General features: G+C 37.8%; 1 protein-coding gene across 2 annotated transcripts; it reads left to right on the top strand.

Moving 5' to 3' along the window:
- Positions 1-80,398: 80,398 nt before the first annotated feature.
- LOC150077731 (TAF5-like RNA polymerase II p300/CBP-associated factor-associated factor 65 kDa subunit 5L) lies at positions 80,399-238,095 on the top strand. 2 transcript variants are annotated; one of them, XM_090384735.1, is made up of 15 exons: positions 80,399-80,453; positions 102,047-102,204; positions 127,523-127,641; positions 127,751-127,880; positions 141,305-141,368; positions 146,954-147,008; positions 149,350-149,572; positions 165,775-165,972; positions 170,224-170,321; positions 176,388-176,469; positions 186,126-186,237; positions 200,045-200,213; positions 210,707-210,953; positions 226,796-226,941; positions 237,997-238,095. In XM_090384735.1, exons 1-14 carry the CDS (start codon positions 80,451-80,453, stop codon positions 226,920-226,922), a joined length of 1,785 nt encoding a protein of 594 aa, XP_090240861.1. In that variant the 5' UTR covers positions 80,399-80,450; the 3' UTR covers positions 226,923-226,941; positions 237,997-238,095. The 2 variants fall into 2 exon arrangements, with proteins under 2 accessions (XP_090240861.1, XP_090240860.1); XM_090384734.1 differs by lacking the exon at positions 80,399-80,453 and adding an exon at positions 80,465-80,571.
- Positions 238,096-288,358: the final 50,263 nt, after the last annotated feature.

The following is a 288,358-nucleotide window of genomic DNA, read 5'->3' as shown; positions in this document are numbered from 1 at the left end:
CAGTAACAATAAAAATAGTAACCGGACACAACCAAACACCTCATGCACTTGGTACCATTACCCGTCATGGGACGGAAAAAATCCCCATAAAGGAGAAATTTTTTTTTTTTATAACGATAATAGTGAAGAAATACCAGTTGATAAAAGAAATATACCATAGTAGAAGTACAAACCTCAGGTCTTATTAACGAACCCCAGGAACAGGTTGTTTTTGTGGGGTTCTAGTAGCAAATGAGGCTAAGCCTTTGATGTTCCCTGTATATTTTCTGTAAATTGCATATGTTCTGAGGTCGATTTTCTGTTTAGTTGGACGAAATACCCGAGTTTCCGGAAGAAAAACCATGCTACCATCGCCAGAGACTGACTAATCCCAGAGGGCTCACATCTGGTGAGTATGGGCTTAGCACACACCCAGGATCATGAGCTGAATATCATCATTCTTCTCTTTCTTGGTGATTTCTTGGGGTAATTCAGAAATTTTTTTGGCTGGTGTACCATAAGCCTCAGGCTTCCTTGCACTATATGGCTAATAATAATAATAATAATAATAATTATTATTATTATTAAATTAAAAAATATATATTTTTTAATTTTTTTATTTTTATTTATTATTATTTTTTATTATTAATTATTATTATTTAGTTATTTATTTTATTTATTATTATTTTTTTTGTTTTTATCATTGTTTTGTTCGGATTTTTTTTTTTTTTTTTGGCTGGTGCAGCATAAGCCATAGGCTTTCTTGCACCATGCGGCCGTTACTAATACTAATACTAAAAATACTAATAATAAAAAGCAAAGGAGCTCGGACACTCCGGGCTCCGACCAAGGAGCCCGGAGTGTCCGATGACACATGTCGACGATACCACCTGGCCTCAGAAACGATCCAACACATCATTGCAGGATGTAAAGTGATCACCCAGACTGAGTACACTCATAGACACGACCAAGTAGCCAGGATAATACATCAGAAGCTAGCAAGGAAATACCAGTTGATCGAAGAAAGTGTACCGTACTACAAGTACGAATCACAGGCAGTACTAGAGACCCCCAACCCACAAGCTGTACTGGGACTGCGCCATAATAACCGATAGGACAATCCCGCACAACAGACCGAACATAACCCTTGTGGACAAAAAGGAAAAGGCTACCTATGTGATTGACATAGCGGTACCTAACACTGGCAACCTTCCTGATTTTTTCCCATGGGGAAAAAATCGGGAATACACGAACCTAAGACAGGAGATCAAAGAGATGTGGCATATGCAACAAGTTACGACCATCCCGATCATCGTGTCAACCACAGGTATGGCGCCAAAGACCCTACATAACAGCCTAGCAACGATAGGTCTCCCAGCAATCACCTACAAGGAACTCCAGAAAACCGCAATCCTGAACACCTGTAGGACAGTCAGAGAGTTCCTCGACCTACAGTGACACCAGACATAACAACAACCACCCTGTGTACTTGGGAGGAATACCCGTCACGAGATGGAACCCCCAGTCAGGGAGAAATAACAATAATAATAATAAAATGGGGAGCAATGGCCCAGTGGTTACGACACTGAACTACAAGCCTGATGGACCCGGGTTCGAATACCGCCTTAGCGGAAGCGAACGCGGCTCTATCACGCTGGGAGACCGGTATAATAATAGGAATAATAATAATAAATCAATTAATAGTAATAAAAATTAATAAATAAATAAACATCGTTAAAGTTGCTCCAAGGAACCTACCTACCCCAAGGTCGGAGCGGCGGCTAAGGTGGATTGTAGCGCCATCTGGCGTCACTCCCGAGAACTACCACTGGACATAAGCCGAAGCTAAACAGCTCCACCTCCATAGATGGATGATGTCACAGAGAAATATTAATCATCCTGCATCGAGCGTGGCGCAGGATAAAGTCACTCGCGTTCAGGCCTTAGACAGAGGGATCGGAAAATCAGAGACGGTCTCCCGAGGAAGACAGTGGAGCAAGTGGGGCTCTCCCCCGTATGGCTACCAGAAGAGAAGGGCAAGTCCATCCAGCCCCACCAACTGGAAGTGCTTCCTGCGCAACTGCGCTAGTAATCACCCAGGAAAGGAGAAAATGCCAACGCATGAAGCTGAGTATCAAAATGAATACATACATCATGCAAGCATACCACGAAATAACGAAGCTGGAGACCGATATGACAACTTACGGGGTGAGACTACATACCGAGTGGCTGGAACGAATCCCGGATATTCAGATCACCGAACAGCGAATAGAGGACCAGAGAAGGACCATCGTTACGAAGAACCTGACAGCTCCTGTAATCTTGGAAAAAATCAAGCAGGACGTGAGCGATCAACTACAAATGGGATAAAGAATACGGATACAGACAAGAAAGAACATATCACCACCGAACAAGAGGAGGAAGAGCAAGAAGAAATACAATCCACAGCAGCTGAAGTGGAAAGAGACGAAGTCATTATATCCAGAATAGAGGACGAATGGAAGAAGTCCCTAACAGAATTCGAAGGAATGGACCGCACAAAGACTGACGTGATACCGAAGTAGAGGCCGAATAGAACCTTGTGGAGAGTCATAGACCACATAATACCGCATTACCTCGACAGCAATGGGACAACACTGGAGGCCATCCACACAGCCGTGTATTGTGCTGGGTAGCAGCCACGAGGATTAATGGAAGAGAAATAAGAGGCCAGCAGCAGAAATAACGAAAACAGAAGGAACCGAAAACAGAACACCTTGGGAGAGAAGACTTCAGTAGAAGATAGAAGAATTAAGATTTAAGATAGGTCAATTGATCCAGTACCAATGGGCCAAAAAGAATAAGAAATTAATTGGAAAAGTGAAGAGCATCCTTAAGAGAAACAGCGTCCACATTCCATTTATTTGTACACACAATTCTTTACATTTTATATACAAGAACTTACAGAGAAGATATATATACAATTTTATATACATTAGCATTATCATTCTCATTATACCTATATATATATATATATACTATATTATATATGAACACGTGTGTGTGTGTGTGTGTGTGTGTGTGTGTGTGTTTTACCTGTATCAAGGGTGGCTCCTAGGCCTTAGCCCATCTCCACCTTGCACGTCTGTGGTGGTGCAGAAACTCAGCAAGCTTTTTATCGTTTGTGTATGTCCACCCTGCCATCAGGGAGCAGCCAACACCCAGGCAGCCGCTGCCTGCCCCCAGGCACAAGCAGCCAAGCCTGGGTCTACTATTACCTTAAGTGCCATGGGCACAAATCCCACACCCACCGGAGATAGTGCAATACCGGTGGGTGCCAGCAATCCCGTCCCCAGGTTGCCCAAACCTGGAAACCAGCAAAAAAAAAAAAAAAGTAAATATTTACTTATGTACAAAAGATAATAGAATTTTGACTCTAAATCCTAGTAATACAATTCAATTTTACATATCTGACAAGTCATCCTATTTATATTTAATGGGATACCAACATTTATATTAACTGCTCAGCTGTCAGATTTATACTCGATTTTGGATTTGAGTTCTTAGTTGAAGTCTTTTCTTAAAGACCGATTCTGCAAAGGTCTGGAAAGTCTCAAAGTTTGTTTTGTTCTCAACTAGTATTTTCACGTTGTCCTCAGCTAGATCTGGAACCTGATTAAGTAGCAATACTCGTTGGTCTGTATATTGCGGACAAAACAGTAAAACATGGATCCAGTCCTCCATTTGACCACAAGTGCAAAAAGGATCCGGCTCCAAACCTCGGTCGAAAAGTTTGGCCCGCAGAGATCCATGGCCTGTTAATAAGTACGTTGTAAACATGCTTGGTGCAAACCACGAAACAGAAGGTTGAGTAGAAGCAAACTCAACATTTTCAATATACTTCTTTGTGACTTCGCCGTGCACAGACGCATTCCATCTACTTTGCCAAATACTAATCATTTCACTCCATATTCTTTTCCTTTCTGTCTTTAAGTTACTAACTGGGTCGGTTGTAATTCCCATAATGGATACCTGCAGTCCTTTCTTATGTTTATAAATCATGCCACGGTATAAGATAAACAAATCTAAAGGCAGTTCTCCTCCAAGAATTTGGAGGGCATTGTTTGATACTGTACGAGGGGCATTGTTTAGTGCCAGAAGCATTGTCCTTTGAATTGATAGTAGCTTGTTTTTAATTATCACCTTAACGACGTTCTGGTGCCAAATACCTGCTCCATACGAAACTATAGGCAGAAATATTGCTTTATAATATAGTTTCAAGGTCTTTTTATTCAAACCCCAGTCTCTTTTGGAGATTCTTATGACCGAAGCAGTAAAATTTCTAATTTTTTCCTTCAGTTTGGTGACATGAGGGAGAAAGGTTAATTTATCATCAAGAATTATGCCAAGATATTTGTTTTGGGGAACATAAGGTATCTGTAAACCATTCAGTTGAATTCTTGGTGGTCTTCCGTAATTAAAGTGGTTTTTAAATGTCATGAAATTTGTTTTACTCGGAGATATCTTGAGCTTGTTGATGTCAGCCCATGCCACCAAATCATCTAAGATCGGTTGAATTTTGTCCTCTAATATCTTACGTGACCTTCCTTCTATGGCAATCACGAGATCATCGGCGTAGGCCACCTTTAGAGAATCCTCGTGTGATTTCGTGAGCCACTGATCTAGTACGGCATTCCAGAGGAGAGGCCCCAACACCGACCCCTGGGGGCATCCTCTCGAAACCTGGGCCTTGTAAAACAGATGCTTTGCCTTGACCATAATGTATCTCTCATTAAAGTATGATCTCAGTACCCTGTACACATAATTATCACATTTAGCCAGCCTTAAAGACCTGAGGGCACTCTCCCACCAGAGGGAGTCGAAAGCGCCCTCAAAGTCCACAAAAATTGCCAAAACATATTTAGAAGATGAATTCTGGATAAAGTTCATCAACGTAAGAATAGCATCGTCGGTGGACCTCCCTTTTTTAAAGCCAAACTGGCAGTTTGAGCATAGTTGGTTTTCCTCAAATTTCTTTAGTATTCTGGGAGCCAGAAGACGTTCATATAACTTTCCCAGATTAGCAAGTAAGGAAATTGGTCTGTAAGCACGGGGATCGGATATATTTTTCCCTGTCTTGTGAAGAATCTTGAGCAATGCCAATTTCCACTGATTTGGAAAATATCCTTCCAGGAGGCATTTGTTCAAGAGATTTAGCAGTACTTGTGGGTAAAAGTTGAAAAACTTGACGATAACAAGATTCTCCACAAGGTCAATTCCGGGGCATTTTTTGCTGTTTAATCCAGCTATGGCAGAACCCAACTCCAACAGATTAAAACACTCAATATCAGTTGAACCCGTGTACATACTGTTTTCAAGACGTATCTTGCCTTGCTCCAATGTATCCAACTCAGGAATATCTTTAGGGAACAGACTTGACACTATAGCATGTACCGTGGAGCTCCAGTCCTCAGATTCTGCTCCATTTATTCTTACTGTATTGTACACTTCTCCACAGATTAATTTGTTTCTGGAGATTTTGTAAACTAATCCCCACGGTTCTGAATTTCCAATCTGTTTGACAAATCCTTGCCAACAATCTATTTTAGCATTAGCTATTTCTTTGTGGTATCTCCTTCGAAGATCTCTATAAGAATCCTTGTATGCTTGAACATCCTGTTGAGACAGATGTCTGTGATTTTGATATTCCTTCCTTGCGTTCTGAACTTGCGATCTTAAATTTGCAAGATCTGAGTTCCACCAAGGGACAGGAGTTGTCTTGTTGTGTTTTTTCTTCGCTGCATAATCCGTGGCCAGATACAGCTGGGTTTGAACAAAATCAACAATCTCCTCAGCCCTTAATATATTAAGGGATTCGATCATTTCGGTCGTAAAGACAGCAGAGAGAAAATCTTTAAATTTGTTCCATTTAATAGTCTTAATGGAAAATCTCCTAAGATCAGTAAGTTGAAGGTCGTCGACTCGCTGCCCAGGAAGAAGACCATAAACTATGGCACGGTGGTCACTGTTGATTAACTCTGGGACAACATCCCAATGAGAGATACAACAATCAATTTTGACAGAGGTCAGAGTAATATCAATGTTGCTTTCACCGTTGACAGTCGAAAAAGTGTAGGGTTTATTAGGCAAATTTTGAACAGTAAGTCCATGAGCAAGAATAACATCTTCCAGGGCCGAACCACGAGGGTCATTAAACCCGCTATGCCACATATTGGATTTTTCATTTACATCACCAGAAATTATCAAGTTTTTCGAGGCAAACTTTGTACATAATCTATCTATACTGTGCAGAGCCAATTGGAAGTCTTCTGACGGCGGGCAATAGAGAGAAACGATATAGAAATTTATAAATTTCGAGGAGACAAGCACAGACTGCGTTCTGAGAACACTCACCAGAAATAGAGGTGACCACTAAATCGTTATTCAGAATGACGATAGCTGTCTTGGGCGAACTGTCAAGCGAGTGCACAATTCTTGCAGAAGTTGGGAAGCCCATTAGCTTAAATGCTCTACCACCAATTTGTGCAGAGCAATAAGGTTCCTGAATACAAATAATATCCATTTTATTCTCAAATGCCGCCACCCTTATCTCGTCCATAGTTGCTCTAGCTCTTTGGCCGTTAATTTGCAGGATTTTAATGCCCTGGTAAGAATAATTTACACTCAAAAGAGGATTTGGATTAGCCGTATTATTCATATTGTGTTCTCTTTTCTGTCAATTCCACCGCTCTTATGTATTCGGGACAGCAGCTATCACGAACAGAATGTTGAAAATCTCGATTTCTCCTCTTACAGTTGACACATTTTGGTGGCTCCTCTTTGTGCGTGCATTCCGAGAAGACGTGGCCTCCATTGGCACAATGGCCGCACGAGACTGTTTTGTGCGAACAGTTTTGCGCTGAATGTCCATACCCCAGACAGCGAAAACATTTAGAAACAGCTGTAAAATGACGAAACCTGTGTGAGGAGAACCCCAGAAAAATACGATCATTTTGCATTATATATTTGTATATTTTTGGAGCTAATCCAATGACCCAGTTAGTAACACGATTTCCTGCACCAGAACTGAACCTGAAAGTGGTTCCTTGCCTCACCTCTTCCAAGCTACAGCCAAAGTCTTTCAAGTTTTTAATGTAGAGATCCTCTACAATGTCCTCTTTGGAATAATCCTTGGGGATATTGTATATTAGAACAGTGGGACGTTGCAAACGGGGTTTATCCATAGCCAGACCAATACCAGTCAGCGTTGTTGAATTGCAAATGGTTTTTGCATCTGTATAGTTCGTCGTTTCGACTAGAACACCATTGTTTCTTAACAATCTAATGTTTTTAATCTTGATATTTCTGTGCTCTTTTCTCATTGTGTCGATGACCTTGTTTTTTATGTCCTGACCACTGGATATTGAACTGTCAGGTGATGGCTTTAATATTATTATATTGTTAGGATCACTACTGACCGCAGTTTTTGTTCCTGGGTTTATCATATTCTGTAGTTCTGGATTCAGATACACTTATGTGTTCTTTAGTAATAACTCCTGAGGGGATAGTCCGATCAGCCGGACATTGTGCCCTAGTTCTAGTGTCTTCTCTAACAACGTCCGCATAAGACGTAAGTTTAGGATCTTCTTTAAAAAGGCTTTCAAAAAGGTTTACTCTTATTTGCAATTCCCCTGCCTTGACTTTTAAACGCTCATTCTCAATTATTAGTGCAGTAGTTACAGCCTCAAAATCTGACCATAAACTCTGGATACAATTAGAGGCAACCTTTGTTACCTTACTCGATTCGGATGCTAAGTAATCCCCTAAAGATCTTTTAATTTTTGTAATTGTATTATATACCCTTGTTGGGTCAAGAGGTTCAGAAAAATCAAATCCTTCCACAAAAGAAGTGTTTTGTGTCAAGTCAGACTTGGGCAAAGCTTGTTCCTTTTCAGGATTTTTAACTACTTCAGAGTATTCATGTACAATTTCTTGATTTCTCAGAGAACTTAAGTTTGAGGTATCCTGTACATCATGATTTTTACATACCTTTACTTCACTGAAATCCGAAGTAAGAGAGTTTTTCTTTTCATCAGTATTGGAGATCTGAACACATTTTTTGATCACTGTCTTAGGGTACACTTTGCCCACATTTTTATTAGTTTCCTCAGATTTTGAGTTCCCAGTTTTGGCGAAGCTAGATGTTAGCAATTCCTTTTCTCCTTTTTTACCAACAGTTATTACATTTGCTGTCTTAGCTATCTGCTCCCCAGCATCTACGTCAGTCCGTTTTGGGCCCTCTTTTCCAGCTTTAACTGAGAATTCATTGTCTGAATCAGACATAATCGTGGCACGTTTTCTCCTGGCACTCTTAGACAGGAGTTCTGATGCAGATTTAGCACTCGCATCTGAGTCTATAGTCTCAGACTCAGAGTTCTGAGAGCTAGGTATGTTTTCATCCATGGGATTGGAAAAAAAAAAACGCACAAGATCTGTTAATTAAAATCCTCTTCCCTGAAAGCGAAATAAGTTTATTTTGCTTGGTAGGTGAATTCGGTGGCAGGTAGCTTCTGCACAGCAGATGGACGAAAAGAAAACTAGCAATACAGTGCTAAGATAAGTGAAGACTAATGAACATATGACATTAAATCAAAATACTGCGATGGCGCTAGTAAATGTTTTCCGTTTCCATGACAAAATTCAAAAATAGAATATTTCAAGTCTATTTTGATATCGTCCATACAAAGTCTATGGGATAATGGTATCTCTATGGGAGATTTCAGAGTTATAAGTATAAGCACTATGCAATGCAATGTACGACTATGAAATCAATTACTCAGTTTGTAATATAATCTCATGCAAATAATTCCACAACCCCGCGGTCCCAACAACCAAAAAATCACCTATGAACTCACCACAACTTTAACTTCTAAGAACACATATTTATACATAGGGGGGTTGTCAATGAACACATTAAATATCTCAAGAAGCAGGAGCACATTCACTACACATGAACCACACTGGACGACACCTAGCGACCTAAAAAAAGACCTAAAAAAACAGCGTCCACAGCAAACATGAGACAAATCATCAAAGAATAGGGGAGTACTTGGACACATTGAAGCAGAACCTCCTTGCACTCAGCAAGAGACTACGCCGATACGAGAGCTAGAGGAAAATAAACAACTGAATCTTCGATGAGAACCAAAGAGGCTTCTACAGAAGTCTCGGAGAAGACTGGAAAGAAGGGAACGGACCACCCGAGAAGAAGACCATTGAGGCGTTCTGGAGAAATATATGGAGAAGGTAAATAAGACATAACAGCCGAGCCATCTGGATAGAACTAGAACGCAAGAAAAGAGAGGGTGGGAGAGTCGAGAAAAAGAAGTAAAACAGACGATAAAGAACTCTCACAACTGGCGAACTCAGGAATAGATAACGTCCACAACTACTAGTACAAGAAGCTCACTTGCACACACAAGCACCTGGCAGAGCAGTTCACCCACAAACAATTCCGAAGTTTCTCTTTCAAGGAATCACATATCTGAAGCCTAAAGATGAAGAAACAAGAAACTCGACGAAATATAGGCCAATCATCTGCCAACAATGTATAAGATCCTGACCAGCTGCATAACCAGGAAGATATCAGACCACTTGGAGAGCCAGAACATAATGGCCGACCAACATGTGGACATGTGGACATGTGTTTTTGTAATGGGCGGCTCCTAGAACGTTAGTTCAACTCCGCCTCGTATCTCTGTGAAGATCAGTATCACTACAAATGGGCCAGATGTGTGTGACGCATTTGTAGTGATACTGATCTTCACAGAGATACGAGGCGGAGTTGGCCGACCAACAGAAATGATGCACGCGGCTGAGCAAAGGATGCAAGGAGCAATTAACCATAGATGCCGCAGTTATGGAGCAAGCCTACAAGAAGCGCCGCAAAATGTACACAGCCTACATAGATTGCTGCAAGGCCTTCGACTCCGTGCCTCATAGCTAGTTAATAGAGGCGCTGAACATCTACAAAGTTAATCAGATAGTGACAAACTTCTTAGAAGAAACGATGGCGAAATGGAGTACCACCATTAAGGTCGAAAACATCACAACCAGGCCTATCCCCATCAGGAGAGGAATATTTCAGGGAGATGCCCTGAGCCCATTGTGATTCTGTCTAGCACTTAACCCACTATCCACCATGCCCAACACTAGCAAGTACGGATATAACCTCAAAGAAGGAAGGAAGAACCTGTACATCCTCACCCACCTGATGTACATGGATTACTTCAAACTCTACGCGGGAACCGAGAAGCACCCCCAACAACTACTCCAGATCACCGAAGAATTCAGCAATGATATTAGGATGAATTTGTTCTAGACAACTGCAAGACCCACGGATTTCACCAGGGAGAATTAGTCAACTGAAACTGCCAGCTGCAGAGTGGTAAAGAGATCAAAGCCATGGCTGAGGGAGAGGCTTACAAATGCTTGGGATTGATGGGGCTCAGCAATTACAACACAAGTAAATTACGGCCTGCCTGACCGAAAAATACCATCAGAGACTGAGAAGCCTGCTGAAAGAAAAGCTGAATGGAGGGAACACAGTTAAAGCCATAAACACCTATGCAGTCCCAGTGCTAATATACTCCCTCGGGGTCATAGATTGGACTAACACCGAGCTGGAGGATATGATGAGGAAGACAAGGATAATGATGAGCAAGCGCCACCAACACCACCCGAAATCTGCAGTGGAGAGACTGACAATTGCCCGGAAAGAAGGAGGAAGGGGCCTGATAGACCTCATCGAGCAACAGAAGACAGTGATTGCTAACCTGAACGATTACTTCCAGAAACAAACAGCAGCAGTACTCCAACAAGCCATAAGGAAGATAGACAAGCGGTATACCTCACTCGAACTAAGCGAGGAGTCTCCCCCAACCAGGAGGCACAAACGAAGCTAGAAAGATGGGCAGAGAAGACACTCAATGGCAGACACTACAATGATCTCCATCAAGGTCACATAGATAAAATTACTTCAAATGCATGGCTCAAGAGCGGCACGCTCTTCCCCGAGACAGAAGGATTCATGTTCGCCATCCAAGACCAGGTAATTAACACCAGGAACTATAGAAAATACATCGCCAAGGAGGCCGGAGTGTTCGATGACACAGGTCAACGATTCCCATCTGGCCTCAGAAACGATCCAGCACATCACCGCGGGATACAAAGTGATCACCCAGACTGCGTACACTCATAGACACGACCAGGTAGCCAGGATAATACATCAGAAGCTAGCAATGAAATAACAGTTGATCGAAGAAAGTGTACCGTACTACAAGTACGAATCACAGGCAGTACTAGAGACCCCCAACCCACAAGCTGTACTGGGACTGCACCATAATAACGGATAAGACAATCCTGCACAACAGACCGGACATAACCCTTGTGGACAAGAAGGAAAAGGCTACCTATCTGATTGATATAGCGGTACTCAACACTGGCAACCTGCCGAAAACCGATGGGGAAAAAATCAGGAAGTACACAAACCTAAGACAGGAGACGAAAGAGATTTGGCAATGCATCAAGTGATGACCATCCCGATCATCGTGCCAACTACAGGTATGGTGCCAAACATTCTACATAACAGCCTAGCAGCAATACGTCTCCCAGAGATCACCTACAAGGAACTCCAGAATGTCGCAATCCTGAACACCTGTAGGATAGTCAGAGAGTTCCTCGACCAACAGTAACACTAGACATAACAACAACCACCCTGTGTACTTGGTAGCAATACCCGTCACGAGGGGGGACCCTCCAATCAGGGAGAAATAATATAAGAGCAATAATAATAATAATAATAATAATAATACAATACAACAAAATTTATTTTTATCAAGAGAATTATAATAATAATAATAAAAATAATACATACACCTTTGCATCACCATTAGTGAGGCATATGATGCAAGAAAGCAAGCTTATATAGCGTCAACAAAAAAAATAACTTCCCATTTCACCGATGCGATCACTCCAAATGTTTGTCTAGGTCAGCCTTAAATTTACTTAAGCTATCAACTTCCACAACAACAGATTGAAGTCTGTTCCAGCAATCAACTACCCGCTGGCTAATGGCAAACTTCCGCATGTCTATTCTACAATTGTCGTTCCTGAATTTGAATCTATGCCTCCTCAGGTTCTTAATCTGAGCAAGCGGAAGTATCCTATCAGCATTGAGCCTGGTCAAACAATTCATGGCGTTATACACCTCAATCAGATCACCTCTCAGGTGTCTATTCTTCAGATTCTGCAACTTGCAGAACTTAAGCCTTTCTTGGTGAGGCCTTCTCTTTTTCACGTTGTGAAAAAGACCCATAAAAATTCCTCACATCTTTTTCAGCCGGCGTGGGGAGAGCGATGATCATATCAACTGTGCTACCGACGGGGGCTGTACAAGTAGTATTGGGGCCGCATCATAAAAACTGACAAGTTGATTTCGCACTAAATACCGGACATAACCCTCACTGATAAGAAGGAATAGACTACCTACCTGATCGACATAGCAGTACTCAACACCAGAACCTCCAGAAAACCTATAAGAATTACTTTTAAGCTGTTCCGTAGTTCTATTGTGTTCAACCTCCATCTGTAATCTGTACAAATCATAGATGCCATATATCTTCTTAAACTGTCATAATCTCTCTTTCCTAAAATTGAAACCTGTGCCTTTACCTTTAGCTACCACAATATCTTTCATCTTCCAACGAATGACTGCATCATCACTACCTGGCAATGGATCCTGTTCTGCCCATGATGTCATCTGATTAGAGAGCAATGATCAGCAATGTTTTCACCCCTAGTATTTTCTCTAACATGTTGGTACAAGATTTAATCATCTAGTTTTTTTTTTTTTTTTTTGGTATCCATGGTGAGTTTCCTTTCCAATTACTCCAATTCATATATAATATCTTTTCTCTCATAGCTCCTGCTCTTTTTCTGTATGCAATTAATCCTACTCCTACTCATTCTGTGCTAATTTAATAATCACTTCAGAAAACGTTCAGAAAAATCTTGAAATATCTTCGTGTAAGCCGCCTAGACTACATTGTACCATTTTCATATTTCTAAATGGTTTGGTTTATAAGCCCTAGTTATCCTTGAAGTCATGAAATGCTGTTTATTATTTATAAAATTCGGCATTTGAATATTCACTACTCATTTTAATATTGACTTTTTAGAATTATCTGTTGTGGATTCGACGCACGTAAAAATATAGCTATGGATATTTCAGTTGATCGATATTATATTAAAGTTATCCAGTTATATTAAAGGAGGCAGCAAAGGAAGTAAGCAAACCCTTAGCCATAATTATGAGAGCTTCCTTGGACTCAGGGGAGGTACCCATAGACTGGAAATGTGCAAATGTGACCCCAATTCACAAAGGAGGATCAAAGGCTGACACAAGTAATTATAGACCTGTGAGCTTAACTTCTGTTCCAGGAAAATTAATGGAGGCACTGGTTAAAGAAGCACTGCAGGATCATTTAGACAAGACTTCAGTTATAGCTCAGACACAGCATGGTTTTGTTAAGGGGAAGTCTTGCCTGACCAACTTGATTGGATACTATGATGCAGTCACAAAAGAACTGGATGCAGGGAATAACTTTGATATTATATACTTGGATCTTAGAAAGGCTTTTGATATTGTTGCACATGGAAGACTGCTACACAAATTGGAGCAGTGTGACATTGGAGGCAAATTGCTGCTATGGATAAAGGGGTGGTTGAGGGGGAGAAGACAAAGAGTGGTAATCAATGGACACTGCTCATCGTGGACTAATGTTATTAGTGGAGTCCCTCAGGGCTCAGTGTTGGTTCCATTATTGTTTTCTGTGTTTATAAATGATATTGATGATGGTATATCAAGCTTAATGTCGAAGTTTGCAGATGATACAAAGGTTGGCAGGGTTGTCAAGGACACTACTGACACTATGCTGCTGCAACAGGATCTGGAAAGGTTGAGCAGATGGGCTGAGAGGTGGCAAATGAAGTTTAACATTGACAAATGTAAAGTACTACACATGGGAAACAGCAACCCCAGAGCAACGTATCAACTCTGTGGTACTACACTGACAGTGGTAGAGAATGAAAGGGTCTTGGGGTGATTGTGCAGGCAGATATGAAGTTCTCTGAGCAGTGCAGACGGGCTGCAAGAGTAGCTCATGGAGTATTGTCAATGATATACAGGAATTTTTCCAGCAGGGATAAGGCGGTGATTATTCCATTGTATAAGGCAATGGTCAGGCCACACCTAGAGTACTGTATACAGGTCTGGAGGCCTCATTTCAAGAAGGATGTAGAGCTGCTGGAACGAGTACAGAGCAGGGCAACAAGATTAGTGAATGGAACAAAGGGGTGCTCTTACGAAGAAAGGCTTAAGTTTTGCAAATTACAGTGTCTGGAGACTAGGCACCAGCGAGGTGATCTGATAGAGGTGTATAAAGCCTCGAATGGTTTAAGCATGCTCAATGCTGATGGGATTCTTCCTCTAGCTCAGAAAAATCACCTGAGAGGGCATAAATTCAAATTGAGGAAAGACAGATGTAGGATAGACGTGCGGAAATTTGCCTTTAGCCAGCGGGTGGTTGGTTGGTGGAACAGATTGCCATCCTGCCATCCCTTGTGGTGGAGGTTGATAGCCTAAATAAGTTTAAGGCTCAGCTGGACAGGTATTTTGAACGAACAGAGGGGTGAAGTGGAAGTGGGTTTTTTTTTTTGGCTGATGCTGCATAAGCTTGCTTTCTTGCATCAAATGCCTCTACTAATGCTAATGCTAATGCTAATTATAGTTTGTTCTAGCTAAAGAGCTCCATGATTCTGCAAAAAAGGCATTTAATCAATGTTCAAAAAAGTGGATATTTTTGTGCCATTTCAGCGTTTTAAAAGAAAGACGAACTGAAATGCCCTTTGAATAATTATCCTATCACAGATACATTATGAAAATTGCAGCTGCCTTTACAAGGTTTCACCTTTGTCTTGTTATTGTTGTTGTAGTAGGGTTTTAGGAGCATCAGTGACTAAGGCCTTATTGTATACTGTCTGTAGACTGTATGTGTTCTGTGGTTAATTTTCTGTTTGCTGGATGAAAAACCCGAGGTTCCGGAAAGAAAACCATGCTACCCTCGCCTGAAACCGACTAACTCAGTCACATTGTGAAATAGGCCCATAAAAATTCCTCATGTCATCGACGCGACTCGAGCTCAGGTCTTTTCCACCCGATGTGGGAGGACAGCGATTCTACCAATTGTGCTACCCACTAGGGCAATTTCCTCGTGTCCTTCGCTAACGTTCTCGGTTCATTTACTCTTAATGAGTCAAAAAAACTACTTCCTTCTCTTTTCACATCGAAAAGAGAAGGAAGTAGTTATGTTACAACAGAGCCCAAATTCGAGATAATAAGTGTTTAACCGAGTTGCAGGCAAAATATGCATTAGTTTATATATTTATTGTTTGCTAAATACATTACAAGAATAATCTAAATCCCAATTTATGCAAGGAGAACACACAGTGAATAAGAAAATAATAACAGGAATGTAATAATAGAGAGTATACAGTATTACCTTTTAATGATAACACTGAGAATACCTAAAAATTATATAAGTTGATAAGAAACTCTTTGGTGAATCAAGTTAGGGGGGATTAAAAAGCATCTAAATGAAGGTGACTGGTTAGTCTCTGTAGGAAACATATGTGTGCGTGTGTTAAGCGTCAAAGAAACTAAGGCGACAATATATTGTCTACAACTGTAGGCATTCTGTGGTAGATTCTCCTGTTTTTTGTACGAGAAAGTCAAATTTCCTGGAGAAAAAAAATCGTGTAACTCTTGCCTGAGATAGACTGTCACATTGTGAAAAATTTCAGTAAAACTTTCTCGCGTCACCAATCGGATTCGAACCCGGGCATTTTTAGTCTAGCTTGGAGAGGACAGTGATAATAGCAACTTGCTACTAGCGAAGGCAGTCTCTGTAGGAATACAATAGGACAGTAGCAAGAGAGGTTCATGTTGCAACAAGGAACACTGAAAGCTATACTGACGGGATGAAAAGTGAGGTACAAGAAACTGAAGTTCAAAGAGAAAGAGGACTATAGATCAATAGAAATCCGTGCTTCTACCTATTAATAACAAACGGTAATAAACCAAACTTCGTCCATAGGTGCAAGAGGATTAGTTTTCTACATTCCTTGAAATGATACGGGATATGATGGCAGTAGCACAGGAAGCGAATAAACTACACTTTATTTCATGCTGCCGTAATCCAGGATGGAGAATGTCGTCTATTTAAAAGTTGGTTGATGATATTACAAGATTTGAACGTGTGGCCTGACCATCAGTTGGTTCCCAGATATGGCATTGCAGAAGAAACTCTGCTTTTTTTTGTTTTGATTTTGTTGTAGGGTTTTAGAAGTATCAGCGACTAAGGCCTTATTGCGCCGTGCATAATATCTATAAATTGCATGCGTTCTGTTGTCCATATTCTGTTTACTGGACAAAAATCCCGAGCTTCCGGGAGAAAATACCATGCTACCCTCGCCTGAGACTGGACACAATGTGGTTGGGAAAGCTGAAGTCAGAGGCAAAGAATGCATAAACCCGAAATCCTTGTATTCCTGAATCGAAACAAGAGTGATATCACCTATTCAGTAGGTGAAGAAAATGGGTTTGCGATTCAGGCTGCCAGTGTAGAAACTGCAAGAAGCTATATTTCCAGATGAACATCTCTAGAGATGATATTTCCAAGAAGTGCTGAGCGGAATGAAATTACATTTTTTTATTTTTTTATTTTTAAGAGAAATATTTCACTATGAAATCAGAGTTGGTCGTTGTAGGATTTTGGGTGCATCAGTAACCTAGGCAATATTTAGCACAGTTGGTAGAATCGCCGTCTTCCTCACACTGGATGTAGAAGGCCTGAGTTCGAATCCGGTTGATAACGTGAGGAATTTTTATGGGCCTTTTTTCACAACGTGGCTGAGTAAGTCGGTGTTAGGTGAGGGTAGCATGGTTTTTTTTCTTCTCGAAAATTGATCAAAAAACACAAGCAATTCACAGACAGTATACATGGAGCAATATGGCCTTTGTTGCCGATGGTCCTTTAAAAACAATAACAACAACAACCGCATATATGTTCTGTGGTCGATTTGCTGTTTACTGGACGAAAAACCCGAGTTTACGGGAGAAAAAAACATAGACCATGTACTCTTCCCTGAGACCGACTAACTCAGCCACGTCGTGAAAAAGATCCCTATAAATTCCTTGCGTCAATAACGGAATTCCAACCCAGGTCTTTTCCACCCAGTGTGGGCAGAATAGTGATTATACCAACCCTGCTACCCACGAGGGCGTAAAATCGAGTAATAAACATTAAACCAATGAGGCACGCATTTCAAGATACAATACAGACCTTGCGTAGTATTCACATCTGCTACAAATAACGGAATGGATTTCGAGAACAGGCGATCTTTATTATTAAAAGAAAAAATCCACTCTGATCAATCGTAAATTGAGAGTGATTTAAAATATGATATATTTTTCTTTTTCGCCACAAAGTCTTGTTGTTAATAAACGCAGTTTTTTCGCCTGAGCTATTTCTTTCACACCGCCCTCTTTTGTTCTATTTAAGAACTTTCTTGTTAGCTACGGACGAGTTCAAAAACCTTCGCTTACTGTATTTATTCGATTTTTATCTCCACGTCCGGTAGAAAACTTACAAAATATTAAAAATTCAGTTAGAGTGAATTCACTTATTTATTAGCGTTTTTATTTAAAAACAAATAGAATAAACAAATTTTGCAAGTGGAATATAATGCTTTTAATGAGTTGCTTTTAACATAATTTTACTGTAGTGTCACATTGCTTTCATTCGTCTTCACAAACCATGGAAGTTGTACAAAAACTGCATTCATTAAACTGCTTACAAAGCAATGAGTTTTTTGTTTGTTTTATTTTATTATCACTTTTATGTGCATTTTTTTTTTTCTTCTTAACAATTCAAAAGAACAAAGTTGGATGATGACACTACGATTTTTGAACTTTTATTGGAAATAAAAGTTCTTCTTCCAGGAGCAAGAAAATATGAAAACTTTATATTTAATTGTGGGTCGTTCACTGAATATTAAAATGCAAATAAATAAACAGATATTTTAATAGATCAAAGCGATGGTTGACAATAATTATAACAGAATTATTTTAATTGGGTTATGCACACAACAATTGTATTGGTTAACTTCATAGTGAAGTGTTCGATTGCAATGACTCGATTGCAGTGACTATTCAATGAAGTACTCGATTGCAAGGTTATTCGGATACTTTAAAGTTGCTTTTCCTGAAATGTTTTTATTTCAAGTTTGTCAACTTAATGAAATAACACGGTTCTTGAACACTGTTAGCAGAATTTTTGGGACCTGTCCAGCAAGTTCTTACATGTTTCTTTTTTGTTGATCTCTGCGTTTCAAATTAATTTCCGGCTTTTTATTATTTTTGTGTACTCAAAAAAGAACTGATTGGAATGTAATAAAAATATCTAAAAAAAAATGAAGGAGAAACAAAGATTCACGTCGGAAAAACCATGGAAACTAAGTTTAAGTCATGCTCCATTTAATACTGAATACCTCGGGAGAAGAAACATCCCACTGCATTTCCACCTCAAAGAGCGCGTTAATTTGTAGACAGTTAACTCTGCAAGTGATACTGCCATCACAATTTCCTGCAAAACTGTGGTTGTAGCGCCACCTGCAGCTCATACCGCTTTGCAATGAAACCGAACAAATTTTAGAGGCACGTGTTCTTTGCAGGGAGTTGGAACCTATAGATTTGGTACTTGACAATTACTGCCTGTGGAAGTGGAGTGAAGCGAAAGAGAATCACATTGATAATTTCAATTAAATTAATAGATGGACGCTTCGATGATGACTGTTTCATCTTTCTGGTGTGATATAAAACTTCATTCGCTAATAAACTTGAATGAAAATCTCAATTAATTCAATATAACAGACAAAAATTCTGAAACAGAATTGTAAACACTATGTCCAGTGATGTAAACCTAGTCCTTTATAAAATGAGACCAATTTCTGTTAATTTACGAGTGCGCTGCAGTGAGAATTATTATGAATTTGTCCACAAGGTAAGCGAAAGTGAGTTTCGTCGCTTTTCATTTACCTTGACCACGTGTAGAAGATCTTGTGGATCTTAATGTAGATTGCGAAGCATTTTCTACGAATAAGTAGCCTTTTCTTAAATATACAAAAACATTTCCGACTATGGGTTTAGTCAAGGTACTGGTTGTCTTAATGGACCTGCCATTTTTGCGTGAATTTAATGCACGATACTTTTAACGGCCGAGCTCAATTTCATGTCGCCTTCTTCGATGTGAAAGAAGCATATGATCATGTCAGTACTGATGCATTAATACATATCTTGGAGAATTATTTCAACGTTACTGCTCTACTAATATAGAGCAACGTTAATGCTCTACTAATTTTTACTCATCGGAAGTACGAATATTTACTCATCAATTTTTACTCATCAAAACTTTCAATATAGATGCTTGGTCACTAGAGGAGTACGGCAGGGAGGGGGTCCTTTCTCCGTTACTGTTCGCTGCAGCTCTTGAACCTTTCCTTGCATCACAACAGGACTTTTTGTCTTATGCGGATGACATTAAACTGTACATAACATCATGTAATCCTGATCGAGCAGCTACCATCAATCAGCTAGTCAATAAAAAACACAACAACTAAAACTGTATCTAGATTCAATCAGTTTAGAACTTAATCTTGCTAAATCAGCTTAAACAACGTTACTTTACAAACAAAAGGTTAAGGAATTACATAGAAATTTATATCGCAGGAGAACCTGTAGGAAAAGTCGTTACGCATAAGGACTTAGGTTGAACGTAGGATGAGGGCCTCACATTTCAACAGCATCTAAGCTTCACCAAAACGACGACCTATGCAGCAATGTGGCTGCAACGTCAAGAGCTCGCAGGAATACATCACCCTCAGCTTATTTTCCGATATATCCAAAACTGCTTTTATCCCATTCCATTATATTCCTCTATTATCTGGTCCTCAGTGCCCAAAACATACTTCATCAAATTTCTAGAGTTAGAGTATTTGACAGAATGACAGGGAGCATAATACCATTTATAAATCGGTGCTGTACTCGAATTTAGACCTAATGCCTTGGAAACAGCAGACTGCTGCCTAAAATATTCTAACACTTACTAAACTTATAAGACTCATCGATTCCCCTAGAATCGACGATATCGTCAGGACTTCCAGGACAGCAGAATGCTACCAGGCTGACCCTCGGCTTCTTCTTCAAGCAGGGTTAGACAAACTAGGTCGCTTTAAGCAATGTTTCCCGGAAACACAATCCAGCTGATCAACAGACTAGCGATTGATCTAGACAAGTTCTGTGAACCAAAAGTATATAGATCGGAAAATCTGCAGGAAACCTTCGCGTGGATGGAGCTGTGACAGCTACCAAAAAAAATATCCAGTGAAAAAGCCCGAGAAACGAAGATACTAAGGTGTGTCCAGATGTGCCCCTGACTCTTGCTACTAAAATTATTCCTAAATTTGTAAATTTGTTTGCTTTAAATTTGTAAATAATTCTTAAAAATGACAGTTATTTTTTTAAGTTGATCTAATTAAATCTATTGTTTGTAAAAATTGATCTATATGTTTTATTTATAATATAAACTTGTTTGTTTATATATAATGTAAATAATTAATTGAATTACTGATCACCCTCTGTGGCTGAATGGCCGCGTAAGGGTGCAGACCTCTGTGGTCTAAATCAGTTAAATCAGTTTATTTAACCAATATTTATTGGGTAAATAAACTGATTTAACTTTACCTGAATAAAAGCAGCTGATAGCAGATTCTTACCCTGGCAAAAACCATTCTCTGGCTACTATATTTTTATCCCAGTATGGTTTAAGATGCGTGGACTTAGGAAAAGGAGCATTTTGGAGTTTCCATCCGTTAGTCCAATGCGCCAAAAAAAAAAAAAAAAAAAAAAACACCAACCAATTCATCTGTTAGTTGGGAGGTGGGGTGGCTTGTTATAGTTTATATGAAGAAGTCTGTCAAAGTTATTTGGGATCTACTTTAAATGTTCATTGTTTCAAAAAAAACTTTTAACCGTATTAAATTGGTTCAATATTTCAATTCAAAAGAATAGATAAAATCCTTTATTACTGTAGTTCTATCAATAGGTTCGTATTAGAGCTACAATTAACAATGAGCTGTGCATTTTTTGTGGCAGTATATCGGCTCGATCTCACAACATGAATACTGGTGTCAACGTACCTTATCACAGCTATTGAAAGCGTAAAGAAGGATTCCATATTTTTTCCCTTCAAAGTTCATTGATAACATTTCGACATCTTTAACAGTACCCAGAACTACAGGAAACTAGTTCCCCCCCCCCAACTGTCAAACCTTGAAACAGTCGTGATTTGCTATGAGGATCATAAATATTTGTACTTACGCAAGGTAGCGTTCCCTTCACATCGCCGCTCCTAGCAACGTGTTCCTGGACGAACCGAACGAATAGCTGGTGCAAGAGAAGTCCACCACACGAAAGATGGACGGCAGCGCACTTAAACGTGGCCAATTATGAAAAGCGGGTCACCCTGACGCCTACTTGGCCACCTCACGAACAACATAAAAAACAGCAGTTTTAAAAACGTGTTATGGTTCACAACAGTAGCTTCAAGGAGAGCTGCAATCACCACTCGGTGACACTTTGATCGACGTTCTCACGCCGAATGATAAAGGAAAAATCGCGTAGCATGGTTCCCGTGTGTGCTACTAGAGAGCGCACAGCGATTTCGTGTCACTGAGTTCGTCTTTCCTCCAATCGTCTCTCTCTCTCTCTCTCTCTCTCTCAGTGATCGTCTAAGAATAAGAAACCTTTTGATGTAACACATTAGGCGGCACGTGTTCTTTGGAGAGTGTAGTCGAAGTCTCCTTGGCAACAGCTGACTGGGGAAAAAAAAATAAATAAATAAAAAACCTAAACAAGTAAATCATTTAATGAGTAACCGATAGTGTACGGAAAGCAAGAATGGCAACATTAAATGTTGTGGAACATTGCGAGCATAGTGTCCATATAATGGGTTGGTATTGCAGAAAATTGTTCTAACAGCTAGCATTCTGAAGCATTTTATTTATTTTTTTCAATGTCAACATGGCTGCATTCCAGTGAAGAAAGTGTAGGATTTTCGGAACATGCGATTGCTTTAATAATCCGAGAAAGAGGACGTTATTTTATTTTATATATTATTATTTCATTTATTATTATTTTATTTTATTTTGAAATCTTCTTAGCACATTTGCTGATAAAACGTAGTAAACCGAACTTTGTTACTTTACTGTTTGGAAAAAGACTGAAGTAACAAACTTCTTCTATTACAATTTAATAACTCACAAAGAGCCTTAAACATTTCGAAACAAAAGTACATACTCTCTGTATGTATGCAAATATTAAAAGTATGCTCAGAAGGCTAGAGGTATCCTCCCCACACTGGGTGAAAAAAATATCTGAGTTCGAATCCTGCCGACGACGTGAAGGATTTTTTGTGGGACTTTTTTCACAACTTGATTCAGTCAGTCGGTCTCAGGTTGTGTGTGCTCTCTGGTCAAATCGACCACAGAAAGCACACAACTTATAGACATATTATATACTACGCAGTATGGCCTAAGTTGCTGATGCGCATAAAATTCTACAACAATAGCTGTTTCAATGCGGAACGATTGAAACGGCTATCAGAGTTTGAAAATAAAATAAATCAGGGCTACATCTGATTGTAAAGCTAAATTATGGCAAGAATAACTTGTTAGCACACCGCATGTGTCCATACGATGTGCTAACAAGGTACGCACTGTATTAATTGGCACAAACTTGAAAACCTCATATACATGTACTGTATTGTTTGGCAGAAACTTCATTTCCTAGACATCTATAAATCGATCTCCGTGGATGGCGCTGAAACTACTAATTGGTCTCAAACTGTTCACAGCACAATGCCTTGTTTTCATCTGCTCTTCCAGATGATGATTCTCCATAATATCGCCATATCTGTGATCTTAATAAGTTCTACCTTTCTAACTAGTCAATATCACCTGCTCAGGCTGAAATGGATTTTGCAGTTTCAAAGTTTAGGAACTCTGGCTTTTCTGGACTAGATCGCATCATTGAAAGTCTTCTCACAAAGGATATTTCATGAAATACGTCCAACTGTTTATCTCACCCTTGTGAGATAAACAGTGTCTCTCGAAATCCATCTCTCCGGTCCGTTGGCAATTGCTCTGCATAAACCGAAACATTGTGCTCCATTTTCTGCAAAATAATATACACCCATATCTTTATTATCAAATTTGAGAAGAATTTTAGAAAAGACTGTTCCTGTACGTCTTTCCTCTCTGTTTCAGAATCGGTCACTGTTTTCTAAAACCAATTTGGTTTTCGTCTAGGTCGAGGCACTTAAGAATCCATTATAGGACTGATTTACAGAGCTCATGTTATACACATACGTATGTTTTAGCCATTTATGTTCAATTTACTGGAGTCTTTGATTCGCTCTGGTGGAGTGGCCTTTTCTTAAGTTTATATACTGAAAAATGTAGTCTTTGTTTTTTTCTCTACCGTCTCATCTGGGGCTATGTTCAAGATAAACCTTTAATAATTATGTCCCGTTTGCATATAATTACTCGTTCTATGTTCAAGGGTTGCTCTCAGGGCTCAGTGTTCTGTAGACGCATTTGAAATTATCTTGTGGCACAATGCCTTGTTTGCAATGCCAAGTGGCTCACAAAAACTCCAAATTGTTTAAATTTACTTATGCCGATAACTTTATAATTCTTATCGAAGTAACTTCACGTGCAAATCCTGAATTGCTGACAATAAGCTTATTAGTGATTTAGTTTCTGGTGTACTCTTCGTGAACTCACCATTTCGGTGAACAAAATTAAAATTATGCTTTTAAAAGGAAAGTTTGTTTCATCACGTCTACTTACTATTAAACTTTCTGGTAGCTCTCTCTTTGGTTTTTGAACATAAATTTCTGGGTATACTTTTGATAAGTATACCCAGAAATACATTTTATAAGTATACCCAAAAATACTTTAATGCTCAAATGAATAATTTTGAGTTTTCGTGAGCCACTCGTCCAGAACAAGGTAGTTTCAAACGAGTCTACTGAATACTGAGCCCTTATAGCAGCCCTTGGATTTAGAATGAGTAATTATATGCGAAACCGGACATGATTATTACAGATTTGTCTTCAAAATATCTTTATTATAAAGATACTGATAAAAGACTATCTTTCTTGAAATGTCTAAATTACATTCAGAAAAAAATAAAAAATAAAAGGTATATATACATGCTCTCAAGGATCTCATGGGACCGAAATACTGTTACTTTTAGGATTCTTTACAAAGCTGTTTTTTCCTGCTATATATACTTACAGCGCTTGCGTTTGGTTCTGGCATACTAAGAAAGTTATAGCACAGAACAAACTTAGAACTATCCAATGATACATGTTAGTAGCAATGTGTCGTTCTTGCCGGACTGTTTCCATGCTGACACTTCAAGTTGCCAGCAGTTTCCCGCCTCTGAATACTTTTTTAATTTTTTGAGTATTTATATTTCATAAAAGACATGATGTTGCTATTGAATTCCAGAGTATTTCCATTAATGTACAAACTGGTCTAAAATAGAAAAAAATCTGTATTGAATCCTAATCTTCTCCAGATGACAAGAATGTTGGTCTGAATCATGTAAAGGTCTCTTCGTTCAGTTGTTCAAAAACCATTTATTAAATAGAGTTTCTTCCTGACTTGCACACATTATATCTAAATATTGAGCTTGGTTTCCTCAATATTAAATCACCTGGCTTCGGTTTAACTGACACTCCATTTTGCCTGTGTGATCAACTTCAAAGCATGTTTCGACGCACGGTACATTCTAAGCAGGTTTTATTTCACAACCATGAGAGTGGTGGTTGATTGTTGTATGGTTTTGGCCATGGCTAACGATGATTGTGATTCTACCAACCGTGCTACCCAAGAGGGCCCATGAGAGTGCCTTGCGACAACTTATGGAGTTATTGCGTGGCAGGTGACAGTGATTACAACTACTACTTCCAAACACATAACTTTTGCGACGTTAGGTTAGATGGGATCTGGCATCGTGTTCCTTCCAGATGTAAAACGCCGAAAATTTCCACCATCTTGATTCATGAAGAGGATGGCCTAATGCTCCTGGGACAACTGGTCGTCTCACAAAAAGACCATTTTCATGAAACTTTCTGAATACACGGTATGCCTATATGCGAGCTCTCTTGTGAAACAATATTTGCCGTCTTGAGTTCCAGTGACACTTTGCAGTTAGGGCCAGATAATGGTCATATGAGGCGACATGGAGATGGTCTTAATCACGTCTTCGAGAGGACACTTTGTGATGTGGAACAGTTTCGATAGTCTGCTTACAACGCTGACAATTACATTCAGTCACCTTGTTACTTGGCGCTTGACTTACACCAACCTCATTTTTGCCTGTTGCTCTCCACTGCAAAGAACCATCCATATGGTATCATTATTACATTTCCACTTTTACAACTAACTTGAAATCGATAATGTGAGCGAAAAATACGAAATGTAAAGGCTCCGAAGACAGGCTGTTTTTATTCGTAATGCGCGAATTTGTTAACATGGCTAGAGAGAGCTGATTATGTTTAATAAATCATTATTATTATTATTGCTCTTATATTATTTCTCCCTGATTGGGGGTTCCACCTCGTGACGGATATTGCTACTAAGTACACAGGGTGGTTGTTGTTATGTCTGGTGTTACCGTTGGTCGAGGAACTCTCTAACTGTCCTACAGGTGTTCAGGATTGCGACATTCTGGAGTTCCTTGTAGGTGTTCGCTGGGAGACCTATTGTTGCTCGGCTGTTATGTAGGGTCTTTGGCACAATACCTGTGGCTGACACGATGATCGGGATGATCGTTACTTGTTGCATATGCCACATCTCTTTGATTCCTGTCTTAGGTTCGCGTACGTCCTGATTTTTTCCCCTTGGGTTTTTTGCAGGTTGCCAGTGTTGGGTACCGCTATGTCAATCACATAGGTAGCCTTTTTCTTCATGTCCACAAGGGTTATGTCCGGTCTGTTGTGCGGGATTGTCTTATCCGTTATTATGGCGCTGTCCCAGTACGGCTTGTGGGTTGGAGTCTCTAGTACTGCCTGGGGTTCGTACTTGTAGTACGGTACGCTTTCTATTATTATTATTATTATTAGCCATATGGTTCAAGGAAGCCTGAGGCTTATGCTGCACCAGCCAAAAAAGATTTCTGATTTTCCCTGAGAGAGAGAGAGAGAGAGAGAGAGAGAGAGAGAGAGAGAGAGAGAGGTAGAAGGGAATCACCAAGAAAGAGAAGAATGATGATATCCAGCTCAAGACCAGACCAAGCCCATACTCACCAGATGTGAGCCCAAATGATGACTATTCGGCTCTAGTATATTAATATTGAAAAATGTGATCTCGTTTTTGAGTTTTTTTCTTAGCTTTTCAGCACTAGTGTAGATCTTTGTCTAGCTCTTTGTGATAGTTCCTTTAATTTTTCTTTTTTGGGGGGCATGCCATTATCATATTATTTTAATTAACTTGTACATTATAATAGTGAAATTTATTCCCTAAGACGTAATTTATATTAGTTTAATCAATTCATAAACTAACTGACGTTTTTATTAAATATGTGATAATTGACATTTCATTTAACCATTTTAATTTGCTTAATTTCATGAAATATTAACTTATTCTTAATCTTCCACTTAATTAAAACTCTTATAAATTGAATTGGATGTGGATAATGTTCCAACATAATTTCTAGGTACACTACTGATATTTTAAGCAAAAAAATTGGGCTTGAAATATGACAATAATACCTTCCATGATCGACGATTTAGCAATCTCTCATAATCCCTGACTCCTCCTAACAATAACTCCCGATAACATCCCCCTCGCTCACACACACCCCTCCTTTATCCAAGAGATGAAAACAAGCGATGATATTGGCAATCGAATAAGGTGACATCTTCAGGTCACGTTTGCAATAGAGATGCCACCATCTGTGTTAATGTCAGTAATGATTATAGACCTTAGCAACAAGTACAAGAAATGGAGACCTGCATACCTCCATATTTTCTATGTTTAGCGGATATCTATGGGACATTTAAACTTCGCCTTATAACACTGCGTGATTAAAATAAATTAAAAAAATTGTTATTGGAATTCATATTGAGATTAAGGTTAAAACTGGGGTTTTTCGTCCAGCAAACAAACAAACAAATCGACCATCGAACATACGCAATTAACAAACATAAGAGACACAGCACGGCAGATGAATTTAAATATTCGGGTGGCCTAAATATAATAGTTTGGTTGAGATTAAGGTTCAAGTTTGAAATTTCAGGTCATATTATTTTCACCACAAATTTCGCTTTTATTAATTTGTATTCTGAAGGCAATGTAAACTTTTAAATTAAACGTATTAACATATTAACCTGAGTTTATTTTTATATTCGTCACAGAGCTAAGTTGGCAAAAAGAATATTATTAGAAGACAGTTAAAGTAAAAGAGATTATTTGCCACAATTTTGGGTTTATTTCTTTTCAAATTATAAATAAATATCAATTCAAAATATATTAACGAAAAGTATAACTCAGATGATGAATATTAAATATTTTCTGTCCATTTTCTTTTCTTTTAAATTCCTGTACCAATATGACACGATTAAGTTAGAAACTGCAAAAATTGATATTTTCACACTTGCAGTTGATTTTAGATAAAAGAACGAAAGTAACACCACCTATAGAATATTTAAAGTGATTTCGCTTTGGAATTGTGCATTTTTCAGAAAGATTAAAGACTAAAGTGCCCATTTAGCCTTTTAAAACTATTTTCTTTTTCAGTTAGGATGTTTCTTAAATTTACAGTAGGTGGATTCAATTTTAAAATGAAGTGCAGATATAAGCGAATAGTGTGATTGGATAAGTTCCGTATTTCTAACATTAACGATCGATACTCGCCAGATATCGTTTACTATCTTCCCTGGAGTACCGCAGCTCTAAGAATCAAGATGGGAGATAACTTGGCTATGCATTAGAATGACATCTGCTCTTATACCTAGAGGCTGAAGCACTTCGAGGTGTAGGATTTATTTCGTCTTACTTATGCAGATATCCTGTCTGATTTTTTTCTAAAGGTATTGAATCCCTAGAATTGCATTCCTGTAAGAATAATACACACAACTTTTAATTTCTTAAACAAAGATGCACACAATAATGGACAAAATAACACATTCTGCTCCTGGCCTAGTCTTCTGTGGTGGCTTTATTTTTAATAAACATTTTCATTACATCACTAAATTACAATACGAACGCTACCCATGTATTAGACAACTAAGAAAAGTTGGTCTCTTTGCGATATTCAGTGTTTGATAAATATGGCTCAGTATATCCTTTTTTTACAATGGCAAGGGAGAAGTTGGGGAATGCATATTGCTAAGCGTTTAAGTTATGAAATTGGATATGAGATGTGTGTTTACTTACTGATTTGGCCTGGTTATGTTCCGTTATGTTCCGGCTAATTAACTAGGTTAATAATACACTTATTGTTCCGTATAATAGTTTAAAAAGAATAGTAATAAATAAAATTTCTGTCTATACTCTGGGACTACCAGAGAAGGTCAAAGGAGTACTGGAATATAATTGGGATGATTAAGTGTTCCAGAGTGTCTAATCCGATTCGCATTAGTCAAAAAATATTAGAATATGAATTCTCAGCAGAGAATATGACCTTCAGGTGATAAGGCGCTGATTCAGTCCACTCTATAGAAGCTTATTGCCAATTACACGATACAGAGAGACGTGTACTAACAAGAAGCCTGAAGGCAACATCATTCAAGTGCCAGGAGGTAGGGACAGCAAAGTGAATGCAGATTACAGAACCCTTCATGTGGGGTGGTATTTTCTTGTTTGTATCTAAGCGATTAAAAGTCGTGACACGGCCCTGACAACTGTGGGTCAAACGGGACTACACTTCTGGTTGCTAAAAATCCGTCAACCTAAAAGAACATAGAGCTTTGCTTGAAACTTTGCATGAATATTGTTCACATAAAATCGCACGAATGATTTTTTTTTTCTATGTTCATTTATTTTAGTTTAAGAAGAATTACAAGGAGTTCTGGACTACCAGTCTACTAGCCTAGGCTGTCCATGTAATAATAACTTATACAAATCAATATGATTAAGTTAATATTACATGGATGGTATGAAATTTTTGTTCTATTGAGAACTTGTAAGCTATTTTATTTATTATTTTTAAATTACCATTTTAGGGTTACCCGAGAACCACCTGATTCACTTACCTATATTATGCCCATAATTTGCTTGTGTTTTCTGGTCGGCTTGCTCTTTTTTCTATACGAAAACGTGAGTTTTCGGGAGAGGGCATTTACTACCTTCTCCTGAGACCGACTGACCCAGCCACGGAGTGAAAAAGCTCATGAGAGGTCCTCGCGTCACTGATGGGATTCCATCCAGGCCTTTACCGCAGAGGACGGTGATTATAAACCTGGCCACCCGCGAGGACGAACTTATACAATATGTTAAAACGAGCAAGTGAAAATAAAATTTATAAAAAATAAATGTACGACAGAAGTCCATTCATCATATAAAAACAGGCAATATACTCTCCCAACCAAAAATAGCATTGGAGCACCGTCACGTTGGGAAAAACACAAGTTATAATGAAGGAATTATTAAGGTATGGGGCCATCCTTTCACTACAGGGACAGAATCCATCCACACAGGGTGCATTTTTGTCTAGTTCCACTTGTAAGAGACAAGTGGAATTTGTGTCACTTCAGATGTAGAAGAGCGAGCGAATCAGTTCATATTGAGAAATGTGATTTATTATTCAGCCTGTATTGAGAAGTGTGACCTCTCATGAGAAGTGTGATTTATATTCCAGAGAAATCACACTTCTCATTAGGGGTATGTCTTCATAGATTATCGAAATGCAATTTTTCACAGCTCACGAACATTTTTACCTTTTTAATTATCTTCTTTATGGCAAGTATTTTTTTTTTAATTCCAATAAAATAGCAAGTTTTACAGGTCTCCACAAGATGGTGTCAATTCTCGAACAAGCTCGATATTTCCATCCCCCTTTTTCAGTTCATCCACTTGCTCACGCGATGGCTGCGGAACTCCAGATCCTTTTCTTGGTTTTTCTAATATAATCACCCCATTCTTTATCTACAAGCTGCACGTGTTACCAATAGATCAATTTTTGCTGTGTCGCACAGAGCTGAAACTAATTGTTATGCTGCTCAAGGTAAAGCTGTCACAAGCATTTTTTTTTCACACACTGGAACTTGCTGCGTCATTCTACATGGAACTAAACGTGCTGAAATAAGAGTATTTATCCAACGTTTAATCGATTTTAAAAGAAAGAAAGAAGCTTATAAGTACAAAACGCCATATGATGGAATAATTTGGACAAGGATTGAAATTATAAGATAAATTATTTCAATACTGATCCAAAAATGTGCAGTATTGCACCAAAACTTTTACGAATAAATATATGAATTCATTTTATGAATTATACAAAAATTTAAGCACAAGAAAAGTTGCTAATGCTACACATAAGTCAAGCAAGGGTGTTTCCTAAGCATAAGTGTAGAAACTGGATTCTCCATTAGGTATAACGCAAAAAAAATCTGTATTTTCACTTCCTTGTTATTATTAATTAACAATTATCGTCCCATTGCACTTACTTCTACTTTTTCTAAAGTAATGGAGAAATCGATTAATCGCCAACTCTTAAACTACCTAGAAATCATCCATCTGCTCTATGATCGCCAGTATGGATTCCGTCAGTGTCCATCAACTGCTGATATACTGGCTTATGTTACCCAACTATGGGGCGCATTATAGCCTTAGTAGCTAATGCGCCAATAAAACCAAACCAACCAACCAACCAACCCAACTATGGACAAATTAAATGAAAACGCTTGGTTGGTAAAACTCTAGCAATTGCTATTGACATTTCAAAGGGTTTCGATCATGTTTAGCATAAACGTTTTCCAAATAAGCCCAATTCTTATGTTTTGCCAATTTTTTTGTAATTGGATATTCAGTTTTCTCTCTGACTGCTACTACTGGAAGTAAGTTGTTAGATGGATTTTGTCTTCTAACTGCTCCACTAATGCAACTGTTTCTCAATGTTCAGTTCTCTCTCTCCCACTCTTTTCCTCTTGTATATTAATGATTTCTGCCATCGACTGGCAATCCTATCCACATTTTTGCTGATGATAGCACATTGCATTACACCTTTCACTTTGAAAAAAAAATTTCCTTGCACAAACAGCTTAAGGAATATATATTCGATATTAAGAAATATTGACTACATATTCCTTAAATGCTGATCTCCAGGTAATTCTCTAGCGGGGCAAAGATCACTTAGTTGGTTTCAATTTTTCTGAAACTCAGTATATATATCTTATATATGTCTTATATCTCGCAAAACAAGATTCTTCTACTCCTGTGCTTATCTTCGGTGAACTTTGATTTCTAGAAAAGATCACATATCTCTTTTGGGGATTAATCTGACTTCTAATCTCTCTCTTGGCATAAGCACATTACACTTATTGCTTTCTCTGCATCTAAAAAAACTGGGTTTTCTCTTTCGCTCTCGGCGTTTCTTTCCTTTCAAACAGTTATTCACTCTGTACAAATCTCAAATCCGCCCTGTCATGGAATATTGTTCTCACATCTGGGGCGGTGTCCCAAAAATCTCTCTGAAGCTTCTAGAGTCCATTGAAAAGAAGGCAGTTAGGTTAATTAATGACTCATCTCTAAAAAAAGTCTCTGTGCTCTCTGTCTCATAGACGTTCTGTTTCTGCTGCATGCCTTTTTACAGATACTTCCATGGGCACTATTCTTCTGAACTAGATTCTATAATTCCCGCTCACTCTTCCAAAGCAGTCCGAACACGTGGTGCAACCAGTCAACATCATTTTGCTGTCCAACTTCAAACTCATAGAACCAACTTTTCTTCTTCCTCATTTATTCATTCAGCTTCTGTTTTCTAGAACAACCTCTCTTCATACGTTTTTCCTTAAAATTACAAAATACAGAAATTCAAGTCTCATGTCAACCCATGCATGATAATAAATACTAAAAGTTCTAATACCTCTTGTGTTTGGGGTTTTCATAAAATTGAAAAACACAGCGCTAATTATTTCAGTCTATTTTTTTCAGCATAATATTTTTCTTTGCAAAGCAAAGAATTGCCCCTTAAGCATTTTTGATTAGCACATTATTTTAATCTAAATATTACGTCTATTAATAGATTACTTTTATTTCATGTGATGATGCTTTAAATTAGATTTATTAGTAAGAGGGGATATTTTTTTTACAAATTTTAATCCAATCATTCCCAGTATCTAGATTAAAATGGCAATATTTCTGAATTCTGTCATCGGGCCAGGGGCCCTCTTGAATTAAATTAGAAACATCTATTATATTTTCGAAAAATATTATTGCTAGTAAATGTTTTCGAAACTATTTACAAGTGAGTTGCTTGATTCTCGCTTCTTGGTGGCTTATCGAGGAAAAAATATTAAAAGTATACGTATACGTAAATATGAAAGTATACACGATATGCATACGCGTGTACATATACATATCATATACGTACACATGTATTCGCGTTTGCAAGCATTATCATGACGAGCATTCCCTTGCGCAAAATGTTGCCTTCGATTTTGAATTGACCAACTTATTATGATCATTCTTACCACTTAACTATAAAAAAATTAAAACATGAAGGGCAGACACTTTTTTTTTTCACGTGAGGAACAATACGAATAGTTATTTTGGCCAAAGTGACAGCTTTTCTACTCTTGCTAAGGATTTAATTCATTCAACCAATCAGAGTGTTATTCTTCCTTATTGGTTCTAGTCTGGGAATTGTGTCCGTTTTACTGCTTACCGTTAATAACAATTTTAGCATTATTAGCATTAATAGAGACATACGATGCAAGAAAGCAAGCTTATCCAGCATCAGACAAAAAAAAAAACTCCCATTTCACCCCTCCATTTGTTTCAAATGCCTGTCCAGCTCAGCTTTAAATTTATTTTGGTTATTAGCTTCCCCAACAAAATATGGAAGTCTGTTCCACCAATCAACTACCCGCTGGCTAAAGGCAAATTTCCGCACATCTATTCTGCAACTATCTTTCCTCAATTTAAATCCATGCCCCCTCAAGTTCTTCCCATCAGCATTCAGCTTGCTCAACCCATTCAAGGCATTATACACCTCAATCAGATCACTTCGTAGGTGCATACTCTGCAGACGCTGCAATTTGCAGAATTTAAGCCTTTCTTCGTAAGAGGATCCCTTTATTCCCATCACCAATCTTGTTGCCCTTCTTTGTACTCGTTCTAGCAACTCTACATCCTTCCTAAAATGAAGCCTCCAAACCTGTACACAGTACTCTAGGTTTAGCCTGACCATTGCCTTGTATAACGGGATGATCACATCCCTGTCCCTGCTAGCAAAATCCCTATATATCATTGACAAGACTCCATGACCTGCCCTGGCAGCCCGTCTGCACTGCTCAGCGAACTTCACATTTCACTGCACAATTACCCTCAGGTATTTTTCACTTTCCACTTCCCTGAGTGTAGTACCACACGTTGGTACGTTTCTCTTCGGTTATTGCTACCTATATGCAGTACTTTGCATTTGTCAATGTTAAACTTCAGTTGCCACTTCTCAGCCCATTTGCCCAAATTATCTATATTAAGTTGGAGTAGCATACTGTCTTTACTGTCGTTAACTGTCGTTTTTACTGTCCTGTCAACCTTTGTATCATCTGCAAACTTCGACATTAAACCTGATATACCTTCATCAATATCATTGATAAATATACAAAACAACAATAGGCCCAACACTGAACCTTGGGAATCTACACTAATAACATTCGTCCACAAAGAGCAGTGTCCATTGATTACCACTCTCTGTCGTCTCCACTCACCCATCCCTTTATCCATTATAGAAACTTGCCCTTAATGCCATACCTCTCCAATTTGTACAGCAATCTTTCATGTGCAACAGTATCAAAACCTTTCCTGAAATCCAAGTATATGATATCAAAATTATTTTTGGCATTCAGTTCCTTTGTGACCACATCATAGTATCCAATAAAATTGGTCAGACAAGACCTCCCTTTAACAAACACATGCCGTGTCTTAAATATTACTGCAGTCTTGTCTAGATGATCCTGCAATGCTTTTTTGACCACTGATTCCATCATTTTCCCCAGAACACAAGTTAAACTAACAGGTCTATAGTTACTTGTGTCGCTTTTTGAACCCCCTTTGTGAATTGGTGATACATTTGCATACCTACTGTCCATGGGAAGCTCTCATAATTATGGCTAAGGGTTTCCTTACTTCCTCTGCTGCCTGCTTTAATATAACTGGATAGATCCCGTCCATCCCAGGTGCCTTTTTTAGGTTTAACTTCAACAATTTCTCCTCCACTTTGCTCTCAGTTATTGCAAAATCACTTAGCTCCCTGTTAGAGTTTGATAAAGTTCTGCCACACCCTTCATTAAATAACTCCTCTTAATTTAACTTAAGAGGCTGAATTCACTACGCTGGGTCGCCAAACAACAGCTGCTCCACACCACCGACCCACAACTGGTAAAAAGATACATCGTATCAATCCTTTACCCGACAATACTGTATGCTTCAGAGATATGGGCATCGGCCGCCGAATCCAACATTAAAAGGATATTCTCTGCCGAATTCTGGCTTCTAAAATGGGCCAACAGCAAACTCCACCTTCCCCCAGCTCTCAGATCAACGCAGTTAGCAGAAGCTCTTCACCTACGCAGGCTCAGATCCTACATCGGAGAAAGAAAGCTGCTGTTCACCATCGAGATGGCCACCGGTAAAATTACAGAGCCGAACTTCTGGGATCACTGCTCTTGGCGCATTCCTCCCCCTTATCTCCGGTCTTCAGCACAGACTGCTAGCAAACCGTAACCGGCTAGTACTAACCGACAGATTCCTGCCAAAGCAAATGCTGCCCTCACTGCAAGCCATCGACGGGGACCTCCAAGAAGTGGTCAATAATAAAAAATACAGGAAGGGTATCCTCGTCGAACTGAAAATGTAAAACTGTGCTTTGTTAATAATCTGATTTATCTTTTTTTCTCATGTGTATCTCTTTTGTAAATATGTTTTGTTAACCCCTGGCACCACCATACCGTGATGGGACTAATTGTATGTCTATCATTGCTGCAATTAAAGATTCTATTCTATTCTATTCTATTCTATTAATTTAAAAAAAACTTTTTAAAATTAATATCAAAATCCTTCAGCGAATCGATTGGTTGAATAAATAAAATTGATGAATCTTTCTTGAGGTGGCCCTTCCATGCAATATTGACTAAAAAACCCTTTCAAAACTTTTAAAAATTTCAATTTTTTTACATGTATGGGCAGTTTTGTTTTGGATTGATATCATTTTCTGACTTTGTCTAATTTTTTTTCCTCATTTATGTTACCTAACTAGAGTTTCCACTAGGGTTCCCTCCCTCCTGAAAATCTTCAGGGGGGAGGAATAAGAGGGTGACAAAAAAAATTACCAATTTCAATTTTTTAGACCTAATTATTAACATGTAAATCGTTCTCAAAAGTTTATATAACGAAAACAGACCCCTTTCAGTCGTGTTAATGAAGTGTACCAACAAAACAAAATTGTTAATAATAACAATTTAATGCCATTTTCTAAGTTATATTTTATTTAATTATAAGATCCATTTAACAATGTCCATCACATTTTGGCTGATTTCTTTTTAATGTATTTTAGAACAGAAGTCCACATTTTACGTGTAGTGTATATTTTTACATATTTACGTGTAGTAAATATGTAAAACTGCAGAATTATACGGAAGGAAAAAAGAAAGAAAGAAATCTGAAGTTAATCCACAAACAACTTCTTGATTATGAACTTATTTTTGCCAAAAGCTCTCCTTTCTACCACACATAGATTACCTGCAAATAAAGTTCTGCCGACTATTGTGGATGCGCAACAGCTTTCGTACGTCTATGGCCAAGCTTTTGGGTGCAAATAAATTAACACCTTTGTATATCCGGTCATTCTCTGTGACGCTGAAGTCTGGAGTTCAACTGCTATGACTCATCTTAGAAGGATTTTTGTGAGGAATTCTACTGTGCAATATGGAAATTTCGGCTCTCCCCTGAACCAAGGACCACTCAGATGGCGGCAGCTCTTAACATCAAACATCTTCCTGCCATCATTAACGAGAGAAGACTCGTCATTGCTGTAAAAATGATAGTTGGAAAACGCTGGATGGAGGATCCCAGTGTCAAGCCTTAAGGCCAATCCAGTCCTTTAGTCCATCCCTGCAGAAGTATATACTGAAGTATATACTGCTTGGAAAGAGAACTCTTACAAGTTCGCAGTCGATGAAAAATATAGGCAGACCTTATTCATCAACCTCCTCAGACCCACGTCACAGGGCATTAGAACCTGCTCCCAAGAACCTCTTCATCTCCGCCACGGATCCATCACTTCAGTGTTCCAACCTTTCTGCGTCACCTGCTGAAATGACTGTCCTGCACTATTAAAGGACTTCTCTCTAGACAATAATTTTACTTCCCAATTCACTGTTGTATATATTTTCCTATGTAAATTCGTTAATATTTGTGCCCCAATCTTTAATCATACGAATGTCTCATTAGTAACAATACTGTTTTCTTTTTTTTTTTTGTCATCATTATACATTAAGTTATCTATATAATATCGGTGTTTAGTATCTATATAACACCGATATTATATAGATACTAAACTCTTAAAGTATTATGCCATGTGCATTTAATTATTTTAAACATTAAGTTATGTAATCCTTTCATGTAAACGTAAAGGGTATTATGTATGGAAAGGTGCCTTGTACACACAATAAAGAGTTCTTCTAAAATTAATTGGAATACTCAGCAAGAAATTATGTTATTTACAATTATCTCATACTTTGAGGAAGTCGAATAGAAAGATAATTTTATTGAATGGCATTTTAATTTCAGCCGACATTTAAAACAAATAAAAGAAAAATATTATTTCTCTCCTAATTTATGTAAAACAATTAACTTCATGTTGCGTTTTCACCATTATGTTATTAAAACATTTCTCGCTTGAAAACATTAATGATTCTATGCTGTGATAATTGCCAAAAAAATGGAACAGGAACCTTCCTTCTGCCTACCGTGAGCAAGAAAAACATGACAAGCTAAAAAATGAAAAAATGAGAAAAATAATTGTCGCCTATGCATTTTGATGTAGAAATGATAAAATTTAGTTTGTCGTGAAAATCAAAATTATAATTTCATTTTTAAGAAAACATTAAAATAATCACTGATTGAAGCGACTTAAATGAATAATTTGATTTAATACAGGCAGCACCAACTACCGTTATTCCAGGTGATATCTGTTAGCCTCCACTTATAAAACTTCAGGGCCAATGTTCTTAACAGTTCATGAAGGATTTTAAGGAAGATATCCAGAAATTAGTGTGATGACAAGCTGAACTGTATTCATCTAATACATTTACGCTATCTCTACTAGTAATATATTAAGTACAACCGCTGTAAACTACAGTTCTTAATTGCTTGTCAGACATTATTGATTAGGGATGAAAGATTATTCTAGCTCCACCTTCAAAGGAAAACCCCAATCTCGTTAATTCGTGTGACCTTAAAATGCCATTAGAAAATCATTATGGTGAAAACACATTTCTCCAAAATAGGATTTTATTTTCTATTGTAGTTTCAAACTCGAGCAATATTATCATAGTAGACAACAGTTGGGAGCCAGAAACAAGTCCCAGTACATTTTCCAATTTTCGTTACGCTGTTACCTAGCAACACACACCATGTTGACAAAAAGTCAAAGATGCGTTATTCAATAAATGTCATGTCTTTGACTAATGTTAAGTTTTTATGTGAGGAAAATAAAAACTAGTAAAAATAATATATTAATAATTTAACACTATATTAATGACAAAGATTCATATTTTAATATTCATAAATTCATATTAACTTTTTTTAACATTTAGAATGACATCAGAGAAGTGGTCTTGCAAATTTAACAATGACGATTTAGCGAAAAAGTTTATGTTGTTGTTGTTGTAGGAGCATCGGCAACTAAAGTCATATTGTTCTGTGCATACTGTTTGTAAATTGCATGTGTTCTGAGGTCGGTTTTCTGTTTGCTGGACTAAAAATCCGAGTTTCCGTGAGAAAAAACCATGCTACCCTCGCCTGTGACCGAATAACTGAGCCACATTGTGATAAAGACCTATAAAAATTCCTCCCGTCATCGACAAGACTCGAACTCAGGTCTTTCCTACCCGGTATGAGCAGGACGGCGATCCTACCAACTGTGCTACCCACGAGGGAAAAAGTTTCTGATGTACCCGCATAGTAGGTTGGTTGTTGGAGGGCTTTTTAGCGTACCAGTAACGTAGGCCATATTGTGCCGTATATAATGTCTGAAAATTCCGTGCATTCTGTGGTCGATTTGCTGTTTGCTGGATAAAAAACCCGAGTTCCAGTAAAAAAAGAAACATGCTTCCCTCGCCCGAGACCAACTAACTCTGCGAAATTGTGAAGAAAGCCCTTAAAAATTCCTCACTTTATACACGGGACTCTAACTCAGGTCTTTTTCACTTGCTATGGGAAGGATGGCGATTATACCAACTGTGCTACCTGAGAGGGCTGTACTGGTATGAGATCCTAATAATATGCTGGGTCATCTAACTCGAATTAAAAAAAAAATACAGCTCTGCATGGAAATTAATAGATTTATTAAAATAAAAATAAAGATTAACTATTCAAAGAGCAAATAGACATTAATAAAGAGTTGCACAAAGTTGTAAAACAGATAAATAAATTCATAAATCTGAAGAGAGGGATGAAATGGCCTTAACTTTCGGTCAAACGTTTGACCGAAACAAGCAAACTGGGTGCTAGTCTAAAATAAGGAACTAGCATGTTTGCTGCCCGTTCCGACATAATGGATCCTCGTGCATACTGTGTGGGTTATATTTATTCTTTCTTTCGTTACAACCTACGTCGGATGCATGTGGACTCATCAGGCTGGAACGGACGTTAGATGTGTCAGTTCCTTATTCTGGATTAACCTCTAATTTTAAGAAGAGAAAAATCAAAACCTTTTAAAGCGCCGAAACAGCGCTTTAAAAGGTTTTTATAAGGCGTTTGGGAACCAGACAAAATGTTCCGATATTGGAGCATTTTGTTATTTATTTATTAAACATTAAACAGTTAATGTTTAATAAACATAAAACATTAAACGCTTAATTATTAAACAGTTTGCTCATCCCTAATCGGGATGATAAACTGTTTGGTATGAAGTCTTCAGCATGTACAGTAGATGCCTTATATAAAGCATTTTTTTTTATTATTATTTTCGTTTTAATCTCCACATTATATCAGAAGAAACTACCGTGTTAAAGAAAATAAATGAAATGGTTAATTTTTTTCTCCTCAACTCTTCAAATAAGTTACTGAACATCAGCCCACTGTGACCACCATGAAAAGTCAAATTCGGTTAGCGAAGCGAAATTGGAAGGGGTGGGAGGTTAAAGAAAAACCATGAATAAGCAAAACGAAGGTCTCCAAGGACGCTTGTATACAGCGTGAAATTTGCTTGCACTTGGCAGTTAAACTGAAAAGTAGAGATAAAGCAGAAAACATGGTATCATTGAGCAAGCTTTACCTGATCTATAACTCTGAAGGAATTTGTCCCTGGATAAACTGCTCGTGACTAAATTCAGAGGTGCGCATACTACCTCATTTTAGATACCCAATTTCCTCTCAGAGCCTTTCGTGAATGATTGATCTTTAGGGCGTTGCCTCATATAATTTCCCAGTAGGGTGATAATCGATAAACACCTGCCAAAATGGGCATAATCTCAGGTAGAGTATAAAAACGATAACCTATTTTAGCAGGAATATAGTTATTTACGAGATGGGAAGCTCCTGATTGTTTTTAAAAGAATGACAATTATGTAAATAAGAACTTCCAATAAAACTTCCCTAGATATGAACTTGTACTTATTAGTCAAGTTTGTTAGTTTTGGCCAGAACAGGAGAACAAGGAGTTGCATGGTCTATTGTTTTTCTGGCAGGGATGATTGCATCGAGTGAAAAAAAATGTTTTAAACAACATTTTTAATAGTTTTATTTTTTAATATGTTTTCTATCTTCTAATGTTACTATTCCCCTAACATTTATGCAGGAAATTAAAATTTTCCATATAAATTTTTGATAGTTCCATGTAATGATGCTTCTATGAAACTTTAATATATTTTTTTCTTGGAGAGTTTGCTTGGCAAGTTTCAGGAAAGCATTTCAGAATCATAGTCACGACTCGTTCGATTGGTAAATCTCCCCTAGAAACCGTGTACCTACCTTATAGAATCTGCGTGTTTATAACATAAATGCATGCAATTTTATTTCTGCTGCCTTTTCATCGATCGACCTTGGCCCAGAACACCACTCACTAGCGTGATACCGAACCATTACAAGGCCGCCGACCCAAGTCGGTTCCCAGGCATTCTAATGGCGGTGGCTGGATCTTGTTGAAGTAGGTGTGGTACAGGCGATACACAATTTAAATAAGAGCTCCGTGCACAGCTAGGAAGAAATCGAGACAAGATGCCATTATGAAAATAGGGAGATAAGAAACTTGCCTGGATGATGTCGATGATGTAAGGGAGTGTGGCAGATGGGTACAGTACCAAGCACGTCTCTTACTTATCCAATCGATGCGCTGCTACATGAATTTCAAATAGGGAATGCAATTAGTAGGGAAAGGTGGTATTCAGTGTACATTAACTGTGTCCCTGCTGATGTCCCATAGTCTTATAAATTATCAAGATACAATGTAAATTGTCTTCTGTATGTTCATATAAACTCGCGAATGAAGTAGTTCTAAGATTTTTGGGATAAAAAAAAAAAAGAAATCCAAAAAAAATGCCTTGATCTCACGGATTGCGAAGCTACTGAACGAACTAAAAATAAACAGCGCTTTCCAACTGAGAAGTATAATTTCTTCATTTGTAATACAGTGTCACCACCCATTCAGCGGTTTCCATGATTGTCCTCGGTAGGTGGCCAGGCACCTCATTAAAGCAACATCTGGCAATTCGTTAATAATTTAAATCACATGGTAAGAGATGCCAAATTGTTCGGAATACAAACTTAAAATAAATAAGTTTTCAAATAACTTCTTCCCACCGGAAGACTGAAAAGATAATTTTCAATAAACTGCACTATTTAAAATGAATTTATTTGATTAACCCTTCATTAGGAAGAAGCTATTTATTGAAAGTTGAAAATTATATCTTGAAGTGATTTCATTAGTATATTTGGATCATTTCAATACAATGAAGGTAATATTGAAACTCATGTACTACGCGCAACTTCTTCCTTTTAGATATCTGATTTCAAGTAATCATAGTGTGGTCGCCCGTTTATTTTTATTTTAATTAATTATATTATGGTTGTACGACAAATGTTGTACCATCCCTGTCTGGCTCGACAATTGTGGTTTATTTTAAACCAACTGAAGTCCCAGGCGGAAACAAACTCTGGCTGAAATTTTTAGAAAATTCTAAATTCTAGTGTGTAAAGCGGAAATTTATCAAAGCATGAAGACGAACACAAAATTTAGATATAAATAATAAATTTTAATCAGTCTCACATATATATACACATTCGAAATAGAATTTACATATAGGAACCTTGTCGATCAATTCGGCCCTGCAGAGATTGTGCAAGGCTGAAGGGGTAAAATTTTTCTCAACCTGGTCTGTACTTGTTAACAGGAGAGACTGCTTCTACAGGGGTGGGACAAACTTAGACAGAAAAGGTGCAAGAATGTTTGCGGATGCTATCGAGGCAGTGTTAGGTGGGTCGGAAAACTGCTAGTTTGGGGGGATACACGCAATAATCGATTGACAATAGCTGCTAGCAGAGGTGAAAGTGATTCTTGCACTGCTTCTATTGGAATGAGCAGCAGCCTGGAAAACAACATACAGGGGATTTCAAAGTGGTACAAGTAAACACGTGGGTTATGTTACGGTAGCTAAGAAAAAGAACAGGTGCATGTATACTTGCGTGTACACCAATGCCAAGAGTTTGGTAAATAAATTTGATGAATTTGAGGTGCTGATCAAAATATCAAAGGCATATATTGTTCGTAGAGTAGAGACGGGGTGTCACACAGATATAAGGAAGGCAGTAATGGAATTTGGGGAATACAATATGTACAGAAAATATAGACAGGACAGGAATGGAGTAGGGGTTATGCTATTAGTTCAGAAACATAAAATCCAAGGACGTACCGCCAGTCAACACGGCTGGACAAGTGCAGTATCAAGTCACTTTGGTGTGACATAAGCACTGGGAAATTAAAATTGAGAGTAGGAGTGTGTTATAGGCCTAATGACACTGATGAGTATAACAAACAACTGTACAGGGAAATAGAGTGGGCCAGTAAATCAGAGAGTCTTATAATGGGGGATCTTAATTTCCCAGATATTGACTGGAATTTGTGAGTTCGTCACTCACACAATAGAAAGGCTTTTGTGGATTTATTGGATGGTTGTTTTCTACAGAAGCATATTCGGGAGGCAACTAGAGGGAGTAATACTCTTGATCTGATTATCAGTAGTGATTCTTCATGCATTAAGAATCTGCAGATAAATGAACCACTAGATGGCAGTGATCACAGTGGGTTGAAGTGGGGTTTACTCAAAGAGGTAACTACCATTAGGGGTAAAGGGAAGGGTTATTGCTTCAGTAAAGGCGACTACGATGGACTGAGACAGTATTTAAATTCTATACAGTGGGACCAACTGATGGTGTTACCAACAGCAAATTCAAAATGGGAACCATTCAAAGAATTAATCTTGGAAGCTACTAGGCTTTTCATACCAACTAAGAAATATTGTTCAAAGGTTAGGCATAAATGGATGTCAGATGAACTAATTAGACATGAGGCAGAGAAGAAAAATACATGGGATACTTATAAATTAACGTGTGAGACGGAAGCCTATGACAGATATAAGCTGGTCTATAATCACGTCACAAAGGAGGTTAGGCAGACAACGGTAGATTACGAGAAATCTTTGGCAAAGGATGCAAAGAAAATCAGCAAAGAGTTCTTTACTTATGTAAACTTGAGAAGGAAGGGGATGAATCAGATTGGTCCACTGGATATAGATGGTTCAACTTTTGATGATCCTGCTCAGGTAGCTAACAAATTAAATGAGTATTTTTAATCTACATTCACACATGAGGAGTTATTCAGGGAGGGAAATGCCAGCGGTGATTTAAACTCTGGCAGTGAGCTAGATGATTTTGTAATTACTGAGAGCAAAGTGGACGAGAAATTCTTGAATATAAACACAAGAAAGGCACCTGGGGTGGATGGGATCTATCCAGTTATATTAAAGGAGGCAGCAAAGGAAGTAAGCAAACCCTTAGCCATAATTATGAGAGCTTCCTTGGACTCAGGGGAGGTACCCATGGACTGGAGAGGTTCAAATGTGACCCCAATTCACAAAGAAGGATCAGAGGGCGACACAAGTAATTACAGACATGTCAGTTTAACTTCTGTTCCAGGAAAATTAATGGAGGCAATAGTTAAAGAAGCACTGCAGGATCATCTAGACACAACTTCAGTTATAGCTGGGCGACAGCATGGTTTTGTTAAGGGGAAGTCTTGTCTGACAAATTTGATTAGATACTATGATGTGGTCACAAAGGAACTGAATGCAGGGAATAACTTTGATATCATATATTTGGATCTTAGAAAGGCTTTTGATACTGTTGCACATGGAAGACTGCTGCACAAATTGGAGCAGTGTGGCATTGGAAGAAAATTGCTGCTATGGATAAAGGGATGGTTGAGTGGAGACGACAGAGATTGGTAATCAATGTACATTGAGCTTCGTGAAATAATGTTATTAGTGGAGTCCCCCAGGGTTCAGTGTTGAGTCCATTGTTGTTTTCTGTATTTAGTAATGATATTGTTGCTGGTATATCAGGCTTAATTTCCAAGTTTGCAGACGATACGAAGGTTGCAGGGTTGTTAATGACAGTACGTTGTTTAACAAGATCTGATCTAGAAAAGTTGAGCAAATGGGCTGAGAAGTGGTAACTGAAATTTAACATTGTCAAAAGTAAAGTACTTCACATGGGAATCACTAACCCCAGAGTAAAGTATGAACTGTGTGGTACTACACTGACAGTGGTAGAGAATGAAAAGACCCAGGGTTAATTGTACAGTCAGACATGAAGTTTTCTGACAGTGCAGACGGGCTGCAAGAGTAGCTCATTGCGTCTTGTCAATGATATACAGGAATTTTTCTAGCAGGAATGAGGAGGTGATTATCCCCTTGTATAAGGAAATGGTCAGGCCACACCTTGAGTACTATGTACAGGTCTGGTAACCTCATTTTTGGAAGGATGTGGAGATTCTGGCGAGTGCAGAGAAAGGCAAAAAGATCATTGAATGGAACAAAGGGTTGCTCTTATGAAGAAAGGCTTAAGTTTTGCAAATTACAAAGTCTGGAGACTAGGCACCTGCGAGGTGATCTGATTGAGACGTATAAAGCCTTGAATGGTTTGAGCATGCTCAATGCTGATGAGATTCTTCCTCTTGCTCAGAATAATCGCCTGAGAGGGCATAAATTCAAATTGAGGAAAGACAGTTGTTGGAAAGATATGCGAAGTTTGCTTTTTTGCCAGCGTGTGGTTGATTGCTGGAACAAACATCCATCTGAGGAAAAGTTGGTAGCTTAAATATATACACGGCAGAACTAGACAAAAATTTGGACCGAGTGGATGGGTGAAATTAAAATATTTTTATTGTTTTGGCTGATGCTTTATAAGCTTGCTTTCTTGCATCATGTGCCTCTACTAATGCTAATGGAACCAAAATACAAGACATTTTCACCTTCTCACACATATTCCTATATCAGCTATTCTTCCCTATTTCCTGATATGTAATTTACATTTTGTGAACACATCTCTTCCTTCCTTTCCCTTTTTTTCTCTTATTGATAATCTCTCACACTAATCAATAATGTCCATAAAGGTTCTTCCCTTCCTTTAATGATTTTCGCTCGTATCAGTAGACTTACTACAAATCACCTATAAAATCAATTACTACTTCTCACCAGTAGCACCTTCTACAAACTCATTCACAAAAATATTTGTTACTTCTCTTTTCTGATACAGGGCAGGGTTCTCCTTTTCCCCCAAGGTTTCTCAATAAAATATTTTTTGTCTTTCATTTTTCACATTAACTCATTACCTATAATTTTATCTATTAACACATTATGTAGAAAAATTATATATGTTTTCACGTTCTCTTTCTACTACGCCTATGAATAATGTCATTATTAATTCCCTTTTTTTGTCTCTCCTTTACCCCTTTAACTACCCCTATCAATCAACCAATATCTTACAGAGTTCAGTTTATATATGTCTATAATTTCGGGGATCAATAAAACTGGAACACACATTCCGAACCGGATAGCTATTTCAAATTTCTGTTCTAACCAAATAGCCGCCACAAGCATAGCAGATATAGCACACCACAAAACTGATGGTAATACAATCAAAGCGCCGTTTATTCCTCCTACAGGGACGATGACTGATAATACAGAAAAATTCACCAGAGGCAAAAGGCAATAACCTAAAATACTTGCCATACATGAGATCGATACCTTGTAAAAACTCATTAAATTCAGTAATATATACATACTCAGGCAGCTCAGCAGTCCAAATCCATAAATTTAACCAAAATGGAACTTCCCTCTGATGAAAAGAAATTTTCCAAACCCCAAACAGTACAAAATCGGTCCAGCTAAATCACTGTCTTCAATAATATCGGGCACGGGCTGCACGGATGGATGTAATAACGTGTAAATCTTATAATAAATGTAATCTAAATCAATTCCTAATTCCTCTAACGGGGCGGCTCATCTTCGAAATAAATTTCCAACTCTGTCTCTGACTCCGTTTATGTACTCCGGCGACCGAGAGTACATAAAATCACTATACCCTAAACAGTGCCCAGTTGTGCATGGCTGTATTCCAGAATCGTCATCTGACTCGAATGAAACAAATTCAGGCACATCCTCAGGATCTTTAAAGGCCATGGATGCAAATACAAATAAAAAATTATGTGTTTCATATAGCATTCTCATGGATATCGAAAATTATTCTTCTAAAGAACTGAATACTATCAAAAAAAAAATAAATAATAAATAAATACAAGAAAAGAAAAGAATGATCATATTCCAGGAAAAAAATAAGAACCCACAGCTGCACTATCACTTTCCAAAACCAAAAATGTTTTCTGGCGGTCTGTCTCTTCTTCTGGGGGACTCTTACACTGGACAGGCTCGTTCCACGTTGACTTCTTGACTCGCACAAGAAATATGCGTGGAATGAGCCAGCTACTTGGCTCATTCTAGGTGGGACTGGATCTAGATATGTGAAAATTCCTACACGAATCATTCTTCAGAAATACAGCATGTGATTATATTACTAGACTCGCCGATCATCCGGCTACTGGGTACTTCTTTCCACGTAGATTTCTCGATTCACACACCTGCGCACCAGGCTCATTCTAGGTGGACCGGATCTTGACACATGTGCAGCTTCCTACATGAATTAATCTTCAGAAATACACCATGCGATTAAGTTGCTAGACACACCGATCAACCGACTGATGGCCAACTCACTTTTACTTTAAACTTTAGACCGACATGTTCCCCACATGTCTTCCCCCACAAAATCACATTCATTTCACACGTCCCTGCATTCTCTCCCCTCACTACCCCCTTTTCCCCTCTTCTTCTTCTTCTTCTTCATCTTAGATCTCTCATTCTTTTCTTTTTCCGAACTCCAAATCTCGCTCAAATTCAAACTCAACTCTCTCTTTCCGAACCCTATTTTTTTCAGAAATTTGGAACTCCTTCCTCAGGACTCTCGACCAATCCCACTATTGTACTTAATTTTTCACTGCTTCCTATCTGCTAAAAACAAAGCACTATTGTCTCCCTCGTGCAACAAACCAAACCTCTCTCTTGCAATTTTCTTGTTTTTTTGTTTATTTCACACTCAAGCAATACGACCCTTTCATGTATTCCGAGCGTGTCCAAAAGTAAGCTATTTTCATGTTTTCACAGTTTTGATAAAATGCTCACCAACTTACTTACTGACACGGTTTTTCGGACACGAACGCCAGACTGTCCCAATATATTTATGTCACCGCCCAGCTTCGGATTACATCAAAGGCGCTTCATAACTGGGTCCTATTGTCTCCCGCATTTTGCAACCCTTCCTCGCTTGTTCGCAAATGACTGCGCCTTCCCTAGCACAGGCCATTGTTTTTGTTTGCTCTCAGTTCACCCTCTTTGTACCACTTGTTACTTCTTGTTTATAAATAAATATTTTCATTTTATTTGTAAGGGGTACTCTTACAAATAAAATGATATACTGTATATGGTGTATATATTACAAATAAAATTATATATATATATATTAGCTTAACTAAATCAGTCAACCAAAATGTTGATAAGATAATATACTCCTGCGATGTAAGTTTAGAATTAAAATGGATTTTTAAAATTTCCAACTGGCTACTGATACAGTTGAATTATTTAATGCATTTTTCTGTAGAGGGCTCACATTTTGCTATGAAAAACTAAAGCACAGTACTTCGATTTTTTACGAGGGATTGGATTTCAGTTTCAATCTGAAAATACTTATATATATCTAACGTAACAGATAATGATGTGTTTAAGCACGGTTGAAGCACTTGATGATTAAACCAGAAGAAGAAATTTGTTAAAGTTGTTATTTGACTAATAATAAAATCTTAGCCAAAATACTCCATGGTCTTAAAGTACGGCAAAAAAGCACTACCAGATTAAGAGAAACTGTAATTTAAAAAAAAAATCATAAAATAAGAAGAGGGTTTATAAATAATTTGAAGGTATTGAAGTGTTTTTTAACTTTGTAATGTTTATTGATGTATCAAATGTATTCCGGCAGAATGGAAATTCATTAATAAGGTTATAATGGAAATTCATTAATTACAAAGAAAGGTTTAGGAAGTAGTGAAGATAACTTTAAACCCAAAAAAAAGTTGAAAGATAGATGAAAATTGAATGGCAAAAAGGGTTCCACTTCGAGAAATGTTATCAGTGAGTTGCAATTCCTCAAGACGATATTACAAATTTACAAAATTTTAATATCATCGTGAAACAACTCTTAGAAAGAGGTGAGGTGTGGGATCCAACAAAATGCATTGTATATTATGATAAAACACAAAAGGCATCATGAGATATTATGAGAAAAAATGGGGAATCTTAGGAAGTTGGTTTAAAGGTATATTGAAAATTATTGTTCGCAGATAATACGAACGCATAATATCCAAGAACGTTCCTTTAGAATTTCTTAGAGATCACTAATTATCCCAAACATTTCTCTCTAGATCCTCCTTGCTACAACATCATGATGCTAATACCATTACGATTTGGACGATTAAGGCTACTCTGTAAGTACGCTATCCCTTCCTTACCTGAAAGAGGTTCAAATTTTTTGTCTTTCTCTAGTTCTTGGAAATCGATGCGTGAAACAATTACTGAGAAGTAATAACAGGTTTGGTGTCAGATACGTTCTCTTTCTTTCTTGCATGTCTGAATATTGACCTCGTGGGTAACACAGTTGGTAGGATGGCCGTTCTCCCCACGCCGGGTGGAAAAGACTTAAGTTCGAATCCCGTCGATGATGTGAGGAATTTTTATGGGCCTTTTTCACAACGTGGCTGAGTTAGTATATCTCAGGCGAGGGTGGCATGGTTTTCCCCTCCCACAAACTCGGGTTCTTCGTCCAGCAAACAGAAAATCCACCACAGAGCACGCACAATTTACAGATAGTCTATAAAGAGCAGTATGACCTTAGTCGCTGATGCTCCCAAAACCCTACTAAAACAAACAAACAATAACAATTCTGAATAATTAGTTTGCAATTCTATTTTGTGTCAATCATAAAGTTTTCTTCCGTCTCCTCTTTGTCCCAACAAAGGAATTGAAAACATTTGAGAATCAGCTTCAATGGACATTTGTATGAAAATATGAATCGACTTCTCTAAACAGAATCATAAAATATATGTAGATCATCAAAGTAGCTTTATAAAGGACGTTTTTATTAGTATAATTATTTAAATGATACAGTGACTGAAGTAATGATACAATGATACCATGACAGTAAAACGGAAAAAACTTGAAAAACTTGAAAACCAACCCAAGTGATTAGCAGACCTCTGATTTAAATATTGTAAAAAAGCAATAATCTAACAAAAAATATATTTATTTATTTTTCGTACTACCAGTTAAATAACCAGAGGACGCTGCTGATTATGTATGTACTGTATTCGTATATAATACAATATAAAAGACACATTTCAGAAAATATATTACACTAATTTTTTCGACTACAAATAAATATCTTTTTTTTTTCAATTCAGTACGAGAAAGGTGCTTCTGATTTTAAAACCCTGACTCGCGTGGTCGCTCAGATCTTTCTCAATTATCTGTAGTACATTTTGATTTATCAGTTGCCTCTACTGTCTGTTGAACATGCGTGCATAAATGATAATGTTGTTTTTCTTACTGTCATATTTAATTCAGTAAATAAATAAAAGTGTCTCTGTCAGAAGGCCAATTTAATAAGTTCATTATTTAGGATTTGCCATGATAGTAACTTCCTGTTGAATGCTCGAATGACCATGGTAATTGAGAGACGACCTAAGCTAGTTAGTGAAGTGATCTAGGTTTGGACAGCGAACACTTTATAATGGCAATTTTTGAGAATGAAAATGTTTATTGCTGCATATCGCCAGTGATATTCAGATGAAGCTGGAGAAAATGAAATGCGTAGTCCTCATTGGGGAATAGTTAAAATATTTCTTCATTAAACCACAAATTAAGTCTACATATAAGTATTTAAAAAATCCTACTTAAGTTTCCAACTTTCTTAAGAACAGACAGAGACGGATTTATCATGGTGGGCAAAAGGCCCACTGGTATAACGGAAATCCCTCGCATCTAGAGGGAAGCCCTCAGAAACAGTGTCCCCCAAACTCTAAATTAAATAGAACGATTAGGTAATGCAAGAAATGCATTACATTTTAGGTACGTTTGAATTTTATTTCTTAAATTAATCGATTTTTTTTCCTGTTATTGGTGAAAGTGGAAAATAACTAATTATCTTGTTATCAATTAATTACTAATTGATTAACTAATAATGTGTGAAAGTAATTGTTTTCACTTCCCTGCACATACCTCACAACGCAATATTCACTCAACGTTTTATAATATTTAATTATTCCACCCCCTTGATTTTTAATAAAAATTGAAATTAAAACTGTATTTCACAGATTTTCTGTGATTTAATAAAATAAATAAATAGTAGCACGTATTTATTTATTTTATTAAATAATAAAATATGGCTGGTGGGATGCTCACGGTCAGCCATGGTTAGTACCTGCCGAAAGTGGTCTGAGGAGGAAAAACCCACGAACCGCCGGCGAGGTGTTGGACGACCACGGCTCATCGATGCTCGAGGTGAGCGAAGGCTCTCCCAGATGGTACATGGCAACAGAAGGGCGACTGTGGTGCAACCATAGCATTTAGTGAACATTTTTGTAATATAATTTAATTATTTCCTCTTGGATTTTAATAACAGCTGAAAGATAAAACACACATTTCACGTTTTTCAGAAACATAAAATCATACCAGATGTGCTATGATTAATATAATAAGCAAGTAGTAACAATTCGCGATTTATATAATTAGTAAACTGATAACAAAAATGACTCATAAAAACACATCATATGCGCGAACTGAGAAGATCTTCTCGTCCATATTGCCGGTTCATCTCTCTCCAGTTAGTATTCTTGTACTTCAGATGGGAAAGGCAGCGGACTTAAGCGAGCGTGATACGATATGGCCAGACGACTGGGTCGGAGCATATCCAAAACGGCACGGCTGGTGGGATGCTCACGGTCAGCCATGGTTAGTACCTACCGAAAGTGATCTGAGGAGGAAAAACCCACGAACCGCCGGCGAGGTGTTGGATGACCATAGCTCATCGATGCTCGAGGTGAGCGAAGGCTCTCCCAGATGGTACGTAGCAACAGAAGGGCGACTGTGACGCAACTAGCCGGTAATTAGAATGTTGGTGACGGGAGTAATGTGTCACAACACACAGTACATCGAACCCTGCTGAAAATGGGGCTGCTTAGCCGCAGGCAGCTCCAAGTGCCCATGCTGACCATGGTTCACCGGCGACAGCACCTACAATGGACACGCCAGCATCGAAACCGGACCTTGAATGATTGGAAGAAGGTCGTCTTGTCCTATGAATCACCTTTCCTGTTGCACCATGTGGACGGCCTGGTACGTGTGCATCGTTTACCTGGGGAAGTGATGGCGCCTCGATGCACCGTGGGACGAAAACAAGCTGGTGGAGGCGGTGTCATGCTTTGGGCGATGTTCTTCTGGGATACCCCGAGTCCAGTCATCCATGTGCCACTCTGATGCCTATTACCTACCTAAAGATCATTGCTGACCAGGTACACCCTTTCATGGCAACGGTCTTCCCCTCTGAGGAAGGCTTCCAGGTATTGCCCTGGCCTCCATATTCCACAGACTTCAATCCCATCGAGCATCTGTGGTTTGTGTTGGAACAGCAACTCCGATCTGTGGCTTCTCAACCACGGACCTTACAGGGGTTAAAGGATCTGCTGGTTACGTGTTGGTACCAGATTCCACAAGACACATTTAGAAATCTTGCAGCGTCCATGCCTCGCCGGGTACGAGCTGTTTTGGCTGCACGTGGAGCACCAACACCATATTAGATAGGTGATCATAATGTTTTGGCTCATCGGTGTATATAATATATGAATAATGTATGTGATATGTTTGGGAAAAAAAGGAAGTAAGAATCATTGCCAGATTTTAATTCTTCTGATTTAAATGAAATTTGGGGTGACTCAACAAATTGGAAAGAAGGAAATACAAAAATTCATCCACTAGTAGTCGAGTTATTACATGCTGACGGACCTTTGGAAGGCAATAGGCATAGTACTCATATACATATATATGAATGTGCCTAATAACCTCCTGAAATAATTATTGAAACGTATTTTCTGGAACAATATTTCAACATGCAAAATAGAGTATTTAGAACTTCATATTGCTATTTCACTATGTTTAACTGCAGAGAATATAAAGTCTTAATATGATGTAGTCCTTAAAAATAAAATAACTTTAATTTGGTATTCACTTGAAAATCCGACTTGTTATAGCACTGCTCCTTATGGAAAATCAAATTTTTGAAATTGCAAGTTATGATATCCTTGCTTTGATATCAAAAACTTGGCTGCACAACCACTGCATTTCTACTCCTTGGTCCTAACCAAGATTGTCAGATAACCCCAGTTACACCTTTCGCTCCTTTTTCAGTTTATTTTATATCAGTTAAAATATTATTAGTAACAATAAAGTAAACTTAAAAAAATATTATTTTTTATACTCCAGCACGACCACCAGGTCAGTGGAGTTTATAATAAATCAATCAATACAAATTGTTAATCGTATTTAGCAACCACAGGTTTGAACGCCGATCCACTCAATGAGCGCGTGTTCCTGTATTCGCACTCCTGACCATTCGGCTACGTCAATCTTTAACTGATCACAAACCTGGTTTTGTAATATCATTGACAGAAAGCCAAATACAAAGTATGAAGTGTTTATTTTCTCTTTTAAGACCAGTGACGTAATTGTTTTAGAAATACTTTTATACTATAATTGACTGTAAATTTTAATTGATGCTTTATAACCTTGCTTTCTTGGATCATTTGCCACTAGTATTACTATTAAGATATTCAAAGATGCGTTCTATTTCCTTGAACTATTAAATGAAAGTTAGTGGAGTAATTTGGCCCCTTTATTTGCTAATTTATTGGTAATTATATTTCAATTTAATTACAAATATGGATTAAAATTTTCTTGTTATGTATGTTGGGCTACGACAAATTTACTTTCTTTTTGCTTATGTCCTTGGATTCCAGACCCACATTGATCTCTTTCTTCCGTTCACTGATTTTGGAACTAATCTGTTAGATATCAATGGTATCTATCAATGGTATGACGAGACATCAAACAAAGAACAGCGTGGTCAAAGAACAGTTCGAAATTAAAACTCATAAGCTCTATGAATTGCATTACCTCTTCAATTTATCCATTACACTTACAAAATCAAGGATTGATAAAAATTAGTTTTAAAGTTCTTTTTTAGCATACTAAAAGTGTTGTTAGTTGTGGATGGTGTCCATAAATCATAAATGCATATTTTCCTGGTATCTTCTTGGTATCCTAGTATATTCTTAACTCGAATTAAGAATTATATTCTTAGTTCTGGTATCCTGGTATATTTTTAATTCGTTACTGATTAGATGTAGCTAACCAGGTAGAGTGATCCAGCAGTGAAAAACAAGGATCTTTACAATCAGTCCACATTGATCAAACATGAAGTTTAATAAATTTTGCAGGATATACATTAAAATACAATATAATATCGGTGTTTAGATACACCATAGACAACTCTTAAAAAACTACAAAGTAGTTGTTGTGGGCATCATTTGCTCTTTCTCATATTGTGCTCTACCTTCACGACGAGTTGCCATGATATTGCACTACCTCAAATAAGTAACGCTTCACTAATAGAGAAGACTATTGTTACTTATTCTCAGTGAGTACCACCACCCAGACATGTTTCAAGGCTATTGGCCTATCATCAGTGGGTGGGCAGGTACCCTAGTATTGCAGACATGACGACCCAGTTGTGAAGTTAATCACACAATATGAGAGATGCCAATATGAGAAAGAGCAAATGATGCCCACAACAACTACTTTGTAGTTTTTTAAGAGTTGTCTATGGTGTATCTAAACACCGATATTATATAGATATTAAACTCTTAATGTATTATGCCTTGTGCATTTAATTATTTTAAATATTAAAATACAAGTAAAAGCATTAGTCCAATTGTTTTGTGTTTGTCTTACGTTTCCTATTCTGTAAAAATAATATTTTTGCATTAAATTTAATCATTAATACTTTCAGATAAATTGAAGTGATATTTATTATTTATTTTACTTTTGCGTGCTCTCTCTCTCTCTCTCTCTCTCTCTCTCTCTCTCTCTCTCTCTCTCTCTCTCTGCATGAATGAAATGCCGTTGCATGAGAGTTCCAGTTATTGAAAATTATATCTTGCAATTTTTGTTCGAAACATAAGCTGAAGCATATTTGCGGAAATACATTAAAAAGTGTAATGATGCATTTAATGAAAGGGCCGGATGATTTATTAAAAACATCACCGCCACACTTTTCGCTAATCTGATGTTGAGTGGTCGCTTGGTCAGCCATCGTGATAAATAACGAGCACTAGTTCTAACGAGACTGAAGAATACTGGGAAATTAAAAGATTCAATTGATAATAGTGCACATTATAATTTAATTATAATAAAAAATGAATAAGTTCTTCACAATCTTGTATGTCTTATCTTATAAATAGAATCGGTACCAGCATTTGAAGCAGCTCTATAAATTGCCCAATAATGTTTTCATTAGAGTAATTTGTTTTTTTATACACATTACATTTTACAACATTCTTCATTTTATTTCTTTTTATACTTGAGGAGGATCAGATTAACAACCGGAGTGATTTTGCAATAATTTTATTTAATTTACAACGTGCATAATGGAAGAATAATCCCGCAGAACAATCTGTGCTGCAGATTGTCTTTGATATTCTGAATATAAATTAACTCACCTGATAGATATGAAGTTTACTGTATTTAGAAACTTAAAAAAGAAACTGCTGAAATACAGGCTTTTCAAAAATTTTAGGTGAAAAGTCTGCCATGGCGTTTCATTCTTCCTTCTGAGCAGCAGTGAAGTCTAATGGCATCTACACTCATCTTTGGCATACTTTAATCTGGCGATCGAATTCATGCCACAGATAATCTACTAGGTTCAGATCGAATATGTGATGACCATTGCATTACCGCGATACTATTGTCCTAAAACCATTAATCTGCGAGCCATGTTATGTGATATATGGAGTTATCGAATAGGAAAGTTCCGCAGTGTAGGAAACGCAAATTTTTATGCGGTACATGAAGATAGGACTCCATATGCATAAATCTAATGTTATTTGCCTTCCCAAAATCTGGTTTTTCAATCATTCCGATGAATTACTATTTCCCTCCTTAGTTGGTTATACATATAATCTCAATTCTAGGTCTGGTAAAAAGGATGGAGATTTTATTGAAGTAGTCTCTGAAAATAATCAAAGTAGTCAGATCCCACTATCGAAATTATCAGCGGGGAGTGTAGATATGATATTCTTTATTTACTCGGTTTACTCTAAATGCTAATGTAAAATCCTCTGTTACTCTATTATTCTTGAGTTACTTTTTTTCCTTAGTTGAATGACTGTTACATTAATCTTGCTCTTGAGTACTGCCTCACTATTGGCTAACATATCTGGGATAACTTGTCCCAGATAATTCCCAGATCGTTGTAATGGTCTACTTTTTGGATGTGTTAGTCCTTTAAGAGAATGGTGATGTTATGTACTTTATGCTCTCTAGAGGACATGTGGGCAGTTTTAAGAGGGTTAATTTCGAGCCCAATCTAGGCGAGGAATTTGGCCAGATTTGTTAACTGCTGATTGGCTTGAAGAGTAACATTATACTCACTATCATTATTTCTGGATGGGAAGAACATTTTCAGGTTGTCCGCATAGGCTAGGATGCAGATTGAGAAGAAAGGATCAAGAGCTGAGGAGAATAGTGTCACAGAGAGCACTCCTTCTTGGTTGACTCCTCTATTTAGTATGTAATTGACGCTAAAATCTTCATGCTTTACTGTTATAACCTTCTCTGTAAGTAAATCTCGCAGTAGTGCGAGTAAATTTCCTGTAATGGAACAAAGAGTTCAGGAAATGGTGGAGGGATTGGATTACTAACCTGTCATAAGCGGCTTTGATGTTCAGGAATAGGATATCCATCTGACTTTTACTGTTCAGGGCGGTTTGGATCCTGCAACCTGTCTCCAAGAGGTTAATAATAGTAGACCTGTTTATTGATGACCGAGTGAAGATAGGATGGATGATGGCCAAAACATTGATTATTTATTTGTTTGATTATGGATTTCTCAAAAAATTTTAAAAGGTTGCTTCCTATGGAAATAAGTCTGTAGTCTTTCCAGGTTTTAGATCTACTTGTTTTAGGTATTGGATTTGTGTGGTACGTTTTCCAGGCTTTAGGGAGAGTAGCTGTTTCAATGATTCTGTTGAAAATATGCGATAGTAAGTCCACCAGGTAAGGGCTACATATCTTAATAATGAAAAGAGGGAATTTGTCTGGGCCTGTGGTGCACTTGTTTGGTAGTCCCCTGATGGCCGCTGCTCTTTCTCTGCTATAGATGGATAGCTTCTCTGGTGGAGGGGGGTGTTCGATTGGCTATTCGGTTATGAGGTTGGCTTGAGCAAGGTGGTATATTACCATAATCTCTAAAGGTGTGCTCTTAAGGTGCGCTTTTATATCTGTTGTCTGATAGAAGGTGTGCATTTATTTCTGTTGGGCTCTTTTTTTTTTTTTTTTTTTATATCACCTCTTTTAAAATGAGGTGATATTTAAAAAAGGGAATATTTGACATTTTATCCAGTCTTCTCTTTTGAATAGCATACTGCTTCTCTGGTGTGGGATTAGGTTCAAATTAGAACCTCTTCTACAGGGAATCCTCAGGATGGTACCTTCTCTGCTCTTCTTTTGTTGGCACTCCATGTCCCTCTGATTTCTTATTCCGATGGTTTAAAAATTTGTTACATTTCCCGGAGCGGTGATGAAGCTGCATTTAACAATATTAAACTTTATCTTTCTCTTTCGAAGGTTGGAGATCATTTCTCTAAGTATGGATAACAAGGATAAATGTGCTCATATGTCTGTAACAAAAAAGAAATCTGTCCATTCACTGTTCTCCTTTTGATTGATGACCATCCCATCCGGTCTGTGCTTGTTCACAAAGATTTTGAATAACTGACTAATCATAAATTTCAATTTAGATTTCGCTTATAAATGCTTAGAGCTTCCTCGGTAAGAAAAAGGTGACTTATTAAACACAGCTTAGTCCACATCTCTAAAGCTCTCATTATACAAGTAAAAAAAAAAAATATATATATATATATATATATATAATGACTTTGTTGTTCTCATTGATCTTATATACCTCGGAGGTGTAGTTCACCTCTGCTAATTTGCATCTTAAGCTAATTAAATCGGTTCAATAACAAATGTTCAAAATGGGCAAACTAAACATCAAAATTTCGTTTCATCATATCTCAAATGACCTTTCATTGTCTCTTCAAAAAACACCAAACAAAAATCCTAAATTAGTTTTTCTAGAGAATCCCATTAAGTTTATAGGCAGGATGTTTCCCTGTCATTTCTCAGCATTAACGAACAAATATGAGATTGCTCACTCTATGTTATGCGTATCTGCCTCTAGAAAAGGATTTATTCATTTTATTTTTATGCTTCCTATCTGCATTATAGAGCATTTTTTCAGAGTGCTATCATTGTAATGTAAATGCCTTCCTCTTATATACTCTGTATGACTTTAAAGTGGTTTGTTTATTTATTTTTTTATGTTAAATGTTGCTATTTATTTATAATGTAAGTCCCCACTTACCTAGTGACTTTCAAGGCAAATGAGATTAGAAATACCCTACATACCTTTCACTTTTAATAAACGATATTTATTCGAAGAATGAGAAACTGATTCGTCATTATATTCGTCATAACAAACTGAATCAATATTTTGCATCTACATTCACACATGAGGAATTATTCAGGAAGGGGAATGCCATAGATAAAGTAAACACTGGAAGTGAGCTAGATGATCTTGTAATAATTGCAGTAAAGTGGAGGATTTATTGTTGAAGATAAATACAAGAAAGGCACATGGGGTGGATGTGATCTATCCAGTTATATTAAACGAGGCAGCAAAGGAAGCAAGCAATCCGTTAGCCATAATTATGAGAGCTTCCTTGGACTCAGGGGAGGTACCCACAGACTGGAGATGTGGAAATGTAACCCCAATTCACAAAGGAGGATAAAAGGCTGACACAAGTAATTATAGACCTGTGAGTTTAACTTCTGTTCCAGGAAAATTAATGGAGGCACTAGTAAAGAAGCACTGCAGGGTCATCTTGACAAGAATTCAGTTATAGCTCAGACACAGCATGGTTTTGTTAAGGGAAGGTCTTGCCTGACCAATTGGATTGGATACTATGATGTAGTCACAAAAGAATTGGATGCAGGGAATAACTTTGATATTATATATTTGGATCTTAGAAAGGCTTTTGATACTGTTGCACATGGAAGACTGCTGCACAAATTGGAGCAGTGTGGCATTGGTGGCAAATTGTTGCTATGGATAAAGAGGTGGTTGAGGAGGAGAAGACAGAGAGTGGTAATTAATGGACACTGCTCATCGTGAACTAATGTTATTAGTGGAGTCCCTCACGGTTCAGTGTTGGGTCCATTGTTGTTTTCTGTATTTATAAATTATATTGATGATGGTATATCAAGCTTAATGTCCAAGTTTGCAGACGATACAAAGGTTGGCAGGGTTGTTAAGGACGCTACTGACGCTATGCTGCTGCAACAGGATCTGGAAAGGTTGAGCAGATGGGCTGAGAGGTGGAAAATGAAGTTTAACATTGACAAATGTAAAGTACTACATATGGGAAACAGCAACCGCAGAGAAACGTATCAACTCTGTGGTACTACACTGACAGTGGTAGAGAATGAAAAGGACCTGGGGGTAATTGTGCAGGCAGATATGAAGTTCTCTGAGCAGTGGAGACGGGCTGCAAGAGTAGCTCATGGTGTCTTATCAATGATATACAGGAATTTTTCTAGCAGGGATAGGGAGGTGATTATTCCCTTGTATAAGGCAATGGTCAGTCCGCACCTTGAGTACTGTATACAGGTCTGGAGGCCTCATTTCAAGAAGGATGTAGAATTGCTGGAACGAGTACAGAGAAGGGCAACAAGGTTAGTGAACGGAACGAAGGGTTGCTCTTACGAAGAAAGGCTTAAGTTTTCCAAATTACAGTGTCTGGAGACTAGGCACCAGCGAGGTGATCTGATAGAGGTGTACAAAGCCTTGAATGGTTTGAGCATGCTCAATGCTGATGGGAAACTGCCTCTTGCTCAGAATAATCACCTCAGAGGGCATAAATTCAAATTGAGGAAAGACAGATGTAGGATAGATGTGCGGAAATTTGCCTTTAGCCAGCGGGTAGTTGGTTGGTGGAACAGACTTCCATCCCTTGTTGTGGAAGTTGATAGCCTAAATAAATTTAAGGCTCAGCTGGACAGGTATTTCGAACGAACGGAGGGGTGAAGTGGAAGGGTTTTTTTTTTTTTTTTGGCTGATTCTGCATAAGCTTGCTTTCTTGCATCATATGCCTCTACTAATGCTAATGCTAATTATGACGAAGTTAAAAAGGAGGGATAAAATCTTCCACAATTTAGGTTAGTAAATATCTTCTTAATTATCAAGATATTTGTTATGCAAAGTGGAATAATTAAAAGTCTTCCGGAGATCAGTAGTTTGTTGTAGCATTAAGTTTCGCTGTTAGAATAAATCTAATAACAGTTTTAAAATATAAAGTTTCATTTTTAGCGTATTATTTTGGCTTGATTTCTTTCAAAGAGCGCCCATGTACTGTATGGCAGTGTCCAAGGTTTTAATAAGGAAACCTTTTATCATCCACATATAGAAACAGAAGTAGACCACAGCTTGTAGAAGACGAAGAATAAACTAGCAATTAATAACCAGATGTTGTGTAATTTACGCACTGCCAAGCATAAACGGCACGCACATCTTGCTCTGTAAAGACGAGGTTTTCGACATCGGTCTTCTATGGTTAACACGCAAGGCGAATGTCCCCAAGTTATTTAAGACCAAAAGTTACATAGGTAGTCACTTTTCACCGAAGAGAGAAAAAAAAGACACGCAGTATTGCTGTGGACAACAAGAAATGTGGGTCAGGACACTGACTAAGAAAAAAATCTTGTACTTCGTCGAGGACAAAAGGATCAAAACAAAGAATAAAGACGGACTTTATAACCTTTATTTCTGTGAAATATTCTGAAATTTGTAATGCGCTTAGTCTTGCTTTAACCCGGTTTAGAGAAGATTACAATAAAAGTTTCACATCCTTAAAATAATTGTGTCAAATCGTTTTATTAGAAGAAAATGAGCAGTAAACAAACTTATAATACCCCTTCCTACATCTGAGTTTTGGAATAAATGCATGTAGATGCTTGATCACTATTCAAAATACAGTATTTCATTATCATTATGAGAACTGGTGTCATCTTGAGCAGACATTCTGACCCTGTGTGCTTTTAAAAAATGAAAGTTTAGAATAATCAGTGGGCCTCCAGTTTAGTACAAGAATATGAGAATGTGCCTAAACTAGTGTAGAAATGTTATTATCCTTGATTTTGTGTTGTAATTATGTTTGGAATAGACCAGTTTGTGGTAATTATAAGTGTATTAGACAAAGAGAGCGTTAACAGAAATCCAGTCTGAATTTGTTATTACATGAATTTGAAGTTTACTCTTCAGTCCACTTTGATCCGTTACTTTGCGCCCATTTCTACGAAGACACAGAGTAGACATAGGCAGAAGAGTAGGATGGTTGGATACATACACTCTTGAATACTTTCACAGATCTCTTCAACAATGAATCAAATCTTAGTCCTGTAGAAATGGAAGAAATTATTGAATTATCTGTTGACACAAATATGAACAATGCATAAAATTAAATTTAATCATTTTTCTCTATTTGCGTTTTGACTACCGTGGAAGCGGAATATCTCGAAGAGATTTTGAATATTTTTTGGTCTGCCTACCTATCCATATTAACTTCCTAACTATGCGAGTTGCGTCTTTAGTCATGAAAATACTCAAGCTAAAAATTGCAAGATATAAGGAAGGATATCTTGTCTGGCTATATATTCTCAGACCGCAGACCCAATGCCGGATTTAGTCGGTGGCACTGTTTTTCCAGAACTCTGCAGCAACCGTGTTCCCACACCGGGTGGAAAAAGAACTGAGTCCGAAACCCGTTTGAATGACGCGAGGAATTTTCATGGGCCTTTTCACAGCGTGGTTGAGTTAGTCAGTCTCGGGCAAGGGTATCATGGTTTTTCGTCCAGAAAACAGTAAATCAACCAAACAGAACACATGCAATTTACAGATATATTATGTACGGCACAATATAGCTTAAGACCCTACAACGACCAACCAACCAACCAACCAACCACCAACCAACCAGCAACTGTGTTATTGTGTCCTGGTTACTCAAATCTTGCCAGAATTGAACAAATATGTCATGCGCCTTAGTGACAATCACCCATTAAAGTTCCTTATTATTCGTATCGTATTGTTGTAATACTGTATTAAGTTTTTAAAATATTAGTGATTCTTTCTTAAAATAAATTAAACAAAAAATTATTAAATAGGAATTTGTGTATTCTTAGAGATACTATTAAACTTGCATTAAAATGTTCAACAAATATGAGAATTATAATCATCGTTGAATATAATTCGATAATGAATTATTCCTTGAATTATATTCAATCTCTTTCAATGGCCAGAAAAAGTGCAAATCACTTGGCTCTAAGAGAAAAATGGATCGTGAATTATCACGATATATTTTTCAAATTCAATTATTGCTGATTAGAACGCGAACAACATAGCTGTGTGCTTTCGTCCTTCTATTGAAAATAGTAAGTTCTGTAGATGAGATCCATCGAGTTAGCCAATCAAACGAACACAGAATTTGTTTGTGATCGTCTGATTGGTTCACGCTACTTCATTAAAGCTATTTGATTGAGGCTATTTCATTGAAGCTATTTGATTGAAGCTATTTGATTGAAGCTACCTACTTGAAGCCATTTCATAAAAATCAGTTATCTTCGCAGACTTATTTAAAGTACATAATTTCGTAGATCTTTTAAGAAGATAAAAAAGAACTGAAAACTTGTAATTTTTTTTATATTTTAAGTCATGTAGGTCTATTATTTACTAACTTATAGTGGGATAAATCCTCATCTCCCGCAAGGTAAAAGTCACCACTTATTTATTTAAATATTTCATTGTCTTGCACTATGAAATATGTCAATCAGAAATTTATATCGTGAAGCTTTTCTAATCATTAAATTCAATAAATCATCATACATCTTATAACAAATAGCTATAATATTCAAAATAGAACGCACTTTTCTATTTACATGATAGATGCATTCCTGAAAAGCGCTGCATAAACTTATAACTAATTTCCCATAAGAAATAATGCAAAGTGGAGGGGAGAATGTGTGCAAAGATGGACACAAATGTAAAAGTGTAAAAGTTTTAATTCCTCGCTCATACACAGTTCACAGATTGATTCCCCGAAAAGCTTTTCTTGGACAGAAGATAGAGACCGAGTAACCTGACCAATATCTTCTCCTTGGTCCAACTACACTGATGCGAAGAGAAACAGTAGTAGACATTTTGGATATTGTTTGTACATGTAAGCGGTTGCAGTGGTTACCAAAAAACCGTGAGAGTGTCATTGTGAAGAAACGAAATCCCCCAAGGCCAGATGTGGTTATCATGAACAGAGTGTTGTTATGTTGTTCGTATTGTTCATCTGGCCATTTAGTTACTGGAACGTCCCATCATCAGAAAAAGGCATTCCAGCATCCGTCTTGGAGGAGAAGCCAGGCCAAGTGAGTAGAGGGATGCCTCTCAGAGCCCTTCCCGCGAGCAGAGCAAGGAGGGAGAGGACCCATGAAAATTAATAGGGAACATGTTGAAGATAGTAAAGTGTAAGACAAGGTTGAGATCACAGGGAGTAACTCCCAAAGACGAGGAGGAGGTCAAAGAACCACTAGTGCGGAACATCCTAATATAAGAATGACATGAGGACATCAGAAAGTCAATAAGGCAATGAGGTAGAAAAGGAGAGAGAGAGAGAGAGAGAGAGAGAGAGAGAGAGAGAGAGAGAGAGAGAGAGAGAGAGAGAGCGCTGTAAGGTCGGCAGAGAGAAACACTCTATCCCGCGAAGGATAAGAGCGAGCACGCCTCAGTATAGAGTCTGGGCCTAGATGTCACCTGCCAGACAGGCGTCAGCAGATGAAAAGTCCCACCCAGAATGGTTTCGCAAGCCACTGAGCCAAATGTCAATGGCGAAATCCCAGGATGCAAGAATTCTAGAATGCAACCGCCAGCAGAAATAGATACTACGCCAATGGGTTTAGCAAAAGGAAATCAGGAAGATCCATGTCACAAGGTATAAGAAGTTCGTCCAGGTGATCAACCAGTGGAGCGTTATAATCTAGAGCAATAAGGACAGCAACGGCAGTCAGGAAGCGTCTTTTCCGCTTTAAGAGTGCTGTGCAGTAATGTAGGAAGGCGTTAGATGCTTCCTCAGTCTTCATCAGGGAATGGAAAACCTGGAGGGCTGGAAGATTGTACTGCAAAAGAAGTTGTTTCACATGGAAGACTGCTGCACAAATTGGAGCAGTGTGGTACTGGAGGCGAACTGCTGCTATGGATAAAGAAATGGTTGAGTAGGAGAAGACAGAGAGTGGTAATCAACGGACACTGCTTTCGTGGTCTAATGTTATTAGTGGAGCCCCCAGGGTACAGTGTTGGTTCATTGTTGTTTTCTGCATTTAATAATGATATTGATGATGGCATATCAGGCTTAATGTCCAAGTTTGCAGACGATACGAATGTCGGCAGGGTTGTTAATCACACTACGCTGTTGCAACAGGATCTAGGAAAGTTGAGCAGATGGGCTGAGAGGTGGCAACTGTAGTTTAGCATTGACAAATGTAAAGTACTGCATATGGGAAGCAGTAACCCCAGAGTAACGCATCGACAGCGTGGTACTACACTGACAGTGGTAAAGAATGAAAAGGACCTGGGGGTAATTTTGCAGTCAGATATGAAGTTTTCTGAGCAGTGCAGACGGTCTGCAAGAGTAGCTCATGGTGTCAATGATATACAGGAATTTTTCTTGTCAATGATATACAGAAATTCTTCTAGCAGGGATAGGAAGATGATTATCCCCTTGTATAAGGTCAGGCTTCACCTTGAATACAAAAGGTTGCTTTTACGAGAAAGGCATAGATTTTTCAAATTACAGTGTCTGGAGATTAGGCACCTGCGAGGTGACCTCATTCAGGTGTATAAAGTCTTGAATGGTTTGAGCATGCTTTATGCTGATGGGATTCTTCCCCCTGATCAGAATAATCGCCTGAGAGAGAGCATAAATTCAAACTGAGGAAAGACAGTTGTAGGATAGATGTGTGGAAGTTTGCCTTTAGCCAACGGGTTTGATTCCTGCAGAAAACTTCCATCTGTCGCTGTAGAAGTTGATAGCCTAAGTAGATTCAAGGCAGAACTAGACAAACATTTGGAGCGAGTGAATGGCTGAAATTACAAGATTTGTTTTTTTTTTTTTTTTTTTTTTTTGGCTGATGTTATATAAACTTGCTTTCGTGCATCATGTGCCTTTAGCATTAGCATTAGCATTTAGCATTAGCATTAGTAGAGGCATTTGATGCAAGAAAGCAAGCTTATGCAGCATCAGCCAAAAAAAAAAAAAATAAATAAATAAAGTAAAATAAATAAATAAAAAATAACCACATCCACTTCACCGCTCTGTTCGTTCGAAATACCTGTCCAGCTGAGCCTTAAACTTATTTAGTCTATCAACTTCCACGACAAGGGATGGAAGTCTGTTCCACCTACCAACCACCCGCTGGCTAAAGGCAAATTTCCGCACATCTATCCTACATCTGTCTTTCCTCAATTTGAATTTATGCCCTCTGAGGTGATTATTCTGAGCAAGAGGAAGAATCCCATCAGTATTGAGCATGCTCAAACCATTCAAGGCTTTGTACACCTCTATCAGATCACCTCGCTGGTGCTTAGTCTCCAGACACTGTAAATCGCAAAATTTAAACCTTTCTTCGTAAGAGGACCCCTTTGTTCCATTCACTAATCTTGTTGCCCTTCTCTGTACTCGTTCCAGCAGCTCTACATCCTTCTTGAAATGAGGCCTCCAGGCCTGTATACAGTACTCTAGGTGTGGCCCGACCATTGCCATACACAAGGGAATAATCACCTCCTTATCCCTGCTAGAAAACTTCCTATATATCATTGACAATACACCATGAGCTACTCTTGCAGCCTGTCTGCACTGCTCAGAGAACTTCATATCTGCCTGCACAACCACCCCCAGGTCCCTTTCATTCTCTACCACTGTCAGTGTAGTACCACATTGTTGATACGTTGCTCTGGGATTGCTGTTTCCCATATGTAGTACTTTACATTTGTCAATGTTAAACTTCATTTGTCACCTCTCAGCCCATCTGATCAACCTTTCCAGTTCCTGTTGCAGCAGCATAGTGTCAGTAGTGTCCTTGACAACCCTGCCAACATTCGTTTCGTCTGCAAACATGGACATTAAGCTTGATATACCATCATCAATATCATTTATAAATACAGAGAACAATAAAGGACCCAATACTGAACCCTGAGGGACTCCACTAATAACATTAGTCCACGATGGGCAGTGTCCATTGATTACCACTCTCCGTCTTCTCCCCCTCAACCACCCCTTTATCCATAGCAGCAATTTGCCTCCAATGCCATACTGCTCCAATTTGTGCAGCAGTCTTCCATGTGCAACAGTATCAAAAGCCTTTCTAAGATCCAAATATATAATATCAAAGTTATTCCCTGCATCCAGTTCTTTTGTGACTGCATCATAGTATCCAATCAAATTGGTCAGGCAAGAATTCCCCTTAACAAAACCATACTGTGTCCGAGCTATAACTGAAGTCTTGTCTAGATGATCCTGCAGTGCTTCTTTAACCAGTGCCTCCATTAATTTTACGGGAACAGAAGTTAAACTCACTGGTCTATAATTACTTGGGTCAGCCTTTGATCCTCCCTTATGAATCGGGGTCACATTTGCACATCTCCAGTCCATTGGTACCTCCCCTGAGTCCAAGGAAGCTCTCATAATTATGGCTAAGGGTTTGCTTACTTCCTTTGCTGCCTCCTTTAATATAACTGGATAGATCCCATCCACCCCAGGTTCCTTTCTTGTGTTTATCTTCAACAATTTCTCCTCCACTTTACTCTCAATTATTACAAGATTCTCTAGGTTACTGCTAGAGTTGAATACACCTATGGCATTCCCCTCGCTGAATAACTCCTCATGTGTGAATGTCGATGCAAAATATTCATTTAGTTTGTTAGCTACCTGAGCAGGGCCATCAACAGTTGACCCATCGATATCAAGCGGACCAATCTGATTCATCCCCTTACTTCTAGAGTTTACATAAGTAAAGAATTCTTTGCTGTTTTTCTTCGCATCCCTTGCCAAGGATCTCTCGTAATCTGCCTTCGCCTGCATAACCTCCTTTGTAACTTGGTTACAGATCAACTTGTATCTATCATAGGCTTCTGTGTCACGTGTTAATTTGTATGTATCCCATGCATTTTTCTTCTTCTCTGCCATATGTCTCATTAGTTCATCTGACATCCATTTAGGCCTAAACCTTGAACAATATTTCTTAGTTGGTATGTAAAGCCTAGTAGCTTGCAAGATAAGTTCTGTGAATGCTTCCCATTTTGAATTGGCTGTTGGTAACATCATCAGTTGGTTCCACTGTATAGAATTTAAATACTGTCTCATTCCATCGTAGTTGCCTTGACGAAAGCAATACCCCTTCCCTTAACCCCTAATGGTAGTTACCTCTTTGAGTAACTCCCACTTGAGAACACTGTGATCACTGCCACCTAGCGGTTCATTTATCTGCAGATTCTTAATGCATGAAGAATCACTACTGATAATCAAATCAAGAGTATTACTCCCTCTAGTTGGCTCCCGAACATGCTGATGTAGAAAACAATCATCCAATAAATCCACAAAAGCATTGCTAGTGTGTTAGTGACCAGCCCCCAAATTCTAGTCAATATCTGGGAAATTAAAATCCCCCATTATAAGACTCTTTGATTTACTGGCCCACTCTATTTCTCTGTACAGTTTCTTATTATACTCATCAGAGTCATTAGGCCTATAGCACACTCCTACTCTCAATTTTGATCTCCCAATGCTTATGTCACACCAAACTGACTCGACACTGCACTGTCCAGCGATGTCGACTGGCTTCACTTCCTTGGATTTTGTGTTTCTTAACAAATAGCATAACCCCTCCTCCCTTCCTATCCTGTCTATCCTTTCTGTAGATATTGTACTCCCCAAATTCCAGTTCTGCATTCCTTATATCTGTGTGACACCACGTCTATGAAATCCCAACGATATCTGCCTTTGATGTTTTGAGCAATACCTCAAATTCATCAAATTTATTTACTAAACTCCTAGCATTGGTGTACACGCAAGTATACATGCACCTGCTCTTCCTCTTAGCCACCCTAACACAACCCATGTGTTTACTTGTAGCCCCATGATTCCCAGCAGTCTCTGAAAAATCCTGCATCTTATTTTCCCGGCTGCTGCTCATTCTAATAGAAGCAGTGCAAGAATCACTTTCTCCTCTGCCAGTGGCTACTGTTAATCTATTAGTCCTTGTATCCCCCCCCCCCAATCGAGCAGTTTTCCGACCCACATAACACTGCCTCGATAGCATCAGCAAACATTCTTGCACCCTTTCTATTTAAGTGTATCCCATCCCTGTAGAAGCAGTCTCTCCTGTTAACAAGTACAGGCCAGGCTGAAAAAAATTCTACCCCTTGAGCCCTGCACAATCTTTCCAGGGCCGAATTGATCGACAGGACTCTCATCATATACTCCCTCCTATCGTGTCTGGGCAGAATTGCAGACACTTTCAAATTCAACGCTAATTCACGGCTTTTTTTCATCAGTGACCTGTACTTGTTAAGTAATTCCGCCTTTACTAATGCTAAGTCAATATACGCGAGACAGTCAATCATAAGATGGCTCCAGTCTTTAGTCTAGTCGCAGATTCAAGTATCATCTTCAGCGACGCTAAGTTATAGGGAAACAGTACTTTTTTTTTTTAATTGTACACGGTCCCAGTCAGCTTCCCGGCAACCCCGGAATCTATTTACAATTTTTAATTGTACATTAACAATGTAAATGTACAATTTACCCTCTATCATGGAATCTGAGATTTCATGGTGGAGGGTAAATTCGTTCTCAGTGTAATGTCAATATCACGATGCAATTTATGATATTAGAATCCTATGTAAATGATTACATCTACCCATATTTATTTTGTCTGTGAATTGCGTGTGTTCCCTGGTCGATTTGCCTGTTTTGCTGGACGACAAAACCCCAGTTTCTGAGGGAAAAACCTGACTATCTACGCCTGAGACCGACTAAGTCAGCCACGGAGTGAAAATATATCACGATGCAATACCATGAAAGCCGTAATAGATAGCACAGTCGGTAGAATCGCCGTCCTCCCCCTCACCCCATGGAAAAGACTTCAGTCGGAATCCCGCCGACTACACTAGGAATTTTTCTTGACCTTTTTCACAACGTGGCTCAACTTAGTCGATCTCAGGTGAGAATAGAAACTTGGGTTTTTTGTGTAGCAAACAGAAATTCGGCCACAATTCTCCAAAATATCCATGTTGGAGATTATAAATAGTAATACTCGGCTGAAATAGAGTTATCACCGTTTTCTGAGAGTTTTCTTTCTTTCTTAGTGTCAAGAAACTGAGTAGAACGATGCTAATAAAAAGCCATTAACTTAATAACAAAATGCAATCTATTAACTGCTCTGCTCGACAAAATTAGAAACACACGTAGAAAACGTGATGTAACTCGTGCTGCTTGCGATAAAGCTGGACAAAATTTGGTATGATGGTATGCCGTTGAATAACAATGAAATGAGGAGACAGCGAGAAATTTTGGACAGGTATAAGGGACATTTATAGGGATTGTATAAGAATTACCAAAAAACGCCACATTACAGAAGTCGATACAAAATGCTCGAAAATATGATCATATTATATCAGTACAGCGTATGTTTCCCTCCAACGGCTAAACAGGCCTGACAGCGGTGAACCGTGCTCGATATAAGGGTGCCTATAAGATTCTGTGGCAACAAATCCCATTCTTCCACAAGCATAGAGCTTGTGGAAGAATGTGACGGGAAGTTGACTGTTCCCAAGGGTCCCCACACATGTTCGATCGGATTTAAGTCTAGTGATCGTGCTGGCAGTCGTTGGATATCTTCAGTTTCAAGATATTCCACTACCACATGAGATCTATGTGAAATGGCGTTGTCGTGCATGAAAAGAAAATCTGGGCCAACCGTACCCTTAAAAAGTCGCACATGGGGTTCGAGCATCTGTTCCCGATACCTCTTGCGCAGTTACGGTGCCCCTATTAAAAACATGAAGAGGGCTACAGCCGTTAATCATTATTCCGCCCTCCACTAAGGTGCCTCCATAGCAAGGTGGGCAGGGTCATCAGTGCGTAGCACACGCTTCTTGATTAGACCGGGGTTCGATGTGACCACCAAATACGGAGGATGCGGAAAGGTCAGGGAATAACCACCGCATATCCCGAAGCAATATGGCCTTAGTTGCTAATGCTCCTAAAAAACCAAATAACAAACAAACAACAAACACCTCCACTGTAAGTGCATTTCTCTCATGTTGGAGGAATGGTATGGCATTCTTCGTTGTCTCCAGATGAAATAACATTTAGAAGACTCATCAGGGAATAGAACTGTAGCCCATTTGTCAGGACTCCAAGTCACATGTTCTTGGCATCAGTTTCGACGAGCTCTGCGGTGGTTTGGGGTTAATGGAATAAATAATTATATTAGGTCCACCGGTCATTTGATATATAACCCTGTATTTGGGTCTGAAATTACATGTTTTTTCTATGGAAAAAAATCTTTGCGGTCTACACCGGAAACCGACTAACTAGGCCACGAAGTGAAAAAAGCCCATTAAAGTTCCTCACGTCATCGACAGGATTCGAACCTTGGCCTTTAACACCGAAGTGAGAAGGACGATGACGATACCACTGTGCTACACGCGCAGACAGGTTTAATGGAATAGAAATCACTGACTTCCATGCGCAGAGTCCACTTGAACGTTTTTAACACAGTCCGGTTGGAAATGTTTTCACTTTTGTCCGGAGCCATCTCAAGAGACAGTTGATGACAGGATATTGTAGCGTTCTCTCTTGCTGTTGGAGCCAGATAGCTTCTCTCGTGCTTGATGTAGCCCTCGGGCGACCTTGGCCAGTATTGATTCCTGTCTCGTGAAACTGCTTCCATAGTGCCGAGACGACACTGTGTGATACATTAAGCAAACGTGTCACTTCGCTTGCGGCTGTCCGGTTCAAGTTGTCCAACGGCCCACCATCTCAAAGAATCATCTAAACAACGATGACTTGTCATACTGAGCCAAAAAGCGGGAATGAAGTGATGTGGTTGCAACCAGTGCTTTCATTGGCATGGATAATTTACATAATGTGCAGCTCTGTAAAGTGGTAGATCGATTTCTGTTAGATACTTGGAATTCACATATCAGGATGCCTATTGCCGAATATCAAATCTATCAAATATTCGCCTTTAGCGACACTGTTCATAATAAAATATTCATAATAAAAATATTTTGTTCTGTCAATTTTGTCGCGCAGTATATAATCCCAACAAGATGCCATAAATGGATAAGTCTTCTGATTTTGTCTCGTATTCGGAGAATGCATTACTTTTAAAAAATTATAGCCTACGCCATTTCCCAATTATAATTTTCTGTGCGATTATTTTAAGGAACATTCCTAATAAAAAAATAACTCAAAATTGTAAATTCACCCTTTATATTTATTTAGTTCATAATAAGTTCAGACAACAAATATAAAATCAAGACTAACCTGAAATGTTGTAAATCATCATTGTTTTGGATCATTATTTTAAAAAAATCTGCATTCACTTGAAGAAAAAATTACCAACTTTATGCAAAACATCCATAGTGAGATTTAGTTGTATGTTTCTGAAAGTTTACTTTACTAAGTGTACATATTTAACCCCGGGGGCTCATATTTGGTGAGTATGGGCTTGGGACACCCAGCGCCCTGAGCTGGATATCATCATTCTTCTCTCTCTTGATGATTCCTTTCTACTTTTGACTCTCTCTCTCTCTCTCTCTCTCTCTCTCTCTCAGGGTAACTCGGGATTTTTTTTTTACTGGTGCAGCATAAGCTTCAGGCTTCCTTGCACCATATGGCTAATAATAATAATAATAATAATATGGATATGGACAGCAGAAATTTTCAACACTTAACCTTCTACGCAAAATTTTTAAATTATATTTTTCATTTTTACAAAAAGTCCCCATATTTTACGTATGATATGCACTAAATAAAAACTTAGGTTTTGAGAACAGCGTTTATTTGTAACGAAATACTGAAGCAACTCGTGGTAATAGTCTTGTAAAATGACGAAAATGGCAGGTAAAGTGAATGTTTTCAGTGAGTAATCCATTATTATTGAAAATGTATTAATGCAAATATGAAATCTGCATTAAGAACTACTCTCTACTTTAATTCGATTATTTCTACTTTCCTTTAAAATCTTACGGTGGGGAATTTTATTCCGCTGCCCAACGAAGGGCAAAGAAAGCGGTTAACATATACAGTAATCCTTATGCAGAAAGCAACGAAGACAAAACATAGACTTGGGTGACGACGCTATATGTTTACAGGAGAAAGATTATACCCCTAATACTACCATCAAAGGTAAAGGGAAGGGTTTTCGCTTTCGAAAATGTGACTACTATGGTCTGAGACAGTATTTAAATTCTATCCGTCATCAGTTGGTCCCATCATCAGTTGGTGGGACCAACTGATGATGTTACCAACAGCAAATTCTAAATGGGAAGCATTCAAAGAATTAATCTTGAAAGCTACTAGACTTTTCATACCAACTAAGAAATATTGTTCAAGATTAAGGCCGAAATGGATGTCAGATGAACTAATTATTATTATTGTTGTTGTTGCTCTTGTATTATTTCTCCCTGATTGGGGGTTCCACCTCGTGACGTGTATTGCTACCGAGTACACAGGGTGGTTGTTGTTATGTCTGATGTTACTGTTGGTCGAGGAACTCCCTGACAATACTACAGGTGTTCAGGATTGCGACTTTCTGAAGTTCCTTGTAGGTGATCGCTGGGAGACCTATTGCTGCTAGGCTGTTATGTAGGGTCTTTGGCACCATACCTGTCGTTGACACGATGATCGGGATGGTCGTTACTTGTTGCATATGCCACATCTCTTTGATCTCCTGTCTTAGGTTCGTGTATTTCCTGATTTTTCCCCCATGGGTTTTCTGCAGGTTGCCAGTGTTGGGTGCCACTATGTCAATCAGATAGGTAGCCTTTTCCTTCTTGTTCACAAGGGTTATGTCCGGTCTGTTGTGCGGGATTGTCCTATCCGTTATTATGGCGTGGTTCCAGTACAGCTTGTGGGTTGGGGTCTCTAGTACTGCCTGGGGTTCGTACTTGTAGTAGAGTACACTTTCTTCGATAAACTGGTATTGCCTTGCTAGCTTCTGATGGATTATCCTGGCTACCTGGTCTAACAATCCAGGCTCTTTGGCGATGCATTTTCTATAGTTCCTGGTGTTGATTGCATGGTTCTGGATGGCGAGCATGAATCCTTCAGTCTCGGGGAAGAGCGTCCCGCTCGTGAGCCATGCTTTGAAGCAATTTTATCTAGGTGACCCTAATGGAGATCATTGTAGTGTCTGCCATGGAATGTCTTCTCTGCCCAGCTTTCTAGCTTCGTTTGTACCTCCTGGTTGGGGGGGGGGGAACTCTTCGCTTAGGTCGCGTGGGGTAAATTGCTTGGCTCTCTTCCTTATGGCCTGGTGGAGTGCTGCTGTGTGTTTCTGGAAGTAATCCTTCAGATTAACTATCGCTGTCTTCTGTTGCTCTTACTATTATTATTTGCTGTATGGTGCAAGGAAGCCTAAGTCTTATGCTGCACCATCCAAAAAGAAAAAAAAAAAAAATTCCAGAGTTACCGTGAGAGAGAGTCAAAAGTAGAAAGGCAATCACAAAGAAAGAGAAGAATGATAATATCCAGCTCAGGACCCTTGGGAATTCCATGCCCAGACTCACCAAATGCGAGGATTCATTTTAATTAGCAGGTGACACAGAAGCGTACGATAGATATAAACTGGTGTGTAAACAAATCAAAAAGGAGGTTAGGCAGTCAAAGGCAGATTACGAGAAATCTTTGGCAAAGGATGCAAAGAAAAACAGCAAAGAGTTCTTTACTTATGTAAACTCTAGAAGGAAGGGGATGAATCAGATTGGTCCACTTGATCTCAATGGTTCAACTGTTGATGATCCTCCTCAGGTAGCTAACAAACTAAATGAATATTTTGCCTGTACATTCACACATGAGGAGTTATTCAGGGAGGGGAATGCCAGAGGTGTGTTAAACTCTGGCAGTAAGCTAGATAAGCTTGTAATAACTGAGAGTAAAGTGGAGGAGAAATTGTTGAAGATAAACACAAGAAAGGCACCGGGGTGGATGGAATCTATTCAGTTACATTAATGGAGGCAGCAAAGGAAGTAAGCAAACCCTTAGACATAATTATGAGAGCTTCCTTGGACTCAAGGGAGGTACCCCTAGACTGAAAAGTGCAAATGTGACGGCAATCCACAAAGGAGCACAAAGGCAGTTACAGGTAATTACAGACCTATTAGTTTTAGCTTCTGTTCCAGGGAAATTAATGGAGGCACTGGTTAAAGAAGCATTGCAGAATCATGTTGTTGTTGTTTGGTTTTTAGGAGCATTAGCAACTAAGGCCATATTGCTCCAGGAATATGCAGTAGTCATTCCCTTGACCTTTCCGCATCCTCTGTATTTGGTGGTGACGGGCTCGAACCCCGGTCTAATCAAGAAGGGTGTGCTACGCACTGCTGCTCCTTCCCACCTGGCTACGGAGGCGCCCTACAGGATCATCTAGACAAGACTTGAGTTATAGCTCGGACACAGCATGGGTTTGTTAAGGGGACGTCTTGTCTGACGAATTTGATTGAATACTATGATTCGTGTCATCTTTTGATCTCCCTTTGTGAAGTGTGGATAATTTGCACATCTTCGTTCTGTGGGGACCTTCCCTGAGTCCAAGGATGCTTTCATAATCGTTGCTAAGGGATTACTTCCTTTGCTGCTTCCTTTAATATAACTGGACAGATCCCATCCACCCCAATTGTCATTCTTATGTTTAATTTAAAACAATTTCTCTTCCACTTTTCTCTCAGTTATTTTAAAATCATTTAGCTACCTGTTAGACTTTGATAAGCAACTGGTCTCCATTTCTCTTCATAATTCCTCATGTGTGAATGTAGAGGCAAAATACTAATTATGATGAGTACCAGAGTGTAGAGTGCATTTAGTGCCAAACAGCACCAGGGGTTTTACCCATCTCCGCGTAGTATACATTGTGGGTGTGAAACGGAATACTGTCATAGCCAGAGGTTTAGAGGTGTATGGATTTTGTATATGCGTAGTGTTGTGTACCGTTGTTCCTCTGATCATTTAGCCGCTGGGCCCCTATTGGGACCCAATGTTGCCCCACACTGCCCCGTGTAGGCAGATCAGATAATAATTATAATACACTAGTATTATAATTATTTATTTTGGCAGGTCCTGCCACCTAATTTCCTGAGATTTCAGCGCCAAGGACCTAAAAAAAAAAAAGTAGGGGATCGCTGAAGTTTGAAAAACCAATAACCGGAGATCGCGGTTAATTTGATATGATTAAATTTAGACGTGCGGGGCATTCGCTTGCACAGAGATAGAGTGAGGGGTAGACTGAAGACTGGGGGAAAAGACAGAAGTATGGGGGTGTTAGGGGAGGAGACCCCTATCAGTCAGTGAGGAAGGCCCATGCCTCACCAGAAGATGAAGTAGAAGGAAGAGGGAGGAGAGGAGACAAAACTCCTCGCCTCTCCTCCCCCAACCAGGGGTGAGGGGCTACAGATACCATGCAAGGGAGCGTGATACACATCGCCAGATGGCTCTTGAGGGACATTAGACGTCAGAAATATGTCTTAGTGGAACGGAAAGGGTTTTCGTCTCTCGAAGAGATCTTGAATACATTGTAGTGCCTTTCATCACTGAGGATGTGATGTTCCTGATCTAGTGGCAAGGTAATATATTTTTATTATTAGTTGGCATCTGAGATCTTCATATAGTTCGCATCTGTACATTAGGTGCCCCCAACTTTGAGAGAGTCCACAGTGACATATTGGAATTTTAGTGATGCCTAGGACGTAGAGTTTCTCCTTAATGGGTCCGTATCCTGTTAGGAGGAAGGTAGCAAGTAAACCGGGGAAAAACCAATGTGGCGACTTTGGGTATGTCCTTTCGACATTGGGTATGAATTTCCTGGTGATGTTTCTCTTGGTGGAATTGGTCCAGCGGTCCTGCCCTCTCCGCATTAGGTGAGTATCAAGTCGTCTTTTCTCCATCGTGACGGTGTTTGTTGGGTCCGTGGTGTAGGCAAGGCAGGTTACTGTTCTGCCTTTTGTGAGGTTATACATTAAGCCTGTCCGGACAATCTCCAGGTCAAGGGAGGGCACCAGCCAGCACTTGTAGGGCGTGGGTGCTGACAGTGCAGTGCCCCCTAGATATAGTCAGCAGCATGGAGCGCTGTATCGTGTCAAGTTTCTTTCTATTCGCCGCCGTTATTGCTTTGTGGTACCCTATGCTAGAGGCATAGCTGATGATTGGCATAAAGGCAGCCTTATAGAGCAAGGACAGTGTGCTGCGTTTAAGCTCCCGGTCTCTTCGGGTAATTCTATTGACCGTGGCCATGTAATTTCGGTTGGTTAGGTTATTGGTTATTTTTTTTTTAGGAGCATTAGCAACTGAGGCCATATTGCATATGCGGTGGTCATTCTGTGACCTTTCCACATCTTCCGTATTTGGTGGTGACGGGCTTGAACCCCGGTCTAATAAAGAAGCGTATGCTACGCACTGCTGCTCCTTCCCACCTGGATACGGAGCCGCCTATGTAATTTCTGATCTTCGTTTGGATGTATTTTAAGAGAGGAGTGAATGTCAGGTTTCTGTCCAAGAGAATCCCCAGGTTCTTCATTTGTTCTGTTAGGCAGATTGTTGTTCCTTGTATTTTTATTTGTGGGGAGCCTCCTAATATTTAAGTTCCCTTTGAGCAGTAAGGAGCTAATTTTTGTTGATGAGATATCATCATTCTTCTCTTTCTTGGTGATTCTCTCTCTCTCTCTCTCTCTCTCTCTCTCTCTCTCTCAGGGTATTTCAGAATTTTTTTGGCTTGTGCCGCATAAGCCTCAAGCTTCCATGCACCACATGGCTAATAATAATAATAATAAGAAAATTATGGTTTGCTCATTCCTGTAGGGTAGTGAGGGCTCTGTTGGCCATTGCTTCTAGTTGTCTAGTTGTTATCGAGTGTCTGCTGCGAGGCTGATAACCAAATAATCCTCATAAGCCTGTGAATGTACGTTTTGAAGATCATAGTTTAGGAATTCATCTAGGACAATATTCCACAGGAGCGGCACCAGTACAGAGCCCTGTGCACAAACTCTGTGGACCTGTCGCGAGACCTGGCTGTATAGAGTTCTTACTATGATTTTCCTCTGAGAAAGGTAGCTTCGGATGCAGTCATAAAGGTGGGCAGTGCGTAATCTGCCAAGGACGCTTGAACACTGAAGTGAGTCAAACGCCCCAGAAAAGTCAGGGGAGATGTCTAAAAAGTATTTTTTATCCGTGTTTTGTACGGTTGTGATGATCGCTTGCAGAGCGTCCACTGTGGAAAAGCCTTAGTGGAATCCATATTGGTTTGGAGATTGAAGTTCGGCTGAAATGTAATGATTTTCCATACTTTGATGGACGAGGTGTTCCACTAGCTTGTTAAGCACAGTAAAGAGGGCAATAGGCCTGTAGGAGTTTGGCTGATCTTGTGTTTTGGTTGGGTTTTTGAAGATCAGTCTGACGTTTGCTGTTTTCCAGTTAATCGGGAATTGGCAGTAGACAGTGTTTGTAGACAGTGGTTAAAGAAGCGCAGGACAGATTGTGGGGTATATTCTATTGTCTTCTTGATGATTTCAGATTCAAGAAAGTCTAGGCCAGGGGATTTACTTTTTCCGATTTTAAATCAGAAATGGGGGATAAAGGAAAGTTTCGCTTCCCAGATATAAATGGTTTCCCCCTTTTGGAAATATAAAATAAAAATGACTTTAGTAAACTGGAACCACTATTGAATATTAAGCTAACAAAGCTCAAATCTGACGGAGAAATATTTATTTAACTTCCACTGGTACCAGATATATTCAAGAAGATGCTCACAGCTCCATTAAAGACTTTCCAACGCAGGACGCGGTCATCCTCTTTCGAAAAAAATTGTAAGGATACATTTTCAAAGAAGATAATAATATTATCAAGTGAGGTACAGAAATGATTCTAATATCATGCTGCGGATTAGAAAATTTGGTAAATGCTCTATTGATAGAAAATGAAAGGCTTAAGGTTAAAATGGATTTGCAACAAGCCCGTATTGAAGAATTAAAAGAAACCGACATACACCCGTTTGCCGCTCGCTCTTTGGCATCTGTATTAAGAGGCCTGCTCAACTGAACCATATGTGTACGGATATGGTTTTCCCGTCTTCGGAACAGACCACTCCTGTCAAACAACGTGATATTCCTACCAAAACAACCATCAGAAAAAGGAACAAAATTTGCTCATAGTTAGAGCTTCTGATGCCACACAAGGCTCAACTAGCAGGGAGGTAAAAGACAAAGTTATTAGTACACTGAAAAAGGACCTAAAGGTGATAAAAGTAAAAGCACTTCGTATGATTAAAATCATGGAGTTATCATTTAAACGAGCTCAAAAAATGATTTGGACTCCATTGCTTCCTTAAAAGCACTCTCTGAGGCTGGGCTAAGAGCTGGGCCACCAAAAGAACTAAATCATACAATTCTAATTTTTGATATAGACAACGATTTAAGTAAAGAAGTCATTCTGGATGACATTTTTCACAAAAATCTAAAAGACTTTGCTATCACGAGAGAAGAAATAGGAAAAGAAATTAGCTTTCGTTTTAAGACAAAAGCTAGATCAAAATAAATTATCAAACTGGGTGCTGGAAGTATCTCCTTGGATTCATTCCATTGTTACTTCACTAGATTCAATCTACATCGGATGGTCAGCCTATAATGTTAAAATTTTCACTGTTGTGACAAAGTGTTTTTGCTGTTTGATGTTCGATCACACATCAAATACATGCAAACAGAATGTGCCTACAAGTGGGCACTGTGCTCGTCAAGGACATATAATTAGTGACTGTCCTCACAAGGAAGAACTACCCATCTGTTCAAATTGTGAACGAAAAAATACGGATCACAAGCATTCCATTTGCGATAATTCTTGACCAGAATACTTGCGAGCTTTAGAAACTGTACGCACGCAAACCATTCACTCCAAAATGTAAGGAATCGCAAAGTGATACGTTACTAGCACCACTTATTTTAGTATCTAAAGTCCGTATACTACAGTTGAATGCTCATCGGAGAAGCTCGATTGCCGATGAGGTTCGCCATTTAGCAGATAAATCGCCTTTTGATCTGAATTTCCTCACATCTATTCCACAACTGCCTTTCCTCAAGTTTAATCTAAGTCCCCTCAGGTTCTTAATCTGAGCAAGAGGAAGAATCTCATCAGCATTCAACTTGCTCATCCCATTCCAGATTGAGTTAGTTGGTCTCCGACGCGGTAGCATGTTTTTTTCCTTCAATGTCGAGTTTTTGTTAAAGCAGACAAGTAAATCGACCACAGAATATATGCAATTTACACAAAATATGTACGTTGCAATATGGTCTAAGTCGTTGAAGCGTGCCTAAAATCCTAAAACAAACAAAACCTGAACGGTATATAGATTCATGTAACATTTACCACCTTCCAGTTGCCTATAGTGTGTTTCAATAATGCACTTTTTTTATGGTTGCATGTGGCCTAGGATCAGTCAACGTTGTTCCCTGTGCTGCCTTAGCTATATACTTGCATGTTGTATGTAAATGTGTCACATTCTGGTGAGTATGGGCTTGGCACACCCAGGGTCCTGAGCTGGATATCATCATTCATCTCTTTCTTGGTGATTCCCTCTACTTTTGACTCTCTCTCTCTCTCTCTCTCTCTCTCTCTCTCTCTCTCTCTCTCTCTCTCTCTCTCTCTCTCTCTCTCTCAGGGTAACTCAGGAACTTTTTTTTTTTCCTGGTGCAGCATAAGCCTCAGGCTTCCTTGCATCATATGGCTAATAATAATAATAATAATATAATAATAATAATAATAATAATAATAATAATAATAATAATAATTGCTTTGATCTCACCCTAGAGTCTTTGGGATTCTGAAGCAACTGCGCCACTAGTTTCCTGGTAAATTCGTTTTTCCCGCGGTTCTTATTTTAGACATCAGCAGTTCCATTTCTAAACGTTTAGCATTTATTCTTATAATTGCAGGATTTTTTTAAATATAATTTAGTTTACCGTTAAATTTACTCTTTTAAAAAAAAATCTTGTTTTTTGAATAATTAGAATTATTTTTACTTTCAGTACCTTTTTGAAATGCTGAAATACTTTTCAAAATTATCGTTCCCAGAAATCACGAAATAGATTATGGAAGTTGTTATTCTTCAATGGTTTTAATTATTTAATTTTAATTAGCTATAGAGCAAATTAAATAGTTTTAGAGCAAAAAGATATCATTATTTTCCTTTAGACACGATTTTTATACGGATGTATTTTTAGAGATTCAGGCCCGATTTGATCGGTATAAAAAAATTATTGATTTTCTTCATTTTCTGTGTTATTTTTATTCGCACTATTTTACCATTTATATTTAATTAAAAGTGTTAATTGTAAAATCGTTTTAAGGACAACTTTTCACCCGTGTGGTGGCGCAGAAGTATCATGGCTCCATGGTAATGGAATAATATTTATTACTTTTCAAAGATTTGTATGCTATTTGAAATGAAGGGAAGCAGAAATGAATTGGCCTTTACAACTCTTGGCAGATATTTGAAGAGGCGCCAGTATACAGTAAGATTTTGTCATGTGTTTATGTGCATAGGTAAATGTGATTTACGTTGACATTCGGTTTTACTTATAGCTGAATTTATTGACAAACTATCAACCTCACTATCTGTTATTTCATCCACAATTTATTTAGATTAGCACAGATGAACTTAATTGCTTCTGTCAACACGTTATAATGGCCCTCAGTCACAAATTATTCGCTAGCAATCAGAATTGTACAAGAGGCGAACCCCTTTCGCCGTTTTTGCTATTAATTTAGGTATCTTAAGTTGGTTATTTTATCGACAGTATCACTACAGGTTGAGTATCCCTAATCCGAAATGCTTGGAGTCGGAAATGATTCCGATTTCGGAATGCATGGCATGGTGGAGTTGAAGTTGAAGTAAGGTGGAAATAAAATTTAGATTTCATACAAAAATATTCAATATTTATTAATAAAACATGATGGTCTCTGCTTCCAAAAGAATATTAATGCAACAAACAAAAAATATATATGCAACAAGTACTAATTCAAAATTTATATTTCAAGCAAAAAAAATTCCTTTTTATTTACCATCTTGAGAAGGAACATTACAAGTGGTTGAGGGATGAGGTGAGGGATGAGGAGACGTGCTGAATGGCCATTTTAAATGTTTCTTCCAGAGTCATTTGCCTCATCAACAAAGGTTTTTGTTGTACAAATCTCTTTTATTTTATAAACTGACGTTATTTTTTGTTCTGTTATAAAATATACTGCTCTAGAGCTTCAGTGGGTTCATCACACTTTTTCACCTTGTCTATAGTCATTTTTACTGCAGTGCTAACAATGTCATCTTCATTGTCACTTTTACCATGATCACCTTGATTCAAAACCATTTCAGCTATTTCATCATCAGTCATTGAATGAATAACTGGAGTCTCATTATCAATGTTAAAGATGATGTCTTCGATATACAATTTTTCTAGCTTACTGACAGACTCCGAAGGCACTGTTTTTGCATATGTAAGGAGTTCAGCCATCATATTTTTCTCAAAATGATTAGCTTCATTATCATCAGCACTGAGTATAGTTGCAGGCCGGAGTGTGTGCCAAGTATCAGATTGTGTCAGGCATGCATAACTGTGTCTTTAGTCACTGAGGTACAAGCTTTTGCAACAGCATATACAGCATCTTTCAATTTAAACTCCTGGAAACCTTCCACACCCATGCCTCTGTTCACTGCTGCCAGCATGCTGTTCAAAAAAGTGTTTTTATATTTACACTTCATTGATCTAAGGATAGCCTGGTCACATGGCTGAATTAATGAGGTCATGTTTGGGGGCGAGTACATGACATAAACATTATTTTTGATGAGCATTTCAGCTAGAGAATAAGCAGAACAGTTTCAGCTAGAGGATGAGCAGCAAGAAATAACGAACTCTTGCAGTCATCATTCAGTCCAGCTTTCCTGCAGTGAGCATGAACCACTACTACAAAATGTTTGTGAAACCAATCAGAAAAGATGTTCCTGGTGATCAATGCCATTTTGTTAGCATAATAATGGACTGGTAAGAAATTCACTGCTTTAAAACAGCGAGGACGCAAGCTTTGGCATATCACAGCAAGTTTACACTTATACATACTTGCTGCATTAGTATATCCCAGCATAGTTAATCTGGCCCTGGCATCCTTAATTCCTGTTGGGGCTGTCTCATCAGCCGTAGTTAGTGTCTTCTTGGGGCAATAATGCCAAAACAATGATGTTTCATCAGCATTATAGACTTGTTCAGCCGTCAGATTTTCACGAATGATGACCTTGGCAAACTTGTCAATGAATTTCTCCACTGCCTCATGATCAGCAGATGCTTTATCACCACAAATCTTTAAAAATTTAATTCCATGTATTTTCTTGAATTTCTCTAACCAGCCTATTGTATATTCACAGTTCACTTCAATTTTCAGTTCTTTATGATAGATCTTTGCTTGTTCCACAGTGTTGCAGTGAACATGTGCCACTTACTGATCAACTGATCGGTAAGTGGCATGTATTCACTGTGACACTGATGGATTCACTCTTTCAAAACAATCGAGATTCTCATTTTTAGCTTTATACAGTGTTTTTCTATTTTTCATTAACTTCTGTTCATCACTTTCAGCATAGAACTTGAACAGTTTATCTTTCTCTTCCTTCAGGTCGTAGGTGGTGATCCTGCCAACACCAAACTCTTCTGTAAGTTTTCTCACACTTACACCGCTGCCCAGTTTCTTCAACAAATTCACTTTCTGTTCTATAGATAAACTTAAATGATTCCTCTTCTTCTTATCACTCTTACCCCTAGTATCAGGTTTTTTTGACATTTTCAACAATATCTTTGTATCACAGAGCAGAGAATAAACTAAACAAATGGTGAGTAATGCACATAGACACCTTGTGTTGATGATAATTGGTGCCTTACTGATGTCAACACTTTTCGTCACAGTTCTTTCCCACCAGGGCTCCCAGTTTCCATAAATTTCAAGTATTTTTCAGAAAGTTTCGGTTTTCGGAATTTCAGATTAGGAATTAATTAAAAGAAAATTAGGTTAAACTTTAGAACAAGATTCTTACCCATGGATCTTTGCAACAGCAAATGAAAAGCACATCTAGCTCTGCATCCTGCTTCACTCTGATTGGATTGTTTATTCCTTCACATAATTTTGTTTCCTGATTTTTCACTTTCCAGCAGTAAGGGGGGAAATGATATCCTGATTTTAAGCCAGTTCTGGGGGTGGGAACTCATTTCCTAATAAATAATTTGGGGGTTCCTCCCACCGGTTTTAAACCAGGAAACAAAATTACACCAAGGAATAGATCATCCAGTGACTGCAAAGCAATAGGAGGAACTATTGGTGGAATAGACTTCCATTCCTTGTCGTGGAAGTTGATGGCCTAAATAAGTTTAAGGCTCAGCTGGACAGGTATTTCGAACGAACAGAGGGGTGAAGTGGAAGTGGTTATTTTTTATTTATTTATTTTTTTTTTTTTTGGCTGATGCTGCATAAGCTTGCTTTCTTGCATCAAATGCCTCTACTAATGCTAATGCTGACTAAGCTTATCCATAGTTCCGCGTTGCAAAGATCCATCGGTAAGAGATTTGATTTGTTCTAAAGTTTAACTGAAATTTATTATACAGCATATTATAGCATACTGTTTGGTCAACAAATACTGTGGCTAAGTTCTACATTATACATGATTAATTTATGTCATATATTGTTATAGTAATCTTTCATCATGCGGATAGTGAGATACTGTTGCACATGGATAGCTTTTGATACTGTTGCACATGGATAGCTTTTGATACTGTTGCACATGGAAGACTGCTGTATAAATTGGAGAGGTATGGCATTAAGGGTAAGTTGCTAGAATGGATAAAGGGATGGTTGAGTGGGAGACGACAGAGAGCGGTAATCAATGGACACTGCTCTTTGTGGACAAATGTTATTAGTGGAGTTCCCCAGGGTTTGGTGTTGAGCCCATTGTTGTTTTTTTATATTTATCAATAATATTGATGAAGGTATATCAGGTTTAATGTCCAAGTTTGCAGATGATACAAAGGTTGGCAGGGTTGTTAAAGACAGTATGCTACTCCAACTGGATCTAGATAAGTTCGGAATGGGCCGAGAAGTGGCAACTGAAGTTTAACATTGACAAATGCAAAGTACTGCATACGGGCAACAATAACCCAAGAGAAACGTACCAACTGTTTAGTATTACACTCAGGGAAGTGGAAAGTGATAAAGACCTGGGGGTAATTGTGCAGTCCCTGGGGGTAATTGTGCAGTCAAATATGAAGTTTGCTAAGCAGTGAAGATGGGCTGCCAGGGCAGATCATGGAGTCTTGTCAATGATATATAGGAGTTTTGCTAGCAGGGACAGGGAGATGATTATCCCTTTATACAAGGCAGTGGTTAGGCCACACCTAGAGTACTGTGTTCAGGTCTGGAGGCCTCATTTTAGGAAGGATGTAGAGTTGCTACAACGAGTACAAAGAAGGGCAACAAGATTGGTGAGGGGAACAAAGGGATGCTCTTACCAAGAAAGGCTTAAGTTCTGCAAATTGCAGCACCTGCGAGGTGATCTGATTGAGGTGTATAAAGCCTTGAATGGATTGAACAAGCTGAATGCTGATGGGATTCTTCCTTTGCTCAGATTAAGAACCTGAGGGGGCACAGATTCAAAGTGAGGGATGGCAGTTGCAGAATAGATGTGCAGAAATTTGCCTTTAGCCAGCGGTTAGTTGATCGGTGGAACAAACTTCCATCTTTTGTTGTGGAAGTTGATAATCTAAATAAATTTAAGGCTGAGTTGGACAGGCATTTGGAACGAATGGAGGGGTTGAAAATGGGAGGGGGGGTTTGGCTGATGCTGCATAAGCTTGCTTTCTTGCATTGTATGCCTCTACTAATGCTAATGCGATTCATTTCCACCAGAATATTATAATCCTATGTCCAATCTTAGGTAAAGGCTAGCAAGCACCCCCACACTTCAGCTAACAAAAAAAAAAAAATAATAAATAAATAAATAAAAAAGAAAAAGAATTTAGGTGTGCAATTTGCCAAATAGAAACAAGACTGCAAAATGCACACAAAGTGCAAATGAAAAGTTGAATATTTGAATTCAGTTATAGCTCAGACGCAGCATGGTTTTGTTAAGGGCAGGTCTTGCCTGACCAATTTGATTGGATACTATGATGTAGTCACAAAAGAACTGGATGCAGGGAATAACTTTGATATTATATATTTGGATCTTAGAAAGGCTTTTGATACTGTTGCACATGGAAGACTGCTGCACAAATTGGAGCAGTGTGGCATTGGAGGCAAATTGCTGCTATGGATAAGGGGATGGTTGAGTGGCAGAAGACAGAGAGTGGTAATCAATGGACACTGCTCAACTTGGACTAATGTTATTAGTGGAGTTCCTCAGGGTTCAGTGTTTGGTCCATTGTTGTTTTCGGTGTTTATGAATGATATTGATGATGGGATATCAAGTTTAATGTCCAAGTTTGCAGATGATACAAAGGTTGGCAGGGTTGTTAAGGACACTACTGACACTATGCTGCTGCAACAGGATCTGGAAAGGTTGAACAGATGGGCTGAGAGGTGGCAAATGAAGTTTAACATTGACAAATGTAAAGTACTACATATGGGAAACAGTAACCCCAGAGCAACGTATCAACTCTGCGGTACTACACTGACAGTGGTGGAGAATGAAAAGGACCTGGGGGTAATTGTGCAGGCAGATATGAAGTTCTCTGAGCAGTGCAGACGAGCTGCAAGAGTAGCTCATGGTGTCTTGTTAATGATATACAGGAATTTTTCTAGCAGGGATAAGGAGGTGATTATTCCCTTGTATAAGGCAATGGTTAGGCCACATCTTGAGTACTGTATACAGGTCTGGAGGCCTCATTTCAAGAAGGATGTAGAGCTGCTGGAACGGGTACAGAGAAGGGCAACAAGATTAGTGAATGGAACAAAGGGTTGCTCTTACGAAGAAAGGCTTAAGTTTTGCAAATTACAGAGTCTGGAGACTAGGCACCGGCGAGGTGATCTGATAGAGGTGTATAAGGCTTTGAATGGTTTGAGCATGCTCAATGCCAATGGGATTCTTCATCTTTCTCAGAATAATCACCTCAGAGGGCATAAATTCAAATTGAGGAAGGACGGATGTCGGATAGATGTGCGGAAATTTGCCTTTGGCCAGCGGGTGGTTGGTTGGTGGAACCGACTTCCATCACTTGTTGTTGAAGTTGATAGCCTAAACAAATTTAAGGCTCAACTGGACAGGTATTTCGAACGAATGGAGGGGTGAGATGGGAGTGGTTTTTTTTTTTTTTTGGCTGATGCTGAATAAGCTTGCTTTCTTGCATCATATGCCTCTACTAATGCTAATGCTAATTTGTTAGTATGACCCTTACTAATGTTAGTATGATAGTTAGTATTTCCTTTACTGCATAAAGGAAATGTATCATCAACATGCATGGGCCATGCACTTTCTACACTGTTGCTAATACATTACTCTCAGGATTATTCAGACTTATACTTCCATTTTAGCATCTGAGGAAGGATAATTTTTGAAACTAAAACTTATGGAAATTCAAGCATGTGATGGGATATTAACTTAATTATTAAATTTATTATTAAAAGTTAATAAAACTTAATTGACTTATTATTTAAAGGATTTAATAATAACAGTAGTCTTCTCCACTGGTGAAGTGTTACTTATTTGAGGTAGTACAATACCATGGCAATTCATTGTGAACGCATTCACAATATGAGATATAACCAAAATGATGCCAATTTAATTAATTAATTTAACTATTTTGGTAGATGTCTACATTAAAATTATGCTTTTGCATTAACCTATATGTTAACAATGGAATTTAATAAGATTAATAAATATTTTTGATTAATTGGTAATACTATACTAAGCTAACAGATTCCTAATACACTGTTTCATATTACGTTATACCTTAAGATATCAGTACGAGATATATACGTTGCGCTATTTCTTATCGATTACAATATGGTGACTAGTTTAACAATATTGGTGCCAACACCGGCAGTCATAACTTCCAAAAATCACTAGTTAAAAAATTCAAAATATAAGCTAACAAAAGCTACTAAACCTATTTAATATCTTTGTAAAACACAGTGCAGTATTTTAATTAACAAAGAATACGGTAAAACTGTATAAATACTTATCCCTTAACAGCAGCCAAAAATCCACCAACTGATCTCTTCTGCGACCAGAGTGCCCTCTTGAGATGTTAGAGATGGATGGTCAACTAATGACTATAGAGTAACAACATATGAGGTGGAAGATTTTGATAGCATTGAGAAGAATCTGGATGTAATGTAGATAGCTCTGTGGTTATCTTTAACTATCCATAGCTTTGTGGTTATCTATAACATTGTGGTCAATGGAGTAAAATAAATTTAAGAACATAATAGAAATGAAGTTAAATAATGAAAATGAGAGGTTTTGGAACAGCAGCCTGGCAGCAGATAAGCAAAGTTTTTAACAAATATTTTGTGAGGCTTCCTGTGGATCTATGAGGAGAGGGGATAAAAAGAGATCACTGCCGTGGAGGCAGGCAGAATTAACAGGACTGCAAAGGATGCAAATAACAACAGCAAAGACTTCTTTATTTATATAAACTCTCAAAGGAAGCAGATGAATCAGATTGGTCAACTTGATATCAATGGTTTGACCCTAGATGATTATTCTCAGATAGCTGCCGAACTAAATGAGTATTTCGCATTTACATTCACACATGAGGAGTCATTTAAGGAGGATAGGGCCAGATGTTTATCAAACTCTAACAGGGAGTTAAATAATTTTGTAATAACTGAAAGCAAAGTGGAGGAGAAATTGTTGAAGTTAAACATAAGAAAGGTGCTTGGGGGAGATGGGATCTATCCAATTATGTTAAAAGAAGTGGCAAAGGAAGTAAGCAAACTCTTAGCCATAATTATGAGAGCATCCTTCGACTCGGGGGAAGTCCCCACGGACTGGAGATATGCAAATGTATCTCCAGTTCACAAAGGGGGGATCAAAGGGTGACATGAGTAATTACAGACCTTTTAGTTTGACTTCTGTTCCGGGGAAAATAATGGAATCACCGGTTAAAGAAGCAGTGCAGGATCATCTAGACAAGACAGCAATGATAATTGAGACACAGCATGGGTTTGTCAGCGGGAAGCCTTGTCTGACCAATTTGATTGGATACTGTGATGTGGTCACTGTGGTCACAAAGGAATTGAATGCAGAAAATAATTTTGATATCATATATTTGGATTTCAGGAAAGCTTTTGATACTGTTTCACATGGATCACTACTGTACAAATTAGAGCAGTATGGCATTAAGGGCAAGTTGCTACAATAGTTAAAATGATGGTTGAGTGAGCGAAGACAGAGAATGATAATCAATGGATACTGCTCTACGTGGACAATGTTATTACTGGTATTTCTCTGGGTTCGGTGTTGGTTCCATTGTTGTTTTGTATATTTATCAGTGATATTGATGAAGGTATATCAAGCTTAATGTCAAAGTTTGCAATGATACAAAGGTTGGCAGTGTTGTTAATAACAGTAATGACAGTATGCTGCTGCAACAGGATTTGGAAAAGTTGGTCATATTGGCTGAGAAGTGACAACTGAAGTTTAACATTGACAAATGCAAAGTACTGCGTATGAATAGCAGTAACCCCAAAGAAATGTACCAACTGAGTGGTGTTATACTCAGGGTAGTAGGGAATGAAAGAAATCTTGGGGTAATTGTGCAGTCAGATATGAAGTTTTCTGAGCAGTGTAGACAGCAGGCTGCTAGAGTAGGTCATGGGGTCTTGTCAATGATATACAAGAATTTTGCAAGCAGGTATAAGGAGGTGATTATCCCCTTGTATAAGGCAATGATCAGGTGAGTACTGTGTACAGGTCGAGAAGCCTCATTTTAGGAAGGATGTAGAATTTCTAGAACGAGTACAGAGAAGGACAACAAGACTGGTGAAGAGAACAAAGGGGTGCTCTTATGTAGAAAGGCTTAAGTTCTGCAAATTGTAGCTTCTGGAGACTAGACGCTTGTGAGGCGATCTGATTGAGGTGTATACAGCCTTGAATGGATTGAGCAGGCTCAATGCTGATGGGATTCTTCCTCTTGCTCAGATTACAAACCTGAGGGGGCATAGATTTAAACTGGGGAAAGACAGTTGTATAATTGGTATGTGGAAGTTTGCCTTTAGCCTGCAGGTAGTTGATTGCTGGAACAAACTTCCATCTGTTGTGGAAGTTGATAGCTTAAATAAATTCAAGGCAGAACTAGACAAACATTTGGAATGAATGGATCGGTGAAATGGGAAGGAGTTTTTTTTCCTTTGTGACTGATGCTGCATAAGCTTCCTTTCTTGCATCATGTGCCTCTACTAATGCTAAAGGGATATTAAGAAGGCAAGGCAGTGTTTCCAAAGAGTCAAGGGGATAGAGATTGTGATGTGCAGGAATATAGAATTAGATATATGGAAATTAAAGGAAATTATGTGCAAAAAATAAGGAAAAGTAAAAGGCAGTAAAGGAGAGATTTTTTTAAAACTAGAAGGAAATGGGGACCTTTTGGGATTGCTCTGTAATATGATAATGGAAAATTAGTACATCAGAAAAGTTCAGTACTCTGTATGGGTTGACATGGAGGAGACACTTAGCTGGGAAGATAGTCTTCAGATGTTGTTTCCAGATGATGATGAAAAAGAAGAAATGGGAAGCATATATTGAGATGAATATAACAAACAGCTCTACAGAGAAATAGTGAGCCAGTAAATCAGAATATTTTATAATGGAGGATTTTAACTTTCTAGATGTTAACTGAAATTTGTGGGTTGGTCAATCACACAGTGGCAAGACTTTTGGAGATTTATTGGATGACTGTTTTCCACAGCAGCATGTTAGAGAGGCAACAAGAGGAAGCAATACTCTTGATCTGGTTATCAACAACAATTCATAAAACGTTAAGAATCTTCAGGTAAAAGACCCACTGGGTAGCAGTGATCACAGTGTACTAATGCAGAATTTAATTCAAGACAATTACTATCAAGAGTACAGGGAAATGCTTTTGCTTTTGTAAAGTTGACTACAGTGGTCTCAGACAGTTTTTAAATTCTGTGAAGTGGGACCAACTGATTACATTACGAACAACAAATGGGAAGTAATCATGGAAGCTACTAGGCTTTTCTTACCAACTAAGAAATACTGTTCAAGGCCTAAATGGATGTCAGATGAACTGATGAGACTTGTGGCAGAGAAGAAAAATGCATGGGATGCATGCATATCAGATAATACAGCAGCCTATGGTATATATAAATTAATCTGTAATCAAATCACAAAGGAGGTTAGGTAAACTGAGGTAAATTATGAGAAGTCTCTTGCAAAGAAGAATGGTAAAGACTTCTATGCTTATTTTAATAGTAGAAGTAGAAGGTCGATGAGGTAACTGTTGATGACCCTGCTCAGTTTGCTGACAAATTGAATAGGTATTTTCATCTATATTTACACATGCATTCTTTAGGAAATAGGATGCCAGAAGTTTATCAGACTAATAGGGGAGTTAAATGATTTCGTGATAACTAAAAGGAAAGTGGAAGAGAAATTTTTGAACTGGATAGATTCCACCTGGGGAGGATGGAATCTATCCAGTTATATTGAGGGAGACAGCAAAGGAGGTAAGCAAATCCTTGACCATTATTATGAGAGCATCCTTGGATTCAGAAGAGCTCCCTATGGACTGGAGATGAAACAACAATGGGCCCAGCGCCAAACCCTGGGGAACACCACTAATTACATTCATCCACGAAGAGCAGTGCCCATTGATTACCACAGTCTGTTGTCTCCCACTCAACAGTCCCGTTATCCATTGTAGCAACTTACCCTTAACAACTTACCTCTCCAATTTGTACAGGCGCCTCCGTAGCCAGGTGGGTAGGAGCAGCAGTGTGTAGCACACACTTCTTGATTAGACCGGGGTTCGAGCCCGTGACCACCAAATACGGAGGATGCAGAAAGGTCAGGGAATGGCCACTGCATATCCTCAGAGCAGTATGGCCTTAGTTGCTAATGCTTCTAAAAATCAAATAACAACAACCAATTCGTACAGCAGTGTTCCATGTGCAACAGTATCAAAAGCTCTGCTGAAATCCAAGTATATTCAAAATTATTTTTTGCATCCAGTTTCCTTTGTGACCACATCATAGTATCCAGTCAAATTGGATAAACAAGACTTCCCTTTAATAAACCCATGCTGTCTTAACTATTATTGCAGTCTTGTCTACATGATCCTGTAATGCTTCTTTAACCAGCAACTCCATTATTTTCCCCAGAATACAAGTTAAATTAACAGGTCTATAGTTTCTTGTGTCACCTGTTGAACCCACTTTGTGAATTGGTGACACATTTGCACACCTCTATGGGGACCTCCCCTGAGTCTAAGGAAGCTCTCATAATTATGGCTAATTGTTTGCTTACTTCCTTTGCTGCCTCCTACTGTATAACTGGATAGATCCCATCCACCCCAGTTGCCCTCTTTTTGTTTAACTTCAGTAATTTCTCCTCCACTTTGCTCTCCATCAGTAGTCAGCCCATCTATGTTAAGGGGCCCAATCTGATTCATCCCTTTCCTTCTAGAGTTCACATAAGTAAAAAACTCTGCTGTTTTTCTTTGCATCCTTTTCCGAAGATTTCTTGTAATCTGCCTTCGTGTCCCTAACCTCCTTTGTGACTTGATTACAGATTATTTTATATATGCCATAAGCTTCTGTTTTGCCTCATAATTTATATGCATCCCATACATTTTTCTTCTCTGCCACAAGCCTCATTAATTCATTTTACAGCCATTTAACATTGACAAATGCAATATATTGCATATGGGTAGTAGTAGTCTCAGATTTAACATATGCACTATGTGTAACTACATTCAGGGAAGTGGGAAAATAATAAAAAAAACCTGGTGTAATTGTGCATTCAGATACGAAATTCTCTGAGCAGTGTAGTCAGAACAGCTGATGGGGTTTTGTCAATGATATATACAGGAATTTCAGATTATTCTGGTAATCTTTCAGATTACCAGAATAACCTGAAAGGCCTCGATGGTTTCCGACAAGGCTTTTCAGGTTATTGCATGGTGAGAGCCCATACACTTGGTGATGATGCAGAAGTATTTGTTGTTTTGGACAAAAAGGATACAGTCTATGATGTTATTTGGCATTAGATTCTGCCTGCTCTTGGAGAAGACATATGATAAAGGTGACATCAGCATAGAGAGGGTAAGGTTTAAGGAGGAAACAGGAAAGTTATGGGAGGCTTGTTGGAGATCATCTGAAAAAGGCAGAGTGACATCATTTAATGATACCTGAAGTGAAGATAGTGGAAAAAATTAATAAATGGCCAGCTTTTGGGCTGTATTAGACAATGGTTGTCACCTTTCAGGGCTTAAAAGATAAGTTGCAGCAGTTGGACTTGGTTGAGAGTGGTAATTGTCAATGTGGTACCCTGGCAACCTTGGTGCATGTTGTAATAGAGTTTGATCTGCATGATATATTCCTCGTTAGGGGTTAGAAAATCAAGGTGCGCCTATCTCTTCAAATGTTCAAAGGAAGCTCTTCAAATGTTATGAAAATTATATGGCATCTTTGTCTTTGGTTTTTATAAGAGATGTTTTTGTCATTTGTTTACAAAGATGAGTCTAGAGTTTTGTATTGAAATTGGTTTTATTCATTTAAAGATATATGTAGTGAATTATATTTATACAAATTGTAATGAAATGTATATACACTGTGCTGCCACTTTATTAGGTACACCTGCCTAGTGGTGCCTAGCCAGGTGGGCTGGAGCAGCAGTGCTTAGTACATGTTTTTTGATTAGACCGGGGTTCGAGCCCGTGACCACCAAATACGGAAGATGCGGCAAGGTTAGGGAATGACCACTGCATATCTCCGGAGCAATATGGCCGTAGTTGCTAACGCTCCTAAACCAAATAACAAACAACAACCTACCTAGTAGCGTGTTGAGCCTTCTTTGGCCTTCAAAACAGCCTGAATTTGTCTGGGCATGGATTGAACAAGATGCTGAAAACGTTGTGCAGGAATGGAGTACCATGTAGACACGAGTGTGTCACGCAGTTCCTTGAGATTCAACGGAGGTGTAGGCCTGCAGCAAACAGCCCTTTCCAGCTCATTCCAAAGATGTTCAATATGATTGAGTCCGGGGACTGAGCAGGCCACTGCAGCAAAGAAAAGTCATTGTCACGTTCCTGGAACCATTCCATAGTGATTCAGGCTTTGTGCACTGGCACATTATCCTGCTGGAAGTAACCATCTGACTGAGGATAAACTGTCAACATGAATGGATGCACTTTGTCAGCAATGATGTTTAGATACTATGTGGCATTCAGATGGGTATCAGTGGGCCCAGTGTGTGCCAAGAAAACATTCCTCACACCATAACACTTCCCCCACCACCTTTCACAGTAATCGTCAGACATATGATCTTAATCAGTTATGTAGAGTTAATAAGGAATTTGGACTAAAGATGAATATGGCTAAAACAGAAGTAATGATGAACAAGTATGCCACAGAAAGGGAAATAATGATTGAAGGAACAGTAATTGAAAAGGTGGAGTCATATACTTATCTGGGACAAGTTATTAGCTGTAATAATGATAAATGGTCCTTGAGGTTGTCACAGACATTCTCTCAGATATGCCAGACAAGCTGTACTTGCTATCTGGGAGTCTAAAACGCTGATGGAACTGATATTCGGGTGACACTCAAGTCAAGTGGACCCAATTTCGGCGAAGTCCGGACGGTCTGTGACAGCCAAATCCTCTGCTTGCACCTTCACGATGGTGGGACTGTTAGTAATCCTGGGTATAACCTCCATGCACAAGTATATGGTGGGTGACCACCCAGGTGTGAACCAACGTAAGCAGGGGTCGAGGTGTGGCGCCCACACCACATGGAGGAACGCCGCCCCTCTATGTTACCAGGCAGTACTAGGTGGTAGATGACTCATCAACCGGTGAAATACCACCACTCTGCTTATTGGAGGCTTGAAATGGTGGAACCCATGTTTAGTCTCTAGAGCTAAGTTCCGGTCAACCTTTCCCTATCTCTTCCATCATGCAGTATGATTGATGACTTTTGAGGTTATGATGAACGTCGTGGCGAGATCCAATATTCCTTACATTTCGAGGGTACAGCTCTAAAACGGTGTTCGCAGGCCGGCCGCTAGTTAGTACACCGGACTGAACCTATTGGTAACTCTCTAGGAAGCTTCCGGATCAGCTAGTGTATAATCTTGCTGCCTCTACTCTGCCAGATAGTGACTGGAGGGAGTCCGAGTAGTGTGTATGCGGGGAGCATTGTCGAGGCCACGTTATGTCAGGGATCTGGGTATATTCTTACCACATGTACGCCATATCCAAAAATTTCATTACTTCATACAGCATGTCCCACCTACTTTTTCTTACTATTGAATACACCATGAATTGTCAAACTAATAGAGCAAGCTTATCTGCGAAAAGATCTAAACCTCCCAAGGACTTCCTAATTCATTTCACAAATATACGTGGTCTCAATTCTAATCTCAACGATGTCCATTTCCACTTGCAGACTGCCAAACCCCATGTACTTTTTCTGACAGAATCTCAGTTATCGGTTGATTCATCTACTGCTCATCTCAGATGCCCAAATTATTCGCTGTATGATTCCTTTCGCCTCAAAGGTGGTACTTGTGCATATGTCCGTTCTGATATTCCCTGTCAGAGACTTGGCAATTTGGAATCTCCTCTCTTTGATCTTCTCTGGCTTAAAATCTCTCTACCTCATTGTGTCAAATTCATCTGTTGTCTCTACCATTCTCCCAATTCCACTAATCCTTGGAGCTCTTTGACTTCCTCTCTTTGCAACTTGACTTTCTCCAGTCCAACTTTCCTAACCGTGAAGTAATTTTCCTTGGTGATTTTAATGTTCACAACTCCAGCTGGCTTCCGTTTTCTAGTCACACCGACCCAGCAGGTCGAGATGCTGAGGCTTTTGCAATTACTAATGACCTAGCACAGATTGTTCATTTACTTACAAGAATACCGGACAATCCTAATCATACAGCCAATACGCTAGATCTTTTTCTCACAAACAACCCTTCTAAGTACACGGTCGAAGTGAGAGGTCCTTTAGGCACTTCAGATCACAACTTGGTGATTGTCTCTTCTCCAATGGAGCCTTTATCTCATGGCTATTCCCAACCTCGTGTTGTTTGGCATTACAAGAATGCAAAATGGGATGACCTGCGAGACTTCTTTTCCTTGGTCGGATTACTGTTTCAAAACTTCTGATGTCAACATTTGCTCAGATCGTGTCAGTGAAATTATTCTTGCAGGAATGGAATCCTTTATCCCACACTCCACTTTAAAATCTCGTCCTTTATCTAAACCTTGGTTTTCCAATAAATGTGCTAAGGCTGTCCAAGAGAAGAATGTTGCATATCGTAATTGGCTTGTTTCTAATTCTTCAGTTTCATTTTCTGCCTACACCAAAGCTCGCAACAGTTGTAAAGCAGTTATTAACCAGTCCAAACTAGAGTTTGAACAGGCTAAGAGTAGAAAACTTTCTTCTTGCCCTAATGGTAGCCGAGCATTCTGGTCTCTTGCCAAAGCTATTGGCCGCAACTTTTGCCCATCTTTGCTCCCACCTCTGTCCAAACCAGATGGTTCTGTTGCCACTTCAGCCAAGGATAAAGCTGACCTGCTAGCATCCCATTTTTCTTCCAGCTCATGTATTAATGATCTTGGTAAAACACCTCCCACCATTCCCAACACGCTCCATTCAATGCCTCCTGTGGTCTTCCGTCAAAATTATATCAGAAGGATTTTGATGAATCTTGATGCTAAGAGAGCTCCAGGTCCTGATGGTATTTCTCCACTTGTTCTCAAAACCTGTGCTCCTGAACTTACTCCTGTTCTTTGCCGCCTTTTTACACTTGCTTATTCCAAAGGTGTTTTTCCTTCTGCTTGGAAATTTGCTCATATCCAGCCAGTTCCTAAAAAGGGTGACAAATACCTCCCATCCAATTATCGTCCCATTGCAATTACTTCTACTCTTTCTAAAGTAATGGAGAAATCAATTAACCGCCAACTCTTAAACTACCTAGAAACCTTCCGTCTGATCAACGATCACCAGTATGGATTCCGTCAGTGTCGATCCACTGGAGATATTCTGGCTTATGTTACCCATTTATGGACTAATTCAATGGAAAGGTTTGGTGAAACACAAGTAGTTGCTCTTGACATCTCAAAGGCTTTTGATCATGTTTGGCATAAAGGTCTTCTAAACAAGCTTCCATCTTATGGTTTGCCAACTGTTTTTAGTAATTGGTTATCCAGTTTTCTCTCTGATCACTCACTGAGGGTGATGGTAGATGGCTCTCTGTTTTCTAACTTCTCCACTAATGCCGGTGTCCCCCAAGGTTCAGTTCTTTCCCCCACTCTTTTCCTCTTGTATATCAATGACCTTCCATTGACTGGAAATCCTATCCATAGTTTTGCCGATGATAGCACATTGCATTCAACTTTCCATTTTGAGAAACCTTGTCCTGCTCAATCAGCTTCAACTTCTCGAAAATCTGCTACCAATTCCTTAAATGCCGATCTTCAGGTAATTCTCCAGTGGGGCAAAGACAACTTAGTTGATTTCAACCCTTCTAAAACTCAGTCTTGTCTTATATCTCGCAAAAAGGATTCTTCTACTCCTATGCTTATCTTTAGTGACACTCCGATTTCTAGGCAAAATGATATATCTCTTTTGGGGATTACCCTGACTTCTAATCTCTCTTGGCACAAGCACATTACAAATATTGCTTCCTATGCATCTAAAAAACTTGGTTTTCTCTTTCGCCCTCGGCGTTACGTTTCTTCCAAACAGCTGCTCACTCTGTATAAATCGCAAATTCGCCCTGCCATGGAATATTGTTCCCATATCTGGGGTGGTGCCCCCAAAACCTCTCTCCGGCTTCTTGATTCCATTCAGAAGAGGGCAGTTAGGTTAATTAATGATTCATCTCTAACAGAGTCTCTCCACTCGCTTTCTCATAGATGCACTGTTTCTGCTGCATGCCTCTTCTACAGATACTTCCATGGGCACTGTTCTTCTGAATTGGCTTCTATAAATCCTGCTCTCTCTTTCAAAACAGTCCGAACACGTGCCGCCACCAGCCAACATCCATTTACTGTCCAACTTCAAACCCACAGAACCAACTTTTCATCTTCCTCATTTATTCATTCAACTGCCGTTTTCTGGAACAACCTTCCTTCATACGTATTTCCTGAAAATTACAATCTACAGAAGTTCAAGTCCAATGTCAACAAATATCTTCTTTCGTCTTCTTAACCTCAAACCCAAGCACGGTACTAAGTACTATAGGTTCTAATACCTCTCGTGTTTGGTGTTCACATAAAAAAAAAAAAAAAAAAAAAAAAATGGCTGGAAGTCAAGCGAAGAATAAATTTTGGATGGATAGCATTCAGGAAATATAGTCACATACTGAGGAGCAATATCCCAGTTTGTCTGAAACGTAAAATAATGAACCAATGTATACTCCCCATCATGACTTATGGAAGTGAAACTTGGGCACTCACCAAAAGAATGGAAGAGAAGCTGAGAACTACACAGCGAAGAATGGAAAGAATTATACTGGGAATCAAACTGTTAGATAAGAAGAGAAACACATGGATTAGGCAGCAAACTCAAGTAAAGGACATTCTTATCAAAACTAAAGAACTAAAATGGTCTTGGGCAGAACACATAGCTCGAAGACATGATGACAGATGGACTAAGAAAATAACAGAATGGTACCCAAGAGGAGCTAGAAGAAAACCTGGAAGACAAAGGCGGAGATGGATAGATGAAATTCATGAGTTTGTGGGTAGTAAATGGATGGCCAGTGCTCAAAACAGAAGCAACTGGAAAGTTGCTGGAGAGGCCTTCATTCTTCAGTGGATTGAAAATGGCTGATGATGATGATATGATACTTTCCAGATTCTGGAGAGTATCATATGGAAGTGTTCTATGTATCATATTGAAGTAAACTTCTCTTATTCTTTTACAAATATTGATATCAACATAGAACGTATTGAGCATTACAACTCTGGTTCATACTATCAATTAAAATGAAATGAAATGAACAATGCTCTGACATGGTCCATCTCAAAATCTGCTCATCAACCTGCCATGCTAGCTGAATATTTTCCCACCAGGATGTTAAATGTCTATTTTGGACTTCCTATTGTGTCTTCTCAACGTCATTTGTAATAGCAAAGTGAAATCTTATGCCTGTTGCTGTTCACTGGCTGTACAAAGCTATCTAGTATTTTGTATCTCTGAACACTGAATGAAGTGACCTCCTCAATATGGGGGACCCTCTTCAGCAGAGAATTCTATCCAAGATTACCAGAGTGACCTCATCCTTTCAGTCCAAACTTTCCCAAATAAACAGATTTGATTCTTTGACATGTTTAATGTTTGCTAATATCTCGGTCAAGCTAGCCACCCTTTTAGATCTTGATCCTCATGTCTGACTTCATGACAGAGTTTGCATAAAAAGTATTTTAGAGGCATTGATACAAAATTTCTAACTTTACCACCAGACACTGTTATCTCCAGTGTTTCAATTGAGCTTTTTTAACTGTTTTATCTTATTCCTTTATTAAAACTTTAATTGCCTGTTTTTATTCTTTGTAAATCCCTGTAGCTTACCTGTACTTGTGTATTGCCTCTACCTGTTTTTTGGTTAGCAATAAATGGCTATATATATATATATATATATATACGGTAGGATGCCGATTATCTTCGGATCAGTTTCTGAATTGTCAATTAACCGAATCATTTCAACCAAGGAATGCTGGCTCAGTCTTTGACTTAAATCACACTCCCTCCACTCTCTGGGTCAGCCCTTATTCCAGTCCATTCTAGTACGTTCACTGCCATTGTAGTCACATGTCAGTGTTTAGTGTTGTGTTTTGGTATGAAAAGCAGAATGAATGCAATGCTCCACAACTTACACTGAAATGCTATAGTCTTAGCAGCTAGGAAACTATTTTCATCTGCTAAATTAACATAATTGTTGGAAATGTTAATTTATAATTACTGTACATTTTTCATGTTTCAACTGTTTTAAAGTTTTTTATTATTATTAATACTGTATAATAGTACATTGTAATATTCAATCATGTCTTTAAAGTGTGTAATAATTAAATTGTTTTTTCATGTAAAAGTGTTTTATTCCTTAATCCAGTTATCCGAATTTTTGATTATCCTTCCACCTTTGTCACAAATCAATTCAGATAATCAGTGTTCTACTGCATATCAGGCAACCCCCATATAACTCGGTACTTCTACAACACAATTGATAAATTGCAGCAATCCTCACATAACACGGTACTTATATAACACAGTTAGAGAATTTCGTCAAACCTCTCATAACAGGGTATTTTTGAACTTTTGTGCTGGGAAAACCCTGCTATTACGTTGAATGTAATTTTTCAACATTTCCATTCTTTTTGAATCCCCACTGTTGACTCTCTAGTCAAAAAAAAATTGAGAAATCCCTGTATTTTATTTTGTTGGGAAATCCCTATGTTATGTTTTGTGCTATTGAACTTGTGGAAAAAAATCTAGATTCCAGTTTTATTACTATTGGACAGCACGCCAGGCCATCCAAAAGATTTAAGTCACCTATATCTACCACCACAGTTGTACTAAGTTAATATAACTTCTTTCATTCAGCCATTAGATCAAGGCATTATATTCACCTTTAAAACTCATTACATCAGAAAATCATTACAACGGATTTTGGTAAAAATTGATTCCGAATCTATTGATGGAGCCATGGAAACATTTCTCAATTGTGGACTGTATCAGAATCATAGCTTTATCGCTGAAAGAAGTAAAACCGTCAATGTTAAATGCATGTGGAAAAATGTATGACCAGAGTCAGTTCATTCAGGAAGTATGGTCGAACCGGCAGAAAACGGAATCGGTGCAATAGTAGAACTTGCTAAGTTGGTAGGAGGAAGTTTTGATTATGTGACTACTGAAGCCCTCATGGGTAGAATTGCCCTCCTCCTCACACTTGGTGGAAAAGACGTGAGTTCGAATCCTGTTGATAACGGGGGGGGGGAAGGTTTGAGAAATTTTATAGGTATTTTTCACAACGTAGCTGAGTTAATCGGGTTCGGGTAGCATGGTTTTTCCCCTCCCGGAAACTCAATTTTTTTTCGTTCATCAAAACAGAAAATCGACCTCAGGACACGTGTAATATGGCCTTAGTCGCCGATGCTCCTAAAAAAAAAATAAAAAAGATATGATTAGTGAAGATATTGGAAAATTACTGATAGAAAAAGATGCTGGCGAAGCGGATTTGGTGGAAATTGCATCGGGGGTAAAATCAAACGATGATAGCGCAGATAAATTTTAAACTTCCAAATTTTATACTAAAAAGCATATGTTAGCTGAGAAATTAGAATCTTATTTTTTGAATGCAGATTCTTGAATGAAGGGAGCCTAAAGTTGAAAAGGGAGTTTTAAAAATGCTTAGTTCCACCCGATGAAATTCAGATTTATCAAGCAAAAGCAAACAAAACCACATTACTGATTTTTTAAAGAGAGCAGTAGATACACGAATCTAGAATGATGTAGTTTTGTTAGGTTGTTAACATTTTGTTAACTATATAGTCTATTTTTGTTAGCTTTTGGAACGTCACCCAACCCCCTTTGTACTTTTTCTTAGTCCCGTATAACACGGTTTCGCACAACACGACATTTTATAGGAACCTAACTACCGTGTTATACAAGGGTTATCTGTATATAACTTATTGTATAGTAATAGAATAATTTTCAAATAATATACGATAATTTTAATATGAATATTTGATAAAAGGAATGTTAAGCTGTAAATAACGATTGTTGTTATACTTTCTTTGTGGCTGCAGTCTGTATCTCAATTGGTATGACTTTCCTCATGGAATGACAGACTCTTAGAACAGTGCCAAGCAATTGATTGAAATGAAAATTAGTTATGTGAAAGCATTTCATACTTTATTTTTTATTAACATCAACAGAGCAAATTTTATCCTTTTTAATTGAACAGAAGAAAAAATAAATATACGAAGTTTGAAGGCTGTAAAGTATTCATGAATTTTTTTTTTTTTTTTTTGTTGTTGTTATTTTGATACCCTAGTAATAATTAATCTATTATTTGTAATTAATTTCACATATGCAACAAAACTTAAAAGCTTTTAATCTTCAGAGATTTTAATTATAATTAGACCATCCAATATCATAGCATGAGGTTGATTGATATCAGATGCTTTGGGATATTGGCATTATATGAATTTATGCCAACAAGCAAAATGAACTTAATTTCATCTCATTGAGGGACTCAAGTTTTCTGCAAGTGGCTTTTCCAGCACCTCACTTTTTGGCAGTGACGACAAGATTTTGAACCAATTTGCAAAGCCCTGATTATAAAATGCCCAAACGTTTTGAAATTCAATCTTTTATCTCTCAAAGTTAATATCCAGTTAGCATCTGTTGTATTTGAACACCTCACCTTCCTAAACTGAATAGCTGTACTCCTATTCTGTTTCAAGCTAAAACTGATTTTTATTTTATTTTATTTTTTTTTATTTTTCCTTGTTTGGAAGGAAGTTAATACCATTAGGATGACCCAAAGCAATTTCAGAAAATGCTTGAGGCATTTCTGGAGCTACTAAGAATAGTTCCGTAACTAGTATGGAGTCGCCCCACTGTAAACCGTTCTAATATTTCAAATTATGTAGAGTTAAGGATCTTTTTTCCATCTACAATTGATTTGATTGTTTATGTAATGCCATTCCTTTTAAGATTTCCTTTAGGATAAAAATATGTTTATTCAATTTTCTCTAGGATAACGAAATATACAAGAAAAGTGAATTAAAACTTCATCAAACTCTTCATGAAATGGCATTGCATGGAATGATTCAAACAGAAACTGGTGTTAGGAATGCTATTAGCCTCAGCAGCATTAGTGGTGATGCAACTGCAATAGATCAACAATTTACAAGGTGAACTTTAATAAAGTGCTTATTTATTTGGTTGAAATTCATATTTATAATGCTGTGTTCTTAATGTACATAGTAAACTCATTAAAATCTGATGACTTTGAGGATTGTGAGGTGCTGGATTTTAAAATTTTCTGGGTTTTAGAGAGGTATACCTAGTGGTTGAGCATCTTTGGAGAAGCACATTTCAATGAATATCAAGCACTAATAACTGAATTTATTTACATCCATAAGTGCCCTTATTGTGGGGTTGGGGGGGTCACAGTATTTATGTGACTGGCTCACATAAGTGCTTTTTAGTCAGCCACATAACTGTAATATGTAAGAGCAGTTTAAGTTAACATACAAAGTTTACTGTATAAGCAATATCCATGTAAAAAGGGCCCCATTTCATTTTTAGTGAAAGATATGCAGTTATTGATATAAGTATTGGATTGCTTTTTGATATTTCTGAATTGTAAAATAATCACTTTTTTTTGTAAAACTTATTTAATATAAAAATGATTTATAAGTGTCCTCATTAAATATTTACTTATTTGTTACAATTTCTGTTATTCAATAAAATAAGAAATATGGGATTGTTTGCACAGCCTTTATAAGGCTGCAGTTTTGAAATTATTTGCAGATTTTATAGGATTGCAGACAGGATAGTATTAGTTTTTCAGAGGTTTAAAGGTATTCAGACAGCATAGTATTAGTCCAGTTTAATGCTCTTCCAGTTCTGCTTAACATCATATAGGTTTATGCACCAACATCATCATACACTGATGAAGAATACTAAGGTTTCCTAGAAGACCCAAAGTAAATCCTAAACAGTTTAGGATTTACTTTGATTCCTTTTCTTTTGGAATCAATGTAGTTATGGGAGATTTCAGTGCCAAAGTGAGAACAGGCAGGGTTGGCAACACTGGTGGCCTTTTCAGACTGGAATCAAGAAATGAAAGGGGAGATACACTGGTTGACTTCTGTCAAGAGCATGAAATGGTCATTACAAACACCTGGTTCAAGCTACCACCATAAAGATTATACACATGGAAGGCCCCAATGATGCCGAATCAAAGATTAATCAAAATCAGATCGGCTACATCATTACCAACCAAAGATTCCAATACATAATTAAAAGCGTCAAAACTTTAGAAGCTGGTTATAAAATTAATGAAAATCAAGAGTAAGGAACTAAAGAAAGGCTGAGACAAAGAAAAACTTAGCCAGTATATGGGAGACATTTTACAAGTACAACCGAAGAGCAAATGGAGGTTAGTAATTTCAATCTACTAGATAGAGATCCAGAATCTGAGTGGACCTTGTTCAAAAAGATAATGGCAGATGCTGCAAATGCAATTTTTGGACTGGCCCAAAGGAAAGCCAACAGCAATGGATGACAAGCGAGATACTAGATCTAATGGAACGCAGGAAAAACTTTAAGAACAAAGATGTAGAAAAATATAAGATGTATGACAGTTTGATTAAAGTGGAAATAAGGAAGACAAAGCAGACATGGATGGAGGGGAAATGTAAAAGGATTGAATATCTGCAAAATGAGCATAAGGAACATCTAGTTCACAAAGAAGAGAAGGAGCTATGCAACATCAGGAAAGACTGTGCAAGAGGCCACATTCTGGATAAAAACAACAGGGAAATTGTGGACAAGCAACAGAAAAAGGATAGATGGCAAGAATATCTGCGGGAACTGTACTGTGAGGATGAAAGACAACCAGAAAATGACAACACCCAAACAGAAGACAAACAACAAGACTTTCTGATGGAAGAACTGGAGCAAGCAATTAAGTCAATGAACAATAACAAAGCAACTGGCATTGATAACATCCCAGCAGAAATGCTCAAATACCTCAGAACAAAAGAAAAACAACAGCTCCTCAATATTTTCAATAATACCCCAAATGGAAGAAAACTACCCCTTGACTTTCTTAGATCCATCTTTATTCCCATACCAAAAAAAGACAATAGCAGTAAAATGTGCAGACCACTGCACAATAAGCCTCATAAGCCACTCCATGAAAGTCCTCTTGAAGATGATTCTACTCAACATTGAAGGCGAGATTCAAGATCAAATTTGAAAAAACCAGATGGGTTTTAAAAAGGTGGTTGGCAATAGAGAAGCAATATTTGCTCTGAATATACTGGCAGAAAGAGCAATTGAACACCAGCAGAACTTCATTTGTCTGCTTCATTTAATAAAGCATTTGATTGCTTGAAACACGATATCCTCTTTCAACTCTTGAATAATTTAAACATTAATCCCAAGGAATTAAGGATACTACAGTTAAAATTAATTTAAAATTAAGTTTTCTGTTTATACTCCGCATGACAGCCAAGTCAGTAGAGTTTACAATAAATTGTCAGTACAAATATTTATCATATTTAGTAGTCACGGGCTTGAACCCCGGTCCACTCAAGGAATGCGTGCTATGCACTCTCGCTCCTGACCACTCAGCTACTTGAGCAAGTGGCAAATCCAGAAAGGAGTGAGGCAAGGATGTGTGTTGTCTCCTATGCTGAAACCATTATAGATCTAATACAAGATTCTGAAAATGGAATTACTGTTGATAATTCTGTTCTCAGTAACCTGCAATATGCAGACAATACTGCCCTCATTGCAACATCAGAGGAAAACACTCCTCAAAAAAGTGGCAACAGCAAGTGAGCAGATACGCTTAACAATTAATGCCAAAAAGACCAAAACTATGGTCATAAGCAAAAACACCTTGCTTGGAATTAAAATACACTGTGGCAACTCCCCCATTGAACAAGTGAGTAGCTTTAAATATCTAGGGAGGATCTTTACAAATAATAATGACCAAGACACAGAAATTAGAAGCAGAATTGGTATGGCTAAAGAGGTATTTAAGAACTTTAAGAACTTCCTCTGTGACACAAAACTGTATTTCCAGAAAAGATACCAAATGGCCAAATGCTATGCATGGAGCATTTTCCTATATGGATGTGAGACCTGGGAAAGGCAGAAATCAGGAAACTGGAAGACAGGAATCTGAGGTGTGGACTCTCAGAAGAATTCTCAAAATTCCATGGACAGATTGGGTCACCAATGAGCGGGTCCTTAAGAGGGCATGGACTACAAGGACTCTACTAACTACAATTGCAAAGAGAGAAAGACTGCCTACCTCGGGCATATTATAAGAGGCCCACAGTATGACCTATAAAGACTAATCCTGCAAGGGAAGATTAAAGGCAAAAGAGCAAAAGGAAGATAGAGAAAAAAGTGGCTTGATAACATCAAAGAATGGACAAGGGGGTCTTAGGACACAAGAACTATTTCACAAAGCAAGAGAGAGAGAGTTGGCTGGAAAATATTGGTCTCCAACATTCAAATTGAGCATGGAACCTGAAGAAGAAGATAGGATTGCAATTAAAGTACATTTTGCTTCCTTAATGTTCATGTCACTTTATGCAGATCTGAGAGAACTGCTATTTTCTATGTAATTGTTGGTTATGCAACCAATACTTATTGATTTGTCATAAATATGACATCCAATATGCTAGAGGTTACACATTGAGAAATTCCTGGAATTGTGTAGCAACTACTGACCTTGGGGGTCCTATTTGGTGAAAGTGTAGTCAAAAGGCAATGAATTAAGGATGCTACCATCCTTAATTTCGTAAGTTACATACATTTCAGCAGTTCATTACACACAATTGTTGTTATTTGGTTTTTAGGAGCATTAGCAACTAAGGCCATATTGCTCCAGGGATATGCAGTGGTTATTTCCTGACCTTTCTGTATTTGGTGGTCACGGGCTCGAACCCCGGTCTAATCAAGAAGCGTGTGCTACGCACTGCTGCTCCTGCCCACCTGGCTACAGAGGCACCATTACACACAGTGATATTACAGAAGGGTCCATTATCAAGCCTAACCTAGAGTCTGAAAACCAGGCATCTCTGATGGAGTTGATGACAGGAATCAAACTCCCATCAATTTAGTATAAGAAGTGCAAGAATCTCTGACCAAAAGACAAAATATTGTAGATCAAGCAGAAGCCTGTAATTAGAATAACTAAACCTCTTGATACAAAATTACAATGTACGGTACAAGTTGATTTCAGAGACCACCATACTGCTTGGTGAGAGTAAAAGTAATCTTGCATATGTGTTGTATATATAGAATGTTAAACTTATAATATACCAACTCTAAGCATTTACTAGCACATATTCCAAAATATCTTTGAATGTAGGCAACTTTTCAAAAATATTTTCTTATAAATTAATTAACCTTGAAGTGGTGGTATTCTCAGTTGTAATAAAGCCAGTGGTGATACACCCAACAGCGGAAAGCTTTCTTTTTAATTTCTGGAAGAAATTTATGGCTTTTTTGAATGCTGCTCAGAGTACACCAGTATTTCATCTTTTCTTAAGATTGCAATAATTATCATATGTAATTTTTAGTTTTTAATAAAATGTTAAATTAAAAAATACTATGTTCTACACCTTTTATTTTTAAAAAACCAAAAAATATCATTAATTCTGCTGAAAATTTAAAAAAAAAAAAAACCCACACATAGAACATAAAGATGATACTGTTTAGCCTTTCCATTTTAAAAACTGTTAAATGCACAAAATTTAAAACATGTGCATGTGCTTATATTTCTGATTATTATATGTGTAAATAGTTTTAAAAAACTTTAAAAAGAGAAAAAAAAAAAAAAATATATATATATATATATATATACAGGGTGGTGGTTAGTTCATAAGTAAGGAAACATGTTTAATTCTAAATAACAACACTATTTTAAATATATATATATTTTAATTAATGCTAACACAATAGAAAGGGCATACATAAACTTAAACAAAATTTTTACAACATCTGTTCAATATGGCTGCCATTTTGGTCTTTATAGAATTATAGTCAATTTGGGCACAGAGTGGCATGCAGCAAGGCAATTCCTGAGAGATGTTCTCAAATTCTCTAACTATTGACTATTGCAGCTCAAGCAGAGACCTGTGCTTATTACTAATTCTGGGGAATGATTTTAGCCTTTTAGCAGTCTCAGGTTGCTAGCATTCTGTTGTCACAGTTCCTTCAAAGAAGAAAGGGCCAAGAACACCTCTTGCCCAGACTGTCAAGCCAGGAACATTTAAATCCTTTTTAAAGAATAAATATGAATTGTTAAGAGAGTAATAAATACAGTTATGGCAATTAACAGTTCCATTTATTTTGAATGTGGCTTGATCAGTCCACAAAATATTGTCAGTGATATATGGGTTTGTAATCCTCATGGCCTGAAACTATTTGCCAAAGCCAATCTTTTATCTCGGTCATACTAATTAAAACTTTGTTCAAAGTTGCAAACTTTGCTTACTTTGAGATACAAGGCACTGTACCTATTGCACTGTACCTATTTCATCAAACTTATGCTGCTGCAACAAGATCTAGACAATTTTGGCAGATGGGCTGAGAAGTGGCGACTGAAGTTTAGCATTGACAAATGCAAAGTACTGCATATAGGTAGAAGTAACTGTAGCCTAGTGGTCAGGCACGCGGGTATCTAAGTACACGTGCCTTGAGTGACCGGGGTTCAAGCCCGTGACTGCTAAATATGGTGCTGTTTCTTGTATTCAATCTATCATGCGAACTCCTCTGACCGTTTAGTCGTCCCGGAGTATAAACAGAAAATTTATTTATTTTATTTTAACCCCCAGAGGAACAGTACCAATGTGTGGTACTGCACTTAGGGTGGTAGAAAAAATGGTCCTTGAGGTTGTCACAGACATTGTCTCAGATATGCCAGACAAGCTGTACCTGCTACATGAGTCTAAAACGCTGATGCAACTGATGTTTGTGTGGCACTCAAGTCAAGTGGACCCAATTTCGGTGAAGTCCGGACGGTCTGTGACAGCCAAATCCTCTGCTTGCAGTTTTACAATGGTGGGACCATTAGTAATCCTGGGTATAACTCCCATGTATTAGCACACTGTGGGTAACCACCCAGGTGTGAACCAATGTAAGCAAGGGTTGAGGTGTGGCGCCGACACCACATGGAGGAATGTCGCTCCTCTGTGTTACCAGGCAATACTAGGTAGTAGATGACTCTCATCAACCGGTGCAATACCACCACTTTGCTTAATGGAGGATTGAAGTGGTGGAACCCATGTTTAGTCTCCACAGCTAAGTTCCGGTCAAACCTTCTCCATCTGGACCCAACACTGAGCCCTGAGGGACTTAGTGGAGTCCCTCAGGGCTCAGTGTTGGGTCCATTATTGTTTTCTGTATTTATAAATGATATTGCTGATGGTATATCGGGCTTAATGTGCTAGTTTGCAGACGATACAAAGGTTGGCAGGGTTGTCAAGGACACTACTGACACTATGCTGCTGCAACAGGATCTGGAAAGGTTGAGCAGATGGGCTGAGAGGTGGCAAATGAAGTTTAACATTGATAAATGTAAAGTACTACACATGGGAAACAGCAACCCCAGAGCAACGTATCAACTCTGTGGTACTACACTGACAGTGGTAGAGAATGAAAGGGACTTGGGGGTGGTTGTGCAGGCAGATATGAAGTTCTCTGAGCAGTGCAGACGGGCTGCAAGAGTAGCTCATGGAGTATTGTCAATGATATACAGGAATTTTTCCAGCAGGGATAAGGAGGTGATTATTCCATTGTATAAGGCGATGGTCAGGCCACACCTAGAGTACTGTATACAGGTCTGGAGGCCTCATTTCAAGAAGGATGTAGAGCTGCTGGAACGAGTACAGAGAAGGGCAACAAGATTAGTGAATGGAACAAAGGGGTGCTCTTACGAAGAAAGGCTTAAGTTTTGCAAATTACAGTGTCTGGAGACTAGGCACCAGCGAGGTGATCTGATAGAGGTGTATAAAGCCTTGAATGGTTTAAGCATGCTCAATGCTGATGGGATTCTTCCTCTAGCTCGGAAAAATCACCTGAGAGGGCATAAATTCAGATTGAGGAAAGACAGATGTAGGATAGACGTGCGGAAATTTGCCTTTAGCCAGCGGGTGGTTGGTTGGTGGAACAGACTTCCATCCCTTGTGGTGGAGGTTGATAGCCTAAATAAGTTTAAGGCTCAGCTGGACAGGTATTTTGAACGAACAGAGGGGTGAAGTGGAAGTGGGTTTTTTTTTTTTTTTTTTTTGGCTGATGCTGCATAAGCTTGCTTTCTTGCATCAAATGCCTCTACTAATGCTAATGCTAATCTCTTCCATCACTTCCATCATGCAGTATGACTGATGACTTTTGAGGTTATGATGGACATCATGGCGAGATCCAATCTTCCTTACATTTTGAGGGTACAGCTCTAAAACGGTGTTCGCAGGCCAGGCACTAGTAGTACACTGGACCAAACCTATTGGTAACTGTTTAGAAGCTTTCGGATCAGCTAGTGTATAATCTTGCCACCTCTGCTCTGGCAGCCAGTGACTGGAGGGAGTCCAAGTAGTGTGTATGCAGGGAGCATTGCCTAGGCCACATTATGTCAAGGATCTAGGCATATTCTTACCATGTGTATGCCACATCCAAGGTGCCTCCGTAGCCAGGTGGGCAGGAGCAGCAGTGCATAGCACACACTTCTTGATTAGACCGGGGTTCGATCCTGTGACCACCAAATACAGAGGATGTGGAAAGGTCAGGGAATGACCACCGCATATCCCCGGAGCAATATGGCCTTAGTTGCTAATGCTCCTAAAAACCAAATAACAAACAAGCCATATCCAAAAATTTCATTACTTCCTACACCATGTTCCCCCCACTTTTTCTTACTATTGAATACATCACGAATTGTCAAACTAATAGAGTAAGCTTATCTGCAAAAAGATCTAAACCTCTCGAACACTTCCTAGTTTATTTCACAAATATACGTGGTCCCAATTCTAATCTCAGTGATGTCCATTTCCACTTGCAGTCTGCCAAACTCCACGTACTTTTTTCTGACAGAATCTCAGTTATCGGTTGATTCAACTACTCCTCATCTCAGTTGCCCAAATTATTCCTGTTGCCTCAAAAGTGGTACTTGTGCATATGTCCATTCCAATATTCCCTGTCAGACAATTGGTAATTTGGAATCTCCTCTTTTCGATCTTCTCTGACTTAAAATCTCTCTACCTCATTCTGTCAAATTCATCTGTTGCCTCTACCATTTTCCCAACTCCATTAATCACTTGGAGCTCTTCGACTTCCTCTCTTTGCAACTTGACTTTCTCCAGTCCAACTTTCCTAATGTGTGGTAATTTTCCTTGGTGATTTTTATGTTCACAACTCCAGCTGTCTTCCGTTTTCTAGTCATACTGACCCATCTGGTCGAGATGCTGAGTCTTTTGCAATTACTAATGACCTTGCACAGATTGCTCATTTACCTACAAGAATACCAGACAATCCTAACCATATAGCCAACATGCTTGATCTATTTCTCACAAACAACCCTTCTAAGTACACTGTCAAAGTGAGTGGTCCTTTAGGCACCTCAGATCACAACTTGGTGATTGTCTCTTCTCCAGTGGAGCCTTTATTTCATAGCTATTCCCAACCTCGTGTTATTTGGCATTACAAGAAAGCAAAATGGGATGACCTGCAAGATTTCTTTTCTTCTTTTCCTTGGTTGGACTACTGTTTCAAAATTTCTGATGTCAATGTTTGCTCAGATTTTGTCAGTGAAATTATTCTTGTAGGAATGGAATCCTTTATCCTACATTCCACTTTAAAATATCGTCCTTTATCCAATCCTTGGGTTTTCCAATAAATGTGCTAAGTTGGCTGCAACTTTTGCCCATCTCTGCTCCCACCTCTGTGAAAACCAGATGGTTCTGTTGTCACTTCGGCCAAGGATAAAGCTGATCTGCTAGCATCCCATTTTTCTTTCAACTCATGTATTAATGATCTTGGTAAAACACCTCCCACTATTCCCAACATGCTCCATTCAGTGCCTCCTATGTTCTTATGCCAAAAGGATGTCAGAAGGAATTTGATGAATCTTGATGCTAAGAAAGCTCTAAGTCCTGATGGTATTTCTCCACTTGTTCTCAACACCCCTACCCCTGAACTTACTGCTTTTCTTTGCCACATTTTTTCACTTTCTTGTTCCAAAGGTATTTTTCCTTCTGCTTAGAAATTTGCTCATATCCAGCCAGTTCCTAAAAAAGGGTGACAAATCCCTCCCATCCAATTATCATCCCATTGCAATTACTTCTACTCTTTCTAAAGTAATGGAGAAATCAGTTAACCGCCAACTCTTAAACTACCTAGAAACCTTCCATTTGATCAACGATCGCCATTATGGATTCCGTCAGTGTGGTTTCACTGGTGATATTCTGGCTTATGTTACTCATTTATGGACAAATTCAATGGTAAGTTTGGTGAAGCACAAGCAGTTGCTCTTGACATCTCAAAGGCTTTCGATCGTGTTTGGTATAAAGGTCTTCTAAACAGACTTCCATCTTATGATTTGCCAACTGACTTTGTAATTGGTTATCCAGTTTTCTCTCTGATCGCTCACTGAGGGTGATGGTAGATGGCTCTGTCTTCTAAATTCTCCACTAATGCTGGTGTCCCCCAAGGTTCAGTTCTTTTCCTCTTGTATATTAATGACCTTCTTCCATTGACTAGAAATCCTATTCATAGTTTTGCTGATGATAGCACATTGCATTCCACTTTCCATTTTGAGAAAACTTGCCCATCTCAATCAGCTTCAACTTCTCGAATATCCAATACCAATTCCTTAAATGCTAAGCTCCAGTGGGGCAAAGACAGCTTAGTTGATTTCAATCCTAAAACTGTCTTAACTCACGCAAAAAGAATTCGTCTGCTTCTATGCTTATCTTTGGTGGCATTCCGATTTCTAGGCAAGTTGATATATCTCTTTTGGGAATTACCCTGACTTCTAATTTCTCTTGGCCCAAGCACCTTACAAATATTGCTTCCTCTGCATCTAAAAATCTTGGTTTTCTCTTTCACTCACAGCGTTACTTTTCTTCCAAACAGCTGTTCACTCTGTACTAATCGAAATCCACCCTACCATGGAATCTTGTTCCCACATCTGGGGCGGTGCTCCCTAAACCTCTCTCAGGCTTCTTGATTCCATTCAGAAGAGAGCAGTTAGGTTAATTAATGACTCATCCGTAACAGAGTCTCTCCACTCACTGTCTCATAGACATACTGTTTCTGCTGCATGCCTTTTCTACGGATACTACCATGGGCACTGTTGCCGACTGGGCTAGCCGGGTGGGTAAAGTGCCTGCCTGGCAACCCTAAGGTTGCGGATTCGAATCCCGCCTCGGGCTTGGATCAAAGTACTGCAAAAACCTTGGGAGGTGCATTATGGCCACAGAAGCTGATGCGCCAACAACTACCAAAAAAAAAAAAAAAAAAAAAAAATGGGCACTGTTCTTCTGAATTGGCTTCTAGAATTCCCGCTCTCTCTTTCAAAACAGTCTGAACACGTGCCGCAACCAGCCAACATCCACTTACTGTCCAACTTCAAACTCACAGAACCATCTTCCTTGTTTATTCATTCAACTGCTGTTTTCTGGAACAACCTTCCTTCACACGCATTTCCTGAAAATTACAGTCTAGAGAAGTTCAAGTCTAATGTCAACACATAACTTCTTTCGTCTTCTTAACCTCTAACCCAAGCACAGTACTAAGTACTATAAGTTCTAATACCTCTCGTGTGTGGGATTTTCATAAAAAAAAAAATAAATAAATTCATAATTTGGTCTTTATTGAAGGTGGCTTTTGTCCAAAGGCTTTTTGAGCTAGCATGCAACTTCTGTAGCAATTTCATATTTTGTAAGGTTGGCAGAGTTGTTAATGACAGTAATGGCAGTGTGCTACTGGAACAGGATCTAGAAAATTTGGGCAGATGGGTGGAGAAGTGGCAACTGAAGTTTAACATTGACAAATGCAAAGTACTGCATACAGGTAGAAGTAACCCCCAGAGAAACAGTACCAACTGTGTGGTACTACACTTAGTGTGGTAGAAAATAGAAAAGACCTGGGAGTGATTGTGCAGTCAGATATGAAGTTTTCTGAGCAGTGCAGACAGGCTGCCAGAGCAGGTAATGGGGTTTTGTCAATGATATACAGGAATTTTGCTAGCAGGGAAAAGGAGGTGAATATCCCTTTTTATAAGGCAATCGTCAGGCCATGCCTCGAATACTGCATACAGGTCTGGATTCTTCATTTTAGGAAGAATGTACAGTTGCTTGAGCATGTACAGAGAAGGGCAACAAGATTGGTGAAGAGGAATGGAGTCCTCTTGCCAAAAAAGGCTTCAGTTCTGCAAATCGATAGCAGCAGCTCGATACTAGGCACCTGCGAGGTGATCTGATCGAGGTGTATAGAGGCCCTATACACCTCGATCAGATCACCTCGATGGGATTCTTCCTCTTGCTCAGATTACGAACCTGAGGGGGCATAAATTCGAATTGAGGAAAGACAGTTGTAGATTAGATGTGCAGAAATTTGCTTTTAGCCAGCAGGTAGTTAATTGCTGGAACAAACTTCCATCTGTCGTTGTGGAAGTTGATAGCTTAAATAAATTCAGGGAGAACTGGACAAGCTTTTAGAGGGAATGGTTGTGTGAAATTGCGTTTTTTTTTTTTTTTTTTTGGCTGATGCTACACAAGATCATATGCTTGCTTTCTTGCATCACGTGTCTCTATTGCTATATGCCACTTTATAATTTCAATCTTATCCTTCATTGTAATTCTATCACAAAAGATTACTGTATTTCTGCAGATTAGAAGGATGTTTTTGTTTATCAAGAGACACACAAAAACAAATACAGTTAAAATTCTATGCTTACCCATAAAAAGATGCCAAATCAAATTTTATAACATTAAAAAATATGCAAAAGTTTCTTATACAAAAAAGAAACATTTCTTCTTCATCTGTATTTCCTTCTGAACAATACGAGTCAGAGAACAATCAGATTGAACTACTGTGGGTGTAAAGTAGCGTGTTATGAACACATAGTGATTTGTCTAATCACTATGTGTTCATAATCTTGTGTAAATCAATTCGTGGTATTTCATACAAAGAGCAGTTTGTTCCCAAACTTCTTAAATCATTTATAACTGTTTATCATTTATAAGGTATGTACAGGCAGGAATGAACTGCCTGTACATATCAGACCTTTATTTCATCAATACATTTAATGAGGAAGGAAGGCTTTACTACCATGCTAATTTGTTTCTGTTATGATACTCTCATTTCATGTTCAAGGCAGTTTAATGCGATTGCATTTTGCTGAGAAAACAATTCTCCATTTCATTCACTTTTAAACATATGTTTTATTTAGCTCTATTGAATAGTCTGATTATAATAATATGGGACTTCCCCTTTCTCTAATACCAGTCAGGTATTCCTGGTCCAAGCATTGTCCTCAAATGCAACACAAACAGTGTCAGATAACTTTGTGTTCTATGTTTTCTCTATTGCCAAATTTGTGGCATCACTATGGCTTTGCCATTGTGCAGAGTTCTGAAAATTAGAAATTCTCACATGTCTGCAAGAATGAAATAAATTGATGTTGGCATCTCAACCACTCCTGAGCCATTTCATGCTTAGAAGTGGTTGAGATGCTAACATTAATCCCAATAAATCCCATCTAAGCATACAGAGTAAAAAGACTGGATAATTGTGGAATACCTATTGCAGTTATTATTGTGCTTCTTAGCATGAAAATCTGGCTCTCGACATATTTCTGCTACTAGAATTTATGTGAGCAATTGAGGGTTTGTTTTCAGGATCATCATTAGCATTAGCATTAGTAGAGGCATTTGATGCAAGAAAGCAAGCTTATGCAGCATCAGCCAAAAAAAAAAAAAAATAAATAAATAAATAAATAAATAAAAAAAAAAATAACCATTTCCACTTCACCCCTCTGTTCGTTCGAAATACCTGTCCAGCTGAGCCTTAAACTTATTTAGGCTATCAACTTCCATGACAAGGGATGGAAGTCTGTTCCACCAACCAACCACCCGCTGGCTAAAGGCAAATTTCCTCACGTCTATCCTACATCTGTCCTTCCTCAATTTGAACTTATGCCCTCTCAGGTGATTATTCTGAGCAAGAGGAAGAATCCCATCAGCATTGAGCATGCTCAAACCATTCAATGCTTTATACACCTCTATCAGATCACCTCGCTGGTGGCCCCGGGTGCCAAGCGTTTCCGTGGCCAAGCGATTCTCGTGCGATTAAAGAGCGTTTTTTGGTAAGCGACTAGGTTCTCTTTTGTTTTCTCCCTTACTTATTAAACCTTTTCGTTAAGTAGCTTCATTTTCTTAAAAACACGTAAGAAGTGAGCCCAGAAGAAGGAAAGTACCTTTTTCTTTAATTTAGTACTTCTACTAACTAAACTAACCTCTACGCTTGGCCACAAGCGGCACTGCTCCTGCCTCCCCGTGGCGGGGCCGGTAACCTGGGTGGTAAAGGTAAACCCCCAGGGCCAAAAGGAGCTAATATGGATACAAATAGTTATCCCCCTTTAGAGCCATTGAGCTCAAGACAAGAGACTTCTGAAATTGACCATGACTGTGTTCACCCAAAAAGGCTTCGAAGGGAAGCAAAATGTCAAAATGATATACCGAATTTCTTGGTGGTACATTCGTTATCTGCCCAACCTGTAGGCAAGTTATCACCATTCTTGATACAAAAGTGTTTAGAGTCTATTGCAGGGTCACCAAAAATGGTGAAGCGACTACAATCCGGAGACCTCCTGATCGAAACAGCCACCTCAAAACATTCTGAGCGGCTGTTAAATACAACATCTTTTGGGGGGCTAACAGTATCAGTTACTCCCCACAGAACCTTAAATTCATCAAGAGGTGTGATCAGTGAGTGGGACCTAACTTCAGTCTCCGAAGAAGAACTACTCCAAGAACTTAGTAGTCAAAAGGTAACAAGTGTAAAAAGAATCATGACTAAAAAAGATGGGAATCTAACTCCAACTAGAACCATCATTTTAACATTCAGTACTCCAGACTTACCATCCTCAATCAAAGCTGGCTATTTGAATTGCCGTATTAGACCATATATTCCGAATCCCGTTCGTTGCTTCAAATGCCAGAAATATGGTCATTCACAGCAGGCATGTAGAGGTGACTCCATCTGTCCCATATGCGGATCTAAAGACCATACTCAAGCTGATTGCTCAGTGGCAACCCCTGCGTGTCCAAACTGCAAGGGAAGTCACCCTGCCTTTTCCAAATCTTGCGAATTATGGATTACAGGGAAAAAAATTCAAAAATATAAAGTAGAAAATAAAGTTACGTTTCCTGAAGCACGTTGGCAAGTTATGTTGAGCATGCCTAGCAGTCGATCCTACGCTGTTCGCACTAGAAACTATGTATCTACTGGAGCACAAACAGATGTATCAATTCCGCCTAATACCTCAATGGCTAATTGGCTTAAATCTACCCTTTCAAATTCAAAAAAAGAAAATCCTCAAAATAAAACTAGCGAAGCTACAAATACCCCAATCAGTGTCCCTAGTGTTACTCCATCGGTCCCATATGACACAGAGCAAACGAAATCTGACACAGGTTCAAAACAAATGGAAACTCCTACCAACAGTATGGAAGTAGATGAGCGTTTAGATAATGGGGAACCCATTTTGGAACTCCATGCAAATGACACCATGGATTCAGTACGCCCCTATTTTCCGAAAAAAGATAAAATAAAACAAGACAGACCGAAATGCTCCACTTCTAAAAAACAGTCAGACCAATCGACCACAACTAAACTCAAATAATGTCTAATATCATACAGTGGAACTGCAGAGGACTAAGAAGCAATTCTGACGACATAAAAGATTTACTGATTAAATATAATCCGATAGGAGTATGTTTACAAGAAACTTTCTTATCATCTCAAGCTTCACCAAAATTTACAAACTATACAATATATAGAAAAGACAGGGTTTCGGAGTCTCCTGCTCGCGGAGGAGTAGCTGTGCTTATAAAATCAACATACCCCGGCAAATTCAGGTCCAGGCAAATTCAATTACAAACTAGTCTAGAAGCTGTGGCAGCACGTATTTCAATCAGTATATCAATTACCCTAACTTCTATATATATATCCCCTTCTCAACCATTGTCAAATACAGAACTTGATAATTTGGTTATGCAACTACCATCTCCAATCTGCCTTTTTGGTGATTTCAATGGCCACCATCCATTATGGGGGTCGCCTGCGATTGACACAAGAGGCAAATTAATAGAAACATTCATGAATAATAACAACCTAACTATACTAAATTCTGGATCTCCCACTTATATTCACCTATCTACAGGATCTACTTCTGCAATAGACTTGTCAATCTGCTCACCAGCAATTTTCCCAAGTATGACATGGTCAGTGCTAAACTATCCTCTAAACAGTGATCACTTCCCAATCCTTTGCTCATTACAAACACGAGTAACTGCAAATCTCGAGCACCGATCCACCTGGAAGTTCAAGAAGGCAAACTGGGAGAGCTACTGTACCCAGGTCCAGTTAGACAGGAGTTATGTTCAGCAACATCCAATTGAAGACGTAACTAACTACATTACCAATCAGATATTAAATGCAGCAAAAAATTCAATTCCGAAGTCACGACCCCACAAGTGCTCCCACCATAACGACTGGTGGAACACAGATTGTTCTAATGCCAAGCGTGAGAAAAACCGTGCTTGGAACAAATTCCGTAAGTTTCCTACAACCAGTAATCTAATAGAATACAAAAGACTTAAAGCCAAAGCAAGGCAGATTAGGAGAAAAGCCAAGCGTGACTCCTGGATCTCATTTGCCTCAACTATCACCAAAGACACTGACCCACGATTCATTTGGAGAAGAATTAAAGCGCTAAATGGAAAATTCACTCGACCACCCTCTCCAATACTCTGTTGGAATGGAAAAGATCTCTCGGCACCTAAGGAAATCGCCAATGCGCTAGCAGAATCATTTTCTTCAATATCTGCTTCTGCTTCCTACTCCATCTCCTTTCAGCGCATCAAGGCAGATGCAGAACGCCGCAAAATTAACTTTTCCACATGGCTCTCACTTCCATACAATCAACCATTTAATATAACAGAACTCAAAGAATCCTTAAATAAATCTTCAAATAGTGCTGCCGGCCCAGACGACGTACATTACATCATGCTAAAACAATTACAGGCATACCTCGAATAACGAATAGGATGCGTTCCACGAAATTACTTCGTTAAGCGAAACTTCGTTTTCAGAGGTAAAAATACTATGGCCAGAATAGGGATACGTTCCTACGTAAAGAAAATGAAAAGCTTTTTTTTCGAACAAAGAAAAGTTTTATTAAATAAACGGTCAACTTACATACAAAGTGAAATCACATTTTAAAATTGATTGCTTATGCTTTTTTTCTCTTTCATTTATCAATTGCCTATACGGAGTTATTGCATTTAACACTGATCGCTTAACAATAACACTTCTTCCTAAATCAGGATCATTTTCACTAAAAAAATTTAAAACGTTTTCAATGTCATTTAAGCACCTTTTTAAATCTTTGGTTGTTAACACTTTTTCGGCAGGAACTTTAACTTCGTCTTCATTATCTTTGTCTTCGTTGCTAACAAGGTTTTCTAAATCTTCCACTGAAAAACCATCATCTTCTGCATTCAATAAATTTCTAACATCCTCTTCATCGACATTTTCGAAACCTATTGATTGAGCCATCTGGATAACTTCATTTCTAATTTCTTGGATGTTATTTTCTTCTTCTAGTACAACTTCTGGCCATATTTTGCGCCAAACTCCATTTAAGCATTTCTTAGTGACTTCTTTCCAAGAACTATCAATGCTTTCAATTGCGTTTTTAATGGTGTAGTTTTTCCAAAAAGTTTTAACTGTCATTTCCTCTTTATCCTCTAGTTTAGTTAAACTGCTTAATGTTCGACGCAGATTATAAGCTTTAAATGATGCTACTACTCCCTGATCCAGTGGTTGAATCAGGGAAGTTGTGTTTGCTGGAAGAAACACAACTTTGACAGGAATGCATGTGTCTAACGTGTTAAGATAAGTAGGATGTCCCGGAGCATTGTCTAACAACAAAAGAGCTTTTTCTTCAAAGTTGTTTTTTTTTCTAACAATACCGTTTTACTTCAGGACAAAAGTGGTTAACAAACCAATCAGTAAATAACTCCTTGGTAACCCACGCTTTTCTGTTTGCTTTCCATATTACAGGTAAATTCATTTTTATGTTACCTTTTAACGCCCTCGGATTTTCTGAATGGTAAACTAATAACAATTTTAATTTATAATCGCCAGAGGAATTTGATCCAAAGAGTAACGTTAAACGGTCTTTGGCTGCTTTGAACCTAGCAGCTGATTTTTCTTCAATAGAAATGAAGCTTTTTGTTGGTAGCCGTTTCCAGAACAAACCACTTTCGTCAACATTGAACACCAAATTTGGAAAATTTTCACGTTCAATTATTTCCTTTAGTTTTTCTGGAAACTTATTTGCAGCTTCTCCTGTTAATTTTACACTATGAATCCTGGCCCGTTTTTTAAATTTCTCGAACCAACCACGAGAAGCCCCAAAGGTTTCCATAATTTCTTCAGTTTGTTTAGATTTCAGGTGATTAAACTGGAATATTTTTTTTATGTTAAATGGGGCTTGAAATTGCCGACTTCGTTATATCGAAGCTTTGTTATCAGAGGTAACGTTAACCGAGGTATGCCTGTACTTGAAGAGGACTTACGTACCCTATTGATCTTCTATAATCGAATCTTCTCAGAAAATGATTATCCACTTCCGTGGTGTCATTCTCACATACTTGCCATACCAAAACCAGGCAAAGACCCTTCTTTGGTTGACAATTATAGGCCAATATCTCTCACAAGCTGCATGGGGAAAATTTTTGAAAGAATGATACATACGAGGCTTACCTGGATCTTAGAAGCAGAGAATCTTTTAACAGATCATCAGAGCGGCTTTCGTAAGAACAGATCCACTCTTGATGTCCTTATCAAAGCTGAATCGAATATTCGGAATGCCTTTGTCATGAAGCAACATCTAGTCATGGTCAATTTAGATATTCAAAAGGCATTTGATACTACCTGGCGACATGGTATTATTATGGACCTTTATCACCTAGGATTAAGGGGTCATCTCCCTCAGATAATTCAGAATTTCCTGCGCCACCGCTCTTTTCAGGTCCGTTATCAGAACGTACTGTCTACACCCCATATTCAGGAAGAAGGAGTACCACAGGGATCTATACTCAGCGCAACATTATTTGCAATTCGAGTCAACAGCATAAGTAGAGACATCCCCAAAACTGTGGAGGCTTATATGTACGCGGATGACCTCGCCATCTCCTGACAATCCCAAAGCATGAACACCATTGAGCGTCAACTCCAACTTGCCATTAACAGAATTGAATCCTGGATGTCACGCAACGGATATCGACTAGCTGAACAAAAGTCTACCACCACTCACTTTTGTAAGAAACGTGCTGTCCACCACCATCCTGAATTACGGCTAAACAATTGTCCAATACCAGTAGTAAACAGCATCAGATTTCTTGGTCTGATATTAGATAGTAAGCTTAACTTCCAAGCACATATCACATATCTACGAACTACTTGTCTAAAACAGTTGAACATGCTTCGATCAGTCTCATCCATGTCGTGGGGAGCTGATCGGTACTCCTTACTTCACCTCTACAAATCTCTGATCCGTTCACGCTTAGATTATGGTTCTCCCGTATATGACTCAGTTAGGAAAAGCACATTAGATCGGCTAAATGTCATCCAGCACAGTGCCCTGAGGACTGCTCTGGGCGCATTCAGGACTTCTCCCATGCAAAGTCTTTATGTTGAAGCCCACGAGCCGCCATTACATCTTCGTAGGAAAACATTATTGCTTTTCTATGCTTCTAAGATCCAGAGTCTTCCATTGCACCCCAGTTGGGAGTATCTTTATCACACTCGGTGGGATTCTTTTTATGAGAATAAGCCACATGAAAATCGTCCTGCTTCACTCAGGATCAAAGATCTTATTCAGAGTTGGAATATTAATTTAGCTGATATTTGTCAGAACACAACTGCACCTGTTCCACCCTGGACGTATGTTTGTGCCTCACATGATGATACACATTTTCTCCAGTGGGGGAAGAATGTCATACCTCCCAATAACATGAGACAGTTGCACTCAGCTCATGCTACCCTTAACTCCGATGTCTGTAAAATATATACCGATGGGTCGAAAACTGATAGTAAGGTAGGTGCTGCAGCTGTTTTTCCTACATGTACAATTTCAGCCACACTACCTTTATCATGCAGTGTCTTCACTACTGAACTTTATGCCATCAAGTTAGCACTTAATAAGATTATTGAACTTTGCATCTCACCCGCAATAATTTACACTGATTCCCTCAGTGCTATCAATGCCATAAGGAAGAATTTCTCCTCTTCTCATCCTACATTGAAAGAAATTCATTCCCAACTATTTTCCTGTGGTGCGTCCAATCAGTCAATCAGCTTTTGCTGGATCCCTGGCCATTCTGGCATTCCGGGAAATGAAAGTGCAGACTTTGCCGCTAAACATCCTCAACCCACTCTCTCACAACATCCTCAGGTTCCATACACTGATTACAAGTCTGTAATTCGTAAAGCATGTTATAATAACTGGTCACAGATGTGGAAAAGGAGTACTAACAACAAACTTTACCAAATAAAACAAGAACCAAAGCTGTGGCTCTCTTGCTTCAGACCAAACAGATGTGAGGAAGTGGTGTTGGCAAGGCTAAGAATTGGACATACACATCATACCCATCTCTACTTGCTATTGGGAGAAAGCCCACCTCAGTGTTCATCCTGTAAGAGTCGGCTTACGGTCCGCCATTTTCTGCTTGATTGTCCCTTGCATTCAACCATCTGGTCAAACACTTTTCAATCAGTTTCCAGGCTTAACGTATCACCTGATTTATCTCATATCCTAGGAAACAATGCAAATATTGAAGAACTTTTAATATACTTAAAATGTATTGGCCTATACAGAAGTATATAATTTAACAACAATAAAGATAGGGTCATGAAATTAAACGATAAATAGACACAATTTGGCCTCAGTTGCCCTTGTGTCTTTAAACCCAATAACAACAACAACAACCTCACTGGTGCCTAGTCTCCAGACACTGTAATTTGCAAAACTTAAGCCTTTCTTCGTAAGAGCACCCCTTTGTTCCATTCACTAATCTTGTTGCCCTTCTCTGTACTCGTTCCAGCATCTCTACATCCTTCTTGAAATGAGGCCTCCAGACCTGTATACAGTACTCTAGGTGTGGCCTGACCATTGCCTTATACAAGGGAATAATCACCTCCTTATCCCTGCTAGAAAAATTCCTATATATCATCGACAATACACCATGAGCTACTCTTGGAGCCCATCTGCACTGCTTGGAAAACTTCATATCTGCCTGCACAACCACCCTCAGGTCCCTTTCATTCTCTACCACTGTCATTGTAGTACCACAGAGTTGATATGTTGCTCTGGGGTTGCTGTTTTCCATATGTAGTACTTTACATTTGTCAATGTTAAACTTCATTTGCCACCTCTCAGCCCATCTGCTCAACCTTTCCAGGTCCTGTTGCAGTAGCATAGTGTCAGTAGTGTCCTTGACAACCCTGCCAACCTTCGTATCGTCTGCAAACTTGGACATTAAGCTTGATATACCATCATCAATATCATTTATAAATACAGAAAACAATAATAGACCCAATACTGAACCCTGAGGGACTCCACTAATAACATTAGTCCACGATGAGCAGTGTCCATTGATCACTATTCTTGGTCTTCTCCCCCTCATCATATATCTCATTGAGAGATATGTGGTGATCCTGTTTTCAAAAGTGCTTCTAAAATAAATAAATAAATAAATATTCTGTTTATACTCCGGGATGACCAAACAGTCAGAGGAGTTCGCAAGATACACAGAATACAAGAAACAGCACGATATTCAGCAGTCACGGGCTTGAACCCCAGTCACTCAAGGCACATGTACTTATGCACCCCTGCACCTGACAACTTGGCTACGGGTGCCAATAATTCTACTATAGAAGAATGTTCATATTTTGCTTCTTTTGTAGAAGAATAAGAGAAATTTACCTCAGTATGAGGTAAATAACATGCCTATACTATCAAATCAATATTTGACTTCTTTAACGGCATTAGTATGTTGCAAGCATAGGTTTAGGTTTATCCATTTTTTCATAAAAACTGCAATAAGAATTGGTAAAGGGAGGGACTGGATTCTCTGTGTTCTTCTTCTGCAGGTAGACTTCCACTTTGTGCCTCCCCCGTACCAAAGCTTATGTGGCCAATTAGTTCTTGATACCAGCCTGCTGAAATATAACTAAGATATGGGGCCATGTGTTGACCTCATTTTTATCACCTGGAGCAGGGGCGGGCAACAGCCGGCCTGCGGGCCACATCCGGCCCGCGGCGATGTTGAATCCGGCCCCCTCGGTAAATGCATAAATATAGAAAATCCATACCTGACTACACTCGCCGTAAACGTTCGGCTTAATTCGGTTCAATCGGGAATTGCGGCCAGTACAACAGTAACCAAGTGATTCTACGCAGCGTCAAAGAGTTATTTCCTAATTATTATTGTAGCATCGATCGAACGAAGTTCCTTTGGGTTGGACTTCTTATTGAAAAAAATAATATTGGTGCGAGATATGTTTTATGCCTTTTCTAATTATTACAATTTTTAATTTAATATAATTTATAGCCCATAAAATGAGCCAATTAAAAAAAAAAGAAAAATTGATGCCGAATGCCGCATTTTCAATGATAATTGGACATTCAGATATTTTTTAAAAAATGCATTAATAATTTGGTAATTCAAGTAATATAACATTTTTTAGGTTCTGATTTTTTTTTATTAAATCGTTCAATCTATTCCGGCCCGCATCATGATACGAAAATTTCATTCGGCCCGCTGACGAAAAAAGTTGCCTACCCCTGACCTGGAGCCATAGCAAAGAGTCTTTAAAGTACTTTCTGTTTACATATTCATAGTCTTTATGAAAACATGCTTCACTTTCAGAGAAAACAATACCCAGGCATATCTTATTGATGTGCAGAATTGGATGGCCTTCAGGAGCTTTGAAAAATTAGAACAACCTACAGTTTATTGATTATCCAGATCATTTCTATAGCAAAATTATATCCAGTACCTTAGAGAAACCCAAGGCTCTATACCCTTTCCTTCACCAAAAAAGATGAAACCCTCCCACCAAACCTTCTATCATCCAGGCATTAAGAAAAGAGTAATCAGGGCACCTAGGTGCACCCATATTTACTTTATAGATAGTAGAAAATTGAAACAGATCCTAGGAGTTGCCCCTCTCCAATTCTTTACACAAAGTGACAGACCTCCTGTAACAAATGGGATGTCTGTCACACTGTATTTTTGGTAGACTGCCAGTTGGAAAATGGTATATAATGCAGTCTTACTTGAAGTTATTAAGATTGAAGAGCACTTTAGTGACACCTGGAGGCAAGCATGGTAGTGGAAATGATACTGTCTTCCACATCAATGAAAACCATGGATTTAATAGTTCCAACGTCTCTTCTGGAGATCACCAGCCCGGGAGAAGAGATTGTAAAGTAGATTGGGCCATACAAAACAGACCAGATTCTAACATCAACAGGAAAAGGTGGGGGGGGCCTTCACAATCCTTCTCCAACTAAATCACATCAGGTGCTGCAGGCTTCTGAACTTGGTTGGGTGTAGTCACACCCACAACAGCAGAAAGCAAGCATCTGTTCATTCGTTCTTTGTAGTAGAAATTTTGTGTTCTGATATCAGAACTGGGACAAACACTTATACATCTCATACATTTTATTTATATGAAACAAACATTTCATACATTTTATTTGAAGCCAACAGTGAAGATTTCAAGATAGCAATCATAATGTAGTGTAGTTATTCCTTAATAATATCTAAATTATAATTTGTGTGCATCTTTGTCAGCCTTTATTTTAACGTCCAGCCTAGTGTTTTGTGTCTAACAGCCCCAGGGGGTTCCCCCATCTGTGCAACATGCAGTGTGAGTTTATCTCTAATTGTTACCTTTGTGAAAATGTTATCTTTATCTGCCACATAAGAAAAAGTATCCTTAACTTTAATCATAAACCAGGAATCAAGTTTAACCACCTTTAATCAAAACATGTAATAATCCATAGCCATTCAAAGGACTGTAAAACACACCTTACCCTGACAAAAAGAGTTACAACGGTATCAACATGCACATATTATGTTTATTCCATTTCATAGAATTTTCACTAGCAAAGAGTCAGATCTGAAACTCATTGCACAACTCTGGAATGGAATTACCTGAATGCTGTCTCTAACTGACACCACATACTGCCATCACAGACTGTCAGTTGGACCCCTGGACTTTCCATATATTGAATTATTTTGTAGAAGCATTAAATGTTAAGCTGGATATATTGGTAAACATTTGGTAGAGAGCCTGGATAACTGTGTTCAGCTGCTTACAATAGTAAGAGGTGAACACATACGTACACTGAGTTGGCTTTGTATTAGCAAAACCTCCTTGTGTAGGAATGGATGCTTTGATGCTGGTGAAGGCTGAAATTGGGAACAGCTGATATAAGATTGTAGTTTTGGCAATCAAGTTTTGAATGTCTTCAGGGAAGAATGGCTCTGCATTGAGATCTTTCTAACTACAAACATGGACTGATTGTGAGGGCAAGAAGTGCAGGTACCAGTATCTCAACAACAGCCAATATGGTTAAGTGCTCCAGTTCTAGGGTGTCACAAGTCTACTGTGATTGGTGAGACAGCCATGTGTGGTATATGACCTTGATGAACATTGTGAGTCTTGCCTCGTCCTGTAACACAGCAGAAATGCAGCACAGTAGCCAAGCTAACTACCCAGTACAATGTAGAAACAGCAAGACCAATATCCACATGGACAGTGCACCAGACGTTAGCTTGTATAGACTATGGCCATTGACAGCCATCAGGGGCAGCCATGCTCACTGCAAGACACAAGAAATTGCACCTTGCATGGGTGCATCATCACTTACACTGGACCACCGACATCTTTAAATGTCACCTGTTCTTGATGAAAATTTTCAAACTCTATCATGCTGATGTGCACATCCACATTTGGAGAAAGCAATGCAAGGCCATGTCATCTGGATGCATTGTTGGTGCTTGGTGGGCTGGAGGTGGTGATGACTTTTCATGGCATTCCTGGCTCTACTGATCACCAAAATCACTAGCTCAGTGGAAATGTTTACCTTCTATCATCCACTGATCAGGTACACCCCTCCATTATAACAGTGTAACCAGACAACTCCAGCAAGTTGCTAACTGGTTTTAGGAACATGACAATGAATTCTCTGCCCTCCCTTGGCTCTCTAACTCATCTAATCTCTACTGAATTGAGCATATATGGGATCTATTGGAAAAGGACATTCCATGCTATAACTATCCACCTGACAATGTGTGGACATTACTGGGCACATTGTGCAATGTATGGGTAGCATTACCACAGGACACCCTGCAACACCTTGTGGAGACCTTGCCAAGACGTACAGGCCTTATTAGACAGAAGGCATCCCCATGAGGTATTAGGTACATCTTGCTAATGCAAAGCCAATTCAGTGTCTATCCACTTAATACTTCCACAAGATGTATTACTCAGGATATTTTTAGTAGGGCAGTATAAGAATTTTATAGACTTCTATCATTGGTTAATGTTCTTCAGAGTACACACATATGTACATTTTTTGCGTATGTGCAGAGAACCTACATGTATTTTGCCTTAGATTCTCTGTAATTCAGATACAGAGGTTTGTGAAATTGAAACAAGTAATATAGATTTATATAGATGATAGTATTGCATCAAAAAAAGGAAGTAGTGGTGAGTGGTCATGATTTTTTTTTTCTTTGTGAGCACTCATCACTATTTATTTTTACTTATTTTTATTTTAAAATTCTTTTGGTTTTTTGCATTTTATTTTTTCATTCTCATTTTATTTTTGAAATAATTTCACTCTAATATTAGACAACCAAGTCAAAATAAGAACAAATTGATATTTAAAAAAGCATATACAAATTTTTCATTTTTGCAAATTTCATAAAGAAAGTCTCTTCACAAAGGCTACCACTAGCAAAAAACTCACTCTTCAGTAACAAACTTATTCAAGAAACTCAACCAAGAAAGGTTATCATATATGCAACGAATGGTGCTTGTAGATTTAAATAAAAATCAATCTATGATATTATTTCTCTTCATCTTTTAAATGTATACACTTTTTTATTTTAGGTTGAAGACCTTCATGAGTGAATCATCTGAACCATTTAGAAGCGAACTGACTTATCTTATGTATCCAATGTTTATTCATCTTTATCTTGAGCTAATTAGTAATGGTCAGAAAACTGCAGGTAAGCTATAAATGTAGGAAATTTTGAATCAGTTTGCCAGTTTGATCTGCTGAATAATATTACTTGTTACTAGTATTTAATAAAGCTATTTTGTGTTGTCTTTTTCTAGCACAGAAATTCTATTCTAGGCATCACAGTTTATTCCTACATGCTGAGCACTATCGGTCAGTAGTTGAGGTACTTCCAAAGATCCTCACTATGCAAGATTTATCCAATTATGCTAATGTAAAGGAGTTCAGGTGTGTGTATATATAAATTTGTTAATGAGAAATCTGAGTAAATCAAAAATTTTTCAAAATTTTTGATTTACTCAGATTTCTGGATGTGTGTGGCTGAAATTTCCCTCTCACCCACACACATCCAGAATCATATATAACTAGAATGTTATTAGATTTATATCATTGATGATTAATGAAATAAAATGAAGAGAAATTGGGTCATGATATATTACAAATTTATTTACTATACTCCTAGCATTGTTGTATATGCAAGTACAGTGGTGCCTCGCAATTCGACTATAATCCGTCGCCGAATTAGAGTCGAATTGCGGGTCAATATTTTCCATATAAGTTTATGGCAAATTGATTAATTCGTTGTCGGAGAGAAATACACAGTATTATTGACTTTACTATATTCTACCATATAACAAACAAAATTACAAAATACATAATGAGTACACACATTTCATTGAGCCTTAGATGTTGGAAGGATGTTTTATTTATTTGTTCTACCCTTTCTCTTCTCCTCTTGGCTTGAATGGGGATGAGGAATTGATCAAGGGTGGACTGTCTCTCCCTCTTTTTCAAGATAGCCTTGAAGTGATGCATAGTAGTGTTGTTAAACAAGTCTGCCATTCTAGTTACAACAGCAGTGTTGGGGTGCCATTTTAAACAAGCAGACTGCACCTTCTCCCAGTGGAATAAAATTTCTTTAATGGCAGCTGTTGGCATTGGCCCTTTTTCCCTGTCTTCTTCTTCAAGTGAAATTTCCTTTTCTCTCTCTTTTGCTTCCTGTTCGCTGAGTGTTTTGAGTTCTTCCATGGTTGGTTCATCATTGTGATCCTCCACAAGCTCTTCCACATCAGCCTCATCAACTTCTATGTCGAGGTTCTCCACTGTCGAAATGATTTCTCGCATGGCCACAGTTGCTTCTGATTCTTCAGCGGCTTGGACTGCACTGTTGTCATCTCGAAAAAAGGAAGGAACGAGTTTCTTCCATGATGCACGAAGGGTCCTCTGTGTCACTCCCTCCCAGGCAGTTTTAATAAAGGAAATAGCGTGAAGAATGTTGAACTCAGTCATCCAGAACTCCTTCAGTGTCTTATCAGAAGAATGAGTCATGTCGAAAAGCTGTTAAAACAAAGCCTTGGTGTAAAGTTTTTTAAAACAGGCAATTATTTCTTGATCCATGGGTTGGATTAGTGATGTGGTGTTTGGAGGCAAAAACTGGACTTTGATGAAATCAAAGTCAATTTCAAGAATGTTTGCTAAGTCTTGGTGATGGGCACTAGCATTGTCAAGAATCAGCAGTGCTTTCAAATGTAAATTGTTGTCAATGAGGAATTTTTTTACTCTCGGGACAAACTCCTCAAAAATCCAATGTTTGAAGACTTTCTGGTCTACCCAGGCTTTTGCATTGGATCTCCACATCACTGGCAGTTTGGACTTGATTTTCTTCCCAAAGCAGCGAGAATTTTTAGAGTGGTAAACGATAAGTGGCTTTACTTTAAAGTCTCCGCTTGCATTTGCTGCCAATAACAAGGTAAGCCTATCTTTCATGGACTTATGTCCTGGGAGCGTCACTTCTTCTTGCATGATGTATGTTCGATTTGGTAAGCGCTTCCAAAATAACCCAGTTTCATCCCCATTAAAAATTTGCTGCGGCAAGTAACCTTCCTTCATGATTAAATCTTCAAATTTTTTCACAAACTCTCTGCAGCCTTTTTATCTGCACTAGCTGCTTCCCCATGTCTGAGAACACTATGGATACCTGTTCTACCTTTGAATCTGTGAAACCACCCACGACTTGCCTTGAATTCATCAGTTTGATCTGAGATACGTCCTGGAATTTTCTTCTGCAATTCTTCAACAATTAACCTAGCCTTCTCACAGATCATTGCCTGAGTTACTGGATCTCCTTTCATCTGTCTTTCTCTAATCCAGGTAAGAAGCAGCTTTTCCATTTCTTCATTGATTAAAGCTCTGTTTCTGTCAGAAATTTTCATTGCCCCAGCGAACACTCTAGCACCTATAATCTTGTCTCTTTGTTGCCAAAAAGTTGCCACAGTTGACCTAGGGACGCCATACTCTTAAGCTACATCTGTAATTTTTCTACCTTTCTGCACTTTATCTATAATTTCTTTCTTCTTTTCTATGCTCAACCAAGTGTGTTTCTTTCCTGAATTATTCCGCTGTTCACTTTTCTTTGGACCCATTATCAAATTTCACTCAAAAAATAAATACCTGCCAAAGCACAAAATTTTTTACTTTATGAGAAATGCAGAATTATAAATTAGCACAAACAACTCGAGCAAACGTGAACTCAGACTACGATTATTAACGAGATAATGTTGTCTCATAACTGAGGAAGAACTGACGGCATACCTGTAGCTATCTTTGAGGGCAGCTAATGTAGCTGAATGATTATAGGATCTATTCCTGCTTTATCTATCATTGGTTAAATGTTACTCCCGCTCTTTAATACCATTGGTTAAAATGTATGAAGCAACCGGCACTATTTAGCAACGTTAAACGCAGCTACGTAGTCCAGCAAAGAATTCTATCGTGCAATATCATGTAGCGTTTGTGCCGGTCCGCGAAATTTGACTGTCGAATTACGAGGCACCACCTGTATACATGTGCCTGTTCTTAGTTATTCCATGTATTTACTTGTTCCATGATGACTCCCAGCAGTTCCTGAAATCTCCAGCAACTTTCTTTCTAGGTTGCTGCTCATTGCAATAGAAGCCCTGAAAGATTCACTTCCATCTCTGCCTGCAGCCACTGTTAATCTATTAGTCTGTGAATCCCCCAAACTAGCAATTTTCCGACCCATCTAACATTGCCTCGATAGCATCAGCAAATATTCTTGCACCCTTTCTATTTAAGAGTATCCCATCCCTGTAGAAGCAATCTCTCCTATTAATAAGCACAGACCAAACCGAGAAAAATTCTACCCATGAGCCTTGCACAATCCAGGGCCGAATTGATTGACATAGCTGTCATCATGTACTCCCTCTTATTGTGTCTGCGCATAATTGGAGACACTTTCAAATTTAACCCGAACTCTCGACTTTTTTTCAACATTTATCTGTACTTGTTAAGTATAGGTCAATGTTGAAATTGTCAATAGTAAGTCCACAGATCTCCTACACTTAAGGCGAAAACACACCATTATCATGTGTGGGAGCTATATTTCCCATTTAGTTTATTGCTGTAGTAGTAGTAGTAGTAGTGGCATGTGATGCAAGAAAGCAAGTGTATGAGCTTATGCAGCATCAGCCAAAAAAAATTTTAAAAAATCACACCATTGCCTCCAAATGCCTGTCCAGTTCCTCCTTAAATTTATTCAACCTATCAACTTCCACAATGACAGATGGAAGTTTGTTCCAGCAATTAACCACCCGCTGGCTAAAGGCAAATTTCCGCACATCTATTCTACATCTGCTTTTCTTAATTTGAATTTATGCCCCCTTAGGTTCGTAATCTGAACAAGTGGAAGGATCCCATCAGAATTCACTGTGCTCAACCCATTCAAGGCCTTATATACCTCAATCAGATCACCGCACAGGTGCCTAGTCTCCAGCCACTGCAATTTGCAGAACTTAAGCCTCTCTTGGTAAGAGGATCCCTTCATTCCCCTCACCAATTTTGTTGCCCTTCTCTGTACACGCTCAAGTAAATCTACATCCTTCCTAAAATTAGGCCTCCAGACCTGTATGCAGTACTCAATGCGTGGCCTGACCATTGCCTTATACAGAGGGATAATCACCTCCTTTTCCCTGCTAGCAAAATTCCTGTATATCATTGACAAAATCCCATGACCTGCCCTGGCAGCCTGTCTGCATTGCTCAGAAAACTTCATATCTGACTGCACAATTAATCCCAGGTCTTTTTCATTTTCTACCACCTTAAGTGTAGTACCACACAGTTGGTATGTTTCTCTGGGGTTACTTCTACCCATATGCAGTACTTTGCATTTGTCAAGGTTAAACTTCAGTTGCCACTTCTTAGCTCATCTGCCCAAATTATCTAGAACCTGTTGCAGTAGCACACTGCCATTACTATCATTAACAACCCTACCAACCTTTGTATCATCTGCAAACTTCGACATTAAGCCTGATATACCTTCATCAATATCATTGATAAATACACAAAACAACAGTGGACCTAACACCGAACCCTGTGGGACTCCACTAATAACATTAGTCCACGAAGAGCAGCACCCATTGATTACCACCCTCTGTCTTCTCCCACTTAACCATCCTTTTATCCATTGTAGCAACTTACCCTTAATACCATTCTGCTCCAATTTGTACAATAGTCTTCCATGCGCAACAGTGTCAAAAGCTTTCCTGAAATCGAAATATATGATATCAAAATTATTTTTTGCATCCAGTTCCTTTGTAACCACATCATAATACCCTATCAAATTTGTCAGACAAGATTTTCCCTTAACAAACCCATGCTGTGTCTGAATTATTGCTGCAGTCTTGTCTAGATGATCCTGCAATGCATCTTTAACCAGTGACTCCGTTATTTTACCCGGAACAGGAGGCTTCTGAGCCTCCTGTTTACAGCCTCCTATAAACAGGAGGCTGTAAACCCCTGGCTTAATGGCCACAAAGATTCTCTCTCTCTGCTAAGGGATGGACTTTTGTCATTGGTTGTATTCACAAGATAACATGTCAGGCTTCAAGGCCACCTGATGTTTTCAGTAGCTCAGATATTTCTGTTCAAACAGAAATTTCATTAGTAATTAGCATTAGCATTAGTAGAGGCATTTGATGCAAGAAAGCAAGCTTATGCAGCATCAGCCAAAAAAAAAAAAAAAAAAAAAAAAAATACCACTTCCACTTCACCCCTCTGTTCGTTCAAAATACCTGTCCAGCTGAGCCTTAAACTTATTTAGGCTATCAACCTCCACCACAAGGGATGGAAGTCTGTTCCACCAACCAACCACCCGCTGGCTAAAGACAAATTTCCGCACGTCTATCCTACATCTGTCTTTCCTCAATTTGAATTTATGCCCTCTCAGGTGATTATTCTGAGCTAGAGGAAGAATCCCATCAGCATTGAGCATGCTTAAACCATTCAAGGCTTTATACACCTCTATCAGATCACCTCGCTGGTGCCTAGTCTCCAGACACTGTAATTTGCAAAACTTAAGCCTTTCTTCGTAAGAGCACCCCTTTGTTCCATTCACTAATCTTGTTGCCCTTCTCTGTACTCGTTCCAGCAGCTCTACATCCTTCTTGAAATGAGGCCTCCAGACCTGTATACAGTACTCTAGGTGTGGCCTGACCATCGCCTTATACAATGGAATAATCACCTCCTTATCCCTGCTGGAAAAATTCCTGTATATCATTGACAATACTCCTTGAGCTACTCTTGCAGCCCGTCTGCACTGCTCAGAGAACTTCATATCTGCCTGCACAACCACCCCCAAGTCCCTTTCATTCTCTACCACTGTCAGTGTTGTACCACAGAGTTGATACGTTGCTCTGGGGTTGCTGTTTCCCATGTGTAGTACTTTACATTTGTCAATGTTAAACTTCATTTGCCACCTCTCAGCCCATCTGCTCAACCTTTCCAGATCCTGTTGCAGCAGCATAGTGTCAGTAGTATCCTTGACAACCCTGCCAACCTTTGTATCGTCTGCAAACTTGGACATTAATCCCGATATACCATCATCAATATCATTTATAAATACAGAAAACAATAATGGACCCAACACTGAGCCCTGAGAGACTCCACTAATAACATCAGTCCACGATGAGCAGTGTCCATTGATTACCACTCTCTGTCTTCTCCCCCTCAACCACCCCTTTATCCATAGCAGCAATTTGCCTCCAATGTCACACTGCTACAATTTGTGTAGCAGTCTTCCATGTGCAACAGTATCAAAAGCCTTTCTAAGATCCAAGTATATAATATCAAAGTTATTCCCTGCATCCAGTTCTTTTGTGACTGCATCATAGTATCCAATCAAGTTGGTCAGGCAAGACTTCCCCTTAACAAAACCATGCTGTGTCTGAGCTATAACTGAAGTCTTGTCTAAATGATCCTGCAGTGCGTCTTTAACCAGTGCCTCCATTAATTTTCCTGGAACAGAAGTTAAGCTCACAGGTCTTGGGGTCACATTTGCACATTTCCAGTCTATGGGTACCTCCCCTGAGTCCAAGGAAGCTCTCATAATTATGGCTAAGGGTTTGCTTACTTCCTTTGCTGCCTCCTTTAATATAACTGGATAGATCCCATCCACCCCGGGTGCCTTTCTTGTGTTTATCTTCAACAGTTTCTCCTCCACTTTACTCCCAGTTATTTCAAGATTCTGTAACTTACTGCTAGAGTTGAATACACCTCTGGCATTCCCCTCGCTGAATAACTCCTCATGTGTGAATGTCGATGCAAAATATTCATTTAGTTTGTTAGCCACCTGAGCAGGATCATCAACACTTGACCCATCAATATCAAGTGGACCAATCTGATTCATCCCTTTCCTTCTAGAGTTTACATAAGTAAAGAACTCTTTGCTGTTTTTCTTTGCATCCCTTGCCAAGGATTTCTCGTAATCTGCCTTCGCCTGCCTAACCTCCTTTGTAACTTGGTTGCATATCAACTTGTATCTATCATAGGCTTCTGTGTCATGTGTTAATTTGTAAGTATCCCATGCATTTTTCTTCTCTGCCATATGCCTCATTAGTTCATCTGACATCCATTTTGGCCTAAACCTTGAACAATATTTCTTAGTTGGTATGTAAAGCCTAGTAGCTTCCAAGATAAGTTCTTTGAATGCTTCCCATTTTGAATTTGCTGTTGGTAACATCATCAGTTGGTCCCACTGTATAGAATTTAAATACTGTCTCAGTCCATCGTAGTCGCCTTTACGGAAGCAATAACCCTTCCCTTTACCCCTAATGGTAGTTACCTCTTTGAGTAAATCCCACTTCGCACACTGTGATCACTGCCACCTAGTGGTTCATTTATCTGCAGATTCTTAATGCATGAAGAATCACTGCTGATAATCAAATCAAGAGTATTACTCCCTCTAGTTGCCTCCCGAACATGCTGATGTAGAAAACAATCATCCAATAAATCCACAAAAGCCCTGCTAGTGTGCGAGTATCCAGCCCCCAAATTCCAGTCAATATCTGGGAAATTAAAATCTCCCATTATAAGACACTCTGATTTACTGGCCCACTCTATTTCCCTGTACAGTTCCTTATTATACTCATCAGAGTCATTAGGCCCATAGCTGATGCTATCGAGGCAGTGTTAGGTGGGTCGGAAAACTGCTAGCTTGGGGGGAGACAAAGACCAATAGATTGACAGTAGCCACTGGCAGAGGTGAAAGAGATTCTTGCACTGCTTCTATTAGAATGAGCAGAATGATATTGATATGAATGGTAATGATAGCATTGACTAGAGGAAAATGGAGGAAATGCTAATAGAAAATCAAATTACAAGTAAATAATGCTGTTTTGAGTTCACAAGTAAGAATATCCGAAAACAAATAACAACAACATCAATGACGTTGCTCCTGTGCCTATTCTGAAGCACCCTCCACTTTGACTAGCTACTTGGCATACTCACTGCAAATGTCCAGTCATATAGATGCTCAAAAATGGCCAAAGGAGGAAAATAGAGCAACAGTATTACAATTAACAAATTTAACATTTCAATTTGTACAACTCATAATTTTTTACAAGTTCATTTTTAGCATTGAGTAGTTTTTGTTGTTATTAAATTTAATTAAAAAATTTTGTTTTGAATTTTGATAGAATAAATCCTTATTCAAAATTAAACTTACACAGTATTTCAGCTTTCCTTAAACATACAACTAATTTTTCCTTAGTGATGATCAAATTTCAAAATTGCGTATTTTGCCCTTGTATGTCATCCTTAATTAGATTATATAGGAAATTAAATTCTTTATTTATCCACAAGGACATCTTAAAACGATTTTCATCTTCTTTTAAGTCCTGCAATAAATTATGGAATTTGCCTTTTTCTGTTCTCTTCCAGTTTATGTTGCGTATCCGTTGCATACTCTCCTTTGTTTTCTCAGCTATAAGTAAGGCATGTGCATTTTATAAATCTTCTTCAGATTTTGTAGGAGTCGATGAACTGTGGCAATTCATTTCGCTTCAGCTTTTCCTAAAAAGAGCAACGCATATATAAAGTGACATGGTAGTAATGTGTCTCCAACAACCAACTTCACACTAAACAGTGAAATGACATGAAGTCCCGTGAAGTGATAATAGTGTGTTTCAACCCTTAATGTTAGTGCCAACGTGTACAACAGTATCACCTTTTGTGCCCTTAAAATATGATATGTGCTCTACAGCGTTATCAACATTTGTCCCTGACAGACATACCCTAGTCCTGTTCCACCTATCCTTTTTGCGCAATATATTTCCCATTTCCCTGACAGTTGAGTCAACAACAATAACTAGCTCCTGTGTGGAACTAGTGCATTCTGCCCTGAAGATTGCCACTGTGTTGCCTGATGCACAAGAGTGAGTTCTGGCATTGAATTGGGCAGCTGAGAGCTTGATGGGCCCCATTTTAATTCCTTCGAGGGCATCTACCCTACACTTCAAACTCTCATAGATGCCCATCAGAACACTGAGTGGGCTCCTAATTTCTTGGCACTCTTTGCACCTAGCACACACAAAGACATCCTCCTTGACTAGATCATGCCTTGTTCCAGAAAATTCTAACTAACTAAATATTCATATAAAAATTCCTTGAATTGCTACAAGCATCTACATGGAATATGCTAATGACAGAAACAATATAAAAAGTCATATTTCTAAATTATACTAAAAGTTAATTTGAATATAAAATAAAAATATGCCAGTTGTATGGCAAATCAAGTATGTAATACCTACGGCAACAAACGAAAAAGGAGTGGACAATAAATCTAGATAAAGGGTGTTTCAGAAGGAATGTATGTCTGTAATATATTTTTTTATTATTATATGTATTTTAATTTTTTCACCTTGTTCATGTTGTTTGGTTGGTTTCACCTCCATTTATAGCAGTATTTCATGCAATTTGGACCTGGTGCCATCAAGCAGCACCAGGTCCAAATTGCATTTTTGTACATTTATATTATGTGGCATTTTTATTAATTGGCATTCTTTATTAATTATTTTAGGAGCACATTCCTTATGCAGCCCTTAATCTTGATTTATTCCCCCACCCCTCTTTTGTTACTGTAGTTATGTGCTGGTTTACTTTCTATTTGCAACTTATTTGGCTTGCTATATGACTCTCATTCCTAATTTATATTCAGATTATATTTCTGCAGTACATGGTAGGTAATGCTTTACAGCCATGAGACCTTGGGCGATTGGAAGAAGGTCATCTGATCTGATGTATCATGTTTCCTGTTGCACCATGTGGATGTCCGGGGTACGTGTGGTCATTTCCTGAGGGAAGTTGTGGCGCCTGGATGCACTGTGGGACGAAAACAAGTCAGTGGTAGTGGTGTCATGCTTTGGGCGATGTTCTGCTGGGATACCCTGGGTCCAGTCATCCATGTGCCGGGCACTCTGACATCTACCACCTACCTAAACATCATTGCTGACCAGGTACACCCTTTCGTGGCAACAGGCATCCCCTCTGGCAGTGCCATCTTTCAGCAGGATAATGTGCCATGCCACACTGCCTGGATTGTTCAAGACTAGTTCGCAGAACATGAGGAAGACTTCCAGGTATTGGCCTGATCCCCAAATTCCCCAGACATTAATCCCATCGCGCATCTGCGTTGGAACAACAACTCCGATCTGCGGCATCTCAACCACGGACCTTACAGGAGTTAAGGATCTGCTGGTTATGTGTTGGTACCAGATACCACAAGACACATTTAGAAATCTTGTAGCATCCATGCCTTGCCGGGTACGAGCTGTTTTGGCTGCACGTGGAGGACTAACATCATATTAGGTAGGTGGTCATAATGTTTTGGCGTATGTGCTATTATTGAGTAAATTCATGTAAGTATGTCATGTAAAGTCTTACTGAATTATGAAAATATGTTAAATAACTAACACCACATGCATTCTCCAGATATTAGGTATTTTTTGTCACAAGGATTGGCCAGAGCAGTCACACATTGGAGCTATGTTGAGAAAAATCACTGTTTTTATTTATAATACAAAAGTGTAGATTTACCCAAAGAAATTTAAAATACAGTTTATTTAATTTCACAAAATACTTTTAGCATATGATGTGTACTATGTATATAAAGTGCTTAGCATCATAATACACAGCCATTTCTGAATAAACAGAAAATTTTTAAGGTGGCATCGTTTTAGGTTATATCTCATATTGTGAATGCCTTCACAACGAGTTGCCATGATATTGCACTACTTCGAATAAGTAACGCTTCACGTAAGGAGAAGACTAGTGTTACTTATTCTCAGATAGGTACCACCACCCAGACAGCACTGTTTCAGGGCTATTTGGCCCTTCGTCAGTGAGTGGGTAGGTACCCAAGTGATGCAATGATGGCATTAGTCTTCTCCTTACGTGAAGCGTTACTTATTCGAAGTAGTGCAATATCATGGCAACTCGTTGTGAAGGCATTCACAATATGAGATATAACCTAAAACGATGCCACCTTAAAAATTTTCTGTTTATTCAGAAATGGCTGTGTATTATGATGCTAAGCACTTTATATACATAGTCTAAATTTGTTCGCAGCTTGAGGCTCTAGCCCTAAATGCGCCTTAGTCTAAATACAGCATATGATGTGTATTAATTAGATACAATTAATTTAAAAGAAAAGTCTGGGAATGCCATTTTGACAGTACCAGAATACAGTTCTGAAGCATTTTGTCTAAAACTGGTCTTCATTAGTAAAAGTCTTCAGTTTCAATTTCTAAAAGATGGCAGTATGAAATTGGTTTTGTATGCAAAGAGTTCTTACAAGAAGAGATTCAGTTTTGTAAACATCAAAGTTTGGAAACTTAAATATGTTCACTCTAATCAATTCAATCATTTCCTGACATACACAAATATGTCATCAAGTAAAGCTCTCATTAGTCAGTTGCTAAAATACCACAGATTTTTGCACTGACCAATGACAGCTTTATTTGATGATGTGCATTTGTTAATATCAAGATTAAAGTTAGCGAGAACTATACTGTTATCCATGTGGGAATATGATTGAGACATTTAAGACCTTAACACTTTTGCTGTTGGCTTTTCCAGTGACCTTTTTGACTCAAGATTGAAAACTATAGAAATTAGTCAATCTGGATTGAAAAGGGCAGAAACATTTTTGGGCTATGATTGAATCAGTCAGCCTCCGGGGAAGATTTCTTGGCAAAAAGAATCAGTTTTTCTTCTGTCAGATTGGAAGAAAAAAATTCTAAAAGTAGGATGGTTTTCCCTACAAGTGGATTAAAGTCTGACTCCACACTTTAGCATTTAGCATGTTAAGAGGGTTTGAGAAAAGGGTGGATCATAGTCTATATTTTGTTATGAGGAATCTTTTCCATATTCTTGCTGTTTTCCAGCATGTAACCCCCCTCCTAATCTGCTGCTCCCATGCCACTTATTTCTGGATAACTTATATACTTGGATAATCTTGATTTTTATTCTTTCTTTGCATAAGCCTATCACAAATATTGCTTCATCTACATTGGAGGAAAAAAAAAAAAAAACACTTTCGCTCTTAGCATTACCTTTCTTCTAAACAACTATTAGATCTGTATAAATCATAAATGCATCCTACTATGGAATATTGTTCTCGCATCTGGAGTTATGCTCACAAAACCTTGCATAAACTTCCATAAGAGAGCAGTCAGATTAATTAAGTTCTTTTATACACTCATTCTCCTCTCTATAACACAGATCAATTCCTTTCTGCTGTGTATGCCTTATCTGCAGATAATGGGCATACACAGCATCTGTTAGTATCTGATAATTCCACTTTTCTCTACCAAACTAGTCTGAGCACACGCATCAGCTAGTCTGCATTCATTCATTCATAATTCAGCTCTGCTCACTAAACTTAACTTTTCTCCCTCATTTATTCCTCTGCTTCTGCTCTTTGGAATAGCCTTCTTTTTGTGTAATTTTCTGAAAAGTACAATCTGAGTACATCTTCTTATGCTATCTCTACATGGTACACTTAAGGTTCTGTAGGGGTTGAATGAACTTTCATGTTTAGGATTTACCATTAACAAAAAATAATAATAATAATGGAAATCAAAAACTCCATTACAAATGGACAAGTATGGTTTGAAAAATGAGTAGTTTCCAAAACTACACTTCTCTATTTTTAATAGATTCAAATCACTAATATGTAGGTTAGTGCAAAAGCATCATTTTAACGTAGCCATCTACCAAAGTAGTTGAATTAATTAATTAAACTGGCATCGTTTTGGTTAAATTTCATATTGTGAATGCCTTCACGAGTTGCCATGGTATTGTACTACCTTGAATAAATAACACTTCACCAGTGAAGAAGACTACTGTTATTTATTCTCAACCAAAACAATGCCATTTTAATTAATTAATTAAACTACTTTGGTAGATGGCTACGTTAAAATGATGCTTTTGCACTAACCTACATATTAGTCATTCTACCTCGTAGCATGAAGCCTTTGCCCTTAAATATTTTATAGTAGAGTCAAATCATTAACCAAAGAAACTGGACACGTATGTGATACTAGTAATGCCTTGTCACAAAAACTACTTAAGTCATTTCCAGTATATATATGGTCATTAGATCTTAAGAAGGTCTACCCTTGCTTTCTTTGCTACTTGAAAAGTTGTGGACTTCCACATTGAGCTTTGTTGTATGCTCTCTCAGTCATATTGATATTGCCAGCTCTCATATGGTGTTATTATCATTACCGACTTCAGTACCCATTTTCTTTATCTCCAAATGGATCACTTGTATTCAAGTAACATTACTATGATTGCTATAGCAGCAAAAATATTGATGTTTTGATTGGTTCCTGCAGAAGCTAGGACACCTAAGCAAGCAGCCTTTGGTTGATGATTTGCATTCCTTTTTAAATTGTTAAACCTCCATATAGCTGTGCTGTAGGGCAACGCATCTTCTCCACATGCCTCCTGTAATGTGGATCAAGTTCTCTGCAGTTTTTTTTTAATGGTAGCAGAATTTAAAGATCATCCTGTCTTTTGCATATTTCTGCCAACCCTGTGGTAGAAATGAGTGCCATAATAAGCAGAAATGACTGGATGTCTTTCAGCTGCCAGTTGCATGTCCAATGGACTATGACATATGCACGTGCTCGGTTAAACAGTTGTTCTATAAGTAATAAATTAGAAATATTTAAATGATTTTTATTATTTTTTCAAACTTATGAAAATTCTATTTTGAATATCTTTCATCTTTGAGAATTAATTAATATTTATCCCATGTTTGGAATAATCATGCAGTGACTCTTATTTTACAGAGAGAATCAGTACATTGTGAAATTAAGTGATGATTGTTTAGAATATCTGATGAGATTTTTAAAGGTATGTGATATATATATATATATATATATATATATATTTTATTAATCCTGTATAGACCTGTAAAATTGACTTTTGTTCCAGGGAAAATAATGGAGTCAGTTGTCAAAGAAGTATTCCAAGATCATCTTAACAGGAATAGAGTTATCGGGAAATCACAGCATCAGTTTGTTTGTGGAATCCTGTCACTAGCATGATGAGCTACTATGACACGATAATAACAAAGAAACTGGAAGCAAATAATAATTTTGACATCATATATTCAGATTTCAGTAAAGCTTTTGGCACTGCTCCACTCGAAAGACCTCTGTACAAATGGAGCAGTGTGTCATTAGGGACAAGTTGCTGCTATGGATTAAGGTATAGATGAGTTGCAGAAGACAGATGGTAGTTATAAATGGGCATTTCTCTTAAACTAATGTTATTAGTGGAGTCCCTTTAGTTCAGTGCTTTGGGCATCTTACTGTTTAAAGTATTTATTACCATAAGTTTGTATACGATATGAAGGTTGGCATGGTGGTTAACGATAAGAATCAAGGCATATTACTGCATCAAGATCTGGGTAAATTAGGCAGTTGAAATTTAACATGGTAAATGCAAGGTACTGCATACGGGCTGCAGTAATCCCGGCATAACTTATCAATTCATTAGATAGTATCGCACCCAAGTGAAGAGCGAAAGAGGTATAGGAATAATTTTACATTCTTATGAGGTTTTCTGAGAAATGCAGGCAGGTTGCTATAACAGTCCACGGGACTTTGTCAATGATATAAGGCGCCTCAGTAGCCAGGTGGGCAGGAGCAGCAGTGCATAGCACACGCTTCTTGATTAGACCGGGGTTTGAGCCCATGACCACCAAATACGGAGGATGCGGCAGGGGGAAGGGAATGACCACCGCATATCCCCGGAGCACTATGGCCTTAGTTGCTAATGCTCCTAAAAACCAAATAACAAACAATGATATAATGTACAGAAATTTTGTCAGCAAAGACAAGGAGGTGATGCAAACCCAGTGATGATGATATGCTAACTGTATCTTGAACAACATGCACAATGGGACATACATTTAAATTGAGAAAGGATAGCTATAGGCATCCTTTCTCAATTTAAATGTTCCAAAATTTTCTTTTATTCAGAGAGTAATTTGTTGCTAGAACTAAATAACTTCTGATGTGTTGTCAAAATAGGTAGTTTGAATAAATTTAACAAAGAATTAGACATATTATTAGAGGGATGAGAGATGTGGTGTTTTTTTGGTTTTATTAGCTGATGCTGTTATAAGCTTGCGTCCTTGCATTATTTGCCAGTACTAATAATAATGAAAGTTTGCTTTTGTGTTAACTAATTTTCATGCTGATCCTTTATCAATTTATTTACAAGGTCCTGAATATTTTGAAAGCTGCTATTTACAGAACAGTATCATCAGCTTACAATAATGATCCAGTTTTTACTCTGTGATTGTAGGAACACAGTTTATTGGACACAGTTCATCAGGTTTACTATCAGTATTGAAAAAGTTGCATAGAAAAATCTCACCATAAACTGTATAGCAGAATGAAAGAATATAGCAGGGACACTGTTGGACAACAAAATAGAGGGAGAGATATCATATATACTTTGATATTGCATTTCAAAACATAAATTAAAAATCACCAGTTTTATTAATCCAAAACCCAATCATATATGTGCAATTTTTGGTTGAAGAATCGGTGGAGGCTCTCTGGCATTTTGGTCAGAGAGCTCTATCAGAAGAGAAGACACTATAGGGATATGTAACATGTTTTGTTGGAGGTTGCCTGCATTTATCATCCAGGAAACCTCCAGTAGAAACAAACAGTTATAGGGGAAGAATTAGATTCCTCCTTCCTTCCAGGTGAATTTTAAATAAGTTACCAAAGTTGACATGGAGTGCCCCTTATCCCCCTGATCTGTAACTATATGACTTCCTTTTTTTGTGACACTATGTAAAGGATGTGGTATTTGTGCCATCACTGCCAAGAGGCATTTCTAAACTGAAACACTGGATCACCAAATAAGTGGCATCAAAATACAGACATGGAGGCACTGAAGAAATGAACTTTTTAATTGCTTGTCATTCTTCTTCCATGTGATTTTTGGGGGGAGTGGCATATGGCTCAGACATTTCTTATATCCTCTAAGGCCCATGGGAAACATTCAGAGTTCAAGTCAAAATGACGCACCAGCACTCTATAGGAGAAAATTAATTAGACAATTAAAATTTTATCTGCCAGTTACTGATAAAATACATTCAAATAAAATACTCATTCTGAAGAGTTAATACTTTTTATTTACAAACAGTTATCAGCTTAAGACAATGATAACTAGCCCAACAGATGGCTAACAGAAGCACATGGATTCAAAATACACAAGTATGCAAAAACAAAATAGCTGACCATAAGCTGTTATTAATGGTGGTGAGCGGCATAAGTATTGGATGCATCTGGTATTTTGCATTCTATTGTAGCTATTTTTACTTCCACTATTAAAATAGTATATACACTAACTTCCAAAAAAAGTATCTGAACATGCAATTTCATATTGACATTACTGCCCCTCACTTTAGTTGTGTGTTGGTTCCTCTTTGGCTAATATGATACACTCCACCTTCCTGGTTAGGCTTTTCACCAACAAATCATAAACTGTAGAAAATGTATTCCTCCATTCCTCGTGCAGAACAGTAACAAGTTGCACCACCAATGTGGGAGGGTGTCTTGCCCAGACCCTCACCCAACATTCTAGTTCGTCCCATAGGTGTTAAAGTTCAGATTGAGACCCTGCACTGGCCATTGCAACATTTGTACGTTCATATTCATGAACCATTCTTATATAGCACTCATAATATGGCATGGGACATAATTGTGTTTAACAAACACAGTTCTGTATCAAAGAACTATTACATCATAGGAAACATGGAATTGCACAAAATGTTAAGATAGCTGTCAGCATTCATGTAATGTTCCTTGCGTAACCACCAAGGTCATAGGTCATAACACAAGAAACAGGTCACACCATAATCCCTATCTCATCCAAATTTTAATTGTTAGCACAATGCACTCCATCAGTATATTTTCTCTATCACCTTTCATACTCACACTTTCCCATTTGATTGAAATAGCAATTAAGATTCATTACTCAATAGAACTGATTTCCCCCTTCTCTATGGACCAGTTATGGCATTTATTGCACAATGCAAGGTGAGACTGCTGATTGCAATTGGTGAGTTTTGTTTATCCACTGCTCTTTGTCCTTGAAAACTGAGATGTGGGACTCTGTATAAAGTGTTCATACAGATGTAGCCTTGAGACCTTCCAAGGAGGGGAGTTACTGCTTGATTTCTCTCCTTTTTTTTTTTTTTTTTTTTAAGTTATTATCATTGATCATGACCTGGTAGTATTGAAGTGTCACTATGATATTTCACATTTTTGTTCTTGGTGCTTCAAACCACTGGTTTAAATTTTTTAGTAATTTGCAGTTAATTTTGCCATTTTTGTTATTCTGAATTATTTATAGGTATATGCTCTTTTTAATGACACTCTTTTCTAATTTATCTCCCTCTCTCGAGAGTTTTTCTTTCATACACTAGTTTGCTTAATTTCATGCTTTACTCTGCTCTGCCATTCTGCAGATTTATTGTTAATTTTATTTCATATTTTATACAGGGTGCTGAAAAAAAAAGTACAGACACTTAATTTTTAAATTTCATTGTGCTAGGTGTAGTGTGAAGGTCACATCTGAGAGTTTCGTTTCCCACCATTTTGTACCGTTCCATGGTGGAACATTTGGCCTGTGGAGTTGTGCATCACTTGTTGAATTATTTGGGAAGACGAATTCCATGGAAACTCATGCTTGTATGGGAAGTGGATCAACATTGAAATCAAATATTCTGATTGCTGAGATGATTTAATTCAAGAGCTGGTTAGGTTTCAACTGTGGTGAAGTAATGTTCAATTTTGTTCATTTTCAGAAATGTAGTCTGATCTTGCCAAAGGCTGAAACACCACACATAATAATCATCTCAGCTGAGCAAAGAGGAGCGAGCTCAGTGCATTTCATGTGGATTTTCTTATTCCCAGTAATGACAGTTCTGTATATTTACAAACTCTAGAAGGTGAAAATGAGCTTCATCAACATTATCAGTTCATTTTGGATATTTCAGTATTGGTTTTTTAAGCTCTAAAAATTGTCTATAGGATTGTATTTGACTCTGTTGAAATTTTTCTTACATTCTAGCAATTCTTGCACAACATGTGGGGAACTTACTCTGGTATAATATTATTGTCATAATTTTGTCTGAAATATTACATGCTGCAGCATGCTGTTTAACTGATCTGTGTGTGGACTGTTAATTATTGTATCAGTAGCTCACTTTATGTTTTCAGAGATTTCCCAGGATGCACATGTGAAACATGATATGTCTTGCTCTGCCCATTTGCCATTTAGTAACTCAAGTTAAAAATGGATTGATTAGGAATATCATTTTTTTGAAACTGATGATGAATCCTTCATTGAATTTCTATTATGGAATCTGTCTTCACAAATAATTCAGTACAAGCAACACATGATTGCGTAAGCCAACATTCCACCATGGATCAGTACAAAATAGCAGGAAACTCCAAAATCCCACCTTTTGATATCTGACTTTGTACATGACTTATGCTTAATGCACAAAGTTTAAAAATTAAATCTGTTTGTACTCTCTGCTGTACCACACACACACACACACACACACACACACACACACACACACACACACACACACACAAAGTAGGAGACCTCAGTTATCTAAGGTGAATAGGATTGAGATTGTCTTGGAAAATGGAAAACTTGGATGGCATAAACTGACCTTTTACTGTATGTTTTTATTATTATGCAGCCACAATAAAAATACATATGTATAGACTAATTTTAAAAGGTTTCTCTTAAACAAATTACAAATAAAGTTGTAATTTTTTTCTTCTCTCTCTCTCTCTCTCTGTCACACACACATACATTTAATAAACTTTACAAACATGAAGATCTAAGCACACTGGTTGATAAGTTTACTTTTTAAAATTTATCATTCAAGTCAGAGTGCTGTTTTGTCAGACATTCCAAAATATTAAGATGACCATTTCTTATTACAGATTTCATGAACTAATGATTCACATTTATAAACTAATCCTGGCATCTGAATGTCAGAACAAGTGAGAATTGGTGTACATTTTGCTTGTGTTTGATCAACTTTTGTTAAAAAAACACACATTTATCTTGCTTTGTTACCAAATACTGTAATAGTGTTTCAGTCTTGATATTTAAGAGACCACCTACAAAAAACTGTCGCTTTCAGATTAGTCATGTATATTTTTTAACTTGTAATAATATTCTGTATTATTATTTATTTATTTATGTTTGGGTTTTCCCAGCCAGCTCAGGTAATAGAGGTGTGTGTGTGTGTGTGTGTGTGTGTGTGTGTGTGTGTGTGTGTGTGTGTGTGTGTGTGTGTGTGTGTGTGTGTGTGTGTGTGTGTGTGTGTGTGTTGTACATTGTCTTTTAATTTCTGACAAAAAAAAAACTTATTTTAATTACAGGATGCAGACCACTTAATTTTGTTGCAGCTGATGAATTTGTATATAGATGCTGAAGGTAAGAACAAAAGTTATTAGAATGTAAAGAAAATGTTCCTAGTGTAATTATTAAATATTTGCTTTGTAGAATCTTAATATTGATAATATTTACCAGAAGGTACAAGGTAAATAAGCCAAAATTCATTGAAATAGTGTTAACTTTTAATGCAAGAAGAATATTTTGATATATATATATATATATATATTTGCAGAAAAAACCTCAAAAATCTAGCATATTCCGAAAATTTTTACATTAAAAGAAACAAAAAAAAGAAAAACTTGTTTCATCAAGTGTTGTTGCATTGACTGTTATAAATAACTATAATTTTTTATATTTGTCATAATACTCTTTAATATCCAAATTTAAAGAAAATAATTCCTGCTTCCCTACTTTTTTCTGGTAAAACAATTACAAATTATCCAGCTCTCTGGAGATCAGAGGTGAGCTGGAATGCTGTAAAGTTTATATTCATTTGCTATCAAGAATGTTAACGGAAAATCACAAAGCAAACCATATGCTCTCTCTTTTTCAGCTCTTCAGTGGTATTTTATGGAGGGAAGTGATTTCCATGATCACATCATTACAGGGGAGATATTTGCATCACTTTTCTAGAATGGTGATGGCTACTGTATTTTGGGACTATCAGGGGGTATTACTTCTGGAGTTTATTGAAGCATGAAACAACTAACTACTACCTCATACTGTCTAACTTCTCAAAAACTACACTGTTTATGAGAAGTCCACAGAAAAAAATTACCACTGTCTCTCAGAGAGAAAAGAGAGAGAGAAAGAGTTGTGTCTCTGTATGATGATATCATTCCTTACGAAGCTCATGACAAGTTTTCCTTTCAAGAAAACTTGTTAGTGAATTTTGGAATTTGCATTCCAAGCAGTGCCCCTCCCCCCATCCAGCCTTCACAGCTCCTGCTTAGCCCCAAGTGATTATCAGATTTGGGACCATCTTAGGATGCTTAGTGGTTACAGATTTGAAACAGTTTTTAAGTTCAACAAGCTGTCTGACAATGATTCTATGCATATATTTGGAATTTGGGTCCCCAAGGACTAATCCTTGGACCACTGTTGTTTCTGATTTTCTGAAATGACATTGGTGAAAGGATAGAGAGCTTGATGTCAAAAGTTGCAGATGTAAAGATTTGGAGAGTAATGATCAGTGCCAAGCAGAGTTCCTTCAGGATGACTTGAATGGGCTTCAAGAATGGTCAGAAAAGTGGGCTTTGTTTTAATGCAGCAAAATGCAAGGTCTTGTTTGGGGAATAGCAACCCCAGAATAAGTAATACACTTGATGGGGTTGAAATAAAAACAGTAGAGTAACAAAGGGATGTGGGAATTATGATACATGCAGATAAAGAAATTCTCTAAGCAGTGTAAACAGGTGGCCAGGAAAGCCCATCATGTCCTATCAATGATGTATTGAACAATATCCTATAGAGATAGGGAGATCACAATCCTATTGCAATTGTAAGACCGCATATGGAATACTGTGTCGAAGTATAGAGACCTAATCTGAATAAAAATATATTGAGCTTCTTGAAAGGATCCAAAAGTGGCCAACTTGCATGGTGAAACCTTTACAAGGACAGAACTTCGATTATACAGACTACAGAACTTGGCAACCAGGAACCTGATTGAGGTGTGTAAGCTTCTGAGATGGATTAGTAAAATGAATGGAAGTGAAATTTTCACTATTATAAAGAATTCCAGAACTAGGGGCCAAAAATTCAAATTACAGGAGAAGTTTTTGTAGATTGTAGGAAACTTTCTTTTTTGCCAGTGAGTTATTGATTTCTAGTTGCCTCTGCAAGTAGTTAAGGCTGACAGTTTGAAGAAATTCAAAGGTTAACTGGATGGTTACCTACATGAGAAGGGAAGCACATAATTTGTATTTTCATATCTATTTTTATTTTATTATTATTTATTTATTTATTATTTTTTTTTTTTTGTTTTCGCCAGTGCAGCAAAAGCCTGTGACTTCCTTGCACTATGTGGCTAATACTAATTCTGTGTTTTCATTATCAACATATTGATATAATTCTTAGAAAAAAGTTTTAATTGCTTTAGTGACTATTCAGAAAATATAGTTTATTCATACACAATGGATGTGAAATATGTTTGTCTCAGAGTTCCATTTGTGCAACATGGAATTTATGTTCTTTGTGTGTTGTTAAGGTTATCAGATTTGTGTTAATTTCTGTTGTTAAGGTTATCAAATATATGAATAGGTTTCGAGTTTAATGAAGCACATTCCATGGATGTTAAATAACAATTATTACATTGCTGAATATTTTGTCACTCTGTAAGTGGTAAATGACAGTTTTATTTATTTATTTATTTTTTTAGTTCACAGTTCTGACCATCAGGCTAGGTTGCATTTATATGAAGATGACAATACCACATCTGAGAAGCCAGTCCAAAAAGTTGTGGAATCTCATTCAGATAAACAGGAAAAGAGTACCTCACCAGATGCTGCTTACATACTAAAACAAGCTATAAAGAAAGTTAGAGATGGACCACCATGTTTACCTTCTGTATGTCTATATACTATTTCAAATATTCAACAGGGGTAAGTGTTTATGAATCTATGCTTGTGAATAAAGAAACTTGACTTCTTTAAGTTGAAGATAAGAATCAATCTCAGACATTTACATATTGATATTTTATATTTTTTCACAGTTAACACAAAAAAAGTTTGTTTTCACCTTTGGAGTGAATGGATGGGTGAAACGGGAAGGGATTTTTTAAGCTTGCTTTCTTGCATCATATGCCTCTTCTAATGCTAACTAAATATGGAGTGTTATATTAAATATCTGATGTTAATTTGTAAGCAAGCATGCCTATCAACTTTTCCATGTTCCGTGAATATTTACTTAAATAATGTCATTTATGGAAAGTTTACCATTTTTAATTTCAGCCAAGTTTGTGTGCATGTTCTACAAAAACATACACAAATTTGACTCGAATGGCCAAAAAATTATGTTTTTCAATCATATCATATATATCAGGGATGGCCAACGAGTCGATCATGACCAATTTTAAATATACAGTCACCGTTGATTTATGCAGTCAGGTATACTACCAAAATTTTATATTATGCAAAGGGTTTCTCTACCTGCACGTTATTTTTTTTTAATGAAGCTTCAAAAATAGGAATGAAGAGCAGATTTTGAAAATTTATTATTTTTTTTTTTTTTTGCATGATTGAAGATTTCATTGAAGGAGAAAAACGTTTCACCATCATAACGAGAAATACCACAGAATTCCAGCTGTCGATATTATTGCAAATGCAATAAGATTGAGTTTACTACCCGTTTATAATTAGATTGCACTAACAGAAAAGTGTAAATTGTTTTTATTGTTTTATGGTTGTGATCTCCAGAAATAGCTTTAGAGAAATATCACAAAGGCATTCAAAACCGATTCTTATAAGAATATAACCAAACAGAGCAATAAACGGTGGTGTGTTTGTCCGGTTATTTTGGAAACAACTTCCTCATTCGGCAATCCTCTTCATCAATTATCCTACGTTAGCTGTTCAGACAGAATATTTTTCCGGTTCACGCAACTTAAAAGTGTTTTAATTGGTAAGCATTGCTTTTACTGATTTAATAATTAGATAGTATGTATATGTTAATTTAATACCTTTCGATTTAAAATGAATACTACGAAAAAGAGTAAACGTATCATTTTCATCAAGAGTGGGAACTAGAATACTTTTTTGTAATGGTGAAAGAAAAATATTGCTGTTTGATTTGCATTGCTTCCGTGGCTATACCCAAAAAAGGAAATTTAGAAAGGCACTTCAATACACTCCATGGTAAATACCAATCGGATTTTCTTAGAAAAAAAAAAATTGGAAGAACTTAAATCTAGATTATTCGTGCAACAGAATTTCTTCATAACACCTAATTTACAATCTAAAGAAATAACTGTAGCATCATTTAAAGTGAATCATCTTGCAAAAAAAATGCAAATCATTTTCTTGATGGTCAATTCATCAAAGATGCATTTTTAGAAATAATAGATTCTCTTTTTTAAAATTTTAAGAACAAAAATGAAATTAAAAGTGCCCTTTAAGATTTGCAGTTATCTCAAAATATTGTGATGTGATGCATCGAAAAAATGAGTAAAAATGTGAGTGAACAATTGCATGCTCATATTGCTAATTGTGTGTCCTGTTCTTTGCAACTGGATGAATCTCGGGCGCCTCCATAGCCAGGTGGGCAGGAGCAGCAGTGCATAGCACACGCTTCTTGATCAGACTGGGATTCGAGCCCGTGACCACTAAATACAGAGGATGCAGGAAGATCAGGGAATGACCACCGCATATCCTCGGAGCAATATGGCTTTAGTTGCTAATGCTCCTAAAAACCAAATAATAACAACATAACAACAACTGGATGAATCTACTTCATACATCAGTGTTCAGCTCAATTGCTCGTTTTTGTTGGTATGTTTTTCGATGATTCTGCCACTAGAGAAGAACTGCTGGGTATGATTTTGTTAAAAGAAAGAACTAGAGATCTTGGTATCTTTAAGTCATTCAAACATTTTATTGAAAAAATTAAATTAATTACCACTATTTAAGCTCGTATCAGTAACATCAGATGGAGCTAAAGCAGTGACGGGGCATATTAATGGATTCATCGCATTGTACCAAAAGAATGATGAATTCCCTGATTTTTTGTTACCACTGTATCATTCACCAACAAGTGTTAGCCAGCAAAAGATTAAATACTAAAAGTGTTACGAACATCGCTTTCGAAATCGTGAATTCCATCAGAGGACAATCTCTTCAAAGGAGACGTTTCAAAATGCAACTCGATGAAAAAGAACCAGATCTGATATTATACACAGATGTGAGGTGGCTGAGTCGGAGTAAGTTTCTACAGAGATTTTGAAATTTACTGAATGAAATTAAAAAATTTTTTGATCAAAGGGGAGATGATTATCAGCAGCTACAAGATACAGAGTGGTTGTGTGATCTGGCTTTTTTTGGCAGATTTTACCAGTAAATAAGTCTCAGCAGCCTGAGTGTGATGATAGCTTTCCCAGATTCAGACGTTTCACATGCTAGTATACAATCTCTATAGTGTGAGATACAGGTGACCCCCGCTTAACGCTGATAATTCGTTCCGGAAAAACCAAGTGCTAAGTGAATCCGCACTAAGCAAGCGCCCCATTCCCATAAGGTAACATATGTATTTGTAAGTTGCGGTCTGTGCCATAGGATATTTCCTAATCAATAATAAACGGTAGTGAAAAGATGCACAAATGTCGGTCAAAATATTTAATATTCAAATATTTATACATATAAAATATTCTGCATTACATATATATATAATTATGTGGTAACTACTTATGTATCAAAATTAACTTAAAATTCCAATTAAAATCATGAATTTAATTGATCTAAATTTATTTTAATTGATATAATTTAATTGATGAATTTAATCATGAAAATGTGCTGATTTTGGGTTGGTCATTTTCTAAATAAACTAAAAGGGGTATTAATTTTAAATCCCCCGCAGCGTTACCACCCAACAATAAAGTCACCCGATCCTTCGCTGCTTTGAAACCTGGCATGTTTTTTTTCTTCTTTCAATATGAAACTTCTTTTAGACTTTTGTTTCCACAAAAGTCCTGCTTCATCTATGTTATAAACTTGTTGAGAAGTATAACACACAATACCCCTCTTCAATAATTTTAACAAGTTCTTTTTTAAAAGTTTCGGTTCCTTGATCTGCACTTGCGGCTTCTCTCTAGATTTTAAAACTATTCAACCTGCCCTTACCAGTTTTAAATGGTTCCACATTTTTTTTTTTTTTTTCTTTAGGTGAGTTTTCTTCAGATATTGGCTAATCTCTTTCTCTCCTTTTTTTTTTGTAATATTTAACTTAACTGAATTCTGCATTGGATATTATCTTCAATAAAATCAGTTAACGCCTTTCCATTTCAATCCTAATAGTCAGCCTAGCCCTAGTTGCTTGCAGTGGAATAGCTATCTTTCTCACTGCTAAAATTAATTCTTTATTTTTTTATGATTGTTCTTACAGTTAAACTTGCGAGTCCTAAATTATGGCACACATCCGCTTGTCGTTGACCGGAATCGATTCGCTTCAAAATGTCTAATTTAATTTTCAAATTCAGTCTTTTTCTTACATTTATATTCTTCGTACTGCGCCCATACGTTGTTGCTCTTTCATTCTTATTGGCCATTATTAACTCTTCGAAAATGTAACTGCGTTGGTTGCATTAATTATGATAATGTTCGAGTAAACTGTCCGTTACGCACGATGTCTAATACTGTACTGAGTGATGACTAGACTTCGGATAAATGCATATAACGCAAATATTACAAGGAATATACTTGATCATTTTTTAAAATGTTGATCTCGGAACTACATAACAGGTCACTGTACTGCAATTAAATTAGCGAGTGAGAAATTTTCACTGAGCGTGGAAAAATTTTTCAAGTTGGCGTGGGAAACGTTTTAATGCTATTCATTTTCAAGCTATCGACTCCATCAAATGAAACGATTTCGTTAAATATGCAAAAATACAATCTGTAAAAGAGCATTATAGTGATCTGTGACAGCGTTATAGTCAGATACGGGTTATAATATAAGAGCAGTGTTATAGCGAATCAGCGTAAAGCGAACAGCGTTATAACAGGGGCCTGCTGTAGTTGGAAACAAAGGTATAATGCAAGTAGGAGTAATCTACAGACCAGGTGATTGTGAAGATTATGACGAAAGCCTCTACATGCAAATGGAATGGGCAAGTAAGCGTCAATGTCTTATTATGGGTGATTTCAATTTGCCTCTAATTGATTGGAGTAAATGGGAAGGAAACTCAACATGCAGAACAAAGTTTTTAAATCAACTAGATGACTGTTATTTGTATCAACATATCAGGGAAAGTACTAGAGAAAAGAACAACCTAGACCTCATCATGAATCAGATGACATAACAGGGCTGACAGTAGAGGGACCAGTAGCAGGAAGTGATCATGGAGTTCTACGTTGGATGATGATGAGAGAGGTAGCAGTGGTAAAAGGCAAAGGAATGGGTTTTAATTTCAGAATAGGAAATTAAGATGCCTTAAGGTACTACATGGCCTCTATTAACTGGGTAGATATCGCACAAAGAATGAATACAATTGAACTGTGGTATGCTTTTAAAACATTAATCACAGATGCTTTCAATGCGTATTTACCATTAAAAAAATACTCCGCGAGGAGGGTTCCAAGTTGGATGAATAGTGAAGTTGCCACATTACTTGAGCAAAAAAAGGTGGCATGGAAAGGTTACAGAGCAATAAAAAGTCCTGAAGCCTATAATAGCTACAAGATGATATGTAATAGAGCCACAGAAAAGGTTCGACAGGCAAAGGCAGTTTATGAGAAATCACTAGCAAACAGAGCAAAGAGGGGGATAAGGAATTCTTCACATATATAAATGCCAAGAAGAGCAGGACAAACCAGATAGGACCTTTACTTAAGGAAAAGGGGATAGTATTAAATACACCAGCTGCCGTTGCAGATGAACTCAACAGTTATTTTGCATTGATATTTACAAATGAAAAACCTTTTGTGGCAATGGGAAATTGTGGGAGCGAAGTTGAAAAATATGTAATTAATGATATTGAAATTTCTCAAGATTATTTAATGAAAAAACTTTCGAGCCTACAGGCCAGTAAGGCTCCTGGAGTTGATGGAATATACCCTATAATCTTAAGGGAGGTGGCATGTGAGTGCATTGAACCATTGAGGCTAATCGTGCGAGCATCACTAGACTCTGGGGAGATTCTCTTGGATTGGAAAAGTGCCAATGTATCTCCCGTACATAAGTGTGGCTCTAAGAGTGAAGTGGGAAATTATTGACCTGTCAGTCTGACTTCAGTGGTAGGGAAAATCATGGAGGCAATGATCAAGGGTGGAATTCAGGATCATTTGGATCGAATTGAAATTCTCAAGGATACTCAGCATGGTTTTGTAAAGGGAAAATCATGTTTAACAAATCTGGTTCGCTATTTTGAAAGGGTCACTCATGAGCTGGATTTAGGGAATAATTTCGACATTGTTTATTTAGATTTCAGCGAAGCTTTTCACTCAGTCCCACATGAGTGGTTGCTTTATAAGCTGGAACAGGTTGGAATCACTGGAAAAATCCTTAGATGGATAGCAGGCTGGCTTCAGGGCAGGAGGCAGAGGGTTGTGATAAATGGCTATTCTTCAGATTGGGTTGATGTAAGAAGTGGGGTTCCCCAAGGATCAGTATTAGGACCACTGTTTTCATAAACGACATCGATGAAGGGAAAGAGGGCGTGATGTCTAAATTTGCAGATGATGTTAAAATTGGTAGATTAGTTAATGATCACTGTCAAGCTAAGCTTCTTCAGAGAGACCTAGATAGACTTCAGGAATGGTCAGAAAAATGACAGCTATGCTTTAATCCAACAAAGTGTAAGGTATTACACCTGGGAAACAGTAATCCCAAAATGACTTATTCACTTGGTGGAGTTCAAGTAAACCCAGTACTGGAGGAAAGGGACTTGGGTGTTACGATACGGTCAGACATGAAATTCTCTGGGCATTGTAAACAGGTTGCAAGGAAGGCCCATGGTTTCCTATCGGTGATCTATTGAATTTTTGCAAGTAGAGATAGGGACGTGATAATCCCATTATATAAGGCTTTTGTTAGACCACACTTGGAATACTGTGTTCAAGTATGGAGACCACACCTAAAGAAAGACATCGAGCTTCTTGAAAGGGTGCAAAGACTGGTAACTCACCTGGTGAGATCGGCAAAAGGGCATCCTTATGAAGAAAGACTTCAAATATGTGGGTTGCAGAGTTTGGAAACTAGACACATTAGAGGAGATTTAATTGAGGTGTTTAAGGCTCTTAGAGGCATCAGTAAAATGAATGAGGACGAAATTTTCAAGATTATAAATGATGCTAGAACTAGGGGACATAAATTCAAGTTACAGGGGGGGAAATGTTTAGATTGGACTGCAGAAAGTTTTATTTTAGCCAGCGAGTTATAAATTACTGGAATAAGTTGCCTACATGGGTGGTAGAGACTGACAGTTTGGGGAAATTCAAAGGTCATCTGGATAGTACCTTCAGGTGAGGGAAGCGCATAGGATGATAGGTTTAATTTCCTTTTCTTTTATTAATTATTATTATTTATTTTTTTATTTTTTTATCATTGTTTTATTTGGAGGTTTTTTTTTTTTTGGCTGGTGCAGCATAAGCCATAGGCTTTCTTGCACCATGTGGCCATTACTAATAAAATAAATTTTCTGTTTATACTCCGGCACAACAAACAAGTCAGTAGAGTTTACAATAAATCGTCAATACAAATATTTATCTTATTTTAGTAGTCACGGGCTTGAACCCCGGTCCGCTCAAGGAACACGTGCTACGCACTCTCACTCCTGACCACTGGAAATACTAATAAAAGTGATCTGAATTTGGAATTACAAGTAAAAAATAAAAATGTGGGTGACATGATTAGTAGTATTTCTGCATATAAATATCAATATTTGGCAATGGCTAAGGATCTCAAAAAAAAAAAAATTCGATCATTTGCAAAATAGTGAGAAATATGTTTCTGAAATTGGGAAGGTTGTTGATGATTTTGAAACCTGAATCAGTAATTTTAAAACAATTGAAGACAATTGTTCAATATATTTCTTATCCATTTAATGTCCACTTAGATACGAAACAAATTGTAGAAAAAAATCGCTGCGATTTTTCACATGGAGAAAATATTACTTTAAAATGAAATTATTTGATTGTGAAATGATATCTTCCTAAAAGCCAGATCATCAGAAGAAGACTTTTGGAAATATGTTTGCCGAGTAAAGTACCCAAATGTAAAAAAATGCAGTGAACTTTTAAATTCCTGTTTTGGTTCCACATATCTGTGTGAATCGGCCTTTTCATATTTGAAACAAACAAAGACGAAGGATCGCTGTCCTCTTATGGACTTGCATACAGAAGATTCTTTACTGTTGGCCTTATCACATATATCCCCGATTTTGAAAGCTTGGCAGATGACATGAAGACACAAACTTTGCATAAATTAAAATTTTAAATACGAATGAATTTAAAATAAGAATTCTGAATAGTAGATCGCATCACAAATCCCAGAGCAATATGGCCTTAGTTGCTAATGCTGATATATATTATATTTTTTGAAATTTCTATGTATTTTTTTTAGCTATGGACCTATCAAATTTATTTATATTAGCTCAGAAGAACAGTCTTTGGTCCTTGAAGCTATCGCAGGCATTTTCTTAGATATGCCAAACTGTGCTTGTTCTTTGGGAGTCTAAAATGCTGATGGAACTGATATTCAGGTGGACTTAATTTTGGCAAACTCTGGTAGGTCTGTGATAGCCAAATCATCTGTTTGCACAGTCATGATGGTGAGACTGTTAGTAACCCTGGGTATAGCCTCCGTGTACAAGTCCTGATAAACGGTATAGGTGACCACCCTGGTGCGAACCAGTGTAAGCAGTGCGATTGAGGTATGGCACCCACACCATGCAGAAAAATGCCTCTCCCCATGTTACCAGACAATACGGGGTAGTAGATGACTCTCATCAACCAGTGCTTATTGGAGGCTTGAAATGGTGGAACCCATGTTTACTCTCCAGAACAAAGCTTCAGCAACCCCCCCCCCATATTTTCCATCATGTAGTATGATTGATGTCTATTGAGCTTATGATGGACATCATGACGAGATCTAGTCTTCCTTACATTTCGAAGTACATCTCCAAAATGGTATTGCAGGCCGGCCACTAGATAGGCGACCAGATCGAATCTATCAGTAACTCTCTAGGAGGCTTCTGGATCAGCTATTGTGTAATCTTCCTGCCTCTACTCTGCCAAATAGTGACTGGAGGGAGTCCGAGTAGTATGTATGCAGGGGGGGGAGCATCGTCGAGGCCGTGTTGTGTCAAGGCGTTGGGTGTCTTAAGATGTGTATACTGTATCTAAAATTTCATTACTTCATACAGCATATCCTCACCACCTTTTCTTACTTCTGAATAAATCATGAATTGTCAAACTAATAGAACAAACTTATCTGTGAAAAGATCTAAACCTCCCAAACACTTCCTCATTCATTTGACAAATATATGTGATTTCAGTGATGTCCATTTCCACTTAAAGTCATCCAAACCCCATGAACTTTTCCTGAAAGAATGCCAGTTATCGGTTGATTGAACCGCTGTTAATCTTAATTGTTTGAATTATTCACGGTATGATTCCTTTCACTTCAAAGGTGGTACTTGTGCATATGTCCATTCTGATATTTCCTTTCAGAGACATAGTAATTTGGAATCTCCCTTTTTGATCTTCTCTGGTTTTTAAAATCTCTCTACCACATTTTGCCATATTCATCTGTTGCCTCTATCATTCTCCCAACTCCAGTAGCCGACCGGGCTAGCCGGGTGGGTAAAGCGCCTGCCTAGCAACCCAAAGGTTGCGGGTTCGAATCCCGCCTCGGGCTTGGATCAAAGTACTGTAAAAAACCTTGGGAGGTGCACTATGGCCACAGAAGCCGATGCGCCAATAACTACCAAACAAAAAAAAAAAAAAAAACCAACTCCAGTAATCACTTGGAGCTCCTTGACTTCACCTCTTTGAAACTTGAGCCACTGCTACTAATGCACCAGAAAAATCTAAAATCCGATCCAGTTCTCTTTGAAACTTGACTTTCTCCAATCCAACTTTCCTAACAGTGAGATAATTTTCCATTGTAATTTTCATGTTCACAACTCTAGCTGGGTCACCTCCATAGCAGGTGGGCAGGAGCAGCAGTGCGTAGCACACGCTTCTTGATTAGACCAGAGTTCGAGCCCGTGACCACAAAATACGGATGATGCGGAAAGGTCAGGGAATGACCACCGCATATCCCCGGAGCAATATGGCCTTAGTTGCTAATGCTCCTAAAAACCAAATAACAACAACTCTAGCTGGCTCCCGTTTTTTAGTCACATGAACTCAGCTGGTTGAGATGCCGAAGCTTTTGCAATTACTAATGATCTGGCACAGATTGTTCATTTACCTACCAGAATACCAGGCAATTCTAACTGCACAACCAAAATGCTTTATCTTTTTCTCCCAAACAACCCTTCTAAATATATGGTCGAAGTGAGTGGTCCTCTAGGCACCTCAGATCACAATTTGGTGATGGTCTCTTTGCCAACGAAGCATTTCTCTTTTGGCTATTCTCCACCTTGTGTTGTTTGGCATTACATGAATGCAGAATGGGATGATTGACGAGATTAGTTTTCTTCTTTTCCTTGGTCTGATTACTGTTTCAAATCTGATGTCAGTGTTTACTCAGATCATGTCAGTGATATTATTCTTGTAGGGATGGAATCCTTTATTCCACACTCCACCTTAAAATCTCGTCCCATATCTAAACTTGGGTTTTCCAATAAATATGCAAGGCTGTTCAAAAGAAGAATGTTGCATATTGTAATTGGCTTGTGTCAAAATCTCCAGGTTCATTTACTACCTACACCAAAGCTTGCAACAATTGTGAAGCAGTTATTAATCAGTCCAAACTAGATTGGTCCTCCATCAAAAGAATGTCAGAAGGATTTTGAGAAAGAACTCAAGTTTCAGTTAATTTATTATGCTCTGGTAGAAATTGTTGATGCTTTGGCCAAGTTAGTAAATTTGAATAATACATAGGATTTAACTTCTTTCCCTAATCAGCACTTGCTACAGAGCACTGGTAGCCTGTTCATGGATCCTGAGTTGAAGAGGGAGTAGAAGTAGAATTTATGCTTATTGCTGGTATAAATAGAAAATATAGCAGTTATTAGACCTGAGATAGTTAGCCAGAGGATTTTGGAGGAGATTTTAGATTATTCTAGCAGATTGGTATCAATTGGAGATTTTGTGAATGCTCCTCTGAACTGAATTAGCCTAAATTCAGTAGGCAGTAGTGAAAAATGGATAACATAAGCAGTTTTACTTCTGTTTACTTACAGTTTAATATACATTTCTGCTAATAGATCAAGAGCCAATGAGAAGTCAGTAAGCCTTAAAAGCAGCTGTCTTTTAAGGCTTACTGTCTCAGATTTTTAAATGTATGGATAGTGGATTCACCTAGTTATTCAGCTTTACAGTTTAAAAATATATTAGAAATTAGGCAGAACTGTTGATAGTGGAATTCTAAGTCTAGCATATGCCTAAACCATAAAGTCAAATATTCAGCCCTTGGTCCTCATTAGATGTAAAAAAGTCTTTTTCTCATCAAAATCATGGTATAGTCAAATATTCAGCCCTTTGTCTTCATTAGAAGTAAAAAAGTATTTTTTTCATCAAAATCAAACTGCTCTGTTATAAGTTCTGCATGAGATAAATCTCAAATTGGCTGCTCAGCAACCACAAAGAATATTACACAGATTTGCTAAGAAACTCGTTTGCCTTCATAGTAACTGGTTTAGAGCAAGGATAAACAAGTTTTTGATGCATATCATCAGACAAGACACAAGTACATAATTTTGCTAAGGACCAGAGACAACTTCCACTCAGATAGAAACGTCAAAACCAGGCTCTTTCTGGAAGGTAATGATATTACCTTTTGGTACTGGTATGGTGCAATAGTGCAGGAAAATGGTGACACCAGTCACCATTCTCCTGCACTATATCCCCCCCCCCCCACACACACACATGTTATCAACCCAGTGCAGGAATATATGCTGTTTGGGGCTTTCAAAAGACATCCTTTCGGGCATGACGGGTGTCCCGTCATGCCCGAAAGGATGTCTGGTATTTCATACGAGAATGTTCGTGACATTGTTTTCACTCTGATGTCCTGTTGCTGTATTTTATTAATGTAATTGATTGATTGAAATATGATACATTTATTTCTTCACGTGCTTCACGCTCTCTAGCTGGTATGCCCCACACATTTTTCTCTTTGAAAGCTAATAACTGGTGCAGACGAAGTCATATAACCTTGATTATGCTTGTATTTAGCACCTCACATCTCTCTCTCTCTCCCCCACCAAAACAAAGTAAGTTGCACAATATTGCATTTAAAAATGAGAAGCAAATAATGGTAACATATTGAATAATTACAAAATTCTAGATGAGATGTTGAATTATTTTTGACACATGCATAGTGTTTCTGTGTCAATAAATTTTGGAATGCACTGCTGTAGTTGAAAATTGATCTTGCTACACGTACCATTCTGGGTCTTTCACTTTCGAATTTTCACATTAATAAGACTACTGAAAATGCACTTCGGTTGGGGGAGATGCAAATTCACTTGTGATAATATAGAGGTTCAAACTACAATGTGTAATCTGCATTCTTCAGGAGTCTTTTCTGATGTATCAAAAGCCTATTGGCTACTGGAAGTACATGTGTAGAAGTAGCATGTGATGGCATTTAAAATGGGGTCTGGAAAATTGACTGCCAGCAATTTACCGCCGCTTCAGTTTATCGCGTTTTACTGTCTAGAAGCAATGAGATGTTTGGTCAAATCATAAAAAGTTATTTTTTATTTAAGTTTCTGCCTTAAGCTATGATTAGCATATTTTTGGAATTCTATGAACTGTTAGGGAATAGTACGGAAATAAAAAAAAAAAAAAAAAAAAACACATGTATGGAAATATGTAATTTAATAGGTAGATTATGTGTTTTAATAGTTATATGTATCACAAAAAATAGTCAAAAAATCCATTATTTGAACAATATAACAATTGGTTAATTTTAAACTAAACTAATTATAACATTAGGTATGTCATAATTTACACTGCAAAAATTCAAAATGAATGTTTATGCAATCTTCAGAATCAGTCACGTTGGGATAATTAATTACTAAGAAACTGTAATATTTCAACACAGTATGTGAATTATTAATAAGAACTATTATGCGCTATACCTCTTAGATAATCAACAATATCACCCCATTCATCGTATGCACTAACAAGCCTTTTAATTTGTTCATAACAATTGCGATACTTCTTTTTTTTTTGTTGCCCGTATCACTTCCACTTAAATATTGTTCAATGCGCATTTCGTTAATGCTTTGTTCTTTTTTAATGCCATCGATAAATTTCCAAATGTTGGGATGATAAGCAGCGACTTGTTCCTCAAATCCTCTATGCCACCCTTCAACAAAATTATTTGTTCTTAGTAATCCTTCTAGAACAAGCTGGCGTACGTTCCACATTTCATGGGAATACTTTGATGGTCGACGAAGATGTCGTCTGGTTGGGCGTCCAATCCATGTATCCTCAAAATAATCAACAACTTCTTGCGATTCTGGAGGAAAAACACCATTTTCACACAATTGTTCAAAAACGACCGTCACAATTTGAGTGGGCACAAATGCAATTGCTGCCAAAATTTACATATTTAAAGAAAAATTAGCATCAGTTTCATAATGTTGTTTCAATCCATTATTCTGAATGGAACGAAAAATACATTGTGAAAAGCGGAAAAAACAACCCCATTGCGAAGCGTCAGGAAAAACTCTTCTGCAAGCATTCATCATCACCATCTCAAAATCTATAATTATTGAATGCGGGGACATAGCCAGTTCCAATACTTTCAGCTGCTGTAGTAGAGATACATACGTTTCCTCAGACCTGTTAGGCAATAATGCATAAACTAATGGAAGCAATATTTTTTCCTTGAATCCATGTATCGTATACAGCTGATAAAAAAATAAGAGAACAGTTTTGAAAGTCCCATTGGCATACCAGTGTTCATTTCGCGCTAACAACTGCAAATTTCTTTTCATACTGAAAATTAACATACGATTGTCCTCGGGTCCAGAATCAAATTGTAGAAACAATTCTCCATTGCATGATGTTTTATATTCTTCTGTAAAAACTATGTCTCTACGATACGTTGGAAGAACTGGGCCATCAAAATTTCGATTTGTTATATTTCGGATCATTCGTTTCATTGCATCTACACTTGGAAGCTTAGGGGCTGCTGCTTGGCTACAGATTCTCGAAACACTTGAAATAATACTATGAGGCGTATTATTTGTTGTTTCTGCATAAGTTCGAATGGTATCAAGAAGTTGTGCTGCCTCAACTCCTGCTGCGTCTCCACAATGATTGTGCTCCTTCCATGTTTTAACGATAGTGTTATTTACCGTAGTAACTCGAGCGGCACATTTGATTTTTTGGTAATTTTGACACTTCCAATGAATTTTTGTTTCATTTTGCCTATCTTTATGAAACAAATGCCCACCAAAGCACAATTTCGGTTTTCCTTTTTGTGATTTCAAAAATTCCACCGACATGATGTGTTCACAAACTCAAAAGGATGAAAAATGAACTCAAAATCAGAAAATGTTGTGATTGTAAGAGATTATAAATATATAAGTACCTCCCTAATTGGCCCGCCCAACCCCCACTTCCCTAAAACATTCTACTTAAGTTAAAAATAAATTTATATAAATTATATGTATTGCCTGGCAATATTTGTAGGCTATAAATTGTTTATGTGATAAACTGAAGCGGCGGTAAACTGCTAGCAATTAATTGCTGGCGGTGAGTTGCGGGCGATAAACTTTCCTAGACTTAGTCAAGGAAAGTTTATCGCCCGCCGAAAGTTTAAGAAAATTTAAGTTTATAAACAATTTATAGCTTACAAATGATCGCTATCATGTTTTATCGCCAGGCAATACATATAATTTATATAAATTTATTGGTCATTTTAAATTGAAAATATGGCTTTTCTGTAGGTGTTATTTAAGAATTAAGTGCAGTTAAAAATGGAAGTTATATGCTAGGTATACATTTCCTAGAAATACATACCATTGCAGGTGCTTTAATTTAATTGCCTGTTATTTTCCAAAATTGGAATTAGGTAGGTACCCACTTAATTCCTTTAACTTAAGTGGAAGTGATCCGGGTGACAAAAAAAAAAGAAGTATCGCGATTGTGATTTACGAATTAAAAGGCTTGTTAGTGCATACGATGAACTGGGTGATATTATTGATTATCTAAGCAGCATAGCGCATAATATTTCTTATTAATAATTTACATACTGTGTTGTAAATATTAGTTTCTTAGTAATTAATTATCCCAACGTGACTGATTCTGAAGATTGCATAAACATTCATTTTGAATTTTTGCAGTGACATACCTAATGTTATAATTAGTTTAGTTTAAAATTAACCAATTGTTATATTGTTCAAATAATGGATTTTTTTACTATTTTTGTGATACATGTAACTATTAAAATACATAATTTACCTATTAAATTACATATTTCCATACAAGTGTTTTTTTTTTTTTATTTCCGTACTATTCCCTAACAGTTCATAGAATTCCAAAAATATGCTAATCATAGCTTAAGGCAGAAACTTAAATAAAAAATAACTTTTTATGATTTGACCAAACACATCTCATTGCTTCTAGACAGTAAAACGCGATAAACTGACATGGTTTAAGTTGTCATAAAAATTGCTGGCGATCAATTTTCCTTGACTCATTTAAAATATATATTCCAGTGTTTTTGTGATGTTATTTTTAAACTATGCTGAAATTCAGTTTATTTATTGACTTACTATTGTATTTCAGATTTTTTATATTGTTGAACTACAACAATACCCCGCATAGCACTGATAATTGGTACCAAAACCGTTCCGTGTTATGTGAAACCATGCTGGTTGAGGTATAATTATAACGGGTTTTAATTGAATGCTTACCAGAGAAACAGTCTATAAACAAATTATAATAAATCTATAAACAATTTGCACTGGATAGCCAGTAACATCATGAGAGAAGAGAAAAAAGCTTTATTGTTTATTTAGGTATTTCAATAATGAATTCTGGTGAAGTCGTCTCTTCTTTTTCTCGGCATACAAGTCTTTGTAGGATCTAATCCCATCTTGTAAAATTTGCCGTATCTTGATGCTATGTTCAACATTCGGATCTCCATTCATGATCGCATTGTAGGCCATGTCGCTGACATGGCCTGCATGCCCCCCCCCCCCCCCCGAAAAACTTTCTCTAATTCTTCTGTTGAAATTATTTTGGTGCCACTTCAGAATTGTTTTCCTCTTCTTCATACGCACTTTGCTTGTCAATTTCAAGGAGAGTTGCATCATATAAGTCATTTGCATGTGAGTCAATGCAGTCACATATGTTGGCAGGGTCCAGAGTTTCAAATCCCGAGTCTTTTCCAATCTTCACAATGTGTTTGGCAGTTGTCTGAACTTGTGATTCAAAACTAGTGAAATCATTTGCCAAATAGGGCAAAACATGCTGCCAAACAGAATGCATATTGTTCACAGTGATTTCTAGCCAAGATGCAGATATATTTTCAATCATATTTAAAGGGGTAAAAATAAATTGTGAAATGAAAAGTTTGAAAAGCTATCACGTCGTCTTGTCAGGATAGAATTAAGAATACTGAACACTGTTGCATGTTGCCACCGACTGCTTGATGGAGCTATTAGCACATGTGCATGTGAGACAATAGAGTTGGCACTGCAGCATATATATAAAGTACGTGTCTAGGCTATTGTATGAGTTTTAATATCTACAGTAAATTTTCAACTTAAACTTAATTGAAAAGCATGTTATAGTGAAAGCCGTGCCGTTTGAAGCCATGCTAAGTGAGGTATTGCTGTATTTTGTAATTATTTGATTTTAAAAATATTTACATATTAAATTTTGCAAGAAACATTGGTTCTTGTTTTGTGACTTTTTTTCAGTCATGCAAAGTTTTAAAGCTTTTAAAACTTCTATTTCAGACCATGTCAAGTAAGCCTTGCTTGTGACAATTCTCTTCTTGCTGGGGCCTTTGAAGATTCATCAATTAGACTATGGCCACTTACACCACATGTCTTAAATTATGAGCCAAGTAATATTAATATATCCAGAATTCATCTTGCAAGTGATGCCATTGATGGTGTTGAGTCTGAAGGCTTAACTCTTCCACCTTCTAAAGAGTAAGCACTTTAAGTTGTCATGAAAAGTATATGTTTTTGTTTATGTATATGTCATAAAAAGTATATGTAAAAGTATATAAAGTATAAAGTTAAGCTATAAGGAAATTATTCATTTTTTCCTACACCTTTGAGAGATGTAGGAAAAATGTATTTTTCTAAATATTCTATTGATGATCATGGTAAACCACCTCCTACCATTCCCAGTACACTCCATTCAGTGCCTCCTGTGGTCTTCCATCAAAAGAATGTCAGAAGAATTTTGAACACTGTTGTTGCCCAGAATGCTCCAGATCCTGATGGTATTTTTCCACTTGTTCTCAAAACCTGGGCTCTCCTGAGCTTGCTTACTCCATATACTGTGTTGCCTTTTTTACACTTTCTCATTCCACTGGCTGTTGTTCCTTCTGCTTGAAAATTTGCTCATATCCAGCCAGTTCCTAAAAAAGGGTGGCGGCTCCCTTAGCCAGGTGGACAGGAGCAGCAGTGTGTAGCACATGCTTCTTGATTAGACCGGGGTTCGAGCCTGTGACCACCAAATATGGAGGATGCGGAAAGGTCGGGCAATGACTACCGCATATCCCCGAAGCAATATGGCCTTAGTTGCTAATGCTCCTAAAAACCGAATAACAACCTAAAAAGGGTGACAAATCCTTCCCATTCATTCATTTATTGTTCCACTGCGCTCACCTCCACTCTTTTTAAAATAATAGAGAAATCTGTTAACTGCCAACTCTTAAACTGTCTAGAAATCTTCCATCTGATCAATGATCTCCAATATGGAATCCATCATTGTCGATCCATTGGTGATATTCTGGCTTATGTTGCCATTCTGTGGACAAATTCAGCTGAACGGTTTAGTGAAACTCAAGCAGTTGCTGTTGGTATTTCAATGGCTTTTGATCATGTTTGGCATAAAGGTCTTCTAAATAAGCTTCTGTCTTATGGTTTGCCAACTGTTCTTTGTAATTGCATATCCAGTTTCCTCTGCAGGTGATGGTAGACATCTCTCTCTCTCTCTTCTAACTTCTTTGCTAATGCAGGTGTTTCTTAGGGTTCATTTCTTTCTTCCACTCTTTTCTGCTTGTGTATTAATAACCTTCTTTTGGCTGGAAATCCTATCTATAAATTTGCTGAGGACAGTACATTGCATCCCATCTTGCCCTGCACAAACAACTTCAACTCCTTGAATATCCAATACCAATTAAATGCTAATCTCCAGGTAATTTTCCAGTGAGACAAAGGAAACTTAGTTAATATCAATCCTTCTAAAACTATCTCACAAAAGGGATTCTTCTGTGTCTATGCTTGTCTTCGATGATATTCAGATTTCTAAACAAGATCACATATTTTTTAGGGATTACTTTGACTTAATTTCTCATTTCATGAGCACATCACAAATATTGCTTCCTCTGCATATAAAAAAACTGGGTTTTTCTCAGTTAACGTCATTAACCTAATGCTATTTTACATTTAATATAACAACTTTGAAAATTAAAGGATTTCTCTATAATGACCATAAATTTCTACCTCTTAATCTGAATTGCCACTTTCTTATTACTATATATGCATTTAAAAATGACAAAATGCTTCAAATATATTAAGTAATTGCAGCCTGACCGTGAGAAATCATTTTTTAAAATTTCTCAGTGCACTAATCAAATGAACATTGGCTAAAAGTCAGTTAAGTGTATGTTTATTGGTATGGCTTCAAGAAAGTGGATAGCTTTGCCAATCTCAGAAAATTAGGATTTTGGAAGCTGTAGATAACGGTGTGCATTCTAAGACTGACATCGCCAAACAGTTCTGCATTCCCAAGACTACTCTGTTCATTATTTTGAAAGTTTAGAGAAATCTGCTGCTGCACTTGGTAGAAGTTGAGCATGAAAGGCGAAGTATCCGGATCTTGAAAAGATAATTTTGGAAGGCTAATGATGATGCATGCACAAAAAGTTCCCATAGATGGCAACTTTTTAATAGATAAGGCTAAATTGTTTGCACATCAAATGCATATTGAAGAATTTAAAAGTTCAGATGGATGGTTCTGGAAATTTAAGACTCATTTTGTCTTGTCTGTCTTTCAAAAAAGTATGTGGTGAAAGTGCAGCCATGTTCATTGACGCTACTAAGGAATGGAAGAAAAATTGTTTAAAAAATGTTTTGCTGATATATGACCACATCTGCAGTACTGATGAAATTGGACTGTTTTTTTTAAATTGCTACCAGATAAACACTTAAATTAAAGGTGAGAAATGTAGTAGCAGAAAAAAAGGCCAAACAACGGATTAATGTTTTCCTAGCAACAAGCATGACTGGCACATTGAAGCTTCCTCCTTTAATTATTGAGAAATCCCAGATGCCTTGATGTTTTGAAGGTTTGAAGACATTACCAACTATGTATTGAGCAAACCAAAAGGCATGGTGACATCACAAATCTACGAAGAATGGATGAGAGACTTAGATTGCAGGACGAGTGAGAAGGATAGAAAACTTTTGCTATTGGTGGATAACTGTACTCCTCATTGTCAAGTAAATGACCTACATGCAATCACTGTCGAGTACCTACCACCAAATGTGGCATCAGTTCTTCAGCCACTTGATCAAGGTGTAATCCAGTTTTTTTTAAGAAAAACTACTGAAGAATGCTATTAAATAAAATTGTGCTATGTCTCGAAAGCAAAATTCAATGTGAAATCGGCATCCTGCAGGCAATGTGTTTGTGTTTAAGTATAGAATGAAGCTGATGAAAAATCGATCGCCAACTGCTTCAGAGATGCAGGATTTACTGCCTTGAATGATGCAATGTGTGAAATTTTGCATGCTTCCTCTATTAATTTAATACTGTAGTACATATTATAAATAAGATTATATTACAATGTATTAGTAGAATTATATTAAATATTTAAGCTTTTTCTTGTTTTGTTGGGGATTTTATGAACAATCGACATAACATCCTTCTGATATAACAACCATTTTTCTCATTCTCCTGGAGGTTCGTTATATCGACTGTATTCTTCTTTTTTTTTTTTTTTTTTTTTTTTTTCCAAATTGAAATTAGTTAAGATTTATTCTTTGGTAGTTATTGTTGGTTTTTTGATATCTGGTATTGTCTTGGGCACAGGTGAAGGGCCTAGAACATATGTTTGAAACACCTGCCATTTTCTGTGTTTAGTTGTAAGTGAATATAGATCAGCTTTTTAGTTGTGTATGTAAAAAGTGAGGGTGAATATCATTTAAAGGGTTAACATATATTTTTAATTTTTTTTAAGCATTGGTAGGTTTTATTTTGTTTTGTAATTTAAAATTCTTATATGGATAATTCTAACTGATTTAAGAAAGTTATTGCAACAGCACTAATAAAAATATACTTAAGATAGACAGGCTTGAAAGCACTTTACCTGTGTGAAGTTTTTTGTAAATATTTATCTTTGCACCTACAAATCATAAATTTTGCAGATGTTTTCTCTTTCACTTTTTCGGCAATTGTAATCTTGCTGTTGTATACACAAAAAAAAAAAAAAAAAAAAGGACCAAAAGACCAAACTAATGGGAAAAAAAATTTTTTTCTTCTTTTGTGCAATTTGAATGGCCTGTAAAAGGAAGCTGAAACCAAGGAAATCCAAGGTTATCATTGTGATTTTCATATTAGTAATGGTGAACTGGAAGTGTTTCCTGATAATGTCAGTGTAGACAAGGCAATGGAAAACTGATGTTGACAGCTTGTAGCATCTTTTGTAAACAATAAATTTTAATAGAAAATGTTTGAACTACAAATGACATATCTCTATTTGTAGTAGCTAACAAAACAAAATGCTCACCCAATCACAGTAGAATTAAAACTATAATACTAAATAGAGACAGGAGCACCAATTGGTATTAGTAGTATGACAAGATTAAATATCAGGCTACTATATTGTGATTTCAGCTGTGAAGATATCAATAGCTGTAGGTTCAGTGTTATATACTTTTCAAGAGTTATCTATCAAAATACCAGTGTTTATTCAGTATGAGTAATACAGTTTAAAAATTTATCAGTTCCAGCATATTAATTACCTTCAATTTCTTTAATCAAGACTTTGAATGAGTCATTTTCTTCATGGGGCTATCTATAAAGATTTATGCAAATTATCTACAACTCTTTACATGATAAGATTTTATCTATTTTATCTTGGTGTATAGGTCATTTTTACCAACCTTGATTGCTTAATTAAATATGATGTAAAAACTGTCTATGTTTATTTTATTTCTTTTAAGGTTTGTTGTTGTTTTGAGAGGACATGGAGGAGCAGTATATGGATTAAGCTTTGTACCACAGACTGATTTATTGTTTTCTTGTTCTGAGGATACCACTGGTAGGTGTCTTTCATTATGTAATGAAAGTTATGTAATGAAAAACATTACATAACTTATATGGAGAATTTATTCTAATAACTTACCTTTTAAAATTTTAATCATTTTATATTGCATGAGTACCATAAAATTGGCAAAACACGTATAGTATAGTCCAAAAGGCTATGTCAATATAAATTTACAATTTAATTGGCAGCTGTTGTATTCTTCAATTTACACTTTACACTTATACAACTACTGTTGTATTCTTCAATTATCAATAAATTTACAATTTAATTGGCAGCTGTTGTATTTAGTAAAGGAGGACCCAAACAACCTATTTAATATAAATTAGAAGTTTGATTGGCAGCTGTTGTTAAGATAATAATTTGTACGAAAGAGGTAATCCCTTGAGGACTACCCAGAGGGATTTTATGAAATCATTAAGAGACAGCATGTACAGAAAAGATTATTCAAATTGTGTTAAATGATGCCTGAAATTAGGAATCAGAATCAAATCAAAGCACTGAAACACAAGTAAATTTAGCACTTCACAATCAATTACAGCAGCAGTCTGGTGGTACCATATTCAATCATTAATATAAATATTAATGCATTAACCAGATTTAAATACTAATTAAATTGATTAATAATGAAACATTAAAACTAATTGGGAACAAAATTAAGACAGAAATTAATATCTACAATGGAATTTTGTAAGGTGGTTGTCCCTCAGGATTTCTTTTTTGCAGTAGCTCTCAATTCATACTTAAGTGCAAATAACAACACCACAGCATATGAAATTACCAAAATATTTTCATTTATTCAGATAACCAAATGAATGACTATACTCAGCAAGCCTTTGGAAACTGTCTGAGAACATAATATTTCTCAGTGGTTGGCACTGACCATCCCATACGAACACTTGGCCATGTCAATAGTCAGCTCTCGCTGGGTGCTAAGAATGCTCATACCTCTTCAGAAACAGTTCATGACTTAAATTTGTGAGGAAATTTATACATATGTGATGCAGATCCATGGGTTTCTTTCAAGAAACTCGTGTGGTGATGTAATTAGCGATGAAATGTGATTCATCACCAGTAAAGGTAAACATTAAAGGTAAAGGTAAATTCTGGAAAGAAGAAGAGCCCTTCATTTAGCTACTGTATGCATTCATATAAATAATTCATTGCAGAGTATAATTTAAAAAAAAAACATCAGAAATTAAAATGTTTGTGACAAGCTGTATTGTCATATTTCTTAATTTAAAATATTCTTACTTATTTAGTCTTACAGTTTAATATTGTTAAATTCGTGTTTTTAACTGTCAAGATTATTTGTAGCTTAGGTTTAGTTTGCTTTTTTCCTCTTGTTTGTATTTCTAGGTCAAAATATGTTCTGTGTACTTAAATTCAAAATATAAAAGGAAAAGGAATTTGTTTGGAAGACAGTAGAAATTGAGATGGTTATGGAATGGTGTTTTGGATGGGAGGGGTGAGAAGTATGATACAGATTCATACTAGGGCTTGCAAACCGGTTTTATAAACCGGTTAAATCCAGTTTTCATATTGAGTTGTTAAAACCGAAACCGAGCTTCTAAAACCGGATTCTAATATTTTTTTAGTTTAGCCCTTGAATATAGTTTTTTGTTAGGCACATTTAATTTTGTTTGTTCGTTTGTCTGGATCGTTCAACTGCTTTACGTTTTAAACATGTTTTTTATTTTATGTTTAGGTACGAATCTCATGGGCAAGTGGCCCAAATCTAGGAGGGGTACCTTTTATCTTCCCGCCTGTATCATGGCATGATGCAGTTGTACTCATTTACGACTGAGTGAGTCGGAGCGATAGCGTAAAAGAAAATGCTCAACATTTCTCCGTTCCATCTATCTTGTTCGCCAGGCAAGTTATGGAACGCGCCTTATTGATGGTTACCCACTAGAAACAGATTCGCTGAATATTGCATCAAATTTCAATCGTAGAAAGTTTTTTGCTTCTTTATTCCTATTAAATTTGTGATCAAATGTTCTCCAAAGAGCAGCTTCACCAAATTTAGCTTTTATGTAATTTTGAAAATACAATAGATTTAATTGGAGGAAAAAAAAATTGCAAATAAATAAATAAAAAATTTCTTTCGTGAAAATTTTGAAACTTGCCTCGTTTAGACTCTTCATTCAGTGCTTACGGGAGTGACTCATAGTATTGTGCCTTTGTTATCTTCAATATTTTTATTTAAAATTGTTTGTGATATAAATTCCTACTAATTAATATTTATTACTCTTAATATGTCTAAGATGAAATCAAATTTATGGAATTATTTTGCTTTAAAAAGAAAAGATGAAGCACAATGTTTGAAATGTCAGAAGATAATGAAGTCGTCTGGAGGATCTACATCATCTTTGATGTTGCATTTAAAGAAAATGCATCAGATTGACATTAAACAAGATAACAGTGAACCTCCCGTAAAAATGGTAAGAACATTAGAAAACTTTATCGTTAAAAAATTTATGGAAGAAGAGATTTCAAAATTAGCTGCTTTAGATGGATTTTCTTTTAATTCAATTGCCAAGAGCGAGTTTATACAATCAAGCCTTCACCTTCAGAGAAATAAATACGTTAAATTACCACCAGCCTCAGTGAATGGAATTAAAAATATAGTTCTGAATTATTATAAAACTAAGAAAGAAGAACTCATTCAGCATTTCAAAAATTCATTGGTTTTGGGTGCACGGTATTCATTGACTCTAGACGAATATACGTCTATATAAAATAAAAGGTATATGAATATAAATGTGCATTCAAAAGACAATCATTGGTTGTTAGGTCTTATTGAGATTAATGGTTCACTTGATAGCAGAAGAACTGAGCAAATTGTGAATGGACACACTTGAAGGAATTTGGTTTGAACTTGGATGAGGATATTGTTGCCTGCACCACCGATGGAGCAGCAATGATGATTAAGTTTGGCAAGAAAATTATGCCTAATCATCAACAATGTATAGCCCATTGTATACATCTGTCAGTTATAGATGTACTTTATGAAAAAGCAATCAATTATTGCTTTTTCATAAAGATTATGGTGCCACAGTCTCTGAGTCTCCCAAAGACAGTGAAGAAAATGAAAATAATGAAGAAAGTAGTGATGATGAAGAAGTTGAAGAAAGTCAGCAAGGTATGCTTTATCAAACCGACTTTACCGATGAGCTCATTTATTTCTTCAATCCAATGGCCAATATTGCACAAACTATTAACAAAGTCAGAAAAATTTGCAAGCTTTTTCGAAAATCGCCTACCAAAAATGACATATTACAAAATTTTGTTAAAGCAAAATTTAATGGGAAAGAATATAAACTTATATTAGATTGCAAGACTAGATGTGATAGCACATTCTATATGATTGAGAGATTTTTGAAATTGAAAAATTGCATTCCAAATGCTCTGTGTGCAGTATTGTCAACTGAAGCTGTGTCTGACGGTGACTGGAAAACGCTTGAATTGCTATGTGAAACTTTGCGACCAGTTGAAATGATTCTGAAGGCTATAACCTCAGAAGATACAGACTTACTTAAAGCAGAGTCTTCAATAGAATTTCTGCTTGCTAAGCTTGATACAGCAGAAAACCCATTTGCTTTAAAGTTTCACCAAAGCCTTTTGCAGTGTTACAATGCAAGACAAAATTGCCCAACTGTGGCTTTGCTGAGCTATCTACACAACACCAAAAAGTTTAGGAAAGAAGATTTAGGTTCAAGAACTTTTGATGTTTCAAGTAAGCAAGTTTTGAAAAAGCATGCTGAAGAGATTTATCAGATTATTTGCAAAACATTCCGAAGGAGTCTTAGTGTTGAATGAAGAAACTAAAAATAAACGAACTGTTCTTTTAGAAGAAAGCAAAGACTCGTCTAGTTCCGATGTTGGAGATACACTCGTGCGAAAGTATGATAGTGTAATAAAGAGATTAACTGAAGAGCCTTCAAAATATCTGAGTGAATTGGAAATCAGCAAAGAATTTAAAATTTTGGAGGCAACTAGCAGTAGAAGTGAAAAGCTGGAGAAAGTTTATAGAGCACTGCTGACCATTAAACCAACAAATGTCCAATCTGAGAGAGTGTTTTTTGTTACTGGTCTCTTTAACACAAAAATAAGGTCAAGTCTATCAGGAAAAATTCTTAATATACTGTGTTTTTTAAAGGATCATTTTCAGAAAAAAGCTGAGCAATAAATAAAGTAATTTCCCCAAGCAATTTTTTTTTCACATTAGTTTTATTTATTATTATTATTATAGGGCTTATTATTTTTTTGTTTACTATATGAGAAGATAGTTTTATTCAAAGTATTTGAATGCATTTTGTAATTTTGTATAATCTCAAGCTGGTTACTTTTTTGGCGCATTTTAATTTTTTTATTTCTTTTACTATAAGAGGTGATAGATTTTGTTTAAAAGATTTGATTACGATTTGTACAATCTACCCAAGATAAAATAAATACCTGTGTTATAAGCTTTTAATTATTTTCCCTCAGTCTGAGAAAATCGGTTTTAAGAGTAAACTTTGGTTAAACTCGGTTTTGAAATTTCTCGGTTTTATGCAAGCCCTAATTCATACCATTGAAGGAAAGAGTTTTTCTGTCAGAAATGAAAAATATAAAAGCCAAAAAATTTGTCATTTATCTGACATAAACTCAAGAACTTGACATCTTATATTCTGCCTTAATAACTTGTCTTGTTGCATTATGTAACGAGAAAATGTTTGTTTATATTTAATTGTTTTGTGTTTTTGTATATATATATATGTTACTTAAATGCATAACAATACTCTGTTATGCATTTAAGTTATGCATAACAATATTTTGTTTTGCTTTGTTGTGATTTAAAGGATATTTTGATTAAAAGGTACCAGAAGTCTATCTCTTTCATATTAGATAGATACAGGTATTCAGTATAAATAGGATGTCTGTAGAGATTAAGATGCTGGGGTTCCTTCCATGTTTGCAAGGTTCCTTTGTTTTCTCTGCCTTTGGGCAGCAAGGCAAAAAAAAAGATAATGGCTTACCAAATTTGAGTTGCATTGTAGTGCACAATGTAGTAAATAAACCCTTGTTTCCAAGAAAATCTTGATTCTGTCCCACCATATCAAACTGGGAGTGATCAAAGCACTAGATCCTTAAGATGATGATCATCAATACGTGATGATTGATCAATGCTTGAGTTAGAAGAAAAGTAGGATGCCAGCAGCCATTTTCATGAAAGTTTTGGTGTGCCCTATTGAACTCTTTGTAACAATTATATTTAAAAGTGATGGAATGAGTGTTGCAAAATAATTTGAAGGTCAGACCAGACTTTCATGAATAAATTTACATTTACATTTTAAGTTTTACATTTTAAATTTACATTTACATTTTAAGTTTACATTGAAGAACAATACATCTGCATATTTTGCACTAATTGTTTGAAGATTACTGAGATCTGTAATCTCTCTTTTGTGAAAGCTGAAAGCAGTTCTCAGAGAAGAACGAAAGCTGATCTCAGAAAAGCCAGAGCCAAATCTGGTGATTTGGCTCTGGCTGATTTCTTTCTCTTTCTGGGATAACTTTGGAGAATTTTAAGAATGCTTTTAATGATTAAAAGAGAGATGTAATGGGTATATAGAGCCCCATGGAGACTATTTTGAATGATTTTCATAAATAAATTATTTTTCTGAACATTGTCTCATTTTTCAGATCTCTCTCTCTCTCTCTCTCTCTCTCTCTCTCTGTCTGTCTGACTGACTGACTGACTGATTTGTTTACACTGTAATTAGCATTAGTAGAGGCATTTGATGCAAGAAAGCAAGCTTATGCAGCATCAGCCAAAAAAAAAGTAACATAAATAAATAAAAAATAACCACTTCCACTTCACCCCTCTGTTCGTTCGAAATACCTGTCCAGCTGAGCCTTAAACTTATTTAGGCTATCAACTTCCACGACAAGGGATGGAAGTCTAAATAGTCAAAACTGTGGCAGAAATATGCTTAGGTTGAAACATAACTTAAAAATTACCATAATTGTCTGATTTTAATGTTCTCTCTATTGATATGAAATTTTTTTACATTGCAGTTAGAGCATGGAATTTAAAAAGTCGTACCAATGTTGCACTGTATCGAGGACATGGCTATCCAGTTTGGGATATTGATGTTAGGTAATATATCAGATTGTTATTGATTTAAATTTACTTATAATCAAAGTTTTTTAAATATATTGCTTAAACATTTGAAGTGAATTAGAACTAAATGTGTCACTGATTTCTATTGAATTATAGACCCTCAAAAATCTGGAATTTTCAAGAATTCAGCACTCTTTTTGAATATTTCTCTAAATGTACTTGTACAAGTGACTTGTCAACCATACAAAGTCAGGGGGAAAAATATGTAGATTTAAAATAAAAAGCACTACAAATGTGGGATTTATGCATTATGTTCCATTAAATATTATTTTTATTTTTTTGTGAAAACCCCAAACACGAGAGGTGTTAGAACCTATAGTATTTGGTACTGTGAACAGGTTGGAGGTTGAGACGATGAAAGAAGATATTTGTTGACATTAGACTTAAACTTCTGTAGCGTGTAATTTTCAGAAAATGCATATGAGGGGAAGATCCAGAAAATGGAAATTGAATGAATAAATGAGGGAGAAGAAAAGTTTGTTCTGCCAGTTTGAAGTTGGACAGTAGAGGGATGTCTGGTTGCGGCACATGTTCGGACTGCTTTGAAATAGGGAGTGAGAATTATTGAAGCCAGTTCAGAAGAATAGTGCCCATGGAAGTATCTATAGAAAAGGAAGGCAGCAAAAACAGAACATCTGTGAGACAGAGAGTGGAGAGCCTCTGTTAGAGATGAATCATTAATTAATCTAACTGCCCTTTTTTGAATGGAATCTAGAAACCCGAGAGAGGTTTTGGGGGCATTGCATCAGATGTGAGACCAATATTCCATGGTAGGGCAGATTTGCGATTTGTACAGAATGAACAGCTGTTTGGAAGAAAAGAAACACTGACAGTGAAAGAGAAAACCCAATTTTTTAGATGCAGAGGAAGCAATATTTGTAATGTGCTTATGCCAAGAGAGATTAGAAGTCAGGGTAATCTCTAATAGAGATATATTAGGGATTACCCTGAAATCAGAGTGTCATCGAAGATAAGCATAGGAGCAGAAGAATCCTTTTTGTGAGATATAAGATAGGACTGAGCTTCAGAAGGATTGAAATCAACTTAGTTATCTTTCCCCCACTGGAGAATTACCTGAAACGTTTTAGGAACTGGTAGTGGATATTCGAGAAGTTGAAGTTGTTTGAGCAGGACAAGGTTTCTCAAACTGGAAGGTGGAATGCAATGTGTTGTCATCAGCAAAACTATGGATAAGATTTCTGGTCAGTGGAAGAAAGTCATTAATATACAGGAAGAAGATAGTGGGAGAAAGAACTGAACCTCGGGGAACACCTGCATTAGTGGAGATGTTAGAAGACAGAAATCAATCCACCATCACCCACAGTGTCTGAGAGAAAATGGGATACCCATTTTTAAAAAAAAGTTGGCAAACCATAAAATGGAAGCTTGTTTAGAAGACCTTTATGCCAGACATGCCTTTAAATGTCAAAGGCAATTGCGTAAGTTTCACAAAACTTTTCCATCAAATTTGACCATAAATGAGTAATATAATCCAGAATATCGCCCATGGATCAATAATGACGGAATCCATACTGGCAATCGTTGATCCGGTGGAAGGTTTCGAGATAGTTTAAGGGTTGGCAGTTAATTGATTTCTCCATTATTTTAGAAAGAGTAGAAGTAATTGCAATGAGAAGGTAATTGGATTGGAAGGATTTGTCACCCTTTTTAGGAACTGGCTGGATATCAGAAAATTTTGAAGCAGGAAGAAGAACACTTTTGCAATTAGAAAGTGAAAAAAAGGAACACAGAACAGGAGTAAGTTCAGGAGCACAGGTTTTCGGAACAAGTGGAAAAATACCATCAGTATCTGGAGCATTCTTAGCATCAAGATTCGTCAAAATTCTTCTGACATCCCTTTGACAGAAGACCACAAGAAGCATTGAGTGGAGTGTACTAGGAATGGTGGGAGTTCATTTACCAAGATCATTAATACACAAGTTGGAAGAAAAATAGGATGCTAGCAGGTCAGCTTTATCCTTTTTGAAGTGGCAATACAACCATCTGGTTTTGACATAGGTGGGAACAGAGATGAGAAAAAGTTGCAGCCAATAGCTTTTGCAAGAGACCAAAATGCTCAGGCTTCCATTTTGACAAGAAGCAAGTTTTCTACTCTTAGCATGTTCGAAATCTAGTTTGGACTGATTAATAAGTGCTTTACAATTGTTACAAGTTTTAGTGTAGGCAGAAAATAAACCTAAAGATTTGGATACAAGCCAATCACGATATGCAACATTCTTCTCTTGTGAACAGCCTTAGCACATAAATTGGAAAACTAAGCTTTAGATAAAGGATGAAATTTTAAGGTGGAGTGTGGAATAAAGGATTCCTACAAAAATAATTTCACTGATACAGTCTGTTTTGAAACAGTAATCCAACCAAGGAAAAGAGAAAAAAATCTCACAGATCATCCCATTTTGTATTCTTGTAATGCCAAACAAACGAGATTGGGAATGACCACAAGAGAAAGGCTCCATTTTGAAAAGTGACCATCACCAAGTTTGTTCTGAAGTGTCTAGAGGACCACTCACCTTGACCGTGTACTTACAAGGGTTGTTTGTGAGAAAAAGATCAGGCTTGTTGGCTGTGTGGTTAGAATTGTCTGGTATTCTGTTAGGTAAATGAACAATCAGTGCAAGGTCTTTAGTAATTGCAAAAGCCTCAGCATCTTGACCTTCTGGGTCCTTATGACAAATGGAAGCCAACTGGAGTTTTGATCATTAAAATCACCAGTGAAAATTTCCTCACTCTTAGGAAAGTTAGACTGGAGAAAGTCAAGTTTCAAAGAGAGTAAGTCAGAGTTCCAAGCGATTAGTGGAGTTGGGAGAATAATAGAGGCAACAGATGAATTTGATAGAATGTGGGAGAGAGATTTTAAGCCAGAGAATGTCAAAAAGAGGAGATTCCAATTTATTGTCTCAGACAGGGAATATCAGAACAGACATGCACACAAGTGCCACCTTTGAAGCGAAAGGAATCATGCAGCGAATAATGGGGTTTGATAGACTACGTATATAACTTATGCCATCTGTTTATTTGTACTAAGTCAATTTTGCTTAAGGTGTTGTTTACCATAAAAATTGTTAATTATTATATAATCTATGAATATCATGTACAATGGGTTTTTTTTTTAACACCATGGGAACTTTATTTTCCCCTTTCCTTCTCTGGAGTGCCCCCCCCCCAGAGGAATCTGGCTACCTTTTCGCAATGTCAGGTTGGTCAGGGTCTTGAATTGAGACGGTATGAGCTCTATTGCGTAAGTTTCCCATGGTGTGGGCGAACCCAGAATCATCCTTCCAGGTGATTGATGTTTCTAGGTAGCCAAGTGGCCAGAACACACACACACACATAATACACACAAACCTACATTACCCACATATCTGTACATTTTGCAGTGGTACTTTCATCACAGAGATACAAGGTGGAGTTGAACTGATGTTCCAGGAGCCGCCCTTTACAAAAACACAAGTCCACATGTAAGTGGAAATGGACATCACTGAGACCATATATATTTATGAAATGAATGAGGAAGCGTTTGGGAGGTTTGGATATTTTTGCAGATAAGCTTGCTCAGTTAGTTTGACATTTCATGACATGTTAAGTAGTAAGAAATGGTGGTGGGGGACATGCTATATGAAGTTGTTATTTGGTTTTTTAGGAGCATTAGCAACTAAGGCCATATTGCTCCAGGGGTATGCGGTGGTCATTCCCTGACCTTTCCGCATCCTCCGTATTTGGTGGTCACGAGCTCGAACCCTGGTGTAATCAAGAAGCGTGTGCTACGCACTGCTGCTCCTGCCCACCTGGCTACGGAGGCACCACTATATGAAGTAATGAAATTTTTGGATGTGGTAAGAATGTACCCAGCTCTTTGACATAACATGACCTCAATAATGTCCTCTGCTTACTACTCAAACTACCTCCAGTCACTATCTGCCAGAGTAGGTGCAGCAAGATTATACACTAGCTGATCAAGAAACCTCCTAGTGAGTTACCAGTAGGTTCAGTGCAGTGTACTAACTAGTGGCTGGCCTGCGAATGCCATTTTAGTGCTGTACCCTCGAAATGTAAGAGTGATTGTATTTCGCCATGATGTCCTCATAACCTCAAAAGACATCAATTATAGCACATGATGGAAGAGATGGGGGAGGGTTTACTTGAGCTTTGCTCTGGAGACTAAACATGGATTGCACCACTTCAAGCCTCCAGTAAGAAAATGGTGGTATTTTACCAGTTGATGAGAGTCATCTACCATCTAGTATTGCCTAGTAACACAGAGGGGGCAGCATTCCTCCGTGTGGTGTGGGCATTACACCTCGACTCCTGCTTACGTTGATTCAGACCTGGGTAGTCACCGACCGTGTGCTAGGTGCCATATTTCAGGACTTAAATATGGGTGTTATATTCGGGGTTACTAACAGTCACAGACCAACTGGACTTCACTGAAATTAGGGCCACCTGACTTGAGTGTGACCCAAATATCATTTCCATGAGCATTTCCAGTTTCTTTGTGTTTTACATATTTCCTGGATGAATTGTTAGTATATATTTGCAATGTATAAAATCATTTATTTTGAGACATTCAATACTGGTTCACCGTGTAATACTTAGTAGTAGAGTAATACATATTTAGTTTTTAAGGCAATTCAATTTCCAACATCATATCATACTACTTATACGTCATATTAAAAAATAATGGACAATCATAACACCCATACGGAAGGAAGCATCTAAACTCAACCTTTATATCTTAGGCAAACACATTATGCGCTGCATCAGTCTGACAGTACCAGTTAAAATTTCGGTTTAATTCTGGAAACTATCATTTTTGGAGTTTATAGGAAGTAAAGCTACTGATATTGTATAATATCAGTATTGTCTAATAAAACAAGTCAACAAGTGTGTGTGCACAAGTTGTGGCATACCATGTCAGTTTATGCTCCTGGTATTAATTTAATTTTAGATAGTTATACTTAACTTTACAAAGTGATTTCCCCACCAGTGAATTCCTCTTTCTCTGCTCAAACCTGATGTGGCATCATCTTTGGGATATTCGTAGGTGGTAGATGACTTTCATCAACTGGTGAAATACCACCACTTTGTTTATTGGAGGCTTGAAGTGGTGAAACCCATGTTTAGTCTCTACAGCAAAGTTTCCGGCATCCCCCTCCCCCCAAATCCATGCACAGTACCAAGTACTATAGGTTTTGATACCTTTCGTGTTGGGGTTTTCATAAAAAAAAAAAAAATTATAACAGGTATTTCTAATTTTAAAATACTCCTGATCCCACTTGAATTCCTCCATTACAATATATTCAAGCAAATGTCCCATTTCCCTAAGGGCTTAAAGTCAACTCTAGAGTTGAGCTTAAAGTGACCTAAAGTCTTTAAAGTCAACCTTGACCAAGTCACAAAGCATTGTATACAAAGTTCCCTAGAGAAATCCTCCGTCTTTATCTTATGTGTTAAGTACACCTGTCTCAGCTATTTCCTGCTTTCTTGTGTATTCCTCTCAGCCAACTTTATGGAAACACGAATACAACAGCTGCAAGCTTAATAGAGCCAGGGCAAGCAAACAACTCAGAATTAAAGACTAACTCTTAAAAGTGAGCATTGTTAATTACTATTCACATCCAAGTGATTTAAAGACCCAAAATCAGGCATGTCACTGCCTGATTTTGGGTCTGATTTTAGACTGCCACCACAGAAGGAACCAACCATTCAATATCATGTGTGCAGAATAACTTTTTTGTGTCCACTTGTTAAAACAGACCATGTGCATCTTTCCAAACAACGACAGAGAAGGTTCACGTGTGACAAAAAGCTTGGAGATGACTCTTAGATATCTGATCTCCCTCTCTCTCTCTCAGACTGAAACTAGTTCTATCTATCAGGCGCCTCCGTAGCCAGGTGGGAAGGAGCAGCAGTGCGTAGCACACACTTCTTGATTAGACCGGGGTTCGAGCCCGTGACCACCAAATACGGAGGATGCAGAAAGGTCAGGGAATGACCACCGCATATCCTTTTAGCAATATGGTCTTAGTTGCTAATGCTCCTAAAAACCAAATAACAACAACAGCAACATCAAGATATGGGCAGCCGAATGTCTTTAAAAATTCAGTTTCTTCATTCCTATCTTTACTTTTTTCCCTCAAAATTTGGGGATGTAAGTGATGAGCAATGCAAATGCTTTCTTCAGGAGATATGAATGAGACATAATTTTGCTGTCAGCAGATCAATTTCCTTTAGAATCTGCAACTTTGTATTTTCTCTAGAAATACAAAAATATTTTTTTTTCTTGGCCAGTGTAATCAAGAAAAGAGCATTATTCTTTCCAGTTTATTCATGATTATTTTTTTCTGTTAATTTGTATATTAATGTTGTTTTTATATATCAGTATGCTCACTCAAGCAGAAAGTAATGGGTTGAATGTCTATTTGTAGTGACAGTTCTGAAACCTGAGATGATATCATATTCCAAGGATGTTTTCATGGCAAATGTCAGTTACCATAGCATGTTTTCTTGACTACTGCTGCATAGGCTAGAGTACAAGAACTCTAAAAAGGTCAGGGAATGACCATTGCATATCCTGGAGCAATATGGCCTTAGTTGCTAATGCTCCTAAAAACCAAAACAACAACAACTAGTTCTATCGACCAGATGTTCACCGATCGAAGTTAGTATTCTCTAGAAGCTAGAACTTTTCTCTGGATACTGAACGTGAGTTTCATCTCTTCAAGCCTCCAATTAGCAAAGTGGTAGTATTGCACTGGTTAATGAGTCATATACTCATTAACAATACTACTACCACCACCACCACCATTAACGATACTACCTAGTGTTGTCTGTTAATAGAGAGGCAATGTTCCTCTGTGTTGTGTGGACACCACATTCAATCCTGCTTACATTGACTCACACCTGGGTCGCCTTCCAGTATACTAGATGCAGCATTTCAGGACTTTAATGCAGAGATTATACCCAGATTTAGTAACAAACCTGCCATCATGAAGGTGTAAGCAAAGGATTTGATTATCACAACGCAACCAGACATCACTGAAATTTGATCCACTTGACTCATGTCATCTGAATATCAGTTCCATTAGCATTTTAGACTCCCAGGTAGCAATCCATAGTTTGTCATACCTGAGAGAATGTCTGTGACAAGCCTCAAGAAAAAAATGTTAGGTTAGTTTAAATATGTGGCATTCAAACAGAACACTTACAAGTTCAAAAACTACAGATATGCAGTTATCCTTTATAAAACTATTGTTCTGCCAATCCTTGAATTCAGTTCACCCATCTGGAATCCGCACACAATGACTTTAACTAACAAAATTGAAGCAGTCCAAAAAAAATTTGTCCGTTACCTTATGTACTGTAATCCTCTATTCTATCACTCAGTGTATTATGAATCGTGTGATTACTTTCATTTGAGGTCTCTATGCGAAGAGTTACTTCTGACATCACCCTTCTAGGTTTCTGGAACTTATGAAGCATCTGATATCCTTAGCAAAATCAACTTCAATGCTCCTTGTAGAAAAGTCAGGAACCTTACACCATTTCGCCTTGACTCTGCTACCACGGACTTTACGAAGTTCAGTCCAATGAACAGAATTAGCAGATCAGCAAATGACTCTTTCATTGACTTCTTTGACAACTGTCAATCACTGATGAACTCCATCCACAAGTTTGCCTCTTCTCTTAAACTGCAAAGTGACTAGCTCTGATCTAATTATTGTAGTTTATTATTATTATGTGTTTTATTATTTTTCTATTCTCTAACTGATTAATTATTACTTGTTTTACCGGTAACTTAACTTAATGCAATCCTCTTTTGTACATATGATTTTAATGTTTGAATCTATATCGATGTTTATCTTCCTGGTGGATCTCTTATTATTGTTATCATGTTTATTGTTCTGATCTCAAATACACTGTTAATGGTTACCTGTTGTGTATCTTGTTATTAATAAAAATAAATAAAATAATAATGTAAGGGTTCATTTTAGTGGCAATAGCAGCACTGCCCCTTACAGGTATCAATCATGTGTTGGTTGAAGATTAAAAGTTACAGCTTTCTCTACCTTCCTAAATATAGATACAGTTTTACTTTAATGAAAATCTGTTTGCCAAAGAAAGTTAGGTTGCTTCTAATTTGTTGGGCAATGTGTAGCCAGTCATGTTAAATTGCCATGGTACACTATAGCCAACTTCTACTAGATTGTGAAACGTAAAAGTTTTGCATTAACCAATACTGTGTAATTGAACAAAATGAAAAAAAATATAGTAATCAACAGCAAATGAAGCAAAAAACTTTAAAATCCAGTTTATCGCATCTGTGACCTTTCAAGGGGACTTCAAGCTTAGGAAACAACAACAAAAAAAAATATATCATGGGGTTGAATCTGGTCAGGATATTTGTTAAAATGCTGCTTCTGGCCCACAGTGGATGGGTGACCATAGTGATGGATTTCTTTGCAAGAAATTGTTGAATGGAAAGTGCAAAATGTGCACAGGAATTGTCGTGATGTAAATACCAATTCCCTGAAGCCCACTTTACCGGTCATTTCTACAAACAGCATCACATAGTCACCATGGAACTGATTTTTGGTGTTCCTAGTTCATTGTTTCACCATGTGGGACAAGTTCATAACACGTGAGTCAAAAAATGCAATGAGTGTGATCTTCACATTTGATCAAGACTGCATTATTTTTTTTGGGTCATGGGGAAGACAGTCTTCCATGGAGAGGACCAGTTGTTTCTTTCTGGGTCACAGCCATGCATCCATAATTTGTCAGCAATAATGATGGAAGAAACAGTGTAGGTCAGCAGCATCAGCATGTTAAAAAATATCAAATAGATGTGTGGAAATTTGCTTTTAGCCAGCAGGTAGCTGATTGCTCGAACAAACTTCGATCTGTCATTGTGGAAATTGATAGCTTAAATAAATTCAAGAAGTCGACAAACTTTTGGAGCGGATGAAAAACTTGTTGCTGTCTGATCATCATCAAAGATGTGAGGCACAAACTTGTCTGAAGTGTATCATTCCCAAATCTTGTGTTAAAATTTATTGACATGTATCCTATATGAAATACCAATTTCACTAGTAACTTCGCAGATAGTTAAATGTTGATCAACTGCGATCAGATTATGAACACAATCTGCTGAATCATTGGATCTTGAAGTTGAAGAACAGCCGGAATGAGAGTCACTTTTGTTGGTCGCGTGGCCCTCTTTAAGCTTTGCAGACCACTGAAAAGTCTTCAAATAACATAGATCTTCTCTGAAAGCCATTTTTAACACTTCATGAATTTCTGTTGCACTTTTCCTTCCCTAAACAAAATTTGATGCAAATTTGCTGCTCATGATTTCATCACTTTAAAATGTGATGAAATCACGTGACAACAGCTTCTGTTTAAAGTGTGGTCATTCTCATTCACACACAGCTGATAAATTATAATCCATGTGTTACTATGTGTTGATTAATTGCCAAACATGTTGCAACTCACTTGATGCCTCTGAACTTTTTGATCACACACTTTGTATGTTGAGTATGTTGTACTTTGGAATAGTTTAATTTATATAAAAAAAATATTAATTTTTTTTTTTTTTTTTTTTTTTTTTTTAGTCCATTAGGTACATATTTTGCTACAGCATCTATGGACCATAGTGCTCGTTTATGGACAATAGATAGAACCTATCCACTGCGGATTTTTGCAGGACACAATAGGGATGTTGACGTAAGCTTGGTTTCTTAAAATCTGTAGTTTTTTCATATGACTTATAACTTTTATTGCTTCAGTTTTTATTAGTATGTCTCTATATACACCTTAGAAAATTTTTATTCTTATTTCTTTTATTTGCAATTCTTCTGTTTCAAATAACTGTTCCAAAGAGTGAATGCATCCAACCTCATGTAGATAAAACTAGCCAACCTGATTTTTACCTTGCTAATATATCACCTGTTTGCAGACAATTATTAAGCATAGATTCAGAAAGTAATTCTTAAAATTTCTACATAAACAGATTTTTGTTCTTACCCATAATATATATATCTTACTGCAATTTAGGGAAATAGATATAACACTGATATGCAGTATTACTTGCAAATAATGTTTACACATGCTCAGTAACGTTGAGGAAGGTTAACATATTCAAGATTGCCTGTCTGCCTCCCACTTCTCTTTAAGTAATGGAAGGACAGTTGTAATGTTTTATTTGTATATCTATTACATATTGTTTGTTTATTGTGTATTTTTATTAGTATCATATTCTTAAATTGTTTTAAGCAGAAGCAAAAGAAGCATCTGAATCACACTGATGATTTCTACTACATGTATGGATGATTTATAACAAAGAATCAAGAGGAAAATCTATAGTACTACTAAACTTGCATATTCTTTGTACTTTTGTTGCAAGATTGGTGATTAGGACAAAATGTGGTCTCCACATATGTGCTGTATTACCTGCACCACAAATCTGAGGATGTGGATAACTGGGAAAATTAAAACTATGCCTTTTGCTACTCCTATGCTTGGTGAAAACAACACAACCACATTGACTATTACTATTCCTGCATGATAAAAATATCAGGGACATCCAGAAATAACAAACGTAGCATCAAATATCCTAATATATCATTTACAATAAAGCCTGTTCCACATAATGAAGTTACCAGTCCTCCTGTACCCCCAAACCATGAGATAAAGGAAGCAGTAATGAATATAGAGAGCATCCTTGTGTTGCAGATTTTCAGCATCATATACTTCAACAGATTTGAACCCTCAACCAGAAATGTATAACATGCAACACTTAATTAACCAAGGAAAGGTTTGAATTACATTTTTTTGTGATTTATGCTAATCCAAAGTGCAAGCAGAATCCTTGATTACAACAGTGAAAATTACTTGAAGCGGGAACTAAAATTTCAGTATATCAAAAATGTCACAAAGTGTTTTGAAATATTTTATTATGGAAGAAGGCATGTGTTTCTGTAAAGATTATTAGTGGTCTTCTGAAAAAACTGGGCCATTCATTAGGATTGTGTTCAGTCCTAATGAATGGCCCATGACTTTGCTCAAGATGTCAGGGTGGGAAGTTTCACAAAAATGCTGCCATTTTCTGTTTGTGAACCAGTCATGCAGCAAGAAAGCATTATATTGTGTTAATAGTAGAAAAAAGGAGTAATTTTTACTGGGGGGGGAAGTAATATAAAATCTGTTCCACTGGTGGAATTGAAAAAAGTTCTTCCTTGGATTAATGAAGAATTTTGTTAAGACTGGATAAAGAAGGAAGTGGATTCTACGACACCAAGGAAGGATAACTCAATTTAACAGATCTAAAGGTGAAATAAAGAATTTTCACTGGGCCTCATGTATTGAAAACAAATCTATGGGATACTAAACTAGCAACTCAGCGATTGTTTAAGGAAGTTAGCATTAGCATTAGTAGAGGCATATGATGCAAGAAAGCAAGCTTATGCAGCATTAGCCCAAAAAAAAAAAAAAAAAAACGCTCCCATTTCACCCTTCCGTTCATTCCAAATACCTGTCCAGCTCAGCCTTAAATTTATTTAGGCTATAAACTTCCACAACAAAGCATGGAAGTCTGTTCCACCAACCAACTACCTGCTGGCTAAAGGCAAACTTCCATACATCAATCCTACGTCTATCTTTCCTCAATTTGAATTAATGCCCTCTCAGGTGATTATTCAGAGCAAGAGGAAGAATCACATCAGCATTGAGCATGCTCAAACCATTCAAGGCTTTATACACCTCAATCAGATCACCTTGCAGGTGCCTAGTCTCCAAACACTGTAATCTGCAAAATTTAAGCCTTTCTTCGTAAGATCAACCCTTTGTTCCATTCATTAATCTTGTTGCCCTTCTCTGTACTCGTTCCAAAAGCTCTACATCCTTCTTAAATGAGGCCTCCAGACCTGTATACAGTACTCAAGGTGTGGGTACTGACCATTGCCTTATACAAGGGGATAATCACCTCCTTATCCCTGCTAGAAAAATTCCTGTATATTATTGACAAGACACCATGAGCTACTCTTGCAGACCGTCTGCACTGCTCAAAAAACTGCACATCTGCCTGCACAATTACGCCAGACCCTTTTCGTTCTCTACCACTGTCAGTGTAGTACCACAGAGTTGATACGTTACTCTTGGGTTACTGCTTCCCATATGTAGTACTTTACATTTGTCAATGTTAAACTTCATTTGCCACCTCTGAGCCTATCTGCTAAACTTTTCTAGATCCTGTTACAGCAGCGTACTGTCATTAGTGTCCTTAACAACCCTGCCAACCTTTGTTTCGTGTGCAAACTTGGATATTAAACTTGATATACCATCATCAATATCATTTATAAATACAGAAAACAACAATGGACCCAACACTGAACCCTGAGGGACTCCACTAATAACATTAGTCCATGATGAGCAGTGTCCATTGATTACCACTCTGTCTTCTCTCACTGAACCATCCCCTTATCCATAGCAGCAATTTGCCTCCAATGCCACACTGCTCCAATATGTTAAGCAGTCTTCCATGGGCAACAGTATCAAAAGCCTTTCTAAGATCCAAATATATGATATCAAAGTTATTCCCTGCATCCAGTTCCTTTGTGACCACATCATAGTATCCTATCAAATTGGTCAGGCAAGACTTTCCCTTAACATAACCATGCTGTGTTCTGAGCTATAACTGAAGTTTTGTCTAGATGATACTGCAGTGCTTCTTTAATCAGTGCCTTAAGTTGTGCCTGGATGTATTCAAAATAAATCTGCAGAGTACTAAACTAGTAACTCAGCGATTGTTTAACGCAATTCTGCCTGGATATCTTAAAGGGAAAGATAATAATTATGAATCTCTGGTTTTAACTCAGTTTCTGCAATGTTATCAAGATATGGGCGTGCCTCTGTAGCTAGCCAGGTGGGCAGGAGCGGCAGTACGTAGCACACGCTTCTTGATTAGACCAGGGTTTGAGCCCGTGACCACCAAATACGGAGGATGCAGAAAGGTCAGGGAATGACCACCGCATATCCTTTTAGCAATATGGTCTTAGTTGCTAATGCTCCTAAAAACCAAATAACAACAACAGCAACATCAAGATATGGGCAGCCGAATGTCTTTAAAAATTCAGTTTCTTCATTCCTATCTTTACTTTTTCCCTCAAAATTTGGGGATGTAAGTGATGAGCAATGCAAATGCTTTCTTCAGGAGATATGAATGAGACATAATTTTGCTGTCAGCAGATCAATTTCCTTTAGAATCTGCAACTTTGTATTTTCTCTAGAAATACAAAAATATTTTTTTTTCTTGGCCAGTGTAATCAAGAAAAGAGCATTATTCTTTCCAGTTTATTCATGATTATTTTTTTCTGTTAATTTGTATATTAATGTTGTTTTTATATATCAGTATGCTCACTCAAGCAGAAAGTAATGGGTTGAATGTCTATTTGTAGTGACAGTTCTGAAACCTGAGATGATATCATATTCCAAGGATGTTTTCATGGCAAATGTCAGTTACCATAGCATGTTTTCTTGACTACTGCTGCATAGGCTAGAGTACAAGAACTCTAATAATATCTAGTTTTTTAACTTTTCTGTAAGAATAGGTTGACCAGATTTTAGAGGCCAAATACTGTAGCAAAAGAAATTCTGGAGATTAAAATAATTGAGATGAAATATGCTCTGAAAAAAGAATAATCAAGACATTGCTGACACCCAAAATCAGTGAAATAATAATAACTGTGACACTTTCACAGTTTCATTTTTTGTCATTATGTATACCGATGAGCCAAAACATTGACCAGCCAGTTTTTATGCAAATCGAAGCAACTGCAGGTGAACTACAGTGCATGCGTGGGTCGGGACACGGTATAAAAAACACCTAATACTGAACTCCGTTAATCAGTGTTACCCTTGTTCTTCAGATGGGAATGGCAGCGGACTGAAGCGAGTTTGACAAAGGCCAAATTGTAATGGCCAGACGACAGTTTCATAGCATATCTGAAACGGCACGGTTGGCGGGGTGCTCACAGTCAGCCGTGGTTAGTACCTACCAAAAGTGGTCCGAGGAGGGGGAATCCATGAATCGCCGGAGAGGTGTTAGACGACAACAGCTCATTGATGTTCGAGGTGAGGGAAGGCTCTCCCGGATGGCACGTGGCAACAGAAGGGCAACTCTGGCATAACTCTCTAGTAATTGGAATGCTGCTGACAGGAGTAATGTGTCACAACACAAAGTACATTGAACCCTGCTGAAAATAGGACTTCACATGATAATGGGGACAGTGCCTACAATGGGCACGCAAGAATCGAAACTGGACCTTGAGTGATTGGAAGAAGGCTGCTCTGATGAATCACATTTCTTGTTGCACCATGTGGATGTCCGGGTACGTGTGCATCGTTCACCTGGGGAAGTGATGGTGCCTTGATGCACTGTGGGATGAAAACAAGCTGGTGGCGGTGGTGTCATGTTTTGGGCGATGTTCTGCTGGGATACCCTGGATCCAGTCATCCATGTGTCGGGCACTCTGACATCTACCACCTCCCTAAACATCATTGCTGACCAGGTACACCCTTTCGTGGCAATTGTCTTCGCCTCTGGTGGTGCCGTCTTTCAGCAGGATAATGCACCATGCCACACCGCCCGGATTGTTTGAGACTAGTTCGCTGAACATGAGAAAGATTTCCAGGTATTGCCCTGGTTTCCAAATTCTCCAGATGTCAATCTCATTGAGCCTCTGTGGTTTGTGTTAGAACAGCAGCTCTGATCTGCACCGTCTCAACCACAAACCTTACAGGAGTTAAAGGATCTGCTGGTTACGTTTTGGTACCAGATACCACAAGACACATTTAGAAATCTTGTAGCTTCCATGCCTCACCGGGTACAAGCTGTTTTGGCTGCACATGGAGGGCTAACATATTAGGTAGGTGGCCATAATGTTTTGGCTCATTGGTGTATGGCAATAAAATGACAAAAGCAAATGCCTCGGTATTAGACAAAAATCTTCACTTATACATCCATAAATGAAATTGCATATGTGGATGTCAATTGAAGAGGTCTCTGGAGTCAGGAAGTCAATGATTCATCTATAATGCTACTAAAGCATTGACTCAAATCGATAAAATGCATTTATTAAACAAAAAAAAAACAAAAAACATGTACTGACTGTTTAAACTGTATATTAAAATAAAATAAGATGGTATATAACAAGAATAAATGCAATAAAATATAATATTAAAAGTGCTAAAAAGATCTTTAAAATCACTAAAACCACTAAAACAGGAGCCTTCGGCAGCAGCCGCCTTCATCAGCAATAATGATTGCAGGTTATCTGACAATCTATATATGTACACATATGCCCCAGCAGATCCCCGACACGAACTATGGCACCTAAGCACAGTCCACTTCTTGTGTGTTGGAACCGGAAATGGAACGAATCACTCTAAACCGTTCATCTCTCCTTAGGATAAGGACTTCAAAGAGTGGATGAATGCAACAGTCCTTATCCCTATTAAGACTGTAGCGTCCAGTCGAATATATCCTTAAACTCTCTAGCCATTTCCAGTTCCAAAAGCCATGCACTCTATCCACAATCGCCTCTTCTTTAGCTGTAATGCCATGCCCAGTTTTCGAGGCATGTTCAGCTGCCGCTGAACCAACCCAAGTAATTGGCTGTCTTGAGGGCCCTTTCATGTTCCCCCAAGCAGTGATTCTTCATGCATTAAGAATCTGCAGATAAATGAACCACTAGGTGGCAGTGATCACAGTGTGCTGAAGTGGGATTTACTCAAAGAGGTAACTACCATTAGCGGCGTCTCCGTAGCCAGGTGGGAAGGAGCAGCAGTGCGTAGCACACGCTTCTTGATTAAACCGGGGTTCGAGCCTGTCACCACCAAATGCGGAGGATGCGGAAAGGTCAGGGAATGACCACCCCATGACCCGGAGCAATATGGCCTTAGTTGCTAATGCTCCTTAAAAAACCAAATCATATCATCATATCAACTACCATTAGGGGTAAAGGGAAGGGTTATTGCTGCCGTAAAGGCGACTACGATGGACTGAGACAGTATTTAAATTCTATACAGTGGGACCAACTGATGATGTTACCAACAGCAAATTCAAAATGGGAAGCATTCAAAGAACTTATCTTGGAAGCTACTAGGCTTTACATACCAACTAAGAAATATTGTTCAAGGTTTAGGCCAAAATGGATGTCAGATGAACTAATGAGGCATATGGCAGAGAAGAAAAATGCATGGGATACTTACAAATTAACACATGACACAGAAGCCTATGATAGATACAAGTTGATATGCAACCAAGTTACAAAGGAGGTTAGACAGGCGAAGGCAGATTACGAAAAATCCTTGGCAAGGGATGCAAAGAAAAACAGCAAAGAGTTCTTTACATATGTAAACTCTAGAAGGAAGGGGATGAATCAGATTGGTCCACTTGATATTGATGGGTCAACTGTTGATGATCCTGCTCAGGTAGCTAACAAACTAAATGAATATTTTGCATCGACATTCACACATGAGGAGTTATTCAGCGAGGAGAATGCCAGAGGTGTATTCAACTCTAGTAGTAAACTACAGAATCTTGAAATAACTGGGAGTAAAGTGGAGGAGAAACTGTTGAAGATAAACACAAGAAAGGCACCCGGGGTGGATGGGATCTATCCAGTTATATTAAAGGAGGCAGCAAAGGAAGTAAGCAAACCCTTAGCCATAATTATGAGAGCTTCCTTGGACTCAGGGGAGGTACCCATAGACTGGAAATGTGCAAATGTGACCCCAATTCACAAAGGAGGATCAAAGGCTGACACAAGTAATCATAGACCTGTGAGCTTAACTTCTGTTCCAGGAAAATTAATGGAGGCACTGGTTAAAGAAGCACTGCAAGATCATTTAGACAAGACTTCAGTTATAGCTCGGACACAGCATGGTTTTATTAAGGGGAAGTCTTGCCTGACCAATTTGATTGGATACTATGATGCAGTCACAAAAGAACTGGATGCAGGGAATAGCTTTGATATTATATACTTGGATCTTAGAAAGGCTTTTGATACTGTTACACATGGAAGACTGCTACACAAATTGGAGAAGTGTGACATTGGAGGCAAATTGCTGCTATGGATAAAGGGGTGGTTGAGGGGGAGAAGACAGAGTGGTAATCAATGGACACTGCTCATCGTGGGCTAATGTTATTAGTGGAGTCCCTCAGGGCTCAGTGTTGGGTCCATTATTGTTTTCTGTATTTATAAATGATATTGATGATGGTATATCAAGCTTAATGTCCAAGTTTGCAGACGATACAAAGGTTGGCAGGGTTGTCAAGGGCACTATTGACACTATGTTACTGCAACAGGATCTGGAAAGGTTGAGAAGATGGGCTGAGAGGTGGCAAATGAAGTTTAACATTGACAAATGTAAAGTGCTACACATGGGAAACAGCAATCCCAGAGCAACGTATCAACTCTGTGGTACTACACTGACAGTGGTAGAGAATGAAAGGGACTTGGGGGTGGTTGTGCAGGCAGATATGAAGTTCTCTGAGCAGTGCAGACGGGCTGCAAGAGTAGCTCATGGAGTATTGTCAATGATATACAAGAATTTTTCCAGCAGGGATAAGGAAGTGATTATTCCCTTGTATAAGGCAATGGTCAGGCCACACCTAGAGTACTGTATACAGGTCTGGAGGCCTCATTTCAAGAAGGATGTAGAGCTGCTGGAACGAGTACAGAGAAGGGCAACAAGATTAGTGAATGGAACAAAGGGGTGCTCTTACAAAGACAGGCTTAAATTTTGCAAATTACAGTGTCTGGAGACTAGGCACCAGCGAGGTGATCTGATAGAGGTGTATAAAGCCTTGAATGGTTTGAGCATGCTCAATGGTGATGGGATTCTTCCTCTAGCTCAGAAGAATCACCTGAGAGGGCATAAATTCAAATTGAGGAAAGACAGATGTAGGATAGACGTGCGGAAATTTGCCTTTAGCCAGCGGGTGGTTGGTTGGTGGAAGACTTCCATCCCCTGTAGTGGAGGTTGATAGCCTAAATAAGTTTAAGGCTCAGCTGGACAGGTATTTTGAACGAACAGAGGGGTGAAGTGGAAGTGGGTTTTTTTTTTTTTTTTTTTTGGCTGATGCTGCATAAGCTTGCTTTTTTGCATCAAATGCCTCTGCTAATGCTAATGCTAAGCAATCATGCAGTCTACGTTTCATTTTCCCCACAATCCAGATACTCAATTTAATATACGACCCCACCCCACTATTGTCATTACCTGCAATAGGATCTTTGATTGTGGAGCAGCTGCACACAGTATCTTACACGAACGTAAAATACTAGAAATGGATTCTGAAATGCCTGGATAGTAGGGAATGTTTGCGGTGGCAAGAAGTGTAAAAGCATCCCTGCGACTGCTACTCATATCTCTTAAACACCCGTCAATAATGCTCTGGGGGTAACCACACATTACTAGGTCAACCATAACCCATTTAGTCTCATCGCTCCTCTCCTCAGACGAAGAGCAGTTGGACCCTACCTTTCCCATTAAGGCCTTAACCACACTATTTTTGTGGCAACTGGCCTGAGCAATTTTAAAGTGTGTATTGGCCGAGGCACATAGGTTTTCTGTAAACCTTAGTTTTCAAGTGTCGGCCTTCTCTGTAAACACACACATCTAGGAACAGAAGGGCCCCCTGCTCAACTTCCGAAGTAAACTGAATATAGGGCGAACTGTTATTCATCCAATTAAGTACTTTTGTTTCATATCATCTTTGTATTACCGTGAACCTGTCATCGATATACCTCTTCCACTCCTGTAATGGGTTTAGCGTGAAATTACCATTTCAAGACAGTCGACTAAAGCATGCTAATATGATATGCCAGAGAAAGTTGGCGGGTATCAGGATTGGTAAATTGCATAAAGATTTGATGTATACCAGGAGGTGTAAAGAAATGAGTTCCAGGTGTTTAAGTAAATGTTTGGAATTAGTACATTGGACCAGGGTATCCAGAACAGTGATGGCCAAAGCTGCTCGGATCTCGGATGGATATAGGAAAGGCAAGTGAATAAATATAATAGATTAAGAGAGGAAGCCGTGGGGGAAAGTAATGTAGCCACTCAGGGCAAATTCATTCATAACCTGAGTGACAAGGAGTTAATGAATGAACAGAAAGAATTATTAAGACTCCCCATAGTGGATATAGCAATGGGTATAGAGAGGGCTGTGGCCAATCTACCTGAGGTCACAGCTAATGAGATCCAGATTAGGACGTTGTGCGTGTTAGGTTCAGCATGCAAAGCCTCTTCCAATTTAACAGCTCTGCAAAGAAAGGCATCAGAGGAATTAAAACAAGATGATAGTATTGTGGTACTACATGCGGACAAGGGTAGATCCGCGGTAGTGTTGAACAAAGATGATTATCAGGAAAAGGTCCTTAGTTTATTAAATGATAGGTCTGTGTATAGGATCATTTGTAGGAACCCCCTGGGCGGGCTGGAACAAAGAGTTAACAAATTAGTCCAGAGTTGGCTCAAGGTGGGAAAAATATCCGAGGAGGTTTCCTGGAGGTTGTGTGCATCAGGCTGTCATTTGCCTATATTTTATGACCTGCCTAAAGTGCACAAGGCTGGGGTATCTCTCAGGCCCATTTTGTCATTTGTGGGCAGTCCGACGCATTCGCTATCCAGGTTTTTGGCTGAACTTGTATCCCCCGTTGTGTGGCACTCGGATTACACCATTAAGAACAGCAGGGAGTTTGTGCAGTTCATCCATGCTCTGGAGGTAGAAGAGAGTGAGATTATGGCACCTTTCGAGGTCGTTTCTTTGTTCACATGTATACCTGTTGAACCTGGCTTGGATTGTGTGCGGAAGGCTTTGAGTAGGAATAATACTTTGAAGGATAGGACAGCCCTAAGTGGTGAAGACATTTGTGAAGGTGTTAGTTTATGCTTATCTAGTACCACCATGTTATTTCAAAATGTTATGTATCAGCAGTTCCAAGGAGTGGCCATGGGTTCGCCTATTAGTGCAATTATAGCAAATTTAGCCATGGAAGAGTTCGAAGACAGGATGTTGGGGAGCTCTAGTCCACCCACATTACGGGCGTGGAAGAGGTATATCAATGACAAGTTCACAGTAATACAAAGAGAATATGAAACAGAAGTACTTAATTCGTTGAATAGCAGTTCGCCCTATATTCAATTTACCTCGGAAGTTGAGTGGGGGGGGCCTTCCATTCCTAGATGTGTGTGTGTGTGTGTGTGTGTGTGTGTGTGTGTGTGTGTGTGTACAGAGAAGGCTGACACTTAAACTAAGGTTTACAAAAAACCTGTGTCATGCCCAATGCACACACTTTAAAACTGCTCAGGCCAGTTGCCACAAAAATAGTGTGGTTAAGGCCTTAATGGGAAGGGTGGGTCCCACTGCTCTTCATCCGAGAAAAGGGGCGACGGGACTATAAACGGGGTTACGACTGACCTAGTAACGTGCAGTTACTCCCAGAGCACTATTGAGTGGTGTTTAAGAGACATGAGTAGTAGTCGCAGGGATGCTTTTACACCTGTTGCCTCAGCATACATTCCCTACTATCTGGGCATTTTACGTTTGTGTAAGATACACTGTGTGCAGCTGCCGGGTCGGAGACTGCACACAGTAGTGTCCACAATCAAAGATCCTATTGTGGGTAATGACACTAGTGGGATCATATATGTGAAATTGAGTGTCCGGATTGGGGGGAAACGAAACATAGGCTGCGTGATCGCCTGGGGGAACACGATAGGGACAGCCTTAGCTGAACATGCCTGGGAAACTGGGCATGGCATTACAACTAAAGAAGCCGTGATCGTGGATAGTGCATGGCTTTTGGAACCGGAAATGGCTAGTGAGTTTAAGGATATGTTCATCTGGACCTATAGTCTTAATAGGTATAAGGGCTGTCGCATTCATCCACTCTTTGAAGCCCTTATCCTAAGGACAGATGGAATGTTTAGAGTAGTTCATTCCATTTTCAGCTCCAACGCACAAGAAGTGGACCATGGGCAGGTGCCATAGTTCATGTCGCTGACCTGATGGGGCATATGTATACATATATAGTCAGATAACCTGCAACAATTATTGCTGATGAAGGCTGCTGCCGAAAGCTCCTGTTTTAGTGGTTTTTAGTGATATTAAACATCTTTTTAGCACTTTTTAATTTTATATTTTATTGCATTTTATTCTTATTATATACCATTTTATTTTATTGTAATTTTATTTTAATATATAGTTTATACAGTCAGTACGTGTATTTTTGTTTTTTTGTTTAATAAAGGCATTTTATCGATTTGAGCCAGTGTTTTAGTAGCATCATAGATGAATTATGTGGATGTTTATATTATTGAATTGTTCAAAGTTGGTAGTTTAACAAATATTTAATTAAAAACAAAACCAACACATCAAAATGAACAATGTACTTATCAAATATGAGCAAATCAGTTTTGATTGGCATGTCTGCATGTCAGGCTGGTGGTTAAATTATTTTTTGTGTTATGTGTCACGTGTTTCTTAGGTGGAACTCTGATGAAATGAAAGCAAGTTATAACCCTGAGTAACCTCCAGTCACTTCTTCTTTCTTCAAGAGGAGTGTTTCCATTTACAATGGGTTTCCTCAGCCTACAAGTTATTTCTTGTTAGGAATTTTTTCCCACCATAAAGTGCAGTTCAAGGTGTCTTGGTCGGTTAAGCATCAGGCTGTCATGCACTCCCGTACTCCATCCATCCATGTCCTCCTAGGTCTTCCTCTTCTCCTTCTTCCAGGATAGCCTTTGGATATCTGTTTTCTTGCATCCGTTTTACATGTCCATACCATGTTACTCTGAAGATAAAAATACAGGTAGTTCTCGACTTTATGAGTTAATTCATTCCTGGTAGCGCACGCTCATAAAGCGGGAATTAAATCCCCTAGACCTAATGTTAAAATTAGGGGTTACGTTATCAATAATGAAATTAGTTAGCCAATTAGTTTATGTTTAAACAATGATTGATTCATTCAAAGAAATTAAAATGTAGCCTATAAAATCAACCAAATTTATAATAATAAAGAAATTATTTATGACTTACAAATTTTAAAGAATGTTTATTCTTCATCATCGACTAAATGCACATTTGATGATCACTTATTATTGGCTCGGCACTCGTTGGTTTGTTGCACAAGGAGTCGTCTTCTTCAGAAATGCTTCAAGAGGTGTTTGTTTCCAAGATAATCTTCTATTTTCTTTATAAATTTCAATAGATGCATAAGCATTGTTTAGCGGAACACACAAATTGCAACTAACACGATTTGCACAGAGTAACAAGTTTACGAAGCTTAAAAAAAAAGGAATGAAGAGAAAATTCTGAAAATTTATTTATATTTTTTATATGATTGAAGATTTCAGTAAAGGGGAAACACATTTCACCATAATAATGCAAAAAACCACACAATTCCAGCTATCGGTATTTTTTGCAAATGCAATAACATCGAGTTTACTACCCGTTTATAAAAGCCCAATAAACCAGAAAGTGCAAATTGTTTTTATTGTTTTATGGTCGTGACCTCCAGAAATGTGCTTTAGAAAAATGTCACAAAGGTGTTCAAAATCGGTTCTTATAACAGAACATATGATAATGATGAAAGTGTAGTGCATTTTATTGATTTGAATTGGTAACTAATACAATTTGCACTATAAAAATGACCTTTTAGAGAGTTATATAGTGAAAATTTCAACTTCTGAGATCGTGGAACAAATTACCAAAAAACAATGTGTTATTGGGTTCACATTACAATATTTTCATGATACGATGGTTTCTCTGGAATGGATTAATATCATTTGCAGTATTTATGAATGTTTAGCATTCATTTTTTGCAATTAATGTTCATATTTTCGATTTTGTTGATACTTGATACTTTGGGAGAAAAAAAAAAACTCGTAAACCCCGGAACTCATGAAGCGAGAACTGCCTGTATATAAATATTTTCTAATTCTCATTGGTCATAAATTGTTGTTTGAAATAGTAATATTAGATCTCAGCTAGTATTTAATGTTGATTTATTACAATTACTAGTGGAGCGTTTGAATTTTATGTTCCCTTAAGGAAAAGGCATAAATAGATGGTCTTTCTACATGTACCCAGTTTTGAATATTATGGTTTGTAAATAATAGATTTTATTTCTACTATAAAGACAGTGTGATGAAATTTTTTATAGTTCTGTCTCAAATTAACAGTTTAAAGCTAATCATTATTATGTATTAGGGAAGTATAAAATTTTCAGAATATATATTTAAATAAATGTGGGCTATTAAAATCCTGTAAATAATTCTATATCTCTGAGTGCTCCACCAAAAATGTTAAATTCATAATGAACAAGACAATTAATATTATCAATTTGAAGTGGATTCACAGAAAATAATTAGATATTCTAGCATTGTGCAAAAAAATTGTACTGGGATATAAATGCATAATTTTGACTAATTTTTGTGTGTGTTTTTTTTTTTTTTTTTTTGACAGTGTGTAAAGTTTCATCCAAATAGCAATTATGTTGCAACTGGTTCGAATGATCGCACTGTGCGACTGTGGAGTGTACAAACTGGCCGAATGGTTCGTACATTCTCAGGCCATAGAGCAACCATATTTGCCTTAGCTTTTTCTCCAAATGGACAACTTTTAGCATCAGCAGGTATGTTAAGTATAAAGTAAAACTATAAATTAATTCAAATTGTATAATTGTTTTAAATCATATGCTATTTTCATTTATGTATATCTCCAACCTTTTGCCAACTATGAGCTTCATTAAAAAACAAAATGCAGTAAACTCCTCAAAATCTGGAACCCTCTGAATTGAGCAGTGTTAGATTTTAAAACTTCAGTGTTTTAAAGAGGTATGCCTAGTGGTTTAACAGTTTTAGAGGAGTGGATTTCAATAAATATCAAGCACAAACAACAACTTTTTTCACATCTGTAAAAATTATAATGACTATTTTGTCCTTTCATTTGTTTTTTGAGCAGTAGTATCTAAACTGTAATGATCTTAATTCTCACAGAAAAACAAAGAATTTGCCTTTGTAACAGGTTCCCTAGTATTACACTACTTTCATCAGTTACTTTCAGCTATACTAGAACTGTGAAAACTGATTTTGCATGCAGGTGTAAACAGTTCTTTCCACCTGTTCTGTCTGCATGTTGTCACTAGAGACCACTTGCTGTCTGATGAGTTACCAATTAGTCCTGAAACAGGCTGTCATAACAGACTCATCTTTTGCACAAATGGCCAGTTAACCATTTTACAGGGCTATCTTTTTGAAAGTAGTACCCTAGTGGTAACTTGTTGCAAAGGCAAGTTTGTTCTGCTGTAGAACTAAGACCATTGCATTTTTACAGTTAAAATCTTTCGGGCTGCAAAAACAGATTAAAGGATAGGATAGTCCCACAAACTTCTTATAAAGAAAGAAATGTCATTCTTTTCTGCATGGATTCTTAAAAACAAATGTGATCATTGAAACAAGTGCTGAATTGCTTTCTTAATATTTCTGAATTATAAAATATTGAATTTTTTTGTAAAACGTACTGAGTTTACAGAGTTTACAGTATCTGGTGAACTGCATATATGATAGCAGTGTGGAAGAAATTTTCAAAAAAGTTTTGATTTATCTGCATTTCTTGGTATTTTTCATTATGTATTAGTAGTAGCAAATGATGCAATGAAGTAAGCTTATACTACAGTATCAGCCACTCCCACATCACCTGTCCGTTTAATAATTCATCTAGTTCTTAAATTTATTCAAACTAACTTCTGGCTGAAATTACTGAAAGCAGATTTCTGTATGCTTTTGAAACCCTGGAGCACTCCACTAATAACAGTAGTCCAAGAAGAGCAATTCCCATTGATGACCACTTTCTGTCTTCTCCTACGCAACTATCCCTTTTCCAATAGCATTAACTTACCCCTGATGCCACACAGCTCCAATTTGTACATCAGTCTTTTATATGGTGTCAAAAGCTTTTCTGAACTCTTTAAGTATATGATATTAAAATTGTTTTTTGTTTCCAATTCTTTTGGTATTATTTGGTATATAAATAGGAATCAGTGAGTTTATATACCCATTTGGAAGCAACACAGCTTTCAGACTTCTACTTGAACTGTTTATGAGAAGACATCACTGTTCTGCATTGTTCCAACTAATACTAGTTTCTTCATAAAGACCAATCAAATGAAAACTATGGTGCGGGGATTCTGAATGTTTTGTTCTGTATGCAGAAGTCTGGTAGCCAAGATTCAGTAGATTCCACTCTTTTAAACAAGTCAAGAGCTTTGCATTGAATTTGTTTAGACCCATATCATTCACCAAGTCATCTGATTCTTTTTTGATCAAGGAAATTTGGCCCTTTACTTGTACAGACTGCCAATTCTGAAGACTTCTCAAGAAGGCAGATTGGAATGGTTATGTTTCATTGCTTGGCACTAGAGCAATAGAGAATGGTATGTTGGGATATGCTACAGACTTTTAAACTTTGATATATTTGCCACACAAAAGTAGTAGTCATTGTAGTGATTTGTTGCTCTCTCCATGTTCCAGGTATGATTGGTGGAATATGCTTCCATCAGGTGTTGTAGAGGTGGGTAGTTTGAATAAATTCAAGAACTGGGTAAACCATTAGAGGGAATAGACAGGTGAAATGGGAAGTTTTGTGAAATTTGGTGAAATTTTTGCTAATGCTGTATAAGTGTGCTTTCTTGCATCATTTGCCACTACTACTACTACTAATAATAATAATAATAGTAAAAGGCATATGAGGTGTGATCAAAAAGTTTGGAAACTGAATTTGTATTTGGGAGATGATGAAACTTACCTGCTATTCAGGTGGAGATGTCCTTTCAAAGAACTCTCCTTGACACTGTATACATGAATTTTTCTTGTCTGCAACTTCTGGAAACATTCCTGATAAGTATCTTTTGGAATTGCTAATAGCTCCTGTGTTTCAATCTGAATAATTTCCTCAGTTGTTGCAAATCTGTGACCTTTCACAGGGGCAGATAAATACAATGAGTGTGGTTGGGGGACCATAGTGATGCACTGCTTCGCAATAAATTCATGAATGGAAAGTACCAAGTGAGGAAGGGAATTGTCATTATGCAAGTGCCAATTCCTTGAAGCACACTTTTTCAGCCATTTTCTCTAAAGTGCTCAATCATTATAGAACTGTTTTGTAGCATTTCTGGTACTTAAGACATGCAAGACAAATTCATAAATAAACAGTGCCCTATGAGTCAGAAAAATATCATTGGCATGATCTTCACTTCTTGGGAAATATGGGTCTTCCATTGATGTTCCAGTAATGATGGAAGAAACCAAAGTGTAGGTCAGCAACAGCATATTGACAAACATCCTAATGTGCCAGAACTTGTTGCTGCGTGATCATCAGTGACAATGCAAGGCACAAACTTGGCTGAAACATGCTGCATTCCCAAATCTTGTGATAAAATCACTAGATATGGGAATGAAAAAAAATCACTAGGTCTTGTAATAAAATCAAATCTTGACCAGAGCAGCAAAGCAAAGGGCTCAAAGTAGGAGTGCTATGGCTTGGGGGAGAGCTGAGGGAGGTTTTCCTCTAAATTGCAGCCTTACAAAATGTACTACTTGTTTGGTGTTTGCAGATCTGGAGTGGGACATGCTATAGCCAAGAGGGATGTTTTTGTGAGTGTGTTCAGTGTAAACAGAGTGGATGCCCTTGAAGGAATTAAATTGGTGCCTCATCAGTCTCTCAGCTTTCCACCTTAATGCCATAGCTTACACATCACACAATACAGGAGCAACCACCAAGGCAGAATACACTGATCCCATAGGAGGCGGTTATTGTTGGTGATTCTGTTGGGAAATATATTGTGGAATAGGACTAGGGTAAGTCTGCCAGAGGCAAACGTTGATATCATATTTTAAAATCACAAAAGGTGATATTGTTGTACACGTTGGGGCTGATGGAATTAGGAGTAAGATATCTGAGGACTTACTTAATAAGTATAGGGCAATGTTGGATAAAACTCATGAGTTAAGGTTAAATTTTAGCATGTTTGCAATTCTGCCTACACACAAAAGGAAGTAGTACATGATGAGAACCTTCTTGACCAATTTTGTCCTGGAGAGACTGTGCAAGGCTCATGGTGTAGAATTTTTCTCAGCTTGGTTTCTGCTTGTTAACAGGAGACACTGCTTCTACAGGGATAGGGTACACTTAAATAGAAAGGGTGCAAGAATATTTGCTTATAGTATACTGTCAGGGCATTGTTAGGTGGGTTGGAAAACTGCTAAATTGTGGGGAATACACAGAATAATAGATTAACTATAGCTGCAGTGAAAGTGGTTCTTGCACTGCTTCTGTTAGAACATGCAGCAGTTTGGAAAGCAAGGTACCGGGGATGGATTTCAAGGCTTATGTTATAGTAACCAAGAAAATACACAGGCTGTGTTTAGAGTAGCTAAGAGTAAGAACAGGTGTGTGTGTATAATTGCATGTACACCAGTGCTAGGAGCATTGTAAATAAATTTGATGAATTTGAAGTGCTGGTTGAGTCATCAAATGCAGACATTGTTGGGATATCAGACATAGTGTCACTCAGATATAAGGGATGCAGAATTTTAATATGGTGAGTATAATGTATATAGAAAGGACAGACAGAACAGGAGGGGGGGGGGGGTATGCACTTTGTTAAGAAGTACAAAATCTGAGGCAGTGCATTTAGTTGACACAGGTGGCCAATGCAATGCTCAGTCAGTTTGGTATGACAAGTACTGGGAAAATAAAAATAAGAATGGGATTGCATTATAGGCCTGATGACTGTGATGAGTACAACAAACAACTATACAGAGAAATGGAGTGGGATAGTAATTTAGAATGTCTTATAATGGGTGATTTTAACTTTCCAGATGACTGGAACTTGTGGTTTGGTAACTCAAACACTAGAAAGACGTGGATTTATTGGATGATTGTTTTCTACAGCAACAGGTTAGAGAGGCAAGAGAGAGCAATATACTTGATCTGATTATCAATGGTGATTCCACATGCAAGACTCTCTACATAAAGGCGCCTCTGTAGCCAGGTGGGCAGGAGCAGCAGTGCATAGCACACACTTCTTGATTAGGCCGGGGTTCGAGCCCATGACCACCACATATCCCTGGAGCAGTATGGCCTTAGTTGCTAATGCTCCTGAAAACCAAATAATAACAACTATACATGAAAGAATCACTAAGTGACAGTGATCACAGTGTATTAATTTGGGATTTACTTAAGATATAATTACCATTAATGTTAAAGGGAAGGGTTTTTGCTTTCACAAAGGAGAATATAGTGGGATCAGCAGTGTTACCAACAATCGGTTCTAAATTAGAAGCATTCAGGGATAATCATAGAAGCTGTTGGCTTTTCATACCAACTAAGAACTGTTGTTTAAGGCAGTGGTTTTCAACCGGGGTGCTGCAACAACATTCCAGGGGTGCCGTGTAATTTGGGTTTAAGTTACTTAAACTTATTATTTTTAATTTATATATTTATTTCATTATAAAAAGGTGTACAGTATCTTTTTAATTTTGTGGTGATCTATAATTGATGTTTACTTAGTACCTCTATATAAAGAATAAAATTATATACTGTATATATATATAATTCGTATTATGAAATGTACTTTTTGTAATTATATTATTGTAATAAATATCATATAACATATATATATTTACAGAGAGAGAATCGGATCTAACAGGCAGAAAATTGATTTTCTGCCTGTTAGATCCTCAAAATAAAATAAATTACTTAGGGGTGCTGTTATTAAAAAAAGGTTGAAAACCACTGGTTTAAGGCATATAGACCAGACGGATGTCAGATGATATAATGAGACATGTGGCAGAGAAGATATATGCATGTGATGTATATAAATTATCAGGTGATACAGAAGCCTATGGTAGATATAAACTAGTCTGCAATCAAGCCACAATGGAGGTTATGAGAAATCTTTGGCAAAGGATGCAAAGAAAAAATGAAAGACTTTTTTTAGTTATGTAAACACTAGAAGGAAGGGGATGAATCACATTTGCCCACTTGATATAGATGTTTTAACTGTTGATGATCCTGCTCAGGTTGCTGACAAATTGAATAGGTATTTTGTATCAACATTTACACATGAGGAATTCTTTAGTGAAATTGATGCCAGAAGTTTATCAAACTTTAACTGGGAGATAAATGATTTTGTGATAACTGAGAGGAAAGTGCAAGAGAAATTGTTCAAGTTAAATTTAAAAAAGGCACTTTAGGTGAATGAAATCTGTCCGATTATATTAAGTGAGGCACCGAAGGAGGTCAGTAAACCCTTAGCCATAATTATGAGAGGATCTTTAGATTCAGGGAGGTCGCTGTAGACTGAAGATATGCAAATGTTTCTCCAATTCACAAAGGGGATCAAATGGTGACATGAGTAATTATAAACCTGTTAGCTTAACTTCTCTTCCAGGGAAAATAATGGAGTCACTGGTTAAAGAAGTAATGCAGGACCATCTAGACAGGAGTGCAGTTATATTTCAGTCAGAGCATGGGTTTGTTAAGTGGAGATCTTGTCTGACCAATTTGATTGGATACTATAATGCAGAACAAAGGCACTGGATTCAAAAAATAATTTTGACATCTTATACTTAGATTTCAGGAAAGATTTTGATACTGTAGTACATAAAAGACTGATGTACAAATTGGTGTGGTGTGGCATTAAGGGCAAATTACTGCTATGGATAAAGGGATGGTAGTTATCAATGGACACTGCTCTTTGTGGACTAAAGTTATTAGTGTAATTTCACAGGGTTTGGTGCTGAGCCTATTGTTTTCTGTATTAATGATATTGAAGAAGGTATATCAGGCTTAATGTCTAAGTTTGCAGATGATACAAAGTTTGGCAGGATTTTTAATAACAGTATGCTACTTCAACAAGATCTAGTAAAATTATGTAGGCAGGCTGAAAAATGGCAATAGTGGGAAATGAAAAGGACCTGGGGTAATTGTTTAGTCAGATATGAAGTTCTCTAAGCAGTGCAGACATGACAACTCATGGAGTCGATGATATGCTGGAATTTTGCTATAAGCAATAAGGAGGTGATTATCACATCATATTACACAATGGTCAGACCACATCTTGAGTACTGGAGGCCTCATTTTAGGGTGGATGTAGAGTTTGCTTGAATGGGATAGAGAGAGAAGGACGATGAAGCTGGTCAGAACAAAAAGGGTGCCCTTACCAAAAAGGCTTGAGTTCTGCGAGTTGCAATGGCTGCAGAGACTATGCACCTGCAAGGTGATCTGATTGAGGTGTTTAAGGTCTTGAATGGCTCAAGCAAACCCAGTGCTGATGGGATTCTTCCTCTTGCTCAGGCTATTCACATAAAGGGGCATAAATTCAAATTGAGGAATGATGGTTTCAATATAGATGTGCAGAAATTTGCTTTCAAATGGGTGGTTGATTGTCGTTATTAGCCTCCATCAGTTGTTGTGGAAGTAGATAGTTGGAATAAATTCAATAAAGAACTAGACAAACCATTGGAGGGAATTAATAGGTAAAATTGGAATTTTTTTGGGCTGATTCTGTATAAACTTGCTTTCTTGCATCAGTTGCCACTGTTAATACTAATGGTATTTCCAATTAATTTCTCTTCACCTGGTCAATTTTACATTGCATTTTCTAGAGCAACTGCTAGAGTTTTTGAATAAAGATGATACACACTTATGCCTATGTAGACTTAGACCTCCCTCACAGATGGTCTACAAAAATATCTAGAGACAGACTCACTTTTACATCTCTATAAGGCATTAATTAGATTGCAACTTGATTATGGACCTCTGGTATTTGCCTCAATCAGGAAAGTGTTTTGCAACAACTTAATACAATTCAGGCTCTTTTGATAGCTCTTGGAGCTCATAGAACCTCCTCAGTGCACAGTTTTTATATTGAAGCTAATGAACCCCATTATCTCTTAGAAGGCAAACACTCATATGTCTATATGCTGTAAAGATATTGGCTTTCCTACTCATCCAAGTTGTAATTATCTCTTCGATCCTCAGTGGTTTCCTTTCTATGAGACAAAGCTTAGAGAGCCTCACCCTGCAAGTCTTTGCCTGAAACACAGCTGCTTAACTGGAAATTGGATTTCAGTCACACCCATCGGGATACTTACTTACCAGATCTGCCATGGTAGACTCATTTCTCACTGGGATGACTCTATCAGTGGGAAAGAATAATTTACCAGCCCATAGTTTCTAACAAATGCATGCTGCACATATTTCAGACAATTCCTATAAATGCATAATATACACCAATGGTGCACAAACTATATTGGTGCAGCAGCCATTTTTCCTTCCTTTATAGACAGTATTTCACATTCCTCTGGAATGTAGCATACTGACAACTGAGTTGTATGCAATCCAGCTTAGCCTTAATAAAAATCTGCGGTGTTTCTTTATGGCTGGCCATAATTTGTACAGATTTCCTCAGTGCATTATTGACTATTAGAAATGAACTTTCCTCTTCCCTTCTGATATTACACACCAAAAGTTGCCTTTACCACTGTAAAGAAATAACACTCTGCTGGATACTAGGACAATCTAGTATTCTGGAAAATGAAACAGCAGAGCAGAATGCAAAACAAACTGACCATTTGTTGCCATCCTGTTCTCTATGTGAATTTTAAGACCACAATCCAAAAAAAAAGCACGCAATCTTGAATGGATATAGATTTGGAGAGAACATACTTGTAACAAACTCCATCAAATTAAAACTAAAGTGGATAAAATGGATTTCTAGCTCCCACTGAATCAGACAAGAGAAAGTTGTTAGCACATTTACAGATTGAACACAGTTATCTTAGTCATTTCCATTTATTTTTGTGTGAAAGTCTACCTCAGTGCACTTCAAATAAAATCCAGCTCACTGCCAAGCATATCTTAATTGACTTTCCCTGTTACTCTAATATCAGGTCTAGTACTTTACAGACTCTTCCAAACCTACAGGCCGCTCTATCACTACAGTGTCTAGGAAATGCAGTAAATTTTACAGAGCTTTTTTCTTCCTTAGACAGATCAAACTTTATCACTGCATTTAATTAACATCAACGTTGCTACTCATAATCCTATATTGAAGTGAATCATAGAGACACCTTTAGGCCTTAGCTGCTGTTGTGTCATTAAGCCTCAATCACGTCACTATAGCTCCTGAAAATGAAACATGTAGAGGCAGATGTTATGAAAGGCTTTAAGCCTTTTTTATTTGAAATTTAACTGCTATATTTTTGATTGTAATATGTAATAAATAAATAAATTTTCCGATCTGTTTATACTCTGGGATGTCCACACAGTCAGAAGAGTTCACAAGATAGAGGGAATATAAGAAACAGCACTGTATTTAGTAGTTATGGGTTTGAACCCCAGTCACTCAAACATGTATTGCCTGACTACTCGACTATGGTGGCCTTATTATAGCTTATTGGCAGTAAAAAAAGTCATTTCTGAATATTTGTATGCAGCCACATTATAAATTTTTAATAGTTGAGGTTTGAAAATTGTCCTTTTTTTCCAATTAAGTTACAAAGTGATTGGATGTCACCTCTATAACCCACAAAAGTGACATTTCAGAATTTTACTTCAATGTTGTTAAACAAGATAAAAAAAGAGCAAAAAAATGTTCATATGCATTAAAAGTCTAATGGGATGTGTCAGACATCTAGCAACCACCCATGACCATGGCATGAGAAGCCTAGTGCTTGATATAGGGGGCACCTCCGTAGCCAGGTGGGCAAGAGCAGCAGTGCGGAGCACACGCTTCTTGATTAGACTGGGGTTAGATCCTGTGACCACCAAATACGGAGCAGAATGCAAAACAAACTGACCATTTGTTGCCATCCTGTTCTCTATGTGAATTTTAAGAACACAATCCAAAAAAAAAGCACGCAATCTTGAATGGATATAGATTTGGAGAGAACATACTTGTAACAAACTCCATCAAATTAAAACTAAAGTGGATAAAATGGATGCAGAAAAGTCAGGGAATGACCACCACATATCCCCAGAGCAATATGTCTTTAGTTGCTAATGCTCCTAAAAACCAAATAACAACAACAGCTTGATATAGGGTTAAATTTTAGGCATGTTCCCATATACATGCTAAGCACCTACTATCTTTGCCGTGTCCATTTGTCTGTCTCTGTCTACTTGTAACAGCTTGACTCCCAGTGGATGTATTTTCATAAAATTTTGTATTCAGTTCTTTTGGAAAGATTTGTCAAGCCATCCCAAATTTCATTAAAATGAGGCAAACAAAAATCCAGCAATTATACCTTTTTTCCATACAGTTTATATGGGAAAAAGAAATTCATAGATTAAACATGATTTTAATGCAATATTGTTGCACAAGCTTGCACACTTCATATGTATTGTTATGTAAGACTTGCAAATGTGGTGTCACTTGTGAAGAGAGATACGTAAAAGAAAGTATATGGGAGAAGAATGATAAATATTATAATGATTGTAATTAAACAGAATGACTAACACATGACTTTTTTGGTGTAGTGGGTTCACCAAAAAGTTTATCACATGAGGTATACTTTTGTTGAATTGTGTTGCAGTTATTGGTATTTTTGGAAACAAGAGACAAGAAATGGTTTAAATGGTGTTCTGTATAATTCTCTCATTTATTCTGACCTTATATATAAGATATTAAATATTAAAGATATTAGATATCTTTTTTTAATTTTAAAAATTTTTTTAATATATTTTAATATCTAAAATATTAGATATTAAAAACAATCAACAATGCAGATTTAAATTGAAGACCAAATAAGTTGCCAGCACACCCACTCCTAGTTTAACAGCATTTTAAGTTGAAAAATGTTTTGCATGCTTGATGCTAGCATAAATTATTATTATTATTTTTTTTATTTATTTACTTTTTCAAACAGATTGCATGTGTTTTTCATCATGAAGTTTGAAAGCATTCTTTAGGAAATTGGCCTCATCCTTGATGTCAACTACTTTGGTCACAGTTGTAATCAATTTTTTGAATAAGGGAAATATTGCTTTTTTTGAGAAATATTGCTAAAGATTTAAAAAATTGCAGTTGCATCTTTTTTTTTTTTTTTTCTCTCTCAATAGGTGAAGATAGGAGAATAAAAATTTGGGATATAGGCTCAGGTTCGCAAATAAAGGAACTCAGAGGACACACAGAAACTGTATATACAATGTGTTTTAATGGAGACAATTCTGTACTGGCCTCTGGAGGCTTTGAACATACCCTCCGTTTATGGGATGTAAGGAGAGGTGTAAGTCATAGTAGTACAAGTGGCACTAGCAACTCGCAGGCCATAATTTCATCAGGTGGGCCTGCAACTACTACACCAATGTGAGTATACTCAAATTTCTAATACAGTATATCCTTGTTAATTCTGTATCTGATTCTTAAAAATATAAAGTATTTTATATTTGCTATTTTTCACCAACCTGTGATATGGGATTTATATGCATTTTAGTATGGATTATTTCATATACGTATACCATAAAATTTGGTCTCCATTTGGTCCTGTAACTTGTGAATAGCTTATCTAATTTGAAAAGCCTGCAGAAACTGTACTGGAAAACATCATTTTACTGAAAATTTGCTAGTGGATTGCATATAGCAGGGGTCACCAACTTAATTTATGATGCGATCTACTTTTTTTATTCAAAATGTGCCGCGATCTACCATCTCAAGAATTTCATTGCACATGGTTAAAAAAAGTTAATCAGCACATATTGAAAAATGTTCAATTTTTCAACAAGATTAGTGAATGGAACAAAGGGTTGCCCTTACGAAGAAAGGCTTAAGTTTTGCAAATTACAGTGTCTGGAGGCTAGGCACCTGTGGGGTGATCTGATTGAAGTGTATAAAGCCCTTGAATGGTTTGAGCATGCTCAATGCTGATGGGATTCTTCCTCTTGCTCAGAATAATCATCTGAGAGAGCATAAATTCAAATTGAGGAAAGACAGTTGTAGGATAGATGTGCAGAAATTGCCTTTAGCCAGCGGGTGGTTGATTGCTGGAACAGACTTCCATCTGTCGTTGTGGAAGTTGATAGCTTAAATAGATTCAAGGCAGAACTGGACAAACATTTGGAGTGAGTGAATGGGTGAAATGAGAAGGGGGTGTGTTTTTTTTTTTTTGCTGATGCTATACAAGCTTGCTTTTTTGCATCATGTGCCCTTGCTAATGCTAATGTTGTTTATAAATTTTAAAATTAAATACAATTCAGAATTCTCTTTTAAATTCATACATATTTAAATTTTTAATTTATGTGACAATTGTGTCTTTATGTCATCTGCCAAGGTTTCAAAATTGGGGTTATACTGTGGAACCAAAACAGGAATTTAAAAGTTCATACCATTTTTTTACATTTGGGTACTTTTCTGCAAACATATTTCTAAAAGTCTTTTTCTGATGATCTGGCTTTTAGGAAGATATCATTTCAAAATATAATTATTTCATTTTCAAGTAATATTTTCTCCATGTGAAAAATCTCGGCGATTTTTTTTTTTTTTTTTTTTTTTTTCTGCAGTTTGTTTTGTATCTAAGTCAACATTAAATGGATAAGAAATATATTGAACAATGTCTTCAATTTTAAAATCAGATTCAGTGATTTTAAAACTCAATTGTTTTAAAATCACTGAATCTGGTTTCAAAATCATCCACAACTTTCTCAATTTTAGAAACATATTTCTTGCTATTAAATTCAAAAACAGGATATTTTTCCAAATCATCTTGCATATTTGCAAAATGATCGGATTTTTTTTTCTTCGAGTCCTTAGCTATTGCCAAAATTTGATATTTATATGCAGAAATACTACTAATCACATTTTTATGATTAGTAGTATTTCTGTAAATAAAACCACATTTTTTATTTTTTATTTGTAATTCCAAATTCAGATCACTTAATTTCTTGGTAAAATCTGCCAAAAGAGGCAGCTCACACAATCACTCCATATCTTGTAGCTGTTGATAATCATCTCCCTTTGATCAACAAATTTTTTAATTTCATTCAGTAAATTTCAAAATTTCTGTAGAAACTTACACCGACTCAGCCACCTTACATCTGTGTGTAATATCAGATCTGGTTCATTTTCATCGAGTTGCATTTTGAAAATTCTCCTTTGAAGAGATTGTCAATTTTGAAAGCTATGTCCACGACAATTTTAGTATTTAATCTTTTGCTAGCTAACGCTTGTTGGTGGATGATACAGTGGTAACTCAAAAAATCTAGGAATTCATCATCCTTTTGGCACAGTGCGATGAATCCGTTAAGATGCCCCGTCATTGCTTTAGCTTCATCTGCTGTTAATGATATGAGCTTAAATAGTGGTAATTTAATTTTTTCAATAAAATTTTTGAATGTGTTAAATATATCAACACCTCCAGTTCTTTCTTTCGAGGAAACCATACCCAGCAGTTCTTCTTTAGTGGCAGAATCATCAAAAGCCATATGAACAAAAACGAGCAATTGAGCTGTATCACTGACGTCTGTAGATTCATCCACTATTTGACACACTATGCTCTCCACAACGTAACTGCATGAATTTTCACTAGACAAGCATAGCAGTTGAGTGGCGAAAAGAGTAGTCACATAGTTCAACAGATTTGCAATCAATAACATTTAGATTTTGACTAATCTATTTTATATATATTCAAGTGGTTTGTAAGCTATCATTTTTATTGTAATTGTTCTCAAATACTTGCCTACCTTGTGCAGGCTGCAAAGATAAAGCAGTAAATAAATATTTTTTTTGTATTGACATTTCTAAGTGTGGGTAGTTTCTGCCCGTATTCCATATCTGGCTATACAGCCAGTGGGAGGTGAAGTTAGGTAAGTACTTAGGACAGCAATAGACACTCCTGCCCTTGTATTGCACTAATAGCTCAGAGTGTTGAAAAGATTTAAGGGGAAGAATAGCAAATAGAATATGATTGTAGAAAATACAGTTGGTGCTCAGGGAATCCGGGTTTGCAAGTTCCCGTCCATATTAGTAATGGCCCTGGATTAGGTAGGTATTTGGAATTTGGAGTTATCTTTGTCTCTTTGTGTAACCAAATATTTTTTATGTCTACTCTTAAATCTACCATCAACTATTAACAATAATAACCTCACTAGCCTTAAGAGCTCAATTTTTTGCAATTTTAAAATATTAACCACATCAATTTTATGTTCTGAATAGTATTTACCATAATAGCCTCACTAGCATTAAGAACTCAATTTTTATTAAAATCTAAAATTTAAAATATTCACTATAAAACTAAAGTTCTGATTAGTTTGATAATAATAGACTTACTAGCTTTAAGAACTCTTATTATTTTTTTTTTTTTTATACAATTTACTATCAAACTAGTGTTCTGAATAGTTTTATATTCCTAGATTTATTAGCTTTAAGAATTTAATTTTTTAAAAATGTTAATTTTACAATATTAACCATCAAATTTGCTTTCTGAATAGTCTCTCTAGCCTTGAGGATTCAATTTTTATATATGTTAAATTTAAAGTTTAAAATATTAACCATCGTACTTACTTTCTGAGTAGTTTTACAATTAAATAGGCTCACAGCCTTAATAACTGAATTTTAAATTTAAAAGTAACGATCCAACTTACGTTTAGAAAAGTTTTACTTAAAAATTAGAAATTACTAGATAACTGGCAGATATATGCTAAACGATATCTCTTCAGGATGCCACACCGTTTCACTATTACAGTACAGTACAGAAATAGTATATATATGCTGCCATTAATGTTTCAATAGGTTTCTGTCCATTTTTTTTTTTTTTTTTTTTTTTTGAATTTAAATATTAATGTGTTAGGGTCAAAAGTTTACAAACGTGGATTAATTTTATGTACAGGAAACTGTGGCATCTACGTTAGGTTACCTATTCTTTAAAGTTATTGATGGTAGCTGCCGTGAAATTTAAGACAAAAGGCCAATTATCAAGTTATCTTCCTGCAAGGACTTACCCATTTGCCCCGAGACAGCACTAACCACAAAATGAGAATGATTGTTAGAGTTTACCGCCCTAGTCAAGGGCAAAGGTGGCAACCTCTCACGGTCCAACATCTATCAATGTGGTAATGGTCCTCTACAATAATGTTTGCAAAATAGCAGAACCAAGCAAAAAAAAAAATTTAAGATGAAACTAGTTACAAAAAAAGTAGTAAGCCACACGAAGCTGCCCTTCTGGAGGGTGTTCTCTTTTACATACTAGGGGGATTGTACAGTCCATGTAAGCAGAGATTAACTTTATTTACAAAAATATATACACCATATACAAAATGGTTCTGTCAAAGTTTGCTATTCTACCCATATTGTGTCATTTTAATTATTTAAGTTTTTATCTATGAACCTGTATGGAATATTGTTCTTAATAAGCTTATCTTTTAAAATTCTGAGTGCTTCCATTGCAAATTCTGATTATTGTTATGGATTGTGAGGTAATTATGTTTCTTTGAATTTTAATAGGTATGTTTGAACTCCACTGGCTAAGGTGTATTGTTTCGAAATTATATTCTTGTCTTTTATCGTAAATTCCTAGTTCTATCTGGTTAACCACCTTAATACAGTCCATTCCGGTTATTTGGGACACGTCAGGACTAGTGCATTTTGGCCCGATTAAGCGGTTGCCCCAATTATCTGAAGTTTCACGTAAATAGTTAAAAATACAATGTACCCCCCCCTTTTTTTTTTTTACAATTGGTTCACAGTACAATCAAATCACATTACTACGAACTCAACATAGTAAAGTACTGTTCACTATACGATGTGCAGTAAGCGCCGGTCATTGTGATCATGTTTGTGAATTGAATTTTAATTCTATTACACAGCGATTCTAATTAGTGAAAATAGGAGGAATATTATCCACAGGCTATAAAAGCAAAGATATATTAAGCACAAATTTACCCTTTATTACCTTACCAATTAAAAAAATATGTGAAAAGCGGAAGAATATACGTGATAATTGGAATAATTAATACGTACTGTAATATGTACATACGAACTAGTTGACATTTCTGTTCACTGACATTTGTGGGTGGGGGTTAAAACAGTAAAAAGATTAGCAATCAATAACAAAAAACACGGCACACACACAAATTGCAAGTAACACGATACGCACGCGCAAGTGGGAACGGAGTAACGAGTTACAAAGCTTTAAAAATAGGAATGAAGAGAAGATCTGAAAATTAATTTTTTTATTTGATTGAAGATTTCATGGAAGTGTAAACACATTTCGCCATAATAACCCACAGAATTCCAGCTGTCGGTATTATCGCAAATTCAGTAAGATCGAGTTTACTGTCTGTTTATGATAGATTTCACTAACAGAAAAGCCCAATACACAGGTGACTGCTAATTGTTTTTATTGTTTTATGGTTGTGACCTCCAGAATTTTGACCGAACCACGTGGTGCCATCGGAGACAATCGTAGGGTAATCTCCAGTGCTGTGGTCTCCTGCCCCGATTGAACGGCATGCTGTCCCAATTAAGCGAAGTAAACCCTGGCTATTTTCTCGATTGGTTTCTGTTTTTTAAGATTTGCCCCAAATAAACGGTTGCCCCAATTAACCGGTGGCCCAAATAACCAGAATCCACTGTATTAATATTTAGGTCTAGAAATGTTCCTTAGTGTTATCTCTGTTTGTTTTTGTTAAGGTTAGATCATTAGGATAGATATCCTTTTTAACCTCTTCTAAGTTGCTGTCAAAGGAAATCATGTCAGTGTATCTGTATGTCTTAATTTTGTTATAATTCTTTTTGTTGTATTCCTTTTCGAAGTGGTGTAGGAAAAGGTTCGCTGCCAGAACTGAGAATTTTGATCCCATTGGGACACCTATTACTTGTTTATACATGTATTTGTCATCATGTATATAATTATTGAATAGGCAGAACTCTGTATAAACTGCCCATTGGTTGTCTTTTATTTTTAATTTTTCCTCATGTTCTCTAAAGAATGTGTTAAATACTATTTTGAGTTTGTCTAAAGGAATTGCTGTAAATAGATTAGAGAAATCTATTTAATTGTAAAACTACTCAGAAAGTAAGTATGATGGTTAATATTTTAAACTTTAAATTTAACATATATAAAAATTGAATCCTTAAGGCTAGTAAGACTATTCAGAACGCAAATTTGATGGTTAATATTGTAAAATTAAAATTTTTAAAAAATTAAATTCTTAAAGCTAGTAAATCTAGGAATATAAAACTATTCAGAATGTTAGTTTGATAGTAAATTGTATAAAAAATAAAAAATAGAGTTATTAAAGCTAGTAAGTCTGTTATTATAAAACTAATCAGAACTTTAGTTTTATAGTGAATATTTTAAATTTTAGATTTTAATAAAAATTGAGTTCTTAATGCTAGTGAGGCTATTATGGTAAATACTATTCAGAACATAAAATTGATGGTTAATATTTTAAAATTGCAAAAAATTGAGCTCTTAAGGCTAGTGAGGTTATTATTGTTAATAGTTGATGGTCATTTCAAAATTAAGAGTAGACATAAAAAATTTTTGGATACACAAAGAGACAAAGATAACTCTTTCCAAATTGCGAATACCTACCTAATCCAGGGCCGTTACTAATACGGATGGGAACTTGCAAACCTGGATTCCCTGAGCACCAACTGTAATTTCTACAATCATATTCTATTTGGGAGGGTGCTGATTCTCTTTAAAAATTACAGCTGTGAATTACAGGCTCCGAAAAGCGAAGTGTTTGCCTTTTTATTTACCTAATTGTTATTTTATATTGTACTTTATACGTAGTCTTAGTTATAGTTACGCTGGATATTTTTAATTGAGATAAAGAGTTTTTGTAGATCACTACTTAATATACGTAAAACCGTTATTTCATTCGAATCTTGCAGCAATTGTTTTTGTATAGACTGGTAGGAAATTAAATTTTTTTAATTGTGGTAACTAGGTAGCTCTAATGTATAATTATATAGCGTAATACACATCATTGCATTTAGGATTCTATTAGATAGCTTAGTATTGACAATTAATTAATTAAATTTATTGATCTTATTAATTTAAAATATCGTGCCCCAGACTAGAGCAGCAAAGCAACGGACACACAGTGGCAGGAATGCTGTGACTTGGGGGAGAACTGAGGGGGGGGCGATTCTCCACACATCACAGCCTAAAAAAATGTGAAACTTGTGAAATATTTGCCGAACTCTCTGAACAGAACATGATCTAGCCAAGGAGGATGTCTTTGTTTGTGCCAGGTGCAGAGGGTGTCTAGAAATTAGGCATTAACTCAGCGTTCTACTGGGCGTCTATGATAGCTTGAGGTGTAGGGTAGATGCCCTCGAAGAAATTAATATGAGGGGCCGTCAAGCTCTCAGCTGCCCAACTCAATGCCAGAGCTCGCTCCCGGGCATCAGGCAACACAGTGGCAATCTCCAAGGCAGAATGCGCTGGTCCCAAAGGAACTAGTTATTGTTGGTGACTATTGTCAGGGAGACGGGAAATATATTGTGTAAAAAGGATAGATGGAACAGGATCAGGGTATGTCTGCCAGGGGCAAAAGTTGATGACGTTGTAAAGCATATATCACCTTTTAAGGGCACAAAAGGTGATGATATTGTACACGTTGGCACCAATGACATTAAGAGTAGGAGATCTGCAGATTTACTTAACAAGTACAGGTCAATGTTGCAAAAAAGTCATGAGTTAGGGTTAAATTGAAAGTGTCTGCAATTCTGCCCGGACACGATAGGAGGGAGTACGTGATGAGAACTTTGTCAATCAGTTCGGCCCTGGAGGGAATGTGCAAGGCTCAAGGGATAGAATTTTTTTCAGCGTGGTCTGTGCTTGTTAACAGAAGGGACTTCTACAGGGATGGGATACACTTAAATAGAAAGGGTGCAAGAATATTTGCTGATGCTATCGAGGCAGTGTTAGGTGGATCGGAAAACTGCTATCTTGGGGGGATTCACAGACTAAAAGGTTAAAAGTAGCCGTAGGCAGAGGTGAAGGTGATTTTTGCACAACTTCTATTAAAATAAGTAGCGACCTGGAGTGAGGGGTGCTGGGGGTTTCAGGGACTGATGGCAGTCGTAAAACAGGTGAGTATATGGGATGTGTCAGGGTAAATAGGAATAGGTGCATGTATGCTTGCACGTATACCAATGCTAGAAGTATAGTAAATAAATTTGATGAATTTGAATGCAGATATTAGGATATCAGAGACACGGTTTCACACTGATATTAGGAATGCAGAATTGGAATTTGGGGATTACAATATGTACAGAAAGGATAGGAAGGGAGGAAGTGTCATGCTGTTTATTAAGAAAAACAAAATCAAAAGAAGTGCATCCATTTGATATAGATGAACAGTGTACTGTTGATTCAGTTTGGTGTGATATAAGCACTGTGAAAGCAAAAATAAGAGTATTAGCATTAGTAGAGGCATTTGATGCAAGAAAGCAAGCTTATGCAGCATCAGCCAAAAAAAAAAAAAAACCCACTTCCACTTCACCCCTCTGTTCATTCAAAATACCTGTCCAGCTGAGCCTTAAACTTATTTAGGCTATCAACCTCCACTACAAGGGATGGAAGTCTGTTCCACCAACCAACCACCCGCTGGCTAAAGGCAAATTTCCGCACGTCTATCCTACATCTGTCTTTCCTCAATTTGAATTTATGCCCTCTCAGGTGATTTTTCTGAGCTAGAGGAAGAATCCCATCAGCATTGAGCATGCTTAAACCATTCAAGGCTTTATACACCTCTATCAGATCACCTCGCTGGTGCCTAGTCTCCAGACATTGTAATTTGCAAAACTTAAGCCTTTCTTCGTAAGAGCACCCCTTTGTTCCATTCACTAATCTTGTTACCCTTCTCTGTACTCGTTCCAGCAGCTCTACATCCTTCGTGAAATGAGGCCTCCAGACCTGTATACAGTACTCTAGGTGTGGCCTGACCATTGCCTTATACAAGGGAATAATCACCTCCTTATTCCTGCTGGAAAAATTCCTGTATATCATTGACAATACTCCATGAGCTACTCTTGCAGCTCGTCTGCACTGCTCTTAAGCTTGATATACCATCATCAATATAGTATAAAGTTATAGTCCTAATGACTCGAGTGAGTACAATGAACAGTTGTACAGAGAAATAGAGTGGGCTAGTAAATCAGAATGTCTTATAATGGGGGGATTTTAACTTCCCAGATATTGACTGGAACTTGTCGGTTGGTCACTCACACACTAGTAAGACTTTTGTGGATTTATTGGATGATTGTTTTCTGCAGCAGAATGTTCGAGAGGCAACCAGAGAGGGGTAATACTCTTGATCTGGTTATCAGCAGTGATCATTCGTGTATTAAGAATTTGCAGGTAAAGGATGAGGATAATTATATCTTTAAGTAAATCCCACATCAGTGTTCTGATGTGGGATTTACTTAAAGATATAATTACCATCGAGGGTAAAGGAAAGAGTTTTTGCTTCCGTAAAGGTGAGTACAGTGGTCTCAGACAGTTTTTAAATTCTGTACAGTGGGATGAATTGAAGATGTTACCAACAGTAAATTCTAAGTAGGAAGCATTCAAGGAATTAATCGTGGAAGCTACTAAAAGTTTCATACCTATTAAGAAATATTGTTCAAGGTTTAGGCCTAAATGGTTATCAAATGAACTAATGAGACTCGTGACAGAGAAGAAAAATGCATATAAATTATCAAGCGACTCAGAAGCCTATGGTAGATATAAGCTGGTCTGTAATCAGGTCACAAAGTAGGTTAGGCAGGCGAAGGCAGATTACGAGAAATCTTTGGCAAAGGATGCTAAGAAAAACAGCAAGGATTTCTTTACTTATATAAACTCTAAAAGGAAGGGGATGAATTTGATTGGACCACTTGATATCGATGGTTCGACTGTTGATGATCCTGCTCAGATAGCAAACAAACTGAATGAGTAGTTTGTATCCACATTCACACATGAGGAGTTATTAAGGTTTGAAAATGGCAGAAGGTTATCAAATTGTAGCAGGGTGCTTAATGATTTTGTAATAACTGATAGCAAAGTGGAGGAGAAATTGTTGAAGTTAAAATTAAGAAAGGCACCTGGGGTGGATGGGATCTATCCGGTTATATTAAAGGAGGCGGCAGAGCAACTAAGCAAACCCTTAGCCATAATTATGAGAGCATCCTTCGACTCAGGGGAGGTCCCCATGGACTGGAAATGTGCAAATGTATCCCCAATTCACAAAGGGGGATTGAAGGGTGACACGAGTAATTACAGACCAGTTAGTTTAACTTCTGTTCTGGGTAAAATAATGGAGTCACTGGTTAAAGATGCATTGCAGGATCATCTAGACAAGACTGCAGCAAAAATTCAGACAGCATGGGTTTGTTAAGGGAAAGTCTTGTCTCACAAATTTGATAGGATATTATGATGTGGTTACAAAGGAACTGGATGCAAAAAATAATTTTGATATCATATATTTGGATTTCAGGAAAGCTTTTAACACTGTTGCACATGGAAGACTATTGTACAAATTGGAGCAGAATGGTATTAAGAGTAAGTTGCTACAATGGATAAAAGGATGGTTGAGTGGGAGAAGACAGAGGGTGGTAATCAATGGGTGCTGCTCTTCGTGGACTAATGTTATTAGTGGTGTCCAACAGGGTTCAGTGTTGGGTCCACTGTTGTTTTGTATTTTTAGCAATGATATTGATGAAGGTATATCAGGCTTAGTGTCAAAGTTTGCAGATGATACAAAGGTTGGCAGGGTTGTTAATGACAGTAAAGGCAGTGTGCTACTGCAACAGGATCTAGAAAATTTGGGCAGATGGGCTAAGAAGTGGCAACTGAAGTTTAACCTTGAAAAATACAAAATACTGTATATGGGTAGAAGTAACCCCAGATAAACGTACCAACTGTGTGGTAACTACACTTAAGGTGGTATGAAGTTTTCTGAGCAATGCAGACAGGCTGCCAGGGCAGGTCATGGGTTTTGTCAGTGATATATAGAAATTTTGCTAGCAAGGAAAATGTGTTTGTCCCTCTGTATAAGGCAATGGTAAGGCCACGCCTTGAGTACTGCGTACAGGTCTGGAGGCCTCATTTTTGGAAAGATGTGGATTTGCGTGAGCATGTACAGAGAAGGGCAACAAGATTGGTGAGGGGAATGAAGGGATCCTCTTACCAGGAAAGGCTTAAGTTGTACAAATTGCAGTGGATGGAGACTAGGAGACTTATACACCCCCAATCAGACGGTGATCTGATTGAGGTGTATAAGGCCTTGAATGGGTTGAGCACGCTGAATTCTGATGGGATTCTTCCACTTCTTCAGATTACAAACTTAAGGGGGCATAAATTCAAATTAAGAAGAGACAGATGTAGAATCGATGTGCAGAAGATTTGCCAGCGGGTGGTTAATTGCTGGAACAAACTTCCATCTGTCGTGGAAGTTGATAGGTTCAATAAATTTAAGGAGGAACTGGAGGGAATGGTGTGTTTTTTTTTTTTTCTTTTTGCTGATGCTGCGTAAGCTCATACACTTGCTTTCTTGCATCACATGCCACTACTACTACTATTTGCTACCTTCCTCTTAAATCTTTTCAACACTCTGAGCTGTTAGTTGCAATACAAGGGCAGGAGTGTCTATTGCTGCCCTAAGCAGTTACCTAACTTCACCTCCCACTAGCTGAACAGCCAGACATGGAATATGGGCGGAACTACCCACACTTAGAAATGTCAATACAAATAATATATATATATATATATATATATATATATATATATATATATATATATATATACATGGTGTCTCAAAAATATTGGTACAAACATTTAGAGGAGGTATCTGAAGGAATGTGAATCGCATAGGAACCCATAACCGGAAACGTCACTGTAAGTCGGTACACGGCGCTGTTCATCAGTTCGCAAGAGGGAAAATTTCTGGTTTACTCATTCAAGCAGTAGTCTCCGCACAAAGAGCATGCATCGATATTTGAACTGTGAGCTGGCAGACATACACCTAGTGTTTGGATTAGCAGAGGGCAATGGACAAGCCACTCAACGAATTTATGGAGAACACTTCCCAGACAGACATGTACCGGACCACCGTTTGTTTGCACGTGTGCATCAAAATTTGTGCGATTATTGGTCATTTAGAGGTAACAGGAGTAGTGCGGGCAGATCACGTTTGATGCGAACTCCCACCGTGGAAGAAAGTATGTTGAATGCCTTCCAGAATAATCCTACTACCAGCACACGTGCCGTTGCCTCTGCCTTAGGAGTGTCTCGTTGCTAATGGCAATCTGCCGAGTGTGTAGAACGGTCTCCACTCCTGAGTGGAGACCGTTCTACACGTTCTACACATCTTCCGAGGGTTGTGCTTCCTAATTACGAGAAATATCCCAACAAGGATCTTCGACATTGAGGTTAATCTGGATGCTGACCCCAAGGCTGAGATGACGCATTGCTACAACGAGCTCTTCAACATTTGGCAAACTCGATGGCATAATTCAACACTGGGCATTGTCACAAAAAGATTCCTACCTGATGTAACCTACACTGCTACTAGATCTGTACAGTCTTGGTTCACCCCTTCACTACAAACATCATACCTAATTACCGGACACGGATCCATGAATGAAAAATTACACCATCTGGGTCTCCACCCAACAGATCTCTGCCATTGTGGAGCCAAAGAGAACTGGTGGCATGTACTGTTCGAGTGCATTACGTATGCTGATCTGAGACACAACCTTGTCAGCTGTACACAGATCTCTGGCGAGCATCTAGAGCTCTTCCTACAGAACCCTAACAACCTTCCTGCACTGCAAACCTACTCAGCTGAAGTCTTTAAACGCAGACGAAGGATTAACAGGCCTCCAGTGGCAAACATCGAGGACCCAGCAGTGAACTGAAACCAACCATGTATTTCACCCCCCCCCATCCTGCTACATGGGCTGTGGAGCTTGTTTCTGCGGCCTGTGTTCAGGAAGGAAAACACCATCTCTCTCTCTTCCCTACCCCCCTTTTTTATTTTTTATTCATTTATTTATTTATTATATTTATTATTTATTTATTTTATTTTTTTTTTTTTTTGCGTTCTTCAGGCAGGGTTGCTGTCACTTTCTTTTTTTTTTTTTTCTTTCTTTTGCACCACGGGAAAATCTAAATGTGTGTGTATATATATATATATATTTTTTTCTCTCTCTCTCTCTCTCTCTCTCCCCCCCCCCCTCTGGAGGGGCCCCTAGAGGAATCTGGCCCACCTTTTGGCAACATCAGGTGGATCAGAGTCTCGTATTGAGACAGTACGTGTTTAGCTGAGACTGGCCTACCTTCCCGTGGTGTGGACGAGTACCCAGAATCATCTGTCCAGGTGACTGATGCTTCTGGGTAGCCAAGTGGCCAGAACAGAACAACAGAACACACACATAATACACACAAACCGACGTCACACACATATCTGGCCCATTTGTAGAGATACTGATCTTCACAGAGATACGAGGCGGAGTTGAACTAACGTTCTAGGAGCCGCCCCTTACAAAAACACATGTCCACATGCAGTGTACAGCATGTCTAGCACGACGATTCCTTACACCCCTTTCATCTCCAATGGGTTCAGTTACTGCTCTCCCAAGATCATCCTGCACGTGTGGCTTTTGCACAGTGGTTTCTCCAAGAAAGTGTTCAAGACTTGAATTTTCCAACCTATGTTTTGGTCACGGATGAGGCTTATTTCACTCAGGAAGGCTTATTCAATCAGCACAATGCTCACGACAACCCACACGGTGTGCGTCCCATGTGGCACAACATCGCTTCGCAATAAATGTGTGGGCAGGTATGGTCAGTGACTGCTTAGTCGGCCCATACCTGTTACCATTCCACATGAACTCCGCTAAATACTGGATCTTTCTTGAACAAGTTCTACCAGAGTTACTTGACGATGTTCCAGCAAATGTGAGATGCAACATTTCGTTTCAACATGACGGGGTGCCTGCCCATTATGGAAGGTGTTCGTGACCATTTGAACAGGTGTTTTGGGCGTCGATGGATTGGCCATGGTGGACCCTTTGCCTGGCCCCCACGCTCACCTGATTTATCGAGCCTTGATTTCTTTCTGTGGGGGCCCCTCAAATCTATCGTGTATGAATCGCCTGTGGAGACGGAAATGGATCTCGTGGCGAGACTCGTTTGCACTGCTGCTATTGTCAAAGAAACTCCAGGTGTGTTCGACCTTGTCCGCCAATCCATGCTGTTTCGGTGTCATGCATGCATCGTGTCTCATGGTGGAACCTTCGAGCATCTGTTGTAACATCATGAAATGCACCCATCTCGTACTCCATTGTTAATATTATGTCAAATAAATGTTTGCCACTAATTACTGTCTTGTGTCATTTCTGCTTCTTGTGCCTCTGCTACTACTTTCCTGTGACGTTTCCGGTTATGGGTTCCTATGCGATTCACATTCCTTTAGATGTTACCTACCTCCCCTAAACGTTTGTACCAATATTTTTGATACACCCTGTATATTTAAAATTCGTCATGATCGACCGCCGAAATTAAAGCCGTGATGGACTTGTTGGCTGCCCTGTCATATAGCATTGTTATACAGTACATGACATCTTTATATTTTGCATTTCTGTTCAGTTTTCCAAGCAGCATGTGAGGAATCATGGAAAATTCACATAACTCTAACTCATGTAATGGGTGCACATATAGTCCACTTTTGTTTACACTTCAAAAAAATGCTAACTAACGCTAAAAACTAATGCTAAAAATGATCACTAACAATACAAAGCGTTTCTCAGTGTGCTTTTTTTTTTTTTTTTGTTATTTGGAGCATTAGCAACTAAGGCCATATTGCTCCGGGGATATACGGTGGTCATTCCCTGACCTTTCCGCATCCTCCATATTTGGTGGTTATGGGCTCGAACCCCGGTCTAATCAAGAAGCGTGTGCACGCACTGCTGCTGCTCCTGCCCACCTGGCTACGGAGGCACCTCTCAGTGTGCTATACATCTAGTGACCACATATAACGTATATATGCTCAATTTGAGAGAGAGAGAGAGAGAGAGAGAGAGAGAGAGAGAGAGAATGAAACAATGTGCTTCAAAGAAAAAAAAAATGCTTTTTCATTGAAGTATTTAAAAAATTAACAATTCTTCTTGAGGAATTCTCAGCAAGGTATATGAAATCTTTTCAATTTATCGCACATAATAATTTTGCCACCATAATAGTCGTACAGTTCATTATATGTGGGCTGTACATGAAAGCAAATCCTGTGTGTTGTTTGTAATGTTCATTGTTCATACCTTCTGAAGAGAGACTATCCCTAGTTTTATTCACTGTTTAATACCTCTATCACTGCAAAAAAGAGTGGCATTTCTCTGTTCTAGCTCTGCCACTCATTCATTAAACTTTATAACATAGTACTGAATTACTAATGCTAATTACAGTTATGCAAGCTGGTCACCATTTTGACAATACTATTGAGCAGCTGAGAGAGGGATAGAAAGTGAAGGTAAGAGAGCTTTAAAAATATATGTTTAGTTATAGTTGCAAAATTTTGCCTTTGTTATGAGGAATGAAATATAATTTTTGTTCACTGAAATTAAATCACTATACAGAAGTGGTTAACTGTGACGCTGCTTCAGGAGCTTTTTTCTCTCGTTTTCAGTACTACTTTGCCGAGCCAAGTTAAAAGATATTAAAATGGCCATGTTTGAATTCAACAGTTATAACATTGTGAAAAATCTCTCTTTTAAATGTATATACAATTATGAAAATGTTTGTGCGTGTGTATGTGTTCCTTTTGTGCAGCTATTCCATGATTAATAGCAGTTTTATGCACAAAAAAAATAAAGGAAATAAAAAGAAACAGATTTAATTCCATAGCTAGGGTAAAATTTTGCAACTATAATCAAAATTTTTTTGATTACTCAGACACTGAGCATTTTTTATCACACTCAAGTGTTCTGAAGTGACATCCAGATGATAGCATCAGTGATAGCAGGAGCAATCAATGCTTAGTTACAAAGGTTACTCTTGGAGTTATAATGCAATAAAGAGAAAAGTCTTTTTTTTCCCCCCTGTATTATAAGTATTAAATAGCAAATTATATCCCCAAAAAGAACTTCAGAGATTAAACATGATTTTAATGCAATATTGTTAATTTTAGCTAAAATTAATTAATAGAATAATTTTCTAATTGCAGCACTGAAAGTCATACATCTCCAGAGCTTCTTGGATCATTCCCCACAAAGTCTGTGTCACTCCACTTAGTTCAGTATACCTCCAAGAACTTGCTCTTGTCTGTGGGTGCAGTTGATACAGGAGCATGAAAACTGTTCATCTAGTTTGGTATGTTTTTATGTAGTGTGCGTGCCAGTAATGACTGAATATACTTTATAATAGGTTTGTTTTACTATAATTTGAATCTAAGATATCCTTTTATCTTTTTGATATTGGACTTTAAGGAATTTCTTAGAACTGAACATAACTGACAATTAAGTTTCTGGCTGAATCAGTTTAAACAAAACCAGATATTAAGAAGCAAAAAGCTCTGAACATTCTTAAAAATTGCCTTGAGCAGCTACACACTTGAGAATTCCTCTGTCACTTTTTTTTTTTTTTTTTTTTTTTTTAATGTCCTGTAGACCATTGTTTTCCAAACTGGTCTGTGGACCACAAGTTTGGGTGACTGTTGTTGAGGGCATTAAAACTTTTTTTTTTTTTTTTTGTAATAGGCAACAATCCCATTAACCAGTGATAGAGAAATGCAGCTGTGATAACCTAATGTATACTCCCTATGATATTAAGTATTAGTACATATCAATGTGTTTAAAATATAATAATTAATATATTTCCATGCATAATTGAATATTTTTTGTGGTTCATATCTGAAATAAAGTTTAGGAAGTACTGCTCTGTGTCACCAAACCATTGTCCTTTCAACAGTGTATTTAATTTGAAGGAACAAGTAATCAAGCACAGATAAATCAGGGGAATAATGGGAATACCTCGAATGCCAACACTCATTCAAGTGTTGGCATTCAAGGTGAGCGGACACGCTTCGTCAGGGCTCTTCAGTTTAGTGGAATGGATTACTATTGATTATTGCTTTTAAATATTTTATTTATTATATTGTTGGATTATTTTGTTATAGGTTTTCCTGTAACAGCTTGATTTTTATAATATTATAGATATCATTTTTTAAAGTTAATTTTCATTGATATTTAGCTAATTTTATAATGGTAATAATGGTAATTACGAGATCTGCCTTAAACACGTCACAGGATATCGTGACTCACACAGAAATAGCCAGTGGCGATTTACGTGTGAATCATGATTTAATCCATTGGAGAACCTGTGGAATGTTTAGCAAGGTCAACCTGGTGACTAATCATAGCGCACCTGGGATTTATTTTCTTTGTGATCAATGTAAGGAGTGCACCCGATCTTAAATTACAATTTGGTGCACTGATGGAACAATTTGGGTCACTGAAAAACAGGTGGTTGCCCTCGAGAATAATGAATCTGGAAGCTCGTGGGGGATTCAAGACTCCGGCAATCTACCAAGTGATGCACTCCCGATTTGGGCCTCAAAACAGAAAAACCAAGTGCAAACTACTCTGGTTCAAAAGGACTTTGTTTTATTAGAAGACTCTATTGTCAGGGAAATGGAGAATATTTTTTGTAATAAGGATAGGTGGAGTAGAACCAGGATATGTTTGCCGGGAGCAACTATTAATGATGTCACCAACAGATTGTCAGATTCTAAGGGGGGTAAAGAGAATATTATTATCATGTGGGGACTAATGACATTAAATGTACACGATCTGACAATTTGTTGGAAAAATACAGGACCATGCTGAGGAAATGCCGCGAGCTAGGCCACAATGTCTGTGTGTCTGCAATTCTGCCCAGACACAATAGGAGGGATTATATGTTAAAAGCCTTGTGGATTAACTCAAGACTTGAAGGACTCTGCAAGGCTTTTGGGTGGAAATTTCTATCAGTTTGGCCTACACTTGTAGGTAGAAGGAATATGTTTTGTCGAGATGGGATACACTTAAACAAAAAGGTGTTGCAAAAGTCTTTGCCAGTATTATTGAGGATACCTTAAAGACTCAGGGAAACTGCTAGTTAGGGGGGATGTGGTTAATACTGAAACGCGTTTATCTGATAATATTAGTCAAAGTAACTCTTGCACATACCTCAAGAGTTCTTATCTGTTTCCCGAACTGGACATATTATCTAGATGTTCTGGGGGCAGAAACCTTTCAAGTGAGTGGGTAGCTAATGCCAGGGAAGAGAGCCTAAAAAACTTCAAAGGTTCTGTTAGGGTTGTTAAATTATACAAGAACAGTAAGTCTTAATTGTTTTATATAGTAATGTTAGAAGTGTCGTCAGTAAAATGAGCGAATTCAAACTGCTGGTTAAAACAAGTAACGCAGACATAATAGGGCTTACAGAAACGTGGTGCCACCTGGAAATAGCGGGTGATGAGTTTCAGTACGGCTTGTATAATGTATTTAGGAAGGATAGGGTAGATAGAAGGTGGTGGGGTAATGCTTCTTATCAGAAGCAGCCTGTGTGCGACGGTAGCTTACCCGGATTCAGACGTTTCACGTGCTAGTATAGAATCTGTATTGTGTGAGATAGTTGGAAACAAAGGTATAATGCGAGTAGGAGTAATCTACAGACCAGGTGATTGTGAAGATTATGATGAAAGCCTCTACGTGCAAATGGAATGGGCAAGTAAGTGTCAATGTCTTATTATGGGTAATTTCAATTTGCCTCTAATTGATTGGAGAAGATGGGAACGAAACGTGACATGGGGAACAAAATTTTTAAATCAACTAGATGACTGTTATTTGTATCAACATGTCAGGGAAAGTACTAGAGAAAAGAATATCCTAGACCTCATCATCAACCATGAATCAGATGACATAACAGGGCTGACAGTAGAGGAACCAGTAGCAGGAAGTGATCATGGAGTTCTACAGTGGATGATGAAGAAAGAGGTAGCAGTAGTAAAAGGCAAAGGAATGAGTTATAATTTCAGAAAAGGAAATTACGATGCCTTAAGGTGCTACATAGCCTCTACTAACTGAGTAGATATCACACAGAGACTGAATACAATTGAACTGTGGTATGCTTTTAAAACATTAATCAGATGCCTTGAATGCGTATTTACCATTAAAAAAATACTCCACGAGGAGGGTTCCAAGTTGGATGAATAGCGAAGTTGACACATTACTTGAGCAGAAAAAGATGGCATGGAAAAGTTACAGAGCAATAAAAAGTACTGAAGCGTATAACAGCTACAAGATGATCTGTAATAGAGACACAGAAACGGTTCGACAGGCAAAGGCAGTTTATGAGAAATCGCTAGCAAACAGAGCAAAGAGAGGGCTAAGGAATTTTTCACATATATAAATGCTAAGAAGAGCAGGACAAACCAGATCAGACCTTTATATGAGGGAAAGGGGATAGTATTAAATACACCAGCTGCCATTGCAGATGAACTCGACAGTTATTTTGCATCGATATTTACAGAAGAAAAACCTTTTGTTGCAATGGGAAATTGTGGGAGCGAAGTTGAAAAATATGTAATTAATGATATTGAAATTTTGCAAGATTATTTAATGAAAAAAATTTCGAGCCTACAAGCCAGTAAGGCTCCTGGAGTTTATGGAATATACCCTATAATCTTAAGGGAGGCGGCAAATGAGTGCATAGAACCATCGAGGCTACTTATGCAAGCATCACTAGACTCTGGGGAGATTCCGTTGAATTGGAAAAGTGCCAATGTATCTCCCATACATAAGGGTGGTTCTAAGAGTGAAGTGGGAAATTATCGACCTGTCAGTGAGGGCTGATGACCCTCCTATGTGTGAGTCCTGTGGCACAATTTTAACTTTTAGACACATTTTAATTGATTGTCCAGATTTTAGCAATATCCGTTTTACCGCTTTTAATCATCTGGCTCAGCCATATACACTCAGTCAGATTTTATCTGACAATGACAATGTGTCTGCTATTTTTAGTTATTTTAAATCAATAAAGGTTTTTACTTGTATTTAATATTTACATGTTATTGTTATTTCTTTATCGATTTATTTTTTCTACATTTTATACCTTTGATATTTTATATACTGACATGGTGACCTAAGTAATTAGGTCAATGAAAAGTTAAATTTTTTATATATCACCTGAGTTTGGCGCATTATAGCCCTAGGTGCTAATGTGCCAATAAAAACCAAACAAACAAACAAACATTGACCTGTCAGTCTGACTTCAGTGGTAGGGAAAATCATGGAGGCAGTGATCAAGGGTTGAATTCAGGATCATTTGGATAGAATTGAAATTCTCAAGGATACTCAGCATGGTTTTGTAAAGGGAAAATCATGTTTAACAAATCTGATTCACTCTTTTGAAAGGTTCACTCATGAGCTGGATTTAGGAAATAATTTCGACATTGTTTATTTAGATTTCATCAAAGCTTTTGACTCAGTCCCGTATTTTTTTTTTTTTTTTTTTTATGTGAACTCCAAACACGAGAGGTGTATTAGAACCTATAGTACTTAATACCGTGCTTGGGTTGGAGGTTGAGAAGACGAAAGAAGATATTTGTTGACATTGGACTTGAACTTCTGTAGATTGCAATTTTCAGGAAATACGTATGAAGGAAGGTTGTTCCAGAAAACAGCAGTTGAATGAATAAATGAGGAAGATGAAAAGTTGGTTCTGTGGGTTTGAAGTTGGACAGTAAATGGATGTTGGCTGGTGGCGGCACGTGTTCGGACTGTTTTGAAAGAGTGAGCGGGAATTATAGAAGCCAATTCAGAAGAACAGTGCCCAGGGAAGTATCTGTAGAAGAGGCATGCAGCAGAAACAGTACGTCTATGAGAAAGTGAGTGGAGAGACTCTGTTAGAGAAGGATCATTAATTAACCTAATTGCCCTCTTCTGAATGGAATCAAGAAGCCTGAGAGAAGTTTTGGGGGCACCACCCAGATGTAGGAACAATATTCCATGGCAGGGCGGATTTGTGATTTATACAGAGTGAGCAGCAGTTTGGAAGAAAAGTAACGCAGAGAACGAAAGAGAAAACCAAGTTTTTTAGATTCAGAGGAAGCAATATTTGTAATGTGCTTGTGCCAAGAGAGATTAGAAGTCAGGGTAATCCCCAAAAGAGATATATCATTTTGCCTAGAAATCAGAGTGTCACGAAAGATTAGCTTAGGAGCAGAAGAATCCTTTTTGCGAGATATAAGACAAGACTGAGTTTTAGAAGGGTTGAAATCAACTAAGTTGTCATTGCCCCACTGGAGAATTACCTGAAGATCGGCATATAAGGAACTGGTAGCAGATTTTCGAGAAGTTGAAGCTGATTGAGCAGGACAAGGTTTCTCAAAATGGAAAGTGGAATGCAATGTGCTATCATTGGCAAAACTATGGATAGGATTTCCAGTCAATGGAAGAATGTCATTAATATACAAGAGGAAAAGAGTGGGGGAAAGAACTGAACCTTGGGGGACACCGGCATTAGTAGAGAAGTTAGAAGACAGAGAGCCATCTACTGCCACCCTCAGTGAGCGATCAGAGAAAAAAACTGGATAACCAATTACTAAAAACAGTTGGCAAAACATAAGATGGAAGCTTGTTTAGAAGACCTTTATGCCAAATACGATCAAAAGCCTTTGAGATGTCAAGAGCAACTACTTGTGTTTCACCGAACCTTTCCATTGAATTAGTCCATAAATGAGTAACATAAGCCAGAATATCACCAGTGGATCGACACCGAAGGAATCCATATTGGCGATTGTTGATCAGACGGAAGGTTTCTAGGTTGTTTAAGAGTTGGCGGTTAATTGATTTCTCCATTACTTTAGAAAGAGTAGAAGTAATTGCAATGGGACAATAATTGGATGGGAGGGATTTGTCACCCTTTTTAGGAACTTGCTGGATATGAGCAAATTTCCAAGCAGAAGGAAAAACACCTTTGTAATAAGAAAATGAAAAAAGGCGGCAAAGAATAGGAGTAAGTTCAGGAGCACAAGTTTTGAGAACAAGTGGAGAAATACCATCAGGACCTGGAGCTTTCTTAGCATCAAGATTCATCAAAATCCTTCTGATATCCTTTTGACGGAAGACCACAGGAGGCATTGAATAGAGCATGTTGGGAATGGTGGGAGGTGTTTTACCAAGATCATTAATACATGTGCTGGAAGAAAAATGGGATGCTAGCAGGTCAGCTTTATCCTTGGCTGAAGTGACAACAGAACCATCTGGTTTGGACAGAGGTGGGAGCAGAGATGGGCAAAAGTTGCGGCCAATAGCTTTGGCAAGAGACCAGAATGCTCGGCTACCATTAGTGCAAGAAGCAAGTTTTCTATTCTTAGCCTGTTAAAATTCTAGTTTGGACTGATACTGCTTTACAATTGTTGCGAGCTTTGGTGTAGGCAGAAAATGAAACTGAAGAATTAGAAACAAGCCAATAATGATATGCAACATTCTTCTCTTGAACAGCCTTAGCACATTTATTGGAAAGTCGAGTGTGGGATAAAGGATTCCATTCCTGCAAGAATAATTTCACTGACACGATCTGAGCAAACATTGACATCAGAAGTTTTGAAACAGTAATCCGACCAAGGAAAAGAAGAAAAGAAGTCTCGCAGGTCATCCCATTTTGCATTCTTGTAATGCCAAACAACACGAGGTTCGGAATAGACATGAGATAAAGGTTCCATTGGAGAAGAGGCAATCACCAAGTTGTGATCTTGAAGTGCCTAAAGGACCTCTCACTTCGACCGTGTACTTAGAAGGGTTATTTGTGAGGAAAAGAACAAGCGTATTGGCTGTATGATTAGGATTGTCCCGTATTCTAGTAGGTAAATGAACAATCTGTGCAAGGTCATTAGTAATTGCGAAAACCTCAGCATCTCGACCTGCTGGGTCGGTGTGACTAGAAAACGGAAGTCAGCTGGAGTTGTGAACATTAAAATCACCAAGGAAAATTACTTCACTGTTAGGAAAGTTTGACTGGATTAAGTCAAGTTGCAAAGATTGGAAGTCAAAGAGCTCCAAGTGATTAGTGGAGTTGGGAGAACAGTAGAGGCAACAGATGAATTTGACACAATGATGTAGAGAGATTTTAAGCCAGAGAAGATCAAAGAGAGGAGATTCCAAATTGCCAAGTCTCTGACAGGGAATATCAGAATGGACATATGCACAAGTACCACCTTTGAGGCGAAAGGAATCATACAGCGAATAATTTGGACATCTGAGATGAGCAATAGTTGAATCAACCAATAACTGACATTCTGCAAGAAAAAGCCATTTCAAACAGTACCATCTGGGTGGTGGTGGTGCCTACCGAGAATAAGTGACAATAGTCTTCTCTATTAGTGAAGCATTACTTATTCGAGGTAGTACAATACATGGTAACTCATGAAGGATGAGCACAATATGAGATACAGATGGAATGATGCCTTTTACACTATGATCGTAGTTTTTCTGTATCTACACCGATATTATATAGGTATGGTGTCTATGGTGTATCTACACCGATATTATATAGGTATAGTAACATATTTATGTATTCATAGCTGAGGAAGAAACACACAGAGTCGAAAGCTTCTTAATTTAATTTTATTTTATCAAAAGAAGCGAGCAGGGGCGAAGCCCCGTAGTTAATTACAGTCAGTCCTCGTATAGCACGATAGTTGTGTTCCTAGAAACCCTCATGCAATGCAAAATCGTGCAATATAAACAACAGGTCCTAGGGAAAAATAGGGTTAGGTGCCGACCATCCAACATTGAACACACATTTGTAACCAAAACATTACCAAACACAATAAATAATCGTAATAAAATACTTACGTATTTTATTACGACTATTACGTAATAAAATATTGCTATTGCTTTTGCTTCTATCGTAAGCAGACTTGTTTTTTGTTTGATTTTCTATCCAAACAGATGACAGCCGTTCCATCTCTTCCAATTCTTTGTGTCTTAATTTAATGGATTTTAATTACACTTTGAGTTGTTCCTGCTATGAAAGTTGTTTTTATTTTCTCTGCATTCTTTGTAATTCTTGGCTTTGCCTCATTTAGGCCTGTGGCATGTGCAATAGCACATGGTCTTTCATTTCGCTCAAAGCGTTTCACAATGTCATAATTTTTCTCTATCGACAGAGGCGGACTGGCCATAAGCCTTACCAGGGAAACACCGGTGGGCCGGAGGCTGGTGTGATTTTGGTCATAAACGCTAGTAGGAGGCCGCTGCAAATTTTCCCGGGTAGGAATTTTTCACCCAGTCCACCTCTGTTTATCGATATTGCTTTTATTTTTCTATCTGAATCTGCAGTGTCTTCACCAGGACGCTTCCTTTTCACACCTTTCAAGTATTTTACTCATTTTTAGGTAATAAAGCACAATTACAAAATGAGGAGGCACGCTTGATACACATAAACAAAGCTGCGCGTGTGTAACAACTGAATAAACAACACCGTAAAGGCAGACACACAAACTATGAACACCTCACTAGCTCACATTTTACTAAAGAACATTTCTGGGGTTACTACCATAAAACAATAAAAACAATTTCCAGTTGTGTTTCTGCTAGTGAAATCTGTTATAAACTGGTAGTAAACTCGATCTAATTGCATTTGTGATAATACCGATAGCTGAAATTGTGCGGGTTTTTACATTATTATGGTGAAATGCATTTCCCCTTCACTGATATAAAAAACATAAATATATTTTCAGAATATTTTCTTCATTCTTGTTGTGTTGCGTTCAGTTGGCGTGATTCCGCGTTCGACTGCCATGTCTTGTAAACACAAAGGCGAATCGTGCATAAGCGAATTCGGTTCGTGTTATATAAGATATCGTTCCCCTATTTATAAATCATGTATGATCGAATTCGTGTAGTGTAAACACATGTTATACGAGGATTGACTGTATTATTATAATTATGGAAGTTATAGTACTTGATGAACTTGAATTTCTCAAGATTATAATTTTTGTGAAATATATACCAAATAAATTGTTTCAAAAAGAAAAGTAGAAAAGACAAATGAGGAATAATGAACAAACACTTACCATTCATGCATAACATTGTTTTAAGAATTAGTGTTATGTATTTAAGTGTAGTTGTTGCGGAGCCAACGGTTCCCCCATTAGCCGCTTTTATACTTCTTGTGATGAGGCTTGCGCCATAATCGGTCATGTGTGTGTAGTGTTTGTTGTGTGTAAATTTTTTGCTCTGTTCCACTGTCATCATGATGGGCACCTGGCATCTTACCAAAAAGTCCCATCCTGGTATCAGAATCAGCAAACAGAGAAAGCTCCTCAAGACATTCTTTTCTTCATTGAGGAAAGAGTCCAAATATCATGGATGAAATTTCACCCCATCAAACTATTAATTGGGAACATTGATATTAGAAATGCTAGGGTTTACCCAGGAATATCGTATATCAGTTGTCCGACTGACCATCCATTAAATGTACAGCAGGCCCTCGTTATAACGCAGTTTGCTCTACGTTGATTTGCTATAATGCTGTTCTTATATTATAACCCATATCTCACTCTAACACGGTCACAACTCACTATGTCGCTCTTTTACCAGCGTACAGATTGAATTTTTGGCATGTTTAACGAAAACATTTCATCTGATGTAGTCTATAGCTTGAAAATGAATAGCAAAGTTTCCCACGCTGACTTCCGAAATTTTTCCACACTCGGTGAAATTTTCGCCCATGCTAATTTAATTGCACTATGGTGACTTATTACATAGTTCCAGATCAACATTTTAAAAAATGATCAAGTATATTGCTTGTAATATTTGCATTATAGCTGTTTCATGTATTCTGTCTATCTTGTGAACTCCTCTGACCGTTTGGTCGTCCCGGAGTATAAACATAAAAAAAAAAAAAAAAAAAAAAAATATGCATTTATCTAAAGTCTTAGTCATCACTATCTACAGTTGTTAGACCTTGTTTGTAATAGACAGTTTACTCGAACATTGTATCATAATTAATGCAACACAGTTACATTTTCGAAGATGAATAATGGCAGATAAGAATTAAAAAGGAACAGCGTCTGGATGCGGTACAAAGCCTACTAAGGTAAGAAAAATACTGAATTTGAAAATTAAATTATACGTTTTGAAGCAAATCAATTCCGTTCAGTGACAAGTGGATGTGTGCAATAATCTAGGACTGGCAGGTTCAACTGTAAGAACAATTATAAAAAAAAAAGAATTAATTTTAGCAGCGGTAAAGACAACTGTTCCACTGCAAGCAACTAGGCCAGCTATTATAATTGAAATGGAGAGACTTCTAAATAATTTTATTGAAGATAATATCCAATGCACAATTACATTAAGTTAAATATTATTAAAGAAAAAGCAATTAGCCTATATAATGATCTGAAGAAAGCTCACCTTTAAAAAAAAAAAAAAAAAAATGTGGAACCATTTAAAGCTAGTAAGGGCTGGTAAGATAGATTTAAAATCCAGGGAGAAGCTGCAAGTACAGAGCAAGAAGGAGCCGAAACTTTCAAAAAAGAACTTCTAAAAATTATTGAAGAGTGGTGTTAAACTTCTCAACAAGTTTTTAACATAGATGAAATGACTTTTTTACGAATGCCTAAAAGAAGTTTCATATCAAAAGAAGAAAAAAAACATTCCAGGCTTCAAAGTGGTGAAGGATCAGTTGACTTTATTGATTTTAGTAAACTAAAACCCCTTTATTTTACTAGAAAGATGGCCAAAGTACAACCCAAAATCAACCAAAGTTACGAAAACTCAGCAGCCCAGGGCCATCTGATTCATAAATTCATGATTGTAATTGGCATTTCAAGTTTAATTTCGATATGTAATGTAGTTACTTGCCACATGATTATATACATATGTAGTGGAGAATATTTTATGTACAAATTTTTAATATTAAATATTTTGACCAACATTTGCGCATCTTTTTGTTACCATTTATTATTGATTAAGAAATAGACCACGACTCACAAATACATATGTTGCATTACAGGAATATGGTGCTGGCTTAGCACTCTGTTTTTTGGGAACGAATTATCAGCATTAAGCAGGGGTCATCTGTATGTGACTATGTCTTGTGGGATTATCCTTTTCAGGTTATTCCGTACCAGTCCATTCTCAGCCTGTTGATATATAGATCATCATGTGGTCCTCTTTCCAGGAAGTTAAGAAAATCTGAAATGAAATCAAGGCTAAATTCTGTAGGCTAAATTGAGTGGTCCATTTTCTAAGTGTGAAAATATGCCTAGATTTAAGATACTGAATATTTTATTAATAGGATTGTGCTAGCGTTCTTGAAATAATCATATGTATAATTTTTCCATTATACAATAATGTATTTTTTTTTTTTTAGGATGAAGTTCATATCATCAGTTCCGGTTTATCACTGTACAGTCAGTGTACATATATCATCTTCACATGTAAAAATTCATTTTCAAAAATAAATTTTTTTAAAAATATCTACTAAATACATGATTTCATGTTTTTAAACTGCATGATGAATGAGTGCTTGGGTCACCTTTTTTTTTTTTTTTTTTTTATTGTTGTCTGTTTACAGTTTATTTTGATTCTGAGAATTAGCATATCTCCACCTACCCCTTGGTAACTTTGACATTCTTCCCATGTGCATGCACACAGATTATCTGTACATTTGGAAAATAGCTATGATGTTGCATGTAATGCAGTCTACAGTGATGTGAATCATCAGGTGAAAGGAATCATCGATTGAGCTAGGTTTGTCCACTAAACCAGCCTTAGAATACATGCTGCAGGGTATACAAATAACGACCTCATGACTAACACTAGAAATGCCTGCAGTGATTTCTGTCTGGGTCATGATATCCTTGGACTTTGTATTGTAAGTGAATCTTGTAGTAGCAACCATTATTAAGGTAAAATTTGAATTTTAGAAAGATTACAAAATTTAAATTTACAATATATTACAGAAATGAAACTGTTGACAAAACTTTAACCACTAGGGAAGTTAAATGTAAGCTACTGAATGAAAGTTACAAAGTTACTGCCAAAATATCGATAGCAAGGGCTATCTGAATATTAGGCTGTAGCTTTTCAAATATTTGAAAAAATTTTAATTTACAGTATATTACAGGATTTAAATTTAAGCTACTGAACAGAAGTTACAAAGTTCCAGCCAAAATATTGCTAACAAAGGCCTGAATATTAAGCTGTAGCTTTATAAATACTTAACTAAATACAAAAAGAAACTAACCTATGTTACTATGGATTGATTCAAACTATATATTGATTACTGTTTAGTATATCAAATAATAAAATAAAAAACTTCAGAATTATTCCAAAAACTAATCTACTATGAAGTTCCGAAATGCACAGCCACCGTATATAGTCAGGTGCAGCAATGGGCTATACATGTGCACTGATTAAATGTCCAATCAATTTTACTTTCAGTACCAGTAATTTCCTTTGTTTTCTCGGTTGTGGCTCCTGCTGAACGCACTCCAACAAGTTCTGAATATTAGATCACCTGCCATCCCCATGACCAGATTGACTAAAAGTCCCAGGAAAACATACAGTATTTATCTGATACTAAGGAAATTGTGATCGTATCATGCAACAAACTACATTTGCAGTTCTGCATTTAATTATCTGTTGACACCAATTGAAAAAGGTATCTAATTTTTTTTGGCTAGTAAGTGTACAAGTAACTGTCGTGTTTTATCAGAACAGCTAACTGCAATGAAAGCTTTGGCAGATTCAGAAGAATATGCATGCTTATATAGAATATAATCTAATTAGGAAGCAAAGATGTGACAGTGGGGAGATCTGCAGCCCAGAAGATAGTAAAGGTTATGACAGGAGGCTCTACGTGCAAATAGAATGAACAAACGAGGGTTATTTCAATTTATCCCCTATTGATTGGAACAACTGATTGGGAACAAAATTTTTAAATGAACTAAATTATTATTTGTGTCATATGATGACATAAATAATAATATTGTGGGACTGAGAGTACAGGAGACTCAGTCCTACAGAACTTAAATTTCCTAGAACTTGGCGGTGAACTCTTAATTTCTAAGTATTGATGAGAGAAGTAGTAGTTCAAGGTAAAGCAGCGGGTTTTAGTTTTGGCAAAGGAACTGACAGCTTATGGTACTATGCAGCCTCTATCAGCTGGTGACAAGTACACAGGGAAAATACATTAGAATTAAGGAATATTTTTAAAGTAATGGCCACAGAAGCTATGAATGCACACACACCAAGAATATATATAGTGGATGAATAAAGCTAGCAGTTTAAAGGCGCAGAAAACAATGATATGGGAAAGTTATATAGTGATGAAAAATACTATAGCCAATAACAGCTACAAGTTGAACTGTAACTGTAATTGGTTACAAATCAACCATATAAAAAGCTTATTATTGGAAATCGCTGGATAAGTGAGCAAAGAACAAGGACTAGGAGTTTTTCATGTACTTGAATACAAAGAAGAAAACTAATTAGAATGGACCCTTCTGTAATGAATTTGGGAAAGTGAGGTAATTCAGCTGACATTGCAAATGAACAGGTTTTTAGCATTAGAGTATTTCAGTTCGTAGTTGACTTTATAGTATTTGATTGCAACGAATATGAGGAAATTTGTGGTGGGTTGTACACAAGCGATCTGAAAATTGAACATACAAACAATAGTAGTACGCAATCCACATACTGTGATTTGGAAGTAGACATAACCAACAATATAATGTGCACACAAAATTGTATGACAAATAAGGCGAATTCAGCTTTAATACTGTAAGCCTCACAGAATTGAACTCTTAATATTTCTAAAAAAGTATATTCCAACGTAATAAGATTGCAAACATATAGAATAATTTCAATAAGCAGCAGATTAAAACAAACATTAGGAATAGTATTCTAGAAGGATAAAAAAAAACATCATATAGAATGTGGCCATAAAAGCTACTGAAGGCGATTTCATTAAAATTTGTCTACACTTCACATCACAGAAGCTGTGTTGTCAAATTGTGTGGAAAATCACACCATGTTGATACCAAATTTTTGGAACTCTTCAAAAAATGTATTTATTGGCAGTAGATCAGTCGACTGATGTTATATAAACTTCACAAATTATATATTTGCATGTGGGATTTAGATCAGAATTTGAAGTGTATGAAGAAATGATTGTGGTCTATCTGTTAAAAGGTCAGACAAAGGGATGTAATCTTGAGGGCTTACTTAAAAAAGAAAATATGAATTTGAACAGACTTGTGCGAATAGTTACCAATGGAGCTCCAATGATGGGAGGCAAAGGGGCATGGTGTTTCTTCTATATAAACATTTATGGCAAATGGGACACACAAATGAGTTGAACTATTATTGCATAATCCACCTAAACCATTTGATAGGCAGAGACCTCAGTTTTCATAAGGTTATGGATTGTGGTATTAAGGCATTTAACTTCATCAGAGCTAGTTCTCTGAACCCCAGACAATTTAAAACATTTCTTGAGGAAAAGGAAGTTGAATATGACGATATGTGCTATACTGAAATCCATTGGCTAAGTAGAAGCAAAGTGTTGCAGCATTTTAATATCACATTTTAAGGGAATAAAAAGGACAAGATGTGAATAAATTCTTGCCATGTATTACAGCCCATCTTAATGAATTAGAAGAGAAATTACAAGAAAGAAACCAATTGATTTGTCAACAGGGTGTCAGCCTTTCAGATAAAATTAGAGCTATTTAGAAAGCAACCACAAAATAAACCTGAAACTCCAACGGATAATGTTGATGCTCCAGAGAGTGACCACAAGCTTAAAATGGCTTTGACAATGAATGAACTGCTGGATGATCAATAATGAACTTTATGCAAATTCCTCTGAGCATTGCCCTTGTAGGTAGTAATGTCGGAAGGATCGCCTTCATCCCAATGCTGGATGGAAAAGACCTGAGTTGGAGTCCCGTCGCTGACGGGAGGGATTTTTTTATGGGACAGATTTTCACACTGGTTGTGTTCGTCGGTCTCAGGTGAGAGTAGCAGAGTTTTCTCCTGTTTTTCTTCCAGGAAACAGAAAATCAACCTCAGGATGCATGCAATTTACAGATAATATACAAGGAGTAATATGACCTTAGTTGCTGATGCTTCTAAAACCCTACTACAACAACAACCTCTGAGTATTCAAGTTTATCTTGATCAGCAAGATATCTGCTATCCTCAGGATTATCTTAGATCAAGATTATCTTGATCTAATTGAGATAATCTTGAACCCTGAGTCCAAGGATGCTCTCATAATTATGGCTAAGGGTTTGCTTACTTCCTTTGCCGCCTCCTTTAATATAACTGGATAGATCCCATCCACCCCAGGTGCCTTTCTTATGTTTAACTTCAACAATTTCTCCTCCACTTTGCTCTCAGTTATTACAAAATCATTAAGCACCCTGCTACAATTTGATAACCTTCTGCCATTTTCAAACCTTAATAACTCCTCATGTGTGAATGTAGATGCAAAATACTCATTCAGTTTGTTTACTATCTGAGCAGGATCATCAACAGTCGAACCATCGATATCAAGTGGACCAATCAGATTCATCCCCTTCCTTTTAGAGTTTATATAAGTAAAGAAATCCTTGCTCTTTTTCTTAGCATCCATTGCAAAGATTTCTCATAATCTGCCTTTGCCTGCCTAACCTCCTTTGTGACCTGATTACAGACTAGCTTATATCTGCCATAGGCTTCTGAGTCGCTTGATAATTTATATGCATCCCATGCATTTTTCTTCTCTGCAACGAGTCTCATTAGTTTATTTTTTAACCATTTAGGCCCAAACCTTGAACAATATTTCGTAATAGGTATGAAACTTTTAGTAGCTTCCACAATTAATTCCTTGAATGCTTCTCACGTAGAATTTGCTGTTGGTAACATCATCAGTTGATCCCACTGTACAGAATTTAAAAACTATTTTAACCACCTCAATTTCTCGAGATTGCATTTGATTATAAATAACTTCCTCACGAGGTATTATCTGATGGAAAAATTCTAACCAGAACTTTTCCATCAAAATGTGCAAAATTCCAGTTTTTTTTTTTTTAAATCGTTTTATTTGCGTTTGCTGTCGCTTGTAGTTCCTCCGTGCACTTTTTTTAAGGATTTAAAATTTTCATAAACGCTATTCACTGTGCGTATATTGAAGTTCCATCTTGTGAGGGATGGTCGGGCAACGCGGCTGTCCGTATGCTTTCTGAGAACAGAGATGTTGTGGTGATCTCGAGAAAAATGTTGGTATCGACATGAGGTTCGAAAAGAATATTCTTGAATCTCGTGTACAACTTGTTACATTCCCCTTCATCAGATTCAGTTGATGTGCATAGTAATGAATAAAATGTGCATTTCTGTACAATTTATTCACTGCTATACTTCTTTTATTTTATCCCGAACTCCCCTTTTCTTGCCTTTCACACTTGCACCATCAAATGTCTGAGCGACCAAATTCAGTGGTAAAAATTCAGTTTTTGAGGATTATGTCTAACTGATCTAGAATGCACTTCGATATTTCATCTGCCGTTTGGCTTTCCAGAGTAAAACTTCCAAAAACTCTCAAAAATGTCGCCATTCAGTTCATATCTCTGAACAATTACCATTTATATATGTTCTGGAACATCTGCTGTGTTATCAGCCATAACACAACAGATGTTTCAGACTACGAATGAAGCTTCTTTAATTACTCTTTTCATTTCATCCCGGTATATTTGCAGCAAACATTCAAGAATATCATTCTGAATAGTTTTTGAAATGCCTTTTAATGCTGCATTACACTCTAAATGGTTCTTTAAATTGTAGTCTAATGTACACACAATATTTATTAATCCTCTGAATACTCCTGGATTTTTAGAATCATCTTTTTCGTCATATCCACCTAAATGAATTTCAAATTGTCCACAAAATTTAATGCTGTCTATTTTAGATAATACCTCACGATTCTGGGTAACTTTTCTGTTATGTTTGCAGATCGAAAGTCTGTAGACCTCACTAAGCTGTTCTTTAATATTTACGCTTCCTAAAAGAGAGTGAAATCACATTATCAATATCTTTCTTCGAAGTCTCATGTTTTAGAGTTTTTTCTTTCATTCTGTTTGTTTGTAAAGCCACTTTTTGTCCACGTTAAGACACACAATATTTATTAATCCTCTGAATACTCCTGGATTTTTAGAATCATCTTTTTCGTCATATCCACCTAAATGAATTTCAAATTGTCCACAAAATTTAATGCTGTCTATTTTAGATAATACCTCACGATTCTGGGTAACTTTTCTGTTATGTTTGCAGATCGAAAGTCTGTAGACCTCACTAAGCTGTTCTTTAATATTTACGCTTCCTAAAAGACAGTGAAATCACATTATCAATATCTTTCTTCGAAGTCTCATGTTTTAGAGTTTTTTCTTTCATTCTGTTTGTTTGTAAAGCCACTTTTTGTCCACGTTAAGTCATCTCCGAAAAGTAAACATGGAAAACAAAACAGTGCATTTTTAACTTCACAACCACAAAGCCAACTTTTCTTTTGGTACCATTCAGTTTTAAAACTGTGAATATATTTCTTATTATTACTTATTCTCCGCTGAGAAATTTGAATCTTTGGTGTGGGATGGGCTTCTTTTTTAGTCGCATAAGTTGCTGAAGTTTATTCTCTGTTCCGTAGCCGAGTGGTCAGGAGCGGGAGTGCAGTAGCACACGCTCTTTGAGTAGACCGGGGTTCAAGCCACTGAATACGATCAATCTGCCAACCCGCACTGAACTAGCGTGGCAGATTATGGTCCATTTCCCTCAGCATGAATTGTTGAGGAGGCTTCCATCCTGCAGTGGGTTGATAATGGCTGCAATTTACTTTACTTTTTTTTTACACGCGATTTACTTCATGGGGAAGCATGGACGCCATGATCGAATCAAATTTCACAAAATCGTGTGTCGTAGAAATAATTTTTTACATACACCTCATCTCATATAACTTCAAGTTACCAAGTTCAAGTTCAATTCGCAATTAAGCTGTAATCACATAATTACACTGTTGAAGGTACGGTTTTTAACACTGATATTATTTAGTTACTTAAATGGAATTCGGGTGAATAACAAAAAAGACACTGACATTGTGGCCACACACCCATCATGGTCAACAATGAAATCTACACTGCCGCGCTTTACAGTGACTGATTCGTTTCACCTATAAAAAATGTATATTGGCAAGTTGCCAATGGCAACCAACTACCAGATATTCACTGGAATGCAAAATGTGTCACTGCCTGGCGCACAGTGAGGCTTACGGTTAATTAAACTTCAAAGTTGGAAACGATTTCTTGTTTCTACTCGTTTATTATTAGGGTCCTGTTAATAAAAATATTCATCGCGTGGCATTGTTCTTCACAAAATTTCATATAACTTCGTTCACTGTATATCTAGATTTAAATAGCTGTGGGGGGGGGGGTGCTGCAGTGCCTATGGACGAGCCACCCGTGGTCCTGGTATTTACATATATGTTACTTTGAAATCCCGAAATTTGAACTTTTTATCAGAACGAATTGATAAAAGTCCGAAATAACAAAAAATTTCCATACCAATAGTTCATTCACTTTTCTCATTTTTACACAAAGGCATTGGGTTTGGAATATATCTCTATCCCGAAAGGTTATCTGGGTAACAAAAGGCTCAAGCTAATGGAAGTGCTGTGGCTCAGAGGAGAACTGAGGGGGGCAGTTGCCTTCTGAATCACAGCCTTCTAAAATGCACAGCTTGCACGATGTTTGTGGATCATTCAGGTACGGGACATGATATTGCCATGGGGGATGTCTTTGTGTGTGCACGATGCAAGGGGTGTATCGAAATCAGGCAACAACTCAGCGTTCTTATGGGCCTATATGAGAGCTTGAAGGACAGGGTGGATGCCCTCAAAGGAACTAAATTGAGGGGCCCATCAAGCTCTCAGCTGCCCACTTCAACGCCAGAGCTTGCACTTGGTCGTCGCGCAACACAGCGGCAACCCCCAAGGTAGAATGCGCTGGTCCCAAAGTAACAAGTAGCTGTTAGTGACTATTGTCAGGGAAACGGGGAACATGCTTTGTAAAAAGGATAGGTGGAACAGGACCAGGGTATGCTTGCCAGGGGCAAAGGTTGATGACGTTGTAGAGCAGATATCATCTTTTAAGGGCACAAAAGGTGATATAGTTGTACACGTTGGCACTAAGGATATCAAGAGTAGGAGACCGGCAGAATTGCTTAACAAGTACAGGTCACTGTTGAAAAACAGCCGTGAAATAGGGTTGAATTTGAAAGTGTCTGCAATTCTGCCCAGACACGATAGGAGGGACTATATGATGAGAGCCTTGTCGATCAATTCGGCCCTGGAAAGATTGTGCAAGGCTCAGGGGGTAGAATTTTTATCAGCCTGGACTGTACTTGTTAACAGGAGAGATTGCTTCTACAGGGATGGGATACACATAAATAGAAAGGGTGCAAGAATATTTGCTGATGCAATCGAGGCAGTGTTAGGTGGGTCGGAAAACTGCTAGCCTGGGGGGGAGACAAAGACGAATAGATTAACAGTAGCCACTGGCAGATGTGAAAGAGATTCTTGCACTGCTTCTATTGGAATGAGCAGAAGCCTGAAAAACAAGATGCAGGATATTTCAGAGACTACCGGGAGTCATTGTGGTACAAGTAAACACATGGGTTGTGTTAGGGTAGCTAAGAATAGAAATAGGTGCATGTATACTTGCGTATACACCAATGCTAGGAGTTTAGTAAATAAATTTGATGAATTTGAGGTATTGCTCAAAACATCAAAGGCAGATATTGTTGGGATATCAGAGACGTGGTGTCACACAGAAATAAGGAATGCAGAACTGGAATTTGGAGAGTACAACGTCTACAGAAAGGATAGACTGGATAGGAAGGGAGGAGGGGTTATGCTATTAGTTAACAAATACATAAAATCCAAGGAAGTGAAGCCAGTGGACATCGCTGGACAGTGCAGTGTCGAGTCAGTTTGGTGTGACATAAGCATTGGGAGATCAAAATTGTGAGTAGGAGTGTGCTATAGGCCTAATGACTCTGATGAGTATAATAAGATACTGTACAGGGAAATAGAGTGGGCCAGTAAATCAGAGAGTCTTATAATGGGAGATTTTCATTTCCCAGATATTGACTGGAATTTGGGGGTTGGTCACTCACACACTAACAAGGCTTTTGTGGATTTATTGGATGATTGTTTTCTACATCAGCATGTTCAGGAGGCAACGAGTGGGAGTAATACTCTTGATTTGATTATCAGCAGTGATTCTTCATGCATTAAGAATCTGCAGATAAATGAACCACTAGGTGGCAGTGATTGCAGTGTGCTGAAGTGGGATTTACTCAAAGAGGTAACTACCATTAGGGTTAAAGGGAAGGGTTATTGCTTTCGTAAAGGCGACTACGATGGACTGAGACAGTATTTAAATTCTATAAGGTGGGACCAACTGATTATGTTACCAACAGCAAATGGAAAATGGGAAGCATTCAAAGAACTTATCTTGGAAGCTACTAGGCTATACATACCAACTAAGAAATATTGTTCAAGGTTTAGACCTAAATGGATGTCAGATGAACTGATGAGGCATATGGCAGAGAAGAAACATGCATGGGATACATACAAATTAACACATGACACAGAAGCCTATGATAGATAAAAGTTGATCTGTAACCAAGTTACAAAGGAGGTTAGGCAGGTGAAGGCAGATTACGAGAAATCCTTGGCAAGGGATGCAAAGAAAAACAGCAAAGAGTTCTTTACTTGTGGAAACTCTAGAAGGAAGGGGATGAATCAGATTGGTCCACTTGATATCGATGGTTCAACTGTTGATGATCCTGCTCAAGTATCTAACAAACTAAATGAATTTTTTTCATCGACATTCACACATGAGGAGTTATTTAGCAAGGGGAAAGCCAGAGGTGTATTCAACTCTAGCAGCTAGAGAATCTTGTAATAACTGAGAGTAAAGTGGAGGAGAAATTGTTGAAGATAAACACAAGAAAGGCACCCGGGGTGGATGAGATCTATCCAGTTATATTAAAGGAGGCAGCAAAGGAAGTAAGCAAACCCTTAGCCATAATTATGAGAGCTTCCTTGGACTCAGGGGAGATACCCACAGACTGGAGATGTACAAATGTCACCCCAATTCACAAAGGAGGATCAAAGGCTGACACAAGTAATTATAGACCTGTGAGTTTAACTTCTGTTCCAGGAAAATTAATGGAGGCACTAGTTAAAGAAGCACTGCAGGATCATTTAGACAAGACTTCAGTTATAGCTCGGACACAGCATGGTTTTGTTAAGGGGAAGTCTTGCCTGACCAATTTGATTGGATACTATGATGCAGTGACAAAGGAACTGGATGCAGGGAGTAACTTTGATATTATATACCTGGCTCTTAGAAAGGCTTTTGATACTGTTGCACATGGAAGACTGCTGCACAAATTGGATCAGTGTGGCATTGGAGGCAAATTGCTGCTGTGGATAAAGGGGTGGCTGAGGGGGAGAAGACAGAGAGTGGTAATCAATGGACACTGCTCGTCGTGGACTAATGTTATTAGTGGAGTCCCTCAGGACTCAGTGTTGGGTCCATTATTGTTTTCTGTATTCATAAATGATATTGATGAGGGCATATCAAGTTTAATGTCGAAGTTCGCAGACGATACAAAGGTAGGCAGGGTTGTCAAGGACACTACTGACACTATGCTGCTGCAACAGGATCTGGAAAGGTTGAGCAGATGGGCTGAGAGGTGGCAAATGAAGTTTAACATTGTCAAATGTAAAGTACTACACATGGGACACAGCAACCCCAGAGCAACATATCAACTCTGTGGTACTACACTGACAGTGGTAGAGAATGAAAGGGACCTGGGGGTTGTTGTGCAGGCAAATATGAAGTTCTCTGAGCAGTGCAGACGGGCTGCAAGAGTAGCTCATGGTGTATTGTCAATGATATATAGGAAGTTTTCTAGCAGGTATAAGGAGGGATTATTCACTTGTATAAGGCAATGGTTAGGCCACACCTAGAGTACTGTATACAAGTCTGGAGGCCTCATTTCAAGAAGGATGTAGAGCTGCTGGAACGAGTACAGAGAAGGGCAACAAGATTAGTGAATGGAACAAAGGGGTGCCCTTATGAATAAAGGCTTAAGTTTTGCAAATTACAGTGTCTGGAGACTAGGCACCAGCGAGGTGATCTGATAGAGGTGTATAAAGCCTTGAATGGTTTGAGCATGCTCAATGCTGATGGGAATCTTCCTCTCGCTCAGAATAATCACCTGAGAGGGCATAAATTGAAATTGAGGAAAGACAGATGTAGAATAGACGTGCGGAAATTTGCCTTTAGCCAGCGGGTGGTTGGTTGGTGGAACAGACTTCCATCCCTTGTCGTGGAAGTTGATAGCCTAAATAAGATTAAGGCTCAGCTGGACAGATATTTTGAACGAACAGAGGGGTGAAGTGGAAGTGTTTTTTTTTTTTTTTTTTGGCTGATGCTGCATAAGCTTGCTTTCTTGCCTCAAATGCCTCTACTAGTGCTAATGCTAATATATATGCACTGCATTCGGAATATAGTAAATATGTGGCACAGACAAATGTTGCAGATGAGATATATCCCTCTAAGCCTTTGTTTAAAAATTTCAAAAGCGAATGAGCCGGTAATAAATCATTTATTAGATCGTATGTATAGCTTAGTTTAATTAATTAGAATAAATGATTTATTCTCTTTTCGTGCTGTTATCAACAATCTTTTAGGGAACTGGAAATATATATCTTGTTTATAAGTCGGAAAAGTGATAATGGGACATTGGAAAAGGCAAGCAATAACAATTTCCACTCTCATCCACTTTCCAATTTTTAAACAAGAACGTTGGGGATATTCGAAATGCCTAATGCACAGTACCTTGACCACGTACGTAGCGCAGCTGGTAGCATAATTTCCTTCCCACTCGCGGTGCTAAAGACCCGAGTTCAAATTCCGTCGATGTCAGGAATTTTTATGGTCCTTTTTCACAACGTGGCTGAGTCAGTCAAAAGCATGGTTCAGCTTTCCGGAAACTCAGATTTTTTTGTCCAGCAGACAGAAAATCGACCAAGAACACACGCAATTTAGAGATATATACAGGGTGATTCACGGACCAGTGCGACAAACTTGCAGGAGGTGTAAGGGGCACAAAGACGAATCGGAATCACATAGCATTGCAGGGTCCGAAATGCCGTCGTCATGCGGTAGAGGACGTTGAACAGGAGGTCGTGTGAACAGCGATTCCGCTGGAAGTCAGCATTTGCGAACCTTCCCGAGGCAGTAGGATGGACGAGTATTCAAACATTGAACTGGCCGACATGCACCTCGTGTATGGAGCTGCGGCCTGTAACGGGCGCGCCGCTCTGCACTTGTACCAGGAACGTTTCCCGCACAGGCGTGCTCCTCATCATACAATTTTCGCACGTGTGCACAGAAGGTTACGTGAGACTGGTTGTTTCACGAGAGGTACCATGAATCGAGAGCGAACGACGAGGACGCCAGACAATGAGGAGAATGTCCTACGTCTTGCAGAAGGCAATCCGAGTACGAGTACTCGAGCGATTGGCCAACGATTGGGTATTTCCCAATCCACTGTATGGAGGATACTGTCAACAAACCAAATGAGTTCATACCATCTGCAACGCGTCCACTCATTGGAGCCTGCGGTTATCCACTCCGGAGGACTTTTGCTGCTTGGTTTCTTCAACAGAAACGGTTCGCAAATGCTCTCTTCCAGCGGGATCGCTGTCCACTCGACCTCCCGTTCTCCTCCTCCTCGACACTCCTCCTCTACCGCATGACGAAGGCATTTCGGACCCTGCAATGCTATGTGATTCCGATTCGTCTTTGTGCCCCTACACCTCCTGCAAGTTTGTCGCAGTGGTAGTGAATCACCCTGTATACGGCGCAATGTGACCTAAGCTGCTGATGCGCCTAAAAACCTGCAACAAATGCAAAATACTTCAATCGTAGTGGCTCGGTTAATAATCGCAAATGTGATCAAACGCGTCATTATGACTGGATTTTACGACTATATCAAAGTGGTAAAATTCAGAAATAAGGTAAAATCTGTAATAAAATCTGTTGATGTTTCGGGGTTGATACATAAAATACTGAATCAAACAATGGAAAAGATTCGGACCTTTATCAGTTGCCTTTGGTAACGTCAGCGGGATCGCTGTCCACTCGACCTCCCGTTCAACGTCCTCTACCGCATGACGAAGGCATTTCGGACCCTGCAATGCTATGTGATTCCGATTCGTCTTTGTGCCCCCTACAGCTCCTGCAAGTTTATCGCATTTTCCGAATTCTGTTCCGTTTTTCACAACATGGCTGAGTCAGTCCAAAGCATGGTTAAGCTTTCCGGAAATTCGGATTTTTTTGTCCAGCGGACAGAAAATCGACCAAGAACACATGCAATTTAGAGACATATATACGGCACAATGTGACCTAAGTTGCTGATGCACCTAAAAACCTGCAACAAATGTAAACTACTTCAATCGTAGTGGCTCGGTTAATATTCGCAAATTATGAATGGATTTTACAACTATATTAAAGTGGTAAAATTCAGAAATAAAGTAAAATCTGTTGATGTTTCTGGTTTGGTACATAAAATACTGAGTCAAATAATTCGGAGAGAAAAGCGAAAAAGATTCGGACCTTTATCAGTTGCCTTTGGTAAATTCAGAACTTCGGGCTTATCGCATTTTTCGAATTCTGTTCCATTATTTGGCTGAAGATTTTATAGAGTATATTGGTCTCTCCGAATATGGTGGATATTTTTCCCAGGTAACTTTGCTAGAATAACATATATAAAAATACGGGTTATTCCAGCAAAATGAATAAACTATAGTCCCGCTATATGTGGCAATTGTTAGCCCACCTTTGAAAGGGTGTCCAAGTATGGAGACCTCATCTGAAAAAGGCATTAAATTCCTTGAAAGGTTCAAAGATGGACAGCTCACATGATGAGATCGGAAAACGGGCTACCATACGAGGAAATACTTCGATTATCTGGCCTACAGCATTTAAAAACCAGCGACCTCAGAGGGGAGCTGATTGAAGTTTATAAGGCTCTGTAAAAGAGTTAATAAAATGAAAGAAGGCAGTATTTTCACATTTATAAAGAATTCCAGAGCTAGGGGGCTCTAGCAAAAGCCCGTGGCTTAATTACGCTATATAATTAATACTAAATAAATCATCTTTATTGTACAGAAATATACAGGGTGTTTCAGTTAAACGTTTCAGAACTTCTAAGAGGGGTAGGGTACATCCTGACAACTCGAAATCATATAGCAATGTAGGGTCGGAAATGCTTTCCTGAAGCGGTGTTGTACACAGAAGCACCATAAAAAGAAAAGAGACCGTAAGTGAGAAATCGTTTTAATAATACATGAAAAGAAGCAAAAGGTACATGGATTAAAGTAAGTGTTCGAAGTTTCTTCCACGGGCTACAATGCACGCCTCACATCTCCGACGCATGGACATCCGAACATTCTGGAATACTCCAGGCGAATTTCGAATTTCTTCGGCAGCTACTGCGATTCTTGCAACCAGCTCCTCAGCATTGTCAACAGGGGTGTCATAAACTAGCGATTTCATATGACCCCAGAAATAAAAATCAAGACATCATAGGTCGGGTGACCGAGCAGGCCAACGCACGGGACCACCACGTCCGATCCACTGTTGACCAAATGTGACATCCAGGTAGTCACGAACATCTCCGCTATAATGGGCAGGGGCTCCATCGTGTTGGAACCACATTGTCTGTTGCGTCGATGCAGAAATCTGTTCATCTCTCAAAAGTTGTGGCAATACTTGCTGCAGAAAGATCAAGTAGATAGGTCCGGTTAGACGACACGGTAACAGGTAAGGTCCGATGAGGTGATCTCCCATAATACCGGCCCATACATTGACCGAAAATCGAATCTGTGCTGCACGACGTCGTATTGCATGCGGGTTCTCGACCGCCCAGATATGGTCGTTATGCGTGTTGAAAATTCCTTCCCTTGTGAAGGATGCCTCATCGGAAAACAACACTTCAGCAAGAAAAAGGGGATTTGTAGCACATTTTCCAAGGTGCCACTGTGCGAAAGCAATACAAGGTTGAAGAAACTTCGAACACTTACTTTAATCCATGTACCTTTTGCTTCTTTTCATGTATTATTAAAACGATTTCTCACTTACGGTCTCTTTTCTTTTTATGGTGCTTCTGTGTACAACACCGCTTCAGGAAAGCATTTCGGACCCCACATTGCTATATGATTTCGAGTTGTCAGGATGTACCCTACCCCTCTTAGAAGTTCTGAAACGTTTAACTGAAACACCCTGTATAGTGTTCCTACCACAGTGAGACTCACAGAAGGAATTACAATTTTAATAACAAGCACGTACCAGATAAGTTAATTTAAGAACAGGAGAGAAACTAGGAATACAACAGGAGATTATGCAAATAGGGAAGTCAACAGCTGTAGTCTCCTCTTCTTGTCCTTGATTAGGTCGAGAGCATTTATCATCCATTCCATTTACAAAGTGCAGCATCTTGAGTGGAAATCTATATTCCAAGGTTAGGTGATTTTCTTATGGAGGTTGTTGTAGTCGGGGTTTAGGCACATCTGCAACGTAGATCATATAGTAGTGTTTATATTACGTCTGTAAATTCTGTTCGTTCTGTGGTCAATTTGCTGTTTTCTGGACGAAATACCTTAGTTTCCAGGAGAAAAAAACCTTCGCTTGAAACCGAATAAGTCAGCCCATTTGTGAAAAAGACCCATAAAAATTCCTCTCATTGACGGGATTCGAACTCAGGAAACGTTTCCACCTGGTGTGGGGCAGGATGATGATTATCCCAACTGAGGTCGTGAGCGCGCGCTCTTGGTGCAGGCTAAAAGTCCATATTTCCGGCTCTTACCAAAAGTGAAGTGGTGAATCCTAGGATAGACACACGTACCCACATATATATGTAAACTTCGTATTAATAAGGTATGCTCCTCAAAATAATACAAACTGCTAATAACCTCGTATTTTTGTAATATTATAAATAAATACTGCGATTTAGAAATTATAAGACGCATGACACCATGGATTTCGAAGGCTAATTTTGGTAAAAACAGAAACAAATTTCAATTGCTTTACTGAACAAATATCAGTATAGAACGAATTTATTTGTCGTATAAAACCAAAACATTCAACTGTTATGATTTTCTTTTCAATGCTATGATCTGAACTTTTACTTTCTTGAAAGAGATAATCATACTAACAAGGGTATTGCTAATTCTAGATTTCTTTAAAAACTTCAGATTTTGAAGTTTTTAAGGTTTCATTGGCTTTTCTTGATAATGAAAGGACGAGTTCTTGTGAGACGTTCATATATGCTGTAATCATATTGTATATTTTTCTTGCATTAGCAAGAAAAATATACAATATGATGAAAACACAAATTTCAGCTGATTCTGAAATTTGTTTTTTCAGCAACGTTTAAGGCAGAAGTGTTAATAGTATAAGATACTTTCAAAGTATTTTAAATTTTAAATTAAATTTTGTTTCTTCAAACTAACATACTTAATTAGAATTTCGAAAGAAGAATACATCCTTGTTATCTGTCTATATATATATTATTATTATTTTTATTTTTTTATTAGTAGAAATAAGATCAGATTTATAACAGTCTTAGTTATAATAGGTGGTGTTTCATCGATTTATAATTTCCAAGAATACACCTAATCACTATTAATCCTCGAAAAAAGATTAAATTTTCAGGATCTATAAGAGAATATGGGAAAATTAAAGAAATAAAAATTAAGAATAATGGAAAAAATAGGAAAGTAATTATGTCTTTGGAAATACCTTAGGCATCAAAATCTTAAACAATTCCGTTGTCACTCCCGAAATATAATCCCGAAGAAGTCAGGAAATGAAGTGCCAATATTGGTGGACTTATAAATGCTGCTTTTAATCTCGACATCACTGCTCAAGGACTTCCCAATGACGTAGGCCTATGATATCGAGTTTTAATCTCGAACTCAGTCTCACTCGACGTGGAATGAGCAATAATTGGTGGACTTATTATTACTGATACGACAATTTAGCCTGGAACCCATTGTCTCTACGAAGAGTATAAATTAACTGGAATTTATAAATCAACCACATTTCAAAATTGATGATCGTTGTGTCTATTGCTGTTGCTTCTTTTAAAGCCAATTTTTTAGCCAACCTGAATAGAAGTTATTGCTGAAGTTTACATGGATCCCCAAGAAAACAATATTTTATTGTTTTATGTAATTTACAATATTGAAAATTTAATGTAATTGTTTTTACATAAAACCTTATACTTACTAATAATTAATCGCATAATTAAATTATTTTAACTGCGTTGTAAAATATATTTGACTTGACTATTATCAAGGAGGAGATTGGTGCATTATTATTATTATTATTATTATAAATCTTACAGTGGTCAGAAATCATGGGACATCTGCCTAGTAACGGATAAGCCCACCTTTCGCCTGGATAAGGGCAGTCACACGGCGAGGCATTGAGTCCTCTAGTTCACGAAAGCATTCTACAGGTATTTGCGTGCATGCTTGCTGCACCGCTATCCATAATTCCGTCGCATTCCTGGACGGAGGATCCATAGCTCGAACGCCTTTTCACAACATCCCAAAAATGCTCCACAGGGTTCATGTCCGTTGAACGAGGAAGCCATTTGTCCAATATTGTTCTATGTTGTTGTCCAATGTTGTTGTCCAATATTGTTCTATGTTGTTGTCCAATATTGTTCTATGGTGATAAAATCTGCAGAATGCAGATTTTACCACCTTCAAACCATGTTCTAGATACCATGTGGGGAGGCTGCTGGACCAATACATTGCCCTGTGTGTACACGATCACCACGAAGCGAATGCGATGCAGATGGTCTGCATGGATGAACATGTAACCTGGATCGTTTAGTAATGCGTCTAGACGCACCAAAGTGTGCAAGTTGAACACGCCCCAGACCATTCCGACCGTCCACTTGCTTGAACAGTTCCTTGTTGACATGACGAGTACATAACTTCGTGCGGTTTCCGCCAGATACGCACCCTCCTTTTCCCTCTAAATAACTGGAAATCGGACTCATCAGACCAGGAGACCCGTCTCCAACCATCCAATGTTCTTTCGCCAAGTTGAGGCGTAGAGTCCTGTGTCGTGGTGTTAGGGATGGGACTCTCGTGGGTCTGCGGCTACCATAACTTATTGCGGCTATTGTTCGCTTGATGGTCTTGGTGGAGGCGTTTCTCCCTCATAGAAGTCTGTGGTGATTTGTGCCACTGTCGCTCAATGGCGGAATAGAGTGGCTCATGCGTCGGGTACCCACTGTCCTTCTGTCAAAGTCGGTTAACTCACGAACATTTACGCTTGCTAATGCTCTTAAAAACCAAATAACAAACAAACAAACAACATTTATGCGTCGATTGCTGACATCGAATTACTATGTACGTTAACGCAGTGTACCTTCCCAGCGGTGGAGTCATCTACTAGCGAGAGGGGTGACAGCTTCACGTTGCCCAGGAACCAGCTATCCCATGAATTCTGTCCTTTCAGTGTATATTTTAACTAATTTTCTTTCTGCTGGTATCTATCCTGTTAATTTTAAATATTGCCTAATTGTTCCTATTATTAAGACACTTAGAATTTGTTTTAATTCTTGGTGAAAATAAATCACAAAGAAATTTCTAATACTAGGTGGTATTGCATTATTTTCAAGAATGTTTTGTATCCTTCTTTTTCCTTAAAATTCCTTCAATTCTGACGATGCCGCCCAGTCAAGAAAAACAGAAGCAACCCAGATCACAAGAGACGCACCACCGTGCTTGACTGTAAGCATTGAACAATGTTGCACCATTTTTTTCTGCAATTGATCGTCTCACATAAACTCCACGATTGGATCGAGGCATGTGTTCCGCCCAATGGTGTTGTCCAATATTGCTGGCTCTTAGCCGAAGCCGACTGTTTATTTCGGTTTCGATAACAGTTTTCTGAACGCTACACGACCATGAAGTCCTGCTTGTTTAAGACAGAAGCAGCCCTTCCTTTCATTTAAATGAGTGCAAATTACCATTCGTTCATCCAGAAGACTAAGAGTTTAAAGGACAAACCACGATCAGGACAACCGTGAATAACAACGGAAACACAAGGTAAGACCACAACAATGATATCAGTCTACAACCCCAAATCATGTTTTTAAAACTTCCCATTGAACTCAGCTCAGAAACATGCAACTCTTACACCAAACACTCTTTTTGAATAATGAGGATTCGATTTTATAACTTAATCTTACTCCTCAATTTATATTACTGCAAAACACTCTAGAATTATTGACAATCTTCTATAATATTGGAACGATACTCTCACTTTCTAGAATATTTTGGAATTATCTAAAACGTTCAGAAATTTTCTACAATGTTCTACCACATTCAAGAGTCTTCCACACCTTTCTGGAATATTCTAGAAATTTCTTAATATTTCAGTTTATGGATTTTTATACATAATAGAAAATATTTTCCTAAAAATTGATTAAGAAATTGGTCCCATTAAAAAAAAAAAAACTTTGAAAATTAAGAAACATTAAACGTAAATCCAAACTTTATATACTGAACTACTAGTAAAGTATATAAAATTAAGGACACTTCTCACTAAATATTCTGCTTTCCATAGTTATTTTATTTTGTGGGGTGGCAAATGGATTAAAATAATTATTTAAGCAAATACTAACAATTTTGTATGATGTTATAAATATGTTAAATTTCCCAATAGGATCACCAAAGAGCCAATTCAATTATCGCTTCAAGTAAAATCGGCTTATGACAGAATACACCTCCCAGCTCTTTTTACCATTCTGAAACACTACTTCGGCCTGGCAGATACCTTACTTCAAATTTTGAAGTCTATTTTACTTCCTAGACATCTGTCTGTGACCCACAATGACTTTCAAGTAACTATTGACGTCTCAAGAGGCATCCCACATGGAAGTGTACTGTCAGCTATCCTGTTTGCAGCAGTTTTGGAGCCTTTCCTTGCTCAGAATCCGAACTTTGTCTCTTATGCCGACGATCTGAAGTTCTACGTGAGCTCAGATCATAGTCATCAGATTCAACATATCAACGAACAAGCTTCTAGGCAGATATTAAGCTTGGAAAGTTATCTTGCCACAATTGGGCTGCATCTGAGCCCTTCCAAATCAGCGCAACTGACGATAACCAAGAAGAAAGTCAAAAATGATATCCAAATCTTTGTTAGTGGGGAACCGGTGCAAAAGGTGACCTCTCATACTGATCTTGGCCTCACCTGGGATGTTGGTCTCACTTTTCAGCCTCACTTTGCCAGGATGAGGCAGAAGACGTACGCTGCTCTTTGGGCAGTGCGTCAAGAACTCGTTGGTGTGCATCAGCCAGCGCTGCTTGTTCGGCACATCCTGAGGTGTATTTCGCCGATTCCTCTCTATGCTTCAGAAATTTGGTCATCTGCCCCTGCCTCATACCTACAAAAGTATCTCAGTTTAGAGTACTGGTTGTTTAGATGGATGAACAGGGTGGTAGGCCACCCCCTAACTATCTCCAGATCTATCCTACAAGCAAATCTGGGCACCACTCCCTGGAGACATATCATCATGACAAAAAATGTCTTCACGCTCGCACGGCTTCTAACGAGGCGAATTGATGCTCCATCAGTATCCGCATTAATCTCTGGCCCGAGGAGAGCAAGGGGGGAGCACCCCGACTCCTGTCTTCCTCTACGTCTTACGCTGTCAAACATTGATTCCCTGAGGAACATGTTTCCAGCCAATTGTCTTCGGATCTTCAATAAATTTAGGATCCACCCTGATAGGTTCTGTGAAGACAAGCCCTACAGGAAGGAAATCCTGAAGAACTGCTACCAGATTATGAAATTATAATACTCACCTGCTCCTGGATATGACAGACTGTTGGTTTTTTTTTTTTTTTTTTTTTATATTACTGTATATCTTGTATATTATTGTATATTTAATCCTGTAAATGTCTCGGGTCGAGCACGCATGTACTCTTGTTTATTGTGCATGTGTTCCTCGCACCTTAGTCTGTAAATATTTACACCCTTCTGGCACAGAGCCGTCCCAGGGTGACCCAAGGTTTTTGGGAAATAAACTGATTTAATAAATAAATAAATAAATATTTTAGTCTGGAACAATGTCGATGATCAATTGAACGTGCTATTTGGACATAACGGCGTAGAAGCTGAGATTTTATTTCGGGTAGTCAACCGTCAAATTCATATCTTTCGGCCAACAAGTGGATTGCGCACCTTCTTGTGCCACTGTCACATGGGAAGATTGGTGGACGTCGGTAAGTTACTTTTGTGCACTTAGAGCATTTAATTTTATTTATTGTGGGATACAATGATTCAAATGCAAATCACAAACTCAAAACTAAAATAAACATAAAAAAATTATGAAGTAGAAAGCTTTACAAACTTTGTTAGCCTTTTGCAATTTTCATTTCAATCATATCGTAAAAAAAGCAAACATCAAATACGACTCATTTAAGATATGATTAACGGACTGTATTAGTTTCTTATTACAGAATTATAATTTCTAAATTATAAAGAACTTTAATGGTTTAATGATGACAGAACACTTATTCCTGAATCAAACAGTCAGAAGAATCTTCACAGGATGGGAAAAGTCAACAGATTGCCTGCAAGTTTCACAGAATTGTGTCATTGAAGTTTGGGACCTATCTCGCACTAATAGTCAGACATGAAAATTTCACTGCGGTGTAAACAAGTTGCTAGAAGGCACAGGATCCAATATGCTTATGGCATACAATTTGGGACCTTTGCAAATTGGTAAAAGGATGCCATCTTTCCTTTACAGAAAAGCGCATTGGATTAAAGTTCGGAAAGAAGGCATGCAGTGTTCAAACCGGTTTCAAAGAAGGCAAAACAGATTGGTAAGGGTGCTATTGAACGACTTAGAATATCGGCCCCTGAAAGGAGCCAGCAGACAGTTTGATAAAGTTTAAAGAGGAATTGGATGGGTTAGAACTGAATTTTTGGATTCGGAAGAGGTATGTGTGATATTTTTACTCGTTTTGAAACTCTTCAAAACGAGAAAGAACCTCTTCCTCGCATCATTTAATCATTATATACTGAAATTAATCGTTAGGAAGTTTCTACTAGGATTTTTCAGCCAGATATCAAGATTTTGATTTCTGATGTATGCGGAAATTCCCCAATTTCGAAATTTACGCTGAATGAGAAAGTGTCACTGGTACGGACGACTTCCTTTTCTTCAGAAGATTTGATTGAATTTTCTACAAAGCTTATAGTCCTCTAATACACAGTAGTGAATATATTTCCAAAGGGACAGTTTGGAGTTCAAGTTATCTCCAGGGAATTTAACTATGAGGATTGTGTTCAAGTTCCAGTAGATAAGAAATATGTCTTGAAATATTTTTAACGAGGAAAATTTTTTTATGTGATGAATCTAGCCTTCATAAGCTAACAAATATTGTAAGTTAAACAGGGATGTACTAAAATTTATTGCCATATCTGTTTAGCGTCTTGTATCGAATTACGTCTTAAGGCCATATGTTATTTTAATTAATTTGTATTCTACTAGAGGGGGGTTTTGGAAGGACATTTAAAAACGACTACTTGTTTAAGGGTGACAGAATTTTAATTTCCATTAGAAAAGAGATAAAATTTTTATTATAAATAATCGATTATAATTATTGATAACTTAAATGGTTTCTATATTAAATTTATCATTTTTTTAAAGGTTTGGGAGACTACCTAACAGAAGATGTACAAAATATTATAGAAGATGAGGATATTCACAGAATGGGGCCTCTGCACATGGCCGCTTTGCAAAACAATTTAGATAACATTACAGAACTATTACAGAGCGGAGAGAATGTGTCCTCAAGCACATAGCTGCACAGTTTTCGGAATCAGGTAAGTCTGCCGACCAATCTAAGAATAAAAATTAGAAATAATATCTTCAGAATTTGATATCAATTCCCGAATTTTCCTTCATATTCAAAGATTACATATATACCCATTGCTGGAAAAACAAAAGCGAACTTTTGTTATAAAACAGTCACATACAGAAGAAATGCAAATTATTATTCTTAGGCCACCCGAATAATTAAATTCATCTGCCGTGCTGTGTGCCTTATATATTTTTTTTTTTATTGCATGTGTTCTATGCTCTATTTCTCTGTTTTTCCTGGATAAAAACCCCCAGAAACTGAGGGAAAATACCTTTTTATCTACGCCTGAGACCGAAAAACTTAGCCATGAGTGAAACAAAAACCATTTAAGGTCTTTGTGTCATTGACGGGATTCGAAACCGGGCCTTTCACACACAATGTGGGGAGGACGGTGACGATACCGCTGTGCTACCCGCTCAGACACAAATATATGAAAAGAAACCCGTGACGTGGGTGACGGCATGTTGTTTTCTGTACATTAATCTGGAGCCAGAATGGAGAAAACGCTGATCTGTCAGACTTATAGCAGGGACCACGATTCAAGAAATGAAAGACACCTGGTCTCTCAAAAGCATCCATATCAAAGGTTTTTAATGACTAGAAAGAAAGTGATTCATTCACATCTGTAAATGCGACAGGAATGCAATACTTCAAGAGCCAAGACGTCGTACTGTAATGAGCACATTACGGAAAAATAGGAAATCCAGCGCGCAGCCAATAACATCTGAACTCAACGAAAATTAGACCTGCTCTATTTCAACCCGTACGCGCGAAGAATTGAAATAACAAGGCATTGGCCTGCCGATTCGGAAGTCATTTGTTTAGCAGCAAAATCAGCTTGTAGCTGTGCTGAGAACGTCGCGGTTAGACAGTGGAACAGTGGAAGAACCTGATGGAGGCAGAGGAATCACGATACACTTTGTTTTGCTCTGGAGGTGGTATCATGGTATGGGGAATGCTTTTTGTTGCCACGGGCTGGGTCCGTTCATACCCGTGAAAATTCGAATGTCATCCAGGGAGTACCTGAATTTTGTAACAAAAAATCTACTGCACTCTACAATGTTAGTTACACTTTTACCCCAAAGATGATGAAAGCGTAACAGCACATCGCGCAAGAATAGTTCGGAAACATGATGGATTTTCCACTATCTCCACAGGCTCCCACATTCACCTGCTCAAACCCATTCAGAATGTCTATGATATACTGGAAAGACAGCTAATCGGCAACAAACTCCTCTTCCTTAAACTTTGTCGCAGCTACCGATATTTTGAGGAAGATGCTGCTCTGCACACTTCCTGTTATTCAAAACAGTGACAGCCAGATTCGATACTTAATAAAAGTTCGTTTTTTTTTTCTTTGGCTAGTGTTGTATGTTAGATGCATTAATTTTATGAGAAATGAAATAATAGTATTCAAATCACCATCCAAGAGTTCATATTGTATGTTGAAATATTATTGTTTTCCAGATATTATTAAAGCCCTTTTTGAAGCAGGATGCGACATAAATTTACAGGATGAGGCTGGGCATACACCACTTATCATTGCCTGTTTGTGGTTTAACTATGAGAATGCAAGATATTTAATAGATTGCGGAGCTGATATTAATATAGAAGATGATTGCGGCAACACCCCACTTCTCTTCGTTGCCGGTTCCATATATCCTTCTTTTGAGATGATAACTTTCTTGGTCTCAAATGGTGCTCAGGTAAGCCATAAGCAAAATAACCGATTCATTTAATGTAAATTTATAAAATGCGATATAGTGTTTAATATCAAGCGGCACTGGGGATTGCACGTAATATATTCAGACTAGCTAAATGCAGTGCGGTAGATCCCACACATGCCTTCGAATGAAAAGACATGACAGTAAAGCAGGGTCGGAGAAGATTTCCTGATAGGTCGCCCTCACTGCAGTTTATCTAATTGGGGGCATGTCTGAACAACACACTCTACATATACTCGGTTCACCAAACGCCAGTAATTCTTGCGCTTTGTTTAGATTAGGATATTTGGGAATTTACAAGAAGGGAATGGTGACAAAAAGTTTCAGTTAGAATTAAATTTCGAAGTGTTTGCACATTCAAGATACACTGCAGTAGATGAAGACAGCCTTGTCAATCAATCCGGCCACTGGAGAGATTGTCAAAAAGAGAGAGAGAGAGAGAGAGAGAGAGAGAGAGAGAGAGAGAGAGAGAGAGAGAGAGAGAGAGAGAGAGAGAGAGAGAGAGAGAGAGAGATAATCTTTATTACCCTTCACGGCCATAAAGCCAGGGGCTTACAGTTTCCCAAACTTCCGGGAAAATTGAACAATTATTTACAAAAAGGTAATTTTACACAGAAAACATATTATAATACAAAGGAGAGAACTCCTTACGAGAGTTAAATCTGATTGAGCTGGCTTAACATCGAGATAAGAGAACCAGCTCAATCAGACAGGAACAGATGCAAAGTATACATCAGTCATTGCTGATTAGTCCTACTCGTCATAATTTTTTTCCGGTAAGTCCGGTCAGCAGCGAATTTGTTCAGGTCGGCGTCCAGTGCCTGGGTTTGCTTGAGCATCTGCTGAGGAAGGAACCTGTCCGAGAGATGGAGTCGTGCTGAAAGCGAGTGGAGCTCGGGATTGGCCCTAAGGGCAGCAGGGGGGATCCTCCAGCCACAGGTATCCCAGAATGAAGGTGTTGCCATTATGCCTGTTAACATCTTGACTGTTGCTAGGAGGCGTTGGTCGTCGACTAAGGTGGGAAGCCGTGGAATTCCGAGAGAGTTGGCAAGCTGTGTGGTCCGAATCAGAGCTGGAAGATTGTGTTTCCTGTTGGCCCACTTTAGGAGCCAGAATTCTGTGGCAAAGAGTGGTTTCTTTATTGACGGTGCCGCTGACGCCCAAATTTCAGCAGCATAGAGTAAAGGTGGAAAGATAACTGTTCTTATGTACCTCAAGGTTATCTTTTTATCTGTGATATGAAGGAGATGTTGTTTTGCTATCCACCGGAGTCTTGGTGGACTCGCTGAGGTAGAATTTTTCCCAGCGGGGTCTTTGTGAATCTTTTTAAATTAAAATGGCTGAGTTATTATTAGAATTATTAGTTAACTCCAAAAGTTTATTTTGTTCTACCTTGAATTTATTTAAGCTGTCAACTTAAGAACAACAGATGGATATTTGTGTTCCAACAATTAACCATACATTGGCAACTAAAGGAAAATTGTCGCATATCTGTTCTAGAACTGTCTTTCCTCAGTTTGAATTTATGCTCTTCATGTGCGTAATTTGAACAATAGGAACAGTCCCATCAGTATTGAGCTTAATCAAACCATTCGAGGCCTTATACACATCAGTTAGATCATCTCGTAGGTGCCTACAATTTTCAGAACTTGCCCTTCTTGGTAAGAGCTTGAAACAAGCCTTTCTTGGTAAGAGTCAAACGAGATTGATTTGTTCCTCTCACCAATCTCGTTTCACGATTAATATTCTAGTGGCATAGCCACTATGCCACTAGAAGCTGGTATAGTGGCCCAAATGAGTTTCAACAGGAAATGATATCTAGGTTTGTTCGACTTAATGACATAAAATTTGGATTCTTACTCGATATCAAACATCTTTTTAGAAATGAAGATTTGATTGTTTGTCAAAAATCTAATGCATTTGGAAAATTTTTTATAACACGTGAGTAGAACGTCTAGAGTTATTTAATGAAATTTGCGATTGCAAAATGCTTCTTGAGACCCACGGAATCTCTGCACCCAATACTCCTGCGGAACTTTTATTTTTTATTGTAAGTTATGGAGAAGATGTTTCCAAATTTACGAATTTCATTGGTGTTTCCATTGCCGAATTTCAACAATTCCGATCCTGTCCCATTCAATGCCCTTCGGGCATTAATTCCCGATATATTCTCTTCTGAGTATAGAAAAAGAAACAATGAAAAGGTTTATTTTGATGATGTCTTCAATACATTTTCAGAACATGTTGGACAGACAACCATCAAAGTACCTTCCATAGAATTTAAGGGATGGGAAAGAGTACTTGGATATGATATCATTTTCCATTTCCAGGAGGTAAAATTCAGAGAGATGTCCACTTATGGAATCGGCCATTGGTACCCCAAACACTTGTTGGTCAAAGTTTCATTCCTTCATGGGTGAAATAATTGGCGGATAACATTGTTTAGTGAATTTGATATGTCAGTGATTTCTAATTTTGTTATATTTTATAGTGTGGGGTCATTTCGTAACAACTGCTGGACTAATGCAAATCCTCATTTCCAATTTAAATCAATGTTTTGAATTAAAACCAAATAAAATAGAATAATAGACAGGAAATGTTTTACCTAAGATACTTTTTAGGAATAACTTCATCCAAGTAAGTTGTAATCAGACTAGATGGAAAATTATTTCCAAGACCTGCTTAAAGATGGAACAACCTTGCAACAATACAATGGAATAAAAATAAGCTTTGACCATAATCCATGCAAGATTATAATTATCTATCACATTCACATTACATTATCACTCACACTGACGGGTGCCAATAAGACATAATGCCCCCCGGGTATCGACCACCCTATCTACGCCTCTGTTTTTTTCCTACTAATAATACTTTGTCTAATTTTTGATTTTTTTTTAACCCTTGATCTTGTGACCTAACTTATTTCGATTTGTTTTGCAGGTTAATGTTAGAAACGTACATGGATGGAACCCTGTAATGGCCTGTCTAGTTACAATTGAAGCAAGAATGGCAAACTCTGTGTCTAACAACGCTGCAAGCATTAAGATAGTTACATATCTTATTGAAAATAACTGCGCTTTGGACCTTGCTCCCCCACATGTGTTGCCTGCCATAGTATTGACTGTACTATTGTCGTTGGATGATTTGTTGAAATTCATTCTCCGTCGTGGGTACGACCCAAATGTATTTTTTTTGGGAAATACGCCTCTGTTTTTTGCTGCGAGAAACAACAGGAAGGACCACGTAGACCTTCTGTTTGCAGCAAACGTAAAACCATCAAATGAGTTGTGGATGTGGCACCAGTACTTTCTTCAACAAATTGAAAACAAAGAATTACTAAAGTACGTTTTCCAACGGTGCAATAAAGTCCGAAGTTTAAAACATCAATCACGTGTTCAGGTAAGAAAAATGATCGATAAGACCGATGAGGAAAATTTTCACAAGTTGGAAGTGCCTCATAAATTAATCCCGTATTTAAAGTTACAAAGTGAATAGGCTTATTGTAAATAGATTTTTCTCAATCAGACTTCCAATTGATCTCGCTGTAATGTAATAAATCCGTATTTCTTCATAGAAATTTGTAACTACACATAATGATTAATCAGTTTACAATAAATGAACTTTATTTTTATGAGTGGAGAAATTTTCATTAAAGATATAAACAAAAATGATAATAAAAACCTCAATTCTTTGGCATATAATTTTTTAATTTCCAATTATTATTTTTAATTAATTGGATTTTTTAAAATTAATTAATTTCCAATTTTTTAATTAATTTTAATTTTTTATAACCATTAATATCCAGACACACATAACCTTTATTTACAAAAATATTAAAAATTTGTTGTAATATTTAGGAAAACCTCTATGGAGCACTTTCCACCTGTTTTCATAGCAGAAGTGTTCATTCAAAACGGTGACCAGTTCAGCTCTTCGTTTTGGACATTATCTTTCCACACGCACTTAGATGATTCTATTCATCCTAGAGGTTCACTACAGGATTGATGTCAGGTGATAAGTAGCTTGTGCTGCACTTGTTCTAACATGTCTCCTATTGAGAGCTTGCCTGTTTGCAGCTACAACGTCTACTGTTGTGTTCTATACGCTTTGAAGGTTTTCCGGAACATTTCCTTACGGCTTCAGCACCAGCCCGCTTCCATTATTATTATTATTATTATTATTATTATTATTATTATCTGTTTATTTCCATAAGGAACCACCCCGGGACGGCAAAGTGCCAGGAGGGTGCTAAGTACATATCAGGGTACGAGATACTACGTGCAATTGGTTACATATACTGTACACACACATTTGCAACTCACATCATCAATACTCGTCCTTGGTATCTTCAGAACAATTAATTGTTACTGCACAGCGCCAAATAGAATGATTTCATCTGTAGAGGAACAGGATGGAACTATTCTGAAGAGAACGATCTCAATATGAGATGTTTTCCTCAGAAGGAAAAACTTGGAGTAGTACCAACCAGGAGAATGTTTTATGAAGAACTGCTTTGTTACAACTGTGAAATAGTCCGATAGGTTTGGCCAGTCTTATCATGGTGTAGTCTGAAAAAAAAGGCAATTTGCTTGCAGTAGTTATGATATGCTTCGTATCTTATGTTGGGGTCTCCTCAACACTTTGTCGTGGTACACTACACCGATGAGCCAAAACATGACCACCTACCTAATCTGACGTTGGTCCTCCACGTGCAGTCAAAACAGCTCGTACCCGGCGAAGCATGGACGCTACAATATTTCTAAATAAGTCTTGTGGTATCTGGTACCAACACGTAACCAGCAGATCCTTTAACTGTTGAGCACTATGGCCATAGTTGCTGATGGGCCTAAATAAACAATCTTTTAACTCCTGTAAGGCCAGTGGTTGAGACGCCGCAGTTCGGATTTGCTGTTCCCACACAAACCAAACGACGCTCGATGGGATTGATGCTGAGGAATTTGGAGAACAGAGCAATACCTGGAAGTCTTCCTTATGTTCCACGAACCAGGCTCGAACAATCCAGGTGGTGTAGCAAGACGGCACCGCCAGAGGGGAAGATCGTTGCCATCAAAGGGTGTATCTGGTCAGCAATAATATTTAGGTAGAGTGCCCAGCACATGGATGACTGGATCCAGGGAATCTCAGCAGAACATCGCTCAAAGCATGACATTTTTGTCCGACGGGGTACCCAGGCACCATCACTTCCCCAAGTAAATGAAGCACACGTAGCCGGCCGTCCACATGATGCAACAGGAAACGTAATTCATCGGACCAGACGACCTATTTCCAATCACTGAAGGTCGAGTTTCGATGCTCACGTGTCCATTGTAGGAGCTGTTGCCGGTGAATCGTCGTTAGAAAGGGCACTCGGAGCGGCCTGCGGCTATGCAGCCCCATTTTCAGCAGGGTTCGCTGTACTGTGTGTTGTGTGACACATTACTACCATCACCAACATGCCAATTAATGGTGCGTTGCGTGACAGTCGCCCTTCTGTTCCCACATACCATCCTGTAGAGCTTTCGCTCACCCGGAGCATCGATGAGTTTTTCGTCCAACACCTCGCCGGTGGTTCGTGGGTTTCTCCTCCTCGGACCACTTTCGGTAGGTACTAACCACAACTGACTATATGCATTCCACCAGCCATGTCGTTTCGGATATGCTCTGACCCAAGCGTTGGGCATTTGGCCTTTGTCAAACTCGCTTAAGTCCGCTGCCTTTCCCATCTGAAGAACAAGAGTAACACTGATTGATGGAGCTCAGGAGTTTTTTATACCATGTTCCGTGCAGGCGCCGTAGTTCACTTTCATTTGCAACGATTTACATAACGACTCGCTGGTGATAATGTTTTGGCTCATCGGTGTATGGTGACTATGCTGATACATAACTCTGTAAATTGACAAGATGTATAACACTGTTTTTGCAGTGTATATGTCGTGTTTGTTACTAGGCAGCAGCAATCACCAAGAAGGCTGCTTCCCACTACCTCCAGACCTCCAGATCCAGCCTGCATACCACCCTGACCTTCGGAGTTTGAGAACGAAGGTCACCACTACGCAAGAAGCATCGATACTCAGACAGATTATTATGTCGTGATGTATTCTCAGTTCGCTCTGAATTTGTGTTTAATTTTAGGAGATTTGTCGCATTCCCCAGTTCAAGAATGTTTGTTCCAGTTTTATAAAGGTTGGATGAGTTGGTGAATGTGATTTTTATGGCGGACAGTTGAGAGATAGCTGAGTTATAACTGATGATCTTCAGCGTTATTTTTAAGCCTTATTTTGAAAACTTGTCAATATGGCTTCCTTGTTTAATGTGCTTGCTTAACTGTCAGGTGAATATTTCAGTCTTTATCTCCTTGGCCTCCCCTAACTCAGGGCTGGAAAATTGTATATATTTTTTTCTGGACTGTTGGGAGGCTGTCTGTGACAGGAGTGTATTAGTTTATTGGTTTTATGTTGCCAATAGCCAACCTTTTTAATATTCATATTAATCATGTTTGGCTCTTGCCAAACATGATTAATTGTAAGCTGTTGTTTGGGCTGCCATCTTGTCTTCCTACTTGTTTGGCGTTATAAAGTTCATCATATGGTCACTTCAGGCGAAATAAGTGCTCATAGTGGATGCCATTTTGTTATGATGTCATCAATCACATATTCTGCTTTCAGTGGGATTATTGGTTATTAACCGTATATAACCCTGGCGATAATTGGTTTACAGAGGTGTTTGTGCAATTGAATTATGAGACGGCTTCTCTAATTGGATGTCATATATAAAGGGTGGCCCACTGATCCCACCACACTTTTTCATTTTTAACAGTTCTTCTAAAAAGTATGAGATTTTCACCTATAATTTAAGACTATTTCATTTGCATATGCTGCGTTTAGTTCTGGAGTTATTAAGGTTTACCCATCTCCTTTCAAAAATGCCATTTTGGTGTGTAGTGTCAAAAGAAAATTAATTTTCCCGGTGGACTGGTAGGAAATTGCGGATTTATCAACTGTTATTTAATTGCTGAATAATAGTTGATAAGTTCCACCCCCAACCCCCAAGTGACTGAAGAGACAGACCAAATTTTCACTAGCATCCCACGTGGTGAGATCTTGACACACGGACTTCAGTGATACGTCGATCGACTCAGAATTTCAGCCCCCACAAGAACCGATGAAAGACGCCCAATCATCCGGCTACTCGCAAATACGAAATGGACAAGACCACGCAGGAAGAACTGCTGGGAAAACTAGCAGTCAGCCTGAGGTGCTCCAACTTGATTCTGACAATAAGGAACCAACCTTGAACACCAGGTGAACCCAGCAGAAGAAAACTCGACGCCTATGGGCAAGAGAAAAAATAGATAAGAAACAGTCCCAAATTCGGACAGGAAGATCAGGAGCCAGAGTGATCTAAAGGATGCTCATGATGACACTGGCTCCCTACAAGCTGAGAAGTCCGAAGAAAATTAACAGACGAATCTCTCCCTGGACCATGCTCTCTCGGAAGGACTCCCTTTTGATCAAGCCCGCATTCTCAAAATAGCTCTGGAGGATCTGTTCAACGAACAGAGCATCTGCAGGCCTTAGAAGTGAAATTCTTAAGTTGTTAAATTCTTGCAGGGACTGGAAGTTTTCTCTGGTGCTCAGGAAGTCCGGCTCATTTCCGGGGACAGTGATACTGGTGGAGAGAAGGTTCTGTCGAAGATCTTGGTATTGATGGCAGTGGTATAAAATATGTTCCCAGTCTTCTGGGTCACCACAAGAACAGAGCGGTGATTCAGCAAGGTTAAAAGTTGCAAGTTTGGCATTAAGGGAGCCATGACCAGAGAGTAAGTAGAGAGTGTACAGACGAGGATGAAACGATTTCTGAGTGGACTCTAACGTGGCAAAGGTGACGTTAGGGATGAACTTTAAAGTAACAAGACCCTTAGAGGTAGCGGACCATCTGTCTTGCCAGCTCTGCATCAAAATATTCCAACAGCGTCTTTTCTCTGCCTTGGGATCCACAGTGACATCGATGGTAATACCAAGAAAAGTGACAGGGACAGCGTGCCTAATGTAGAAGCGCAGGCCTCGATACATAAGAAAGAGATCGAGGGCCAGACAGCCGTTAAGGACCTGCAAAGCAGGAGTAGACACAGTCCTACAGGCCCTGCACATTGCTAAAAGCATTTTACGTTGAATGCTCTGAAGTTTAGTCCGTACTGAAACCTTCTTAACATGCCAGAACCATGCGGCCGCGCCTTAGGAACAAATTGGTAGAAACACAGCTTTGTAATATAACCGAAGAGAACGAGAATTAAGACCCCAAGATTGTTTAGAGAGACGCAGAAGTCAGAAGGTAAGTTTTTTGACTTTCTCTGGGAGATCTTCCAAGTGTTTAGTAAATGTAAGTTTACTATCAATGATCAGACAAAGAAATTTTAGAGAAAAAACCATGGAAAGTGATTTGTTTTGAAGTTTTACAACAGGTGGCCGTGAAATATTAAGCGAACCCTTAACCAGAATCATTTTAGTTTTCGATGAGGATATGGATAACTTATTTGTGCTGGACCATTGAGAGAGTCTGACATGACTAATTTGGCAGTGCTTTCAAGGGAGGCACGGGAATTGCCCTGGATCAGCAGGGTGAAATCGTCTGCATAGGCCAATTTAGAAGTATAAGGAATATTTTTAAGGAGCCATTCGTCAAGAACGATGTTCCAGACAAGTGGTCCAAGAACAGAGCCTTGGAGACAGCCCCTAATGACAGAGCGGGAGATAGAGTTGTTGTTCAGTTGGAGATAGATGTTGAAGAGTCAATCCTTTGTCAGCGTTGTGCCCACATCGTACGCAGATGTCGTGCGAAGCCAGAAGAGCATTATTCCTAAGAAGACGGAAGTGCACGCAGTAATGATTAAATCGGACTCTGATACTCTGAGGACCAGTGAGGCCGTGAAGCAGACTGTTTTGCAAGCCGTCAAACCAGCTCTGAACAGTGTGAATGTCCGCCGATTGAGAACTATCAAGGATATTGGAGTCGTGCTGGAGATTTCCAGCAAAGAAGATGCCCAAAAGGTACTAAACTGTGAGACTATAAAGGCAAAGGGAATGAAGGTTGAAGTCCCCAAGAAGCCTGGTAAACGTCTCATCATCTACGACGTAATGCTGATGTCGAAAGAAGATTTTCTTTCTGAGCTGTTTTTAGTTCTCATGGCGTGAGAAGAACACTGTTCCAGACGAGCACTATCGTGAGGTCGGTGGCAAAACTTGCGAATAAGGACATGAAGAACTGGATCATCGAGGTTCCCACAGCGTTGCGGCACATCTTGAGTGAGCAAGATAGGGTGTTCCTGCACTGGTCGTCTTACAAAGTCTGAGATATATACTTCACAGTGAAGTGTTTCAAATGTCTGGCCTTCGGGAACCAGGGAAAGAACTGTAAATTCAAGGCTGTATGTGGCCACTGTGCTGGAGAGGGTGACTTTCTTAAGGAGTGCCCGAAGAAGGCCGAGAAGCCTATTTGCGTGAACTGCTTGAAGCGTGGTAGTGCCTCTTACCATTCTGTTCGTAGTAGGGATTGTCCCATCTATGAGAACTAAATAGGGCAGATTAAGAGCAAGGTTGTTTATGGATAGTTCTCCATAACAACTGCTACTAACTGGTTCAGCATTTCAGTTTGGTCGAAGCTCTTTCCAGTTGCTCTGCAGTCGGCGATGTGCGCTGTTTGAGGTGTTGGCTGTTTCCTCTTGCGTGGGCTGTTCACGGCGAATGACAAGGTTCGAGCTTCCCTATGATCTTTGGGTTGTTCAAATAAGTGTACAGAACTGTAAATATTACTTGTAGTGCCCAGTGTACTACTGGATCTAAATGTTTATTTATTTCCGCATGGTAGCGGATGTTAGCATTGTGTTTCAACTGCTTCTCGTTGTTTAATTTAGTGTTGTGTTTTGTATGTATGGTGCTTTGACTTCTAAATTGATGTATAATATATTAGTGAACTTCTAAATTGATTTAGATTTCTGATTGTGGTTGATCAAAGCAACCATGTGATCTCTATAAACTTGTGTATAAAAATTGATGTACATTTTAAGGACAGTAGCGACCTGCCTCCACGGGGCTAGGGACGGTAAACTTCCCTGCTGTATTTCAGCACCGAAGGCTAAGTAGGTCGATGTAAATAGCTAAATTGCGTTGTTGAGCTTCCTGCTCGGGAAACGCTGCAATGAGTAAATATGATGATGTCCCCATACTGCAGCCACCAGCGTTACTACACACACACACAGTTAATGCCACTTCACTTTGACCTCTTATAGTGCTGCAGTATGATTAGTTTCAAAATTATAAACATCCTTCATATCTTGATATTGTTCTGATTCTAACAGTGTACATGAGTCGCCTGGGCCTTAGTTCTGTCCTCTACAGTATCTGCGATTGAGTGAAGAGGGCCTACTGGAGTGAACCCATACACTGTCATTAGTGTTCACTCAACATTTTCGATAGACATGGAAGTTTTTTTAGTTTGTTTTGAGTTAGTTCTTGGCTGTCAGGTTAGTCATATTTTAAAACATGTTTTATGTTGAATCTATCTTTAAAATTCGCATTAGGACATCGTTTTACCAATCGAGCAGACCATGATTGAAACGCAAGCGCTATGGGTCATGAGTTGCTGTGGTTTTCACTATGGTTTTGATTACTTTTTCTTTTTGTATTACTTTTATTTCTCAATTGGTGTCTACTATATTTATCCGTTAGGTTGTTTCAAGGCCAGGGTTCTTTTCTTGATTTTGTAGTTGCGTAATACTGTCGCAGGATATTGTGCCTTTATGCTTTCTTAGATCAGTACAGGTTCATTCTTCTAACTGTGCTACTTTTGTTTTTTTTTTGTGCTTGTTTTCAAGTAGCAGTTAGCACCTCTTTACCGTTATTTGTTTCACTTTTCATAACTTCTTGTATGTGATATAGCAATATTTAATTTGGTTACATCACTTGCCCTATGACCTACGACATTCAGCAACATTCCCCCATACTTCAGTCTGCGCGGGTAGCATAGTGGTGTCTTCATCGGGGTAGAAAATGCTCGGGTTCAAATCCCGTCGATGACGCGAGGAACTTTAATGGGCTTTTTTCACTCCGTGGCTGAGTTAGTCGGTCTCAAGTGTAGATAGAAAGGTTCCTCCCCCCCACCCAGAATCTGGAGATTTCGTCCAGCAAAACAGACAAATCGAACACAGAACACACGCAATTAACAGACATAAGATACGCAGCACGGCAGATGAATTTCATTATTCGGGTGGGTTAAAAATAATAGTTTGGTTGTTTTTTTTTGTCCCTCCAGTCTTCAACCTTCCCACCCACTCTAACTTTGGAACTGTGTACGTCAGCCCTCAGTTCAAATATAACTCGATATCAAAATTCAAATCAATATTTTAACCCTTTCGGCGTAGGTATAGTATAGCGATGTCTTACACATTTTTTTCCCTTTAGGTCTTAGCCACTGAAATCTCCGGAACTAGGCGGCAGGGCCTGCCAGAATGCTGAATGTAATATACTGGGTACCCCGACCTGCCTCCATGGGGCTAGTCTTAATTCTCACTTGTAAATTAACTGCAGGCAACCCCTTTTGCCTGCATGCACTAGGTTTCGTGGAGTGCGGCAAGAGGAGTCTGACAGCAGGCAAGAATGTAATCTTTATGGATTTGGTTTTACTTAATTTAATATCTGTTTCTGTTGTAACAGTGATTCAAATTTAATATGCTAGACTTATTATTCACAATTGGTTAACTTATTGTATAGTGATTTAGGCGATTAGCGTAATAAAATATACTGTACAAATTTGTATTGTTAATTTCACATGGTATATGAGTGGTATTAATTATAGTACTTTAATAATCTTAATGTGAACAAGTATCTTCTTTCGTCTTATCAACCTTCAACTCCTGCATGGTGCTAAGGACAGTATCTTCTAATACGTGCGTGGGGTTTTCATTAAAATAACAAAAAAATAATAATAATAAGAGGAAGTTTAAAAAATCGTTTACCGATAGAACCTAACAAAGGAGTCCAGAACCAGCTAAGAGATGTCAAGTCTAGTGCCTTCCACTTCCAGTCCATGAAAATCCATGAGGTAACATAGGTTACTATCAGGTCGGTGAAGAAACCAAGACAGAAAACTTCAAACTCTGCTCTTGAGTTGGCATAGAAAAGTCATCATTATAAGTTAATATTTGAATATTCCTAAGATAAGTAAGTTACTGCAACAAGATCTAAACAAATTAGGGCGATGGGTTGAGAAGTAGCAATTGAAGTTTAACATTGATAAATGTGGGGTACTGCATACGGGAAGCAGTAATCCCAGATTAACGTACCAACTGTGTGGTACGTTAATCTGGGATTAACGTACCACATAGTTGGTACGTTATCAAGTTCTCTGGGTAAGGTAGACCGGCTGCTAGGACATCTCATGGAGTTTTTTCTTTGATATATAAGAACTTTGCTAGCAGAGGCAAGGGAATGATTATATCATTGTATCAGGCAATGGTCAGACCGAATCTTGAGTACTGCAGACAGTCTGGAGGCGTCATTTTAGGAAGGTTGTAGATCTGATTTTTTTTTTTTTGCAGAGAAGGACAACGAGATTGGTGAAGGGGTTGTCTTTCTAAGAAAGGCTTCAGTTGTGCAAATTGAAGCATTTTGAGACTAAGTTCCTGCGAGGTGATCTGATTGAGAACTTTTAAGGTTTTGAATGGATTGAGCAAGCTCACTGTTCATGGCATTCTTCCTCTTGCTCAGGCTACGCGGCACACGGGGGGGGGGCATGAATTCACATTGAAAAAGGATGGTTGCAGGATAGATGTGAGGGGGTTTTGACTGTTGGAACAAACTTCCATCTGGTACTGTGGAGGTGGGCAATTTAAATAAATTCACGGAAGAACTAGATAAATTATTGGAGGGGGGTAGCCAAGTCCTGCAGATTTGTCTATTCCTTCCAATAATTCATGATGTAGAAGTTTTTTTTTTGGCTGCTGCATTATAAGCTGAGGAATGTCATTCAACAATGACCAGGAGTCCAGTGATGGAGCCCTGGGAAAACCACGATTGACAGGACTGCAAACTAACTGATTTTTTGTCTGGACAAGTTGAATGATTTCAACAGTAACTTTTTGTTAGGATATACAGCTGATGGGTGTTTAAGAACTGTCAAATTCTGTAGAACATTGTCAAACCAGAAAGTATCAAACACTATCAAACACTTTATGGAAATCTATAAAGAGAATCGTTGAACACTGAAATGTGGATTCATCTATAAACTTCTTTAGTTGAAATGAAGTATCAGTACAGCCCTTTCCGGGTTTGAAGCTGAATTCGAGTGAATAAACAGATTTAATTGAATAAGAAGGGAATTAATTCTGTAGGTCAATCACTGTTCTACGAGGTTAACCAAGTGGGGCGGATGATGAAATGAAAGATACAGAGTATGTTTATTTGGCTCCAGGCTTATTTTTCGATAATGCCAATTTCTAGTGGTTAGGGGTGAAAGTTTCACCAGAATGTGCAAGCTCGAAAAGAGAAAATGTTGTTTACTGATATTGTGATTTTCTTGCATGTCTTATAAACTCGCCAACACAATCGCAATATGCAAAACATGTCGATATTTCTTGCCCTGGCGGAGATATATGAATTAATTTTAAGCCAAATTTCAGTTTTAATCAGACCAATAGACGGCGCTCAAAACAGCTTTGAATATATCAATTATTATTATAAATACTCCGTATCTTGGGTTGTATACAATGATTTATCAGCGTTTGGTTCAGTTCTTGTTTGTGAGTTTCTGTTGTGCGGAAATATCAACCCGAATTTATTTTATGGAGATCAACTTGAACGCATTACAACCTGTGAGTTGGTATTGGGGGAGGTGAGTGGAAGGGGGGAGAGATATGGTAAGTTATTTTTGTTACACTTGCAGGCCGTTTAATTTTAAAGTAGGTAATAATGTTTTGGCGGGGGGGGAAAGCTCCAGAAAATGCAAACTGAGGATCCCTCTTTACATTAAGAGTCCTTAAAACTCTAATCAGCTTTAATTATCCATTAAACAGGATGGTGGTTCCAGAAATCGTATCTTATTTACTTCTAAACAGGAAATTCTTGCAAAAAAGATTTTCTTGACTGGCTCGTGCTGTTAGGTAGTCATTTGAAATTCGGTGAAGAAGCAAACTCCTGTCTATGCTTAGTGAGCATACCTTAAATTTTGCAGTAATGAACTTGTAATTAGCCATCCGGTATTAAAATAACCCTAACAAGTTACTGTGTCCGATTTTGATAAATGAGCAGCTTACGTTTGATGATTATTGAAAACTTCCTGACTGTTGGATGTCATTCGTGCTTTTCTGAAGCACGAATTTGAATTTAGCGCATCAACGCTATACCGTGGTAAACAAATCGCTGGGAGAATGGGGAGATATTTGAAATTATAAGACAATTCAAATTAACGCTCTGCGAGAGCCGTTCGCAGCGTTACGATTCCCCGCCCCTTACGGGTAACGAGAGTTAAAGACTTAATTATTTGAAGTTAACTTGATATTAGTGCTCTCTAATCTGCTACTTACACCTGATTAAGGCATTTATTTTAATGCTATAGAAATCAACTTAGTTATTAATTGTCAATTCATTAACGTAGTAGAAAATCTCCGTTGTGTACGGTCTAGATACGTGACCTTCAATTGAAGGCCTAAAGATTTTTTTTGCACACATTAGAACGAGCAGAAGTCCATTGGGATGAACGAGTTTTCATGGACTATTTTTGCGGAGCTAGTTGCGAGTTAAATATCTCGTGCCTAACTCTCAGCACTGCACTCTTAGCCAGCAACCATATCTAATTATAGACTAATACTGCATCCACTTTCAGATATGGCAGTGGGTTAAATTCTGGTTTACGTGCAGATACAGAATTGTACAATATTGACCTAGAGATCAATGTACTTATCATTCCAATTCTACCAAAATGGTTAAATATTAACCGAAACACTTCGCAAATCTCTAAAATAAAGGTAAGCGCCGCGATAATAGTTAAACTTTACATACTTCGGGTATGTGAGCAAATCGAGACGTAGGTACGATTTGACTAGTCGTTCATGAGACAAATGAGAACGCGCTACTGAAGAATGTAGCTGATGAATAAATCCGAAACTAAAACCTTATTTGATCTTTATGACCAAACCGAGTGGTTGGTATCGGGGCTCCCACTCACAAATTTAAAAAAAACTTAGATTGCAACTTAAATAAACCCAAAAAAAATCTAGTTTTCATCATATAGTATAGCAACACAAATAAGATAAAACTTACCACGCAAAAATATCTTTTATTTAATTGTAATCAGAATTTTCATCCCATTCAGTTCCCTCCACATTTATGTTTTGAAGTTCTTTCATTTTTTTCAAAAGTTCTTCGTATCTTTTATGACAAGTTCCGTGTATGACTTCTTTTTCCAATTCTGATTTAGGTTTCCATGTATAGCTAATTTTGATTAGATCTATTTATCGCCTGTTTTGCCATTAGTCGATTTTTCAGTTTCTGGTTTAAGGGAGTTTGTGGCTTTTGTTTTTATAGGGTTTACTTGGGAGAAGATTCTTTCTATGCTTGCCGAAGAGTGAGGTAAAATAGTTAGACTGGTCATAAAGTTAGATAAAATCTCATATTTAGAATTATTAAAGCCATCTTTTACATTACGTAACAGATACCAAAACTCAGGGATGGTTTTGTAAGAGAAATCTTGATTTAAACGAAATGATCTCCATTCATCATCTAGAAGATCTAGTTTGTCTTCAGAAACAAGGTGAGGGAACTGCATTGCTAAATGGAAAATTGAGCATGGCGAATTGGCACAATCATGTATCACTGCTGGGTCAAGAACATTGAGACTGGCAATAATTCCATCATTTAGAGAATCTTTTTCTGATTTCCATACAAAGTTCAACAAGAAATTTTAAACAATCATTTTTAAACCTGCTTTCACTGTCACCAAGCGGTGTTGAATTTAATAAGGCCATACAACGGCCTCCCAAATATATTTTATTCAGAGGCTTATGATTTATTGCATTGCTTGGATCAATTTCGACCAGCTTGCACGAAGTAATGACTTCTTTTATGAAAAATCTAAGAATATTTTTATACTCAATTGAAACCATTGAATGAAGTAAGTGCAATCTGAAATGCTCAGATTGAAATTCAATATTCAGGCAGTTTATTTTCTCCAGTACATATCCTAAAAACAACAACATATGCTTAGTTCCTTTGGTGATCATAGTATTGTAAATATTCCCTGCACCATCGATTTTATCAATTTTTGATTGAGACTGAAAATAAAGAACTAACGCATCCCACTGCTCAATAATAATTTTTATTACATTGCCACGGGATAACCAACGTGTTTGTGCTAATTTGGGGATTTTATGCTTAGTATCTACAACATCTTGAATCATTTTGAACTCGTTTAATCTTTTACTACTACGGGAAAAATAACAAGAGATATCTTTTATAAATATTTCTAGATATGATGGTAGTACATTGACTGAATGACTAGCGCATAATGCAAAAGAATGGCAAACACATCCCATTATAAATACTGATGGTACATCCTTTTTTAGCAATGACTGGAACCCACTCTTAGTACTCATCATAGTGGCACATTTATCACTATCAAAGCCAACGAGATTACTTATTTGAATGTTTTTTCCTATGAAAAGATCTTTTACAGCTTGATAAAGCCCTTCTGAAATACTATTTTCAACAGTGTCAAGTAACACATCTACAACATCAAGTTTTTGAATATCAAAATATCTAACAACAACAGCTAGAACTTGTGATAAAGATAAATCTGTACTTTCATCTATTATCATTGAAAACTTGTTTCTGCATATGTTAGAAATGTATAATTTTTCATGATAGGCTATGCCATCTTGTATAAGATAAGAGACTTGTCGCCTTCATCTGAACTTGTTTTGCAATATTGCTATTATGAAATGCTTTCTTACATGCTTCTATAAGGTGATCACATTGCGCAAATGGAACATTATGCTCAGAAATGAGTGCAGCAATTGTTAACTCTGCCTTTGCTACTTCATTTTCGTAGGTTTACGTTTTGTGAAGAACGTGTCTAACGTTGAACTTGTCTTAGCAATATTTGCACTTTTTTTATGTTTAACTGTATTTTTATGCACTAGTAACATCGATTTATTGGCATTCTTTAATTTCATATCACAACAAATACAGTAAGATGCACCTTTTTCATTACTGTCTTCTTTCAACCAATCCTTTAATTCCAGATCTTCTAACCATTCATTTCTAAAATTGAGTATACCACAGTTTACGCAAAACATAAGCCTTTCTTCGTAAGAAGAAAGGCTTAAGTTTTGCAAATTACAGTGTCTGGAGACTAGGCACCAGTGAGGTGATCTGATAGAGGTGTATAAAGCCTTGAATGGTTTAAGCATGCTCAATGCTGATGGGATTCTTCCTCTAGCTCAGAGGAATCACCTGAGAGGGCATAAATTCAAATTGAGGAAAGACAGATGTAGGATAGACGTGCGGAAATTTGCCTTTAGCCAGAGGGTGGTTGGTTGGTGGAACAGACTTCCATCCCTTGTGGTGGAGGTTGATAGCCTAAATAAGTTTAAGGCTCAGCTGGACAGGTATTTTGAACGAACAGAGGGGTGAAGTGGAAGTGGGTTTTTTTGGCTGATGCTGCATAAGCTTGCTTTCTTGCATCAAATGCCTCTACTAATGCTAATGTTTATCTTTCTGTGGGGAACAAGTTTCAGACATTGTGGGCAATTTGTGGGTATGGCTAATTAGCAATTATCTTATTTAAAATGTTCTATAAAATAAATCACTAATCCATTAACATAAAATAGAAATAGTCACTACAATTTAAATTTATTATATCACTGTATGTAGTATACGCATAAATGTAAAAATCACCCCAAATAATGCAATAATACCACGAACGATCACAAAAGACTGCAGTAAAGACCGCCTTCCGCCTGCTCAATAGGCTGCGCATACATGTTAGTAGCACGATCATGTATGCTTACATGTATGAACATGTAAGCGTAATTTCATAGTGTAGAACCCTGCGAAAACTTTGAAATCCTTTTACATTTGTAGTATTTTGTACAAGCACTTGACATATTACAAATTATGATTAGAATATAAAATTAAGAAAATTGTAAACTGTTATTAAATGTTAAATTTTCTTGTATTTACAAGAAATAAAAATAAATTTTGACTTAAAATTGAAAATTACCGAAAAAACCCAGATAATGAGATTTTTGTGAAAAAACCTATCAACCCAGATGACAATCAAAAAACCCAGATCTGGGTGGAAAAAACCAGGAGTGGGAGCCCTGGTTGGTATGTAAAATGTTGTAGAACATTTAACCATAGTGCTACAAACGAATTCTGAATACTTGGCTCTGAGAAACCTTAAATTAAATAAGGTGAGCTTGGATTTCCTCAATTAACTGTACATCGGAAGTATTCAACTAATTTTAAGCTTTCCTATATCAGAAAGCTAGTTCTCAATTAAAGCTTCTGGATACTGCTAATATTTCGTTTCAAGTTTTCATAGCTTCACTCTTCATTGAGTGACTCCTGTGTTGTTGAACGTTAGGAGTTGTTACTAAGGTAACATTTTGCTTAAACAATATGCAAAGCAGTACTTATTATCTTGACTAGGTTAGTTTAACTTTGAGTTCCAACAAAAAAATAAATCCATCCATTAAACAAGAAATTTGAAAGCTAATTTAAAGTAAAACTACGTAATAACTTCAGCAGTATTTTTCCGACACATTTCGGCAATCTTGTTGGACAGTTTTCGAAGCTAGTGGAACTTCGCATGAAACTAAAGTAGAATCTTACCTTTACACATTAACGTAATATGCGACTCCTATTAAAGCCGTACTGTCCTAAAACTCGTAAAAGCACATCTGTGCTACATACAACCTCTAGTAAAGCAAGCGCGAGTCATAAGCTTCTGCATCAAGCTTGGGCATGAGATGATTCAGATTAAATCTTTCGATTTTCATTTGATTTACATCGTCTAAATTGGCTTCCTAACCCATGGGCGAATTGTTTAGGACTAATATAAATTGAGTACCCAATTCGTTACTACCTGGTAACTCTGGGGCTCGTTTCAATTTCACTAACCGTTGAATTGATAGAGAATGATTTTCAGTACTCTCTCAAAAACGCTTATAACTTAGTCTTTATTTAAATCGTCTCGATTAATTTCTAATTCGATCAAGTTTAATGACTTTAGTCTTGCTTAAATTTTATTAAAAAACCTAAATTTAACTACTTGTTATAGTACTCTGAATGCACAAGGCATTCAAAGTACTATAACAAGTACTTGATCTACTGTTTCCTTGCATATGTGGAATGAAACTATGCACGGTGGTTACAAATGCATCTGTTCCTTTACTTTGTCGTAGATTCTGCAACTCGAGCAGAACCGTACTTGGCGGTCTAAGATTTTCGACTTAACGCAGAGTTCACTTTACATTTTTATTTCCATAGTTTGGCGTGAACGGAGAAGTCCCACTTATTTTGGCAATTGTATAAATTTTCTTACTAGAAAAATAAGTCCAACTTTTCTAAAGTAGTGGAGCCCTAGACACTTTCCTAAATGGTAATTCGGTGCTGGCATCAGGTAGAGTACCTGAAAAGCAATTTCCGTTCAAAAGGAACATTGAACTTCCATCCAATTAGTCCTTCACTAGAAAGAAGTACTAAATAAAGTCGAATTGATTGGTGATGCCTACGTATCTGAATCTTTATTGAGAAAAGTTCAATATTAAACGCGTTTCAATTACCTGTAGTTAAAACCCGTGTGATAATTAAATAGCCAGTCAAATAACTAAGCTGACTACAGCTCACAGTAGTTTTAGTTTATATATAAACTTTATATGCCAGCTCTACCTATGGTCGAGCTGGAATACAAAACATTCCTCCTTTGTAAGGACTTCAGGTTCTCTGCTCAGTAACATTGTGACAAGGAAGCAATAAACACGTGGAAGCCTTTTTTCTTCAAAGCGACAGTGCGACCTGTGCGAAAAGTGAGTACTCGTGTACTTAAACTTAACAAATCAATTCTAAAACTAGTTTCGTGATATTAAGAAGTGTTATTATGCAGTGTTACTGTGAAAATGCGCGTTTTCAGTTCATAAGAATCCTTGCAATAAAGAGCGTATGAGTTAGCGAATTTAAGAAGGGCTCACGTTAGAAGTGTTCAATTTTTTCTGCTTTAATTTGCAGATAAATGAAATAATTTTTCAGAGGAATGGCTTTCTGGACAGAACAAGCAGTTTCAAATATTTACCCGGAACAGCAGCATGGTTGTGCTGTTATGTCGAGTTCGTCTATAACAGCAACTCGACATAATAGCTCAGCCTTGGTACTGCTCTAGATCGAGTTAGACTCTAAACAAGATAACTGGTCTTCATAATTGAAATCCCTCTTTTGGAAAGACATCTGATGGTGAGTATAACAATTTTTTATAATCTTAGTGAATATGCGTATGTATTTTTAATACTAACCATTATTAAAAACATGGTAGTGCAGTAAAGCTCACATCCTCCAGCTGGAACAGAAATGGTGCAGTCTTAAGGTTAGGGCAAAAGGTGTATTAATACGATGGTAGTCCTGGTTATCCCTTATGTCGTAGTGTTAATAACTATCACACTTGGGCCTTCCAAGAATATAGGCCAAATTCGTGTATTTTCATAAATACAAGAATTTCCATAAATTGCGTGTATTTTCTAGTCGAATTACCTGACATGTTAGCCAAATGTAGGGAACCTTGCTACCAACAATTAAGGCTGGCAAAGTGACCCGCTAAGCGAAAAATCAGATAGTGTTCCTCACTTGATCTGATTTAGGACAGTAGTTACAACCACTATGCTACCGCGTACACACTTCGGGTGTATGCAAATTCTTTAAAAAGACCACAGCTCATACGTCGAGGGCTGAAAACCGAGAAGCTTAAGGAGAATAGTCTCCCAAGAGCGACTAAACCGAACCCCGATTAAACTAGCTCAATTCCTCCTGTCTCTGACGGAAATAGAAAATATCCAGACTACGATGTACTGTCAACTAAACTTGCTGGTGAGAACTGTCGGGTGTGAGCTTACTTTACTGTAAAGCGAAGCTAAAATACAAGCTCATCTGTCGCGTAAGTACAGATGCATATGTGAAAGTAATCATTGCATTGCTGTAGTTAACATGTATAATGTTGGCGACTCGCTACTTTGCAACCCGAAGCAGCGATCATTTAAACCTAGTTATCGCTGCCAGGAGGAGCGATTCATACTTTGACTTTAGTAACCTACAAACTGACCGGTGTTGAACCATTTGGTTCTTGGTAATCTGAAAATTAAGCTTTCTCCAATTCCTTTACAGTTTCCGGAAAACGAATGAACAAATCGTTCTCTTGGGTCAAGGAAATTGTTCTGCCAGTAGCCCAACTATCGATAATCGTAATTTTTAGAAATTACGCTGACAGAAGTAACTGGACAAAATCCAGCACAGTTAATTTCTGCCTTCCTATTATATTGAGGCTTTTTCTGTTGGCAATAAACTTAATTGCCTATTTGCCAAACCTGTGGTAGCCATTTATTCAATTAGTTATTCATTCGCAAAGCTTCCTCGTGGTGTCGCAGTTCTATTCATGTATAAGGTGGTTATAAAATAAGTTTCCCCTATTCAGGAGACCCTAGTGTCAAAACGGTTAGTTACCATTGATTTTCAGTGGTATGTCATTTAGGGTATTGGGAAGCGATTTTCGAAAAAATTAATTTCCGCTACCAGGGGAAGAACGGCGCTGCACATAAGTAAAGTTGTCATTTACGCAAAAGACATCCTGTTAGATAAAAGCAGAAGAGCCACCGTCAATAACCATTATGGTTTACAAAATGTTTTGGTACTATTATTCTACAAGAATATTAGTAACGCTAATGCAGCACGATCTCAGTATCGGAAACTTAAAAGTTTGCGTAAAGGACCTTTGTCAGTGGGGCTTCGAAAACTAAAATTTAAAAGACCGGGGAAGTTGGGCGTAATTCCAACCACCAGGGTACCAGACTGCCACGAATCGGAACGGAGGTAATGGATGAAGTGGCGGTTGCAATGGTCAAAATGCGATACACTAACAATCAGGTGTCAAGAGACTAATCTTCCTTGGTCTACTGTATATAATGTGCTTCGAATAACTTTACGTTGGCATCCCGTTCAAGATGCAGTAGTGCAAAAACTAGTCTTGTGATCAGCAACAATGAATACTTTACTATTTCTGGTTCGTATGGAACTTGACGATATGTGGACTCCAATGATTTTATGGTCTGAGGCCCATTTCCCTTTTCATGGGGCTGTAAATGCCCAAAACCCCAAATATGGAGAGCTTTTCGTTCATCTGCTGTGCATGAAAGATCACTACAAAGTCCACATGTTACAGTATGGTGTGGATTCAGTTTATCGGATTTTTCTTTGAGGAGTATACCTCCTTACCCCCGTAAGGTGTACTATAATAGTGCATGGTACTAATTTCTTCAGATGACTTATTCACGCTCTGCAAGAAAGGCAATGCTTGGAGACAGTGTTGAAGATAGTGCCCTCCTGACGTTGGTCGACAAGTGAAGGAACTGCTCCGTTCAACAGTAATTTCTAGACTTTCCGCAGTTCTGGTCAGCCCGATTAGCAGATCTCAATCCAATCCCTGTGATTTCTGGCTATGGGCACAGCTGGAAGATTTTGCTATGACAGCATACAGAGGATTGTTGATTTTAAAGCAAGCATTAAAGAGCGTGCAGCAATCATCCTCAATGAGATGTTACGCGAAACTGCGTCGCATGCAGTTTTCAGAACTTCATCTCAGGTGAAGGAAAGCACAGCGCATAGAACAATATCCGTAGATTCCTAAGTTTAAGTATTCAGTCATGTTTACAGTGCAAATTTCCCCCTGGTGGAGGAAATCAGAACTATTCTAAAGATATTTTCCTTATGCCCTAAATGACGTACCCACAGATTTTCACAATGCTATCTCAAATTGTTTTGACACGAGGGTCTCCTGAATAGAGAAACTAATTTAGCTTGTATGTCTTTATTCCTTACCTCCTTCTCTCAGATTAAAATAACTCCTCAAATTCCATCTATTGTAAAGATGGAAATTAATAAATTTTTCGCCATTTATGCAGAATTACTAGTCGCCACTGAACCATTAAGAGGAGGAAACTGGAGTGAAATAAACAAAGTGCATGGCGGCGAGGCTTCATACGTCGATCCGTGGAACAATGACACAAAATTACAATCTACAGAAGCATCATAATACACAGCCATTTCTGAATAAACAGAAAATTTTTAAGGTGGCATCGTTTTAGGTTATATCTCATATTGTGAATGCCTTCACAACGAGTTGCCATGATATTGCACTACTTCGAATAAGTAACGCTTCACCTAAGGAGAAGACTGATGTTACTTATTCTCAGATGTTACTTATTCTCAGATGTTACTTATTCTCAGATGTTACTTATTCTCAGATGAGAATAAGTAACACTAGTCTTCTCCTTAGGTGAAGCGTTACTTATTCGAAGTAGTGCAATATCATGGCAACTCGTTGTGAAGGCATTCACAATATGAGATATAACCTAAAACGATGCCACCTTAATTTTCTGTTTATTCAGAAATGGCTGTGTATTATGATGCTAAGCACTTTATATACATAGTCTAAATTTGTTCGCAGCTTGAGGCTCTAGCCCTAAATGCGCCTTAATCTACAGAAGTTCAATGTCAACAAATGTCTTAACCTCAAACCCAAGCACGCTAGGTACTATAGGTTCTAATACCTCGTGTTTTGGGTTCACATAAAAAAGATTAGTCTTTGCATCTCCTAAATTCAATGCGCTGACTAAGTGACAACTCCGGACTCATGAGTAGCATTTTTCAGCTATAAGCCTTTCCACATGTCTGTACTTCGTGATTTGCTGAAGTTCACAGATTGGATAATTGTACCGCCTTTTTATTTTAAATTTCCTCAGCATATTGTATAAAGTAACAAATCCTAGGAGGGCAGGGCCATCTTTAGAATTAATCTATCTAAAGTTTAATTCAGTAACATACCACCACAGCCCAAAGGACAGTCGTAGCCCAGTGGTCAGGAGCGAGAGTGCATAGCACGCGTTCCTTGAGTGGACCGGGGTTCAAGCCCGTGACTACTAAATACGATAAATATTTGTATTGACGATTTCTTGTAAACTGACTTGGTTGTCGTGCCGGAGTATAAACAGTATTTATTTACAGTCCTTATGAATAGGAAGATCTGTCGAATAGCCATCAATAGGAAAACTGTTAAACTGTGTCAGTCTCGACACATAGTGGTGTTAAATGTCCTTTTCCAAGGACTATGCTACAGAATTAAAAGCGATACCAACTGTATCTAAATACAGCTCAATTTAGAGGCCAATCCAAAGATAGAAGAGAAATGTTGGAATGAACTAATTAATCTATGGCAGACCAGATGGGATACTTCCTCAACGGGAGTCATAACATAGTCTTGTCACAATTTACTAAGTAAGTCGACAAGAACAGGGTTTTCAATGGGAACGGAAACTTCATATGTATTAATAATGGCCTCATGGTGCAAGAAAGCTTATGCTGCACCAGCCAAAATAAATAAAAGGGAATTAAACCTATCATCCTATGCGTTTCCCTCACCTGAAGGTACTATCCAGATGACCTTTGAATTTCCAAACTGTCAGCCTCTGCTTGCCTTGTAGGCAACTTATTCCAGTAACTTAACTCGCTGGTTAAAATAACTTCCTGCAATCCAATCTAAACATCTTCTCCCTTAACTTGAATTTGTCCCCTAGTTCTAGCATCATTTATAATCTTTAAAGTTTCGTCCTCACTTGAATGAAGCCTTTCAAAGATTTAAACACCTCAATCAAATCTCTAAGGTGTTTAGTTTCCAAATTCTGCAACCCACTTATTCGAAGTACTTCATAACGACGCCCCTTTTGTCGATCTCACCAGGCCAGTTACCCGTCTTTGCACCCTTTCAAGAAGCTCGATGTCTTTCTTTGGGGGCGACTCTAGGAGATGATTATAACAGGACATGGGTCCCTCAATGGAAAACTATATTCCAACTGGGACTAATTGAAACGGATTTGTGCGTATGGAGCTGTAGAAAACTGGAGTCATGTACTTTATTACTGTCCGTATTATGTTGATTTACGGTTGCAAATGGACGAATATTTCTAATTTCCGTCCTGCAGAGAAGAGAATCTTCTCTTCACCCGAGTTATTATTTTTAAGAAATAACAAGGGTTGGTTAAGGAAGTACCTTAAAAGACAGGTGGTTTGCTGAAATTCTGAAGAGAGGAGGCAGCGTTTTAAATTTTTATTACTTTATTTTTAATATAAGTTTACCTCCGAACTTTTTTTTTCTCGAGTGGGCCCGAAAGGAATCTGGCCCACCTTTTGGCAACATTAGGTGGGTCTGTATCAAATTGATAGTACGAGCTCTATGGGATTGGTCCACCTCGTGGTGTGGATGAGTACCCAGAATCATCTCTCTAGGTGATTTATGCTTCTGGGTAGCCAAGCGCTAGACAACGGAACACAAACCTGCGTCACTCGCATATTTGGCATATTTATAGTGATACGTTTCTTCAGAGATACGAGGCAGAGTAGAACTGACGTTCTAGGAGCTGCCCATTACAAAAACGTCCGCAGTCACTTTCTACAGGCAATCCAAGACCCGCCTGACAGCTGTTGGGCTGATGATTCTCCTACATCACTTGCACCTGGATCTGTCTCCTGTGATAGGCTTCCCTACCAAAACCCGAGAGTGCATATCCTGTAGAAGCCAATCAAGTTCGAATTAGCTCCTACTAGACAGTGGAGCAAGTA

Source organism: Mastigoproctus giganteus, chromosome 11, assembly GCF_048544385.1.
Source record: "Mastigoproctus giganteus isolate SK-2022 chromosome 11, ASM4854438v1, whole genome shotgun sequence".
In the NCBI taxonomy this organism is placed as follows: Eukaryota; Metazoa; Arthropoda; class Arachnida; order Uropygi; family Thelyphonidae; genus Mastigoproctus; species Mastigoproctus giganteus.
The sequence above is the reverse complement of the archived record's forward strand: the minus strand, read 5'-3'. Positions and strand labels throughout refer to the sequence as shown.

Bases quoted from the DNA above. Each gene is read 5' to 3' on its own strand.
- LOC150077731 (XM_090384734.1), top strand. From the start codon at position 80,491: ATGCTATTTGAAATGAAGGGAAGCAGAAATGAATTGGCCTTTACAACT. The intron at 127,881-141,304 runs GTGTGTGTATAT...CTTATTTTACAG, and splicing joins GCTAATGTAAAGGAGTTCAG to AGAGAATCAGTACATTGTGA. The intron at 149,573-165,774 runs GTAAGTGTTTAT...CTTCTATTTCAG, and splicing joins ATTTCAAATATTCAACAGGG to ACCATGTCAAGTAAGCCTTG.